At 44.3% G+C, this 286,927-nt stretch overlaps 14 protein-coding genes across 30 annotated transcripts; 2 read left to right on the top strand and 12 right to left on the bottom strand.

Annotated features, from left to right (window-relative positions):
• Window positions 1-10,616: 10,616 nt before the first annotated feature.
• On the top strand, window positions 10,617-32,702 carry snphb (syntaphilin b). Of its 9 annotated transcripts, none has more exons than XM_029249900.1 (8): window positions 10,850-10,927; window positions 13,694-13,748; window positions 23,366-23,476; window positions 24,972-25,037; window positions 28,419-28,535; window positions 29,044-29,145; window positions 29,400-29,549; window positions 29,846-32,702. In XM_029249900.1, exons 3-8 carry the CDS (start codon window positions 23,433-23,435, stop codon window positions 31,170-31,172), a joined length of 1,806 nt encoding a protein of 601 aa, XP_029105733.1. In that variant the 5' UTR covers window positions 10,850-10,927; window positions 13,694-13,748; window positions 23,366-23,432; the 3' UTR covers window positions 31,173-32,702. The 9 variants fall into 9 exon arrangements, with proteins under 9 accessions (XP_029105737.1, XP_029105733.1, XP_029105732.1 ...); XM_029249899.1 differs by having other exon boundaries at window positions 29,361-29,549; XM_029249901.1 differs by adding an exon at window positions 27,392-27,731 and having other exon boundaries at window positions 23,366-25,037; window positions 29,361-29,549.
• Window positions 32,703-37,631: 4,929 nt separating this feature from the next.
• sdcbp2 (syndecan binding protein (syntenin) 2) lies at window positions 37,632-52,013 on the bottom strand. The gene is made up of 9 exons (XM_018737757.2): window positions 51,910-52,013; window positions 45,827-45,878; window positions 45,390-45,480; window positions 42,164-42,264; window positions 41,790-41,954; window positions 41,417-41,592; window positions 40,266-40,437; window positions 39,503-39,594; window positions 37,632-39,163 (listed from the first exon to the last, which is right to left on the bottom strand). The coding sequence occupies exons 2-9, from the start codon at window positions 45,875-45,877 to the stop codon at window positions 39,109-39,111; spliced, it is 903 nt and encodes a 300-aa protein (XP_018593273.1). The 5' UTR covers window position 45,878; window positions 51,910-52,013; the 3' UTR covers window positions 37,632-39,108.
• Window positions 52,014-54,627: 2,614 nt separating this feature from the next.
• Window positions 54,628-59,673, bottom strand: fkbp1ab (FKBP prolyl isomerase 1Ab). Its single transcript, XM_018737613.2, has 5 exons — window positions 59,418-59,673; window positions 59,222-59,269; window positions 57,242-57,354; window positions 56,151-56,310; window positions 54,628-55,814 (listed from the first exon to the last, which is right to left on the bottom strand). Exons 1-4 carry the CDS (start codon window positions 59,452-59,454, stop codon window positions 56,182-56,184), a joined length of 327 nt encoding a protein of 108 aa, XP_018593129.1. The 5' UTR covers window positions 59,455-59,673; the 3' UTR covers window positions 54,628-55,814; window positions 56,151-56,181.
• A 1,854-nt stretch (window positions 59,674-61,527) lies between these two features.
• LOC108925638 (sodium-dependent lysophosphatidylcholine symporter 1) lies at window positions 61,528-76,277 on the bottom strand. Of its 2 annotated transcripts, none has more exons than XM_018737760.2 (14): window positions 76,083-76,277; window positions 75,189-75,311; window positions 74,050-74,174; window positions 71,050-71,182; window positions 70,398-70,476; window positions 69,693-69,856; window positions 68,980-69,070; window positions 68,008-68,129; window positions 67,462-67,545; window positions 66,104-66,187; window positions 65,614-65,726; window positions 64,034-64,177; window positions 63,035-63,211; window positions 61,528-62,099 (listed from the first exon to the last, which is right to left on the bottom strand). In XM_018737760.2, exons 1-14 carry the CDS (start codon window positions 76,161-76,163, stop codon window positions 62,021-62,023), a joined length of 1,599 nt encoding a protein of 532 aa, XP_018593276.1. In that variant the 5' UTR covers window positions 76,164-76,277; the 3' UTR covers window positions 61,528-62,020. The 2 variants fall into 2 exon arrangements, with proteins under 2 accessions (XP_018593276.1, XP_018593278.1); XM_018737762.2 differs by having other exon boundaries at window positions 75,189-75,308.
• A 1,214-nt stretch (window positions 76,278-77,491) lies between these two features.
• Window positions 77,492-88,988, bottom strand: nsfl1c (NSFL1 (p97) cofactor (p47)). The gene is made up of 9 exons (XM_018737646.2): window positions 88,847-88,988; window positions 88,038-88,135; window positions 86,030-86,104; window positions 85,150-85,315; window positions 84,308-84,403; window positions 80,453-80,562; window positions 79,982-80,119; window positions 78,690-78,866; window positions 77,492-78,435 (listed from the first exon to the last, which is right to left on the bottom strand). The coding sequence occupies exons 1-9, from the start codon at window positions 88,946-88,948 to the stop codon at window positions 78,273-78,275; spliced, it is 1,125 nt and encodes a 374-aa protein (XP_018593162.2). The 5' UTR covers window positions 88,949-88,988; the 3' UTR covers window positions 77,492-78,272.
• A 19,022-nt stretch (window positions 88,989-108,010) lies between these two features.
• LOC108925651 (protein FAM110B) lies at window positions 108,011-123,632 on the bottom strand. Of its 3 annotated transcripts, XM_018737793.2 has the most exons (3): window positions 123,561-123,620; window positions 123,110-123,266; window positions 108,011-111,307 (listed from the first exon to the last, which is right to left on the bottom strand). In XM_018737793.2, the coding sequence occupies exon 3, from the start codon at window positions 110,872-110,874 to the stop codon at window positions 109,600-109,602; it is 1,275 nt and encodes a 424-aa protein (XP_018593309.1). In that variant the 5' UTR covers window positions 110,875-111,307; window positions 123,110-123,266; window positions 123,561-123,620; the 3' UTR covers window positions 108,011-109,599. The 3 variants fall into 3 exon arrangements, with proteins under 3 accessions (XP_018593309.1, XP_018593310.1, XP_018593308.1); XM_018737794.2 differs by lacking the exon at window positions 123,110-123,266 and having other exon boundaries at window positions 123,561-123,632; XM_018737792.2 differs by lacking the exons at window positions 123,110-123,266; window positions 123,561-123,620 and adding an exon at window positions 117,021-117,337.
• Window positions 123,633-135,169: 11,537 nt separating this feature from the next.
• cox4i2 (cytochrome c oxidase subunit 4I2) lies at window positions 135,170-141,336 on the top strand. The gene is made up of 5 exons (XM_018737603.2): window positions 135,170-135,414; window positions 137,482-137,581; window positions 138,597-138,761; window positions 138,955-139,086; window positions 139,576-141,336. Exons 2-5 carry the CDS (start codon window positions 137,482-137,484, stop codon window positions 139,707-139,709), a joined length of 531 nt encoding a protein of 176 aa, XP_018593119.1. The 5' UTR covers window positions 135,170-135,414; the 3' UTR covers window positions 139,710-141,336.
• Window positions 141,337-144,094: 2,758 nt separating this feature from the next.
• On the bottom strand, window positions 144,095-159,482 carry bcl2l1 (BCL2 like 1). The gene is made up of 2 exons (XM_029259870.1): window positions 158,844-159,482; window positions 144,095-144,998 (listed from the first exon to the last, which is right to left on the bottom strand). The coding sequence occupies exons 1-2, from the start codon at window positions 159,399-159,401 to the stop codon at window positions 144,855-144,857; spliced, it is 702 nt and encodes a 233-aa protein (XP_029115703.1). The 5' UTR covers window positions 159,402-159,482; the 3' UTR covers window positions 144,095-144,854.
• Window positions 159,478-188,287, bottom strand: arfgef2 (ADP-ribosylation factor guanine nucleotide-exchange factor 2 (brefeldin A-inhibited)). Of its 2 annotated transcripts, none has more exons than XM_018737758.2 (40): window positions 187,985-188,287; window positions 184,579-184,609; window positions 183,803-183,926; window positions 182,770-182,916; window positions 181,769-181,948; window positions 181,421-181,688; window positions 180,782-180,922; window positions 180,299-180,432; window positions 179,748-179,881; window positions 179,229-179,463; window positions 178,931-179,030; window positions 178,508-178,647; window positions 178,290-178,398; window positions 177,773-177,962; window positions 177,328-177,439; window positions 176,473-176,678; window positions 176,284-176,368; window positions 175,926-176,097; window positions 175,547-175,698; window positions 175,248-175,376; window positions 174,514-174,672; window positions 174,171-174,318; window positions 173,957-174,053; window positions 173,801-173,841; window positions 173,408-173,577; window positions 173,089-173,240; window positions 172,425-172,597; window positions 172,035-172,195; window positions 171,701-171,831; window positions 171,239-171,368; window positions 170,938-171,073; window positions 170,627-170,765; window positions 170,384-170,441; window positions 169,954-170,068; window positions 169,580-169,719; window positions 168,717-168,903; window positions 167,175-167,313; window positions 166,332-166,449; window positions 162,132-164,932; window positions 159,478-159,552 (listed from the first exon to the last, which is right to left on the bottom strand). In XM_018737758.2, exons 1-39 carry the CDS (start codon window positions 188,124-188,126, stop codon window positions 164,777-164,779), a joined length of 5,481 nt encoding a protein of 1,826 aa, XP_018593274.1. In that variant the 5' UTR covers window positions 188,127-188,287; the 3' UTR covers window positions 159,478-159,552; window positions 162,132-164,776. The 2 variants fall into 2 exon arrangements, with proteins under 2 accessions (XP_018593274.1, XP_018593275.1); XM_018737759.2 differs by having other exon boundaries at window positions 181,517-181,688.
• A 3,120-nt stretch (window positions 188,288-191,407) lies between these two features.
• On the bottom strand, window positions 191,408-207,349 carry pard6b (par-6 partitioning defective 6 homolog beta (C. elegans)). Its single transcript, XM_018737808.2, has 4 exons — window positions 207,292-207,349; window positions 205,796-206,515; window positions 203,844-204,066; window positions 191,408-193,686 (listed from the first exon to the last, which is right to left on the bottom strand). Exons 2-4 carry the CDS (start codon window positions 205,856-205,858, stop codon window positions 192,851-192,853), a joined length of 1,122 nt encoding a protein of 373 aa, XP_018593324.1. The 5' UTR covers window positions 205,859-206,515; window positions 207,292-207,349; the 3' UTR covers window positions 191,408-192,850.
• Window positions 207,350-212,188: 4,839 nt separating this feature from the next.
• Window positions 212,189-221,372, bottom strand: adnpb (activity-dependent neuroprotector homeobox b). 3 transcript variants are annotated; one of them, XM_018737786.2, is made up of 4 exons: window positions 221,319-221,372; window positions 217,199-217,315; window positions 216,714-216,806; window positions 212,189-216,237 (listed from the first exon to the last, which is right to left on the bottom strand). In XM_018737786.2, the coding sequence occupies exons 2-4, from the start codon at window positions 217,304-217,306 to the stop codon at window positions 213,178-213,180; spliced, it is 3,261 nt and encodes a 1,086-aa protein (XP_018593302.1). In that variant the 5' UTR covers window positions 217,307-217,315; window positions 221,319-221,372; the 3' UTR covers window positions 212,189-213,177. The 3 variants fall into 3 exon arrangements, with proteins under 3 accessions (XP_018593302.1, XP_029105544.1, XP_018593304.1); XM_029249711.1 differs by lacking the exon at window positions 221,319-221,372 and adding an exon at window positions 220,441-220,967; XM_018737788.2 differs by lacking the exon at window positions 221,319-221,372 and adding an exon at window positions 220,651-220,967.
• On the bottom strand, window positions 221,357-227,261 carry dpm1 (dolichyl-phosphate mannosyltransferase subunit 1, catalytic). 3 transcript variants are annotated; one of them, XM_018737790.2, is made up of 9 exons: window positions 227,106-227,261; window positions 226,469-226,568; window positions 226,275-226,308; window positions 225,500-225,576; window positions 225,338-225,363; window positions 224,713-224,808; window positions 224,571-224,639; window positions 224,329-224,443; window positions 221,357-221,430 (listed from the first exon to the last, which is right to left on the bottom strand). In XM_018737790.2, exons 1-9 carry the CDS (start codon window positions 227,234-227,236, stop codon window positions 221,392-221,394), a joined length of 687 nt encoding a protein of 228 aa, XP_018593306.1. In that variant the 5' UTR covers window positions 227,237-227,261; the 3' UTR covers window positions 221,357-221,391. The 3 variants fall into 3 exon arrangements, with proteins under 3 accessions (XP_018593306.1, XP_029105545.1, XP_018593305.1); XM_029249712.1 differs by lacking the exon at window positions 221,357-221,430 and adding an exon at window positions 222,795-224,135 and having other exon boundaries at window positions 224,571-224,666; XM_018737789.2 differs by lacking the exon at window positions 221,357-221,430 and adding an exon at window positions 222,795-224,135.
• Window positions 227,262-229,665: 2,404 nt separating this feature from the next.
• On the bottom strand, window positions 229,666-277,910 carry slc35h1 (solute carrier family 35 member H1). Its single transcript, XM_018737637.2, has 53 exons — window positions 277,671-277,910; window positions 276,456-276,658; window positions 275,378-275,528; window positions 274,720-274,783; window positions 274,403-274,475; window positions 273,804-273,972; window positions 273,210-273,293; window positions 272,939-273,114; window positions 272,613-272,742; window positions 272,060-272,186; window positions 265,827-265,924; window positions 263,837-263,959; window positions 258,959-259,063; window positions 257,388-257,531; window positions 255,369-255,527; window positions 254,511-254,586; window positions 253,044-253,372; window positions 252,157-252,324; window positions 251,624-251,743; window positions 250,801-250,965; window positions 250,233-250,391; window positions 249,015-249,184; window positions 248,655-248,784; window positions 247,848-247,993; window positions 247,003-247,132; window positions 246,218-246,357; window positions 245,094-245,220; window positions 244,457-244,596; window positions 243,316-243,448; window positions 243,002-243,144; window positions 241,815-241,944; window positions 241,563-241,679; window positions 241,028-241,174; window positions 240,789-240,845; window positions 240,599-240,637; window positions 240,357-240,495; window positions 239,540-239,682; window positions 238,768-238,877; window positions 238,051-238,209; window positions 237,655-237,732; window positions 236,806-236,892; window positions 235,396-235,449; window positions 234,898-234,993; window positions 234,687-234,740; window positions 234,521-234,574; window positions 234,130-234,183; window positions 233,945-234,016; window positions 233,601-233,636; window positions 233,052-233,118; window positions 232,672-232,860; window positions 232,326-232,403; window positions 232,070-232,231; window positions 229,666-231,793 (listed from the first exon to the last, which is right to left on the bottom strand). The coding sequence occupies exons 2-53, from the start codon at window positions 276,564-276,566 to the stop codon at window positions 231,765-231,767; spliced, it is 6,141 nt and encodes a 2,046-aa protein (XP_018593153.2). The 5' UTR covers window positions 276,567-276,658; window positions 277,671-277,910; the 3' UTR covers window positions 229,666-231,764.
• Window positions 277,911-279,086: 1,176 nt separating this feature from the next.
• On the bottom strand, window positions 279,087-285,806 carry LOC108925586 (troponin C, skeletal muscle-like). Its single transcript, XM_018737639.1, has 6 exons — window positions 285,606-285,806; window positions 281,314-281,368; window positions 280,610-280,753; window positions 280,361-280,475; window positions 279,794-279,930; window positions 279,087-279,118 (listed from the first exon to the last, which is right to left on the bottom strand). Exons 1-6 carry the CDS (start codon window positions 285,804-285,806, stop codon window positions 279,087-279,089), a joined length of 684 nt encoding a protein of 227 aa, XP_018593155.1.
• Between the last annotated feature and the right edge of the window lie 1,121 nt (window positions 285,807-286,927).

Raw genomic sequence — 286,927 nt, 5'->3', positions numbered from 1 at the left:
CCCTGAAAGCATCCCAATATGTTTTGGTGGTTTGATGGCTTTGGACACTTAGCGTACAAGGGTAAGTCAAAATGTATCCCCAATAATTTCCTTTGGACAAGGATTTGAATATTGTGGATACTTTTCGACTTAATCTCATACATTGTCTTACAACCTGAGGCTTTAGGAAAACAAAGTTGAGTGAGAAATAAAACCATCTACTTTTTCATATGTCTCTTCCCTCCCCCATTCAAGCGTCATTCATCAATTATAATCAGAGTGCGCATGGAAAATTGATTCCTGCCTCCTCTGAACATGCTGTTGAGTTTAATGGGCTGAAGAAAGAATTCATTCAAATAAAAAGAAAAGTTTTAATTTAAATGACACTAGAATAAAAAAGCAGAGTGGTTTGAATGATATCGCCATCATGTCAGGGAAAAAAAAAGGGTGCAAAGAGACAGAGAGCAGGCTCCCTCGGTGCTGTGACAACTTGGTGGAAACGAGACACTTGGCTTCCGCTGGACGGGATGCTCACGCAGATCATTTTCCCTCCATGTCACCAACAACAGCCTGTGTGCATAGCTGTGGCATGTGAGGAGAGCAACACCTACAGCTGCTTACCATGCCTCCCTAATGCACTCACCCAGTTACCACAGTTACCGTAGTTGTGTAAACACCTCCCGCTTACAAAGCTGACATTTTCAAAATACAGAATTGCATTAATCCTGCACAATATTTCCTGAGTTTTGTCCATGTCTTACTCGAGTGTGTAAAGTGCAAACGGCAAGGCAGTTAAACAGCTAGGGGGTCTGTTTTACAGGATTAACGAGGTTTATGCATTTATTTAATTAACAGCTTTTACCACAAGCCTTACTATCCCACATTCCAACACGGCCGTGTACTTTTAACACAGAATTTATTTGAACTAAATTTCCGCTATAACTCATTTCCTTGCATGTCCTTTGTTCTTTACATTTAAAGTAAAACATAGAAAGAGTGTTAAATCAATGCACATCACAACCAAGGGGCAGATGGGCTGCAGCACCGGTGCAATTCAGTTCGAGCCAGGCAGACTCCCCAGGAGACCACACTGGGCATATTGAAGTGAATGTGGAACCAAAGGGAGATCTGTCCACAGACACTACCTGACAGCTGACAAGAGTTAGAGGTTGAGGACTGGAGGGGGGAGGGGGGAGGGGGGCTTCGGTCTGGGTGGAGAGTGTGTGCGTGTCTGTGTGCGTCTGTGAGAAATACAGGGGGAAAATGGGAAGAGGTAGGCTGATGCTTTGCCACGGATATCTCAGATGAAGCCCTTTTTGAGTGAAGGTCCCATTTCACAGTCTGGTAAACAGCCACATAGCAGAGCAGGTTAAGGAGCTGGGTTTCAAGAGGTAACAATACCACAAGACATCCCTCTTACAGCAATCTTGTCATTTTTCAGTCCCTCCGGATTCCCGCTTTACAAGGAAACTAATTATCAGTTTAAATGGAACAACAAAATGCAATCAGTTCATGGCAGAAAAAAAGCTGTAATAAATTCAGTCATTAGTAATAGGTAATGTGAGTAATTAGGCAATGATTACAGACCTTGTGCTCTCTGTTCAGACTGAGGAAATGTGAAGAGAACAGACATCTCATGGCACAAGCTGCTTCCTCATCACCTGCTCTCCTGAACCGTTCTGGATGTCATCCCTATGTCCTTCACCTTTAATAGAAATGTCAAAGGGGCAAAGGGTAACTGTTATCCATCATGAATCCTACCTGTCCTAACATTATACTGCCTGTACACTTGGCATCTGCAACACTGAGCAAAGCTTGGCACTGTGAAGAAGAAGACAGCTGGGTTCAGCTGGTGGCGTAGTGGTTTGCGCCGCTGCCTTTGGATCTAAGGGTACAGGTCTGAGCCCCTCCTCTGACTGTAGTACCTTTGAGCAAGGTACTTACCCTAAACAGTACCAGGGAAATTACCAAACCCTGTAAATAACTGTAAGCTTGTTATAACTGTAACTTTAGCATTATAAGTCACTTTGGAGAAAAGCATCAGCTAAATGAAAAACTATCAGTTGCAATTAATATAGAAATCATCCATGTATGTTTTTTTTTAAAAAAAAAAAAAAAATAAAGTGAGGATGAAATTATTGGCAGGGTGTTCCAGAAAAACTCTTTGTGTGTCTGTGCAGGAAAGCCTGGGCTACTCTTACAGTTAAGTACCAAAAAAGTGTGACGTGTAGTGAATAAACAAATCGCTGTGGTTTTTTTCTCTGTAAAAACACGGGAATATCTTTCAGTAAATGTGACCCTTTAGTGGTTTTAGCAGACGGCACATTGTAGAAACATTACAGTCACACATAAAGTAACTGGATCCCAAACACCATTCCTAACCTCAAACAGCATAATCCTGTCTGGGATTCGAGTCCCGCTTGGGGTGCCCTGCAATGGACTGGCATCCTGTCCTGGGTGTGACCCCTCCCCCTCCAGCCTTGTGCCCTGTACTGACAGGTTAGGCTCCGCTTTGCCACAACCCCACTTGGGACAAGCAGTTTTGGACTCTCTGCGTGTGCGATGTAACACAGGGATGCTGAGCACACATGTAATTCCAACAAGCCGTCCATGTGCCATTTAATGTTGTAATTCTGTGATTTTTAGCATATTGAAGCTAATACAGGCTGCTGATAGCACTCCAGTTTTTGCTGAAAAAATTATTCTGCTTTATTAAAATGAAATGAAAACATGTCCCTTGGGTTCAATGACACTGACAAAGGCTAAAAACATTACAGAAGAAGATATAGACAACTTAATACATATCCTGACAATCTGTCAGATACATTTCATAAACTTACAGAGTAGAAATATAAAAATATTATCTTAATTCATTCGTTGTTTTAAGATAAAAGCATCAGCTAAGAAGCAATTATTGCTAGTAATAATAATTAAGCTCATATTAGTGATGATTTCCAGTTACATTTAACTAATAGTCAGCCCACAGACCTGTACATGTAAAGAGCAATTAAAGGTTCCACTTTAATGGAAGAGGTTTGTTAGATACTAAACAACCACATAATGAATTCCATGTTTCCTGAACTTACAAGAATACCACTAATTGGGTAAAAGATTAGGTATTAGCCAATGCCAAATATTTCATGTTTTCAACACTACTTTACAGCTCTCGGGCTGCTTTGAACTGCTCGTTTTGAGGGTTTCCGAATTCACCTCGAGTTACTCTGCGCTGAAGCGTAGTGTTCGCTACACCTTGCTTGTTACAGTGATGGGTATGTTGGAACAGAAGCCTTCACACATAGTTGTGAGAGGCCTTTCCCCCTCTCTGATTACTGAAGAGGTACAGAGAGATTGTGGAGAATGGAGGGATAAAGAAGATGAGAGGATAAGCTTCTACGCAGCTTAAGCAGCTGACATGAAAAGGACCGGGGGGGGGGGGGGGAAAGAGCGATGAAGAGCAGCATAATTATCATGTCTTTGGGATTTTGTACATCGTGCTGCTGTCAGACTCCAGTAGCCTTTCGTTCTCCGCTACCACTGTGCTTACTGCTGGTGTGTCGCTCTGACATTACACACCTTTCACTTTTTATTATTGTTCACTTGTAGTGCATTTAATTTACACCTCAGCGCTGCCTCGTTCACTCCTGACCGAAGACGTTGTGAAAGAAGATGGTCTGCAGGTGGGAAATTCGTAAAAATGAAACATTAAAGGCCATAAGTATTAAAGCAAGGCAGTAGAGGAAATTTTCACCTCTCACTTAAAGGGAGCTATTATTAATCTTACGATAAATATACATACTGATTGACTGTAACGATGAACTTGCTTCTGCATCGCAAGTTACAACACAACCCTGGTGGGATGCTAAAATGGACAAAACAGAAAATTTTGTACCATAACTATGAAATATGCGGACTGAAGAGCTGATGTTCTGCAGCTGTAACAATGATTTAGGATAAATTTTTTTTTTTTATATTCACAGCAGGAAAACACTGAAGAACAGTCAAGAGGATGTCATCTTAGCTCATTTTCATACCCTGAGGATTTACACCATATTTCCAGGAAGAGCGAAAAAAAAAAAAGAAAAAAAAAAACTACATTTTATTTCTATACTGTGGCTACTTTGAAGTCAGGATTCAAGCAACGGACATTTTGATATGAGTTGATAAATTCAGATTTTCACCGAACATCTATCATTTGCATATTTTAAAGACACCAGACTCCATAGGTACTGTGGTCTTCCGTAGTCCTGTAAACCTGGACATAGACTGGGCCAGTGTTCTTCCCTCGTGTTTAAACTTGAACTTGGTAAACTCAGTATGAGCTTAGAATGAGCTGGAACTTTTCCCCAGAAGAAATAATGCAATAATTCATGCAATTCTATGGTTTTCTGACATTTGGTCCATTTTGGGAGATATTTCTAGCAATAATAACAAGATGAAGATGAAGAAGGAGAAAAATAAAAAACTAAAGAACATTTATGCGTAGGATCATGACGTGGGCTGTTGGAGTCTGATGTTTCTAAAACAGTAAAAAGTGTGAAAAGTAATTTTTGTGAAGAGCCATTGAACTCTACATTTCCCCTGTACAAGTAACTTATTGCACTTTTTTCAGTAGTAGCAGTACAAATGAGGTGCTTGTCATTGATGGTAAAGACTGAAATAACAGAGGTACATTGCTTTCCAAGGGGATGAAGTGGCGCAGTGGTGCAGTGGGTTGGACTGGATCCTGCTCTCTGGGGGGGTCTGGGGTTCGAGTCCTGCTGGGAGTGCCTTGCGATGGACTGGCATCCCATCCTGGGTGTGTCCCCTCCGGCCTTACGTGCTGTGTTGCCGGGTAGGCTCCGGTTCCCCGCGACCCTGTATGGGACAAGCGGTTCAGAAAATGTGTGTGCATTGCTTTCCATTCAGAACCATGCTGTTGATTTAGAGTTCAGCACCATGGACAGCAGTCTGTCTCACTTGTTTCCATATACAGTACACACACATTTTCTGAACCACTTGTCCCATACAGGGTCACGGGGAACCGGAGCCTACCTGGAAACACAGGGCGTAAGGCCGGAGTGGGAGGGGACACACCCAGGATGGGACGCCAGTCCGTCGCAAGGCACCCCAAGTGGGACTCGAACCCCAGACCCACCGGAGAGCAGGACTGTGGTCCAACCCACTGCGCCACCGCACCCCTCTCCATATACAGTATATGAGCTGAATTTAGGAACTGCTTTTATAAACTTAATTGGTGTGACTTCTGTGGACCAACTGGCCCAGAAGCAGGGTTTCAGGTGTTTTGCTTTTATACCATATGAAATACCAGGCTCTTGTCTAGGCCTTGCTATGTTTTCTGTTTATTTTTGGGGTTTGTTCGGCATTTTGGATTACTGTAGGGTCTTGTCATCTTCAAGGTTTGAATGAGGTGACCCATTGGAAACAATTAACTTAATCTATAACCAAACATGATGCAATATCTGCTTATCCATCTATCCATCCACCTATTGACAATAATAGACTGCAGAATACAGGGTTACAATGGTCCAGAGCCTATCCTGAAAACTATGAAAACTTACATTCAGGCTATGCATCGGGTTGCACTTTGAATGGGGAGCCAGTCTGTAACAGGGCAATCACACAAACTCCTTCGTCACACATATGTCACACATACATTCTACATAAGACCTGGGGAGGCCAGCCAGTGGTGACAGATGAATCCCGTGCTGACAGAGGATGATGTCCATCTGCCAATCTGCCGTGGCGATCGAGACGTTCTATGTCGAGCTGGGAATCCAAGTTGCCATTTACCAACATTATAATTACTTGTTAAACACTGGCTTACAAATTGTTACTATCTAGAATGCCCAGGAGGGGTGGGCAACCACTGGCCTGTGGACCCCCAGAGGTTTTTTCTCCCTCAACCTTCAGCTGGGAGTTTTTGTTCCTTTCCCCAGTGGCCAGTAGGTATACTTATTGCTCTATAATAAGTTCTTCATTATGGTAGCCATTAGTTGACTGTCTTCTTTGTTTGTATCAATTTTTCTTGCTGTATGCCTGTGTTAAAGTGCTCTGTGTCACTGCATGAGAAGAGCGCTCTATAAAAAAATTTAAAAAAAATAAATAAAAAAAAAAAATAATAATATAATAATAATAACATACACATAGGGAATTATGTCACCAGATCATATGATACATGTCTTTGGATTTTATGAGGAAAGTAAGAGGAAGGTCAGATGAACACTGTTAGAACATTCAGGCTGTACACAGACTGAGCCATGTCTGAAACCAGGAGCTGTGAGGAACTAGCATTACCTGCTGCACCACTGTCCTTTCATCTATCTGACAATGTTCCACAATATACTACAGAACTATGAAACAAGTCATAAAACAAACACTGATAATCACAAAGTACCTGTGGCTCAGTTTTATTCCACGTTGCTCTTTTTCCATCCAAAACCCTTCTGGCAAGACCGGTTCATGAATAAGCAAGTTCATAGATGTGAAAGTCACAGATATCAAGACCTTACTTGTTCCTGCTTCTTTCCTAAAACATTCTTCATATGGATACACAGACTATAGGGTACAATATATTTCAATTCACTAGGAACAATTAACAAGTCTTGTTACTAAAGAAAAGAGAACAGCTGCTAACAGATCATGTTCTACAGGTACCAGTAAAGATGTAGTCTAGCAATAATAACAAAAAGTAATGATGTTATTTCTTAAAATGTTGAAAACTGTCATCCCACTGTGCTGATAAGTTCCCTCTCTGTGCAGTTCTGTAAAGAAATTCCTATTCACTGCCACTTGGACAAGCTTAGTTCTGCTTCACCTCCAGAGTTCTCTACCTTTCTGCTCTTTTCCTTGGCTGCTTATTAATGAATGTAGAACAAATGTCTATACATACTGTGGCTCTATTCATTCATTCATTCATTCATTCATTCATTCATTCAGCAGGGCATACAGATCACAATCAGATAAAAGGAGTGGTTTAGTCATTGGACGAAGTTCAAGCAGTCATTTGAGTCAAATCCAGAGAAATCCAAAGTATGTTTGAGCCGACTGTCCTCTCCACGTGATGTCGTGAAATTGAATTTTGAAAGGCCAAAGTGACTGAAACTGTGATTTGTGGCTTTCCTTGTTTTGGCTCTGAGTGCCACCACATACAAATTGTCCTATGGATGTTTACTTCTCACTAATGGCAGGGGCATGGGGTGATGCTGCTGAAAAGCCCATTTTCTCTCTGTCTACTGCAGAAATCAAGTCCTCAGAATGAAAGCGGCCATTCGTATAGGTTATGATCTCATCATCATTCTGCCACCACTGTTGTTGCTGTTAGGGTTACAATGTGTTCACCAGATTGAGCCACCCTGTATAAATCGGTTTGAGTTTTTGTAGTACGATGAATGCCTTGGTCAGTTCCATTAAAGCAGCGATGGTGTTCATTACCCTACACATGCTGGGTGTGGGACTCTCCAAAATTTCACGGTCCATTTAAAGATGTCATTCACGTGATTCCCACATAGAGCACATGAATTGCGCATGAAATTGGCTCTCAAATATTGCAAGGCAAAAGGACAGCTGTGTATTTGTGAGGATAAGTGAATGCAGTAACAGATCATTTTTTTCAGCCCTGCCATTTTTAAGTTTTTTATAATTACCTGATGTAAACATGACTATTTTAGCAAACTTACCTTGAAAATTGACTCAGATACTACATTTTTAATTCATACATAACAGTTTCCTAGAAATACTAAAAAAATGAAGAAATTTGTAGAAGAATACTTTTCCATTAAATCTGTCCCATTATCAGGTCTGACTCACTCCTTATAAAAATGCTGAGATGGAAGTAGATGTTATAAAAACCCAATGTTCCTCATCTAGTGGTTCAGTTTTAATAATTGAGATTTTGTTATTTGTTTATACTGAGATTAAAAAAAAGCATCAAATATTTTTTTGACACCTTTGTCCATAGCAACTTACAATGTTATGTTTATAGACTAAGCTACTTATAATGACTTACCCATTTATTAAGCAGGGTTGCTGCAGGGGAGTTGGGATTCGATTGTGGTACCTTCAAATTGCAAGATAATGGCTCTAACCATTACATCACCTGTTGCCAAGAAAACTAGCTTAATCTTATAACACGATAACAGAACATTGTATTCAGTGCTTATGCATGGTGTTTAATAACTGACAGATGATAAAACTTTGTCTCAAAAAAGGTTATACGTTACACATATGAACCTGTAACTTATAATGAATTTAACACCTACAGCACTTAAGAAGTTTAAGGTCAAGTTCCGTATCTTGTCTTTGTCAGAAAGACATCCATCATACAAATATTTACAGAGTATTGACAGTTATTTGTAGAATTCCCATATAATTTGTCTGTCCTTGATGACTTAGTTCAGCAGACTTCAAGCTCCCTTCATTATGACTTATATGCCACTCCATGGTTGTCATAGGTTTCCATGACACCCAGCAGATCACTTTTTCCAACCAGGTAGTGTGTCAACCTCTATAAAACCAATTTTGTGTTTATATGGTTATAAAATTGCAAGGTCAGTACCCAGGAGGGACCTTGCTGTTGTACAAATAAGCGTGATTATTCTCAACACCTTTAATAAAAATACGGATAAGAAGCATTTAATCGAAAATGTTATTCAAATAAAATGCAGGTCTAACCAAACCAAAAAATTTACAGACAAATATTAGGCCTCTTAAGTGGAACTTCATAGAAATGTGTTCATTTTGTGCCCTCTGCTGGCACATAGTGTAGGACTAAAAACATCTCATGACTAAGTATTACATTAATAGGATGCAAAGCGGCTCAAAGCTGAAATATTAGCTTACAGTATTTGTACACTACTAATATTAAACTGAAGCACAAATTTACAAAAGAGAAAAATGTTTTATTTAAAAACAATTGCCATTTATGATCATTAATAAATATGTTTAAGAAAATGCAGGAATATACTTTTTACATTACAGACTAGTGCTACTTGTTGCCATCCGCTACTAGTGCATTTAATTTTAATAACCTAGTTTCTACCACATCTTAAAAAAAGTACCCAAAGAAAATTATGCAAATGTCAGTTATTATTAAATCAGTAAATAACTAAGAATAAGGATGAAACATTATCAAATCAAGTTATATTGTAGAAGAACTAATAATCATGATAAGTTTTCAATGGAAAAAAATCATCTGAAATGTGAAAGAATAACATTTGTATTTTATTTTATTTATAGTTTTTGGAAACCAACTGATGATGTCTGCTACAAGACCAGGGCAAACTATTGCTCAGTTCACACTTTCCCTTAATTCATATGAGAAAAATAGCCCCTCGTGTCATTTTATTACACGGCACTCTTTGTTTGTATTGCCTTATAACACCCAGTTATATACTTGACAAGATATGGTTAGCCAAAAATGTATTAAAACCTGAGAAGAAATAATATTTATACATATCTGACCTTTGTAGCAAACTGGGACCTGTTCAGATATTAACTGCGGCACTAATAATATCTCGGGCTTTGCTCTGACACTTTTGACTCTTGCTAACCCTATTTCTAGAGTAAAATTTGAGGGAACCAATTTCCACAATCCTGAGAGTTCACAAAATTCTAACCTTTCCAATAATCTTAGTTACAGCCCTGGCCCATCTCATCTTTAACACGGACTGACCCCAACAATTTCTCAGAGCCTAGTTCTGATCCTTTTCTTCACTTTAATCACTGGGTATAAAATGTAAGCAAAAGCCCTTTCAGAACCCTAACATTAATCCCAACCCTAATCGTTTGACATAACCACAGCCGTCAGCTCAGCTGCAAACAGGTCTGATCATAATAATTTCTCTACCCTTAACCCTAACCCTTCACCTTTTGCTAACCTTCTCTCTGCTATAAATTTTGAGTGAAAGCCTTTTCTGAACCTGAACAGCTAATGTATTCCTAACCCTAACCCTGTAACCCTAGTCGTGCCCCCTACTCCAGCTCATCTGTCACTAGGTCTGACCCCGACAATTCCTCCGAGCCTAACTCAGAAGTAAACTCCTACATTTCCTTCTCGCTAACCTTGCATCCGAGTACAAAAGTTGATTGAAAGCCCTTGTGGAATCCCGACACTTACAGTAATCCTAATCCTAAGCGTAGCTTCAATCATAGTTGCTGGGCTAGATAGCTAAGCAGGAAAGAGATCTGACCCCAATAATCTCTGGATCTAACCTTAGGCTTAGCCCAGCGACTGATTTCTGTTTTTGGTGTTAAATTATGGAGAGGGCACTTGCTTTTGCAAGTACTTTTCGATGTGGATAAGTGTAAAGAAAATCCCTTGGCAATTATTCAAGTTCAAGACTGATACTGGGAAAGGTTTAGATGTTATATAGATAACCCGGTGTACTGTCTTTAATTAAGACTGTCATTAAAATTCCAAAAACTAAAATTAATATTTGATCGTATGTTTGTGTAACACTGAAGACACAGGAAGCAAATGATGTAATTCTTCAGTGAGTAAAACTAAAAAGCTAACCTAGAATATTACAACAATATACAGAGTCAGTGAGTGAGCGCTTGTGTCCACCCACTTGGTTGGAGCTCTGAGCACACATCCACCGACCGGAGTGTTAGTGTCACTCCCGCTTTGAAAGAGCTCTTACACAACTGCTCACAAACACTATGCTTGCTTAAAAGTCGGCGCGTTCCAGTACCGACGAGGTTCGAAGCCCGAGCTCCGGGCGACGCGTTACCACTTTAAGAAGAAACACGTCGCGCCACGCAGCCGCTGTCGAGGCGGCGCTCGGGCACAGTCTCCTGCCGCAGCCCACGGACGCTCGCGCACGTTCCCGCACCTGCGCCCTCAGCCCGGAGACGCCACTGGACGGCGCAGGGGCGCTCGCGCAGCGGCGGCAGCAGCAGCAGCAGTAGCTCGACGATGGAGCCCTGAGGACGAGCGGAGGGCTTTCGGGTAAATCGTGTTTTTATAACGTCATGAGTCATGATGATGTAGCTGCACCAGCAGCGGTGGCGTTCCGCGCCTTCCTCATACTGTCACTCAAATTCTGCGCGCGGGCTTTACCGAGCGAGTCGGTGTGGTAACCGCCGGTTTACTATTTGTGTATATGGGGCGCGGAAGAGGAGCCGCAGCGCGCGCTAGCCGGGCGCGTATTCCTGCGGACTCGCTGCTCCGCGACACGAACACCGCGTGCAAAAGGCAAAGCGGCGGCCGCGCGCAGCTGCGATCCAGACGCGTGACGACATGTCATCTGCGTGTGCGCCTCGAGCTCGGCCGTTTCTCTTTTTTTTCCTTTCCGCGCGATGCTGCAGTGGTGATGCGGCGCCGACGCGCGCGCGCGTCCTCTTCTCCCGTAGCGCGCGAGTCCTGACCTGCCTGCTGCTGCTGTTTCCCCCCCCTTGTTTTCCACAGAAGCGGCTCTGTTGTTGTTTTTGTCTGTATATTTTCTACTTTTTGAAAGAGTAGTCTGTCGCAGTTAGGACGTCCTTTTCATGACTCCTCAGATTTGCCATTCGACCTTCTAACCACCATGTTTGCATGATCATGACATGATGTTGTAATTCCGTTTTCTTTCTGCTGGCGCCGACAAGTCAAGACAAGTGTCGTGTGAAAAAATCGTTATCTTTTTACCCAGACCGGCAGAAACTGCAGGCAATCATGTGAAATATTTCTCAAATCCCTCCAGATTGTTGATTGCTTGAGTTGAAAGAGTTCTAATAGCTCAGGGTTAAAATCAAATGTGGACATTAACCTCGTTTTTTGAAAACATGAATCATGATGATGAAATAATACTAACCCCTTCAAAAGTAATAATATTCCATATTTCATCACCTCATAACATGTTTTGGTTATACTCTCCAAAATATTGATCGTTGTTGCAAAGGCCGGATGCAGCGCATGAAGGCGGAAATGCTGCAGCTTAACCATGAATGCAGTGGCAGTAGTGACCACGATGAATCGCGTTCCATCATGTATTGATTACCTCAGATCAGTTTGTCAGTGATCAATCGTTCAAGGTATCGTCTTCCATTTAGGGTTACCTTACCGTAGAAACATGCTTCTCTCTGACCCACTGCTGTAATTGGCTGCCCGCTAGTTACCATGGCGATATCCTCACCAGGGTCCACGCTGAATCTTGGCTCTTCTAGCTCTGTCCTCCTTACTGACCCTACTGTACTCTTATAGATGAGTTACCCTGGGCTTCCTTCTTTTCCTGCTGGTTCGTCTCACCTGGTATGAACAGTGTCACAGTTTCTGCAGCTTCATTACTATGGTATCACTTGTGGTCATGACTGTAGGCCAAGGGATGACATTTACTTGGAATATTATTAAGTGTTGCTTAGCTAATGCTGGGATCCAGAGCATCTTACAAAGGGCATTCATTCATTGATTCATTATCGATAACTGCTTGTCTGTTTCAGGATCTCGGTAATCTAGAGCTTATTTCAGAAGCATGGGGGCGTGAGACGGGATACACGGGGTGCCAGTCCATCGCGGTTAAAATGAGCATATTAAATTAATATAAAGAGTTCCACAGCCATAATAGGTAGTGTTGCTTTAAATGAGTTGCAAGGCTACATGTGAATGCTGTGGATAAATAAATGAAACGTTTGTTCATTTGAAATATATTTTCTCCAACGCAACAATCAACTAGGTAAATAAATATGCATTTCACAACCGGTGAGTTATACATGAAGTTGTCAAAGCACAGTCAGCTTGTCCAGTACCTCTGTTTTTGCTGGCTCACATTACACAGGTATCTTACTGTGGAACTGATGGAAAATACAATGGTAATTGTGATACATGATATATTGCAAGTTTACATTAGCAGTTAGATGAAGCACTATGCGACCTGCCCAATATGTTAATTGTACTGTCCAGGAAAGCTGTAGTGAATTATAGAGCTGGATGTCTTTGGACATGAGTCAGGGAGTGGACATTCAGCAAAAACACATCTACTCCTTTTGTGGTCTGTGCTCCTTTGCAGGAACTTGGGTTGGTCGGCTCATTGCTCTCCAACGGCACCAATTACTGTAAATGGGTCTTAGCAAACGGAGGGGTTAACATTTTCAGCTGAGCCTCGGAAATTCTCAGTCGAGCTGAATAACGTTTTCAGTCCAACATCTTGCTGGATTGGTCCAGTAAAACAACGTACGTCTATTTTTCTGTCGACTCGGGAGTTACAGCCTGAGCAGATGACCAGTTTCCCCCCGGATGGTTATATGTCTTTCATCGAACATCATTCTTTCATTACGTTGTCTAAATGCTAGTGTGTGCTTGCATAACCACTTTTGTAAAATCATGGTAAATCAGCTTCCGGGGCTTACTTTTGGATCTCTTTGTACGAAGAAGGTGACACATTATTTTTTTTAAGCTAAGCAGCAGGATGAATATTTTTTGCCGTATACAAAAGCTCTGGATACCCAGATGTTCCCTCAGCACAGTCCCCTGCTCTCCGCCCCAACAGAGGATCAGAGCCAGTGTAATAATCGCAGGAAGTGCCTTCCCCTCCCTGCAATGGTAATGGCAGTAATAGGGAGGGTTTGGGTCCTAGCATCTCATTACTTCAGCGTTTTCCTCTTTTCTGCTGTGCATGGCAGCTTATCTTGTGTCACAGGAGCATTAATCTGACCCACCCTTCAACTCAATTCCAAAACTGGCCTGGAAATTAGTGGGCAATGCTTGCAGTTTTTATATATTGTATATATTTTTTTTCAGTTGGGGTTGAGCCCACAACCACTGGGTGTAAAGACAGTTTGAAGACACCGAGAAGGTAATCCTCTGGGTATTATGTTTGAGTGTCTGAAATGTTGGAAGGGCATGACATGGCTGTCAGACTGAGGACTTGAGGTTTTTCTCATGCACAGATTTCTATCGTCGACATATTTGGAAACTTATTAGTGAACTTGTACTCTGAAAGCAGTGTGCAGCACTTTGATATTGAAAATCTGATGAGGTTCTTCTGCCAAGGAATCCTCTTCAGAAATAATCTGAATTTAAATCCTAATCATTACTGAACTGAGGAAAATTCACTCATACAGCAGCATATTGAGTTATGTGGTAGCTTTTACCCATGGGACATAAAATTGTGCAGATTGCTGACATATCCTGACTGAATAAGAGCAGGGCAGCTGTGATACTGCATGGTACTGTACATTCTCAGATACCTGGATTAGGGTTAAGGTTAGAACCATCATGTAGTGTATTGTTTAGTGCTGTGGTCTTGCGCTAGTTCATTTAGCTGCCACTTTTCTCCAAAGCACCGTAACAGTGTTAGGTTTGTATGTTAAGCTTTGTGCAATGATCTTCCATTTATACACTAGGGTAAGTGCTTTGATCAAGGCTACTACAGTAGGATGGGGATTTGAACCCATGTGCTTAGAGGGCAAGGCAGGAGCTCTAACCACTTCTGGTTTTGTGATAGTTGCTGGTTCAAATCCCCATTCCTGCTGAAGTACCCCTGAGCAAGGCACTGGTCCAGGCAGGATACCCTACAGTATAAATGAGTAAACAATTGTAAAAATTGCCATCGTTGTAAGTCATCTTGGAGTAATGTCAGCCAGATGAATATTAATAACAATCATTCAGCTTTCTGAAATGCAGGTGAACTACTGTCTTTCCATAACCACATACTATTGCCTAGCCAGAAAAATGTATGTAGACAACCTAAAAGAGAAACAATTTCTACAGTACAATTTGGAATTTGTAATTAATGCTTTTAAATGAAGTTGCAAAATTTTGTTGCTAAGGATCTCTGCAAGGGTGCCTCTGGGCTGTGCTGAGTGTGTGTTTTCCAGTTTGTTCTCTCATTTTCCCTGTGATGTTCATGCCATAAGTTAGTATTTTGGAAACATACTGCACTACAAGTTGGATTGTGCCTAATGCATACTGTATACACTGGTATACAAGGCCTTTTGCATTTACTAGCATCAGTTTACTTCGCAGCACGGACGCAGCCCTGTTTCTGCCATAATATAACTTCAGAGATGATTCAGAAAGGTGTTTCTGTTTATTTTAAGACTGTTTGTTACATTTGACTGCACTGTCCCCCCTCTTTTTTTGGTATCCTTATTAGACAGTAACAGTGGCGCCTCGAACAAACTGTCCTCCTCTGATCACTATAACACCTGGTGGAATTACCATGCTGTGTGATTTATGCTCAGTCTTGTCTGTTGTGTGTGTGCGTTAAGTAGATCGGTGTGTTTGCAGCGGTGACTCTGCATCGCTCCATCCATTACCATGGGGACACCGGTACCACATCACCGTGCCGTGGCTCACTGTGGGCTCTTAGGCAAACTGCTATGTGATCAGGAAAGGCGGGGGGTGGCCGCCGTTTCCTTTCCTGCAAATAAAACTGAGCTCATCAAAGCATCAAAGGCCCATTTAATCCGTCGTGAAAGAATGGAGTAATCCTTTCGATAAGGGCTGCATTTGATTTGTGTTGTAGTGCAGAATTGCTCAGGGTACGAGTGTCTCTGAACCTGCACGTCTGATGCAGATGGAATGAAGAGCAGCATATCGGTCTCTCCTGACGGACGCCGTCTCCATGACTCGCTGTCCCTGTGGTGAGCAGCGGGTCGCGAGGAACACTACTGCATTCTGCTGCGCTGAGGGAGCGCGCTCACACGCGCATATGCCTGTTCATATGCACACGAATGTCACGCAGACACGCCGCACAAACGGACCGTCGTTTTGTAAGCATGTGTGTCTAGGATCCACAGATGAATGACGTGCGCGCGCACGCTCGGATGAGAGTTGCAGTCACGGCGTGAGGGAGAGCCTCCTGTAATCAGAGGAGGGATGCTAAGGTGACCTTGAGAGGGACCCGCGTTCCGTGTCCGGGGCAAACCGGGAGGAGGCTGGCGTCACGACTGCTGCAGAGGGAAGGGGGGAGAGGCTGGAATACCAATGACACAGGACATCGCAGCATGTGGGGGGGGAGTGGGGGGTGGGCATCCTGCCTGCGTTGCAGAGCGGAGATCATTTGAGTGGCAGGAACACCCTGTGCTTATGTGGCAAGAACACACTGTCATTTGTCTGAAAAGATTATCCATCTGACTTGAGGGCTTATTTGTGTGTGTGTGTGTGTGTGTGTGTGTGTGTGACAGAGTGTAAGTGAGTGAGAGCTTCCATGGGTAATATGCAACTCCTTTCTGAGCTTTTGGTTAACATATAGGAGTTATTGGTTAACCTGACAGAGAGGGAACATTGCTGGTCAGTTTTGTCACGAAATGTTTAGGGGGTATGTTTAGTTTAAAAAAAAAATAATAATAATAATAATAATAATAATAAAACAATCCATAGTCCTCAGATTATACTGGAAAATGTTTAAAAAAATACAATTTTATAGGTCATCAGTAGCTATCCCCCCATGGGTGTTTCTGCTCATTAGTCGGTGCTGTTTCAGGTTAGTTGCCTGCTTTTTGGGAACATTTTCTTTAATAGTGGCTTTCTTTCTTTACATGACCAGCAGATGGCATAGTGGTTAGAGCATCCACCTTTACATTTGAAAGAGCCAGGTTTGAATCCATGTTCCTGCTGTAGTACCCTTGATCAGGGTACTTACCATGGATTGATACAGTAAAAATTACAGTGCAATATAAATGGGTAAATCATTGCACGTAGCTTGGTAAACAAACCTCACATTGTAAGTTGCTTTAAAGAAAATTGTCAGATAAAAGTACAAATTAACAAAATAAAACTTCTTGCTCTGGTCTTTCTCTTCTAGTGATTTACATGTCTGTACCGCTTTCTTGGCCAATCAGGGATAACCCATGTCTACTATGTAATGCTACTGATGGTTTCCAGTTTCCTTGGGCAACTGGGGACAATTGCTGACCATTACATGTACAAAGTACATTACTGGACCTTCATGTTTGTATTTATATTTTCAGATGCATTCACTCATTTAGCTGATGCTTTTCTCAAAAGCAGCTTACATTTATTACCCAATTATACAGCTGTGTAATTCTACTAGAGCAGTTTAGTATAGTGAAGTACCTTTTTCAAGGGTGCTACACCTGGAGGTGGTGTTTTAACCTGTGACCTTTGGGTCCAAAGGCAGCGGTTTTAACCACTATGCTACCAGTTAATTTATTACACTTCAACTCTTTTCAGATTCACGTGATTACAAAACAATGCTATTGAAAAAAACATTTTAACAATTATTTCCTTGTGGACATTTTTACTGACGTTTTTGGGAGCTATTTTAGTTATTTTTTTTGTTTGTTTTTAATGTCCATGCTTGAAAAGTAAGGGAAACCCTTTTTTGTCATTTATTAATTTCTTTTAATCAGATTACAGCAGTCTGATTCAGACTGCCTGCACTTTCTCAGATTATATTACTGGTTTGTGGGTGCTGCAGTGGATCAGAAGATGACATTTTTGTGTGACAGCTGTTGTTCGGCCATCACACACCTCCTGGTCTCTCTGTTTGAATCCGGCCCCAGCTCTGTCAACAACAAACATTGTTACTGTTTATGTGGCTGCTGTCTTTAGGTTTGTATGCTACACTGATTACAATGGTTTACCTATTTAAATCGCTGGGTAATTTTTACTGTATCATTTTCGGCTAAGTACCTTGCTCAGGGGCTCTACAGCAGGAGGATGGAGCTGAATCTTGCTTTTTTTTTTTTTTTTTTTTAAAAAAAAATGCGAGTCAGCAGCTTTAACCACTACGCAACTTGATCACCCACACCTTCACACACGACGGCTGAAACCGCTTGTCCCGAGTAGGGTTGTGGGGAGCTAGAGCCTAACCCGGCAACACGCAGGGCGTAAAGCAAGAGGGGGAGGGGACACACCCAGGACGGGACGCCAGTCCATCACAGGGCACTCCAAGCGGGACTCGAACCCCAGACCCACTGGAGAGCAGGACCCGGCCAAACCCGCTGCGCCACCGTGCCCCCTCCCCCTTGCTCACACTAAGTATAAATGCATGTATGTGTTAGTGTCCAGTGGACCGGTATCCTAACCAGGAGTGATTCCACATCTTTCTCTGACCCTTACAGGATCGGCTTTGGAACGCCATGACCCTTACTGCTACTGAAAAACGACTGCGTGAACGGATCACACGTGTGCAAAATTTTTTTTTTTTTTTTTTTTTTGTAGCGACAGTCAGTTTAAAGTAACCAGTAATGAAAGAACAATGCTTCTGAACCAAATGGCAGAAGGACTCGGTGCTGAATTTTGACCACGGGGCACGCTTTTTATTTTGTGACCGCACTGCAGTAAGAAAGGTGCCGAAGCCTGAGAAATGTGGGACCAGCGATGAGCGCAGAGAAGCGGGCCTGGCCTGGGGGCTGTGTGTGATGGTGAAGGATGCGGAACTGACAGTCAGCTGAAGGAGGCTTTGTCAGCCGAAGCCCCCCGACCGGTGGCCTTTAACGATGGCCTTCGGGGGGCCTTGGCACTGTCCCTTGCCTCAAGTGGAAAGGCGCAGCAAAGCCGACAAAGAGCATATTTTGTGCGGCAAAGGCCGGAGAAATGACACCAAAGTTAGGGGTGTAGAGGAAGTGGAGGTACGGAAGGTTTTTGTGATCATTTGCTCTGTGTGCAAGTGGCTGTTCTGGTGGTAGGGCATGGAGTGACCATACAGGGCAGCGTCTGTAATTTGGCTGTCTTAGGCGGTTGTGTGTGTGTGTGTGTGTGTGTGTGTGTGTGTGCGCGCCGTGGCATGACCGCCATTATGTAACAGCTTCTTTTTTACGGGAGTTCTTTCACCCGAGAGCCAACCGACCCAGGAGTGTTCTGTGTGTGTGAGAAAGATCCAGATATTCCATTTAACCTTAGAATGGTCCGGTCAATGTACCCAGTAGCATTGATACCTCACAGCTCTTAGGCTGCGGGTTCGAACCTGGCTCAGTCTGTGTGGAGTTTGCATGTTCTCTCATGGGTTTCCTCCATGTTCTTCAGTTTCCTCCCAGTGTTTCAGGTGGATTTGTGGACTCTATATTGCGAGTCGCAAACCCCCACACAGCCTAGTATGTGTAGGTGTGTGTCATTTCTGGGCAAAGGACTGGCCTCCCATACAGGTCGTGCCCTGCCTCACCCCCTATGCTTTCGGGACAGGCTCTGGACCATCTCAGCCCTGCACTGGACAAGAAGTTGTGGTTAAAAATCCATCCATTATCAATAACTTGTCAGTGTTTCCACTCAACCTGCACTTTTTTCAGCCAGCGTTCTCTTATTCATAACCCGGATTTGCCGGATTTGCCCCGATCTGTGGATATAGAAGTTAGTTCTTTCTTAGTTCATAATAAGGGTCGGCAGGTAACAGTCGAGAACGTCTGCTTGACACGAGACGTTTGCCAGTTTGAACCCCAGTCCCTGCTCCTGCTGCACTTCCCCTGGTCAAGGACCCTGAACTGTGCAAAAAAAAAAAAAAAAAAAGAAGAAAACATGTAAGTCAAATGTGTAAGTTGATGAAACGGCGTACGTTGCCTTGGATGAAAGTGTCATCATGTAAATTGATAGTGATGATAATTATAATGACAATATACTGACTTGTTTAAGAGCACTGATACTATAAATGTCTACTTGGTGACATTAAAGTGATTTAAGGACGAAAGACACGCTCCAGTGGGACAGGCCTGGTTCGAGTAAACAGCTCTGTAAATCTCTGTAAGGAATTGGATACAGTGATGCCAGAGGAGGGCCGGTCAGGGACGGAAACGCAATAAAGGTGATTTAGTCTGTGTTGTAGCAGCTCTGCTGGTCCTGTTTTTGAACACAAGCGACACTTCTGCTGTCTTAAAACAGGAGCACAAACCATAAACCCATACTGTTCGGGTAGAGACACAGCGGTCTCTTTACAGGGGCCCTCCCACCCCTGACGTCCCTATAACACCTGTAATTCCCCAGGATCCTGCCTTTATCATTCATTTCTTCAGTTTACTACATTTACACCTCTTCGTTTAGCCAACCCTTTTCTCCAAAGCAACTTACAGCGTGAAAGTATTTACAGTTATTTATCCATTTATATAGGGGGGCGCAGTGGGTTTGGCCGGTGCCTTGCAGTGTGGCAGGTCTGGGGTTCGAGTCCTGCTTGGGGTGCGGTGGCCCTGTCTTTCTCCCTGTGTTTGCCTCCCCTGCCATGCAGAGGAAGGACCTGGCAAGCCACCTCTGTTTCCTCCCTTGACTTGCCTTGAAAACCACGCCATACCATCCATTTATATGGCTTGATAACTTTACTGGAGCTTGCTTGTTTTTAAATTAAGGGTAAGCACCTCGTTCAAGGGTACTACGGTCAGAAGCGGGAATCGAACCTGCGACCTTTAGGTCTAAAGGCCGTACTGTAGTTTGTAGTTCTAACCACTATATTTTCAGCTGTCGCTCTACATTTACTACATTTGAAGAACCTCCTACAGCTGCATCTCTTTCAACCCGTGACAACATGACAATGCATTACTACTTGCTTGTTCATTTAGCTGACATAGTGAATAACAGTGTCAAGTTTGTATAGTAAGCTACTAGCAGTTATTGTCCCATTTATCCTGTGTTAGATGCTTTGTGCCTTTGTTTTTTTTTTTTCTTTTTTTTTTGTACATCCGAGTGCATTCACCCTGAATCCATCCACCCCTCACCCACTGCTCCTGGCCACCGCTTGCTTGCACACGCTGCACTTCTCCTCTTGAGAGGACCAGAGAGCCTCGGGTCCCGTGCGTAGATGATCAGCCAAGCCCCACGGAATGCATCTGGGAGGAAGTGTTCCTGGGGATTTCGGAGAGAAAATAATCCCCTGCAACCATTACATATTCATCCCCCTTCTCTCTGGAGAGCATCCCATATCCTTCTGGATCTTTTTTCCGCTGCACTATTTCTGAGTCTCCGCTTTGATTTTTGCAAAGGGAAATGACGAGTGTTTTCTCAGACATTGCTGTCAAAAGCAAGTAGTGGCAGGAGCTGGTGAGTGTCAGTGCTTTAGTGTGAGAAAAGCACTGGAGTCACATCGGGTGCGGTATGGTGCGCTGAGGCCGTCTGCTGCCGAGATCTCGACCCCTTCCCTCGTTTTGCCCGTGTGCGCTACTGCTCCAGCGCACTCGTAGAAGTAGCTTACGTGACCTTTACAGTTATGCAGTTGGACAATGTTTTTCTTCATTGCGACGTAAAGCTCGGAGTAAACAGAAGTGCCTCCCGTATCAGACGGAGGGCTCCGGTACGTACATTTCATTAATGAAGCATTTCGAAGTTTGATTGATTCGGCCTTTGCCGTAGCATATGTATTCCAGTAGCTTCTGTAGACATGACAAACGAATGCGGACACAAAAAGTACCCCAAGGAATTGCAGATACGTCCACATACGTAAAACGGGGGCAAGAGATTACAGTATTTCAATGTATCACGTTCCATTATCGAAGAAGATCCAAAAATTGCCTGGACAATCCGAAATTCGGCTGAAGCATCGTACGGATCAAATGTTAATTTTTTTTAGAGGAAAGAAGTTAAGCCCTTTGGTCATCCGCAGACCGTACGGGTAGTCGTCAGCATTGCGTACGCACCTTACTTTTGACAGCGATCTCATGAACCGTATTGTTTTTGAGTCCCTGAAATGCGGTCGTAACATCTGACCACTAACCGCTCCGTCTGCCGCACGATGATATCGGCTCGCCGCGCTGCTGCAAGACACCGTATTTCTTATTGACTCAGTCGGTGTGTCTATGAGCAATTCCATTTTATTTCAGCAATGTTCCGTTTGTGATTCCACAAATGACTGGCAAGTGAAAACATGCGTGTTCTGCTGGTGCGGAAGAAAATACAGATTTAGAAATGAATGTGAAAATAATAGTGCATCATGAATATAGTTACAATACTGTAGAGTATTTATGTTATTGTATATTAACATGAATAATGTGTAAAACTAATGGAAAAAACAAAGCGCAATTATACAACCTGGTATTCATGCATCTTAATTGTTTATATATCCAGGTGGTTTACATTATGTAATATTATAGGGACAGCTGGTGCTGTAGTGGTTAGAGCTGCTTCCTTTGGCTCCAAAGGTTGCAGGTTCAATCCCCCCTGGCTGTAGTACCCTTGAGCAAGGTACTTACCCTAAATTGCTCCAGTAAAATTTACCCAGCTGTATAAATGAGCAATTCAATTCAGTTAAACTGTAAGCTTGTGATAATTGTAACCTTAACATTGTAAGTTGCTTTGGAGAAAAAAGCATCAGCTAAATGAATAAAAATGTAAAAAGGAGGTTTGTGACAAAGGATGAGGTCACTGGAACAGAACCCTATCCTAAGTTCAGAAACACCAGTTTTTACAGCGTTTTGGAACCTCCGCTATGTCTGGCTGTAGGGAGGGGGTTCTGGCCTTTTGTAAACGTAGTGCTGCTTTGCTGAAAGAAAGACACGGAGGAGGCAGACTGATCTTTGCCCAAACGTCCTTGAACAAGCCTCCGATTTTCCAGGAAATTAGATGCCTGTAATTCTGCCCAAGCCTTTTTTTTTTTTTTTTTCCCCTTCTTCATGCTTACACAAAAATGTTAAGCTTTGAAATGCTTTTCATTAATGTTTTAGTTTTGTCAGTAAACCAATAAAACTAACTGATTTTCTGCTTCAATGTGTTAAAATCACATTGTGCCGATAAATTTGACCACAACTATAAGGTGATGGCAAAAGAATATTGATTTAAAAAAATAAATTGACGCCGATACAGTGAGAGCACCAGACACTGCCGATCCCATGTGCTCCTGTGTGTGAAAACGGGAGTATTGAACGTATTGAAAGATGCGGAACGGAAAGGTTTTTTGTGGGACGCGGTCATTGTGCTGCCACAGGAGGACAATTAGGAAGGTGATGGAGTCGATGCTGTTGGAGAGAGTATCTGTACAAGGCCGGGTGATTGAGCGGCACCGGCAGCGCCGCACTCGAACCCCTGCCAGTATCTGTCAGTACAAGGACTGTCAGCTCCTGCCAAGTCCCAGAGCAAGGCAATCTAGGGCAAAATGTGTCATAAAATATCTGTCTGATGATGGTCAGCAGCACTGTGACCGATATCCCTGGTGGTGATTCAGCCTGTGGAGCTAAACATGAAAGAAAAGCAAAGAAAATGCCATTAATTATGAAACCTTGAGTGATTTTAATCACATTTGCTGTAACCCTGAGTTGAACTCAGTTATTGATGATGGATGATTATTGTCTTTCTTTCTTATTACCTATTTACATTTATTCATCCAGCAGAGGCTTTTCTCCAAAGTGATGTCCATCTCATAGAAAATACAAACACCCCTACATATTTCTGGATGTCTGATGTTGAAACTCAGCAAAGTCTATATTTTTGGGGCACTGTACAGGGAAGCTGCAGAAACCGTGTTGTTTTGTTGCTCTGTATAATTTTCATTTATGTGTAATAGTTGTGCAGTTGAGTGTGTCTGTGTGTTCCCAGGCTACACAGCTCCAGTGACGCGTGTGTGTGTGTGAGAGAGAGAGAGAGAGACAGGCCGTCTGTCCTCATGTCGGCGCCCCCTAACAGGAAGTCATCTTCGGGATCACGCAGGTACCCCACCCCCACACACCCCCCATGCATACTGACTTCTTGCCCTATCCTTTAGTTGCGTCCTTCTCACTTCTCCTCATCTCTCCATCTCATTGACTCGCCTCTGTTTTTCATGCCCCGTCACCTGGTCCTCCATTCATTTCTCCACCCATTCACCTCCCCTCTCTCTCTTTCACCTTTTTCTCTCTCATGCATCTCCATCATCTCTCCGTCCAACTGTCACTCTTCTTAATCCCTCTTCCTTCAAGCTACTCCCTCTCACATCAGCCCTGCTTTTCTTTTTTGTCATCCTGTTCACTTAACTCTCCATTATTTACATCTCATCTCTCTGTTCTCTCTATCCTCCCCGATGCTCTCCATCTCCCTATGTTCTTGTAAAACATCCTAAAGGTACTTCTGACTCATCAGGATTAAAAAAAATACAAAGTTGGTCTTTTTTTCTGGTTTTCCAAAGAGACCAAACCCATCGATGATTGTTGTCTTTATTACTTTCTTCTTGATCATCTTGTCATTTTTTTTTCATGGCACCAGGACACGAACACAGCAAAACAAGACCGAAACTTCTCAGCCCCCCCTTTTCCAACTTTCCAAATGTTTCATCTGTCTGTGGAAGATTCAGCTCTCAGTACTTTATCATGTGTGCCATTTTTTCCTCTTCCAAAATGTTGGCTGCGTATTACCATTAAATCAGCATGATTATTGAAAAGAGTGTGTTGTTTACCAGCCGACAGAGCATTGCACACTTGCACTTTTCTCACTTTGTCTGTGTTGATCTAGTTTCCATCCAGTTCTGCTTAAAAATGCTCAGATCTTGCACCGGCATGATCTTCTTTTCATATTCTGAGGCTCACCTGTTGATTCTGTTTCCCTGGGAAAATATTTTTATTTTCTAATATTTGCCATATAATGAGATATAGGTTATGGCATGTATTTTAAGTGGTAGGTATAGGAGATTGAATTGCACAGAGGTGAATTGTCTGATTTTAAAACTTCAACCTCTCTGAGGAACATTTTGAACTTGAAAGCCTTGAAGAGCAAGATGCTGTTGTGTTACTACACAGATTGCTGACACAACTGACATGGAATTACACTTATTTGTGCCAGACGGCAGAGAGATCAGAATCCCGAGCACGCCTACACGGCTCCTGTCAGGGAAAGGCTCGTGATTAATGATGTCCTTTTAACACAAAATATGCTTTATCGCAATTTATTAAGAGATTTTCCATCTATAAAGACACCTTTTCATTGAAGACCTATTTCAAGAAGAACCAGACTACTTCTGGAAGTGAAGGCTTACATACTGTCAGCTTTATGACTGCAGTACTTTAGGCACATGGACATTATCCATCAGTGAACATGGTTGCTCGGTGAGATCGTTCTGTAACGTACTGCTTTTATTGGAACTGTCCCGTCTTGCCTTGCGCTTGCGAAAGCTGAGCCGCGTTTGCATCCATGCTTGAATCCAGACGTCTCCCTCTCTTGTTTCTTTCCCCAGATTCAACCCCCTGAAGGCTCTGCAGCCAAAACGCCGCTTGCAGCAAATGTTGTCTTCCCCTTCTGCGTGAGAGACACATCTGTTATTGGCTCATAGCACATATATAGCGATACAGTACCTCTCAAAATAACAGAAAATATACTTTGTTAAACTCAGGCTTATAACCATCGTTACATCTTTAACAGTCTTTTTTCATAATTGGAGCCTAAACTTTTTCTCGACTTGCATACATTCCAGTCCTCCCCCACAAGGGTTGATTGAGCCTCACTTTCAGACTGTGTATCAAACTAGACCTGAATTGACTGATATCTCAGTTGGCGTTTCCATAACTGTTAATATTCTTTTAAAAAACTAGACAATAAGAACACTGAGCCATGTTTGTTTACCACAATCACGGTTCGACACAGATTAGTGGTTCTCGGTGACTAATGTCCCCACCCTTGTGTATGCTGGTCTGAGTTGCAATTGAGCTCCTTATTAATAAGGCCTGACTGAGCTGTAAATTGAGTGAAGTAATTGAATGGTAACTGAAATTTAGTTACACAAACCACATTAAATCAAATGTATTATTTTAAAGCTCTATTTATAGTCATGGTAAACCAAATTTGCATTGGTCTAGGAAAACAGCTGAGAGCAGCACCAGTAGTGTTTAATTTATCCAATGTTTCCTAGATCATGAGCACAACTGAGTACAGTAAATTGGTGTTGAACCTCATTTGGATGAATCAATCCCTTAATTTAATTTAAAGACTTAAGTATTCAGTAGTGTCAACTGTGAAATAATTGTCACAGTATTGTTCATTTTAAGGGAGAAAATTAGGAAAGATTTTTGCAAATCCTTTCATCCTGTTGTTTTTTTTTTTTTTTTTTTTTTTGTCTTTTCAGTGCTATGTGTTACTCTGTTGAGAAGAGGTCCTTATGAAAATAAATTGAACTGAATGTACAGGTGTTCCTCATTCAGTTTAACACTCCGAATGAGTCCTTAGGTATTGCATTTGGTTTAACATGACTTCAGTCATACTGCGCATACAGGCAATAGCTAAGTATAATTTAAGAGATGGACAGCAATACCCAACAAACACAGGTACACCCACGCCAGGATGGGGAATTACAGTGTAAAGTAATCCTGCAATAAATTAAATGTCTACATGAAAATGTTTGTCATCGACTAAGCTGAGGTAAAACAAACAAGGGCTCTTATAAAAGTGTTTAAAGCAAAAAATAAACTGGTACCAGTGCAAACAGAATTAAAAACAGAGGAAAGATGGAAACAGTTCAGTGCTCTGAATATGATTGAAATGTTTAATATCAAATGATCTGTAACCATAAGTTGAATCACTTCTTCCGTTTATGTCAATATGTGAAAACGGCTATTAAACAGCAACTGAATTTAAGTTAAAACACCTAAAGAACTCTTGGGAAAATAAGTTCTTGCTTTGCTCACACCAAAACTCAATTGTGGCCAAACAACTTTCTCTAAAGAAATATTTGACCTGGCTAATACTTCAGCTGTATAGTAATATTAATCAATTCAAGTTTTCTCCCAGATTCAGTTCACTGATTCCAAATTAAATTGTTCTTTCAGTTTTTTGTTTTTCTTGATGTTGGTTATCTTGACTGACATATTAATGTTTTTCCATGCGGTCCAAAGATAGTGTGCATTAAGCAAAAGAAATTAGTCAATCAGTAGCGTATGTTATATCTCACTGGCATATTGCTCTCACTGGAGCTTCAGCGTAACATTTCCATCGCATCTAACCTTTCCTTGTGCGCTTTAAAAGGATTCCCACCAAATTGGTTTGTTTTGCTCAGATCTCATATAACTTGCTTCTAATAGTTCGATTAGCCATGTGTCTTCACTGATTATAAAATAATTTCTAAATACAGTGTGTTTACGAGAACACTTTGCAGAAAATAGCTGAAATTCAGTTTGACAGCCTGATAATTACGGTCAAGAAAAACCTGGGATCGTTCACATTCCACCACGAACAAGCACGCACGCTCGTGCACCTCAAGAAAACATCTTTTTCTGACGCAGAATCTCTGGATCAGCAAATAAACGACAGAGCTGACGCTCGCGTGTGCCGCCCTAGAAGTGTTCGGTAAAGAAGAGCACTCTTCCACTGTGGACCGCTGTGATGGCAGTTGTCTCGAGCTCAGCTAGAACTTAATTTTCCTTCATTTGATTTCAAATGTGCAAATGCGAAGTGAGTTTGCCCATTTTCAGGTAGACGACGGGGAGGTCGGCACCCTGTTCTCCTCATTCGTCTACTGACCCAAACGCACAACACGGGTCAACGCTTCCGGCCTGAGACAAAATGGGAGGACACACGATGGGCTATGCTTTTACAGTGCTTTTAACTGCTCGTCTGCTTGCTGGCTGTGGTTTGAAAGTTTTTCTTTCTTTCTTTGCATCCTAGGTTTGCTTCCGCTGCTTTCTTCAGCCTCCTTTTTTGCGTTGCTCGATTGCCCTCCGCCATATCCTGCCCCTTTCCCCGCCCTTTCTCCACCCCTTTCAGATGTAGCTTTAGCGGTTCAGCTCTCCTATTGGCTCTGCACCCAGAGCTCCAGTGCTGGGGCCCAGTGATTGGAAAACTCCAGTCTTCCTGGACCAAAGACAGTTTCTGATTGCTTAATTTGTAATCACATGTTGAGGTGTTTGACCAATGAGGAGGTCCCATGGATCCACAATGGCCGGAGTTGTCCATCCCTGTTGTAACTTGACTGCAAATCCTCACCGTTGGTTAGGATTGATATTTGGTGTGTATTAAAGTCATCTTTGGGATTTTAATTTTTAAACATATCTGTTTAGGTTTATTTCTCCCAGTATTTCACACCTGCAGTTTGTAATTGCACATGCATTTGTTCCCAGATGGTTTTTCTAACCCTTATTTAACAAGAGTGAAAAGCAAATGTATGCATGTAAGCAATAATAGATGCAGGTTCTTACTTTCTAAAACAATTACAGTAAAGGTTCACTGATCAGTATTGGATTTAAACCACATGTGCCTTTGGAATAATTTATATCGAGAGGCTTAAATACAGAAAGTGACTAAGAGGAGTTTTAATTAATAATGATCCAGAGTTAGAAGAAGGGTTAGCGCTGAGCTTCTTCCTCTGTTTCATTGAAACATTAATCACTGGTTCTTATTCTAATTCCATCTGACAGAAAGCTACCCTCCACAGAATTAAATAAGAGTTCCTGTGCAGATTTAAAGCAAGATTATTTTTAGTTGTGGCTCCTATTCCGCATTGAGTAACCTGGGAAGAGCAGAGCGTAGTTTTGCCTTTCTAGTTAATGTACTGCTTAAAGGTGTCAGCTGTGTTTTCATGTAAATGTGTCTTGGATATTTGTAACAGAAGGCGGTTCCGGCAAGCCCCAAACCCCAAGTTTTTTTTTTGGCGACTGGTGTGCACCCAATGTAACAGACTTCTATGTCTGGTCAGTTTTGACTATTGCAGGTTCGTAGAGCTAGACTACATTCCCATGGAGACAGGCTTTATGGTTTCAATGCGCCAAAGTCGTGGATTTCTGTCCCCACGTTCGCCGGAGCGGCTCAATCGGTCAGCATCTCCCTCCTTCCGCGGCTTCATGTCGACATTCACCCTTCTGCACAAACTCACCTGTGTTCACCAACAGTGGAGTTTACTTTGACTTCTGCATTTTTCTTTTGTTTCGACTGGAGTTGCGTTGGATGCTTACATGTTTTGTTTTTTTTTTTTTTAAATTGTTTTCTTAGAGAGTATATTACATTTTTTAAGTTGTTTCTTCTTAGAAATTGTTGAATTGTTTTGTACCCATCTTTGTTATTTGATTTGTAAAGCTGCCCCGTTTGGTAGCGTGTCTCATTTTGTGTGTGTCTTGTGGAACCGTTTTTCTGCGAGCTGCAGGATCACTATTAGTCTTTGCTGTTGTGTGTGTGTGTGTGTGTGTGTGTGTGTGTGTGTGTGTGTGTGTGTGTGTGTGTGTGTGTGTGTGTGTGTGTGTGTGTTATATCTGTGCGTATATCTTTGGGTTCCATGCAGTTGGGCAGCAAATTAAGACTTTCTGTTCTTTCCGGCTCTGACCCAGACGGCCTGCTGCTCCAGTCAGCTCAAGGGACCCTTATGGCAACTCCTCCCTCAGCAGCAGCTCTGGGTCCTGCAAGGGAAGCGATGGAAGCCCAGTGCCCAGGTACATCAGCCTCTAGTATCTTATGATCTCCAGTCTCTTAATGTATGAGCTTCCATGGGCTCCATACCACATGCCCAGGTCCAAGTAATGGATTTCCTGCACTTTACAGTTCGTGTGATAAGACGTTTTTTGTACGAGTCAGCTGCTGTCACACAGACCTTTAGCAGAGGAAGCCATCTGCAACTGTGCAGTAGATCTGAATGTGCTTCATGCAGGGCAGCCATTGCCTGTGGATCTCACTGTACCACTCATAGGCGTCAGGTGAAGTATGCGTCCTGCACGGACAACCACGGGATCCGGCCACCTCCCCCGGAGCAGTATTTGACGCCCCTGCAGCAGAAGGAGGTGTGCATCCGGCACCTGCGAGCACGCCTCAAGGACACCATCGACCGGCTGCAGGACCGGTGAGGAGTCTCTTGCGGCTGCTCTAGCGCTCATGTGGCAACCAGAAAGTCCCGACTGCACTGAAGTTCTGTCGTTTACTCTCTTTCATTTCAGAAAAACTTCTCCGGCTTCACAGAAAAGTGTCCTAATTTTTATAAATATTCATACAGCAGGGGTGTCTGGTGCTAAAGTATGTATTTAAAAATGAAGCCAAATTAAGGTTTTGAATAGAGCTGCTAAACCTTCCTCGTTTTCAATAGCTAACTTCAGTCCTGTCATGTGACAGCAGCTTCTCGGCCCAACTCCTGTCTTGCAGGGACTCGGAGATCGACGAGCTGAAGACTCAGCTCTCACGTATGCAGGAGGACTGGATCGAGGAGGAATGCCATCGTGTGGAGGCCCAGCTGGCTCTGAAGGAGGCGCGGAAGGAGATTCAGCAGCTGAAGCAGGTGATTGACGTGGTGAAGAGCAACCTGGGACACACAGACACCGGTGTGCAGAAGTACTTCCAGGACATCAACATGCAGAATCACAAGCTGGAAAAACTGCTGTACACCATGGAGCTGGCTCAGAACGGCTTGGCCAGGGAAGACGGAGCAGGACCAGGGGCAGGGCTGGGCCTGTCCAGGTCTTGCGAGGGTTCGCCAGCTCGCTCCCTCACACGCAGCTCTACCTACACCAAGCTGAGCGATCAGGCGCTGGCTGATAAGAACGGCAATGCCCCGGACTTCCCGAGCCTTTCGGGCGAGGAGACCCAGGACAGCGGCTGCGTCTGCGGGGACAGCAGGGCCAGCCGGGCCGACCTGCTGCTGGAGGCCACGCTGCTGTCCGAGGAGACGTCGTCCCTGCTGAGCGCCTGCTCCCGCCTGCCGCACTCCTCCACCTACGAGAAGCTGTACAGCAGCGACAGGGCCCTGCCGCTAAGGTGCAGCCGCAATTGCAGCAGCCACTCCTGCATCGCTCACCACCACCTGTTCTTACACCATCTCAGGGAGCAAGCCATCCAAACGGACTGCGGTCCAGCCTACAACCCCGAGCTGGACACCATTGTGGAGAAGGTGTTCAAGTCTCAGGCCTGCAGCCCTACATCCACCTGGTTCTCGGAGGAAGGCGAGGACTTCGACACCATCACCTCGGCAACTGCCACCACTACAGCGGCTGAGCCCACGGAGCCCGCTGTTGCCCCACCACCCTCATCCCTCTCCTGCACCGTGGAGCTGCCCCCTCTGGAGGACAAGGAGGTGCCGCTGCCTCCGCAGACCTGCCAGCCCAAGAGCGCATCCCAGCCAGACGAGCACGGTGGCGTCACGGTGGTGGTGGTGGAGGAGGACCAGGACGACGACATGGAGGGAGGCACAGAAGCCGAGGATTCCTCCGCGTCTGAAGCTGGTGGGTCGGGACCGCCGCAGAAGAGCTACTGGAGCCGGCACTTCCTGGTGGATCTGTTGGCTGTCGCCATGCCTGTGGTGCCTGCTGTGGCCTGGTTGTGCCGGGGGCCCCGCAGAGGGGGGCAGCCTGTCTACAACATCGGCTCTCTGCTGCGAGGCTGCTGCACCGTTGCCCTGCACTCCCTGCGCAGAGGGGGTGGTACCCGGCACTACCCTGCGGGGGGCGGCGGTGGACTTGGGGGGGTAGAAATATGAAGCAGCCTCTCTCCCCCAGTCCAGAATCCGGAGTATCGGTCCTGTGGGGCACCAAGCTCCTCTGTCTAAAATGTACCGGTTAGGCAGACGTCTGAAGCAATGTCCTTATACGGCACCTCACTCACTATATAGCCTCTCCTGACCTTTAACCTCTTTGACCGTGAACTTTTAACTCCTTCCCTCCACCATCCTTTCCCTTTTAGGACTCCAGAGAGACACCAGGGATGTGTGATTGACGCTGATTGTAATGACCAGCCAGAGTGCAGGAAGACAGTATTGTCTTTCTCCATCTCTGCCCATTCCTCCATGTGTCTGTCGACCGTGCCAAGGTGGCAGGCGCAGTTCTTGGGTTTCACGTTATGCCAACTCCTCTGTGTCTTTCTGTCAATGTGTCTGTGTGACATGGATGACCTCCCCCCCCCTCCAAGAAAATGATGGGATTTAAGCTGCTGCATTACGTTTTTGCCATAGTTACTTCGACCTCATATCTACCATAGTCTGTTGTTCTCTGTCCAATACAATGCAAGGCCAAATTGGAATTAAAAGACCGATTTAAATCTATCAGACATTGAGAGACACTTTAAATGCTTTACTTCGTGTGCCTGTGGTTAAATAGTTGAATTCGTACTTGTATTAATTACAGTTTTTCCTGATTGTTTACACACAGTTCTGAAGAAAATTAATTTTTCAGACTTAGGATGCTTGGAAAACGTGGACCTTCCTGTGAACCTTAACGAAAGATTGGGCAGGACTAAATGCTGTCTCAAAATTATATCAGAAGCCTTGAAAACAGCAACAATATGCTGTATTACATGATTCTCTAAAAAAAGAATTGCAGTTATGAAGCGATGACCATTCATGAGGAAAAGTACCAAACATATTTAGTATAAGTCTTGGCTGCCCTCTTGGTCTAGACACAGGTTTTCATCCTCTTCACCAACTAAATAAGAGCTGATCCAGCCTTGGCCAGCCTCTCTTTTAGACTCTTCTGTTCCTCACACACTGTTGAGGGTATTTCTATCTCCATGCGGAGAAGACTTCCTCAACTGGATTGAGGTTTAGGAGAGTTGGGTGAAAAGAGAGCTGATTGGAGAACCATTTCCGAAACAAGTCAGAACTCATTGGTGAGCAGTTCTTGAATGGGTGACTGAGTGAACTGAGCAGTGGGATTAGCTGTTGGTGAACCACTTTCAGAAGAGTCATTAGCCATTGGTGAAATGTTATTGGATGAGTGATCGGTGAACCATTTTCTGAAGAGTCATTGGTAATTGGTTAACAGTTCTTGGATGAGTCATTGGTGAACCATTCTTGCAATGAGTTATTGTCTGTTGAACCAGTTGTAGATGTAATTTGACATTGTCCCTTATGATGCCAGTAATAGTTTGCTCTGTGTTGGGAGACCCACACAGATGGAAAAATGCCTATAAAGTGTGTCAAGAAAGCTAGATGATGTGCACTGTTGAAAGGTCCAAGTGTAGCACGATGACTCCTTGATGGTAGATGGTGTGGGACATTCAGTACTGCTAAGTGGCCAATATGATTCCACAGAAGTGGCGTGTGTTCCAGTGAGCGATCGTTAGCGTTTTATCTTGGATGTCGTGTATGCTGTGTAAGCGTAAACAACACGGGGTTTTCACAGTGAGCACTGTGTGTGGAAGAAGAGCTCTGTTGTTTTACTAGGTGAGCAAAGGCGAAATGCAGCATTACTTCAGACTGTGTGTGTGTGTGTGTGTGTGTGTGTGTGTGCGTGCGCATTTGTGAATTCTTTATGTCTATAGTGTTACCTACAAAATTTCAGTGCGCTGTAGTTTCGTTCACTGTGTAAACAATCATGAAAATAGTGAAATTACTGTTAAATGACTTTTAATAGCGGTAGCTTGTGCTTTTTAATGCTTCTTAATTAAGTTTTAAAAAGTTCAAAGTTAACCTGCAAAGTTTTGCTTTTTTTTTTCCTTTATTTTTTTTACTCATAATTACGTGTAATTACTACTCCAGTTTTAGCTGCAGTTACGAACCAGTTCTGGATCGACATCAGGCTAGGGTGAAATATAATACGTTTGAAATGAGTTGAATAAGTTTAAAGATGACAAATGGCACACCAAAGCTCGTACGATGATTTAGTGAAAAGCTCATTCGAATTGAGGTCAAAACCAAAATACTGTTAGGATCTACTAAAAGATGTGTGTTGTTTTATGTATGTGGTGTTTAGTCCTTGTAATCGCACTATAAATCACTTTATGAGATTAGCTATTACTTGAAGTTAAGATTGTGTCGCATGTCTAATATTTCTGTCTAATGTCTGGGGGGTGAATACTTTTGTGTATTTTAAAACATGAATGAGTTCAATCCTTAAAGGACTTCACAGATGTAAGGAGCAGGCCTAAGGAACCAACGATGATGTCATTTCACAGGGGGGAATATCTGTAATAAGGTATTTGCCGTGTAGGGAATAGCAATACCGTGGTACAGCTATAATGGACTGAATATTCAGTCAGAACTACGCAGTTTGCGATTATTATGGGTAGTTACTATGTTTTTCCTTCGGAACACTAAATAAGTTGCCTTTTGACTTTTTGACTTTTTCTCCCATGTATGTGCTGCAGTTTTGTTTTTCGCTTGACAATCCTTTACAGCTTTGTGAAGTAGTTTAACTGAAACCTCTGTTTGTCAATGTAGTGAACTTTGTAAGTGTGAAACTACAAGCGCTTACAAGAAAGAATGAAAATATATAAATGAATGAACTGTTAAGTCCTCTTTCAACTGCAAAGTTACTCCTTCTGTGCTCCCTTGTCAAAGGGAAGCATTTAGAAAAACATAGTTTTTCCCGGGTTGGGTGAATATAACCATTCAGAACTAGAATGGTTGTAGTGTCTTTGTGTGCCATTCATACAGTCTTTAGTGTCTTTAGCACTGATCCATGGGTGGTTCATGACATCTCTTAAAAGCCATATTTTAGTGCGTGGGTTTGCAACGCAGTTGGAATCAGACCGGGATGGTTCAGTGAGCACGGATCATAGCCAATCGTACATCCACCCATCTGGATCAAGACCCCGACCCCGAGTCTGAGCAGCCGCTGGAGGAACGTGGACTAGGTGTCCCTGGATTGAGAAGCCTACCCACAAGGCCAGCGTCTCAGAGATCTGTGAGCACCTCTGAAATACGGCGTCGAGCTCTAAAGACTCCCAACGACACAGAGAACCAAAGGTGAGCCCAGGTGGAACAAGTCCAATGTCAAGAGGACACCGACACCACGTGTCTTTCGGAGCTGTCAACCCACGGATCCAAGTGTTGATTGTAAGTCTTAGCCGACTGGGTAAGCGTTAAGTGTGCTTCTCCAGCCCTGGCAGTTGGAAATGTGTTTTTTTTTTTTTTCCCCTTGTGTTGAGGAGGAATAACTTCCAAGGCAGAAAACCAGTGAACTGAACAGACAGAACTGTGATGAGCAGAAATGTCCTCAGCAGCACTAATGCAGCAGGTCTGAAATGAACCACCTTCTAAAAGCCACTCCATGTTTTTTGTTTTGTCCTTCTGTCTTTGTGTGGTATCCTTTTGAAGAGTAACTCAGTTATGTATTTTATGGGTATGACAAAGTCATTTCTTTGTGCGGTTAAGGGACAGGATGTCAGCATGAGGGCAACCCGGAGCCAAAATGCTGCTGCGGTTGCTGTGGCAGTTTGCAAATTGCTGTGACCTCATGCCGGGACTGAAGGAGATTAATTCCCCAATGGTTGCAGTACTCAGTAGCACTTCCGTCCTTTACGGCTCAGTGGAACTGCAGTGTTTCTGCGATCATCACAGCTGTTTTACTGGTAGAGATGCACCAGAAATGTGACAGATCATAGAGATTCATTTTAGCTGTAAGCCGTGCTGGGGAAGCATGGCAGTTAAGGTCAAAGCTTCTTTTTGTTTTTTTTATAGGTCGCTGCTTCTAGATCCAGGAGGGTTACTCTTCATCTGAATTGCCTTGGTGACAATGGGTCAAATTATTAGTCACTGTGGATTAAAATGTCAGCTAAGCAACAAAATAATAAAACAGCGGGGACCCCCTTTGGAGATTCCGTCATCAGCGTCATGGTTACGAGTCCTAAGCTGGTAACCGTTACGGTTCCTGCAGCCAGTGGTGGTGGGTGATTGGGGGGGGGGCTCCCTGATTTTGCCATTGCCTTGTTTCCTCTCCCTTTCACAGCACTGCTCTCCATCCAGAATGCAGTGCTCTCAGGGGTCTCCTCATGCCCTTGCTTCCAGATCAGGGGTCCACGTTGCTGGGCACGGGAGGACAGAGGGGTCTGGAGTGTGACGGCATAATGGATTCTCCGCAGGAGACCCCCGACAGTGATGTCATGTCCCACTGCCTCCGGCACAGCCATCGGCTTCTTCTTGCCTTCCAGTCAGATGTGGAGCCCCGAAAAGAGGTGGTTCGTCATACTCGTGAATAGATTGGAGGATTGGCCAAAACATACATTCTTTCACATCCCTTTTATTTCTTTTGCAAAGTCACATCCAGTGTGTCTTCAAATCTTTTGTATTGCAGATGCTGCTGCCGTGGAGAAAAGCATCAGTTGAACGAATATAGTCGTAAAATGATACGTGTTCACTTTCCTTAACCGCTTGTCCTTGTCAGGGTCGCGGCAGTATGAAGCCTATCCCAGAGTCCCTGGGCACTAGGTAAGGAGAGGTATACACTGGACAGGATGACAGCCCATTACAGAATAAAAGTGATATTTTTAACACCTGTGAGTTCGTGGTGTAAATTGTGATTGTCACGTTGCTCCGTCTGTGAGCCCTTCTACATGGTGCCATGTGATTATCTACAGCATATTAAAAATTCCTACACTGAGATGTACCTTATTGATAAGACTTCACAGATGTTATAGATAGAATTTTTTCATAGCATCTAGAAAGCTACAAAAATGGCAACTACATCTATAGGAAGTAAAAAAAACATATATATATATATATATATAACAAGGATATAAATATACTATTCATTAAAATGTGAAACTGGCCCAAAATATAGCATGTTTTCCATATTAATTTCCCTATTTTACATTTCATATTTTTAATTTAACATGAATTTATACACCATTTTAAGATTTACTTACATTCAGAAACATGTATTTTAAAACACACTTGTCTTCCAGATGAGTTTATCATAGAGCTTTGTATTGGACCTGAAGACATCTCTATATTATTTCCACATATTTGTCATTTTAGATCACCCAAGTATGGTTTGCTTTAGCACTATACAGCTGCCATGACTGTTCTCACGAATCATTGTTCTTCAGTGTTGTCCGTCTAACAAACATGGTAACATGCGTATCCTACACTGTATATGACCGAGGGTTGGTCTTCGCAGGTGCCTTTGTAATGTTGGTGGATTCCTAAATGTGAAACATGGCTTGTTCATTTACTTCACTCTAGTCATTTGTAATCTTTGCTTTATATTTACTCTGTATGAACATTGGGAACTTATGCCATACAACCATTTATTATGCTTTCATTTTAAATTAAATGTCTGTTGTATTTGTTTTAAGAGTGGTGTGAATAGCCTTTTTGAAAAAAAGACTTTCTGAATGGGTAACACCCAAAACAGGAACAGTTCTACTTTTGGGTTAATTTCTGTATATTTACCCTAGATTGTAACCAGTGGTACCTGGAGACACTTCTCCCCTTGACATTTGGCAAGCGTGCGCGCGCACACACAAAATGTAGTGCCTAACAACCCAATGCAGGCCGAACTGGGACAGGTGTGGGTGTTTCTGCCCTCGTCGCATCTTTGTGGGGCGTCCTAATTCAGCCTTGAGTTCAATTCAGTTAGTTTGCCTTCTACGAAAACTAAGCAAACGGGTGGGGAAAGGTCAGTGTACGAAAACCACACGGAGGCACCTGCACTCTTTCACCAGCAGAGATACTGAGGACAAATAGAAAGTGGCATTTTTACAGGAAATGAAAGTGTTGTAAAAGTTGAGCACATTCATGTCTGTATAGTTTATTATGACAGCAGGTCATGCAGAAGCCCCACCCCACTCACTCATTACACACACACCCAATTTTTGTGCATCACTTTCCACGGTAGCCAGTTGTCAGACCCAAGCCTTTAAAAGATGTCCAAGGGCACAAGGGCCCCTGGCCTGCCTCCATCCCTTTGTCAGACCCTTTAACTGTGAGGAGGCAGGGGTGTGTCAGGTGCCCCATTTTCCCCAGCAGCTGCAGGAGGGGCCAGGGTGGCCTTCATGACAGGTGACATGTCCAGGCAACAAATATTGAGAACCATTCCTGAAGTAGTATGATGGATGTTTCAACTCCTAAGCCAGGACAATAATGAGGCAATTTTGTTTATTCTTGGCTATTAGAAGGGAATTAGCAGAATGGAAGAATTTGCTGAGTAAAATGTGGGGGCAAGAAACCTTTCTTGAACAGTCCTCAGTAGCGCAGGAAATGTCAATACCCACCAAAACGTTACTTAAAATCCAAGCATTTAATAGCAATACTAGCATTACAGGGATCACCATTTATTAATGTACCTTTTTGGCCATGATCATACTGTGTAAACGGAAAGACCATACATTAAACCGCATGGAGAAAACATGACTTGTTTCTTCATTTAACAGCTCAACCATCATATGTTCTGAAATTGAGAATTCATTTTTTTTTTAAAAAAAAAAACAAACCCCCTGCACATTCACCAGCTGATGGTCACTAATAACCTCCATTCCTGTACAAAGGACAACAATTTGCTGTTTTGTTAGGAAACAGAACTGGACAGCTCTAGGGCTTCTCAAGGTTATCATCCCTTGCTTTAGTTTTACATTTAATTTTACAACTAAGCTTGATAAATTTGCCCTGAAGATGCATTGTTTAGGTTAAGGTTTCTTACAAATGCTTAATAAAACACAATTGAAGGTGCAGTTACAAAACCTTTACATTAGAGGTAACAGTAAACTAGCACTAGTATTTGTGCTTGCAAAGTTCAAGAACTTCATTACTGATGCAGTCTGAGCAATAAAAGTTTAAGGCTATTCCCAGAAGTTTTTTTTTTTTTTTTTTTTTTTTTTTAAATAATGAATTTTATTGACCAACAGTTACATTTGCATATGAACAATTAAGTTTACTAACTTCTACAATAGATGCCAACTACATACACAAAACTAGAAATAATTTGGCTGCCAACTGAGGGAAAAAAAAAAAAAAAAAAGTTTCCTAAACATGACAAACCTAAGAAAATTAAACAAAACTGTTTTCCAGTCATGTGTGCTTAATAAAAGGAAATTTGAGTAAGAAGCACCTGGTGGGGAAAATGGTGATGGGGGCCAGATACTGCCCTTCCTCACACTGAACACTCACACTGGGTCAATTTAGAAAATCAGATCTTCTCAAGAGGAATAATAACTGCAGCCATAACTGCTTCCACATACACAACAAACATAAAATATTCAGTATTACAGTTTCCCTTCGTTGCACAGAAGCTGGCAGATACCTAAAGTGTCATATACCAACAAGGGGAAATGCTCTAACAAAGGAGCGAGAGAATGTGCTAAAGAAACTGTCAGAACAACTGGGCAGACTAACCTGACAAGTAACCAACCACTGGGCAGTTCTGCTGAAATGACACTTGTGATTCATGAAATTAATTATCCAAGGAAGTACCAACATAAGATTGGCCACAAGGTTAAAAGTGAAAAGTGCGCTGTCATATTTATATATATATATAAAAAAAACTATGCTTTTTAATGATCCATTATATAAAAGACAAGTAAACAGTACTGAAGAGAAAAAACTACTATTACGTGTCTACTGAAGGACTAGAACAGCAATAGGTGTCTTGGAACTACATTATGGTGATTGTGAATTTTCAGTGACAGAATTCCCAAAATAATATAACCCATGGGAATTAAGGCCACCTTGGTGTCTGGAGGGCCACTCCTCTTTCAGAAGCTCACACCTCAGGCACGGAGTGGTCCATGGCTGACCGCAGGAGTCCACTAGACATCCTGCAGAACAATTCAGAAAGGGACGTGAGGATAATGAGAATGAAGCTCTTTTCACGAGTGAGGAATTTATGTGTGAGAACACCACACAGCGTTAGTCTGTACTCTCTTCAATGGCACCATTACCACCACTTCAAGTTTTCCACTGTGACTTAGCATACTGTGCACTGTACACTTGTGCCATTTTAAAAATTGATAAATTTTTAAAAAAATAAACCCTCACAGCATTGGTGACTGTACCACACAACGATCTACTCCAGGAAAGTCCAAATAAAAACTATTTGCAAAGATCTCAACAGATGTAACTCATTTCTGAAAGTGTGGGACACCAATAACACTTACCTCTTCACCATATGCTCATATATGAATTTGGGCATGACAGTAATGGTCATCGCAGTTGGAGACGTGGTCAGGATGTCCTTAATCTGAGAATCCTGAACAGAAGGGGGGAGGAATTTAAAACACTTTTACAAGGAATAGCACGATGGCTCAGCAGGTAGCCCTGGTACCTCACAGTTCCTGGGTTGCGTTCAGATGTCCGTCTGCCTCAGTCTGTGTGCAGCTTGCACGTTCTCCCCATGTTTGCATGGATTTCCTCTAGATGCTCTGGTTTCTTCACACAGTTCAAAGACACGTGTTGGAGGTGAACTGCTAACTATTTTGCCCTTGGTGTCTGTGTGGTTGCCCTGTGACTGCAGTCCTGTAAAAGTAGTTCCCTGCCTCACCCCCTGTGCTACTAGGATAGGCTCCACCCCACTGTGACCCTGCACCGAACAAACAACTACTGGTTAACGGCTGAGTAAATTTTTACAATTAGTTTTTGTCCTAGGTTGCACCACTGTATTAGCGGTCCATCCTTTCAGAACTCCCATCCACAGCTCAGTGCTGGTCCAAACTCTCAGTGCTGACCCCTTACCCATCTGATAACAAGGCACCCTACAGAATTCCTGTTGCTATCACAGTTCTCCCTCTAAAAGTCAGTTTGTGGTCCCTACTCATTCAACACACCTCACACACTTTGTCTGGGGGTTAATGGCAAGCTGTCCTCTGCAGCAAGCTCATTTACAGCTCCCCTGCAGGTCAAGGGGAAGTAATGGCTCCTCACCTTGAGCCCAATGACATTCTGCCCGTTGATTTCGCAGATGTAGTGATCCGTCAACAGACCATTACGTGCCGCTGACCCGTCCTTCACAAGGGAGGTGATGAGGCCTGACTTGAAGATAAAGCCCACATGACCAGTGCTGTCCTTGTGCATAGTGATGGTTCGCTGGAAAGGCCTGCAAGAAGCAAAGAAACTGGTCATGTAGCACTCAACCCTCCAAAGACTCACACAGTGAGACTCACAGAACATCCCACTCAGTAGGATGGGTACATGCTGTCCGCTAAGCACAGAGACTAAAGGCTGCCAGACAAAAGCAATGTACTGCAGGAGGCCATCACTGAGCCCAAAATGCTGCTTTCCAAGGTTTTTAAGGAACTGTGTCAGCCCCAAGATCCCACTAAAGAGTTGTTCAGAGTTGTCACACCAACGACACTTCAACTCTTCAGGAACTTATTCTGCAGCATGAGATGTCCTTAAGCTGCCTAACAATATTGCGATACTGAAAACCCTTCTGCAAAGTGTTAATAATGTAGCACAGCCTTAAGCATTTAAAATCCAACTAAAGCATACAAAGAGACATCTGTACATTAATTCCTGCCACTGACTTGAGACAGATCACTGTGAGAAGAGGTGAAGCCACAGGTTTCCTGAGTTCAGAGATGGGTGCTCTTGTGTGTGCCTGTGTGAACTCATATGCTGTGTGCTGGATACATCAGCAGAGGGAGCCAGAGAACCACGTGATCAGCTACTAAATGAATCTGGCCACTTAAGGAGGACATGGGAAGAATGACCTTGCAGTTTTTACAAAAAAAAAAAAAAAGAAACCTTCCATTGGACCCAATCCTGCAAACTTCATTCTCATTACATGTCTGGAATCGCATAACATCTCCACAGATAGCCATTCAGAGGAAAAAGATCACGTTATTCACCTGTACCCCAGGCCAGTGTACTGCATTGTGTGATACCCATTTAGCAACAAATGTATTTGCCCCAATGTCACTTTATTCTCTTGTAAAATATTATTTAGTCTGTGGATTTTTTTTTAATATATGTATAACTTATTAACCCTTAGGTTTTCAAAGGAAGTCAGATAATGTTGATGCCATCTGGACTGTGCACTTGCAGCGGTTCCACGAGTCTCTGCCCAGGCTGACCTGTCGCGCACGATGAGCTCGATGCGGTGCTCCGCTGCCACCTTCAGGGCTTTGTGGGCCTTGTCCAGGGTCCAGCCTGCACAGTTCTGCCCGTTGATCTGCAGGACCTGGTCTCCAAAGCGCAGGCCCACCAGTGCCGCTGGGGAATTAGTCTGCACCAGCTGGATGAAGATCCCCTGCAGGGCGGGAGAAGAAGAAAGCATCAGACAAACTGACTAAACGTAAATGTAAAGGGGTCAGAGGCAGCTGGACAAAGAAGAGCAGCCTGATGCTGAGCAGAGAACACCCGCAGAGGAGGAGTGATAGATGTCCTTAGAAGAGTGGCCCAGCAGGGTGAGAGGCTGTTGGCGGAGGAGGCGTCCCTCGCACTCACATTGTCAATGGCGCGCAGCCTCAAGCCGACCTTCCCGCTCTCATCCTTGCACAGAATGATCTCACGGAGACCCGGCCGAATTTCAGCTCTCCTCAGTCCAACGTCATTCCCTGTCACAGGCCGCACCATGCCACCCAGGCCTGTGCTCGAGGGAACTGCTACCTGCTACAGAGTCAACAGGGAGGAATACAAGTTATTATTAATACAGTCCAGAGCACACTGTGAGAAAAGGAAGCCAAACGGCCCTTTTGACCACTACCACCGAAACCTACAGCAATTCTTAGCGACTGGAAGAACACTGATTAAAAAAAGAAAAAAGTTTGTTACTAACCCCAGAGCTTCATATTGATAAAATTACAATAATATGAGCTTACACTGTCAGCAACAGGCACAAGAGCCAGGTTCTTCTGCACCTCGTCACTGTTGAGGCTCAAGCCCATGTAGTCGCCGAGCTCCTGCAAGTTTGGGTACAGTCCTGGAAGAAAGACACACAGGGGATACCCATCACAGACAGCCCATGAGCACATAACACACAGACATGGCATACACACGCTCATTGCCGCCTGAGCTGCTTACTGTGTTTCACGTCACCAAGCACCAGGGGAAGAACGAACAACAGCTGTCATACAACGTTAAAGGCAGAAGGTGTCACACCAAATCCTCTGATGAAGTTTTAAAAGGAGCAGGGTTTGTGGGGCTCACAAAGTCAGCGTACCCTGACCCTAAAATCTAGGACTGTAGTTCCAATGAAAGGTGAGAGTACACTTGGAGCAAACAAGCTTGTTTTCCGGCAGATGTTCAGGGTCTGCGTCACTGCTGAGAAAAACGTGCCCCGCTAAAATAAACTGAAGTGACATTGAACTGAATTCTTTTAATGAGGTTCATCAGGAAATGAGGCATTGTGTTTTTCCAGTTCTGCAGCACTTCCCTCAAATGCAGGAAACTTGTGGGTTGCTTTGCTTTCATTCTTACATTTGTTCATTTAGCAGACACTTTTCTCCAAAGCGATGCACATCTCAGAGAAATACAATTTGTGCATTACATTAGGAGAAAGACATAGCATAGCAGACGTGTGATTAAGTAAACTGTTTCTTTCCAACATACACTCCAATGTTGATCACATGAGAAGGTGCACAAAACTCAGAATAGACAATTCCTGACCACCTTCCTATATTTTTTTTTTTTTTTTTTTTTATAAAAGTACACAAACATTTACATACAATACAGGAATAGCAGCTGTGTAAAGGCTTATCTGGGTATGATCATAAAGTTACGGTGCATGAACATTTGCACCATACATGAGCTTGAGAAATCATGGGCGAAGCGAGTCCGGAAAAGATGAGTTCAGACCCTTCTTGAATGTGGACAGAGTTCAGCAGTTCTGAGTGACAGAGTGTCATTCCACCACAATGGAGCCAGAACTGAACCTCCATGCTTTACCTTTCGTGTGCGGGACCACCAAGCGAGCAGAAGTAGACAAGCGAAGTGGTCCGGTTGGGGTGTAGCGGTTAATCAAGTCTTGTAAATAGCTGGGAGCAGTTCTATTGATGCATTTGTAGACAAAAACCAGAGTATGGAGTTCTCTTCTGTCCAATTTGTCCCATACAAGTAATACCCAGGTTACCGCATGGACTGTGACATTCATCCTCCTTGGTCAATGCCTAATGAGGAGCTCAAATAAGGAGTAGCCCATTTAGGCTTGTGCGACAATAGCAAATAGGGGTTCCAACATCTTGCGCAAAGCTCTAACTCTCTCACTCACACACACACACACACACACACACACACACACACTCTGTACAGTAATGCATCCTTGCCCCATGACAATTATGACTTGTTCTGACAAACACTTTGTCCACAGCAAGGCGACTCACTTCGATCAAGTCACCAGGAGGGAGTTTCAGGCTCTGGCTTTCAATTCCCCTTCTCCACAACATCTCACATCCTAAATATTTCTGGAATAAAGCCTAAGAGAATCCAGAAATCCTGAGTTCATGGACCTTTACTAAGGTGGACCGGGCAGCTGTCAAACTAGTACCGCACATGAACTGGACTCGTCACCAGCGGTTCCAGAAGGAATTTCCCTGTGGAAGAACCAGGCTGGTTACCCCTCCAATACACCGGGGAGAATGAAAACAAACAGGCTGCACCAGTCTTCTCCTGAGCTGAATAAATATTTCTAACCATTAGTCACTGAAAATAGGGCAGCTGTGCTGCCTGCCACCCCCTTTTTTTTTTTTTATGAAAAAAAAAAAAATCTCATCAGGTCATGTCCTGTTGATATACAGAACAAGGGCAGGGGCTATCCTGCAGAACACACTGTACCAAAACTTAAGAGGGAGAGAGTGAGGCCAAAGGAGCTCTCTTCACTGTAAACACACACACACACACACACACACACACACACACACACACACACCATCCAAAATGGCAATACACTTGACAGTTACCCACATTGCCACCCTCTCCGACATCAAGCTAGCTCCCTCTAAGCCACCCACATACAAAGAACACTCTCCCACACATATAAATAATACACAGCACTTTCCTGAGCATGCACACACACAGCTCTCCAGGCTCTCACTGACTCATGGAGCTCATCTAATGCAGGACTCCAGCCAAGCTCACATCGATCGCAAGAGGTAGTGTTTCATCAAGTGCACAATACGCACTCCGCTTGCAGGCAAGTGCTGGAAGGAGCACAGCGGCAGCACAACATGCTCTCCAAACTCATCCGGGGGATCGCTGAAAACAGTCAATGCACAGCTGCTGTGCACACAAAAGGGAAAAAAAAAAAAAAAAAAAAAACTGCTACAAAACCAAATGCATGCACAAAAATATTTCAGACACATATATACAGTTTGTATGTCAAGACACAGACCCAAAGTGGAAGGGAAACAAAAGAAGAAAAAAAGAAAAACACGGTTGTGTGTGTGTGTCTGGGGGGGTTAAGGGGATGAAAGATGTCAGAGTGCTCCTTTAAGCCCCTTCCTTCCTGTCCAGCATGGCTCACAGCATTGCCATAGTTCCCATAGCAACACTAAGCTAGCTCCCCGAAGCGAGGACAAAGAGCCCCAGGCCGCTAAGCTCAGCCGTAGGACTGCCACAGAGGGTGCCCTGTGGGGCTGCAGGGGAGGTAAGCCACACCCCCACCCTTTCCTTCTCATCGCACTGCTTCTCGTCTCCTCGTCCTCCTCCTTTCCGATCTCTCTCATTCGCTCATTCATTTTCCTGCCTTTCAGAATTCACTGCCCCCCCCCCCGCCAGTCTTGACACACTTCAGTGATGGACCATAAAAGGAGTGTCTCTCTCTTTGGCCATTTCCAAGTTCCAAAATATCCAAATACCCACAGGGCCAAGACACAAGTGGAAGTTGGCCATCTTTTACTGTCACACCACCCAATGCCACCCCCACCCTTTTCACATACATCTTCATTTATCTCTCTCCCTGCAACACAAGTGCCCTACACAACTCTTGAGATCTCTCAAGGTGTATTCAAAGAGCCTGGCCCAACACAGGCCCACAGCAACTGAGTGAAACAAGAGGTTTGCAGGAAGTCCAGCACAGACCCACACCAAACCACTTTCAACCAGCCTTACCTGCTGTGGATGTGCCATAGCTGGCTGCCTGGGGCTGCGAAGCTTCCTCTGTGATGGCTGGGGACGTGCTCTGGACAAACTGAGCCTGGGCCTGAAAGCAACCAAACCAGAAGCCATGACACAAGTTAAAAAATAAAATCAATCCATCCATCAATAATCAATAACTGCTCGTATGATGCAGGGTCTCTGTGGTCCAGAGGTTTTCCTGAAAGCAGTGGATGCACATATCCCACCAGTAAGTGGAATACATTGTTTAATCCAAACATTTATTATATCAGAGCAGAGACAGGTCATCATAAAGATCTGAGCCTGAACTCAGCAAATATTTCATACCTGATGGATATTAATTTAAATTTCAGCTATTTAAAATGACGTAAACTCCACTCAACTGCAGCACAAAAGAAAAGACAAATATATAGGAAGTTTTTGTTCTTTACCTTCAGAACCTTATCCACTTTAAGATCTTCCAGGGATGGATACAGCGACATCCTGTGGGAGTGGGTAAATGAATAATTACTTGAAAGTGTCAAACATCATCCAATTTGCATTTTTAATAAAGCCTGGTATAACTGACCCCATATAACACTTTTCTACATGCAACAGAATGTTACGACATTGTAAAAGGACAGAAAGCAAGCAAGAATGTAGGAGGAAATGGGTGTCTGAGCTGGGGAAAAATTACTTCCTCGTCATACCACATCCCTGAAAGTGGAAAAAAAACAGACATCTAAAGCTAACAAATCACAAACAACGTCTGACATTTCCTCATGTATAGATCCTTTACAGTAACACAAAGTGAACACAACTAACTCTAAAGCTGGTGGTTTAAATTTAGTTTAAAATTACTTAAAAATACTGACTCTTCAAACTCCTGCTCAACCACAACTGCTGACCAACTCATGTGTAACGTTCCTCATCTTTGTTTATTATTGCAACTTTGGTCTCCATGGCAACAGTGCGCCTCTCCTCACTGGCACTATTACAATCACCAGTGCTCACAAACACATTTACATTTATTTATTTATTTAGCAGATGCTTGTCTCTAAAGCAACTTCCAATGAACTCTATGTAGTGTTACCAGCCCACACACCTTATTTACCAAGGTGACTTACACTGCTAGATACACTACTTACACTGGGTCACTCATCCATACATCAGTGGAACACACACTGTCACACACGCAATGGGTGAATGTGAACACCATGTCTTTGGACTGAGGGAGGAAACCGGAGCACCCAGAGAAAACCCACGCAGACACGGCGAGAACATGCAAACTCCACACAGACTAAGTGGGGATTGAGCCATGTCCTCTCGCACCACCCCGGCACTGTGAAACAGCAGCACTACTCGCTGTGCCACTGTGCTGCCCAGACGCCAACACCACACAGAGGCTGCAAGAACCATGGACACACACTGAATTGAAATGATGCTACACTCCTACCTGAGTGCAGTTTACTGACATCTACCAGGGGGGCAGATAAACCAAAAAATTTTAGAACTGTGAATATGTAGATTTTAAAAAAATGTGTGCACTGTTGAAAAAATTAGTAACTCAAAACTTTCATAAGCTGATGAACAATAAAACTATTAGTATTTATTGTACGTCAACAACAGGAAAAGAAGGCAAATCCCTCGGAGTGTGAGCACGCATGGAAGGAGTCATGGCAGCCCCCACGCTGGCTGATTCACAAGGACACCCCCCCCCCCCCCACACACACACACACACACACACACACACACACACACACACACTATGTACATCATCTGTTATGAAAAACGTTACACAAGCACCAATCCTGCTCCGCTGTCTCCAGAGCTCCTGGCAAGAAAAAAAAAAAAAAGCCAGAACAGCTGCCTAGTTAACAGAAGGAATAAAAATACATCCTTTATATACACTGATGACCCAGTAACAGAATGGTCCTCTGTGGCCAGCGTGGGCACGGATCATCGCGGTGCAGGAGGAATTCAAACCAATCGAAGATGGAAAAGCTTTTACTGGAAAACAGCACTGCTGTGACCAGGAACAGCTGGGAAGGGGGTTTGCTGACAATCACAGCAGTGCTCCCATAGGTCCATAATGGTCATGTGACAGGAAGTCCCCCTCCCCCAAGAACAGCACACAGCAGGAAAACCAGCACACAGCAGGCATTGTGACTGCAGGGAAACTCCCTGCAATAATCCAAGTTTGCCACAGCAGATATACACACAGTGGCGTCCAGCAAATGCTGACATGGCGCGCAATGTGACACGAGAAGGTGGATCGTCATGGTCCGAACGCCTGTAATGAATGACCCTGGAACATTGTAGCACGTGAACCACGACCCAAGCAGAAACACCCCCAATGGCAGTGATCTGCACTCCAGTCCCACACAACGTGTAGCAATAATGCCAGTGTGTGTACACACACACACGCACTTCCTGTGGTTGATGCAACTCTTGTTGGAACTGTTGACTGGCAGCGTGATGATATATTAAATGCTGTGGGTTACCAGCAATTAGCTTATTGATATCCAGTTCAGCTGCTTGATCAGTGCAGGGTCGCTGTGGTCAGGAGCCTATACCGGAAGCACAGGACATGAGGCAGGATACAGCCCAGACAGCTGATAGTGTAGTGGTTAGAGCAACTACCTTTGAACCCAAGGGTTCCAGGTTTGATTCCCACCTCTAGCTGCAGTACCCTTAAGCAAGGTACTTATCCTAAATTGCTCCAGCTGCATAAATGGGTAAATAATAGTAAGTACCTTAACACTGTAAGTCTAAGAGCAGCTTCCATTCCATGGTATACATAAAATACATTTTTGGATAACAGAAGGAAACCAGAGAACCCAGAGGGAGAACATGTAAATCCCACACAGACTAAATCCTAGTCACATTCACATCCAAACTCACAGCTTTGCTGCCCCATTAGTTATTTCTGTTAAATCAGGGGTTTGAATATGGTATAGCTTGTCCCCATCACCATTTTATTTTAACCACTGCCATGTCCTCTCACCTCCAACAGCAGATTGCTCAAGACCCAAATCCAGTCAACATCTAACTATTTGCTAGGACGTTTTAACAAGACAGAGAGAATATTGGGTTTTATTACATAAAAATCCTGAACGTGTGATTTCCAATTGGCCCTTATGAGCACTCCAGTTAGGTATGCAGAGAATTATTAACATTCAGGACTTATCAGCAAGTATAAATTATATCTACTATTAAATCGCACACATTTCAGACTTCATTAAAGTGCGAGAAATGAAGTGACGGAATTTCCCCACTGATCAAGAACGCCACTATTACCGAGTGTGTCGTGCGACATTGTTGTCGGGCTTTAACCACTGTCACGTGCCAGAGGTAAGAGGATAATGACAGCAGGCTGAACCAACAGCCTGTCCTCTGAGGTGACAAACAGCCCTCGTATCCTGCTTTGCTCACGGCAAACAGATACGACACAGCTGATCTTTATCGCCATGCTGCTGGACATATGAACCCACCCACACGTAACCATAAACTTAGAAACACATTTTAGTTTTGCATGCTGAGCCACAGGAGTTTCTTGTGGTAAGGAAACTGAGAAAAGCAGCAAATGGCTGAACAGAAAGTTAAGAAGAATTACTTTAAAATATGTATTACTTCTGTACAGCAGAGACAAGTAAAACCAGGATTTAGGTATTGCAGCTGAGCATGAAACGTACATCATAGCCAGTTCCCAAAATATGTTTCAGCGGATATCTTCTCGGAACAGAGAAAGTCTTACACAGCATCCTGTCTGATAAGTGTTTGCTTGGCAATCCAGTATTTTCTCTGATGGGCGACCAGTTCTTCCCTGTAACCAAATAATGCTGTCCAAAAAAAATCAGCCCACAATAAGGCACAGCAAGTTATTTTTCCCACCAGATTTCTCAACTCCGTGTTTAGCAAGCTGGCCAGAAAGCAGACTTGCCACAGCTTTGCTGCACTAAAACAAACACCGCTTGTCCTGCCTTTGCTTGTACCGATCAGAGCTGGACATCTCCAAACAGCATTTGTTTATCTATCTGTATATATTTAGACGGACATGCTTGGCTAGCTCTTCCCTAGTGAAAATACTTTGTAATTTTAACACAACATAGCTCTTCAATTTTTCACATACATATCAAGTTATACATACAACCAAAAACTGTAAATCCACAAGGCAGCAGGGGTGTGAGACACACACACACACACACACACCAGGAACTAAATAAATTAAGAGCTATAAGTCTTTAAAATAACGACATTTCCACTGCAAGCGACACAGAATACAGAGGATTTTCATGAAAGCCACTTGTTACCCCACCAAAACCCTAACCCTTATCTAAATAAGGGGCTTGGAAAAGGATGGTGAATGGACTGATTACCAGGACACTAGAACCAAATTGTACTGTTGATTTCATTTTGGCAACGTGAAAGCCAAGTAAACATTACAAATACGTAATCGATGATATCCCAGCACCAAAACCACGGAAGTGTTTGATCTGTGAGGGAATCAAAGCATACAGAGCGGCACATCCAACATGCAAAACGCAGAACTCCCATCCTTAGTCATGACCATGTGACAGACAAGAGATAATGACAAGCTGCCAGGAAATAGCATGTGACTCTTGTGTAATCTCAATTTCTTCTATATTTCACCATGTACACAGCAATTCATATTAAAAAAAGCCAAAGCATACATTCTTATTTCTACATTTTAAGCGCCTTATTCCATTACTGAATATACGTTCAGGTGTGTCGCTACTGCAATGGACTGGCTAAACAGCTACCGAAAACAGATCAATTCAATTACAGCGTTTATGATCCAGACACCATTCCACTGCCTTTCCGGGATGGGCTTAGGTACTACTCCATGAAGCACAAAAATCAATTTGCCAGAGTAGATATCGAAGTGCATTAATGGGTAGTTTAAGGGCAATTAGCCATTAGCTTCAAATTGCAGCCCAAACCTTTAAAAGCCTTGTGTGTGTTTGTAATCTCCCATGTACTGACCTGCTGCATGTGGTTAGTATGGGAGATTACATACACATTAACAATGATCCCACTCGTGATGCAACGAGCACAGGGTACAGTGCAAAAACAAAAGGCCTGTAGTGCAAATACACCAGAAACAGTGTTGATCAAGAGGGGCCCTGGGCTTTGGGATACATAGCAAACTGTGGACTTAAATGCCCTTCACTCTACTCTGCGTGCCTGATCAGTACTTTGCACACTGACTAATTACAAATCACTGCTAACTTGCCAACATAACCCTTATAAAAGTTAAGGATTTTACTGCAATACAATCTTGCCACAAGAAGCCCGGGAGATGTTTTGGGTTTCTAAGAAACCATTTTATCATTAAGTATTACATTCATTTTTTTTAAACATCTAAATTTCCAGTCAGTCAAAACCAGTCCTTTAACCAACAGAGCACAAAAATTAACTGCTGAAATGGGCCTTTGTGGACTTCATACCACCTCATGATTAAACGCGTATTCTTTGGTTACACATTTCTGGATGTGTAACCTGGAGGTTGTCGGGTCGAGTCCCACTTCCCTGCTCTTACCTGAACTACTTGTTTACACTGAATTACTCCAAGAAAAAGAAGTCAAAGTAAATAACTCAAACATTAGGGGGTAATAAAGTCAGCCTACGAACAAAGCAGTCGCATGATATATACAGTCAGTCACATGTGATTGTGACAAATTATGGTGTGAAAAAAGTGTCATTTACTAGTACAACAAGGAAGTGAAAGCGGCTCGTTGGATTAGCGCCCTGAGAATTCACTGTGCGCAACACACTGACTGCCACGGAACACGAACAACTAGCACAAATGCGCTGCTTCTTGGGTCGAAGGTGCGATACTAATTTCGCGTAAAAACAGGTCAATTCGACCGTTGCTCCCGTTTCGCGACTAAAACGCGAAGCGCGTTTCCGCGGCTCATGCTAATTAGCTAACAGTTGAGACGGAGTATGAAACCGAAGCGACGCTTCCAGTCACGTCTATCGGTTCATATTTAAGACGTCACGATTAAAAGATATAAAAAGAGATGAACGAGTACTGGTGTTAATCTAAGGAAGTTTTTTAATTAATGACAGAATCAGAAAAAAAACTGACGGAACAACGAACTGCCGGGAGACTCCGAGTTGAGGAAAAACAGACAGACGCGTTTTTCCTAAATCGAAACTGTTCGTCTCGTCTCCTAAAAATTCAGTACAACTCTGACAAACATTTTCTTTTTTTAAAAAAAAATCTCACTTTAATAAAATTCAAAGCGGTGATATATCCCCACGCGAATACGAATCTCGAGTGCAGCGTTTTCGCATCCATCCATTCCATGCCCCCTTTGTTCACATTTTCGCGCTACTAGCCAACTTGGCTACACAACGTACGACGAAAAAAGACGGAAAAGTTTGCGGAGGAAAGCGCGGTCGACATGATTATTACTCTGTGTGTGTGTGTGTGTACATAAAATATATATATATATAAATATAATATATCGTGTCTCACTATATGAGGGAGCGAAGACGGGCCTACCTGAAAAGTTTCGAAGGACGAAGTTAGTGAAGAGATGATGGACCCTTCTGGGGGGAAGTGTGTGCGCGCGCTTGCGCTGCTGCGAGTTAAGTGTGTGTGTGTGTGTGTGTTCCTAGTGCTCCATACACACGGTCACACCCCGCCTCTACGAGCGAACGACGCGAGGCCTTTCTATCACACGCGAAAAAGTCAGGAACGAGGAAGGGCGCATGAGCAAGTGTTTCGTTTCTCAGCGAAACGCTCCCGCATTCCAGCGTTGTTTTTAAACAAGCTCTGACGCGATTATTTTTTGATAATAGCGGTTAGTTTGACTACGCGACGTTCTGCCCGTCTATGAGCAAGTTTACCTAATAAGTTCGTGGTTAATGTCAAGTTTAGTTTAAAAAAATATATAAGAAAATACTTCTTTTGCACCATTAATAGCCCATGTAATGGGCATTTTATTCACAGCACATTCAGTAGAGTGCTTGGGGGGGGCAACTGTGTAGCATAGTGATAAGAGCGACTTCTTTTGGACCAGAAGGTTGCGGGGTCAAATCCCACATCCAGCTGTGGTACCCTTGAGCAAGGTACTTGCCCTAAAATTACCCAGCTGTGTAGTTGGGTAAGCAGTTGTAAGTATCTTAACATTGTAAGTTGCTCTGGCAAAAAGCATCGGCTGAATGGAAGTATGTAAATATATGTACTGCACAATCTCTGATTTCTTGTCCTTCCTGGAAAGATGGTTATTGATCTGCTAGTAATGCACACGCAAGGAAAACGTGCGCCCGCCTCCCGCTGTGTGAGTTCATTCTTCTCGAGGGGTGGCACCATGAATCACCGATTCTTATACGCGGAACACTCCCTGTATGCCTGCGTCACTGGGCCTCATCATTTACTATTTTAATCCTTTGTCATATCTAACACCGTTAAAGATACCGCCATACAGGTTATCCCAGATAAAGTGCGCGCAGGAGTTAGACGTTTCGAAATTACACTTTTAGAAATATCCAACATGACGAAGCCTTTCTAAGTGTAAATTCTTTTTGGATCCAGCACACCTTACTGTTCTTAACAGGTACAAACTGGTCGCCGCTGTTCACCGGAAGGTTTACCCACCAGTTAGAGGAGCCAAACGGTCGTCTCCTAAGGACTAGACAAAGAAGGCGTCTAATCCCCAGGAAGAATGCCCTCATAGTGAAATATTAAACAGCCGGGTTTCACCACATTTCTTTGCGTCTGTAGTTTCTGTTTCGGAAAATCATTGATTTGTGATCTTTGCACATTTAAGGCTTTTGATAGCAGCTTGTATGGAAGCTGATTTTTAGATTCACACTGACACAAGTCTCTTGGTACTGTCCTATTGCAGATAACCTGGCACCATTAATATTGAAAAAAAAATTGTTTTGCCTCTAGATGATTTGCTAGTTATGGTTTTCTCCGCATGTGCCAGGTTTTGTTTTAACTACGTTAATAAACTCCCGTACTGTGCAGATAGTTCATTTACATTTACATTTATTCATTTAGCAGATGCTTTTCTCCAAAGCGACGTATATCTCGTAGAAAATAGTTTGTGCATTACATTAGGAGAAAGAGACATAGCTGCCACTCACCACTCACTAATTCAGAAACAACTATGGCTTGTCTCCTAGGATAGGCTCCAGACCACTGTGACCCTGGTTAGGACAAGCGATAACAGAAATGAATGCAAGATTCTTGGTTCCTGCTCCTGCCACTTCTGTTTTGCTTTTGAGCAATGTTATCATCTGCATAATCTGCACCAGTATAATTTTTTTCCCCCCATTTTCACCATATTCTACTCAGCACTGGTGCTCCACAGTGCCCATGTGGTGTGTGTGGATATTGGTTGGAATCTGGCTGTTTGTGTGAAGTTTGCATCTTCTCATTGTAGTCACATGGGCTTCCTCCTGGTGCTCTAGTTTCCTCCTGCAACCCAAAGGTGTGTTTCAGGTGAAGCGGTAGCACTAATTTGCAATTATTCTGTGTGATATGATTGAATGAATGTGTCATGGCCCTATAGGGGATTTGCATCCCATCCAGAGTGTGCCCTGACTCACAGCCTATGCCCAGTTATTGCATGTAAAGGGCATGCAACCAAATGCTAACTTTACACAGCTCTAATTTGCTTTCATATTTATCTTAATACTTATGCTCAGATGAAACCGGGAGTCTAAGAATAAATTCCAGCATTATTCCAACATGGTTTAGAATGGAAAAACTTTACCCAGCAACAAAAGTTGACATTCTCTTCTTCATAATTTCACATTCATCTTTTTAATCTGAAATACAAATTTCAGTAATATGCAACAAAAATAACCAATTTTACTTTACTGTCCCAATATGTATGTTTCTCACTGTACAAGGACCCAGTAAAGGGTCTAAATTCAAGCATTAATTACATGAGGGGTTTGTATATAATTTCTTATGTAGCTGTACATGAATTAGAAAGTTCAGCGGCTGTTGGTGTTACACATTATTAATGGACACGTGTGTGAAGTATGCAAATGAAACAGGCCCTTTCAGAGAAAGAAGCGAGTACGTAGGTTGAGAATCATCTGTAAAGTTGTAAAGTGACAAAATTCTGACAAAAGTGAATCCGTCTCTTCAAAGTCGATCAAAATCACATCGGGCCTTTATCTCACAATCCTCAATTATTCTAAGGCTAGAAAAATAACATTTTGCCCCCAGTGTGAAATAAACCAGTCTTTCCCCCCTGGATCTGATAGAAAGCACTTTATTGCAACAGCAAATTTTATTTCATCATTGGTTGTTCTTGCGTACTTAATTTAGCACACAGATATACAGCGCAGTACAGGACCATTCATGCCACACTGGAAAACTAAAGTAGAGAGCAGTGATGACCAGCATCTCGTAACAGACTTCAGGATTACCAATATAAAGAATGCATCTGCCATAAACCATAACCAATGTTGTGCCCCTGGGGACACTCATTTTTGTTACAGTATTTCCGAGATAAAAAGTTGGCATCTGAAAAAAATGGCAAGTGGGTCAAAAAAAATAAACTGGGACATATTAAAAACAACTACTCAGGCCAATGGGTTTTTCAGATATTACTAAGACAAATCATAATTCACCTAATGGAACGTATGGTCTGCCTTGAAAGGTACTGTACAAATGAAACTTCAAAGATTCTCAGATGACACGTTGACCTGTTACAGCTGCATTCACTTCCACTCAAGTTTTTTTTTTTTTTTTTTTTTAAAAAAAAAAAAAGAAAAAAAAAGAAAAAAACCATGGATCCATCACTTCGAAATTAGGCTGGCATTTCAAAATGATCTACACTAACAGAAATTAGATCAGACATTTTGGTACTGATGTATTTTAAAGGACTTCCTATTTCATACCATTAGCTCACCTTATTCATTTATTTCCATTAAGCTAGGATTTCCTGTGTTTTAACATTTCCCAAAAGAACTGTTAAAAAAATAATATTCATCACACTGCCTCTTACCTAATTCAAGTGTAAAAAATGTGCTTTTCGTTGCCTTCCTTAAGTTTGATCTTACTAACTTGGCTCATTCGTGGCCTTATTAAACACCATCAGATTAACGCATTCAATATCCATTTTTCTTACTATTACTGGTGATGTTTCATTGGTATATCTGTGTATATGCTCAATCATGCACAACTTAATTTCTATACAAAACAAAGCAAATACGCACAATGTAAAATTCAAGATTAAGAACTTCACAAGGTTTATAAGGTTATGGCACAAAAGATTTTTTAAAAGATAAACATGTGGAAGGAAACAAAATCCATCTCTCACAAATACATATTTTTCTATATGAATAAATGTGACCAAAGTGAAACTATATAGTCAAGCCTGTTATGGAATCAAGTGCTTACTCTCTTAACTTTTCTGTGTTCCCAAAATAGAAGCCAACCTGTCAAAGGAAAACAGAGTAATGGTCAAGTGCACAAGAAAGAATATAGACAATGTGCAGTATAGACTCTCCAGATACAGGGCAAGACCTTTAATGAGAATACTTAACTGGAATAACCAGCATTTATCATTAAAAAGGGAGTTATTTAATAAAGAGTAAACTGCATAAACTAATCATGCCAACAACTTGTAAACCATAACATGCCTTACATGATCCACACACAGTGGAAGTACATCTATAGACATACTGCAAAATAAAAATACTGAAAGAAATATCACTAATAAACAATCTGGATACGGTAAAGCAAATGCAACAATCTCCCACATCGATAATTACCAAAAAAAGAACAGCCAGGGGCAGGGGTGTTTCATTCCAGGCCCAACAGCTCCACATCAAAGACGAGAGTGGCATTGGGTGGTATAATTCCTGGGTGGCCTTTACTTCCATAGGCAAAATCAGGAGAGCAGGTCAGCCTGGCCCTTTGGCCCACACTCATCTGCAGGAAAAAAAGAAAAAAAAAAAAAAAAACAGGCAGGGGTGGGGGGGTAAATGGGTCATGTTTCTGGGATTATGACGCCCTAGAAAACTTCCATTTTTATTTATAGGAAAGCAGTAAGTTTGTTTTTATTTCATTAAGCCAATAAAAAAAAAAAAATTATATATATATATATATATATATATATATATATATATATATATATATATATATATATATATAAAAAAAACACCTGACAACTGAACAGATTGTAAGAAGTCGCCAATGAAACAGCAATGCAGTCAAAATGCTACATATTTCATTAAAAAGCTTGTTAGGCAAAAAGTCAATTTTTGTATTCTGAGGCAATCAAACTGAAAGCAGTTACATTAAACATGTGTGAATCAGAAAATATACATACTGCATCACACAAAATGCCAGAGATGTTGCCTACTAAGACTCTACAATCACATACGCATATATATATATACAGTGTGCACGCGCACACACACACACACACACACACACAGTGTGTATATATAAACCCAATTAAACACAAGGTTAAGGTACATACCTTTACACAAGTTTACATTCATTCCTTTAGCTAATGCTTTTCTCCAAAGCAGCTTAAAATGTTAAGGTGCAATTATTTACCCAGCCGGGTAATTTTACCGGCAGAGGAAACAGTTTCCTCAAATGCAGATTAGGTCGAGCCGAGAACATAGTGGATACAGCTCTTGCCTTCAGATCCAAAGGTCACAGGTTCAAATTCTTCCAACTGCTGTAGTATCCTTGAACAGGTACTTACCCTAAAGTTGCTCCAGTAAAACTTACACAACTGGATAAATGGCTAAGTTATTATAGGCAGCTTAAGTCACTTTGGGGAAAAGTATGAGCTGAACCAATACTCGCACGTAACCTCGGGCTCAGGTAAATTCTGCAGTTACTGTACCTGAACAACCCCCTCCTCCCAACCACGAATCACTTCCTGTTTTCCTATCTTAAACTTGAAGGGCTTGTCTCTGTCCCGGGAAGAATCGAACTTGCGTCCATCTGTCAGGCAGCCTGCGGATTAGAGATTGCTATGAGTTTGCTGAAAAAAATGTTTAAAAATATATATCGCTCATACAGTAACAACCTACAGAACGCGGTCAACCGATGTACTTGTGTTTTACCGAAACATTCTTTTATGATTAAAACATTAAACATCAACAATTTACAATGTAAAATTTAATACAAGAAAAGCCAAGAAAGTTTTAAAATTATATATATATATATATATATATATATATATATATATATATATATATGAAAGCAATGCAGGATAGTGTTATGTCATGCCAAAAGAGCAATTCGCTGGCTCGTTCAGGACCACTTCATGGAACATGGATCCGGGTATTATGTATGCATTATATAATCAAATACCCACAGGATGTGGTCTGCACAGATGGCTGCAAAAACACAGCGAAATGCAGTAGTGCAGTCATCAGACAATTTTTTTTTAACAGATAAACCATATCTTTGTTTCTATTAGGCATCTTCAAAGCACATTAACAAATAACCCAAATAAACTATGTTCCATCAATCCCAACACCTTTTTTTACTAGCTGTGCATATGTACAGCAGGCAGTATACTAGACCAGGAGTACTAATAATTTATGATCATCAGTTTGTTGGCAATGCAAGTTATTCCTTAATTTGAGCTAGTAGTATACAAATTAAGCTGGATTTGCCTAAAAACTAAAAAGGCATGCGTGTCCCCGTCCTCCCCTTGTGGCACATCACACACACACACTCACAGCGAATAAACATGTCGGCTTAGTAAAGGGTTAACAATGAAAAAAAAATAACTTAAGAAAATCATAACGCGCTATTTGCTTTAAACACACTGGCGGAAGAACACACTCGGCGGGCTGCTGCGGTGCGTCCGTCCACGTTCCCCGAGAGCACTGTGTTTATATAACGCGCGCGCGCTACATTCACATTGTCCTGCGCCGCGTTACACTGTATCACACGGTCGGTACGCTACACACGCTGAGCTCCGCCGCCCTTCGTCTCCTACTGAACGGCCCCCCGCCGGGGTTACACAAACACTGCTGTCAGCAGGACTAAGACGTATTAAGAGCCGCCATCACACATTTCAGTAAAACGCGGTCATTTCCTCCAACTTTTGTCTATTTGAAAGAAAGTAAAGCAATCAATGCTGTGGTGGAAGAAGAGCCCCGAACCGGCGGGGTAAATAACTGTGTGAGTGAGTCAGAGACTAGACTAGAGCACCGGGCGTTACTCTGTCTGCAGCGTTAACTTACAGGTACGATCGCACTCAGCCTCGTTTTGGCCGTCGTTATTAAACGTTACTAGACGGTAGACCGCAATCGGTCGGGTCGGACTCGAATCGGACACCGACGGTGCTGCCCTCGAGTACCGACCCGTGTCTGGGTTCGAACCCACCGCCACGAGGCCGCAGGGCCGCTCCGCTCGGCCGATCGGTCACACCTCAAAGCTCCGCGTTCGCTCCTTCATGCATAATATTTTCACAATGAAATTAACATCGAGCGTCATGAATTATTGAGGCTACACAGCTGGAGTCCGTCGGGGACATTGCCGCAGGGCTTATGGGGGGGGAATCAAAAACATGATCATCATGTATATGGACACATACATAGAAATTATAATAAATACATGTCGGCTGCAGGAAATTATGGCGTGGAGCACATGATGAGCGCGCCTCTACGAGCCTCTAGTATCCATCGCTGGTTAACAGCTTAGCTTAGCGACCACGTTATCGCAAGGAAAAAAGGGGAAAAAAAAAACACGGAAACGTCGCTATACATGGTGGGGCCCGAAAAGCGAACGTCCAGGGCGCAGACAGACACACACACACACACACCCGGCAAAATCACAACACAACAAGATTCCAAACGGAACATACCGACATAGTGCACCACGCAGGTCTGGCCCTTCTTGGGGAAAGTCCTTCCTGTGAAACGCCACGGAAAAAAAAGGATGAAAAGACACGAGAGGCGGTCAGCAAGAGGAGTCTTTTTAACACCGGAATCACAGAACACGAAAAGAGGCATCGAAGGGGCGCTTTTCAGCCGTCGGAGGCGCGCGGGAGATGCGCTCACCGTCGCCCGGGGTTATTGTCTCGATCTCGACGCCCATTTTGTCTCTCGAGCCGCTCCGGAATCCTGCCGTTCCTCTGCTCTGACTTCCAGCAGCTCAGCGTGGACGCGACCCTCCCGCAGCGCGCTCCCGATGCGCAACCCCGACAGGCTCCTTTCGCAGCGCCACCCACGTGACCCGCTCGGGTTGGCTGCGCTGTGGCGCGGGGGTCGAGAGCGAGCGCGGTACTCGGCAGATCGTGTAAGATCGGGTCCTACATCATGTGGACGTATCGCATTATAAATATGCTCAAGATGAAGAACTAACTGCGGGTGGGGGGCAAATGTAGGATTTTCGGTTTAATTTACAGTGAGCCTCTTTTAAAAAAAAAAAAAAAAAAAAAAAAAAGTTAACGTGCTTGAGAATGCCCTGAATCAATCATTTATCTTCCGAATCCCCGTCAGTTGGTGTTCCAAATAGACGTTGCTTTGGAGAACATAGTAATTTAGCGCAAGAATTTCCCGAGTCTCATGACCTAATGGGGAAAGCGCCGGGATTTACACTTCAGAGGGAATACCTGCAGAGATCTGAGATAGCTGTAAGTAGATGGTTTGTTTTTAATTTTCAAAACGAATTGTGATTTCTTTTAAAAGTGGCTTTCGGTTGCTGCCTGTTTTTCCTCCGCCTGAACTGCGGTTAAACATTAGCCGGCCGCAAAAGCATTTCACACCGTCCTGTTAAAGACACAGTACACGGAGTTCATCGGAAGTGCGCGCGCATGTGAGCAATAGTGGCCGTTTCTGGAGCACAGCACTAGGGGGCGCTGATGGCCAACCTGAACACTGTACATTGCCCTATAGTAGAGTACTTTCAGTTTGGAGCTGGGAGCTGTTCCTAGTTTTGTGGATAACTGACGTCACTTTCACCCTCAAGTTACAATTCCTAGAAGTTTTTATTACTAAACATCCTTATTTCAGTAATAACCTCAGCTATAGCTACAATAAAGTGTACTGTACCAATATTTAACTCTTGATACTGCAAAATAATGCTGTACTTTGTACAATGAATGAATGAGACAACAACCTTGCCTTGGCTTGTACGATCGATGTTTTACGTGAATTTTTAATTCAAAAGGATTCCAAATAACCTGTGTTAAATTTTACATTCATTACAAAAATATATGCACATGCAAGAATTGTTCAATTTGTGTAGGTTACAAAACTGAATACAAATGAAATTGAAAATGTACATATTCAAGACATTGATGCATAGATTCATTACAAAACAGTACATTAAAAAAGAGGTATTTCTGTGAAATGTATTCTGACACCAGAAATGGCTTAACCTGACCAGATGTACACAGTGTAGTAATGCGGTTTAAATAAAACAGCACCTACATTTTAATTTAAAAAAATGTTTAAAAACACAATCATATCTTCACTGCATTTCAAAGGTTGGTGACATTCATCCCAACTTCTCAGCACAGGGACAAGGACATACGGACATATGACACGTGTGAAATGCTCCACTTGTACATTCTTTATGAATTGAGTCTAAACTGTGGCAGAAGGACAAGTGCATGATGTCTGTTACAGGTCTTTTTCTTGGCTTAAATTCTGTGAGAATGGGAATTACAGACAAGTCACACGCAATACCATCTTTTTCACTTACTTTTCCATCGTCATTCATTACAAGTTAAACATTACTGCTTGCACATATCCCGTTCTTCATTTTCCAATATAATTCCACTCTCACTGGCACAAGCTGGACAAGTAACATGCTCAGGTCAAGAATAAATCTGTAATTGTTGTTTTCAGCAGATTATATTGTGTCGTTTCAGATCAGTATAAAGAACAGGAATCATGCTGCTGTGACATGCGAGGTACATTAGTTACATTTATTTAGCAGATGCTTTCCTTCAAAACGACTTCCAGTGAACTCTATGTAGTGTTGTCAGCCCACACACCTTATTCACCAAGGTGACTACACTGCTAGATACACTACTTACACTGGGTCACTCATCCATACATCAGTGGAACACACTCTCTCTCTCTCTCTCTGTCACTCACACACTGTGGTGAACCTCAACAGCATGTCTTTTGACTGTGGGAGGAAACCAGAGCACCCGGAGGAAACCAGAGCACCCAGAGGAAACCCACGCAGACATGGGGAGAACATGCAAACTCCGCACAGACACATGTAGAAGAACCTGGAATATATGAATGTGCATGTAGTATATTATTTTGATGTTCATTTATTGGATGGAAATGTACATGTTTTCTGATGTTAGACAATGATTTGAGTTAGTCTATCAGTTATAAAGAACTCGAAACTCTGGCCATTATATGATATTCTTCTGTTCACTTCCTTCTTCTTTGGGAGATGAGTTGCAGCTACTAAAGCTCAGTAGCCTTTTTCATTTCCTAAGCTTACATTTAGTTTCACTAATTACCTTGGGAAAAGTTTATATTATGTGTGTTTTTATATTTTGTTGGACTTCGAGGTGGTTATCTATAGAAGGCAAATTACCTCATTGCTGACACACGTATCAAAAGACAAGGAAAGGCTGACAAGACGGACTGACGGCTTTTTTTTTTTTTTTCCCCCCAACAGAGTGGCAAGGTTTCTAGATGGCATTTGTGTTGGGAGGCTCTGTGTGGCTCTCGAGAGGCAAATTGTGCTGAGTAGAGCTCTGGTCCTCCTTGCTGCTAGGACAGATGGCACAGGAAACAGTTACTTCATATAGCTCAGGAACAGCCTGGTATTTCAAAACATGGGGCTGTCAGATTGTACAAATGAAGACAAAACTGACGTTTAAAACTGGTGCACGGGCAGAAAATATTTCAAGATAATAGCCAAATACACATTTCTGAACCGCTTGTCCCACACGGGGTTGCGGGGAGCCAGAGCCTAACCCGGCAACACAGGGCGTAAGGCTGGAGGGGGAGGGGACACACCCAGGACAGGATGCCAGTCTGTCACAAGGCACCCCAGGCGGGACTCGAACCCCAGACCCACGGGAGAGCAGGACCCGGTCCAACCCACTGCACCCCCCAATTAATAGCCAAGTATTTGAAGATATTTGAAGACCAACCCATATACTTCTGCACAATATTTTTAAAAAAAATTATTTTATATGCAGCACGGTGACGCAACGGGTTTGGCCGTGCCTGCTCTGTGGTGATTCTGGGGTTCGAGTCCCGCTTGGTGTGCCTTGCGGTGGACTGGCGTCCCGTCCGGGGTGTGTCCCCTCCCCCCTCGGCCTTGCACCCTGTGTTGCTGGGTTAGGCTTTTGCTTGCTGCAATCCCACTTGGGACAAGTAGTTGTGGACTGTGTGTGTGTGTGTGTGTGTGTGTGTGTCTATTTTAGATGCAATTAAAAGTAATTTTGCCATCTGGTTCAGTCTTTTCAGGAATGAATTAGGTCTGAATAACAGGATAAATGTATTCTGCATATTACACTATATAATCTGGGAAAATGATCCTATAGCAGTGAATAAAAATATCTCTATTATTATAGAGAAGATGAGTCATACTGTATGCTCATCCAATGCTTGTCAGCTGACATGCTTCCATACAGCCACTCTGTAGGTTCCCAGTCAGTCCCACATCCTGACAGGCTTGTGGGGCAGTGACTCACCTGGCCTTGTCCAGCTCGATCTGGATCTGCTTTCGCCGAGACTCATCGATGGGGTAGAAATAGAAGAGCACCATTCCTATAAGCAGCAGACCAATGGGCACTGGTGCAAACAGCACCCGCAGTGTGGTCACCACCTGGTCCTTCTGCTTGCAGGCACCAGGGCTGTACCCGGCAAAGCTGGGGAGGGAGACTCGCTTAATTAGCCGTAACACAGGACCTCTGCACTTCACTGAATTTCCTCACTGCAGTTATTTGGTCTGTTTTTAGAGCCAAAACTCTGAGAACCGCACCTGAACCTTAACTAGCACAAGTCAAATGATTAATATAAAGCAATCTTCTCACCCTACAATTATGCATGCTACTCAGTCGTCCAAAGTTTTACCGTGACACAGAGCATTTACACACCAGTACTCAGAGCCATATGGGTTCTTTCCCTCTCACCAAAGCAGAAATGCAGTCGGCTGCATTCTTAAGTAATTCAAAATTTTTGAGCAATTCATTACGTTGTACTACCCATTTCCACTCACAGTGACTGCAGGTTCAACTCAAATGTACTTTGACATGTAAAACATGGTATGATTAAAAGTTCTGTAGGAACAGTTTGCATTCTATAGGAAGCATCCCTGAACGATACAGTGTAGTGCACAGCCCACATGAGGTTTATTACATCCTGAAGAGACACACAGCTCATGGTGCTGACAAGAGGAGAGACAGTGTATTGCATAAACCAACACACAAGTAATTTTTATTGGAGCAATTCAAAGTAAGTACCTTGCTCAAGGGAGCTGCGATTCAAACCTGGGTCTTAGAGCAGCAGCTCTATCCACTACCCTAGCTGTCACGCATAGCTTTTAAGAACCAGATGTTCAAATGCATGTGACCAATTTTGGTCTCAGTGCTTCCGCAGGTAGAGAGAGACGTAGGACGTAAATTGGAGGAGAGTTCCAAACTCCACACAGACCACAGGATTACAGCTCGGTGAGCACAGGCATAACTCACTGCAACGCCAAGGTGGACACCCCAGCAGACACACCCCCACCAAACTTGTTAAAGAAGACATAGCAGGAGTAGAACATGGGTTCAAGGTCTGTGCAGGTGGGATTCTTCACCTTGAAGTCATCAACCACATCTGGTAACATAGACCTGAAAAGAGGGGAGGAACACCTTGAACTAAAGGGTTCAAAGTATTGGACATTAAGCTGAAGTGAGAGTAAATTATCATAATTAGTATAAAGCAAGTGGTTATCTGGACAGTATATGACACCACCTAGCACTTCATATAGTATAGACCGTTCTAATACATTTTCTGAACACTCCAAGACTGTTGCTTTCAAGGACCAGTGTTCTTCACCCCCGTTTGAAGTTCAGATTAATACATACTTGGAAAAATAACTGGTCAAATTCATCACTGGGGAACAACTGGTCCTTATGTTCTAACCACGATGACTCACATTACAGTAGACATGAACATAAAGCATAAATATCTATAAAAACAGGGGGTGCGGTGGCGCAGTGGGTTGAACCACAGTCCTGCTCTTCAGTGGGTCTGGGGTTCGAGTCCCACTTGGGGTGCCTTGCGACGGACTGGTGTCCCGTCCTGGGTGTGTCCCCTTCCTCCTCTGGCCTTACGCCCTGTGTTGCCGGGTAGCCTCCGGCTCCCCTGTGACCCCGTATGGGACAAGCAGTTCTGAGAATGTGTGTGTGTGTGTGTGTGTGTGTGTATATAAAAACTCAGACATTAAAGTACAGTTTCTCAGTTCTAGTGCTTTACACAACAGTTATTTTATTTTATTTTACAAATGTCTAATGCCTCCAGGGGAATGAAACTAAATTATTAAAAACTATGAAACGTGGAATGAAATGAAACCCGTATCTGTCCAGGATTACATTTGAAAGCCCTGCAATAGCATAAAAATGGAAAAAAAAAAATTTTTAAAATCCATATGCTATTTTTTTTTTTCCCTCTAAACTTCTTTTGAAATTCAGACATTGCATTGGTTTCATGTTCTGGCTTGATTTCCAAATGCTGGATGTCATTCTTATACATAAATGCACGTGGCATAATTTGCTAAATGTCACCAGACTTCCCCATTTCTTCTGTTTCTGTAGCAACAGATAAGTTATCTACATGTCTGAAAGTGATGTGTCAATGAAGAGCAGCTGACTGAGACAAAAGCAAACTAAATTTACTTTTACAGATACACAGAATATACCTTCTTTAATCTGGCTGCTTATGTGCAGCTGATTATTCCGTTATTTTTGTTAACCATTATTTAGCTGACACTGTTCTCCAAAGCAAGTTATAATGTTAAGCTACCTACAATGACTTACCCATTTATACAGCAGTGTGGTTTCACTGGAGCAATTTAAGTGTCTTGCTCAAGGGTATTACAGCTGGAGGTGGGAAGTAAACCTACAACTTTTGGGTCCAAAGGCAGTTTCCTCTAACTACTATGCTACCAGCTGTTATTACCCATTAATACATACGGATATATTACTGGAGGGCAACTACAGCAGAGTCCTGGGCTCCTGGAGCTTCAACTGGAGAACTGTAGTCTAATTTGAGAGCAGGAGCTCACCAGGGGAGCAGGTATAGGGCCGCAAGGCTAGATCCAGCCATGATGGACATGAGGATGTAGACTGTGAGGTTGCTCTTTATGGATGCAATGATGATCAGAGCTGGGATGTATATCTGTGTGGGACAGGAAGAGAAAACCAGTAGTAGACTCAACTTTGAATGTTGTTTTTTTTTTTGAGGGGGGGCTTAAAATCTACATATATAAGTAGTGTCAAATTTATTTTATATTTCAGCCCATTCATACAGATTTTTTTTTTTTTTAATTAAATGACTGAAATGACACTTTAAGCAGCAATACTCATGTTGCAAGTAGGCTCCCTTCACATATTTTCATACATATATGAAGATATGTGAAGGGAACCTACTGAGCATTAAGAAACCAGTACCCAGGCATCTTGAAGTTTTGTACTGCTGAGCTTTTGTAAGTACCCTTTTGTTGTAAAACAGTGCAGCTCCCCGAGATCTCACACTACTGTGCAAGTGAAACTGACCGTCAGGCCAATGAAGATGGTGGTCTTCTTGCCGATTCTGACGAGGAGGGTCTGCCACAGTGGGATGGACAGCGTAGCAGCTGTCTGCACACAGAGGAACAATGCAGTCAGATGGAAATAAAGCGACTTCACACACTGACACCAAAACATTTAGAATGTCATGGCACTTGTCACACATTTGTATTTTTAGAAATCTTTGGTCTGAAATACTGTCGGAAGACCACATCCACAACATGACATGACACTTCAAAGCAGTATGACACGATACATTTTTACTATTCTTCGTACTGGAATAGTGGTAAAAATGCCATACATCCTACCATATCAGGTCAAGCAGTACTGATTTTCAAATATCATGATGTCAAATTTTCGTAATGAAAGACGTGGTGCGTGCATTTCAGATGCCAAAATGACAGCTTAAATCACAATGAAAACATGCTCAAAACCTGAGGAAACGCAGCCACAATGGAGTCTTCAACTGACAAGCCGCAGTACTCAGGCAATATTACTGAGAACTAAGATATTAGCTATTAATGTAAGGGTGACATTCCCTTGTTTTCTGCATGCATTATGCATTTTAAACATGGAAATGTTAGAAAAAATGAAAGTAATGGCTATTTTGGATACTTAGAATGGCACGGTCATAATTCATTCCTTTGATTTCCGACTATTTATTTGCATTACATTCATTCATTTAGGTGATGCTTTTCTTCAAATTGACTTACAATTATTTACCCATTTATACAGCTGGGTAATTTTACTGGGGGAATTTGGGGGTAAACACCTTGCTCAAGGATACTACAGCTGGAGGTGAGATTCAAACCTGCAAGCTTTGGGTCCGAAGGCAACAGCTTTAACTGCTACGCTACGAGTGGCCTTATTTTTTCATGAAGCAGACGGAAATAACGGAATGATGGGTAATCACAAGCCACAGAATTTCCATAGCACAGCACAAGCGCAACAAGATCTGTCTTCGTAGTCCACCCTGCTGCATGAGCTCAGTAGTTGGTTGATGTTGTAGGCAAATTCAAGGCATTAGATAACTTTTGCATTCAAAGGCTGCTGATGACAGGGAGTGCTTCTTACATCAGTGAAGGTGGACTATTATTTCCGATACCCTAGTTATGTTTTGTTTTCTCAGTATTGGTCGTGAAAGTCGAAAACAAAGGTTTTTTTTTTTTTTTTTAAATGTCCATCTTTTTTTACAAGCTTTGTGTTTGGAGTAGCAGTGCGATACTGCCATGTTAAATAGGTAACTAGGACACCCTGTGTATAGAGCAGCAGCATGTGCAATAACCAAGAGCAGCCTCAGGAACACCAGATTTGCTAATACAGTTGGTTTTATTACTGTTACTTACCAGCAGGATGAGGACCAGGTGTTGAAAGTACGGGCCCAGGCCAGCTGCGTAGGTATTGAACAAGGCAAAGTTTCCTTGGGCCATCTGAAACATAGAAAGACAGTGAGCAGGGGGTGTAATGTTTCCCTCAGACTGACGATCGCAGTTTCGAGAAGTGCATCATCACATCACCAACACATCATATTAATTGTCCTCCTCTTATCATGAAGACATTCAGAATACAGAACATGCTCACTTTGAACAAACAGCCAGATTTGAATGGCACCCCCATTGTATTTTCATGTTTTTTTTTTTTTTTTTAAATGGAATAATTCGTGGTTTAGGGCACATACAGTGTTTATGTAATCTCTGCACAAGGAGGTGAGGATACAGCTCATTTTACAATATAAATATTTTATTTATACATCAAAAGCATATGTACAGATCTATGTGATTAAATGGTAATACCTGCCTCCAACTAAAAATTTGACTAAGAATGTTCCTTTCATTTGCATTACACATTTAGATTAAGGTACAAGGGCTGCTAACAGCCCTGCAGACACCAACCTGGAAGGCTAGAGAGGCGAAGAGGAAGCCAAAGACAAGTTTCACATAGGCAGTATGTTTCACCACCATCTTCAAGCCAGACACATACGGTATTCGGATTCGGTCCAGAGTGCTCAGAGGGGCTGCAAAACGAAAGAAAAAAAATGGAGATTCCAGTGTGGATCACTGCTAGACTGAGCTAAAGCAAGTTAAAGAAGCGTTCACCATCACATGATGTGTCCAGGTGACCAACGGACCTCTCTTGAATCTATTCAGACAGTGCTTACACTCTTCGTCAACTGTGTACTGTTAACCTCTGCATTGGGGATTGACAACAACTTGACTTTGGGTCCCCAGAGGGAGTATCAATTTGTTTTTTTTCTGTTGCAGTTTTAGGACCTTTTTTAAACTTGCCTCTGTTGCCTTCTTACATTTTTCCTGCATGCTACCGATCACATGTGTTATTTAATCTTATTTCACACATACTTATTTATACAATTGATTATATGTTGAATGTTTTGAGGCAACTTTTTTGGGAAGGGCATGTCAGACCAAAACATTTAAAAAAAAAAAAAAAAAAAAAAAGAACTATCATAATGTTTTTAAATCAAAAGAGGCATTATCTATGCTCGTAGACTTTACTAATCTCACTGAAGCGTAATTAACCAAATTTTTCATTCCATCTTTTCCTTATCTTTACAGTTGTATCCAACACACTAAGACAAATGGATTAGGACTAGTTTATGTAATTTGCACAAAATTAAAGTAGCTGTGTTTCTTAAAGCCTCCAGCTTCCAACTGTCTGTGTAGCTCTTTAATCGCTGTTCCACATGGCTGATGTGGATGAGTGCTATCTGAAATGAAACACCTCGCTAGGTTTCATCGGTCCCTCTCCCAGTAGGTCCCTGGGTAAGAAAGAGCTCACACCCTCAGAAAAAAGTCACATTCTGCACAGGGCTGAACTTGCTACACTACAGACTTTGCATCACTTACCCAACTGCTCCTTCACGCCCAAGAAGAGCACAAGGCAACACAGGAAGTAGAGGGATGCTATGATCACTGCAGCAACCACATAGGCCATCCTCTGTGCTCATATAGACAGACAAGTCAGCAACATACAGAATAAAAAGAAGAGAGGACATTGTACACCCTCTGAACAAGTGTGGTGAAACGGGACTGCAGCACACCAGGATGTTCCTGGTTTGGGGAGTTCACCAACAATATAGGGTGGATCGATGGAGTATTTTATTAGAAAAATAAATTCAAAATCACTGGCAGAGTTAGATAAATCTCACTCACACACACACATACACACACAAAAGCTTAAACTAGAACACTTAACTGTAACAAAATATTTATCAGCATTCATGTACGAGTCAGCTGGTCATACTACATGTTACTTTGGCCTGTGCTGAGTAAGTTCCTCTTTGCATCATGTAATGTTAGTAAATATGAACATCCCTCAAAGTCACACATGCAACTAAGTGACCTTAAGTGCTGAGAACATGCAATAAGCACGCATAAAATGACAAATTTTCTCACTGTATATGCAGAGGGATTCTATTCAGCCTTAGTGGTAGGACAAACGGGATTTCGGAGAGATGTTCAGGGCGTCGTGTAGAAGTGAGCAGAGGTATTGTAACAAGTATGACCTCCAGATTAGATCTCTGGTGGGAGAGAGCAGAAACCACGAAGAAGGGCCTCACCATTTTTGCCAGAGTATCACCAAGAGGCAAGGTGAGGTTCTGCTGAGAAGGTTCGCTGTGGTTCAGCTGGCTACAGGTCTGGACCTTCTTTGCATGGAATACCCCCACGATCTGACCCTGAATGGCAGCCCCAGCCAGCGTGGAGAACACCTCCACTCCCATTCCTCTCGGAGAGGTTGGGGGAAAACGCAACGCACAAACAGAATGACAAGGTGAAGACATTGAGCAGCACACTCAAAACACATAGTGCTTGTGCAGACAGTGGCCACCAGTGTTAAATGCAAAGAAGAGATCAGTTATGTAGAACATCTATGGGCTCATCTTCAGGCTTTTTCTTTTTCAGCAGAATGATTATGCTGAGCCTCGGAATGTGTGAGCGGAAGGAAGGAAATCCTAACACAAAGGAACAATATTGACACCATTCCAAAAAGTCCTTGACTCCCCTCATTAATAAAAAAAAAAAAAAAAAAAAAAACATCCTCACATAACAGAAGCCACAGCATGATTTGCCTATACTTTTTTTTGTTGTGTGTCATGACTCCTTGGAAATACCCATTAAGGTGAGCACATCAACACGCACTTCCATCATATCTAACATTCCTCAAGGTTAGACCAAGGCTCATTAATGAGCACATTTTATAAATCTGGACAGCAGTAACGCAAGAACAGTAACATCTTCAACAAGGACAGAAAAAGATGCATTACTGTAGCCTGTGGCCGAGTCTCTATCCTTCTGGTTCCCCCCTAAGAACATGTTCAGGGATGAGTAGGGAACATGGTAACACTGCGGAGAGAACAGTATGTATGGGAGTATAAGACACTTACAATAATAATACCAAACAAATATGCAGAATAAGGAAAAGAACATAATGGTCATGACAGGGTCCATGAAAGGGCTCCAGGACAGTTCTACCAACTATATTATCAACATTTCGTGAAAGCCAGAACTGACAGTGATCTTCCACCAGCATTTCAGTGTTGCACTGTTTTGAAAAAATGTGTGTGCAGGAGCCTGATCAGATGAAGCTGTGGCCCTGAGTAGACTCTATTATTATTATTATTATTGAAAATGGTGAAACCATTGGTTTGGATAGGGATTCTGTAGGAAACCCATTGTGTGTGTTACAAATTAATCACTCACTAGTCTTCCAAATTTGTAAACAGCCCACCTCCAAGCAGGCTCTATACTTTCACCCAGTGTGAACCACCTCCACATATGTCTGAGATGCATAACTTGAAGGCTCTTTGCAACAATCCTTAAGTTTCTTAAGGTTGTCAATTTCATTCAGAGTATAAAAAAATCCATAACACTTAGCTGTGTCATGATACGAGGGACGGCAGAAATAAATTGTCTCACACTCATGAAGGCATCGAAGAGGCAGCACATGGTGAAGTACCAGGAGAAGCTGAAGGCTGGAGACATGGTCTCCTGAGGCGTGTACCACATCATCACATAGGACAGGATGCCGAAGGGGGTGGATAACACAATCCTGGAAACAATAACCATCGCAAACACGACACGACCACTTCACTCACTGAGAGGCTCTTCCAACATACAGTATACAACAGAAGTGAGTACACCCCTGTGCAATATCACTTAAATGTCAAATGATTCAAAGTTGTGTCACCTTACAGTAATTCCATTACTTCTAAGTTGAACAGTAGGGCATTTGTTCTTATGTAAAATTAAAAACAGTTTAGATTTACTATATTAAAAATAAAGGCCCTACCGTAAGAACGCAATGCAACAAAAATCAGTACACCTTTCATTAGATTCAAATCTTTTATTTTTTCCCCAATACGTTGTACAACAATGTCCACCTTTATTTTTGATGACAGACTTAATCCTCCTCGGCATGGAGGATACCAGTGTTGCACATATTTCAGGAGAGATGTTCTGCCATTCTTCAGAGAATTTTTTTCAGCTGCTCTTTGCTGGAGGGGTTGTGTTGCTCTACCCTTCTCTTTGAATTACCCCCGATCATAGTTTTCACGGTGTGCTTTGGATCATTATCATGCTGGAATATTCCTCTTCTGCCAAGCTTCTGAAGACTGGGAATCATCTTGTCAGCCAGTATTTTGGTATATCCACAGGCATTCATGGTTCCATCTATAAATGTCATCTCACCAACACCTTTTGCACTCGTGCAGCCCCACATCACACTTCCATTTCTGTGCTTCACTGTCGGGACTGTGCATTTACTGTGGTAGTCCTGGCCAGGTTCACGTCAAACATGCTGGACCCCATCTGAGCGGAATAAGTTTGTCTTGGTCTCATTTGACCAAAAAATGTGCTCCCAGTATTCATCAGGCTTATGTTCTTTAGCTAAGTTTAATCTTGCAAATTTGTGCTGAAGAGCAAGCAAGGGTTTTCTTCCTTGAACGCCATCCCTAGAGGTTGACGTTATGCAGTGTCCTTCGCACTGCATGAGCTGTCACAGGAACTCCGATTTCCACTGATAACCCCTGTGCCAAGTTTGAAGCACTTCCCCCATCTGATTTTCAGAGCTAGATTGTGCAAGTAGCATGCTGTCCATGGTGTCATTTTAGGAAGATGGCCACTATGGCTCTGATTAGTGGTACTATGGCTCATTCTATACTTCCTGATTACTGCGGCAACTGTGTTCAAACTCATTTTTAGTCGGTCACCAAACTTCCTGTATCCTTTTCCATCTTTGTGAAGCCTCACAATCAGATTTTTCAATTCCTCTGCAAATTCCTTTCCATGTGAAGCCATGATACAGATAGACACAGCTCATAGGTCCAAAAGTAAGGAAGCTCTGGTGTTCACAGGTCATTTTATAACCATACTCATGCAATTAGGCTAATGGGAAATCACACATCTACTCAATGTTGTTTCAACAATCACAGGTTTTCTAACTTTTGAGTCAGTGATCACAGGTGTATTCACTTTTGTTGCATTGAGCTTCTATTTCAGGGTCTGTATTTTCAATATAGTCTTTCCAAAGTATTTGTTTTTGATTGTTCATAAGAGGAAATACTCGACTTGTCAACTTAGAAATTATGCAATTATTCAAAGGTGATACAATTTTGAATCATTTGATATTTTAGTGATATTGCATAGGGTGTACTCACTTCTGTTGTATACTGTAACTACAGCACAAGAATGTGATCTGAATTTAAAAAAATAAAAAAACTCCTATGAGCATGAGCTCAGAAGCTTGGATGGGAAGGAGTACATGGTAGTAAAGAAAAGACAGCAAGTCTGGAACAAAATTAAGGCTCTACATTTTACACAGGTTTCTCAAATTATGTGCCGACACAGTTGGTCGCCTAACATTTACTGTTGTGAAATACCACTGCAGTGAAAGGCAGTTCTTCTTCCTGACTACTTCCAGATTTGTGCAGAAACAACAAGATTCCATCTCTGCTAATGGATTTAAAAAAAAAAAAAAAAACTACTTATGCCTGGCTGAAAACTGGCTTATTTTCTATTGTTCTTTGCAAAAAAGTGTCTTGTGTGCAAAATTAAAAATTATCAGCAAACACGCTACATTTACATGACAATTGCATGTGACAGATCAACCACTAAGTTTTTTCTTTTACCCTACTGAAGATGGAGAACATTTACCAGCTCCACCCTAACCCAGATCACACTTTGTCTCTACAGTGAATCTATGTTGTGCTTTCTCATATCAATATGCAGCATGTCAAGGCCTGCACTGCTCTTGTCCCTATGATGTTTTGCACATGAATGATCACATACCTCCCTAAGACAAAAACACTAACTATGTTTAAAACAGCTTTTTGCTATATGGAGTTCATATAAGCCCAGACGTGCGCATGCCATTCGAATGAACTGCAGCTCCAGGGCACTTACACTCACAACGTTTCTTTTATAGTAACTCGGCGGCGAGCTTTATGAAGCCCCCTTCCCCCAGTTCCTCAACCTCAAATTAAAAACATATGCAGAAAATTGCTAAACACATCTCTGGGAGATACTATAAACCAAGGCATGTAAACAGGTTAACATTTCAACAACAATGGCATACACACATATAGCAATCCACAAACATCACGCCACTCGCAATGACAATTAATATGGACTGTAGAGTCTAGTGACTAAATGCAGTACTGTGGGCCTAGATCCACACAATACCAAACAAACTTAAACACGTCAAACAGTCAGTGTCCACTGTTAAATGAAGGTTAATGAAACTTGATGATACAAGGCACACAAAGTTACTGAGTGATTAGGAGAAGCAATAAATGAGCCGATTTAAACACAGCCATCTGCTTTTAGACTATTTTTACCTGTTCGTATAAATTTTATTAATTATACTGGCAGGGAAGGAGCATCCAGGAGGACCGGCAGCCCCGACCTCTCCACGCTTACCACGGTAGGAGCTTGCCAATACGGGTCTTTCTACTCTTGCTGACGGCATACCCAACCAGGGGGTCTGAAATAGCATCCCATGCTCGACCAAGGAAGAGGATCATGGATGCATAGAAGGCATCCATCTGTAACAGCAGAAGGGACAGTTTTTTTTACACTGGACACTACAACACCAAACCACTCTGACTTTGACATTCTTGCAATCTGTATCTGTTCAAAAATCTTCACACTTTAGGCAAAGGCCTCAATAAATTGATTGGAACACACGCTAGATTTGGCTTTTTTCAACCTAACTTTCCTCACTGCTGATGACTGATTTTACCATGAAATACCTGCAATTTGAAAGCTTATTGGTTTTGGAAAACTTGAAAATCCATTTTATGTTGTTCCAATGAAAACATTCATGTTTCTACAAACTTATTCACTGTGTTATACTTGGACTGGAAGCTCTTTGTGATCTAAACTGATCAAAATCCAACTTGGTCTGATGAGTTTGATGTTACCATCTTTTTTTCTAACCTTCAACAATCCATGTTCTGTAACACTAAAACATGCACAAAGTAAACAGCATATTTGTGAAGAACTTCACATGGTTTGCTATACAAAGAAAAGAAGTGAGCTTCCTTCCCTTTTTAATGCTGAAGGCTCACTGATCGTAAAACACTTTTGGGGTATTATTTATACAATGTAATATTTAACATATGACTGTATAATACTAGCTACAATATATAATCAATATTTATCAATGCATTTGTACAGCAGGATATTTTGGTTCACAACCCATAACAATTGTTTACAGCATAAAATGTTAAATATCGTACCACCTTAAAGAACAATGATGAAATATTCCCGGAAACACATCAACAAATTTACATAACATTATCTCTTGCAGCATGTGTTCCTATGTACGTCACACGGAAACATTACAGAACATTTCGAGCAGTAGAAAAAAAAACTACATCTGGGCTTGACTGAGGAATGGGTGCACAAGCCAGTGCACCCTCTACCAGCTGCCCCAGAAAGCCAGGGAGTAGAACCTGACATCTGAAATCTGTGCTCTCATGTTTACAAGCACTAAACAAAGACAGTGTACTCAAAAGTGTAAGCTGTGCTTATAGGGCAGTCACCAGAATACACACTTGTGCAACATCCAGAAGAAAGATCTGCATGAAGAAGCCCTTGGCATTGGCTGTCATCTGATACGGGGCACCTCCCACAGCATAACACAGCTTCCTCGACAAAGGTATCCCTGTGGGCTGCTTCTGAAGACAGAAAAGACACTGATTATTACAGTTCAGGACAAAGTTTGGAAAAAGATAAATAGAGCTGAGAGAAAAGACAGCAGGAGGAATTTCATGCAGATGGACCTTATAAAACCTTTTAAAGAGACACCGAACCCAGTTTACTGCAACTTTGAACGATCCAAACTTGTCACTTTAGATTGTCAGTTAAGCAATATAAGTAGAAAATAACTGAAAAGATGTCAATACACTTTTGGAATGACTGAAGTTTAACGAATGAAGTTTAAAATAGCCAAAATGTCTGGCATTTTTACATACTGTTTTCACATGAAGAAAAACTGTATGTTCAATTAATAATGTGGCCTATACCTCAGATATTAGTGTTCTTATTTAATTGTGATCACTTCCCTCAAAATTCTGGGTTACGTGCAGATCATTAGGTTGTATCACAGTGTAGCATGTTATTGTTGCACAGCCATAAAAAAAAAAAGTTTCATTTTTATAAAATGAAAATCTAAGAAGTGATTATCTTAGATGTGTATTTAGCGTAACTTCATGCCAAACTTCTAACTGCATATCCCAGTGGATACATTTCCAAAACCTTCATGATGTATGATATTTCTAAAAAAACTACTCTTTTACCTAGATTTTACCTCAGACACATGATGATAATCATGATTATGAAATAATCAGAAACAGAGGTATGTGTGTCCAATCAATTTACAGTAATTAAGAAACTTTTTCAGACACAAGAAGATGAAGATATGCAGAAATTTAAAGTCGAAGTCTTACTGAACACATATCCCAGTCTTGGCACTTTTTCACCTCCTGGGGAGTTTTGGAGACCAAGGTGTCCGCCGAGGATCCAGCCATGATGCTCCGCTAATCGCGAGACTTTCAGAGACCCCGGCGCGTCCCCGGCCCTCTTATGGGTTCTCTCTCTCCGCTCCGAGAGGCGTTCCGCAATACGGACACTCGATACGTCCTTCCTCTTCTCCCTCTTATTTGAAACTGGGCGCCTCATTTTCCTTCTGCGCGTATTTGCCAAGGATTACGGCAGACTATTGCGCACGCGTAAAAGAAATTGAAGCGATCGCTGCCGCCCTCAGAGTAAAAGGGGCTCTTCGTTCGTAATTGGGACAGTGTACATTCCGTCGTGGGGCGGCGCGATGTCGCAGCGGGTAGCGTGCCTGGGGTTTTATTACCGTGTTTGTCACCGGCGTATTTGGCTTTAAGTCACTTCCCTATGTAACCCTCTAAAGAACGCATTTCAACTTTAATCCAATGGATTTGGACGAAGAAAGATGCAGAGGTAACGTTCATTACAAACGAATATTCGAACTTTAGCACCAGGAAAATAATACTCCCGCTCCGAAAATCCCGTTTCTTGCAGGACCTGCAGTGCACTTACAACCAGCTTTCCCAGCTTTCTCTCCACATTGCTAGGCACAGACACCCCATCATTTTCCCCCTAAGTGCCCCCAGTGGTTGCACACCCACATTTAACATTATTCCCTACAATGCACCTATTTACATTATACAGGTTTCCCTCCTAAAACAGTAACGCGGGTCGTTAGAAAAGCACATATTTTTGTTTTAAAAATGCCGGGTTGATTATGATTATGAACTAATAATGTACCTTATCTGGTGCAGCACGTAGCTACCTTGTTGGCTTGTGTTTTACGGTATATTCTGTGCTTCAAAAGCAACGAGAAAGAAAACCAGTAAACTTCAAATTTCTGTTACCTCAGGATTGCTTCCTGAATATTTGCGGTACCATGGCATGTGTTTCACTGTAAATATCTTGAATGTTTTAAAGTAAACATATTGTTTATGTTAGGCCATCTTCTGACAAGTAAAACATACCCCGCAGTAGAAAATTGTTTATTTTGTAAAAGCAGTTTGTGGAGCAGGCAGCTGGTCGTTGAGACTCCCCTGTCTGCTCTGTAGGTGGTCTTCAGGGGTTGGAATGGATCATGGCGTTGATTAAATGTTGCCTTATGTTGTTAAATAACCACGTTGATCAAGATTCTCTTAGTATAGGGTTATTGGTTTCTGACCCATCGTTTCCACTATGCAAACACCATTAGTGTAATATTCAGAGGCTGAATTATACACACCTTTATTTTATGTAATTAGGCCATCTTCTACAAAACTTGCTCTGGGAATCAGCCTTTGACTATGGAGTAATACTGCATCTGGGCAGTACAGTAGCAGGAGAGCTCTGTGTGCACTTTTCCTCTCAGTAAACATGTAGAACTTCACCTCCCTGACATCATGGATTCTTTCTTAAACATTTATAAGCAAAATCAGATGGTAAAATGAAACAACTCCAGACCAAGTTGGATTTTAATCAGTTTAGATCACACAGAGCTTCCAGTCAAGGTATAACACAGTGAATAAGGTTATAGATGCATTTACACCATTAATATATCCTCTGTCACTAATGATTCAAGCAGAAATGTAGTCATTGCTGTTAAGGAAAGAAAAAAAAAAAAAACTATATTTGATCCCCTTATCAAAATCCCATTATCTGTTTAAAACACTCATTCAGGAGACATGTGTTGAAAGAAAACAATTACCCAGACTTTTCAGGAGAGGGGATGAAAACATCTCCCTTCTGGTGGGATGATTTCAGGGATAAATGGGAGAGGGGAAAAAAAAGGTTGGGAATGACTAAATAGGAACCAAAACTATTACACTGCAAAATGAACCTTGAGGTAAAGTTATGTTTCTTTAAAAAGTTATTTTATTATGTTTTTATTCACCTCTTATTTTGGAGCAGTGTCTCATCAAACCATACATATTTTGTTCCTTCTTCATCAGCCACTGCTGTTAACACACACATCACCACTACCTTGAAAATCCATTAATAAGCTACTGAGGGAAAAAGTATCAGAAAACAAAAACGAGATCTTCCAGTCCACGTGTCCTGCATGAGCTCTGAGGCTACAGTTGGGCCCAGCGGAACACAAGGCAACGTCACTTTAGCCGCTGCACAATGACAGCATTGAGCAAGTTGGCTTCCTGCAGCGTCTGACTCTCATCCACAAGCTCCTTGTTGGGGAAAGTAGTCATCAGCACAAACTCCCGTGCTGCCATGGCAGGGCGGGCCTCTACCACAAACTGACGGACGTCCGACACCCTTGGACCAAAGGACCCCATGGAGAAATAAGAAGAAGGAGAAGAAGTGTTGACAGAAGTTGTCTGCAGTGTCTTACACAGAGGTCATCATATTTTATAAGGGTTCATGCAAACCTTAAAAAGTGTGCTGACTAGATGGAGGTCTTTCAGCACAGCCAGCTGGAAGATGTGGGTGTGTGAATGACAATGGATGACAGGTGTGACTGCTCGCAGAATGCAGCAGCAGAAACAGCAGGATTGGAGGTGGAAGCTCACCTGTGTGTGTGATTGAATTTCTGCACCAGCCTACCCCCGTCGGCCAACCGAATCTGAATGCTGGTAACTGGCTGAGAGGCATCCAGTGTAATAGAGGCGCTTGCCTGAGCCTCACTAATGGCTGAATCCTGGTGTCCTCCAGCGAACCCAGGAGATGACACCAGCTCAGGTGTCGCACTACGAGGGGGAAGAAACACACCAATGGCTCAAACTGAACCAAGACATGTAAAAACATGTAGCATAACCTGGACAACCAGTACAGCTTTACCACAGTAAAGTTTTCCCTTTTCCATAAAAATTGAAGAGCCACCACAGGTTACCTGCTAACTAATGACTCTAGAGTTTGGCTGCTTGGTGCTCAGCTAGTGAAGTTTCACATCAAAAATTCATAGCTTTCGACAAATCACCCTCTGGTGTAATGACTGTTGCGATATTAACATTTAAATATATACGAGGAAATAACCATTAGGACTTGCAAACTTCAGAATAAGTATTTCCCATGTATCCCCACTCCTCATCTCTACTAGCTTCCTGTAGCTATTTATACAGTAATATGTGACTGATTGTACTCAGGATTTGTGTCTGCATCTAAATCTCCCCTTCTGTTGATGTAATGCACTTTTTGCATTGTTCTCCGAGACATACTGTATGTCACTTTGGAGAATAGTGTCTGATAAGCGAATGCAAATGTAATGTAAACTTATTGAAAGTACAGAAAATTTTAAACACCCAGTACTTTTCAACTTAATATTGGTAGGGAAAATTCATAAATATAAATCTTACAACCCAATTAATGTAAATTTTTACAACTTTAATATTCCCACGTACTGTATGTATATTCATCCATCCACCCACCCATTTTCTTTACCCTGAGAGAACAGGATGCGAAGCAGGGTACATCCTGGATGAAGCCAGTCCCTAGCAAGGCAATCACACACTCATATTCTCACAATTACAAACACTATCGATAGTTTAGCATCACAAATTCACCTGAAACACACATCTTTGGATTGTGGGAGGAAACCCATGTGAATATGGAGAGAACATTCAAACAACATAGACAGAGCTGGATTTGATACCATGCGTGAACACACAGCTCAGGAGGCACTGTGCCATCAGCATTTACATATGTAGTTTAATATTAAACAGGCCCAAAATGTAATTATTATTGAACACTGCAGGAAATCTATTACCAAGTTGGTTGACAGGTTACTGTAAGGCCCTGCTTCAATTTCATTAAAGAGAAATTCTGACAACCCCAGCTAGACACCGCATGAATGCCTTTTGCTCACCTGCCCAGCTTCTGCCCTTCACCTGCAAAAGCCTTAAAGACCACTTTGGGCTTGGTGAAATCTTCATCCCTGTGGTCCTCCATGTCCAGGTTTACCTGACCACCCCGGGACCGTTGCCTCAACTCAAGAGGTATCTCCCTGTAGAGGTATGAGACACACATACAAAGGGGTTTTCTGATTAGTAACAGCATTAGCACCACCAAGGGGCCAACCAGAGACTTGTCGACTGTAAGCCACCAGCATTAAAAACCATCAGCAGATTTCCAAGACCCATATGTAAAGAGCTTGCTGGTGATAAGTGAAATGCCACACCCACCATTTTCAAAGCTTTCTGCCTTGAGAGATAGAGATGATACACCAATTCACATCCAATACTGAACTTAAAAAAAAGTCCACAGAACTGAGAGAAAGAACATCCAGCCAGAAAGAGCAGGCATAGCTGCTGCTGTTTAATTTACTGTGTAGACTCACCCTCTGCGGATGGACTCCAGGAAGAGGGCATTACTGGGGTCAGAATAGCTCCTCAGGTCTCCTTCATCCAAGCTGAAGCCTGTCTTCCACAGCTTTAGCACCACATGCACCTGTACATTCAACAAAAGAATAGAATGGCTGTTTTCATTGTAAACTGAAGATGCAAAATAATTAGATTGGACATACGCCTTTTGTCCAAGAGCTATGTTGTCTGGGGCTACATGCCCCTGGTAGGGTCTCCCATGGCAGACAGGTCCTGGATGACAGACGAGACAAAGCGCGGTTCAAAAACCCCTTATGACAAAAAAATCAAGGCGTCCGTTTACCCCGCCCGGTATGGGGTCACCGGGGCCCCACCCTGGAGCCAGGCCTGGGGGGGGGGCTCGCATGCGAGCGCCTGGTGGCCAGGTCTATGCCCACGGGGCCTGGCCGGGCTCAGCCCGAAGCCACAACGTGGAGCCGCTCTTCGGTGGGCTCACCACCTGCCGGAGAAACCATAAGGGGCCGGTGCGTTGTGATTTGGGCGGTGGTCGGGGCCGAGTGCCCGGCCGACCCAAACCTCGGGCGCCAACTCTGGTTTTTGGGACTTGGAATGTCACCTCACTGGCGGGGAAGGAGCCTGAGCTGGTGCGGGAAGTTGAGAGATACCGTCTAGATATAGTCGGGCTCACTTCCACTCACAGCTTGGGTTCTGGAACCACTCTACTCGATCGAGGGTGGACTCTCCACTATTCTGGCGTTGCCCAAGGTGAGAGGCGGCGGGCTGGTGTGGGCTTATTAATAGCCCCCCAGTTCAGCCGCCATGTGTTGGAGTCTACCCCGGTGAATGAGAGGGTCATCTCCCTACGCCTTCGGGTCAGGGAACGGTCTCTCACTGTCGTTTGTGCTTATGCGCCTAGCGGCAGTGTAGAGTACCCGGCCTTTTTAGAGTCCCTGGGGGGCGTGCTGGAAAGCGCTCCCACTGGGGACTCTGTCGTTCTACTGGGGGACTTTAACGCCCACGTGGGCAGCGACAGTGATACCTGGAGGGGCGTGATTGGGAGGAACGGCCTCCCTGATCTGAACCCGAGCGGTGAGTTGTTATTGGATTTCTGTGCTAGTCGCGGTTTATCCATAACGAACACCATGTTCATGCATAAGGGTGTCCACCAGTGCACTTGGCACCAGGACACCCTAGGTCGGAGGTCGATGATCGACTTTGTAGTCGTTTCTTCTGACCTTCGGCCATATGTCTTGGACACTCGGGTGAAGAGAGGGGCTGAGCTGTCAACTGATCACCACCTGGTGGTGAGTTGGATTCGATGGCGGGGGAAAAAGCTGGACAGACCTGGCAGGCCCAAACGCATAGTGAGGGTCTGTTGGGAACGTTTGGCGGAGGCCCCTGTCAGAGAGGTCTTCAACTCCCACCTCCGACAGAGCTTCAACCAGGTCCCGAGGGAGGTGGGGGACATTGAGTCTGAATGGACTATGTTCCGCTCCTCCATTGTCGGTGCGGCTGTTCGGAGCTGCGGCCATAAGGTCTCCGGTGCCTGTCGCGGCGGCAATCCCCGAACACGGTGGTGGACACCGGAAGTAAGGGATGCCGTCAAGCTGAAGAAGGAGTTCTATCGGGCCTGGCTGGCTCATGGGACTCCTGAAGCAGCTGACGGGTACCGACGGGCCAAACGGAGCGCGGCTCTGGCAGTCGCCGCGGCAAAAACTCGGGCTTGGGAGGAGTTCGGTGAGGCCATGGAGGAAGACTTTCGGTCGGCCTCAAAGAGATTCTGGCAAACCGTCCGGCGACTCAGAGGGGGGAAGCGGTGTTCCACGAACACTGTTTACAGTGGAAGTGGTGCGCTGCTGACCTCAGCTGAGGATGTTCTCGGGCAGTGGAAGGAGTACTTTGAGGATCTCCTCAATCCCTCCGACACGCCTTCCGTAGAGGAAGCTGAGGCTGGGGACTCGGAGGGGGACTCGTCCATTACCCTGGCTGAAGTTGCTGAGGTAGTCAAAAAACTCCTCGGTGGCAAGGCTCCGGGGGTGGATGAGATCCGCCCCGAGTTTCTCAAGTCTCTGGATGTTGTGGGGCTGTCTTGGCTGACACGCCTCTGCAGCATCGCGTGGAGTTCGGGAACGGTGCCTCTGGACTGGCAGACCGGGGTGGTGGTCCCTCTTTTTAAGAAGGGGGACCGGAGATTGTGTTCCAACTACAGGGGGATCACACTCCTTAGCCTCCCTGGGAAAGTCTATGCCAGGGTACTGGAAAGGAGAATCCGACCGATAGTCGAACCTCGGATCCAGGAGGAGCAATGCGGTTTTCGCCCTGGCCGTGGAACACTGGACCAGCTCTATACCCTCACTAGGGTGTTGGAGGGTTCGTGGGAGTTTGCCCAACCAGTCCATATGTGTTTTGTGGACCTGGAGAAGGCATTCGACCGTGTCCCTCGTGGCATCCTGTGGGGGGTGCTTCGGGATTATGGGGTTCGGGGCTCGTTGCTACGGGCTGTTCGTTCCCTGTATGACCGGAGCAGGAGCTTGGTTCGCATTGCCGGCAGTAAGTCAGACCTGTTCCCGGTGCATGTTGGACTCCGCCAGGGCTGCCCTTTGTCACCGATTCTGTTCATTATTTTTATGGACAGAATTTCTAGGCGCAGTCAGGGAACGGAGGGTGTCTGTTTTGGTGGCCGCGAGATCTCGTCTCTGCTTTTTGCGGACGATGTGGTCCTGTTGGCTTCATCAAGTCAAGACTTGCAGCGTGCACTGGGGAGGTTTGCAGCCGAGTGCGAAGCGGCGGGGATGAGAATCAGCACCTCCAAATCCGAGGCCATGGTTCTCAGTCGGAAAAAGGTGGATTGCTCCCTCCGGGTTAGGGGGGAGTTGCTCCCTCAAGTGGAGGAGTTTAAGTATCTTGGGGTCTTGTTCACGAGTGAGGGAAAAATGGAGCGGCAGGTCGACAGACGGATCGGTGCGGCGTCTGCAGTAATGCGGTCATTGTACCGGTCTGTTGTGGTGAAGAGGGAGCTGAGTCGTAAGGCGAAGCTCTCAATTTACCGGTCGATCTACGTTCCTACCCTCACCTATGGTCATGAACTCTGGATCATGACCGAAAGAATGAGATCGCGGATACAAGCGGCAGAAATGAGTTTCCTCCGCAGAGTGGCTGGGCGCACCCTTAGGGATAGGGTGAGGAGCTCAGTCACCCGGGAGGAGCTCGGAGTAGAGCCGCTGCTCCTCCGCATCGAGAGGAGCCAGTTGAGGTGGCTCGGGCATCTGTTCCGGATGCCTCCTGGACGCCTCCCTGGGGAGGTGCTCCGGGCTTGTCCCACTGGGAGGAGGCCTCGGGGCAGACCCAGGACACGTTGGAGAGACTATGTCTCCCGGCTGGCCTGGGAACGCCTTGGGGTTCCCCCAGAGGAACTGGAGGAGGTGTGCGGGGAGAGGGAGGTCTGGAGTACTCTGCTCGGACTGCTGCCCCCGCGACCCGGCCCCGGATAAAAGCGGAGGAAGATGGATGGATGGATGGATACGCCTTTTGTTCAAATGCGTTATATTGTTTCCTCTTGAAATTGTAGGATCCCTCTCCATGTAAATGGACTCTTGCATATGGCCTTTGATAAATTCAGATGAACAGATTTGACCAAGACACTGAAAAAGCACATTTCTGAAGACTGTCAGTGAGAAACACTGAAGAACATGTTTTTAAAAAAAAAAAAAACCATCAGTATGTGTAATGAAGTAATTTTCACATCTTAAACACTGAGGCCTCAACATGTACACTTGTAATTAAGGTGACTTACAACAGCTTAAAATGCAACCCAGTGGACTGAACAAATGTGAGAAATGGAGATGGAAATCTTGAAGTACAGAAAGACTCACGTCCTGTGTGATGTCAGATGACCGTCTCTCTCCGGCCACATACGTGGACTGCTCCTCAGGGGCTGCTCCAAGCCGGTACCCTCCCCCAACAAAAGGCTGCACGTCCAGCCATACAGAATGAGCAAAAACGAACAAGGTTAGAGCCAGTGGACTTGGACATTCACTGAATGCCATTACAACCCTTACAATCTTTTTATGTCATATCAACTGAAATCTAACATGACACCACCGAGGCTTTAAATTTAAAAATAAAAAAAAAAAGAAAAAATTAACCCTGTTCGCATTGAGTTCTAATAATCAAACTATAGGTTACCTTCCCTTATTGGATAATGTACTGGAAAGCCAGCACACAGAGTTACTTCAACATTTAATAACTCTGGTACACATAAGGACATTACATGATTTTAAGTGAAACAAGTTCCTCAGGTGCTCAGTTAGAATGAGGAACTATCAAAGTAGAAATCCGCCAGTAACAGGAATGAACACCTTTCTTCTCAGTGGAATGATCTACTAACAAGAAGCACATTGTTGTTCATCACATAGAAACTCACATGCCCTCATACATTTACATTTATTTAGCAGATGCTTTTCTCCAAAGCGACTTCCAATGAACTCTTTGTAGTGTTATCAGTCCACACAGTTTATTCACCAAAGAGACTTACACTGCTAGATACACTACTTACAATGGGTCACTCATCCATACATCAGTGGAACACACTCTCTCTGTCACTCACACACTATGGGTGAACCTGAACAGCATGTGTTTGGACTGCGGGGATCGAACCCATGTCCTCTTGCAGCAACAGCAGCGCTACTCACTGTGTCACTGTGCCGCCCCATACCTGTGCTTGGTTGGATTCCCTGGGACCCCGGCCAGCTCTGTCCACAGGTACTGCGCCATGCTCCTTGGCTCCCTTGAACAGGTCCTCCACCAGTTCATTGGAGCTCTTCTTCTTAGGGGGGCCTACAATCTGCTGACCGCTGCGCTCTGAGCCCCCCGCATAGAACCTAAGGGTGTTGCATGGCGATGGGTTCATATCCAACCCACCTGACAACACCACCAACAGATCCTAGTGTAATGATCCGAGTCAATGGAACAAGAGGAAGATAAACTTACAAGCATATGACATGAGCCTATGGTGTCCATAAGAGAAGACAAATCTGGGGACACAAGCCTGGACTGTAACACATTCCTGCTCCTCGATGGCAGAACTAACAATTCTGCCTAGTGTTTTGTGCTTTCGATTTTCTTGCTTGACCGACTTAAATGTATGAGCATCACCCTTACAGCTGAACAGTTTCAGCCACTATAACATGAAGTGGTGCTTCAGTGTTTTGGGGTTCTGAAAGTTAAAGCCACCGGACCAGGGAGACTTTGCAGTTGACAGGAATATAGGAAACTTAGTGACCAGAGTGGGGGGCGTGGTGGCGCAGTGGGTTGGACCAGGTCCTGCTTCCTGGTGGGTCTGGGGTTCGAGTCCCGCTTGGGGTGCCTTGCGACGGACTGGCGTCCCGTCCTGGGTGCGTCCCGTCCTGGGTGTGTCCCCTCCCCCTCCAGCCTTTCGCCTTGTGTTGCTGTGTTAGGCTCCGGCTCCCCGCAACCCCGTATGGGACAAGCGGTTTCAGGCAATGTATGTGTGTGTGTGTGTATGTGTGTACTAACCGGAGGGGGACATAGTCAAGCGTTTAATAGCGAGTCCTCAAATTTCAGGTGTAACTGACCTCTGTCCTTCCTCCTCGTCGCTCTCGTCGTCTTCTGTGTGCATCAGATCCCTGAAGGAAGTAACTCTGTGCTCACTGCCAAGGCAGACAAGGAGGGCATTAGAAAGAGCACATGCTCATCAGCATTGTTAAATCAACCTAACCACTACGCTTCATGAACACCCCTGATCGTACTCTAATAAGATTAATGAGGTCATGAGGTACATCCAGACCATCACTCCGGACACTCTGGACCCTCTCCAGTTCGCATACAGACGGAACAGATCCACAGAGGATGCCATCAGCACAACAATACACACTGCCCTCACCCACCTGGAAAACAAGGACAACTATGTTCGAATGCTGTTTATCGATTACAGCTCAGCATTCAACACAGTGATACCTTCGAAGCTCATCAACAAGCTTCACAATCTTGGTGTGCCACCCACCCTCTGCAACTGGGTTCTGGACTTTCTAACAGGCAGACCGCAGTCCATTAGAATTGGGAACCACATGTCCAGGTCAATTACCATAAACACAGGAACTCCGCAGGGCTGCGTACTGAGCCCCATGCTCTACGCACTCTTCACCCATGATTGTGTGGCCTCTCAGAACAACACCAGCATCATCAAATTTGCTGATGACACAACAGTCATTGGACTGATAACAGGAGGCGATGAGTCGGTATACAGGAGGGAAGTGGCTGACCTAGTGAAGTGGTGCCACGACAACAATCTCTCCCTCAATGTCAACAAAACAAAGGAGTTGATAGTCAATCCATCGAGAAGGAGGGAGCAACACTCATCACTACATATTGGTGAGACAGTGGTGGAGAGAGTGAGCAGCTTCAGATTCCTGGGTGTTCACATTACTGAAGATCTCACCCGGTCTCACAACACTACACATCTGGTCAAGAAATCACATCAGCATCTGCACTTCTTAAGAAAGCTGAGGAAATTTGGCATGCCAAGCCGAATCCTCAGAAGCTTCTATAGGTGCGCAATCGAGAGCATCCTCACCAGCTCTATCACAGTGTGGTTTGGAAGCTGCACAGTACAGGATCGTAAGGCGCTACAGCGAGTGGTGAAATCTGCTCAAACTATCTCTGGAACATCCTTACCATCACTGGAGAGCCTATACCAGGCCAGAACCATCAGGAGAGCCATAAACATCATTAAGGACTATAGTCATCCCCAGCACAGCCTTTTCACACCCTTACCATCAGGCAGACGCTACAGCAGTGTTAAAGCCAGAACTTCAAGGCTGAAAAACAGATTCTACCCACAGGCCATCAGGCTTATGAACGACATCCATCCACTGCCTCTCCACCCATCATGGCAGACACAGATTACCCTCTGAGCCTGAGAGGTGTCAACTACCCCATCCTTCCTACACACACACATACACATCCACAACGCCAATAACAGAGACCACAGACTACCTCCGCAAACCTTGCACACACAAATACACACCCCCTTTCAACTACAAATAGACCCAATCTACCTCTGCAGGACTTTGCACATGTACGACTTCCACGTTTACATTGTGCACTGCACACTTTCTATACATATATAACTTTGTTTCTTGGCTTTTTGCAGTAATAGTAATTTTTGTACATTTCTGATTTACGCCTTGTGTTTTTCTTTCCTTATGTCCTTACGATTTATGTCATAGGCTGCTGAGAGGATTCACAGAGTAAGAATTTCATTGTATGGTGTAACAAACTGTTTACAGTACACATGACAAACTCTTGAAGACCTGAATATTCTTGAGCAAGGCACTTACCTGAACCGACACAGTAAAAACACACCCAGCTGTATAAATGACTAAGTCACTGTAAGTAGCTCAGCATAACAATATACGCTGCCTTGAACAGCAGCATCACCAGAACGAGTTAATAACAAAACTTTACATAATGGTCAATCTGCACTAGTCTGGAATGACACAGGTGATATGTGAGTGTCAGTGTGACAGCTGCTGCACTGTTACCCTGACACTGGTGAGATGACATGTTCGGCCGAGGGCCAACCTGGATCCCGTGGAGCGTGAAAGCGAACCACCGTCCGGCTGAGGCAAGGTCACAATGTCATCCTCAGCACCGTCCTCGTAGAAACTGGCCAAAGCGAGCTGGAGGGAACAAACGGGCCCAAGCACACACACACACACACACACACACACACACACACACACACACACAAAGAGAGCGAGAGTCACTTTTCTAGCACCCAACCACATGTCACAATGCTCTAGAGAGATAATACCTTTATTAGCATGTAACCCTTTGCAGTCATTGATTAACAGCGTTTTTTTTAATAACAAAGAAAACCTGCCTGCTGTCGTTCAGCGCTCACAGCGCTCCACAATTACACAGCAACATTTCTGTGTACACTGCCTAAACTACAGAGACATATAAACATGTGAGCACTAGGACAGGTTGTTATGACAATCAATCGCTATAAATTTGGTTTTACTCACTGTCAATTACAATATCATGATGATCATCATCCATGCTCACAAAAAATTTGTAAACCGGCGTAGGTAGTCGCCGGCGGGTAATTTAACACAAGACATTTAAGTTGAATAGGTCGACAACCGTTAATATTAAACAGAGATGAGAAGTGCACATTTACGATTAATAAGCATTATAATATAGACTCTCATGGATTGATAAATAAGATTATACGCCGGTGTTCCCAGTCCGATATGACATGAATCATGATGACTTGGCCGGCTCGTCAGACAAGAGTCACACACGCAGCAGATATATTTTTTTTATTATTTTCCATTTCTAGTTAAAATCTGAGTTCTACCCATTCCCACGTTTCCGACATCGGGTACCTGTAGATCCCAGCCGGCGGACTCCAAAAAGAAGCGGGCCCGCTCTTCATCCACATCGGTAACGGCAACGAACTCCCTGACGGCCTCTTCATGATCCGCCATCTTGGAAATGACTGCAGTGTGTCAAGTGCGCACACTCCGGATGGAAACAACCACCTGCTTCTTAGTTCCTTGAACATATATTATGTATATAGGCACAAAAAACATGAATCTTATTGTTTCTCTAATGTAGATGTTTACATATGTTTTCTTTTATTGGGCGTGATCTACAGCACAATTATTAGTGATTACTATTACACCACGCAGGTTCCCAAGAAAAGGGTGGCACCTTTTCACCAGGAAGGTATTGAAGAATGCACCTCGTTGAAATTGCCTTATGGGAAATGTAGTTCATGTGACTATGTGCGGCGTGTAAAAGCTTCCATGTTTCACGAAGAAAGTATAACAATACATAGATACACACGTAACACAAATGCTGTGGGATTGTACTTTATAAAAGCGTCTTCTTGCTCCGTTGTTTTGTCAACTGTGTCTTAAATGTGCTTCTTTTCGCTTTCACCGGCAGGTGGAGACAAATACAAAATGAATGGAAACCATCAGAATTCATCCTCACTTGACATTTCATTTGTACTTCTGCAGAGCTGGACACTTGTGGTTGAAAGACGAATCAATAACGTTGTCAGACTTGAGTATTTACAAGGCGGTGTTCGAAACTGACTATTCTAAGTAGTGCCAGTTATCATTTCTCAGCTTTACAAACACTCATGTCTTTAACAGGAACGTCCTGTAAATACGTCGTTTCTTCTCTTTAAACAAATAAAACCCCATCATTAAGGCCTTATGTAAGGCCACAAAGCACAGCCACCTGCAGTGTCAACCAAAGAGGAAAATATTTAGCTCAGCCTACAGCAAGTCATTGTCCGATCACAGGCACCGAGTTATGAGGGAGCTTCTTCTGCGGCGTTGGGTTACACAGCTTCTGATCTATGGAGCTCTGACACCTTCTGAAAAGGATGGCAACAGCACAGGTGTGGGAAGAAGAAAGTCCCACAGGCGTGAAACGTATACGGGGGAGAACAACCTCGGGACTCTGGATCCAAGCGTTGAGGAAGACAAATGTCCCTTTGTTTATGTATTAAGTTTCTGAAGTGTTGCTTTTGATTGCTTTCTTCTTACAAAATTGCTACACAAATACAGTTATAATATGATATAAAATTATACTGCATCGTTGCCATTATTTAAGTCGCTGAGACTTTTCTTCAGCTTAACGGTTCACCCATTTATATACTGTAGTTTGCTCATTTTTACCAGGGCAACTGAGGAAATGTACCTCGATCAAAGGTACTGCAGCAGGAGGAGGAATTGGATCCTGGACCATTTGAGTGGAAGGTGGCAGATCTAATCACTAGCTGCCCATAATTCATTCATTCATTATTATTATTATTATTATTATTATTATTATTATTATTATTATTATTATTATTATTATAGTGACATTGTCTTTAGGGTTATTAGTGAGCGGTTAAGAACACTTTAAAGACAGTGAGCATCCTCTCTCTTCTTTCATTCAAGGCACCCCTTGCACCCTCTTTTCTTCTGTGAAGTTTAATTGCAAGAGGAAATTTGCATTGGATTTTGACACAACACTGAAGCCAACATAAAGACTGAAAATGTTCCCATTCCCTTTTGCAGCTGTTTTGCAGTCCTGTATGGTGTCTTCGCGTCTGGCTCGTCACACCATGCAGACAGCTGCCGTTACCTCGGGGTTCTCCGTAGTTAAAGGGTGTGTGTCGTATGGGCTTCTACACAGAAGGCAGAAAAGTTTGTCAGAGAGGAACAACAATCCAGCTGGCACAGTCCCGGGTGTAAAGAAACAGCTTCCATTTCCTTCCTAAGCAGCAATAATGGACTAAGCCGGCACTCATTTGCCAGCTCTGGTTGCAACCCCACAGAACAGCTGCTGCAGTCCATCCATACAGACTAGACTGGAAGAGATGTGCTCTTTGACAAAACCAAACAAAAGAGACAATTTTCACATCTCCATGATGATCAAGCTATGTGTTCGAAAATGTCCTTTCAGAAAAAGTCCCGACATGACTTTGCAGTCGTCTGACACGGTCTAAAAAGGAACACGCGAGGAATCCCTGTACTCTTAACCCCGCACAACGTATGCCAATTGCTTGTATCCTTTCACATCAGACAAACCAGGCACCTGCTCCGCACCACGGGGCTCTGGGAATCTGGTCACCTAATATTTGCGCCCAGTGATTTCTGGATTAATTAATTACGTTCGGAAACATGTGCGGTGCTTGGGAATCACAAGCTGCTGGGGCCCAGCAAAGAAGGAACATCCTAATTGTTTCTGGGGGGAAAACAGATGGATTTTTTATGCACTCGTGGCCGTTTGATCTTCAAGGATAATTAAGATCTGGCAGGAAAAAAAACATTCCTGTCGCATCCACCTCTGAAACCCATTGCGCCCCTCCTTCAATCCCATCCCAGTCTGGGCACCACTGGGTTTTTTTTTTTTTTTTTGCATGTTAAAATTTCAGTGCTTATTCTCAAGTGGACCTACTGTGGACTCCCCACGTGCCTCCCTTTTTGTGTCCTGGGGGTAAATGTTAATGCTGAGGCAACAACACATGGAAAGAGTGCAAGAGAAGTGCAGTGGAAGGAGGCTGATGGGGGCAGATCATGTCAAATAGCATCGTGGCAACAAACATGTGCACAAAACACACCAGCACCTGAAATGTGCATATGTGTTGGCGTATGAGTCTCTCACTCTAAAGATGGAGTTCCAGAAGCCTGACCTTGGGATTCCACATGGAATAGCTATTAAAGGGTACTGTGAGATGGGGGCATGGTGGTGCAGCAGGATTGGCCTGTGTCTGCTCTCTGGTGGATCTGGGGTTCGAGTCCCACCTGGGGTGCCCTGCAGCGGACTGGTGTCCCATCCTGGGTACGTCCCCTCCCCCTCCAGCCCTACGCCCCGTGTTGGCTCCGGGCTTGCTGCGACTCTGCTTGGGATGAGCAGTTTCCATTTGTGTGTGTACCGTAAGATAACTCCTTTGAAGGACTTTCAGCAAAGGAATAGGACATATTCAGCCAAAACATGCTGTGTCTGTGAGCACAGGGTCATCTAGTCTCATCTGTGAATTCAAAGAACTACTGCACATGCACAAACACACCTCATTCTCACAATCTATTTTTAACAGGCTGATACGAATCAGCTCTTTTTCCATGTCCACACTCCTGGAATTAGGGTAGTATGTGTGATGCCCTTTTACATCTTGGAATGTTTTTGTAACTTGACATGAGATAAGGGCAGTGGAAAATGCCAAAAAAAACAGAGTTGCCGCCATCTCCTTCCTCCAGGTCAGACTTCTGTCACAAAAAAAAAGGGTGTTTTGCTGGGGGAGCGCTTGCGTTTGAGGTCTTACGGAAGCGTCGGCGAGTTGGAACAAGCTCCTGTCAGCCTTCCATTCAAACGGACGTGACATTTCACTCCGTAAGTAGCTGATACACTCACTCGCTGCCACTGACAGCTCATCCAAGTCAGGGTTGCGGCGGTCTGGAGCCTATCCCAGAAGGACAGGGCGCAAGTCTAACTAGGGTACACCCTGAATGGGACACCAGTCCATTGCAGATCATTAACACTGAGCACCTTAAAAATTGATGTTGTTGTGATCTAAGAGCTTTTTTACTATTTTTTACTGTAAAAATGCATTGTTGGGATCCCTTGGGAACAGCATGGCTTTTTGTTGATTTGTGCATGTAGGGAGAACAACTATCTGGACAGCAGGGACCCTGGGATGTGTCACTATGCTGCCAGTCTGGTGGAAACAGCTCTGTGAGCAGCATCACCACAGAGGTTTCCTGGCGACTGAGAGATTCCTGGGAGGGGCAGCGGGGGCGCAAACGGCTGACAAGTTGACCGATAACCCCGGGAAGATGAGCGAAGGCTTGAATGGTGGAGGAAGGACACAGAGCCAGGAACTGTCCACCTAGTAAGTGATTTAGAGGAAGATCATGGAGGCTGAACACATTCAATCATAGAGTCACCAGCACTCACTGGAAACAGGCTTGAACATCGATAAACAAGCACGCACAGACACACAAACGGCATCGGGCCCATCGTCACGCTCGGCGGAAGGTAAGGAGGTCCTTCGCCAGGCCCAGCTCCTGCTTCCTGTATCTGAGAGAGAAAAACAAGGCTGGAGCCGTAGGAAGGCGTGACTCTGCCAGGACGGCAGCAATAATACCGCATGATCGCCACCCTTCCGGGAGGCCGTGTTGTTATCTGCACCCAGCCTTGAGAGGGAGAGGTGGCCGAGGCGCGTGCTTCCTCAGAGTTTATTTACAGTAGTTCAAAGGTCATCATCGTTGCCCTTCATCGGTATGCTCCCGGTCACCCTGGGGATTGTGTCAAAGTCAATGACTGTGTTCTCATTTTGTATCTCTAAACTTGGCCTTCCAAATTTGAAAAGCCACAGGTCCACATCCTCGCAGGCAATTATCCAGGAATGCAGCCGCACGCAGAATGCGCTGGGGAGTCTCTGCTCCTGAGCACCCTCTGACCCCTGGACAGCTCCAGCTCCAGCTCCCCTCGCACACGCCGACGATCCCCGCGTTCTCGAGGGCTTCCTCCCACAGCCTAAAGACACACGTTGCAGGTAAACTGGTCACCTCAAAATTGGCTGTAGGGTGTGTGTGAGTGAGTGAGTGTGTGTTACACTGGTGTGATGTGTAAATGGGTGAAAGACTGTAAGCAGTGAAGCATAGTATATCCAGCACTGTTAGTCACCTTGGACAAAATTGTCCGCTAAATAGCTTTTAATCACAATCAACAAATATACTGCTACGTCTTGGAAGTTCGGTATTCAGCTGTGCAGGGGGTCAGTGCGCGAGGAGTAAGGGTGAAGCTTGATGAAGTAATTTTTCATTGTATTCGTAATGTGAAAGTGGAAGACGCAGCAGGTGAGATGATAAAGACACAATCCCATAACGTGAAGGTTATAGGGCTGCGAGTGAAAAGAGGAGCTTGCAGTTTTATACTCAAGAATAAGTACTTAACCTGAAGCGCTCCATCGAAACATCCCGCTGCGCGAACACGGAATAAGCAGTCAAGCAATGAAGCAGTAACACATGGCCATTTTCACACTGGCACAAACGTTACCCAAATAGCTTATTCAGATAAATAGTGGGATTTATGCAAAGTGGAGGCTTAGCTAATCTGTTTTGAATAAATTCTCAGGGTTGTCTTGGAAACACACCTGTCTTGTAGTTTGCTATGTAAGACACACATTGTCTGAAACCGCTTGTCCCATATGGGGTCACGGGGAGAAGGAGCCTAGCCCGGCAACACAGGGCAAGGGGCTGGAGGGGACACACCCAGGACAGGACGCCAGTCCATCACACGGCACCCCAAGCGGGACTCAAACCCCAGACCCACCTGAGAGCAGGACCCAGTCAAACCCACTGCGCCACCACACCCCTCTTGCTATGTAAGAACCATCGTAAAATGTGACTTGGACGAGAGCAGAAAACAGAGGTTGACTGGAAGGTTTATGTCAGACAGTGATACTATCCCTGCTGTCGCTGAGGTTCTTAGAAATCGACAGAGGTTCCAGTACACGTATCAATTAAAAATTAAAGTACACTGCGGCGCCCAGGCTAGGGGAGAGGGGGATGGTGAGGAGTAGTGATTTTACCCCACCTGTCCCTAATAATCGGCCCTATTTAATCCAGTCTTCCCAAACAGTCGGAGAGACTGACTCGGGACTTCCAGATGGACACCGGACCCAAGACCCTGAAGTCTCGACACCCCGCACCAAGAGCACAGAACAGCACAAACACAAGAGCGTTCCTATGTGTAAATAAAGGCAAATCCTCACCCGCCGAACGCGTCTTGCGTGTTTGTGCCACATACGCATATCCGCGATTTTTTCCACGAATATAACCCTAACTGTCAAACAAAAATTACCGCACGTTTTTTGTATAATAGAAGATTCAAAATTTTGTCCACGTTGTCAGACACAACCTCCCAGCTTTGCTTCCTGCTGAGTTCTGTGGTGGATCCTCATCCGTGAAGTAACCAAGCGATCATGCGAGGTCCAACTTTTAACTTTGTAGAGGTCCCAGTTTACCATGCTGATGCATAACATTACGAAAAAGCACTGCATATGTACCTCAGAACATGACATGATTTAAACACTGAAGTGCCCTAACGTAGGGGGTGCAGTGGTGCAGTGGGTTGGACCACAGTCCTGCTCTCCGGTGGGTGTGGGGTTTGAGTCCCGCTTGGGGTCCCGTCCTGGGTGTGTCCCCTTCCCCCTCTGGTCTTACGCCCTGTGTTACCGGGTAGGCTCCGGTTCCCCGTGACCCCCTATGGGATAAGCGGTTCAGAAAATGCGTGCGTGTGCTAACATTTGCTGAGTTTAGATTACACAAGATGGGCCTGGTACTCCCCATAGGTGAATGGTCGTATGTTTAAGTTTCACCGCTTATTTAAGGTCTTCTCAGAGATTTGCAGATGGGGGAGGATCTGCTTGCAAAAGCAAGTCGAAAGCTGGTATGCAGCTTAGCTCCATCTCCTGTGTCTTCCTCTCTACTATCTCCCTATGTAGGAGAGCATCGCCACCCAGAACCCACCCCCATCCCACGGTGCTCCCTACCACCAGCACCCTCGCACCCTGACCTTTATGCCGAGCTCATTTCTCACCGTGACACTTTAATCAGTCAGCCCAGCCGCACACAGCGCCTCCTCGTCTCCCACACGCACCATCCACCCCTGCCCACGAGCGCACTACCGCACACCCGTGCCGTGCCATAGGGAGACATCGGAATGATGCGAGGGACAAGTCCGCTCATGGGGACGTCTCATGGACAGCATCTGACAGCAGTACTACAGACCTTACAGTAACAGAAAAAGAAACCCCGCTATCACAAGCTGGAAGAAAGCTTGCATTTTGTAATAATCTTGTGCAAATTAAGATTTTTACAGCGATTTTTCCTTCAAATAATTTGGTACAGCCAAACATTTCTATTAAACAATTAAAACATAAATAGCTGTCGCTTCATAAATGCCTATCAAGACGTAGCAATAAATCCTCCGGGAAATATTTTGATTTTTTTATGTGATTGCTTTTCTTCATGTCATTTCTTGATTCCTTCTTTATATTCCTTGTAAATAGCAATCAGTGTACTGAGAACAAATATTCATGGTCAAATTATCAGTGGGTGGTGCCTTGCAAAACTACATTATTGACCAGACTGGACTAAAGGACTGCTGGACTTTCCTCTATGGCCAGTAGGCATACTTATAGCTCTATACAATATATTATATTATGATAGTCGGTAGTCAACTGTCTTCTTTGCTTCTTTATCTGATGTATTTGTTTTTCTTGCCTTATGCCTGTGTTAAAGTGCTCTGTGTCACTGGGTGAGAAGAGCTCTATAAAAATAAATTGAATTGAATTGAAGTGTATTACTGTCAGAGCTGTAAAGCCAAGTATGTACACCGCTGGGGCGGGGGCACTTAAAAAAAAGAATTGATATAAAACCCCCCACAAAGTGACAGTGTACAGTTTTATAGGAAAATCTATTCTTTTTTTATGATTCACTCAAGATGACCATTTGCGCCTCTTGGTTTCCCACTCAACGTTGGTTCTATTTTATGTTCTGTGAATTGTGTCCTTGGTGGCATGTTTGGCCATTTTATTACGAAAGCAGAGGAGCTCATCTGTCTGCGATGATGAGCCTGTGGGCGAATGCCCCTGGACACCAGCTGCCATCGTGCAGCCACGTTGTGTTCGTTTGCAGGCGATTGCTGCATATGTGTGGCAGGAAAGCGCTACAGGGTTATTTACACATTTGGCTGTTTTCACAATGCTCTTAATTCATGGAGCCTGAGACAGGCATTTTTTGTTGCTGTTGTTGTTGTTAACTTTGAGAAGAAGGAGGCTGATCAAATTTTCATGGCCCTTTCGAAGCCTGGCTCTCCCGGTACTGTACATGACATTCTTTCATTGCTATTAAAAATTGAACCGGCTCCCTCCTCACCTCGGACTTAATGACGGAATGACTGCAGCGCTATGCCGAAAGCAGCTGGCTGGAATAAAAGCATTACTGTGACTGAGTTTTTTCCCGTCCTCTTTTTCCAGAATTTGGAGCACACAGCTGTCTATGTCAGAGCAGAGAGCGCAAACGTATGTGCTCCTCGGAGCACCTTGAAGAACGTGCACAGTAGGGAGGTTGAGGGCTACCAATGGACTTGAAGTGTATGGGTCCAAACCAGCAAATAAAGTTGGGTGTTTGTTTTGCAGAAAAACAAACGAGCAAAGGAAGTCTCCCATAGGCCAGAAAAAAGAGCAAGAAAGTGGAGAACATCTACAGATCTCAGGCAAGAACCCACCAACTGAAATCCACCAATGAAGAACATCTAGGGGTCTTACCCAGGAACACATCTGCCCCCAAAGGTATCAGATGGGCTGCAGCAAAGAACACCACCAGCACACATCATCTCCTATGGATCTGACCCAAGAACCCACCAGCAAAGCCCTTCTCTTATTGCACTCATACAAGAAATGATTTCGAACCCTGTGAATAAAAAATTCAACTACACCAATGCCTTTGCAGTTTCTTGGAGAACGCCGATGATATTTTTTAAAGCTTTACTTTGTGGAATAATTCCAAGTTAGTGGAAAATATCGGTGAGGCCCTCAGTTAAGTTTTCACCTGGCCAAAGGTGCTGGTCATGGATTGCTGTGGGAGAGGACACAGTTGTGCCATGCTGTCCATTTGGAAGATGAGTCTCATTGCAGTGGCACAGATCAATAATTCAGCCAGCGCCGGGATGGCTTAGGAGGGGGACAGAGTATCATAGGGAGTCCCTGAAACCCTATCAGTCATGTGGAAAGCTGGGCCTACGTCTGCGTACTTGAAGGGAGCAAGACAGAGGCACGAAGCATTTCGGATAAATCAGCTGCAGTAAATCACGGTCAAGGTTACACATATGAAAACAGAGTTATGAGCAAGGTGAGAAAAAACCACCGCGTAAGTGTGATGGACCGAGCTATGAATCTCCGTCTACTGATCTCAGCTGAGGTCAGTTCCGTTCTCAGTCGCCAGCTTTCGGCCTCACGCTTGATGAAGAGCTGACGCGAGTCCTCACGTACATTCGATCGACAGCCGGAACGGTCCGGTTGCGTTCGAGCGCCCTGCTATTTTTTGTGCTCGTTGTAATTGCTCGCAGAATTGTGTTTTCTGTTTTCGTTACATATATTCATTTGCATATTTACATTTGAAAGAGGCGCAAGAATATGTTAGGAAGTGAATCTCGGTGTCTTATTTGGGAAGTTTTTTAAGACCACAAAGACATACCTTCAGCTGAAGGGAAAAAGACGAATTGTTTGAAAGAAGCAATTAGCCACTCGGAGATGAAAGTGTACGACGAGTTTTAGCAGCACTTTCTACGCGTTCCTCCTGAGCGCCACTGGGTCCTGTTGTCTCCGCAACAGAGGAGGGATGCAGTTTGGAAGTGCCGCCCCCCCCCGCGTTCCTTTGGTCCCCTCCTCCGTGCTGCGCTCAGTCTTATTAGGGACACGGCTTTGTCAGGTGTCGTCCGCCCGAGGGAAGGATCCCGTTTTCCCATTTTGCGCCAACAAACGGAGTATGTAGAGCAGACGGGCACAGCGGAAGTGCGCTGGGCCTCTAACCTGAAAGTCACCGCGTCGAAAACATCCTCCGCTGCAATGAAGGCCTCGTGACTAAAATATGACAGAACTCAGGGCAGCGAGCGGCGTTGTGGTTACGGACACACGGCCGCGACGCAAGACGGTTGGTTAAATTCCCCGGAGGGGCCCTATTCGACCTCCCTTGAACGGGGTACTTTACTTGGAATGCTCCTGTAAAATACCCAGCACTACGAAGAGGCAAAATCACAGGCAGCCAGCCGAGCAACTCAAACAAGAACAGCAATAACCGATAACCGTAATGTTTAAAAACGGAGCTCCGCCGCTATTGCTTGTTGCCTTAATATTGCTGTCGCTTCAATCCACTTGCCTGCTTCCTCTCCCCTTCTGCGTTCGAGCACGTCTGCGTTCCTGGTGGCTGCGGGATGGGAGGGAGGGAGCGTCTCCAAGTGGCATCCTGTCCCATATACACGCCGACTGATAATAATGAGAGAAAGTGTTGTATGAAATATTGAACAGACGCTGGCGAAGGCTCACCATAACGCTGCTTGAATTTTTAATAGGGGTTTTTCACAGAGAGCCTTGTTTTTTGTGTGTTTTTGTTTTTGTGCCTTTGTTCCCTGGTGCACGACGCCTGGCACGAGGGCCGCGCGCACTCCCGCGTGTTCCGCGAGGGCCCGCCAGCAGACGAGGCGGCGTAAGAATGCACCGAGAGAGCTGTGGGGTGGGGGGTGGGGGGATCATCCTCTTATCAAAGCCTCCGCACGATCGACACGAGCGGTCCCTCGCGATGCCAGGCGCCAAGCGATAACACGCAGCGTCTTTGTGAATTAAAAGAGCGGTGATACGACGCCCCGCACCTTAAAAAGCAAACATTCCGAGAGACGTCGCTAGCATTCGTGTTTAACTGCGTTCTCCCGCTCCGAAGCGCGCGGTGTCAGATGCGTCAGGGTGGGATGCACGGGAGGGTGACGTTAACCCATTCAGGGGAAAAAAAAAAAAAACAAAAACACCCAAGGAGCACGGGGACCACGTGCGAGAGAAGCACAGGGAGCAGGTACGGCACGGAAAGGGCAGCACGGCACGGGTACCGAGCGGGAGAGGAAGGAGCTCGTCGGAGGAGCAGGAGGTGCGAGAGCAGTTTGGCAGCGACTGCCATTGCACCCGTATTGCATGTACTGAGTGTGCAGCTCGAGGGTAATGAGCTCACTGTGTGACAGCCTGGGGCGGCACAGAATGATAAGATGACGAAGACTTTGATGACTGTAAACAGCGCCGAAGTTGGAAAAGTAAAAGCAGGGTATCCGTGATGTGACTTCGCCCGATGCGCTTCCGCCGCCGCCGCCGACCCGGGCACGAGCGCCACCGGGAACGCTCGCGATCGGCCCGCTTAGCCGGAGACGAGAACACCACGTGCGCTCGTTCCCCCGGGTAATAACGGTCGAGGTATCGCTATACCTCTCGGAGCCCGACTCGAAGTAGGTTGGGAAGCAGCACTAATTGTGTCAGTTATTGCCTTTTCCCATGTGCACGCATGCATGCATATACAGCTGCCAGTCTGGGTAAACAGCAGAGCGAGACCGGAGCGAAGCCTGAGAATGGATACGCGCCGAAAGGATGCATGAAGGGAAAGAAAGGCCCGGAGACAGGAACGGAAACGGAAACGGAAACGTGGGTCATGTCGTCGCTGGACCGGACCGCGTCCCTGATCTCCGTTCGAGGGCGGAGCCGTCCCTTCCGGGGCAAGGCCTAGCAGGCGCGAACCCCCGCCACAGCCTTGCCCTACATGCGAAGCATTAATTGCTGCCGCTGTTCAGCTGGATCCCGCGGGCGCGTTGGGCGTCTGGGGCAATCTGCATTTGGCAGAGGCGTCTCTAAGAGGATTTTTCGGCTGCGTCGAGCGCTCCCGTCTGATTAGCGAGACGACCGTGCGCTTCCCGCTAATCGCCTCGGCGCCCAGATCCTGACACCCCCGCCAGCCGAGTTCCGGCCAGCTCTCTTCCGACCCCGTTAACCGCAGGCTGTAATCGATCCAGTAAACGGCTGGTTATGTAACGGCACACACCTTAACGGGGATCGTGTGCGTGGGATTTGTGTTCACAGGTTCCCCTGTTCCTGAAATTGGACCTTCCACTTAATTGTCTGCATCCTCAGTAGTGTCCCCAGAGTAAGAGGGTCCCGGTCTATAGTATACATGTGAGGGACTCTTTCTTATCACCTGGCAAACAGGCTACAGGAGAGGTGGCACTGTAAAGTGACACGGGGACAGCTCAGCCGTTGAAGAAGGCCGCTTCAGGCCCCTCCTGGCCGCTTCAGGCCCCTCCTGGCCCCTCCTGGCCCATGCAGGACAGTGTACCAAGGATGAAACTGCTTTCTCATGGTATTCTGTTCTTGTTCTGGAGAGGGAACCCTCAGTTTCTAACTTTGTTTTCCTTCAGGGATCATTATCAATTTAGCTGTAGCAAATTAACTGTGAAGAAAATGTGATCGGTGAAACGATATAACAGAGGTGTATGTCCTGGTCTACAGTTCCAGCTGCCACCAACCATTTGGGTAGCATGGGGCTGGAGGGGGCATATCTACATTTACATTTATTCATTTAGCAGATGTTTTTCTCCAAAGCGGCGTACATCCCAGACTAATACAATTTGTGCATTACATTAGGAGAAAGAGACAGTTACAAACATGCGATTCTTAAGTAAACTTTGTTTTTTTCACTTCATGCACTGATGTTCATTGCGAGAGTAGATGCATAAAACTCAACAGACAATTCCTGACGACCTTCCTACAAAATTTTTTTTTTTTTCTCAGTTAAGGTACACAAACATTTACATACAATACAGGAGTAGCAGCCGTGTAAAGGCATGATCTTAAAGTTTTGGTGAATGAACATTTACACCATACGTGAGCTTAAGAGATCATGAGCAAACAGTCTGGAAGAGGTGAGTTTTCAGACTCTTTTTAAATGTGGACAGAGATTCAGCAGTTCTGAGTGAGAGGGGGAGGTCATTCCACCACAACGGAGCCAGAACCAAGAACCTCTGTGCTTTACTTCTCGTGCACAGGACCAACAAGCGGGCAGAATTAGATGAGCAAAGGAGTCTTGCTGGGGAATAGAGGTTGATCAAGTCTTGTAAATAGCTGGGAGCAGTTCTATTGATGCATTTGTAGACAAAAACCAGGGTCTTGAACTTGATCCGGGCAGCTATAGGAAGCCAGTGCAGAGAAATGAGTAGAGGAGATACATGGGAACACTTTGGCAAATCAAACACAACTTGTGCAGCAGCATTCTGTATCAGCTGCAGAGGTTTGATGGCAGTAGTAGGAAGGCCACACAGGAGAGAGTTGCATTAGTCCAGACAGGATGTCACCATGGCCTGGACAAGTAGTTGGGCAGAGTCAGTTGTGAGGTAGGGACGGATCCTTCGAATATTATGCAGGATCTATTGGCAGGACCTGGTTGTGGCTTCGATGTGCTGAGAGAAAGACAGACTTGAGTCAGTCGTCACTCCTAGACTCTTAGCCGAGGAGGTAGGCAAAATGAGTGAGTTGTCCAGTTTGATCGAGAAATCATGACAAGAAGATGGGCCAGCTGGGGGGTGTAGGATCTCTGTTTTGGAGACGTTGAGTTGGAAGTGATGATCAGACATCCAAGCAGAGATGTCCGACAGGCAGGCAGCAATGTGTGCAGAAATGTCAGATGCTCCAGGTGGAAAGGAGAGGAAGAGCTGGGTATCATCAGCGTAGAAGCGGTATTTGAATCCATGGGAGGCAATGACAAAGCCGAGGGAGGAGGTGCAGACCAAGAAGGAAATCTACAATGTAGAAGGAGCGGCGGAAGACCCCAAGGCTGCGGTTTCACAGCTTACGCCAAGAGACGGCATTATTACGCGCAGCATCGTGAGCCGAGCTGGGGAACCATCGCATCAGACAGCGGAAGACCCAGCTCCAGTGAAAGACCCAGTCCAACAGCAAGACAATGACTTTAAACCAGTCCCCGGCAGGAAAACAAGCTGGCACCTGCCTCCAGACTCAGGATTCCAGCTATGAGGCTCTGAAATCCAAGGTGGGACACAATGTTCCTCCAAGCCAGGTTTTTAATTTATTTGCTCCAGTGATAAAATAACTACATAACTGGGACACATTTAATAATTTACCTGATGCTCCTCTCTAAAGTGACTTGCAATGTTTTACCCATTTATACAGCTGGGTATATGGAGTACTTAGGGTAAAATCTTGCTCAAGGGTAGTAGAGAGTCCAGAGGCAGTAGCGCTAACCACTACGCCCCCTACATACTTTCATGTACACGGTCCCCACATTAAGGGCTCTAGAAAAGACTCCATGTCTTCGAGCCAGTGGTCCAAATTTCTCTCCTGGTAAGAATATGGAGACCACTGACCCGAACTCAGACAAACACCAACCTTTCGATACCTCATCGCAACGTGTGAAACGATGCGATGTGTCAATTGATGCACGTCACAGTTCCTAGGCATTGCTCGTGAGTTTCATGGTTGTTGTCCAAAAACAGTTTTTAAGAACTCGAGCGCGTGAAAAACAGCTACGAGAGGACCGTCTCAATCCGTCGGTCATCCGGCTGAGCGGCAGTCCGGCGAGAGCAACGCCGAAACCCGCTCTCTCTTCACGGACGTGAGCCTGGAGAAAAGCGGAGTACATTTTGCATTTTTAATCAGGGATTTTCCTCGCTGAAAAGATCCTTCGCAGAAGGATCGACTGCAGGAGGAGGAGGAGGAGGAGGAGGAAGACGGGGAGGGAGAAAAGAAAAGCGGTTGTTGTCGCCCTTGTTGGGCCCTTGTTGCGCCGTATTGCTGCTCTGAATGCCCCGTCCCTTTCTGCGTTGGGCGTCCTGCCCCTTGAATGACAATCAGGTCCCCCGGACCGTTTTTTGTGTGGAAGATACTGGGAGCAATTCATTCACGCACACGCACACAGAATACTGACACAGTTACAGGTTTCACACACACACACACACACACATACGCGGACCAGGGACGTAAATACGCGTTTGTAGGTTGCAAACGCAAGGGAGCGACACAGGTTCGCCCGCATGTCGACGTTAGGGTGCTGCCGGCGCCAGTGCTTCCGGGCCGTTTTATTACACGGCCGACAAAGAGCCACGCTTCATCTCCGCTGCTCATTTTTCTGGTCTCGCTGCAGGACGGCAGCTGCGTCCCTGTGAACCGTAGCGACAACTGGCGCCCGTGTCGGCCCGGGACAATCAGAATGACAGGCATGCGACGGGTGCGTGGCCGTGCAAACCAATTACAGGCAGCTGGACGCAGCCTCTGTGCACGCTGGAGCTGGGAGAGCAACTTCGCATCCCAGGAAAGACTGTATTGGAAGTGTTAATATACTAATAGTGTCATATTTGGAGTATTCCCCATAAATGTGTTTCATATCTGCATTAATACCTGGCACTAAACCGAGTCACGAACATTCACATCTGCGTTTGTGAATTAGGTGGCACTAAATGACACACTTCCGCATCCTTTTTCCCCCCCGACACAAACTGCGCAAAAACTCACCTGTCACTGAAATCACTGCGAAATAACTGGAGGCGTGGGAAATAACGCAGAGCTGGGCTTCCTCGTGTGACACGGCCTCCCGCGCACGTCACCGTCTGTTTGCGAAGTGCTTTACCGGGGATCCGGGATGACCTGATTCACGAGACGGAGGAAACGGAGTGCAGGTCTGTCCCAGCGCTCAGCGCGATCAATGAAATATCGATTGAGTCACGTCTGGGTCAAACAGCGCTGAGAATCACAAGCAGCCGTTGCCATTTTAAATACTGTACTAGCTTGTCTGGCACAGGTCTTGGCACAATAAGAATTTGCATTTATTTAGCCGACGCTTTTCTCCAAAGCGACTTCCAATGAACTTTCTGTAGTGTTATGAGCCCACACACCTTATTCACCGCGGTGAATTACACTGCTAGATACACTACTTACACTGGGTCACTCATCCATACATCAGTGGAACACACACACACTCCCTCTGTCACTCACATACTATGGGGGAACCTGAACAGCATGTCTTTGGATTGTGGGAGGAAACCAGAGCACCCGGAGGAAACCCACGCAGATGCAGGGAGAACATGCAAACTCCACACAGACTGAGTGGGGAGTGAACCCACATCCTCTCGCACCACCCAGGCGCTGTGAGACAGCAGCGCTACCTGCTGTGACACCATGCCGCCCCCCCCTTGATTGATAGTCAAAAAATATCAACTCGTGTGGACCATGGAGAAATGCAGATTAGCATTTAGGAAGGAAAAGATGAAGATCGGACAGAAAAAGGGCAAAATCAAGAAGATGCTGCCCCATTTCCCTTAGCACCATCCCAGCAGCTACCTTTCGTATCACAGTTAAAAATAAAAACCTGAGAAACTCCAGGCTGCATGCACCGGAAACCTCAAAAAAGATCTTGTTCTGAAGGATCGTGAAGAGCAATGTGGGCTTTGGACATTTTTACACCAGTACAGTACGTCTGTGACCGCTTGGCCGATTCCCTTCCCAGCTCCGCGTTCTGCTTGTTCACGATTTTGTTTAATTATTGAGCAGGCCTCCTCCCGCTCAGCTACTCCGCTCCAGTAAAACGGGGAAGGGTGCCGCGTGACCTCCTTCCCGCGCCGGATCAGCCGCCGAGAACCTTCCTCCGGCTTCCCGCGCCACGCTGCAAAAGCGTGACGCGCTTGCGACGCTCAGGTGCGCCGAAGCTGCGAACGGGAATTTCACGGCGTTTCGCACCTCGCCGAATACAAAGAAGACGTTCCATCAATAACCTTAACGATGGTGGAACACAGGCTCTACGAAATGCATTCATGTGGGGGGGACAAAATGCCTTTGGAAAGAGTATGATAGTCATGCCATCTCCACAAAAGATACTCCTCAACCAAGCGTACATAAGAGACATGGTAACTAAGGCATAATGTTACTACAATTTTTTTTTTTTTTTTTTTTAAACTTGCTTAAGGGTAGAAACATAAAGATGAAAAAGACCACAGAGACTATTTTTAACACTGAAAAACAAAGGCATGTTTGTTGTCACATTACACAAGGGGTCTCTGGAAGCGCACTGGAGCTTTCGCCTTGCGCTCGGAGGACTCGGGTTCAAATCCTGAAAGGTTCCGCATGGTAACAAATTACCCATCTGCATAAATGGGCAAATTAGCATAAGCAGCAAAGTACACAAACATAAAACTGTAAGTCACCCGAGACAAAGATCAGCTAACTACTTGCCAATGTTCAAGCACTATGGGTAATTGTAGGTTTTTAATTTTTGAAGAGATAATACTACTATGATTTTATGAATGTGCCAAGTCACTGTAGAAAAGCTCAACATTTCATTTTGCAACATTGTGTTTTTCTTGTTATGATTGCAGTTAATCACTGCAAAACAAAGGACTAGGGTGACCAGTACATTTTACCACCATGTGCACATCTGTACTTTTCCGCCGTTCACTTTGTTTACGCCCCAGTCCAAGTCTTTTTTCATTTTTTGATGCGGATTTGAGGAAATCCACAGAGTCACAGCGGTGAAAGCAACCCAGCTGATGCAGTCGTGGGACAAACACGGGGAAGGGTAGACAATCTAGTTCACAGTCTGCTCTCTAAACCACGAACGAGCCTCATTTCGCCAGCGTCTCTGTTCCCGGCGTGCTTTGTTGCCATCGCGCTTGTCTGGCAACGTATCTCCTGGCGAACGCATGGGTGCACGTAACCAGGTTGGCCACACTGCCACCACCTGCATGGCTGCACCTTGTTCCATCTCCCTCGCTGCAGACCTCAACCCCATTTCCATGTCTTCACAAAACATGGGAGGAGTTGAATCAAATTGGGAAGTCTAACCCTTGAGTGTGACTGCTCTCTCTCACTCACTCACACACACACACACACACACACACACACACACAATGAAACAGACCTTGTCCACAAGTCCGGGCTCTTATTTACTAAGAGCCAGAGCAGCATCCGTGTGGTCTCATCTACAAAGTGGAGCCCTGCTTTCTCACTGGCACACGAGGACGACACCCACCCCCTCCTTGAGAGCTGGTCTCACATCCTTTGTCTTTGCCACACTTGCTTTTTATCTAAAGAGAAAAAAAAACAACATCAGCATAAGCAGCTGAGGAAACATGCTGCATATTATGCCTTCCGATTTGTGCACATTCCATAGGTGGAGGAAGAGCAGAATTAGCAGTAATTAATGGTTCATCAAGCAGTCGCTGTCCCATTTACATGTGGGCTCGCGAAGGGCAAAGACTGCTGGAGGAGTCGAGGGGTGCGTCAGGTGCCGACAGATCCCGGCGAACGCTGCCAGCGTGGAGCACGTTGGAACACCGCAGGTGACCTCTGTCCGCCTGCCTCGGAGGCGGCGCGGGAGCAGGACTTGCGTTCGTCGCAGCCGCCTCCTTCGGGGGGGACGCGCTGCTGCCGTCACACATCAGCACTTGCCCGCAGGTGCCTGGGCAAACACCCCTACCTGCACGAACACAGTTGCGTACGGCTGCATTTTTGTGGGGTGACCACGATGTGGGATCAAAGGGGCTGTGTGTGGGAGGAAAAGAGATGGGAGGAGGATAACAAACACTGACATTTTTATATAGCGAAACAAAGCTCAGGTCTCAGGACTGCCAGAAGCAAGTCTTCGGCAGAGGCCAGTTTCGTCCACACGTGTCGCCCTTAGAGGCGGCCGGTGCCCCGAGCCCTCGGCCGTGCCCGACGAGAAGAATGGTCACATTGAGGAGCGGCTGGGCAGCGAGATTCGGCAGGAGCTTGGACGTCAGCCACACCAGGAAGCTGGGTGGAAGAAGGGACACAGCATTCCTCACTCCTCCAGGCTGCAGGCCTTTCCTCAATGGAGCTCCTGTTACTCGAGAAGCCTGAGCGAGGGACGCAGAGTCGTGCAGCCCACTTCTCGCAGGAGAATGGGTCCAAGAGGCATTAAGCAGAGCGCCGATCAGAATGGCTGTATTCGTCATACACGTCAAACCTGCAGTGCATCGTCAGCTGTGGTATTACACTGGATTGGCTAAGCAGGAGATGAAACTGTACAATTTCCAAGTACACACACACGGACACAGAAGGCAGGTGTCACAATTTCAACCGGAAACCTACAAATTCATATTTGGGTACTGGGCTACAGTTGTATGTTTTAATTTAAAACACATCCAAAACAGCTTCTGCTTAGAAGTCCCGAGGAATTACGGTAAGCAGGCGAAAATTGATTCCGCACTAAAATGCTAAGTGTTTGGAAGGACTGTGGTATTTACACAATCGTCAGCTGATCCACACTCCGCTTTGCGTTAAATTTTCAGTGGCCTAACTGTGTGTTTGGCAGCCCCGTGCAAAGCAGGACACTAACGCCAGCGTTTCATACGACAGCTAAACATTTTCAGAAAAAAGAGTGATGCAGAACCTACATAAAAAGAAAAGACCATTGTTTTATTCCACATACTTTTTCCCAACTTTATTGACATGTTACGCAGTCACAAAGTTGCAGGAAAACCAACTACCACCAAAGTCCAGCGCAGGTAAACAAAAGTCAGAGACTCCAGACAAAGACAAAAACTTCCAGGGGAAACAAGAAAACAAAACACACTTTCTTTTGCCTGTGTGTCACAGGTCCACACACACGTTTGTGCTCTTTTCCTGTGCTGTTAGTGAAAGTCCTGCAGGGCCTCTGTTAAACGTGGGTGTGCATGCAAGCCAATCTGCATACAGCAATTTTGCCTCAGCTTTTAATTTCAGCAGCAAATACTGTGAATCGGAAAACAATAATCATGAACTTACAGGTTTAAAAAAATAAAACAAACCCCCCACAAGTCCTCTCATCTCAAATGCCAATCACCATAACAACCTTCCTCTTTCCAGTCAACTTTTACCCAGACTTCTCTTTCTCACGCTCTCTCGCTCTCTCTCACACACACACACACACACACACACACACACACACACACACACCTGTGCTTTGTGTCAGCAGTGCAAGGACCATAGGAGTCCCTCTCTGAACAGTTACACACCTACCCCAAAACACTTTACTCTCATTGACGCAAGTTTGTCATCTCTCCACATACATCAGCCTCCTGCTAACAACATTACACAACACCCTCGTATCCGTCACACCAAACTACACAAACAAAAAAAAGTCGTTTTTGTCTTTCTTCAATAGGAAATGCAGTTTCTCCCAAAAAAAGAGGTAACAAAACCTCCAAAAACCAAGTGCGTGAGTGTAGAGGTGAAGAGATTGTGCTTGGCTGAAATGACCTCCCACATACACACACTCACAGGAGACACACACAGACACACGTACATGCTGCAGTGTACTCAATGCCTCAAACTGTCTATGCCCATCTTAATAAAAGTCACTTTGTGGAAGTAAAGGATTTCACAGTATTATTTCAGTTATTCCTCGTTGCTCAGCTTGTCCGGTGTTGCCCGTGTCAGAGCCCATCACAGAAGTGTCATCCTGCATAATGGGCCAGGCCTGCTCAGGTTACTTCCGCACCTAGAATGCTCCTCATAAGACCTAATACTCAGTGGGCTGAAGACTCTGTGACCCTTGCATTAGAACTCGGTACCAGGCAAGAGCTGGGTTACAGCAGCACCAAAATAGCCACCTGCCATCGCTCCTGATGTCATCATCATCCGCATTACCGTTACTATCATTATTATTGCATTAATATTTGCCCTCTCCCATTTTATTGCAAAAAGTTAAAAGAAAAAAAAGTTAGCTTATCGCATCCTGCCTTTGAGTTTAGGAGTCCTGACACAGTCTGAAGACATGGTGCTCCAGAGTGTCCTCTAAAGATGAATGCTCCCAGAGCTGCGACTCTTAACGAAAACACTCAATCTTTAAAGTAAGGATGAGCTAAGACAAATGTAATTTTCACCTTTCAACATAAAACAAATTAAAACAAACATATTCCATCTGTAGCTCTGAGAAACTAGCCAATAAATAAATAGAAATAAAAAGAAAGACAGGTGAGTCCGATTTGCCTTTCTTTCCAGCTGTCTGTCCATCCGTACTTCACACATCAACAGCTAAACGTTGGAAATTGTGTGAGCGTCACGTGCCTGGCGGATGCCGTAGAGCCACTTGATGACGCGAGCGTTCCTCTCGATGACGGAGATGCCGTAGGGAACGCGCTCGCTGGGCGGGGCCTCCTCATCCTCATCAGCGCCCTGGCGGCTGTGCTGGGATGGCCCGGCACACTCGGAGCTGGGAGTGCTGACGCTGCGCAGCTTGGATACGGAAACGATGTCCGAGCTGGCACGAGCAAAGCGCTCCACACCCATGCCCTCCACTTCTTCAGGGTCAAGCCCGCAATAGTTGAAGAAGCGCTCCAGATCGGCAGTGGCCCTCGAGTAGCGGTCGCTCAGGTCCGACTTAGAGCGGTGCAGGGAGGGATGTTTGCGTGTGGAGCCCCGGGAGCTAGCGGAGGAGAGCCGTGTGAAGGCTGGAGAGGCAGGTGGCAATGTGCTGCGCAGCAGGAGGGGGCTAGAAGGGAGGAATGTCTGGGCCAACAAGGAAGGGGATGTAGATGGAGCAGCAAGCGGAGGCGGAGCTTGGGGCTGTGTCTGGGTAGCAGAGGGCAATGTGGCTGGGGCCAGTGGAGGTGGAGCCTGAGGCTGGGCCACCTGAGGCTGTAGAAGAGGCCGCTTAGTTGGCACCTGCTGTTGGGCCCTGTGGGGCTTCCGGACCTCGGCATGGGGTCGCACATCCACCCTGCGTACCGTCACCGTACTGGGCGACCCACCTGTTGCGACCCCAGCTGCAACAGCCCGCGCTGGTATGGGGGGTGGGCGGCGGTTCTGGTCCTCGGGAAGCTGCCTGCCCAGGGGAGAAAAGGACGACGAAGATGAGGAGGAAGAATTTGTGCCGTGCAGGTGGCCATTCCTCTGGGAAGGAGATGAAGCAGGTGAGGGGGCCGCAGGGGGTGAGTCGCTGACGTTGATGAGGTTGTTCAGGATGTCCAGGTTGAGTGGTGCCCCTCGGCGGTCCCCAGGGCGGCGCAGTGCCTTACGGGCGGGCGGTGTGCTCACGCGACACTGCAGCATCATGCTGGGGGACAGCAGCGGCTTGCGGATAACAGGAGGCTTCACGGGCTCCTGCCGGGTGCTGGCTACCTGCTGGCTCTTGACATACTTGGCCTTGTCAGCCTCCAAGCGCTCCACAGCACTCAGCTTGCGGGCCCCAGGCTCTGCTGGGCGCCGGAAGTAGTTGGGCCCCTTGTTGAGGATGCGGAAGGGCATGGCTGAAGTGAAGGGGGCCCCCACCATGGGCCCATCTGAGGGCTGCAGGGTTTCCACCGGCATGCTGGGGGGGAAGGGGCAGAGTGGAGGCAAGTTCTGGTCCTTATCAAGCAAAAAGAAGCACACAGCTGGAGACGAGCTCCTCTATTCCTCCTTTCCTTTCTCCACTCAGCCCCAGAAGTTCCTCACCAGTGTCGCTGCTGCTCCTGAGCTCTGCTCCCCTTTATCTCACTTTCTCTCGGTCGTCACTGAAAACCTTCTTGTCCGATGGGGTCACAAAGGGTCACATTCCACATCAGTCTGCATCAATGGCTAAGGCACCGGAGGTTAACAGTGGCACCTCCTAAGTGAATGGTCAGTGGCTTCGGAGCTGATGAGGGAAAGTAAATCACCCGGCGTCACGGTTCGTTCAGATCCTCCTCAAGTTACCCAACTCTTGACGTCACCCCGCTGTTGGTCAGTGAGGCGCTCCTTGCCCGGAGAGCAGCCCGAGTCCCTGCGAACGAAATGGGACGGTCAGACAATAGTGCTACAGCACAGTCCCCACTCCAAGTGCGAAGCGCACTGGAGCTCCTGACTAAGGAGACAGTTTTAATAGCTAGAATAGCTCCACCCTCCCCACACAGAGAAGCGCCAGATGCTGTGTGTATGACTAGCCAATCACAGGACACCCAGGGGCCCCCAGCAGAAAAGACAGCGGCTGAGGAGAGGGGGGGAGGCGTAGCCATCTTACCATTGGTTGCCTGTCAAAAATTCGCACCAATTACACCCCTCCCCCAACTGACAACAAACACTCCCCCTGCATTTTCATTCAAATTCACTTCTGTGAAAAGCAGAAGGGTTTTTTTTTTTTTTTAAAAAAAAAGTCATTGTAATGAACACTGCACTGTGAAAACAAAAAAAAAGGGGAAAAATATCGCTTATATTTTTCCGACAATGGTGAAGCAGTATACCAACACTGAAATCCCCAGGAAAATTTGATTCAAACATCTTCAGATGAATTATTCAGTGTTAAAGTTGAGCATTTCTTTCTTTGTTGAATGTTCTTGAAAAGGACATAAACAAATGGAAAAAGGTTTAAAAGTCCCTATTCTGAGCTCATCATGCAGTCTAGACAACATTTCACACCCAGCCGGAGAAATGAATACCAGTGTTTATTGGCGAACCCTACAAACAGAGCACAAAGAGCTTTACATTATGGTAATGAAGGGACATATAGTTGGGACATGAACTGCGGATCTAGTGACGTGTGATCTGAACACCCGGGGGGGGGAGGAATACATTTACACTCCATTCCTAAGCAACATGGAGAAATGACTCACCACTTTCCGAGAGATGACAGCCCGACTTCAGAGCATTTCTGACAGCGGCACAAAGTTCTTCCTAAACCCTTCCTTAAAGCAGGAAGAAATTGCTGCCAGGCTCCACTTAGACCTCGCGCCACAGACCTGGTGGACTCTTTCACTCGGTTCTGATCCAGGGTGCCGGGGGTGGGGGTAGGTGTCTGAGGTTGAGAATCAAGCACTGCTACCCCACTGTTACACTATCAAACCTCCGGATTACATCAGACCCAGAGCTGCTTGAATTTTCGCATTTTAATTAATCTTTTTATAGTCTGGCTGTTTCCTAAAGACAAATTCCTCCCTCAGCATCATCTGCATGTCACGTTCTGCCTGAAAACAGACAGATTTAGACCTGGTTAAAAATGCATCCCTCTGACCTCTGAAATGGTTCCACTTAACCCCTGATTTACGATTTAAACTGAACTGGAGGCAACAGGAACCCACCCAAAATGGGTCTTGAAATGGAAACAAAGTTAGATGCTTTGTTCTGTCAGACATTTCTGTGGTGACATTTAAACAAATAAATTAAAAAAAAAAAAGTGTATTGGCGTCTCCCTTTCTCTGGCTGTTTTAGGGCACATAGCTGGGACACAAGTAAATCCACTAGACCAGTGGCCTTCAGTACACCATCTTGTCCCTGACTAGATGTTACTGAGTATTCTAGGTCAGAAAGCAAATCTCACCCATACATAAAATAAAAGCTCCTTCTGACAACATGGAGACCTCTTTACTGCCTTTTAGTTAAATTTTTTAAACATTAAACTCATCCTTCACCCTGCAGCATGAGATGTTCAGACATATTTTATTTACATGTTATCTTACATACAAGGCTACAATCACAGTTATGCACACACTATTAATAGGGCATCAAGAGGATGTATTTATGTGTGAAAATGAGTGTATTGCGCTAATGATGGGGAACCCATTTGGATCGCAGTAATGAAAAAAACCTATATTTTCCAGCACTCTTGTTGCCAAAGGCGCACTGGTATAAAGTAACCCTTTAACAGTCATCTGTATTTCGCAAGGGTGTGAAGTACTGCATTTGAAACGCAACACTAAAGAGGTGCTAAATGCCCCCTGGGTGGCCACAAGAAACGACAAACGTTCTCCTTTAAACTGCGCCTGTTCACCATTTGGGAGCAGGAACCCAGCTTTGGGACCACCAGTGGGTCAAATGGGTCCAGCCTTAGTCCAGTGGGGGTTGTGGGGTGGGGGGTGGTCATTGGGTAAGATGTGAGCCTTGATGCCAGCCAAATGACTTTCTGTTGCAGTCCCAAGAAATGTTTTACGCATATCGAGATATGGTGTCCGTGCCAGTCAAGCCGCAAACATAAGTACGATGACATGCAGCGATTGTCTGTGGGTACTTAACTTTACAGCATTATTCTGCTTCTACCTGAAGCACAACACACCCACTTGTACTTCATGGCATGTATAACACTGCCCTTAACTACCCAACAGGGCTCATCTGGAAAGCCGCCCTTGGAAAACAGTAGCAGTCTGAGTTCAGAAAGGGTAAAAACCCCTGTTGCACATCTGACCACACACAGCTGCTGCAGAGTCCTGGAACAAAGACATATAATTAGAGGGATTCCTATCGGGAAGCAATTTGCTGAACTTATAATATCTAGCAATTAGCACAGAGGCAACCAACTTAATAAACACAAAATTTCTACTTTCACCACCCCGTCCGTTTTGTGTCCCTTCAAGGAACTCTTAGATAATGATAATAGCTGCTAAAATATAGCGGACGGAACAGAAGCACAGCGTTGATCCTACAAAGGGTGATTTTAGTGACCGCCCCTTCGGCCATCAACCTCTCTGACCCCTCATGATGAAGCTACAAACAGAGCAATAAATACAGCAAAGCTAGACGAAAAACATGCAATTCTGGGAGGGATGTTACCATGAGATGTTATGTATGGATGAGTCACCCGTTATAAGTAGTGTATCTAGCAGTGTAAGTCACCTTGGTGAATAAAGTGTGTGAGCTAGTAACACTACACAGTATCCATTGTAAGTCGCTTTGGAGAAAAGCGTCTGCTAAGTAAATAAACGTAAATGTAAATAGATGTAGCTTATTTGTTGCCTGCCTGGTACCCAAATATTTTACCTATTTAGACAATTGTTGTGACCTGCTCTGGTCCAAAATAAGGTAAATGTGTGCCATGGAGTTACGTAAAACCTACTGGTGGGAAACGAGCATAAATGGTTAAAATCAAAGATAAGCTATTAGCCATAAATAGTCCACCTCAGACAGTGGCACAAAACTGCTGGCAAAGGAAGGAGACAAAAATATTTTCGTTAATTAAAAATCCAATCTGGCTGCTCAGCGCATGCCAATAAATTAGCAAGTTCTCCAGGACGGTGTGGGTTGGCGGAACTGCTCCGCCGAGCCTGTGAATTAAACCAGACTGCCTGCGAGTTCAGCTGAACCTACACATGTTCTCTGTGCTGTAAGGCAGCTCTGACCTTGAAATGCATTTGCCTGGAAAACATACAAATGATGTTGAGCAGCTTAGTGATCTCCTTCCCATACAGTTCATGTTCCCTTCTTAAAATGGTTCCTTAATCTGTTGACGCTCAACCAGCAATTTTTCCCCAGCAAAGGTTTTCATTGATTCGAGGCTCAATAAAGTTCCTCAGACAATTTTTTTCAAGAAAATATGAACTTCTACATACAGCATTGGAATGTTTAAAAGAAAAAAAAGGCAGGCCATCCATATACATGCAAACTGCTTTCATTTAAGTATTTCATTACCTGTTAATACTGAGATCTCACTAATGCAACGAAATCAATACAGCTGCTCCCCCAATCCTCCTTGGGATTCAAACACCTCAGAGATCAGAACCATGGTGTATGTGCCACGCCACTACAATACAATGAATAATCTTGCATTTCCCGGGCCACAGTGGTAATGAAGACAGCAGGGAGTAGGCTACATGCAAGGTGCGTTTGTCCTGCCAGTGGGACCCTTCCAGGACCATTCACCTTCCACGCACAGCAGGAATAACTCAACAACAGAACACAGGACGATCAAATCACAGTCTGGATTTAAGGCCCATGAATGTCCTAAATATTGGCCTATGTTTGCTGTAGTGCCAGGAATTCTAGCTTCTCTTGCCCAGTCTTATCTGATACCCCCTCTTATTTGATCAGAGAGCAGTCAAGGCCTCATACTGGCCATAATGACAACATCATACCAACAGAGCTGGTGCTGCAGAAGTTGTTTTGGCCAGTGCCAGCAAAAGAAAAAGCAAACACCCACAAAGACCCTTCCTCCCAACACCCAGTAACAGCACCCCCAGCCTTCACTGTGTGCCGACTAGGGTAAACCCCAGGTGCTCTCTCCTCCAGGCAACCTCACAATTTACACATATTACTGGTAAATACAATACTGGCATCACCACTTTAATAAGCCTCATGAATCAAGTGGCAAAATGGCTTTTCACTTTCATAGCCTTAATAGAAGGGGTAGACTATGGCTGTGCTGGAAGCGCCACCAAGTTAACAAATAGCTCTTCTGACCATTCCCCCTTTCAAGCAGAGGCAGGCAAAGTCATGTACTCAGAGCTTGTTACCTGCCAAGTGCTAGCAGAGTCCAAAGTACACTGCCACCTCCAGAAAGTGCACAGATACCAGGACGCTTTTGTTTGTCTTGCTGGAGACAAACTGCACAGTAGAGGTTAGTGTCCAGCAGTGGAGCCATAACACCAGTGAGAAAGAAAACAATCATTGCACCTGAACTGACCAATGCACAAGTTTTTACTGTGGCTCCGAAAGAAACGAAACAGAGCTCTTCACACGCAACAAGGAGCCAAAGTACCTGCACCATTAAGGGAGGACACTCAGGAAACAGGAGGAAACTGAATGTGCACCATTTTAAAACACTATATGAGCAACTTCAGGCAAGAATCTAGTACAATGACCTCCCTCTCTCACTCAGAAGTGCTGAATCCTTCCCAGCTTTCAAAAGGTCTCAACATCTCTTTCAGACTCATTTCTCTCTAGATCTCTTATCTCCTCATAAATTTGCATTACATTAACTGTCACAAATACCTTTGCATTTCCAACCAATAATACATGATGGTACTGTTGAAATGTTACTGTTAATATTAGTCAAAAAAATTTTAAAAAAAGCCTAACTGCATTTGCAGCTTCCCATGTAATGATTTCTAGTTTAAATGGTGACAGAAACTCTATTCTGAGAATCGCATGCCTGTATCTGTATTTCTTTTGATGAAATGCACTTTTGTCTTCTGAGTTCTATGTTGATTTGCTCAAAAGCATCAAACAAATGTATGTAAATAAAATCTAAGAATCGTCCTAGAAGCCATGTCCGCCTTTGCAAGTCAGTCCAACTGTATAACCAAGACAAAATGCATTGTATTAATATAGGAAAATTACACCAGTCTTGAGACAACAAGAGGGCGCAACTTACAAATGGATAACAGTATCAGACAAGAATAGAAACTGAATTTTCTGTATGTTTGCTGTGGGACAGCTGGTAGCATAGTGATTAAAGCTGCTGCCTTTGGACCCCAAGGTTGCAGGTTTGAGCCTCATCTCCAGCTGTAGTACCCATGAGCAAGGTAATTACCCTAAATTGCTGTAGTAAAAATTACCCAGCTGTAAAAATGGGTAAATACCTTAACATTGTAAGTTGCTTTGGAGAACAGTATCAACTAAATGTAATGTCTGTTAAAAGCTTGATACCTATATTACATACCAACTTATGTCAAGACCAGTCAAAAACACTATGAAAAGAAACTAAATGCCAGGCAGGAAAGACTCTTGAATGTATATTTTTGTTAGAAGCTAGTAACACCTGCTGCAGTAGAACACCTTTAGACAGGACTTACTTTCTCCTATGAGAAGTCTGGCAGACTCCAAGTTTTGGAAGGGAACTCAGGAACGGCAAGACTCCACCGTCGTCCTCAGAGCCTCTGCGTGCGTGTGCGAGTGAGAGAGGAGGATGGTCTGTGTTAGACCGAGTACCTACACAACCCTACCACGCTCAACATTAAAATAGTCCTGCTCCACCCCTTGACCATATCAGGAAGAATGCCTTGGGCACCAGGAAGCAGATTCATTCCCTGCAATCACATGATCCTCCACACTACCAATAATTTTCAGCCTCTTCCACAAACTACCCGGTATGTATGAATCCGAGACAAGGTGAGAGGGACGCAATCCCACCAGCACTGTACACCAAAGTCCTGCACCCCCCCACCATTAGATTTCAACACATGGAAACTCATAACTTCCTGGCATTTCCCATTTGTCCACACAAAGATTCCAGTCCACAGACACATTTGCGTCAGGGCAGGACACACTAAGAGTGGACACTGTGCAGTCCAACATAAACACTTCCCTCAAACCAGGAACAAGAACACAGAGGTGCCTCGCATGTGGAGAGAGATTCCAGGCAGTGAGTCAAGTGGGAGATATGGCCACTCCTGGCATACCCAGGACCGTGGAGAAGGATAATCACACGTTCGTTCCAAAACCTGCAGTCACACGATGGAACAGTCATTTTACCGTAAAGCACGGTGGTGTTCTCAAACCTGGAATTACCAGGGATCATATCCGATGAATGTCTGGTGGTTAACAACCCGACGACCAGTATGACAGCGCGTGAATCCAAATACTGAACAAACTTTGGAATTACCCACAACCCTGCTGACATTACTACAATATTCACCATCTGTGTCCGATTCTCCTTTTGCGGCTGTATTCTAAGCATAATTCCCCTCCACCTGTCTTTTTCTTTCTGGCTAACAAATTACTTGTTAAAAAACAAGGCAAGTTTACACTGAAGCTCTTTTTCTTAAAAGTCATCACAAGGGCTGGAGCTGAACAGCCAACATCAAATGAAAAATCTTTGGGGATTCTCCCACAGAGCTGCTAAACCCCACAGCATCACACTTGAATTCTCCAGACACTATCACTTCCCAGATAACTCAAAACATTCCCTCAAGGTTACTGTGCAGCAGCCATGCTGGAGCTGTGAAATTTAAGATGTCCATTTACTTTATTTATTTATTTTGGATATTTATTGCCCATGCTAGGATGCAACATACACTGAAACATAAACCACTTCCCTCACAGAACAGTAACCAGCACAAGGTCCCAGATACAATTAGGAGCTACAGCAGTTCATTGCTGTGGGAACCCCTTTTACAGGGGTCCAGGGTACCAGTCACATCACTCAATAGAGCCAGTAATAAGAGTCAAGGGCGTTGATGGACGCAGGCTTCCCTTTTATTACTGTGCTGCCCTTCATCCAAAATGATTTATACACACCTATATACAACGATTTATTTTCTGAAACAGGTCTATTAAGTATCATATTTCGGGGTACGAGAAGCAGTCACACATGGCAAGACATGTTATAGCTCTGTGGCTTTGACTAGTGTCCATTTCCACGTACAAAAGGTTTTCCTGCCTCCAGAAGGGAGTCCAGACTAATTTCTCAGGGTACACTATACTGTGGTTCAATTAAGTCTTTGAAAAACATTCTTCAAAAACTGAAGAGACCACTAGGTACACTTCCGGAACTGGCAACAACTGAGGAAACACAGGTCAAAACAGCGACAAGGTTATATGGATACTTAATATGTTTAGAAGCTAAAGGCATTAATTTTATTATCAGGTCAATTTACAAGATAAAAAGTGGAAAGGGTACAATCTATTTTGGTAGAACATAATTACATCTATGAAGAATACCCTTATCACCATAATTTTGAATGGCAAAGTAATTTAGAGTGTACTGCGCAACAAAGTACTACACAAAATAAAATGTGCACATATGTATTGCAGAGCAAAGAAACATTTTCTTTACACTGTACACATCATGTCGCTCTGATCTAGCAAACTGAAGTGTATGAGCACGAACACAGAGACACACAGCGTGTGCCAATCACGTCCCAGCACTCCCAGTCCAAGAGCCACTGTATAATGAATTAACTATGCAGTCTCTCGACTTCATCACCACAAAGGTCCCACAAACATGAGAGAAACAGAAGAAAAAAGATCACTCTTACACACACCATTACCAGTCTTCATCACACAACACAATATTCATTATGTCATGTGAAAAAACAAGTTTAATATAACAGATTTTACATCAGAGCCCTAGTCTATCTCCTCTGTAAACACGCATTTAGAAATCTATTTTTAACTATATAAATGGAGGGTGAAGGGTCTGAATTTGAAATATTAACTGGTCTTCCATCGCTTTTGGCATCACTTTAAATTAATGTAAAAAAGTTTCCGGACTACATGCTGGATTTCCACTACTGACAACACATGCTTAGACAGGACAGTGTAAATGCCCAAGCACAAAAACATCCAGAGCATTTGGTTAAACATCAGGAATTTGCTTGTAGACAGCAAATGAAGCGTAGTTGTTTGAAGGAAGATGGCCTAAATTCAAATACTCATGTTTTGTTTGAGGGAGACAGGGACTTACTGCGCACATCCAAGCATAAACTCATTTGAAATATTTCAACAAGCACTGGACTAAATACCAGTGATGCTGCAAAACCGGAGTTCCAACTCCTTCAGCTATGTCTGGAGCAAAAATATTACACACACTTAATGCCAAGATGCATTTCACTTTATCTCACATCTGGGAAAACGGGGGAAAGGCTTCAAGAAGCTCTCCTCACAAATTAACGTGTGATGTAGACATAGCCCTAACCTAAATCAAATCCCTAAGAAACAGCATCCTGGGCTGCACAACCGCTTCTACTGGTTGTAACTGCATGCTTCACCCCCTACACAGAAGATAACAGGCAGCAATATACATGACCACAGACAGAAAGGGAAACAAATCCCTACAGAGCCTGCTTGAAAACTGCACCTATGACACACCCAGGTCCCAGAGTCTCAGATGCCACATCCCACAACGCTCTCAGGCTATGGAGTAACATGGGACACATACTCCATCTGACAAGAGGTGAGGTCAGGTCATGGGGGTTTTCATACAAAAAGGCTGTGTGTGTAAATGGCATGCAGGTGATATAACTGCCACGACAATCATCTTAGCTACTCAACCTCCAGCACACTCCATTCCTTCAACAATGAGAAAGTCGGATTAACCAGCAGAGCGAACAATGGAAAGTGTAGGAGAGAATGTTTGACTCCCAGCCGGGGCACAGAGTTCAAGCTGCTTGCATGCTGCTCCATCATTGTTTACTTATGGGGTCTGTGGGGGAGAGACATGAGGGAACTTGCACATTTTCCTGTAAAGTTGAGGCTCCAGAGCCTACCTCTAAGACAGGAGATAAAACTGAGCATCCCTCTACCTGTCCTTCCATCACTTTTCAACATCTTAGAATTGTCTTGTACTCCTGTTCTGTGTTGCACCATGGTCTCCGGAGAAACGACATTTCGTTCCACTGTATACAAGCTATATAGAGGAATGACAATAAAAACAAACTGAACTTGACTTCAGAAGGGACCACTTGCAAAATTAAAGCACATCAAGATGCAGAACAACCCTGGATAATGAGTCAAGTGTGTGAGAGAGTGCACTTGTGCAAATATTTTGGTGGAACCAGATACTTTTCCGTGTGTGTGTCTGAGTGAGCTGACAGCTGACGCACCACGCAATTAAATTATGCAATACCCCAGACGGTCTTTAATCACCTAATAATCCCAACCTTGGATTAAAAAGACATGCTTTCTGATGTCATGCCTTTCACAGGCAGGCAAACATGCCCACGTTAAAACACAAAAAGCTGCAAAGAATTTAAAAAAAAAAAAAAAAAAAAGATGCTACAATTACCAACTGAAAAGAAAAACGAAAAAAAAAAAAAAAGAGAAACAGCAGTTCGTACATCCACAAGGGCAACTATATTTTCTTTTTGTTTAGGCGCTTGCACAGCACGTTTCCCAAAGGACTATCGGCAAACGGGAGATAACAACCCTTCTGCCAATAAGAAACGCTGCTGTATCTATGCACATTTACATTTAAGCAAGTTATGACTGGTAGAACTTGCTTCCAATACAGGTGAGAGTTCAGGAGTGGACACATTAGTAAATGTGTCACGGATACTATAAACGCGGAGCTGCTGCATGGCCTGCCGACAGCGATCAAAGCACGAGAAGTGAGAAGAGAGGTGCCAGTAACCCAACGGACACTGAGATTCGAGCCCCTCGTTCATAGAACAGTCTGGGAGGGGGTCCTTAGGGATGTGGAGCAGGGGGCTGGTGGGGGAAGAGACCACAGTGTCACTTGGCTGCTGACTCAAAGGTACCGCCTACAATTCAAAATACTGCACGGCGAACCTGAGCCTGACTGCTCACTGGGTGAGTGAGGGGGTTTTGAATTCAGAGTTGTGATTTCATTTATTAACAAACATGATCAATAGCCAATATGCTGCACGTCCATAATCACCACGGAAATGAACACAGGGCAAGAGCCCCAGAGTCTGTGCACCGGATCTGGAATCAGTTACCACATAACTAACATCTCCAGAACTTTGCTCCTCTTTCTGTCAACATAGATAGATGCACATATTTTCTTTAAAGTAAAGCAAAGTTCACACTTAAAATGACAAACACCCTTTTTCACGGTCAGGGGTGTCAAATTCTGTCCATGAATGGCTGGTATGAAAGCTAGTTATTACATTTACTTGCCCAAACAATACACTACTTTACACATATTCTCTGTCAGATACGTTTGTATATTTTCATAAATATCTTACTATATTTTCCGACCATTTGTGAAGGGGGGAAAAAAAAGACATTGAGGAGGCGTTTACGCCAATACTCATACTGAGACTTCACTGACGTCAGTGTGACAGCCCTGCCATAGATGCATGCATCTTGATCACTCAGTATTTTTTCAATCCCTAAAACATATCAAGGATCATATCAATTATATCACAGATATCCAACTTGATCCACAACTACAACAGCAATACAGATCTTCCAATTAGACATCCTCCAAGAATGGACAGCTAAGCTAACACTGAGAACGTTACTGAGCACTGATAGTGGTTCTTTTTTTTTTTTTTTTTTTTTTATGCAAACCAGATGAATATCTAGAGGAATCCCATGACACAGCGGTTAGAGCAACCACTTTGCACTCAGCAGACCTGAATTTGAATCCTACATCTTGCTATAGAAACCTTGATCAAAGTACTCTGATCTGGACCAGTAAAAATTACCCAGATGTAAAAATTTTAAATCATTGTAAGTAGCTTTACATTGTAAGTTGCTGCAAGGAAAATATCAGCCAAATTAATAAATGTAAGTCAAAAAAAAAAAAAGTCAATCACTACACTTGTATAGACTCATAAATCATACAATCACCAAATTTGCATATTTGAATAATCTAATCTGCAATAATTCAACACTCCATGTATAATTACAATTCTTCCAAAAATTCAGGGCATAAGGTAATTTTTTTTTGTTCCCCCCTCTCCCTCTAAGGTTTTCTTGAGCACATTTTCCAACAACACCCCCCCTCCTTTAGATGTGCAAATTTCCTTGTCAAGCATTAAAAATAGAAACAAAACAGGATGCTTCCTGTAAAAATAGAAACAATCATTCATAATGTAGATGGAAATCTTCCACTTCCAATAAGAGAGGCCTTAGGTATTCCCAGAAAACACAGAGTGTAATGTGACTGGAAAATTCCAAACATCTAATTTTGAACCCCTCTGACCGAGCTTTTTTAAAAACAGTGTCCAGTCCACATGAGGCCATTTAAACACAATGCTGGTTTTGATTTTAATACGTGTTATTTAATTTCCCCTACACATGACATGTACCTGAGACTCCCATGCAAAGCACACACACGGTTTACCAGTATACCGGAGGCACCCAAAGACAAAGACTACAGTGAAAGAAAGAAAAACAACACTTCCTACAGTAAAGGCAATATCGGAGGCAATTCGGGAAGGAGCAGTGGAGTGGTTTCCCTGCTGACATCCACCTTCTCCGACTTCCTTCCTGTTCTTCTCGGAAGCGGGAAGGAGGCGGAAATGTGGCCCTTCCTCAAGGGGGACTGGGAGGAGTGCGCGCGCTCAGCCCAGGCCTCGGGGCCACTCGCTGCCTCGTGCCGTGGCGAGAAACGCCTTCTCACCTCAGCTCTGGGAACCGGCAGGGGGAAAAAAAGCTCATTTCCACCTCAGACTACAACACACTTGACTTGTGGAGAAACATAATTTAAACCTATTGTTCACAGTCGGGACGGAAAACAAATTTTTGGCTAATTTCCTATCGTTCTCTGATGGACACAAAATCTACTGGTGTTGACTACCACCACCACCGTTACGCCTTCAGCCTCAGAAACGTTGGAATTTACGTGGATTACACACATCAAACGATTCTGCAACATAAAAAAGAGTTTACATCCCAATCCTTTTTCATGGCACTATACTCACCACCTTGGTATTTTAACAGAAAGCCAAACTATACGTCGCAGTATAGGTTTATGCCATCGCGCTCGCGACAACACTTCCCGAATCAGAAGAGGACAGTTCAATTTGTGCGCGGGATGGACCAGCGCGTTACCAGGCAGGGCGTAGGCACTGTTGCAAGTTTTACGTGTTCCCATTATGTTTAAAATTAATCATGGGCCCACTATTTCATAAAATTTTAAAATTTTTTACTTCAAAATATTGTCATAAAGACAGTTCTCGATAGATTTGAGCGCGTATTAAGTCGTTAGTTGGGACTTGCAAACTACTCTCCCCTATTATTTCCCGTGAGTGGTACATTCTCAATCCCTCCATTGGCCCTTTCCGGTTTGAAGACGCCAGAAAATGCCGTTTCTATAGTAACAAGTGGTCCCGATGCCACGCTCTACGTCAGACATCCAATCAGAGGGGTCCGGCAGTTCAGACCAGGATCCCAACGAAATGGAAATAATTGCATGGTGAAGAGTGTTGGGTGTGGGAGGCATTACACAAAGTTTTTCACAAAAAAATCACTTTTTTTACTGTTAAAACCGGTGAAATGCTGGACCTGGCTGTTATTACATCTGCAATAGTAATTAAACAGCTATAGTCTACTTTGGAGTTTTAGCTTTGACTTTGTTATACCCGAGACAGAATGATTGTTCTGATTTTATGGAATATTTTGTTTAATTAAATAAATACACGTAAAACAGTTATGTAGGAGATGTTTTTTGGGATTTGGAGTAATTATGTCTATCTTAGCCCTAAAACTCAAGGCAACAGAAAACTGTGGGAAAATGTTTACCTTTGCTAAGAGTTGCTTGGGTGTGGTGTGAAGACAGTAGGGACACTGTTGTCTGTCTGGCAGACTTAAAAAGGCTGATTAAACATTCCAAGGTACTTGAATAACCTTGGAGTCCCGATGCACTAAATTTCACCATGAAGCCTACATTTTAACCACTCTGCTGTATTTAGTCCCGATCTCATTTACCGGCTTTGGCACCGAAATGTTAAGGCTTACGCAGATTCACCTGTTCAAGAATAAAACAGTATTTTTACCGAGGGGGTTCATTACAGAGTACACTGTAAGTCATGCGCTTGCATAGCTAGGGTAATATCAGGTGCATGCTGGTCTTTCCTTCCAGAGCACCTGCCTTAGAAGGCATGTCTGCTTCCCCCTCCAGCCAGGAGAAAACCAATTCACCTGTCAAGGATCTCAATGTCTGCTGTAATTACGAGAGTCCCGCATTATCACTCATCTGTAATTAAACGACATGGCTCTCCCCATCATGAATCAGCGGCTGGCTGGATGGAAGCCAGGGAAGCTGTGGGACCTGGAAGCATAAAAACCAAGAGTCTCTGCCTCTTCCTGAGTTTCGCTTGGAATGACTTCACATTGGCAGCATACGTGTGTGTTTGTCTGCGCCATGCGTCATAGCAGAAGAATATAAAGCAACAGGACAATTTCCTACAATGTGAGCACATCAGCTATGGTGCGTGGCTCGGGATTTGCTTCATTAAGAAATGGAATCTTCCTCTTCAGTGCAAATGAGAAGGAAGAACACTCACTTCTCTGTTCCCCTGGGAACAATAATTTTATTCATCTCAGTTGAAACCTCAGAGCCTATTTTCATCTCTTCCATCATTAAAAGAGAAGAAAAGGGCAAAATATTTGGATATTAAGACTTGAGAAAGGGCTGCAAACAGAATGATTTGAGTACAATATCACATCAAAAGGGAAAAATGTTGAGGACGGATGTGGGTGTGTTTTGGGGGGTGTGGATGTCTCATGCTAAAATAATAAACAAGTTTTTCGATGGTTTTGCTTAAGACTGTGGACCACAATTTGCTGCTCCACTTACTGATAGCAAAGAACAGTAAGCTGTGTTTGAATATGGCTCGACACAGTTATGTTCTCTTCAATAGCGGTCAGAAGAGGTTTAGGAGAGCAGGGTATCAGTGTGGATGTCAGGAGGGGTGGGCGAGGAGGGAGACGAACCTGAAGCTCCCTGCTTCACGACCTCAGGAGTGAGCCCTTTTGTCCCACTTTGGTGCTACTGATGGGCTGTGAAAGGGTCTGTAACCATGATGCCCACCTGTCCCATTTTCATGGCACGTTTTGAACTGCTGGAACGCAATCCCACGGGATACCTGGTACCCCGATGGAAACGGGTACTGTGACTCTGGCTCTCAAATCCTCTCTGTACCCCCTTCCTCATCCCCCTAACCCAACACTGCTCCCTGACCAGACACAAGAAGAAAGCAGAAACAAAAACAAACAAAGATGGATTTTATGGAATAGTGGAAAGCTAAAAAGTTATCTATATTCATTTGCGACATTTTTTTTACATGTGTGACTTCATGTTGTGTCACTTAATGACTTCCAGTGAAATAAACCATTAAAGCAGGCCGCTGACTCAGAGCCAAGTCTGCGAAGACCAGGCAAAAGGAAGTGTGTCTTGAACCCTTGACACCTTCCTCTGTTTGCTCCCTAGGCGTGGGACGGCACTGCGTTTCTCACACATAAAAAATGACATTTTGCTGTTTATCCATCCACACGTCCTCAGCAGATGTACATCCACACCCATCTTCAGAAAACACAGCTTCTCACTGATAAAACAGCTCCTCCCTGTTTGAATTTCGAGTTTTATCTCTTGCTGTAAAGGGGGTGTGGTGGCGCAGTGGGTTTGACCGGGTCCTGCTCTCTGGTAGGTCTGGGGTTTGAGTCCTGCTTGGGGTGCCTTGTGATGGACTGGCGTCCTGTCCTGGGTGTGTTCCCTCCCCCTCCGGCCTTACGCCCTGTGTTGCCGGGTAGGCTCCGGCATCCTATGACCCCGTATGGGACAAGCGGTTCAGAGAATGTGTGTGTGTGTGTGTGTCTCTGCCATGTATCCCATGTAATTTCCATCTCTTCAACACAGTTATTGCTAAAGGGAGACGACTTCTGGTAAAAATGACTGTTGCTCGGCGAACTTCGCACGGCTCATCTTGCGACATCTTTGAGCGGGTTAAACTTTTTCCATGATTTAATAGACTGCGATCGGAGCACACCTGCCACGCTTCAGGAAGAACCTCCCAGTTGCATTCCAAGCGCTGTGATAATATCGTGCCGATATGCATCCACATGCTCCTTTTCGATTTTATTGAGCACAGTAACCCCGACGCTTACTTCACCTTGTCCCTCGATTGCTACATACTACACACATCTACTGATACATCCATGAAATAAGTAAAACCACAAAAGCATTTTCCTCATTCCAGAGGCAGACAGGGGCATCCCCGCTTCTTTATGCTGCACAAGGATGTTTTTTAGTGTTTTATCACAAAAGTTGGCAGTTCATATTTGCACTATGTTCCTGCCATAGATTATTGATCTCTCGCATTTTGTCTGATTTCGAAGTTGTTGATGTCGGTGCTTCCTCATATCTGAAGGTGCCTGGTTGTGTCCTGATGCGCAGCGCAGGGTGCAGGCATTCGCTGCCTCAGTTTTTGAGTATCCTTTAACATTCTTGTTTTAAACGGTTTTCCACAAAAACATGCTTATGGCATTTGCTTTGTGACATACAAATAATACTTTTGATCCTTCATTTGTTTTGTTTTTTTTGCTTTGCCTGGTAAGAAAATTTCAGCCGCACACCACTTTACTGGTTCTTACACTGTACCATGGACGTACGAATGAAAACGTGGTGATCTGGGATTCCAAACTGGCACAGTGCACAGGACACAGTTTGTAGTGTTTTTCTCAGTATGCTATGAACTGAGTCAACTGAAAATTTAATTACTGTTGACACTGTGTCAGAAAGAGTGTTTAAACTGTGTGAGTGTACATATTGGCACGAAAAAGCAAACTGTGTTTTATCCTCATCGAAAGGTGGATACCGACCTACAGCAACCTTATGGGAATATTAATGCGGGTACAGCACAGCCTGCGAGGCCAATCTGAAATTCATGCTGAGGAATCAATATTAGCAGGCCTTAAAACAGAGCGGTGGAAAAACAGCGTGAAAGACGAGGTGCGTGCGGGAGGGAGGAGGGCTGCGGTGGGGTTCATGATGGGTTCGTGGGCGGGGGTGCTCGGGGTGACAGACCAGCAGGCACATTCGTGGAGGGTGTTGGGGTCAAGGTCTTGGCAGCAGAAGGTCAGATGACTGCGGAGCTGCGACAGATGGAGATTTACAGCTCGGCGGCAGCAGCGCCCTGGCAGGTTGGCTGCGGGGTTTTGTCTGCTGCTTACAACGTGCGGGGGTGGGAGGAGGGCATAATGATGAGGATGACAATAATGATGAAGATGATCCTTTGTCATTGTCACCCTGGCAGTTTTGACAAGGAGGCCTCGGGCATCACTCACACTTGTTTTGACTTTATTGTCAGACCAATCAGAGAATCGGTGAATCGGCTTCACAACAGTCGGGGTGTTGTGGATAAACTAATTAGTTAGTTAGCATTTAGTTTTGTCTCCCACCCATGGTGGCTTGTAGGCGCCCAGCGATATTTTCCCAAAGGCTTCTCTCGTGTGTCATCATGACTTCCGTGCTCCCATCCGGCGCTTTGCTGACTGAACCCAAGGCTTCTGGAAAAACAATTATGAAATAAGGCCTTCAAAGTAATATGCTTTTACCATAATCCCTGCCTTTCCTTCTCTCTTTTCTCCTGTCCATCCTCATTTCCCTCTTTCTCCAGATGGCCAGCTGCCGTCGTTATCTGTCTATTTCAAACGAGGCCCCCGGGGGAGTTGGGGAGGGGCACAACAGGCAGGAGGGATGCACGGCTTCGGGAGCGACTAGACGCCGGGGGTCAGGGGTGAGACCGTCATGCAGCAGGCTCATTGTGCACTTCCGAGTGAGGTCACCGCACAACACCCCCTCTTACCCCCCCATCAGCCCGGCAGCATGGCCAGTGCCCCCTCACCCAGGCGCACACACCCAGTCTGCGCTCTCGTTACCGGGACAGTCGACCGGCACAGAGATCAGGACTCGGGGGACCAGGCCTGGAGAATAATACAGGCCAAGGAATAATCATCCCCCTCCTCCCTTTAACCCTAATGCTCCCATTCACTAATATGGGCCTGATTACACACCCTGACACGCTGCAGAGCTCCGCACAAAAAGCGGGGTGTGATATTTCCATACAAAAAGCAGAACAAAGATTAAACAATAGTGACGATGAAATCTGCCCCTTAAAGATTTTTAAACCGAACCGAAACTCCACTGATTCATTTCCAGGAGCGCTTTATGGTTTGAGGCGAATTGTTCCGGCGCTCACTGGACCATATTACCACATTGATGCAATCTGAAAATATTTCTCCGTTAGTCTTGGTAACTCGTGCAGCACAGAGGATGAAGCAGAAGAGCTCTTTATGGCAGAGGGGTCAGCGGCCACCGCAACACCGCGGAAGCCACGGATGACGATAGGGAGCGATTGGTCCCGTCGGCTGTCAGCTTATCGCGTCTGAGAGACTGCGCACATCCAGCGAACCGGCAGCTCAACAGAGCGGCAGAGAGACAAAATGCTCCCGAGCACCAAATGGGTCTAACTGACTGCACGGTGACTGTAGGGGACTAGTGGCTCCTGTTAGATCCCAGGTATAAAAAACACCGTGAAGGAGCCACATGGCGACGTTGACCGCCATCCCCAAGGTGGGGCACAGCTGCAGGTCAGCATGATCCTGCGAAGGCCAGTGTATGAGAACATGCACTAAAGAAAGAGGCACCAAAAGATGATCCGACGAGAAAGAGAGGAAGTTCTGTTACGATCTATCTGGTTTCAGCAGGTTAATGTGCCCTGTGTGGGCGTTTCAGCGTGTAAATTTATACCCTACATGCGCTGCTTAGATTCAGAGGAACCGGTTTAGTAGGTTTTACCTTCGGTGAGGAACAAGGCCAAATATCACACCTAACCGCAGCACCTGGTTGCCGAGGTCCAGAACCTTCTTCAGAAACACAACTGGACACCCTGCTAATGGGAAGTCGAGTCATCTTCCGCTTTCTCTGTGCTTCTCCTTCGTGGGATCGCTTCCCCTGAACCGCAAAAGCAGGAAAGATGGAAGGGCCGGCGACTTCCAGAGGAAGCGTGTTCCGGGACACCCGTCACCCGAGCGGCGGGAAACGGGCGAAGCAGCTCGGTAACCCCACCGAGACACATCCTTCTCACCACAATAGGGTTAAGAGTCACACAGAAGTCATCGACACGCCGTCGCTCTTCCACGGACGTCAGCTGAAACATACAAGTTCGGTCACATAAGATGTTTTGCACATTTCATTTTTTAGCTTTTAGACATTTTAAGTTTCGAGAACGCAGAATTAAAAGTGGCGTATCGGATTTCATTGATGCACGATCCGTTTATGTAACATCCCCTGGCAGAGTAATTGCTGTCGCGATAGTAACTCAGACTAAACTGACACTCCGGAATTTATAGTGATCATTTTACGGAGCAAACGAGACGCAATTTGCGGCGCGATGAACAGAACCTCTGATGAACACCATATTCATTTGGGCAGATTGCTGCGACTGCCAGCGAGAGACCAGATAGAGCCTGGATTTGCAGTGACAAAGAGGGCAGGACTGTGGAAATAAGGGCACGACCGCAAAGAGCACAAAGACGCCAAACGGACTCCTCCGCTGCTCCGCTTTTGTCTGAAGTGCAGCAGCACCAATTAATGAAAACCCATTTCATTTTCATCACTCCTCTGACCCGAGGCCCCGGAAACAAAAGGGTGACAGAATTATGCCCTGGTGAAGCTGTGTCCTCCGGATTGATTTGGATGGAGTTCATTTTTGGGGACCACCTCCACGGCGCCCCCCTCTCCTGCCGTCCTGGCTTCAGCGATACATCAGGCGAGGCGGGGGGGTACTCTGACATTAAGAGAAAGGCCCCAGATTCAAAGGCTGTATGGGGTGTGTGTGTGTGTGTGTGTGTGTGTGCGTGTGTGTCGCTGTCCTGGCGACGGTCCCCAGGCAGCAAAAACCCCTCTGAATGTAGATGGAACCTCGAGTCCAGGGCTCGCTTTGCAGTTCCGGGCTGCAGCCTGCCAGCACCAGGAGCCAAATACAATAGAGAGTTAGTGCAAACGCTCCTTCGGGGATGAGTACATGAAAAACAGGCCGTGCAAGAGCCTGTCTTGCAAGCCTGGGCACGTTGGGCCATGCAGGCAAAGCGCAGTCCCCTCCAAGCCTCCTCTCTCTGACTGCTTGACGCCTACTTCATACCTGGAGCCAGAGCTGGCAGCCAGGAGCTGCTTCTACAGCACTGCAGTGTAAGCCTGCTTCCAGCAGGTGGCGTAGCGGTTAGAGCTGTTGTCTCGCAACCAAATGACCTGGCACCGAATCCCACCTACTGCTCCAGTACCCTTGGATCGATGTACTTACCCTGAACTGATACAGTAAAAATGACCCAGCTCCATTCAAAAAATAAATCACTGCAAGTAGTTTACAAACAGAACAGTGAAAGTTACAAAGTAGAAAAGCATCAGTTGGCAGAATAAATAAATAAGTTTCCTGTCTTGGAGTTGGAGGAACTAAAGGTCAGGGGGTGATGAGGTACTTTGTCACCTGGGCTCAGGTGGCAGTAAAAGGACAGGAAAGGAGGTAGAATTACACATTTGCGTAGAGCGAACGAGCACCAGCCTTGTGCAGCGCTTCCGTGGCCTCGTCTCCGCGTGGCTCAGAGTTCCTGGTGCCGTGCTGCAGATCCATATCCCTCCGAGTGCAATAAACTTTACGTGTTGATAAATGTGCACTTAGAGCCTTGCGTTAGACTGGGTGGCGCAGCTCATATTAATGTTTCATAAGGCTTGATGTTGTGTGCTCTCCACTGGGACCAAGTCCGTGGTGCCTGCAAGACTGCCGAACAGCTTTTATGAATTTCTGTTGTGCCCGATTGAGTGTGCACGTTGTGTGTGTGTGTGTGTGTGTGTGTGTTGGGGGGGTATGCGTGATTAATCTGCCGTTGCTTTAGTTAACACAGGCTGTCAGCTGGCTTTGAGAGCAGCCAGATTGACTTCAAGATGCCTGTCAAGGTCTAATTACTCCCACAGTCTGCATTCCTGTTTCTTTTTTTATTTTTATGAAAGACGCAAGAAAAAAAAAAACAGAAGAAAAAAATGACAAATGCTATCCGTGCTAAAACATTTCCAATTCTAATGTGCCGTTGAGTGGGAGGAAGAACAGCATGGGGGTCCATGGGGACAATGGTGTCTGTGATGGGGGTTACATCGCTGACGTTTATGCTTCATTTTCCATGAATGAATGGGGGGCACGTGCCGCCCGGCAGGGTAGGAGGAGCCCGGCGGTGGGGCGGCGGGGGGAGGTCCGTGCCCTTCAGGATCCGCGTCTGCCCCGCGCTTTGTCTCCACAGCTGTCATCGTCACATCAAACACCCACCAAAATCCCAACCTCGGCCCCCCGATCCCATCTGGACTGCCCCTGCCCTTCCCAAACACGCCCCGTTCGCGACCAGGTGTACACGCGGGGGCACGCTCGTCCGAAACGCACGAGCGTCGGGCTTCGTCCCACCCTGGAAGTCCATCACGGTGCAGGTCACCACGCCGCCTCCCCGCACCGCACAGTCCATCTCCGCCGGCCTACGAACCGCAGCGTGAACCCAAACCTGGAGGAACCCCACGGTTTATTATCGCTGGCTTCTCAGCCCAAAACGTACTGCCACACTGCTGTGAAAACTTGAACCGAATGCACCGAGGCACAAAACTGTAGCTTTATGGGGCAACGTGAACCCTAACAGCTTATGTGGCCACAAAATAAACTCATGACACCTTGCAGGGCTTTTCACAGAGGCCTGGTGACAAGGACCAGAGTCCCATCGTTATAGCCCTTTACGGGACACGCTCGGTAGGGACAGGGCAGTCCGCATATCAGTGCGAGTTCGCACAGAAATCGGCGAGGGAAATATGCGCGTGAGCCGATTCACAATGAATGTTTTGTCATCTTGAAAGCGAAAGCCACAAATAATTATGGATATTTCTTTCTATTTTGTGGGCACGCATGCCCGAGATCCTGTGTGGACTTGTGTGTGTGTGTGGGTGTACACTGTAAACGCTGTAGGAGCACGAAAGTGATACACCGACTGGGTTTATCACTTTCCCTCTGCTAATCTTGGCCTTGAAAGGCAGCACCGAATAACAGCAGGGACACACCTGGAGACATGGCGACACGCAACGAGATGAAGTTCTCCACTTCACCGGACTCGCTCCGCTCTTTCAATCATAGCATTTCAGTTTCTTGAGCGCATTACCTGAGGGGCGCGGTGGTGCGGCGGGTTTGGCCAGGTCCCGCTCTCTGGTGGGTCTGGGGTTCGAGTCCTGCTGGGGGTGCCTTGCAGTGGACTGGTGTCCCATCCTGGGTGTGTCCCCTCCCCCCCTCCAGCTTTGCGCCCTGTGTTGCTGGGTTAGGCTCCAGTTCCCCATGGCCCCGCTCCAGGACAAGTGGTTTCAGGCAGTGTGTGTGTGTAAGAACATTGCTTTCAAATGTCAAGTTGGGTGCAATTAAACCTAGTTTCAATATTGCACAGTAACTAGTGCTGCCATCTAGTGGTCATTGAACTCCTTCGCAACTGGGTTGGACGGACAGCGGTCATCCATCGCCACTCGGGTTTCATATACTGCCCCCTAGTGGCTGCGTCGCGCACGTTTCTTTATTGAAAGTTCAATAGATCAGTACACGTTCAATAGGTTAATACACTGAATATAATACATATTTATTTCAATATTTGTCTGGACATTAGCCAGCACAGTGGTTAAGAGCAGATTTATAGGCTGAAGCTCACATTCTCTGCAGGATCCCTGCTGTAATATTAATCATAAGAAAAGAGAAATAACCTGAAATGTTCTGGTAAAACAGGGGGTGCTGTGGTGCAGTGGGTTGGACTGGGTCCTGCTCTCCAGTGGGTCTGGGGTTCAAGTCCCGCTTGGGGTGCCTTGTGATGGACTGGTGTCCCATCCTGGGTGTGTCCCCTCCCCCTCCAGCCTTATGCCCTGTGTTGCCAGGTTAGGCTCTGGCTCCCAGCAACCCTGTATGGGACACGTGGCACTGTGTGTGTGTGTGTGTGTGTGTTTTCTGGTAAAATTACAGAAAATTGCATGTAGACAAATAAGTAAAATCAGTACTGTCTGTGGCTCACTGAAAGAGTGATATAAAATTATAATAACACTTTTCCATAAATTAATTACTGTTGTGATAACACTGTTCAAAAACCGAATCACAGTATACGTTTTATACTCGTAAGTCAAGTTAGATGAATGGATGTGCTAAACGAATACACTAAAATGTAAATAATACTGAACATTATTTTCCGCCGAGTTTTAGCGAGGACTGATTTTTACCTTACATTTTACATAAAAGCTCTTCTTTTTCCATTTCGGTTCTCTTCGTAAGGCAAACGAGGAGAAACACATTTTTCCATCATTATGAAATGGTACATGGTAAAGTACTCAGATTACACTTGGTACACATGCAGCACAGAAGGCAGAATGAGAAGCAAAGGTAAAACACAAAAATAAAGAGAATTTAATGTAAACATAATCTGCACACAAGAGTGTGAACAGTTCCTGTACATGCTGGGGAGACAGTTTCGCCGCGTCTTTAACACGTGGTAACGTAACATGGTACACGGTACTCTGGTAACATGCTGGACTTTGATGAATTAGACAGCAGGCAGCCCGTTGCTTAGAAGCGTGGCCTTAAAAATGAATGGCTCCTGCTCCAAATCCCACTCCTGCTGGAGTACCCTTGATCAAGGTACTTACCCTGAAACGATACGGTGAGATACCCTGCTTCGTACAGGGGTAAATAAAGTTAAGCAGAGTAGTGCACGGACGTAAAGCTGCTGCGTTGCGCCGGCCCAAGTTTGGGGTCAGCAGGCAGCGCGGTGGTGCTGCTGCCTTGTGTTTGAAGGACTGAGGTTCCAGTACCACTCCTGTAGGTACTTACCCTGAATTGACAGAGTAAATTTCTCCCAGCTGTGAAAGCGGGTCCATCGTTTTAATTATCTTAACGCACTAAATTGCTTTGGAGAAAAGCGTCAGCGAGAGAAAAGTAGAGAAGTCCAGTAAAGTACAAACATTAGATTTCTGCTCAATAGCACCGATGTTTGGAAATCCTCCCTCCCCTGCAGCACAGCACTAACTTACCGTGTTTAGATGAGGAGCGTCGTGTGTCACCCCTCCTTGTTTCTGCCTGAAAGGGTGGTTAGGGAGCGATTGGGCCTGCAGCACTCCGGGGCTCGATGTAAAAACCGCCCCAGAAGAGCACGCCGCGCCCCTCCCCCCTCTCTCGACCGTTGCCCACCCCGCGGGACACCCCAGCGTCGGCCCGTGCGCCAGACAGCCGGGTCTCCGGGACCCGAGCCGCTGCCGCTAAACCCAGTTGAGGCCTGGCGGCGATCCAGGGCTCGCTGGCCTCCATACAGAGCTCCTTAGTTCCCCCCTCCTCCCCCTTCTCCCCCCATCCCCTGTTCTTCTTCCCCTGCCCCCCCCTCAACAACGGCGTCCCCTGGCCACAAAAGGCACGAACGCCGAGTGAAGGAAGAGCAGGACATGGGCCGGAAGTTCCAGAGCCTCCCTCCCTGCGTCTACCACCGGTCACGTGGCCTCGGCCCGTTTGCTCGCACTTTTGCAGCTCTGTCTAATCGCCCCCCCCACACCGCCACGTCCCACACTCACACACAGTCTCACACACGCACCGTGTGTTGTTTTCTTGGCCGGTGCGCGACAGTCCGCCTGGTATTAGCAGCCCAAGCCAGGCGCGGGAGCAGAAGCTCGGAGCAGCAGGATCCAAAGGACGAGGGACATACTTGTTGAGAGCGCGGCGTCCACTTGGCAGGACGGCGGTGAGTAGCGTCCACCTTGGGTATTCTGGGAAGTGGTGCTCGGGGGGCTGGGGTGGACAGGCCAAGGGGTCTCACTCTGCTCATTCAGGAGAGGTCTTACTGCAACTTTTGTGATGTGAGTTATGGAAACGGGAACAAAATGTGTGTGCGTGTGAGCTGAACTGAAAACCATAAGCAGTTACCATAGTTTTTCTGGAATAACTGAGTGTATCTTTACGGCACTTTGGAATGCTCTGCGCCACCAAGGCATCTCTCAGACGCGCGTATTCAGAGAGTGAGTCGAAACAGAGCGCCGTCGAGTCCTCCAGCGAGCGCCGCGCGCCGAAACGCGGACGCCTGTCGGAGGAAACGTCGCGTCTCCGGAGGCCGCCGGGACTTTGCCGCGTCGCTGTGCCGCGCCGCTCCCGTCAGCCTGCCGGCTCCTCCGCTTTTTCTCGCAAGTGCTGTAGGAGCCCACAAAAGAAGGACTTTGCTGTAGGGTTTGAGCAAAGTGAAGAGCGGAACCTTTGCACCCCAAGACGGGCTCTGAGTCCATCGGCATGAGCCCCTGCACAGTGTGTGTGTGTGTGTGTGTGTGCGCCTGTTATACAGTGTTTAGACGATATGTAATAGAGTGAATATAGTGGCTATAAAGAGGTGGATGTACAGTACGTGCAAAAGTCTCAGGCACTTAGATGTTTCACAAAAATATTTGTTTTAGACGGTCATTTGTTTTCTGCATTAGTGTCAATGGGAAAGAGCATATTTTAGATTTTCAAGCATTCCTTTTGCAAAAAGTTACAGTATTACAGTAAGGGTTTTGTATATCATTAAAGAAAGAAAGTACACACACAGAGTCTGAAACCACTTATCCAAAGCAGGGTCGCGATGAACGAGAGCCTAACCCGGCAGCACAGGGAACAGGGTTGGAGGGGGAGGGGACACACCCAGGACGGGACGCCAGTCCATCGCAAGGCACCCCAAGCGGGACTCGAACCCCATACCTGCTAGAGAGCAGGACCTGGTAAAACCTGCTGCACCACCGCACCCTCCCATCGAACAAAGATTTACATACAATATAGAGTACAAAAAAAGGAAACTGTACAGGACGTGTCATTTACACTAGCACTGGAGACAATAAGACACTAGACACTGGGGAGAGCAGTGCGAGCTACAGGAGCAGCAATAAATAAAATAGGGGGGACAGTGTGTGCTGTGAAGATTTAACAATCTGAGCAGATTTTTTAGGGGGTAAAAAGATCTATTTAGTTCCCCTCCATCTGGAGTAAATATCCCCCATAAGCTAAACACCTATCCATCCATCCATCGCCAACAACCACTTGTCCCAAGCAGGGATGCGGCAAGCCAGAGCCTGGCCCAGCAACGCAGGGCACAGGGGACGTCCACCGGACGGGATGCCCGTCCATCGCAAGGCACCTCAAGCGGGACTCGAACCCCAGACCCACCACACAGCAGGCATCAGCCGAAACCCCCACACCGCCACATTCCCTCTAAGCTAAACACGTCGCTGACATTTCCGAGGTAGGAATGCCATGTGGGGAAAGGGGTCTGGGTGAGGCGCTGAAATTAAACCCCATCATGGATGAGAAAACCATAAATGTTCTCCAGAAGTGAGAGAAGTTGGAGAGCAGTGGGGGACAATGTGTAATACAGCACGAAACACTGGAAAACAGCATGAATACGAATGACCCCTCAGGCTGTTGGGTTTTACCTCAGTCAAGACATACCCTGCATTTTTCAGACATTATTGTAGAAAATATACAAAAGTGTAGAACGGTGATTTGGATGCGGGATAATAAACTGTCGAGATGTTCGCCAGGTCTCGTCCGGCTCGCACAGGGGAGCAGCTGCTGGATTCTAAATACCAGAAAGCCTTTTACGCGGCTTATTTTCCCATGGTCTTCTCTGCCTCTGCTTATTGGTCATTATACTTGTTTCCGAGTTCCGGCACCACAGCTGCGCTGCCTCTGAAGCGCTTCCCAGGTTCTTCTGGATAATGTCCCAGAAGATAATCACGAGTGAGATCGTACTGTGTTCTTCCCTCGCTTCGGCCCTTGTGTCTTTCAGATGCTGCGTACGATGGCCCGGCGCCTGGGAAGCCTCTCGTCAAGGCGCATCATGGGGCCGGTGACCTGCAGCAGAGCCGCGCTGTCCTCCCACGGACAAGGTCAACACCCATGTCTCTCTTACGGTCAAACGCTGAGCTGTACTCGAATAACTCGATGCTTTGTGTCAACGGCAGGAACCTGGTGTGTGCTTTCCCTCTTCCGACAAACTGCATGATTGCATTAATAAATAGAAAAAGAGAAAAAAAAATTAAAATTTTGTGCACATCTGCCTCCACTTGCACTGCGCACACTCAGCCTGCAGATGGCGCTCTTGAACAATACAGTGGAGTGGAGGGAGAATCCTGAAAAAAGTGTCTGCTGAACAATACTAATTATGAAGACTGTTTCATACCTGGTCTTCTGTACCATATATTGTAAGCTCCTATAAATAAACATGCTAGTGAAGCTGTCTTAAGGCAGAGTCCTGGACCTTGTAACCCATTTGTTAACCCACGGTGACCCTTGAGGCCTCACTAATACCTACATTTATTTATTTAGCTGATGCTTTTCTCCAAAGCAACTTAGAGCGTTAAGCTACGTGTTACAGCTATTTACCTATTTATACAGCTGGGTAATTTTACTGTAGCAATTTAGGCTAGGTACCTTGCTCAAGGGCACTACAGCTGGAGGGGGATTCAAGCCTGCAACCTTTGGGTTGAAAAGCAGCTGCCCCTAGTACTTATCATTAAACCCATTCATTGAACAGATGCCTTTTCTCCAAAGCAACTTATCATGTGGAGCTGCTGCAATGATCCACCTGTTTACGCAGCCGAGGATTTTTTTGTATTTATCTACTTATTTATTTATTTTTCGGCCACATCAGCTCTTCTTCACTCCAGGGTAAAAACACGGCGGGGGGGATTTGAGCGCAGCTCTAGCCATTACACCACCCGCCGTCCCTATTTCCGTGGTTGGTCGGTAGAGCGGTCGGGCTCACGGTGGCTACCCGAATCTCTCCGTATACGTTCGATGCGTGAAACCGTAAAGGAAAGCGTCAGGCCGGTCGATATGATTCTCTACATGCAGTCTAATACGAGCCCGCCTTTCCTCGTACCATTTTGCCCCGTGTTGCAGAAGCGTCACCGCCGGCGGACATGTCGCTGCCCATGTACTGCGACCGTGTAGACACTCCGCTTCCTGACAGACCGTACCGGGAGACGCTCGGCGAGCACGAGAAGAGCCTCAAGCGGAAGGAAAAGGGCCCCTGGACCGAGCTCTCCAAGGAGGAGAAAATTGCCCGTAAGACCATCTTCGGCATCCGGATCTTCCGCGGTCCCTCTGTTTGGGGTCTCCTCTCCGCCTGCAGAATGGATCGTGGACATGTGTTCCGTCCCTCTGTTTACAGTCCCCTTCTGTGCGATGTACTTGCTCACTTTCTCTCCCCATTCTACCCTGTTCTCTCTCTCTCTCTCTCTCTCTCTCTCACACACAGTCTACAGGCTGATGTTCAGGAAGACCTATGCGGAGATGAACACGTCTTCTAACGAATGGAAGACGGTGCTGGGCGGAATCTTCTTCTTTGTCGGCTTCACTGGCCTGGTGGTCTTCTGGCAGAGGCGCTTCGGTGAGTCCGAGCGGCTCCGGGTCCGGGTCGGCGCAACCCCTCTGCCGGCGACGCCCTTAATCAATCAGCCAATCGATCAAACACGTACAGCTCTCCAGCTGTGATTTTAAACATCAGCATCCTGACAAAAACGCAAATGAAAGCGTACGTACTTTTGCGTTTTCGGACGTTATGTCATTTTATACTGATGGACTTGCCTGTTTCTTCTGATATTGGACTTGAACATTTAAACGGCAAAGCAACCCGAGAGCCTCGGCAACACCGCTGCCTCAGTACTAAGACGGACACACGAACGTCTTTCACCTTTTCACCATTAATATTGTGGCAGAGCGCCACAGTCCTTTACATACTGTCACTTTTACGATGCTACGTCACCATCCATGTGCGCGCACACACACACACACACACACACACACACACACACACACACACGTTACTCCGCCATCCTGCCAGCAGCCCAGCGTAACGGCGGGTGTCTTTGTGCGTTAGTGTTCCCTCCGAGGCCTCGAACCTTCGAGGACGAGTGGCAAGCCAAGCAGGTGAAGCGGATGCTGGACATGCGGATCAACCCGATCGAAGGCGTCTCCTCCAAGTGGGACTACGAGAAGAACCGGTGGAAGTAGAGTGGGTGGGGGGGGGTGCCATCCAGCATCCTTAGTGTAAGTCAAGATCAGCTCTCCTGCACAGTAATCCAGAGTATTTGTTCAAAGATCTCTAATCGGCTCCATCACTCGCTTCCCGTACTTGGCATTAAATATCATACGTAACTCGTATAGCGAGCACATATTCGTATTCACGCGCGCACACGTATTCGTTTAGCAGACAATGAATGACAAATACAACGAGATGCGCCACATCACGTACGTCTACAGGTACTCCGCGCTGAACTTTACTTCGTTGTCCTTCTACGCCGATCGGAGGTGTATATGAGTCCTCCTAGAGCAGGGGATATCCTTCGCTGCAGTTTCCACCTCAAAAACGGAGTCACCGCCTTGAACGAAGTGCAGAAGCAGCAAAAATCACAGGGGATTTGAGAGATTAAAGGAGGCCCAAGCGCCGGCTTTATGTCGCTGCTTCTGAAACGAACCGTGGGAAATGTTCTGGGTCGACGACCGGGATTTATCGGCGTCTTTTACCAATTTAGCGAGAGCTCTTTTTCAAAGTCCTTCCGTGTGTTTCCACGAACAGCCGTTTAATCGCGTCGCATCCTGTTTGCATAGCTCGCTTCCTAATCGTGTCCGGAGGCAGAGAAACCTTCCTACGAGTTGGTGGGGGCATTTGGAGACGTGAAATATAAGGGTCGCTTGTCAACAACGGGAGGAACAGGTGACACTTCTGAGAAGGACGGGACTTCCCCCCCCATCCACCATCCACCCATCCACCCGAAACCCCGCAAAAGACCCGTGGGCTGCGGGACTTGAAAAATTTCTAGTAAGTGAATTTAATAAGAAACGCGTACAGACTGACGTGAATTCCGAACTTCTAAAATAAAGCTCCGCGTCAGAATTACAGGTTATAATTCACCTGGTTTCACGCACCGAGCGAGAGGACGGATGAGGTTACGGTGGTTGTCGGTGATACTTAGGTATTACTAGGTCAGATGGCGATGTGGTATTTTGAACTACAGTAAAGAGGACCTTTACACTTAATGCCTTAGCATGTAATATTAATTCAAATTTTTATTTGCTTTCATAGAAGGGAGGCTGTAAAAGCTCAAGTGTGAATATTTAAAGATCCTCCATTAACAGAGAGCCCCTGGCCCCCTGCAGAAAAACATTTTACATTTTGCCTTAAATGATATGTCAAATTAAAATAACTCAATTTTGGCTGTGTGTGTGTTTTTTCTTTTTTTTTAAAGTGTTTTCTTGTTCTAGAATTCAGAAACGACAAAAGGCAAATCATTATGTCATCGTTCACACTTTCTTGCCTTTTCCCCTCCACGTCCACGGTTTGCACATGATCCTCCGAAAAAGCGCAAGACGGATCAAAGCTCAAAGGCCAGAAGCAGAATGATTTCTTCACTTTGCGCAAACATGTGGAGATTCGCGGCCAAAGCAGCACTGGGGAAAAAAACAATTACACGCAAAGTACGTGACAGCGGTGCACGATAAGCCTGTATAATAAAGTTCCCATGAAGCACGAGAGCGGTCGGCTCACGTTCCAGAAGGGGCCCTGCTGTTGGACCCTCGATCGACGTGAAAAGCGGAACCGATCCGGTGACGATATCCAGCTGTTCATTTTGCTAGTAAAACATCTTAACCATTTACTCAAGGTCACGGAGTCGCGGATCCGGGGGCAGGGAGCACAGGAACGCGTGAAGCTGTGCGGGAAGCGAGAGGGACCTTCCGGAGCCCTGCGGAAATCCTCAGCAACAGGGAGATGACATGAGGAGAACATGCAAACTCAACACAGACGGAGCTGCCATGCTCTAATAGTCATAATACGTTCACCGTTTTGTCTATTTCACACATTCCAATTATAGGATCAAAGAATCTTATGGCACTAAAGCTCCTTCTTTGTGTGGCTCTGACTCCTGGTAGCGGCTGCGATGCCAAGTCGACCCCGTAACAGGATGAAGACGCACGCCCGTCTCACGGAGAAAAGGACTTCGGCACGTCACTCAATGCGATGCGAGCGGAACGGGGTAACCTCGCCCCCCCCCCCCCAGCGGAGCGGCACGGCACACCTGTCTTAACGCATTGCCCTCCGACGGCTCACCGCCTCCCGCTCGGCCCGAGCGGTCGCTCACCGGCAAAGCGACGCCGCTAATGCAGGACGGGAGACAAATCTGTTCTGACTGACACCTCTTCAATAAAATATGTTTTTGGAAATTAGAAGTCTTTTTCTCCTGCTGCTGCTCGAGCGCGTGGGACGAAGCGGCGGCGGGGCCGAACGGGGCCGAACGTGACTGACGCACGCCGTTAGCGCCGCTGACACCTACGCGACCCTAAGCGAGCGCAGTGGTTAGAGTCGCACCTTGAGGCATGTAAGAAGATAAGGGGATACCCACACGCAGCTTTAAGGCGTGTGAGCGGGTGCTTGCTTTCGCAGATCAGAGCTCGAGACTCACAAACACACAGGTAGGCAAAGCCTTAAAGAAGGCACGCAGACCGAAACCGCTCATCCCAAGTCGGAGCCTGACCCGGCAACACGGGGCGTAAGGCCGAAGGGGGAGGGGACGCAGCCGGGACGGGACGCCAGTCCGTCGCGAGGCACCCCAAGCGGGACTCGAACCCTAGACCCACTAGAGAGCGAGCACAGGCCAAACCCACCATGCCACCACGCCCCTCAACCTTAAAGAAAATGAAAAACCTTTTCTTCACCATGTGGCTTCATTGAGTGTCATCTTCCATAGCCGTGACTTCTGGATTTTCAGGACGCTGCTGTACTGATGCCACATGTAGACACCGGGGCGGTTTAACCGTAACTCTAGTTCCGGGAGAGGATCCACACCTGCAAAACATTCCCACGCTTTAAAGCAGCGATTCGAAACTAGCCTAAAGTGATGCGTCGCCCTACCGCGCGTGGAGATGGGAGGACCAGCGCTTGACCCCCGTTTAACGTCTCTTTGCTTTCTTGCAGCGATACGAGGAACGCTAAACAAGTACGCAGAGCAGCACCTTATTGGTCCTATTACCCTGCTTATGGTGTCAGCCTGTTTCGAACCTCAGAGCCATGTGCTGATGACACTGTGTGCAAACCGGTTACGCGTATGGGGAAGGTAGAACTTAATCCCCGTTAGAGAGCATCCCGCTGAAAGCCAGGTGCTGCGAAGTGACAGCAATAAGCATGGGCGCAGACCTTACATCCAGGCTCGGCGGCGTCTCGTTATTCCACGTTTTCTATTATTTCCTTCATTACTCGGGCGCCTTTCGAGAGCCGCCTGCCGCTGCCCCGCATCTGGAGGGCTGCAGCCGAAGCTCGCATAATCAGATGCCGAGCCTCCCTCCCTCCCTCCCTCCCTCAGTATCAAACGCTCCATCTTTCATTATCTTTCAATACACTTCCTGTGCAGAGGGATTTCTGTTACTCGATTTGAGAGCGGAGCCATGAAATTTTGTAGATACGCTCCGTTACTATGACAACTTTGCTTAACCACCAATGCGGTCGATTTCCAGTGTTTAGACGGCGCGCGGGGGATGACATTACTCGTTACATTTACTCATCGCCCTCGACAACTACCGCTGCGGAACCAACTCCGAACTGTCCGGCGTCCGTTCGGCCGCATGGCTAAGCGCCGGAGCGATTAGCGGCTTAAATGCAATCAAAGCACGTTGGATTGTTTATCGTCGGTGTCCACGGTCACCACGATCCGGCCCCTCTGGAGTAGGAGCTCCAGTTTCTCGGTCGCTCACCGCTCGGAGGGCTTCGTCCCCCGCTCGGGTGAAGGGGACGAGGCGCGGACGGCGCGCTGGAGGCGGAAACCGGCCCGAGCGCGTGACATCCGCGGGCTCGGGATTTGCACATCTGAGGGAAGTCTGTTAGCAAGGAGCCGATTACCGACGCTCTGAAAGGGAATTCGGCGCCGGGCTTCCACAGCGGAGAGCTGCCGCTACGGCGAGCACTCGGCAAGTACTCATTTACCCCAATCGTCATTTCCTGGTTCTCGAGAACGTGCAAAGACGATGGATTCCGCCATTTGACAGGTGCCCAAAAACCATCGAAGGTCCGCTCGGAACTTCCACGGAGCCTGCACGTCGCCTACAACTTAGAGCCGTGGCCTCGTAAATCCATGGGCGTAGGGGCACATTTTACCAAGTTGCTTACCTTGGAGCGATACTGTAAAAATTGCCTGGCTGTATAGACGGGTGAATCATTGTCCAACACGGGTGGTTAGAAAAAGGCACGATGAACGAAGGAACGACTCGGCTTGGCCACGGCTCTTTCTAACCGCCGTGCGCGCAGGATCCGCACCGATACGTGTGTGTCAAATCACCGTTTCGGTCTCGCTAAGAGGAAGTTTGATTTTAGGGGCCCTAATTCAGTTTCCCTGGATGTGCACATGCTGGATGGATACTGTGGTAACGCTCCTCCCATGCTCACCGTGCCACCATTTCTCCAAAAACTTTTTTTTTCCCCCTCAATTTTTTATTCTCAATTGGAGATGAACACACGGACATAAAAACAACATCATCCATTTCTGTAAACGCGTTAGTGACGCTGTCAGCTGCCCCTTAAAAGACCATTGCAAAGCCCTCTCCTTCTAAACAAAATCCCTTCCGTTTCCACCCATCAGCAGTTCTTGAACAAAAAAAAAAAAAAAAAAAAAAAAAACAGCCAAAGTGCTAAGAAGCAACTTCTTCAGCACCACCTATACACATTTTTTTTGTGTTAATTTCCACCGTCTTGCAAAATTATGACATACATATGCTTAAAAGTGAAATAATCTGGTAAATAACATCGATAACAACAACAACAACAACAAGAGCAAAAGGGTAGGAAGGACAGCACAAAGGGAACTTTTGGTCCAAATTAACTTCTTCCTAGTAGTTTGGGTGCGTATTCATGTACGAGTAGTCCGGTTTGACACAAAGCGCAACGACGTCGTCGGCTTCGCTGCACGTCGGCGCTTCCATTCAGGCGGCGATGGTTCGCGGCAATGCCGGGACGTTGCGCCGGCACGGCTTTGCCGAGTCGGTCAGTCGTTTCTCGGTGCGCCGGGATGCAGGAGACGGATGCGGAGACGGCCAAACCGGGCAAAGGGATTCTTCTTGTGTTGCTGGAGCGCTAACGGGTGGGGTGGCGTGGCCTTGAGGCTATTATCCATCTCACAGGCGTTTCTGGGCGATGATGGAGGCCACCAGCACTCCCATCACAAGCGTTACCCCGGCAAAAAGCCACTTCTTCATGTTCTCCTGGGACCGCCTGCTGTTGGCGGCGGCATCGTTCCCGTAGATCTCCGCAAATCGGTCCTGGAAGGAAACAGAAGAGGGGTTATTGTGACGCGCGCGGCAAGCAAATCCATCCCGACGGGTGCGACCTCGGCTGGGTAAGCGGCGCCGCCGATAACGGGTGCATGGACGAACAGGTAAAAGGTAACGCGTGAAACGCGCAGGCCGCGAAAGACTGGTGCGACACGGCACGGGGCGGGGCTTCGCCCGATCGACGGCTCCTCGGCACAGACGGAGGACGCGGAGAACCGACAGCGCGCGCAGGCGCTCGCGGAACAGGGTCACGATTTTTCGTTTCAGAGTTACGCCACTTTCTGTACCCGTTTTTTGTTTTACCACATGACCTCTCTTTGGTTTCTGCTTTAAAGGGTCCCAGTCTTTTTTTTTTTTCCCTTGCCTTTTTTAATATAAGTCCCATTTGGGAAAACTTTCTTTCTTGAGCCCGCGTCTCACCCATGCGAACACCTCTTCCCTGGGAAGCGGATCCGATTAAGGACGGCCCACACGTCACCATGCGGAAGACCTACAGGCTAAATGGCTGAAAGCACCTGCTCTTAAGCGCAGCGCCGCATGAGACCCACAGCTTTAAAAAAAAAAAAAAAAAAAAAAAAAAAGGGTAGGGAAACTATGGCAAACGTGCCAAAGAGCTACCGTAACTGCGACCCCATCGAGCTGCTTGCTGGCAGGAGGCGGAGCACTTCCGGGAAACGAGAGCGAGACATTTTGTGGGAGGCGGTTCTGAGAAAGAGGGCTACCGCAGCGTGGGGAGGGAGATGAGAGAAATGAGCGAGAAGGGGCTTTTATCGAGGACGGCGCACCGGTGCCGCTAACCCGGGCCGCGTGGGTCTCGGCAACCATCGCCAGGGACGCACGGACACTTTGCGCCTTCTTATTCAGCGCAGGGCCGGTCCTCCAAAGGTCCCTCCGAGCTTGTTCGGTAAACGCGGGAAAGATGCCGAAACGCTAACGGTACGTGCGGCACGCGAGCGGTTTCATTCTCAGACATCCAGAAAGATGTGGGGGGTGGGGGGCGCGTGGGAAGAAGCAAGGTGTCAATTACCTATTGTGACCGTGTAAGAATCTTCCTTGAACGCGAAACGGCACTCGGTTGAGACCCTTTCCGGTGCAGAAAACCTGCAGCGAGTCACGCAGTTCTCGTGTGTGTGTGTGGGACGGGGAAGAAGCACAACTGCACAGCATTCCCATGCACACCCACATACCTGGCCACTCCTGGGTTACATTGTGACAAAGAGACAGCAGAATGAAATGTATTTTTTAAAAATAAATAAATAAATAAATGAAACCACTGGAACGTTTGGAATCTTTAAACGACGTCTCCCTTTCACGGCGAGCCGGGACAGAGCGCGGCCCGTAAAGCGTCCAAGGGCCGCGTATCGGCGGAGGCCGCGCGGCGATCGGCAGCTGCGTGTCAACCAGGAGCTGCAACTTCTCTCCAGAAGCCTGACGGGTTCGTACTCGGAGCTACTCGCAATTTATAGAGCGCGGCATCGTAACCGTCCGCATCGACCGAGGCCCGGATACGGTCTCTCCCGCCGTACGAAGGCCCCGCGGAACCCTTCGTAAGGTGAACGGCCATCAAATCCAGCGGTAAAAAAAAATGTCTGGATCGCTGAGGCACGAAGGACCCCCATTCATACTACAATATCACCAAACTCCAGGGAAATGGACACGAACTACTTCGAGAGTATCGGCGCGCCGTAACGAGTCGGGTGCGTCCCCGCGTTCGTCCAGCTCCTCCGGAGCTACCGTGCATCAACCCTCTCAACAAAACGCTCATTAATTCACACGCACCATACTTTGGAGAGTAACGAGGGTCACGGTTACCAGGAACGCGGCAGGAGAAACCGGCAGAAAAAGGGTTAACGGGAGCTCGCAATTTAACGCGCTCCGAAGAGAGATATAAGCGAACAGAGGACCGTTCGATCCCACTCGTCTCTGGGCTGCCCAGCACCCGGGATTCGCAGTTGGATATGGGTTTGATGCCCACTGGGTCTGCGGGTCTGCGTCTCCTCTGTGTTCCCGGCGTTTCAGGCAAACCCATGACTATAAACTGCTAACTGTGTGGGTGTGTGTGTGTGTGTGTGTTGCACTGCTCCGCTTCTTCATGGGGGAGTGAACAGCGGGAGTTTACTGTAGCGTAACACTCTGAGCTCGGATAGAGGTGACAATCAATCACCGGAAGATGGTTTGTGGAAATAAATCTCAACGTTTGTGCCTCGTGCTGCTCAGCTGTTGCGAGCCTCGCGGAGTCCGATTCGGGCCTCATAAACGAATATCTCCTGAGCTGAAGTAGGGGTATTGAAGGACATCCCCCATAAAGTCCGATGGCTGTAACTTTACCTTGCTCAAGGTTACTACGGTGGCAGAGGGACTCTGACTCCCAGTCAAGCGGCTCTAACCGCTACGCCACCTGCTGCCAGAAACTTTAACTCCATCCCATCAAACACCTGAGCGTTACCCCCACTCACCATCACGAACAGCACTGTGGCAACAGTGGAGTCATTCAGGTTCCTGGGCACCACCATCTCACGGGACCTGAAGTGGGAGCCCCACATAGACTCCATCGTGAAGAAGGCCCAGCGGAGCTTGTACTTCCTTCGTCAGATGAGGAAGTTCAACCTGCCACAGGAGCTACAGATGCAATTCTACTCCGCGGTCATCGAGTCCGTCCTCCGCACCTCTATAGCTGTCTGGTTCGGCTACGAAATCGGAAGACTACAACGGATAGTTCGGACTGCTGGAAGAATCATCGGCACCCTCCCCCCCAGCTCTCCGAGAACTGCACTCGTCCAGAGTCGGTAAAAGGGCTAGCAAAATCATCCTGGGCTAGCAAAATCATCCTAGACCCCTCGCATCCAGGCCACTTCCTCTTCGAACCCTTGCCATCTGGCCGGCGCTACAGAGCACAGAGCACCAGGACAGCCAGGCATAAGAAAAGTTTCTTTCCTCAGGCCATCTATGATCTACTTCATGAACAGCTAAATCCCCCCTAGAGAGTAAATCAGTGCAATACACAACGCTATTTATATTTATCACATCATATGTCTTACTCACACTCCCTCGCATTTGTATAGAACATACCTGTACATACATACAATGTAGTCTAGTGACTATTTTTGTATATCGGGTACTTTATATTTTTATATATTTTTTATCCTTCATTCCACATACTCTATCTTGTCATCTGTCTGTGCTGTGGAAGTTTCTGTCACCAAGACAAATTCCTCGTACGGGTGAACATACTTGGCAACGAAGCTCGTTCCGATTCTGATCCCGATCCCCAGGAATGAGGCTAACCCAACTCCGCGTACATTTATTCCGATTTCTCTCGCAAGGCAACATTCTTTTACCCTCTTCCTGCATAGCCACGGGGCAGTTTTACCACGAACGCTCTTCGTCCGCGTCCCCCCCGCCGAAAACGAGCACCTGCCCAGACTCGTCCGCTCCAAAGCGCGAGCCAACGACGCGGGCGTGCGCTCCACTCGAGTGCACGAGCTCCTCGAGCACGCACGCCAAAGTCCGCGTAAAACAAGCTAAATAGATGCGAGTTCACAATAAATTAAAAAAAAAATTAAAAACTGTTAAGTGTCCTTATTGCTCAAATCACTGATCAAGCTGTGAAACACACACCTTTACCCCAGTTGTTTCATTAGGCCCTCGCAGCCATATGCTCACTACAAAGAACAGGTGGCTCGAGTGCGAACAGGGAATTTGTACCTTACATGGCTGCAATTTATTTATTTTTTTTTTTTATTTAAAAAAGTCCACAATAAAAAATGAATGAATGCCGCCTACTACGCAGACCAGCCTTCCCCTGCTTTGACACAAAAAAAGGAAACTGAAAAAGAGAAGCGTGGTGAGGTTGTGAAAGACGAACAGGAAGCCCGTCGCCCTCCCACCTGTCACTCGCACACCTGAAACGGCACTTCCTCCCCCCTCCCCACCATTCCAGAAAGCTCACAATCTGGGTCGCCACCTGCTCCGCGCGCACAGAAAAGCCCTTCGTTAAACGCGATGCGTCCGGTAACCGTCTGCAGACACACTTCCTTAATTTGGAGCTCGGGGGCATCTCCGATGCCAAGTTGCGCCACGGTCGGATCGCAGCCCCCCCCCTTCCCCTTCCCCTTCCCCTTCCCAGCTCCCTGGTGAAAGAACACGTAACCCAGCATTCTCTCTTCTTTGCTGAGCCCCCGCCGCACCTGCTGGGTGACCAGATGACCTTCCGTTGCCGCATCTCTATAAATAGCCACGGTGATTTTTTTTTTTTTTTTTTTTTTTTTCCGGGCATCGAGACGAGCCCTCGACGAGAAAGCCGAAGAGGCTTTGCCGCGTTTTCCCCCAACTGTCATTTACCTGCCTGCGGAATCCAGGCGGTGGCAAACGAAGACCTGCTTCCAAGAAAGATCCGGAACGATCAGAATGTGCCGCAGTCATCCGGCGATGTTACTTCATGCGTGGTGCATTGTGTAAAGTACTCTGATTTTCAGATTGCCCCCTGTGTGTGTGTGTGTGTAGAGTGCTGATTGTCTGCATGTGTTACACAGAGCATTATTCAGTTAAGACTCACATGTTCAATTAAACATTTGTGTGCTCATTTTTATCCTCTATCCTTTATTACTTCCACTGTTGGTTTTTTTTTTTTTTTAAATGCTGGTATGTTAATTTGTTAAAGCTGAAGCCAATGTATATTTACTGTATGTATTCTATACAGTAAAGCGCTTTGGGAAGCTGCTTGTGAAGGAGCTATAAAAAATGGACTAAAATTAAGATTATTATGTGCACTTGTACAATATCGCAGTGTCTAATGTCTGCCTCTGTCTGATGCGCTACAGGCAAGCGGGTGGAATTCAAACGACGCAGGCCTAGAAATTCAGTCATTTTATTCCTTTTGGCTTTTATTCACCTGCCTATAATAGATCATCATTAGTTTTCCAGCTGCAGATGAAAGCGAGCGCAGGGTCGGGAAGAGGAGGACCCTTTCGCACTCGAAGAGCCGGGGAAAAGATCAACAGCGTTGCGGCGTCGCAGCGACTTAATCGCTTTCCCGGCGGAACGACCCCGACGACCCCGTGAAGGCGAGAGAGATTCCGCGTGTGGAACCGGTCACGATGCTGCGCCGTTCGCTACCGCGAAGCCGGTGCTGCACAGACGCGGGTCACGGATTCTTCCCACGGAACTGAGTCACCGGCCGTTTCCTACGGTAAAGCGAAGGCTCTCTCTTCGGCTCCGGGGCACAGGACGGCAGCCAGAAACGACGAAGGCGCAACCCCGCCCGCCGTCGCGGCACGACCGCTCTACGAGAACGAGTCCAAGCAGCTCATAAAGCAGCAGACCGGCTCCAGACGGGGTGCGAAACCTCACACCCTCAGCGGAGGACAGATGCGGACGGAATCAGTAGAGCTGGTTCCTCTACGCCGAGCTCCTCCCGCGACCCGGGCGCAGATGTCGTCAGAAGGGGAGAGGCTGCGCAGACTGCGGTGAAGGTTAGGGCAGAACAATGTCATAAACCAAGCGCGTGAGCCAATTACAAACACATTACTGTCAGCACTAGGCAACGGTGTATTGCGACAAGGGCCGTCCTCCGCATTCTGCCGAAATAACGACAGCGAGGCCTCCCCGCGGGGGAACGTCACCTCCCCGTCGCGTCGACTTGTCCGAGCTCTCCTTCGCATAAACCGAGTCCTAGTAAAAGCAAAAGGGCCAGAAACTTTTTTTTTAATCCCCGCGTGACCCAACTGCTGCCAAAGATGAAGTCGCTGCCGACGGACACGTCGGGTCACTGATGAGAAAGACGGCCACCCGTCCCGAAACAGGTGCGAGGATCAATCTCCCTGGTGCCACACTTCCAAAATTTCCTTCACTTACATTTATTCATTTAGCTGATGCTCTTCTCCTAAGCAACTTACAATGTTAGTCTACCTACAATTATTTACGCACTTATACAGCTGGGTAACGTTACTGGAGCAATTTCGGGTAAGTACCTTGCTCAGGGGTACTACAGCTGGAGGTGGGAATCGAACCTATGACCTTTGGGTCCAAAGGCGGGAGCTCCAACCACTACGCTACCAGCTGCCCTCCTCTTCTATATCTTGTAATAACGGCTCCAGTGAATAGTGGCATCAGAGCATCCGTTAGAAAAGAATTACATTATGTCAATAGCACTAAAAAGACTTGTGGGACGTTAAACTGGACTGGAAATAAGCACTACAGCACTAAGCCGCCCGGGACGTTTATGATGGAAATTCTGGTTTCTGAGCCATCCCAACAGAGAACTTGATGCAAATTTCAGAACTTGGCTCATATGTGGGAATTAAGGGTTTATTATTTTGGCGCTTTGTTTAGCAGACTTCGAAGACAGTCTTTGGCATCGACCAGGCCTTGGGATAGAGGATTAGTCCTCCTGGTATGGCCTCCACCGCCTTGTGCAACAACTGCGGCTTCACACTTCCCTGCCTTCACAAGAGCTCCTCGGGCTCTCTTACTTTAAACAGATTAACTCAACAGAACCTGTAAAGTGATGACTCTTCCGCAAACTGCTGCTAAGGACGGCAAGAGTGGGGAAAAATTGGGAAACCGCCCAAGGGATTAAAAAGAACCAAGAAAATATTCAAAATACCTTTTGAAATGAGTCTCTCCAGAGCCATAACAGAATATACAATTCTTTGTAACGAAGGGCTCCAGTAATCGACGGCAGGGCTTTGAAGAGGATAGAGGATACAGGTAGCGTTATATAACATGAAACAAGGTCAATGAGACCTTGAGAACACAACATTGGGGAAATACCCTTAGGGTCGGGGCCAAGGACAACCGCTCCACCCCAGAGACCCCCCCCCCCCCCCCCCACACACACACACACACACACATACACACACACACACACACACACACACACACACACACACCCCCAACGGCCACGGCGTGTATGAGTGAGGGTGGGGCTGCAAGAAGTAGTCAAGGGAGAGGTGGGGAACTCCTCCAGAGCTCTTGTGAGCTTTGCTGAACTCCCCAAGCACCACACCCTTCGCAGGATCAAGAATCTGCCAACCGCCATCCACCAGAGCATCAGAGGAGTCTTGGGATTTCGTAGATGGAGCATCTCAGGATGTTGAATCCAAAGAAAAATCAGAAAGTCTGAAGGCAGGGAACAAAACTGAGGACCAGAGGTGATGGAACAAAGCCATACAGTCAGTCAATGCAGCAAATTTACTAGAGTACCAGTGTAGGGTAAAGCGCTGGAATAAGAGGATGAGCAGAGCCCTTTACACTTTGGACCGCTCTCCTCGCCTCGCACGTACGAGTGCGTCTGGCCATTTAACGGCCCGTCGCACGGGTTAACCGCGCCGGCACCTCGCCAGGCAAGTCCTGACCGTACCCACAATGCGATACCATTGAGCGGAGGGAGAGGCCCCCTGCTGCACTGTAGCTGGAAACAAAAGCGCAGGAGTGTGAGAGAGAGCGAGAGAGAGAGAGAGAGAGAGAGAGAGAGAGAGAGAGAGAGAGGGGCCACAGAGTGAATTGCTCATGACCTCATTTCCACACTAAGCCTGTTCTAGCTCTGTGTGCAGCGAAGAACGAGATAGCGGTGGTGAAGTTTCCTGTAAGGGGCACCAGGGAGATGATCTTTTCTGTGAAAAGAGCCCGAGCGGCAGCCAGCATCCTGCACGCCGTCGCTTCCGTAACGGATCGCGTACGCCGAGCTGAGGCCCGGGCGGCGTACTAGTTAGAGCTACCGATTTGCGACCGAGGGACCAATCGAAGGACTGGGTTCGAAGACCACCCTCCACCCTCCAAACGTAATTCTCTTGAGCAAGGTCCTTACCCCGATTTCGCACTTCAAATTACCCAGCAGTACGAAGAGCCAAATCGTTGCGATTTGCTCCGGAGAGACGCACGTAAATGTAAATTCCGACACTCCGGTGAGAGAGCGGCGTTCCTCCGCTCCCGGCCGCTCGCCGCTCCCGCTCACAAGGGGTACGAAATCGTTTACGCGAGCCTCTCGGTTTCGACTCCGGTGTGGCGGAATGAGCATCTCCCCCGAAGGGCTGCCGAATCGCTTTCGACCTTCGGGAAGGGTCACCTGCTTGGTAAACTTGCAGCACGCGATTAGTCGCGACCACCTGTGCCTGTTCTGCCAACCACTCGTACAGCCGCTCTGCAGCGCGCGGCGCCACGCAGACGATAGCGTGGGACAAACTGTGCTTTGAGTCAAATATGTGCATCTAAAGCCGTCGGCAAAATGCACTTCTCTTCGCGTTCATTCATTTAGCGGATACTTTTCGACCAAGCGACTCGCAGCGTTAAGCCACCTACAATTATTCACCAATTTACACAGCAGCGTAATTTTATTGGAGCAATTTAAGGTAAGTATGGATGAGTGAACCAGTGTAAGTAGTGTATCCAGCAGTGTAAGTCACCGTGGTGAATAAGGTGTGTGGGCTCATAATGCTAGAGCTCATTGGAAGTCGCTTTGGAGAAAATCATGTTACGTTTATTTAGCAGATAAGTGTCTTGCACAAGGGTTCTACAGCCGGAGGTGGGATTCAAACCGGTGCCCTTTGGGTCCCAAGGCAGCCGCTCTAACCACTACGCTACCGGCTGTTCTCTCCGAGTTATCATTTCGGAGAAAAGCGTCCACTAAATTAACAAATGCAAAGATTACGGGACGCGGCACGCCGAGCCGAGCCGAGCCACCCCACCCGACCGCACCTCGGTTTACGGAGGCTTTCCCCTGCGTTTCACACGCCGGAGACCTCCGCTTACTACGCAAAAACCTCAGGAGCGTGTGCCATTTTCAGGCAGCAACGGTAAACCGTCGTCCTTCGCTAGCAAGTGCGGAGAGGAGGGAAAATCTGTCGGCATCTCCCGAAAGCCAGCCGTTTCGCGACGGCCAATTCGTCTTAATTAAAACGGGAAGCGGTCCGGCAGCCCGCGGTACACCAGGCAGCTGGGAAGCGCTCCGACGCCGAAGCTTGGCGTGGAGCGGGGCGACGGCGAACCATCTGGCGGCGCTGCAAAGACGAGGGATTTCGCCGAGAAGCGGGCGAACGGTCGGGGGGTAAAGGTGCGGGTCAGTCTTCCACATGACTGCCTGGCGCACTCATATTTATAAATAGCAGAGAGAGTGTCTGCAGCTGAATGGGCTGCTTCAGTGAGCTACATCGTAAGCCGCGCACACACACACACGCACACACACACACACACACACACACCTCCGACCAAATGCCACACGCACAGCAAACTGATGTAACAAGCATCATCCTCGAATGAATGGAAGCACAGCTCCGCAGAGCTCGCTGTACACAGACCGCATTCCACCCCCCACGCTTTTCATGCATCTGACCGCACAGCCCATACACAGCATTTCCACATTTTTCTGCCGTGTGAACCGGACCACGAGGAAACGGCCCAGTCGGTCATTTGACATCTCGCGTGTTGGGATGAGCGCGGCATTCGCCCCGGGGGCGTGGGCGGCGCGTTCGGAGGGAGACGCGGACACCCCCTTACCCCACCGAGTGGTACTGCCCTTCGGCCCCCCGTTCTCCTTCAGCCCGATTCTGCCGTGCCGAGGAGGGATCCGGAGAAGCCTCCGAATCGCACCATCTGCTAACTGCCATTTTCTCGCACCGTGGCGGGCCGGGGAGCCGGCGCCCCCGGCTCGGCGCGCATCTCGCCGCTTGGCTCTCAGGCAGAATTACAAGAGCTAAGCCTGCCCCTGACAATGAAGGGGGAAAAAAATTTAAATGGGATAATGGTGACAAGCGGTATCCTTGAGTAAGAAAGGGAAATGCTGGGGGGTGGAAAACGGGGGGGGGGGGGAATCACTGTACCTCATTTAAGATTATAATGCGATTAAAATGGGACACATATCTCTACAAAGGTGTCTCTACACATTAGTCCTTTATTCAGTTAGCTGATGCTTTTTACAATGATTTACCCACCTGCACAGAAGAAATGGCCTTGCTGTGCAAGTTCAGAATAAGCACCCTGATCATTTACGTGCATTCATTGCACGGACACTAAACCGCTAAATGATGAAGAACAGCACGGCAGAAGGTGGGATTTTAAAGCGGGTGTCTAGTTCAACGTAGTAACTCTGATCACTACCTGCTGTAACCATACGCCTCTCGCATCAAGAGTCACCATTACAGAAACTTGATTTTTGCAGCAGAAAAACTCAACGAAAGGCCTCTGGAGGACAACTTTAACGGCTCGGGATGGGCAAAAGCACCGACCGCGCATATATAGATCTCCAGACCGGTCAAACGGGATTTATTTATTGATCGCAAAGGCAGGCGATGCAGCGTCCCGCTTGGCCTCTTCGACACGCGCGTCCGTGCGCGCGGCAGATCGATGTTACAACGCGGCGGAGCGGCAAAGTCCACGGCGGAAGACCGAGGTCACGGAGATAAACGCCCGCACGGCCGTGACAACGCCTCGCCGGGTCGCGGGGGGTCGGGCTGCGAAGGCCCCGCGCTCGGCCGCGCGCGCCGGTCGCAATAAAACCCGTTTCCGTGGCGGAGCCTCTTTACAGCGCTCCACTTCTAAGTAGGAGAAGTCCTCCTCCGTGCATACCAACGGCCCGACTCGCAGCACGGCCTCCGCTTCAGCTCTGCCAGCTACCGAGCCACACGGCCGTCGCGGAGGAGGAGAAATAACGGCGAAAGGGCCCACCGGGTCGGCGACGGAGGCGCCGCCGACGTGCCGCAATACGGAAAAGGGCGAGCGAGAAGGGAGCGAGGGGCGCACGGGGGGCGGCTGGCCTGTCTCGGGGGATCTCTTCCCGTGCCTTGTGATTAAGGGCGCCGTGACGGACAATGGCAGCGCGGACGGGGGGGGGCGCGGTGGAGACGATTCTCCCCGGGAAGCGTTAATGAGGGCTGCTGCGACACAGCCACCAGGCGAACCTGATGGGCGAAGTAAGAAAATGAAAGAGGGTTTTTATTTATTTATTTAAAAAAAAAAAAAAAAAAAAAAAAAAAAAAACAGAAGCCCAACAGCTTCCTTTCGCTCTCATCATCTCTCTACTTTCAAGTTCCCAAACAATGTCCCTCTGCCAATTATGAGCCACGCGAGCGGGGCTTTCTGCGCACACGCTCGTCCGCGGTCCGCGAGCCCTAATTCTAATTACCTGCCTATATCCCTGCGCTCCACGGCCCCTCGGCGGGATGACAGCCGCTATTTTAACAGCGCCTAAATTGCTATGACAACATTTACACTGGCACGCCAGGAATTTCTTTCCTGTTGCATTTCACGGCATAGCACCGATCGAGGTGCCTCCGCATTTTCTGGACCGCAACCAAGCATGCGGTGCGGATTAATTATCATCTTGGGGTCAGATCGCAGCCCAGCCTCATAAATTCAACCAACCGCGAGAAGCGGACACGGGCTACGGATCAGCCATACGGGTCAAAACAAGCGAATAACAAAAACAAAGGGCCCAAGAGCAACATGTGCAGGACAATGGCAGCGCAGAGCTCCAGCGAAAGCCCCAGAGGGCGACGGGGGGAGGTGGGGGGGGGTCCCCATTGATAAACACACGCTCATTCAAAACACAAAGCAATCAGGTAGTGCTGCACACCTGCATCGCAGCCTGACACGCAGCTGCCAACGGCTCCGCGCACACGCCTTCTGCTGCCTTTGTGTGCAGCTAGCGCCAGAGCGCGCCCGAGTGAGGCGGCCCACCTCCAATACGAGCTCTGAAATTTCGAAAAGATGAGAAAAGAAAAAAAAAAAAAAACCCATCTAAGCGCGGAGGCAGTTAAGGGTTTGCTGCCAGTGTGGGGAAGCAGAGCGACAGGGAGAATTGCAATCGATCGATCGATCGACCGATTGATTGGCTGAGGACCGCTCTCCCCTTCTGGTCCAGAGATGGGGCATGTTGGGAATTATCCATCTCCTTTGCCAGTAAGAGCCAGGCAACATACAGCACTCCATTTGTCCAAAACGGAAGGTCCACAGGCTCTCGGGTTTGGATCGGACCGATTTGGCGGAACGAGCTCCCCGTCACTCATAACTGCTGGATCCCTCTCGCCACGAACGAATAAATGCAAATGTGCCGAAGTACACGAGCAGTACCACGAGGTTTGTTGAGGGAAACCCCGAGCGCTCGCCTCCACCCGAAGCCCTGCAGTGATTTCGCGTTACGTCCTACCATCCACCTCCCGTACACCTCGGCGTCCGACGCCCATCTCTACAGCCAGTCCTTCTCCGGGCATCACAGTCCACAGCTTTCCAGAGGGGTGTGCGCATGACGGCGCCTGAATGCCGGTGGCCATCCAAGGTCTGCATTTTATTGCAACGGAGTAAATGCATTTATTAAAACATTTTCAAGTATTCTTGAGAATGGCTTATAAATAGCAAGCATGCAAAACGAGAGGAGACGCTGCGGGTGCGCGTCTATATGTGTGCGCGCGCCTGTGGTTTGCAGTCACGTTCAACTCCGTCTGCCACTTTCAATGCTGCCTTGACCGCGGGAGAGGAAGCGACAGCAACCGGAATCCCCGTTTCTTTCCCCTGCTGAGCAAACGCAGCCACACGCGCTAAACGAAGGGGGAAGAAGCTTTCGGCATGGTTACCTTTTTAAGATAAGCAAGGCATGGGAAACTTCCCCATACCCCACATTGGCTCATCGTGCCATCGAAACGGCTCTTGAGATGCGGCGGGAACCGGAGGCGCGATGTCAAAGTGTGAGTAAGAGGGCACTTTAAATGCACACCTTTATTTATTCACCTGCTTCGCTGCTCACCGTCTTCGATACCTCGGAATTACGGCGGAGGTTAAGATTGCCTGGACGAGGGTCCGTCGACAGGTGGACGCGGCCGGGCGTCGGGAAGCCACCCCGTCCACTGCGAAAGGAGCTCTCTGCCGCTCCACCGCCACAAGCCCACATGTGAGCAGCCAAACCCCCAAACAAGGAGCTTAAGAGAGTCACTCTCCCCCTAGTCGGTTTACGGCGAGGAGCAAACGCCAGCTTTTCGATCGGTTTAAGAGGGCGACGGGCACAGGCGGCGCTGGATGTGAAACGGGGAGATGCAAGCACCCCCCGGGGCAGCTACGAGTGCGACTAACCCTCCGGGCCAGTGCGATGAACTGGTCGCGCAAAACAAAACCTCTTTCAGCTCAATGCTTTCACCTACGAGCAGCAAACCACGGAAAACAAACAGGACACAAAAAGACAAAGAGCCGTTTGTCCAGCCCTTCACTCTATTGCAACATTGGTCTCAGATCGTAGTCTTACCCGGGTGGTAAAAGAATGACCGAGGGAAGCTTTCAGGGGGGGGGAGATATTCTATGTCGCTCTCCCTTTTGGAAGAATTCGGCACAACGGCATCACCGTATCGCAGCGTTTTTATCAAGCGAACCTGTCAGAGACAATCCCACCATCATCGATAACCTGCGGTGCAACGCAGGGTCGTCATGGTCCACAGTCTATCCCAGGAGCACGGGCTGTAGAACAGGGTACACTCTGGATAGGACTCCAGCCCATAATCTGCCTGAAAAGTTTTGTCTTTGGACTGTGGGAGGAAATAAGAGCACCCAGAGGAAACGCACGCCAACGCGAAGAACACGCAAACTCCTCGAGGACTGATCCAGATTCCAACCCACATCCAGATGCGCATCCCAGGACGACGGAAGCGCTAGCGTTACCTGCTGTGCCACCTTGCTGCGAATCAGCGCTCTGGAGATTAGCACATTTAGGGTTTTAATAAGAGTGCATTAAGACCTTCAGGAGCATCAAAGCGGCTGCTGGGCTTCTGGGTGAGGCGTGCGTGCGGTCTGTGTGGTAACCGTCACCAGGGACCGCATCCCTCCCTCCCTCCCTCCCTCACTCACCCACTCACTCACCCATCCTCCTTGGTTTTGGATCCAGGGCTGGATGTTGTTGTCCAGGTAGACGGTCATCCAGTCTGCTATGCGGCCCACCAGGTAGCTCATCTCCTTCTCCACGCACTCGACGCAGAGGGCTCCTCCGAACGCAAAGAGGCCAACGATGCGCCCCCAGTTCACGTCGTCGCGGAACACCTCGTTCATCACGCTCTCGAAGCTCCGGTAGGCCGTCGCCGGCGTGATGTGCAGCTGAGAGGAGAGGTCGGTGAAGGCGCGGTTGTAGCGCAGCTCAAACTCGTTGGCCGCGTCCCGCAGCGCCTCCTTCACCGCCTTCGTGCCCCGCGGGGGCGGGGAGGAGGAGGGCAACGGGGGCGGCTGCCCCAATCCCCGACTCCCTCCGTTCGCAGACCCGTTCGCATGAGCGGCGGCCAACGCCTCCTCCCCGTTCGCTTCCGCCTGATCCGAGCGCTCGGTCCGACTCCCGTCCTCGGGAAACTCAAAGTGACTACAGTAGTTCCTTTGGGACAGTTTATAGCTTATATAAAACTTCACCAGTTCCCTGTTGCTGTACGACATAGTTACTAATCGAGTCCTCCGCTACAGTCGCGCTCTTCTTCGCGTGGCACTCGGGTCTCTCACGCTTCGGGGGCCATCCTCCCTCACGTGCCGGACTGCGAACCTGGACGTCGGTCGGTAGCTGGGGGCTGCTGCTGCAAGGGCTCACACCCTGCGGGGAAAAAAGAAAAAGACAAAGAGATGAAGGAAAACCCTGCGCCGCGCGTGCTGCCGCCGCTCATTTCCACCATTGTTCGCCAAGGAGTTTGAATTAAAGCGGGGAGGTCACGGAACCTCATGAATAAACCATGAGCCGACTGGTACCCTTTAATCGGGGCATGTTCCATGGGCCAGATGGTGAGATTTTTATCACCTGCTTCACCCAAAAAAAGAAAAAAACCCTGCCGAGACACACGCGTCTTGTTCGAAAGCCTGGAAACACACACAAAAAAAAGAGTCTAATTTAGACAGGTCAGAGAGATGCAATATCACAACTCAACATTTGGAACAAGGCTTCTTATTACAAAGCTATTTCATTGCTACGGATCGCGCTCGAAATGACCGGGTCAAAAGAAAACCGGGTATTGCATGATGTGCCCCCATTAAACACTGAGCAAGCAGATATAAAAGTGTAAAAAAAAAAAAAAAAAAAAAAAAAAAATTAATTAGAAAGCAGAATTTTTTTTGTCATGCTGCTCAGACTGACAGGATGACATTTTATCATCCACAGAGGTCTGTCTCTGTGGTGCGAAACCGGTTTCCGGTCTCCGTAGATCATTTTACACGACATTTTTCTACTTTTCCCACAAAGCACAGAGACACTGGACACTCCCAGCTCTGAGCTTGAGTGGAGAACAAGCAGAGTTTCATCTTTTTTTTTTTTTTTTTTTTTTTTACAAAAAACAGCTCAATTTCATGATTTTATAAGATACGATGATTTGAGGGCCTCGCAAGTCAATCTGACGCTTCCAATATAACGCGGGCAAAAGAATTAAAAAGAAAAAAAAAAGTACCAGCAAATACTACTCATCTGAATAATTTTCCTCAAGTCTCGAGGACTCAACGATCCATCCAATCAGAAAAACCCCAAATACTAAGTGATACGATTCAACACGAAGACTATTACTACCCGTTCCTAAAACACGGGAGAGAAAGAGAAAACGAGAAAATGTAAGAGGGCCGAAACGCGGGGAGACGCCGCTTACGAGCGCTCACTTCTTGCTGCGTTTCGCTCACTCACGTGGAAAAAAGAAAACCCGAGCGACAGACCCACAGGACCACTGAGTCACGATCACATGATTCAGATTTACACACACGACATCTGGCAAGTCACCCCCCCCCCCCCCACATCACGATTTTCTGCTTTTATCCCCACGTACGTTTCAGTTCAAATGCTTTTCAAGTACGCGATCATCGTGTGTTTGCAGCGCTTTGTTTGTTTCTCAAAAGCTCGGCGTCACATCCCTGCTGTGTGTGTGACTTTACTTCACACCCCCGACATCGCCACATTAATGAATGGATATGCTTCGTACGACTTGACACCAACCCTAGACACTCCCTTCAACGACACGATCGGCGCCGTTTTCGCTCCAAACCGCACATCATCAGCCTGACTGAGTGACTCAGAGCTGGACATGATGATCATGACTGAACGCCAAAGCTACACACCCCCTTTTACCTCATTATTACGCAACAGAGAAGGCGTACATGCCATGATTCGCGAAGACTTAAGACGACATTAAGGCGCTACTTTTGCATTTATTTAACCCATAAAAAAAAAAAAGTTTATACAGCTGCAGGCGTGCGCGCGCGCGCACCCACACACACACACGCACGCGCGCGCGCGCGCGCGCTCGCACACGAAACGCGCCAGCCGAGCGAGCGAAGCCGGCGAAGTGACCAGATTCACACGCACTGCTGCGTCTGACAGTTCGGAGCCGCTCGCGTTGAAAAGGCTAATATCGCTCACAAAACTAGGTTACGCGGCGAGAAACAACTTAGGCGACAGCACAGGAAATACACGCCACCGGACACGCGACTCAGTGTTTAATAACAAATATTAATTGCGTAATTACATTGATTTCAGTTGGATATTTCCCCGATATTCAAAACTAAAATCAAAATTATTCCTTCCATGATTACCGTGAAACACCGGTCGTCTAGCAGACCGTGCATTTTATTTTTGCCCTAGTAATAATAGCGAAGCGACCGACCAGGGCGCCGAGCTCTACGCACCGCACGGTCGTCGGTAGTAGTACGTCGACTCGTCTTACCACCACTGGTACTATAATATACTCGCTCCACGGACAATGCGGGGACGCGCCGTGGACACTAAACGGCCGGAGCCGGCGCTGAAAACGCGGTTCGCTACTCACTCAGCACTCTTTTGTGCTGCGGATCACATCCCCGAGCGACCAACAGCGCGAGTCCGGGACGCCTGCCTGATCCGCTTCGACATTTCTCACTGGAGCGAGCACGGCTGAGCTCCTTCACTACGTGCGCGTCGCCGCCGCCACCGCCGCCGCCCCGCATTGGCCAGCGTTGCGCTCGCGGTCCCGGCGTGGCATTGGACGCTTCGAGGGGCTCCTCAGTAGGATGTCCCGCCTACCAAGTGACTGACCGAGAACCACAACCGAAGCGGACTAGTTCACCGCAACGTGCTTCTAAGCGTTTATATGTATTTTCTTAGCTAGCTAAAAAAGGAAGTTCTAGCGTATAAAAATTACCCCAGGCTTATCCTGGATATCTTACCCTCTCAGCTGTGTGCTCACTCACCGGGCTTCTGTGGAGCACCTCAAACTGCGCCTTTCTTAGATGAGCACATATGCCAAATACCAAGAATTCACCGCAAACAAAAAAAAAAAAAAAAAAAAAAAGAAAAGAAAAAGGAGGGGAAAAAAACGCAAAAGACGTTTCTATGGTAACCTTTGTTACGCCATATAAACGCTATTATAATTTTGCAAGTATAGCGCCGCCCGGTGGCTGACGTCAGAGCTACAAGTGATCCCAAAATTCCGGAATCCTTATTCGCCATTTTAGCTCCAGCGCTGAAATAAGGGCGTCAGGCTGTTTCCACCACGAGCGACACTGGTCCCGCTTCCTCTCTAAGGAACTGGAAACAGTGGCGAAAACACCACCACTATACCGGGCATCTGGGAAGAGAGCAGACTTCAGACGGGTGTCGCAATCCAATCCAATAACTATTTTAAAAACAGATGGAAATGCACTACAAAAACAAGAAAGGGTCAGAATTGAAACTTTATTTGAGTACTTGACCAAATGCCTGACCGATTACATCACTGTATCTATAGTATCATATTTTAACTATTTTACAAGAAAACTTTACAGTTATTTTCTCCATATACTGTGTATATATATGTATATATATATATTTATAATACCCCTTTTCTTGAAGAAAAAGTGGACATCCACAGCTGCAAGGAAAGGAATGCTTTTCAAAATAGAATGCACTTCATATTACATACATCCTTAAAAATGCAAGGGATTGTGGGTTAACTGTCCTGGACGACACTAAAGGTGTAGCATTTGCAGATGAATATCTGACCGGTTTATTGTATTCCAGATTTACCAAAAAAAGAAAAAGAAAAAAAGTAATGCATGTTGAAATACTTGCTCTGGGCAAAGAGCTATCATACCAATTGTCTGTGCCATAATTTAGGGCCACTTAATGCTTTTAATTAGTGGAACTGACCGGGTTTGCCGCGTGACGGAAAGGAAGAATGAAAGAAGGCGCTAGACACTCTGCGCGGCCAACGCAACTGAATGCCTTCTACAAATCATCCTTTGTCCATTTTAAAATTCAGCATATTCCACAAGTCCTGCAGGACAATGACAAGATTTATTCAGCTCTCAAACAAGGCAAGGGGAATGCAGAAATAAAGGACAATATATATTAAAAAAAAAAAAAGGAGGGGGGGGGGGGGAAGTTACTCTGCCTCATGCCTCAATTTCAGTCTGGAAAATCTACAAATATTGGCATTTAAACTTTTTACGAAATATTCTGAACCCAGCTTTTAAAAATAAGATGCAGACATTAAAACCTCAGTTTTCAGTTCAAAGTTCCCCATTGTGCATTTTCCAAAGAACCAACCCCAATGTTGCTGTGTTGGAACTGACAGTTTGGAGCACACTGAGAATAACTCTCCCGTGTTTCCTCCAAAGGTCCAGCCTGCGCACAGATGAAAAATACTAGCAATTACTAGCGAAACTAGCAGTTCAGAGTTGTATCACAAACATAGATTAACAAACTGGGGTAGTAAATTGTGTCAAGAGCAACATCTGCAAACATTTTAAAAGCACAGGCTCTTCACTATATTGCTAGGAACAAAGTTTTGCTAACAGTGACAGTTGGCTGCTTTTCTTAAAGCATATCTGAAAGTTATATTCTGATCTCGATTACGAGGGGGGTGACCTCAGTGTCTCTAGTGAACATATAACTGTAGTTTCCGCCACCCCTGCTATGTCCCTCCCCTTTTAAAACCCTACCTCACACTTTTATCAACCAAATGGACATCTGTCTCAAGTATGTGGGTCTCACAAACAGCAGTGTAGCTCTGGAGGGGAAAAACTCAAGACTATGGCTTTTGGGATGACACACAAGTAGCTGATGCTACAAAAACAGTGGAATCCACTGTATGGGGGTTATAAAGCTATAGTTTGTTCTCCCGGATGATTTAGCAAGCTCACATCTGCAGTGTGATCCATTAAACAAACATTGAAATTGTCAGGATACAGAGAGAGAACTAAAACCAGGCATGTCACTGTCACTATTCTGCAAGAGGAGAACAGTGTCTGCATTGGTTGCTCTGCAATATGCAAAAACATTCCTTTTCATCTTTGCTTAAAACAGATAAAGGATTCTGACCACCATCTTTTGAGATTATGGCCAGAACTGGATAACTGGGATATATAAGTTAAGTTATAGGCATAGGTGTTCAAACACAAACCTCCTCAGTCATCTTGAGCTTACTAGGCAACAAAGTCTCAGGATATTCAGAGGATACACTAATTTTTCCCCATTTATAATTGTCTTTTCCCCCACATATTTCAGTATACTTATTTGTTCAGCTGTAAAAACAATGACACAAATCAACAAATCAAACATTGATAATAAATTACTTATTTATATCTTATCTGACTTTAGAGTTGAGTGTTTCAAAACAGTAATCTGCTGCCCGTCACAGTGCGTTTCTGTCTGGGTCCTCGAATGGAGGCGGGCATGGAGAGATTAGCGTGGAGGATGTCCATTTCTGCCTGTGCCCAGCACCCTTTATAGTCCAGCAGACCAGGGGGGATGTTGTGCTCTGCCCACCAACACAAACCGGCCTACCTGAGCAGTCCTCCCAGCACCCCCTGACCCCCAACCCAACATCAAGCTAGGGCCGCAGTTGACCACCCTCCGAGCTGGCAATTTGGAAGACTGAGCCGATGCGTAGGAAGAAACGGCGCAGGACAGCACGGAGCTCCGGGATTAGGTCAAACTGCATCATCTCGCACAGGTGGGGGTAGTAACAGGAAGCATGGGGTTTAAACTGACAAAAAAAAAAAAAAAAAAAACACACAAAGAAGACCATTAGAGAGAAACAATCACAGTCATTACAGAAGCAGGTCACTAAACTTCAACCTGCTGCTCCAGTTCACACCCAGGGATGACAACTTTTCACACATTAAGCATTTGAGCTATAGGTTCTCTCTCACGTACATATATACACGTTACGCTGAACAGCAATTTGGAACTGTAAATATGCCTGTCTCTCCAAGGGAAAAAATACTAGTATCACAAATTAACAAAGTAACTAACAAGGGGGGAAGGTCATCCCTTGTCTTCACAACAGCTTTAATCATTGTTAGAATGTTGTCGTGAAAGTCTTAAATCGTGTGTAGTGGGATTTGGGACCATAGTTTGAAGATGTGAAAATTTGCTCCATGTTCTAAGCTACAGAACTTTCCATCATGTCTGTGCATATTATCAAGCTTATAAACCCTCCCTTGAATCTATTTAGGAATGTCTTTAAATTCTTGGAATACAGGAAAACTGAGGAAACGGCATTTTCACCACACAGTGCAGCTGGTTACTTAAAATGTCATATTCCTTTACCACTGCACAAATATATAGAACGATCAGACTCAAAAGCCCAAACAGGATGACGGAATTCTGCTGGAATTATTTGGAATGTTGGGAGTTACTGGACTTGCATATTGTGCAAACATGCAAAGCAGTAAGTCCCAATAACCTCAACAAGACAACCAAAATCACTCATGCATCCACAAAATGTTTAAGAGATGGGAACAGACACTACAAGACATTTTCCCCACTGCTCAAGGGTCCAGATTTTGTTTTCATTATTCAATTTTAAGCATTGTTGTATAATATAGCCCTATGCATTTTTGGTGGGTGAGACAAGGTCACAGAGGTGTTGGTTCAATTCAAGGCTACTGTCTTGCAGTTTTGAAACCACCATCTTGTAGTGTCTGATTGAATTGAAACGAGTTCTTTTCTAAACATTTTCATGTTTGTTATATTATACATTTTTGTCTGAAACTACTTGACATTGTATAATGCAAGTAGTTTGTGTGTAATGCAGAAACTCCCATATGAAAACATTGACACACATGGCAGTTGGTATATACGGTAACTTCACATAATTGACATGTAGCTGCTTTTATAATAGAGATTTAGGTCATTCAAATTTCCATTCCTTTCACATGACATTTCTATTATTTTTGCTGCCCTTTTTGTTTTGTTTTTACAAAGACCAGATAGAGGTTATGGAATTCTGATCAAAAGACTACCATCTCATGCAGCTCGAGCAGCCCTGTTGTTCTCCAAGAACACTAAAATCCCAGAAGAGAGAGCCCAAAGAGAATGTCAGTTCACCAGAGAGTTTGCATGTATGTTCCAGAATGCCCAGGTGTACTGCAGACAGGCACCTTTTCATCAGAGAGTCTCAACGTCCTGGTGAGAAGCAGGAGCAGCAGGCTGGTCCATGCCTCGCGGTGGCTCTCTGACGTCAGAGTGATGAAGTACGCCAGCGCTTCGCTGCACACACTGTTGGGGGGTGGGGGGCATATGGTCACCAACACACTAATGCAGGCCAAGGCCGATGGTATGAGTCTACAGCACTCTAAGATCCTGGAAATTTCCTCCATACATAATGATATTCATTACCAACAGACAGCAACTGAAGCCATACAACAACTTCATGTTCAGGACTGACAGATACACCAATAAAGGATTTGTTAGGGGGAAATATTTATGGAGACAACTTTTCTCCAGACTTCTGGACTGACACTAGGGATTTTGATAGTTGTTTCAGGATTGTGGTTACTGTGTTGTAATTTCACTTCTGTTTGTCACCCAATATACAATATACCTTTTGCTCTTTTGAGCCTCCAGGCTATAGCGACTGGTGCAGGGGATTTGTCAGGTATAGGGATAGGAATAAAAAGCAGCCATTGCTGCCTCACTTTTGGTTACTCTATGAACCAGGCACAACTTGGCATATCACAGAGATATACACTAAAGAATGTATACACAGATCCATAAAGTTATTTATATACTAGTATAAATCACTTCTGTACACAGAACTATTTCAATAAATACTAATTACAATTTATGCGTCTTGTTGTAGCCACTCCACTGAACAAAATGTCAAGTTCGCAAAACTTTTTTCAGAGTGAACTGGTGTCATGAAGGGAGTAGCCATTACGTGGAGCCGAATATTCTGCTTTGTCAGCAGCTGTGCTGAGAATAACACCCTCATCCCAACTCACAGCAGCAGCCGGGTCTGGATGTCCGGCCACGCGTGCTGGAGCCTCGGGTCGGAGTACATTCGAAAAAGGATGCGTAGGCTGCAGGCCAGGCTGCTGGTCTCCTGCTTCAGCAAATTGGGCTTTGATTTCCCCTTGAACCCTGGGGCAGCAGGAAACACAGGTCACAGAGGGCCACACCACCCATCCGCATTCCAGAGCTGTGAATGGTGCTTAAAGCTCTGCCACTGAAAACCAAAAAATGGTCTACAATCTCTAATCAGGAATACAAATAAATATTTCAGTTTATTAGCTGATGTATACATGGGGGCAACTGATTAATTTTGCTTTTGAGATTTTTAAGGAAATATGATAAAACAACTAAAAGTAAGAGATAAAAAAATAGATACAACCCAACTGTCACACATATGGACAAGAGGAGAAGACATGTCACTGGACAATGCATTGTAAAGGAAATTTGGGGGAATTTGACCAAAGGAAGACATGGGCAGGACAAAAACTGGGGATTTCCACAACATATATTCAGAAGGTCCAGTAAAAATATATCAACAAAATCCAAAATTTAAACAAAAAATGTCAGATCCTGTGCCAGTAACATGAGGCTTTTAATCAATTCCCTGACACACTTTTAAGCTCACTAGATTTTCCTTATTTCCTTCTTGCCTGCAGCTGCAATTCAGTCTTTCCTCTGCTCACTCCTGCTACAAACAGGGCTTAAATAACAACAATCATGATACGGCTGCTTTGAAGGCAAATGACCTACAGCACAACTCAAATAACCAAACACATCAACCCATTTGAGAAGATGGGTGTGCACACTGATCAAAATCACACCAGGAGCCAAGAAGCTCCTCTTCTGCTTACACAGATCATTCTTGGATTCTCAGGCAGCCTTCAGCTAAGTGTGCAATTTTCTATCTCCTTTCATTACATCTCCAACACCCTGTACCGAAAGTAGTAGATTGATACCTGATTTTGCAGAACATTTACAAATCCTTTGAACATTTTACATTCTGACAGCTGCTCATTTAACAAAGTATATATACACACACATCCCTGTCAAAGGAAACCTTAACCAGTTCCTCATTTGCTTTCTTATTGTATTTGATACAGACGGTAAACAAGAACTAACAAGATGGAAGGCTCATTGGATCATACTCGCTCCCATCATGAGATCATAAATCATTTTACTACACCAGTTTCATGATATTTTACTATTTATCTAAATGTTAAATCTCATTTAGACACTATGCACTACACTGGCGAGGTTTCGTTTGTGCCCTATGTTAAATTACTCCAGGCAGTGAATTTCACATGAATAGTCTGAGAAATCAAATTTATAAGTAAGCAGAACTAGTGTCTATACTGTTCAAATCTGGCAGCTGGGTGAGCTATAGGAAACAGCATATCAAGGGCATATGTACAACTGAAATTAATTTTCTGCAGATTTCATTTTGGGACAAAAAGCAGAAATGGTGACACTCAGACTAGAGGAGACTGCATACTTCCTGGTGTTGTAATACTGAGCAGTACCATGCCACCCACCTGCTCTCCAGAGTGCTGTTCGCTGCTCATTATTGGAATTGAAGTCTCTAGCAAAGGTGTGTGACTGCAGCAGGCAGTCCAGCAGTTTGAATAAGTGCTGCGGCGAGAGGTATCTGTACATGCCCTGCTCCTGTGCAGGGTCCGAGCCCTCCACACCCTCAATATTACCCTCCTCCAGGGCATCTCTCTGAAAGGAGAAAGGCACAAGGCCATCACAACACGTGAATACACGTTAGGTCCCAGCACTGGTCAACAGGTAACACTTTCATCTTAGGTTCATTTAATGTGGCTCTGTACATGCAATCAACAACTAATAAAACCAAAATGCTTAGTTCCTTGCATTAAGTAACTTTGATGGGTCTATTCAGACCACAAAAAGGACTGAAGGACAGCTGGTAGCAAAGTGGTTAGAGCGCCTGCCTTTGGATCCCAAGGTCACACATTCAAATCCCACCTCCATCTGTACTACCCTTGAGCAAGATCCTTACCCTAAATTGCTCCAGTTAAAAAAAAAAAAAAAAAAAAAAAAAAAATATATAAAAAAAATTACTCAGCTGTATAAATATGTGAATAACTAAGATCAACATTGTAATTTGCTTTGGAGAAAAACATCTGCTAAATGAATAAATGTAGATACTATGGATTTTTCAACATTCAGTGCAGAGAGCTAACGGCTGTATTATGCATTTAATAATTATCTACAGAAGAACTTAATTCTGCTTAAAATTATTACCACAATTAGCCTAAGAAGTAACGGAAAATAAAAACTGGTATGTGCTCACCTTTGAATTTCATACAGCGGTTAACTGTAACAACTACACCATAAAGTCCCAGGGACAAAGAGGGATGGCCTTTCCACACACCTGAGCAGCAGCCATATTTTCAGCATCCTCCTTCTTGCTGGTTGCAGGGTAAAAGACAATGTTATCGATGGTCTGGATCAACTCCAGCTGAACCACGCACTTGATCAGTAGACAGGAGAACAGCTTCTGGTCCGATATTTCTGGTACATAGAAATAGTATGTCGTGTCATTCACAATAAATAGCACAAACAAGAATTACCTATACAAGCCATAAAGAACAGCAGAGAAAAATGTTCTGAAACTATAAAGAAATTAGAATGTTGACATTTATACAGATCTCATACAGCTGAGGCATTCTATCCACTGACTCTAAAAATGCACAGCTACAGCAAAGCAGGTAGAGCAACAGGAAGGAGGAGGAAAGCCCCACTGACTGGCATGTGATTTCCCTTTCCAGGTGTCATCGCTGGCTGTGGATATCTGGCTGTGTCCTCGCTCTGACAGAGTCCTCTCAAAGCTGCTCTGGGACTGAGAGTCCAGCTCCACATCCTTGGGAGAAAGTAAACAGTGGCCTACTGGTTATCCCACAACCTTAACCTGCTACTTTAACTCAGAGTGCACATTGCTGTTGTAGCCTCAAGCAGAGCAATAGACATGCAAGATTCAGCTGTAGAAATTTGTACAGTAGTAGAAGCAAAAGATACTGGATGTATATTGTTTTCAATACAGCTTTTCCTAAACAACCGTACAAAGTGACAAGCCCATCTGAATTAACAGAGCAACACAGGTGACGTTCCACTGCTAGGTGGCTATCGTATACAAGAATGAAAATACTGTACATCTAACAGCAGAGAGTGCACTTACCATGTGTTTACAGTCTCCAGTCTCATCCTCCTGACCAGCAGGTCGCCACGTCAAAAGCCTGCAAAGTAAGCATAACCACAAAACCACAAGTGTGACCTGTGACTGAGATCAGGAATGGTCTAAAAAGCAGCTGGTGTACATTTGTACAATTGTAACATATCAAGGTGCCAAAACCGTATGAAACCGAAATTGTAACATGAAAATGTGTTTGAGAGTTTGGCAAACAGGATGCAGGGTGCTCACGCTAGCGGACTTGTCGACTGGAAAATCTCCAGCATGCAGGCACAAGTGAGGTCCCAAACGTCCTGGCTGAACTTCTCCCCATTCAGGATGACCAGGTTGTCCAGGCAGTTTATGCCGGACCGTGCCAGTTGCTCATTATCTGAACCAATGGCACAGCGAGATTAAACAGACAGCACTGCAGTACCAAGAAACAAACTACAAACTTTTGTCCATCAGTTTACTATCGGCAACTGTAATTACAAGGAGAAATGTACTAAAGCAAAGCATTGATCAAGCAGAATGATGTTATGCGTTTATTGCGAGATGCTCACCTTGTTGGACACACCACTGCAGCTGGGCAAGAATGTCGGCCAACAGGACCTCACTAAGGGGCTCATAAAAATGCGTGAACACGTCGCAGATGGCATACAGCGCATGGTTGCAGGTTGTGGTCATCCATTCCGTTTTCTAAGAAGGTTAAACAGGCCTTTCACCAGCCAGCTACTGATCAATGAAACACTGACAACTGTATACAAGCTAAGACAAACAGGTTCATGTGTCGCAGCTTTTTAAAATTCAACCTGCAACATAGGTCTAATTAATGACAAGATGCAATGTCCTTGTGTGCCTCACCTCAGTCTGCTGCTCGGGAAGCTTCATATTATCGAAGATACGGAAGATGATGCGGAACAGGTCATGCCACCAGTGTTTCTCGAAGGTGTGTCCGTAGCTTTTCATTATCTCAAACATCACCGTGAGACCTCTGGAAATAGGCAGAACCAAAGACTTGCTTGTGCAACTGGATATCAGCTAACGGACAAGAGTATGTTGACCATATGTTGCGGTCCAGAAGTATTTGTAATTAGTGTTTTTTTTTGATACCTTCTACCTGAAAATCTTTTACATACAATTTTTAAATTTATCAACATTGGAAAACTAGAAGTTTCAATGTCAGTAAAATGCAAAAATTACTACTGCAGGTTTAGAGAAACATCAAGTGATACAAGATTACAGAAGAGCTAAACATATGATGGCAACAATTAAAGAAGATGGTATGCTAAATCCAATGCTGGGATTAAGTGTCAGCTTCTGTACCTTGTGCGCACATCCAACTTGCAGCGGTTGATGATGCAGGACAACTCAAAGAGAATTGGAAACCAGCCTCGAACCCACACCCGGTCACCTGGGGCCACATTCATGTCATCACTTGTGTATTCCCGAAGGGCCTGAGATGGGCAGGAGTAGAGGATTTTTTTTTTTTTTTTTTAAATCATGCATTTGCTCTGCAGGGACACAGAGTCGAAACAAGTCAAGTAACAAATAGTGAGAAATGTGCTGACATCCACAAAGGGTAAATAGGACTCACTATCTCTCACACTTTCCCAAAACATACATCACTACACAGGGGCCTGCACAGTACAGTACTAACCTGAGGCCTGTCGGACACGTATCTGGCGCAGTGGCGTATGAGGCGGATGGCCTCCATGCTGGTGTCAGGAAAGGCCGCATTGCACACGAATTCAGACAGACACTTAACTGCATCCTGAAAGGAGTCAATGGCAGCAGCAAAATGCTCCTGGAAGGTGTGCACTGTCACAGTGAAGGATGATAATGAAGAAAATTAAAGAAAACCTTCACCAGCCAGTTACTCATCAATTAAACACTGACAACTGTATGGAGTCCAGATTAGCGCTCTCATGTACACGCACACACAGTCAAAAGATGTGGAAGAATGCCAAATTTTCATTGTCTTCAAAAGCAGCTAGTGTTAGAAATATAAATAGAGCTAATGAAAGCCTAATATATCCAGGGCACTCACTGACGATATGGCCTGTGGTCTGGAAGGCCAGCTCCACAATGGTTTCGTCATGGTCTGAGGCGGCCTGGTGGAAAACGGAGAAGATGTTCTTCCATCCAGAACGAATGTTGGCTGCTTGGGAGTTCACCATCTGGGCCACACAGCGAATGACCATGTCACGGATGGTGGGTGACCTGGAAAAAGGGGGGAAACCTTGAGAACTTGAGCAGGGCCAAGCTAATTACAATGCAACATCAAGGTGGGTTAAAACTGAGAACAGCAACCTCCAGCCTCATGGAACACACCCAAGAGTCTGAACATAAAATAAGCTTTCTACTGGTCTGTTGCTGAAACAATATGACACTGAAATGCTTTTAGGGGCTAGTAGAAAACATATCACAGTAAAAGTCTGTTTATGATTTCTTGGTGTGTTTGTAGTGCCATCATAAACATTTTCACAAAGTCATGAATCAAACTAAAATGGATATGGGCACTTGGAAAACATAACTAATGCTAATATTAAACATGAAACTCATACATGAAATAAATTTTCAAGCTAAAAAGACAATGGTTATTTAAATGGAAATATTAAGATAAAAGTTTAGAAATTTTCGCAGGAAGATTTTACTTCACAGAAAGACCACTGTCACATTGCAGTCGTGCTGCCCTTGTTCAGGTCCTCTACCTGTTTTTCTTCATGATGTGCTCGAAAGGCCGCAGGAAGTCCTTCTGGAAGCGAAAGTTGGCCAGCTCTCCTTTTTCCAAAAATTTCATGGACAGTTGCCGTAGGGAATCCACAGCAAAGATGGCCACATCCTCATTGGGGTTACAGCCCACCTATCCAGGACAGAGAAGTACAAGTTTAAACAGAGCTCATACCTTTTTGTACTGCTACGTAATTACGTATGCTAAGTACAATTTAGTGTGGATGTTTGGAAAAATTGTCATATGCATAGCTTTCAGAATTACTACTTCTGCTTTTGACAACAGAAGCAAGCATGTACCTTGTTGAAGTGGTCTCCGATGACCTGCCAGATGCGGGACCACTGCAGTCGGATTCGGTTCATGTTGTAATAGGAGATCTCCACAATCTTCTGCAGGCTAAACATCCGGGGCTGGTGTGGGGATGCCAGCTCGTCCATGGACACCGCACAAAGCCATCGCACAAAGTCCACTGGGATTCAAAACCAACTCAGTAAGCTGTGAACATGTCTTTTACTGGAACATGGCATGCAGGTGACGCTGCAACCCATATCAATCAATGCAACATCACATTCAGTCACAAAGTAACATCCCAAACAATATGAGCACTAAATACCTACGTTCTTGTTACCGACTGAGACAACTAATTACAAGTTTTATGCTGACATGTATTTCAGACATAATTCTACACATACCTATGGCATACCCATCCAGTCGTGTAGAGCCAGTGAAGATTCTAGAAAATAATGACATTTCTGAATAGTAACTCAATATTCTTTGCCGTATACTAAATACATATGGTTATTCAGAGTTTTCATCTAAATTCATCTGAGCACAGAATGCTGTCTTACCGGTCCACAGCCACCACAACACTCTGAGAACTGGTCTCTCCAACAGACTCCTGGATTTGGGCCATCTGGCGCCTGTCTTGTCCTCCAACAAAGGTCCCTGGAACAAATCACTGAATTGTCCATCTCCATTGCATCTCCAGTGAAAGATTTCCATCAAACTCTGACAGTCTCACAGCCTCATCTCCAGTTCCCAGAGCCTAGTGGTCCAACCCACCTAAACCCAGAGGCATAAACTCCTCGCCTCCAGGGGGAAATCCCTTGATGGCCCCTTCCTGGTCACGGACCATGCCTGAGATATAGCGGGTTTTCACCCCCGTGCCTATCAGTTGTGCCAGCTCCAGTTGGCTGATGCAGCGCAAGATCTGTTGGGGGTCAGAGGCCATACATGTTCAACACAACTCCCTGCAACACAGCTGTTTTAGAATCAATTTCCACAAACATGCCAAGGTTCAAAATGCCCAGAAACTTGAACCAAATTTTGCACACAATGCATTACCTATCTAAGAAAAAAAAAAATTTACTAAAATAATTTACATTTGGTGTTGAATTCACCCCACCTCATGCCAGGAGTTGCCCAAGTAGTTGCCATCAGTGTGGGCCACGGTGATCAGCGTCTTGATAGTGTCAATGTTCTTCTGCTTCATCTCTGTGATGCTGGAACTGGCAGTCAGCAGCGTGAAACGCGCGAGGGCTTGGACATACGCGTCCCTCTCAAGCTGCAATAGAGACGTGCAGACTTAACACATGGCAAGATGAAGATGTGCTATACTGTTCATGATTCAGTATTACAGCAGGACAACTGCTTCCACACTGTAACATCCATAAACTGCAATGTTCCCTACAGATGGGAGGCAAGTATGCTCCTCCATTGTGTCACACTAGTTGTTTGTGGTGAAAAATGAGAAATTTCACTGCGGCTTTTGAGGTGTTGAGACGGTCATATTTTCAGACTTCATGTCCTGATTTACCATGTTAGACATTGCTTCATTTTTCACATTTTGTAAACTGTTGGCAGTTTAATAGGTTTTTAATTGTGGGATAGCAGAAAAACCATTTCTTTTAATTAGCTGCTTTGCTAAGAGCTGAGTGTGCGCGTGGGTTTACAGATGCAAATACACCCCCTGCCAACCCCGGTGCCACAACATACATCAGACGAAACACGTGTCTATATTGTTCCATTGGTGAGTGTGTTGTACTTTGACAGAAAGATAACTGAGAAACAGGAAATACAGATTGTATTTGGCAGGTGGAACTTTAAGAGACCACTGGGAAATCCAGATCAGAGGCTGACCTGCATGTGGAAGATGCAGGCAATTCTAATCGCACAACGAATGCCCTCTAGGCACAGAGATGCCACATCCTGGTCATCGCAGTCCTGCAGGCCCACACTGAAGGCAGCCAGCAGAGGTGTCCAGGCCAACTGGAAAACAAAGAGTCCAGGAGTTGAACCTGTTAACTTTGTTATTGAGCCTATCAGCAAGTCTAAGAAAGCAGACTGAAAACACTTCCATCTGATACCTTCCTGGTTAACAAATTAACAAAATTTATGAAGCTGCTGGGACTGCAATAAGAACAGGGACTGTGGGATACCTTGAACATCGGCCTCACATGCTCCAAGTGGGTGGCACTGAAGAACGGTGCCTGGGCATGGCTGACTGCTTCCATCAGAGCCTTGGCTGTCTTTGCCATCTGCTCCATCTCCATGTTGTAAAGCAGCCTCCTTTGCTTCTCGTTGGCCACACCTGCACAGGGAACAGCACAAACACCTACTCTGACTGCCCACAAAACAGCTGTAAACCAGCTTTGAATGAGCCTTTTAAGGAATTCTGCACATTTGAAAGTCAGTTATAAGCAATCTCTAATCTACTACCTAGTTTTCAGAACTGCAAAAAAATAAGAGCATTAAATAATGAATCCAATAACAGATTCAAGTGAGGCAAAGAACACTGTCCCACCCCTACCAACTTACTCTGCTTGTTAGATTTGGGAGTGATGGTATACTCTTTGCTCTCCTTCATGGAAATCTTCTTTCCTGCAATCTCGTCATAGATGGCAGACAGGTACTCCTCAGGCAGGTCCTTGCTGTCATTGATCCCACGGTTCATTTTGATGTATTGCTCCTTTGTCATCTTGTTCTTCACCTGCATATAAACAAGTTCAAGATGAAGCAAACTTCACAGTGTGGAGCAGTTGAGAGAGTAATGAACTGGGAAGGTATAAAATGATGGAGAAGTAAGGAGAAGAAATAGCTTTCACAACTTAACATATACTGAATCATTCTGAATGTAAAACAAACCACCAGGAGACAGGAAAAAACAGAGTATCACCTGAGGACTGTGCAAGTCTGTGGTCAGCATGATGATTGAGTAAGCCAACACGTAGGCTGTGTCTGCACTGGCGAAGAGCGTCTGCCTGAAAAAGTAAGGCCACCAAGGGCTTCATGTTCACTACACAAGTACACAATTGTGCACAGACGTACACAAACCCTGTACACTTCTCCCTGCCTCACAGCTCACCCCTGGTTGCACTCGAGGTATCTAGCTGCAAACTTCTCCATCAGCCTATCAATCTTCTGAGCTTCGCCTGGGAGCCGGAAACCCTCCAGAAAGGCCCGGAGAGCAGAAACAAAGTCTCGCCCACAGAAGTCCAGCTGGTCCACGTAGCAGTACATCACCTCCTTGTTGAAGCGTGCATTCTCTCCCAGAAACTCGCCCACTTGAGTCTCCAGGGATTAGACAAGATGGGAGAGAAACGTCATGGCGGAAGCAAAACAGATGTATTGAGTCTAGGTCTGTGGTTATGCTGTTCTTCCCTTGACCATGATCTGTGATAATGTCTTTTCATAAATGGGATCCAAAGCTGAATGTAATGCACATTAATTGACATAAGGGACAGATTGTCTAATAAGCAAAAAATTAAACTGATCCATAATTCAGGAAGTACAGTGGGCCTTACTACTACTACACCTAGCAGATAAATCAGTAATGGAATAGTATGTTTGCTTACTTTGGAGGTAAATCATGGCCTGGGCTAAGTGAGCATACAGAAATAAGTTCAACTGTCAGTAACAGCATGAGCAAATGAAAACCAGCAGCTTTAAGAGAGTTAGAGTAATTTCTACTTGTGTTTTAGACATATTTGGTTTGAATATTCCAAACTGAGTGTGACATTTCCTCATGTTAAAGAACATGCAGTGACTAGAACTGAGAATGAACTAATTCTGCATGCTTTTTGCATGAATACAGTAAGACTTTTTGAAGTGGAGTAAGCAGAAATTAATGTGAAGGACTGTGTGCCTCAGGAGGACTAAAACTACAACATCAGAGACCCTCTGTGAGGCATGAACATAGCAAGGTCAGGGTGAAACTCACAGTATCAAGCCGCTCCTCCTGGTGGAGGAACCGTGCAATGTCCTCTGTGGTGGTTCCCAGCATACCTTGCTCCTGGAGGTACTGAATGCCTCGCTTTGGCTTCTTGTTGAATCTGAAAACCACAGAAGGATCATAAACAATATCAGAAAATTAACATACAAATCTCTGAGGAACAATGTAAATCCAGTTTGCATGAGTAATTTTGAAATATGCACAAAGTGTACAGAATCAACTACTGCAGAGCTAGTTCAATAATAATACAAGATTAGACATACTACTTTCTTGTACTAAAAGGATTACAAAGTTAAAGCACACAGCACTAAACACAATCAACTTTACAGAACTAGTCTAATGGAAAGGACGTGTTTAAAATGAGTAAGCAAAGAATCAATTTTTCTGTAACGGTGAATCAACTTGGACTTCATGAGTCAGCTGACTGGCTTACAGCTCAATGCCATGCTCTATGATCTCCTTCTGCTGCTTGATGACTTCATACTGCACTGGGTGGTCTGGGTGTGAAACCTGCACCCCTGAGGATACCACGGAGTCTGGGGAACTGGCACTGTCCCTACGAGTAGCCAGGTTGTCTGGAAGTTTACCATCTGCACTCTCCCCCTCTGCTGGACGTTCCTGGCCTGGGACACACACAGACGATAGTAAAGAGTGTACAACTATCAGGGCATATAATGTAAGCACTTTAGGCATTAGTTCTAGTGCACAAAAACACGAACACATGACTGAAGCAGGGGACAGCTATCATTCAGGTGTGACACGATGGACATAAGTACTACTTAATATAAAGCGTATTTCATTATCAGCAATTTCTTGGTAAATCAAACATGGTCATTACTTTTAGTATGCGCACTGCATATCTTTCACAACCATTACTGATGTATGCATGTTCACATATGGATAGGTTACTCATAACTACATGCAGAACTATACACAAAGCCCTGGCATACCAAGGTTGGTCTGCAGATTGGGGTTGACATATAGGTCCTTGCTCCACTCCACCATGCACTTCAGGATGGACACCAAACATTCAAGCCCCTTCTTACGCAAGCTCAGCTCCTGGGATTTAAAAAAGAAAATACTGGATTCACTGGCAGTGTTGGCAACACACAAAAATATATGGTCTGGAACAGGCCAAATCTTTGTGTTCTTCAAAAATTATGCTCACCTGTAAAGGGGTCATTCCCAGTTCTTGGCCACTTCTGCCCTGGGCAATCTTGGACAGGTCATTGACCAGCCGCTCAAAAATGTTGGCCGCATTCAGGTCACAGTCATAGTTGACATAGATATCCACAACACACTGAGCATCTGGGGTGCCAGAGAAAGCCAACAATAGAAATTGGGGATTAACCAAGATAAACACAAGAGCACAGGTCTTTTTCTCGGTGTATTATGAAATTATGTTTCTGAACTCAGAGAAAGCAAGAAAAAGTTTAATCTGAAATCTAATTTGATAATTGGTACAAAGTATCTGGTACAGGAGAGAAAGCAGCAGCAGCTTCTAGTGTTAGCACAAAATGCTGCAAAATTTAAGACTGACCATTAGACTCATCAAGGGAGAGTGACTGGTAATTTTTTTTTTTTTTTTTACCTGCACAGATCCGGGTGAGAGTCTGAATCACCATCCACTTGTGCTCAAAGGAGCTGGAAGACGTCTCCAAGATAGTCAGAAAAATCTCTCTGAAGAACACCTGTTATAAAATAAATAGGAAACATCAAATAAAATTCAGACACACACTGCCTACCTAAGCTATCAGAGTACTTGTGTCCATCTTTGAATACTTTTAAAACTTCCTGCCATCTAGTGGAAAGGACAGACAGAAAATAACTGCAGTTATGTATTTTAAAATGTTTTCAGTTGCAAGATGTGAACTTCCTGGCTACTTTACCTCGATTTGCATCTTCAGATGAACCTTAAAGTGTGAAAGCAGAGTGAGAAAGATGGCGAGCGAAAGCTCGAAGACCTCGGGCACGGAGGATACGCCATTCTTGGACAGTGCCACACACAGGTACTGCTTGATGGCATTGATGAACATGTCGTGCGTGCGGAAGACAGGTCCAGCACTCTGCAACACTGACAGCAGCAGCTGCAAGGAAACCACCTTGGAGCGGAGCTCATGGGACCTGGTAGGAATGTAGCGCCAGAGAACTTTCACTGCATTCTACAATGCAATACTGTGTGCTCCTGACATCAATCTAGCACAGTACACAGAAATACTCATTTCCGTAATCTTCTGATCAGTAGAAAGAAAATTATAGCCCACTCAATGAATCACATAAGTCTTCCTGCATTCTAGAATTGTTCTGCGATGCAAGGAAACAATACTTAACTAGTGGCTTAACTAAGGGATACTGGGTTTAATTTAAAATTAAATAGGGAAGGGAATGAGCCATGTGGGCAAACTCACTTAGGGTCTGGAGGACCATCTGCTAGCGGCCTCATGGACAGCTTGCACAGGGTGCGGAACACCAGGAAGGCGTCTTTCTGCAGGATGTGGGAGAAGCGGGTGATGGTTGGGGCGCCCTGCGTCACCTCACCATCCTGGGCCGACAAAAAGGATGTGAAGGACAAGAGGAATAAGCTAATGAACTACAGTACTGAAAAAAGGAGCAGGAAACTTCGAGTGGCTTCTTTTCCCCCTCAGCTATGATCAGACAGATATTTAAGCCTTTCTAACACAAGTAAATTCACAGCAGGCTCATGTATCTAAATATGCAGAATGAAAAATATCAAAGTTTACGTGCAGAAGCATTATGAAACAGCACAGATGACGGGGGGGGGGGGGGGGGGGGGGGGGGGGGAGAGACACTGCTGCAGATCGGAGTGATGCAACATCAAAAACCAGAACTGACTGCATCACAGATCAAACAGCTAAAATAATTTCAATGGAAGTTTATTTACATTGACATTACGAAAGCCAACTTGGCTCATATCAGATCACATGATAATATAACGCACCAGGATGTCTGTGGAGGATACAGAGGTGTGGTCTTCCACCAGGCCATTCATCTGCTGGGCCTCGGTGCCACCAGGAGAGGGACCCAGCTCCAGCTCGGACTGCTCGCATTCAATGTGGGGGAGGTGCTCAGGATCTGAGGAGGCACATCTTACTGAATCCTACTGTCAAACAATAGTAGCTCAGCTTCAAAGGATACATGAATTTACTGTGCTGGAAAATGGTTCATTCAGACAAGCATTTTGAGTTTATGTTTAAGGTGGAATGATGAATGAATGTCAATCAAATAGAAATATAGTGAAATTTCTATGTAGTGATACAGCATACAGTGGGCTACATATATTCCACTCATACATCTTAGCATCCATATGAATTATCTATCACACATAACCTGAAGGACCATGCTAGAATCATGTGCCCTGACACTCCAATGAGGCCTGTTGCACTGTAGAAGGCATGTGAGGTACAATATCTGAAGCTCGCACCTGGCTCAGCATCTGGCTCTGAACTGTCCTCCATCTCTGGATTGTCTTCCACCATTACTCCTGGTTTCTGATGTGGTTCTGACTCATGGTATGTTTCTGTAACATCCAGCTCATTCCTGGGTGGAACCACCTCCTGCACTTCTGAAAATTCAATGGTCATTTTAACATTAAAAAAATTAATAGCCTGTAATGACATAGAAAATGTTAATCATGGCAATTACAATATTCCAAGTATGCAAGTCTTTCCCACAAAGCAGAGCACCTACGCAAACTAAGAAGGGGTAACCACAGAGTTCCATGTTCTGAGCTGCCTACTTATTTTTATCCAAGACTACAGGCTTCATTAGGGTGATCTAACTTGCCATTTGCACGGTTCTTCCCACAGCCATTTAACTGGCTGCACGTGTTACTGCAAGTAATGAGTAGACCACAGCCATCTCACAAACATACGGCATCGTGAGCAAATTCACTGTGTTCACTGGGCCTCCTCTCCGTTGTTGACTAGTGGCATGGTGGAGACTTGAACCCAGGTTCCTATTACAGGTCACACAGTAATTTCCATCTCTGCAGAGGTGATACCTACATGTTTTACTGAACAGTTACTATGCCTTTCTTCCAAACTGATCTAGCAATTCACACCTGGAGGAGGGGTAGCATTCTGGTGACATGTCACAGCAGCTTCATCCTCCTCAGCTCCATGAGTCTGAAGGTGGCCATCAAGGGATGTTGTTTCACCTGAGACTTGGGGTGCGCTGCTCTGTTCGGACGGTCGGATGACAGGTGAGGGAGACCTGTTCTGGTCCCTGGAATGGCTAGGTGTAGTGGTGGCAGACAGGTGTCCTGGGATAGAAGAAGGGTGTTGGCGCAGCCTTTGCCTTTCCTTCTCCATCTCCCGGGCCTCTAAAACCTATGAGAGCAGAAGAGGAAGTCCCAAAACAGCCCTCCCTCAAGTACTAATCACTGTCAAACAGGACTGTTGCCACTGACCGCCTGCGTCTCCATGCGGGTGAAGATAACATTGAGCATTTGTGTGAGCGTGGCTTTGGCTGTGGTCTGGTTGATGAGGTTGCGGCTGGCCAAGTAGATGTTATAACAGGTGCGCACCGTGAGCAACACCGTGCCCTCATGAATCTCGATGTGAGGAGATGTTACTGCCGTCAGGAGGGCCTAAAGAAATAGGGCCAGAAAAGGAAGAACAGTTAATCTGGGAATGTATCCATTTATGCACTGTATTTACACGTGCTGCCCAAGATGCATCCATAAGAGATGAGCTTCTCCAGAGGGAAGGCACCAAATGTAAATATAGGCAAGTAAAGCTTTACCTGGGCATTATCTGTACCTATTCAATAAAATCTTTATAGATAACAGTCTGTCATTAAAATGGACTTTGGCCCATCACCTGAAGATGTCCTGTACGATACCACAGTGCCACGCATACGGATGTTCACACTGCAGTACAGAGAAAAATCACATCAAGGTCGCTGCAGAAACAAAAATACTTGAGACAAGTAAGACAGGTAGGAGGAAGAAGTGAGAGGAATCAATCGCTTTCCATCTCATATGGGCACCTGACCTGCAGTGAGGTCCTGAGAAAATCCTCTAATGACCTGAAGCACTAGAACAAACCTCCTTACAGTGATTGTGAATGAATGAGCGCAATAATTAAGTATACTGTTGACTCCAGAGCAACGTGTTAGCAGAAAACCCACGTCAAGAAGACTACGATGCATCACAGCGGACCTCCACATGCAGTCAAACCGCAGGAAACTTCCTCAAAAACAGAAAAATGGCCACATTCCAGCACTATGCATGTGTTACCTTAGAAAACTGGCTGAACTGCATAGTTGTCAGACTGCTACTCAACAGCTACAGACATCTCACCTGAGATCATCACTGTCAAACACCTTAGCAGTACAGAGCAGCGCAATGGAATATGGCAACGCAATTTTGACAGAGGTCTAAAGCTGCCCTGCAAGTCCTGCGCTCACCTTGATAATCTGCAGCTGCACCCCCTCATCAGTCTGTGGCCCCTGGAAACAGTTACAGATGGTCTCCACCAGACGGTCAATGAGCCGCTTGCCTGGAGCGCTGCTGTCAGGCGCGTTGCCCGTGATGTGTCCATAAGCGATGAGCTTCTGCAGAGGGAAGGCAAGAACGTCAGCACTGTTCAGGAGATTGTGCACAGCATGTAGCGGCTACTCCAACACTGCTCTGGTTCATCAGTCCATTCCCTAAGCTGAGGGGGACTTTAGAGTACACCACAACCCTGAGAAAACCTCTTAAACATACAGTACTGTGCAAAAGTAACACTTAGATGTTTCACAAAAATATTTGTTTTAGACGGTCATTTGTTTTCTGCATTAGTGTCAATGGGAAAGAGCATATTTTAGATTTTCAAGCATTCCTTTTGCAAAAAGTTACAGTATTACAGTAAGGGTTTTGTATGTCATTAAAGAAAGAAAGTACACACACAGAGTCTGAAACCACTTATCCCAAGCAGGGTTGCGGTGAACCGGAGCCTAACCCGGCAAAACACGGCACCAGGCCGGAAGGGGAAGGGACACACCCAGGACGGGATGCCAATCCATTGGAAGGCCGCCCAAGCAGGAGTATAAAATAAGAGCATTATTTTCCGAAGCATTCTCACTTGACAGCCCCCCCCCCCCCCAAGTGCCTAAAACTTTTGCACAGTACTGTATATACTCCTGTTCAGTTTCTGATACATGTGGTCATCCACTACAATCAACCCATGAGTTTGTCTGAAAATACTAGAACATTAAGTGCATGTGCATAGATTTCAATATGGTTTTAAACATCTGAATAAGAGATTCGGCATACAACAATTTTCTAAGCAATAGACAACATAAGATTTAAGTTGCTTAATTCAGAATTTAATCTTTCTACTTGCAAAGTTACCGATGAGCATGCAGGGCGAAAAGCCCGTAAAGTCATCAGCCAGTGGATACATGAGGACCTCGGGGAGCCGAGCTGCGGATTTAGGAAGGCGGGTAGTCTCCATACCTGTAAACAGTCCAGGGAGGTGCTAACGATGCGTGGGGACTTAGACTGACAGGCCAGCTCGAAGGGGAGCACGTACTTATCCGCCTCAATGTAGTTGGCTCTGGGTGGAATAACAGTGCCATCTCTGCAATGCCCACAACAAGATCTCATTATCTTATTTCAATTTGTGAAGACATCAACCAGCAATAAAACTGGGAGCAACCAGCTCTACTCAAAGTGCAAAAGGCCAAAAAGGTGACGAGAAGAATACTACAGCGGCACTCATCCTATTCAAAACTTCACTGTGACTTTCCAAAAGGTACTGTACCACAGCAGTCTACATTTACGATACATTTATTCATTTAGCTGACGCTTTTCTCCAAAGCGACTTACAATGCTAATGTTACAATTATTTACCTATTTACACAGCTGGGTAATTTTACTGGAGCAATTTAGGCTAAGTACCTTGCTCAAGGGTACTACAGCCAGAGGTGGAGATCGAACCTGCAACCTTTGGATACAAAGGCAGTACATCTAATTACTAGACTACCAGCTGTCCCCTACCTGTACTCTAAGAAGTGAAGAACATATAACACAGTAATAACAGAAGATGAAGGAGGAGGAAAAAATAAAAGATAAAGATACTAGTATTAATTCAGACAATATGACCACCCGTTTCATCAACTGCACTAGTATTCCGCACTGGGAGCTGTGTCACTGGAATGCCAGTTTGTCAGTATGATATACAGATATATATTTACAAAGAAGACAATAACCTGTACATGTTTTATACTTACTTCTGCTTTTCCAGTTCAGTTTTAATTTCATCTAGAAAAGAAAAAAAAAAAAAAAAAGCTTGCTTATGGTGTGTTCTGAATATTTTGTACTATTGACCAATTAAGATTTTCTGACTAACCAAACACTGAAAATAAAGTTTGGACAGCTATGAGCACAGAATAGAAGTAAGAGGTTACCTATGATTCCTTACTTATCAAGGGCAAAAAGATAACATTCAAAAGCAGAGCATAATGTCAACAAGTAGTATTATCAGCTACTCAATTTCTTTCAAACCATTATTTTTATTTACATACCTTTTAAGACCAATCTCTTAGAAAAATTTTCTATTACTCAATGAACTTTCTCTGAATACATTTTACAAATCAATACCAGTTACAAGTGGATCCTGAAACCAAGTTTCAGTTGGCACGTTTCTGTCCAAAGTACAACAAAATTGCAAACAACACTAATCACCGGTACATTAGTGTTAGTCTGCAGGTGGTCTCCTAAAGTGCACTCCAAATGAAATAAAAACCACTACAAATGGGAGCCTGTTAGAGTAGTATAATTCTTTTTACTATGGCAACTAAACATACCTGGCTCTCTATTCTTTAAAAAGTTCTTTAAAAACATTCCAGAACATATGGGACAAAAATAATTGAAATGAAACAGAATCTGCAGCAATGTTATGACACAAGGTGGATCTTCAGTGTAAGTGAAGTGAGCAGCTTTTCTGCTCAACATATTGCTGCCAAAAAATAAAAGATAAATAAATTTTTGTTGCACTGTTACTATCACGGTAAAGCACTAATGACCAAACATGTAATTCTCAAGACAATTTTTGCCAAATGCAGACATGTTAGGGATTGACATCAATTTAAAAACGTACACACAATTCATATCCACTGAAAGTTTTACTAAGTGTGACATCAGATTTATCAAACCTGTATAAGACAACTCAGCTAAAATAAACCCATTTTTCCTTACTGCATTATTTTATTACACTATATTTCTACAAAATAATAATAATTTCACTAGTGAATTTTCACATCTCGCTTTATACTGCTGATTAAAACTGCATTTTTCCACTCCTGGAAAAGCTTGATAAACCTTTCCCTAAAAGTTAAAAATAAAACAATAACCAGATTTAATTAAAAAAAAAAAAAAAAAAAAAAAAACACGAAGTAGTAGTTACTTCAGTTACAAAAGTACTATTCAATATATATTCAGTTTTCAGCATCATTTTGCAGAAAAAAAAGGTATGCAAGTATTAAAAGAAGACAGTGGTTGGAAAAGCAGCTCTCATACAGATTGTCAACAGGGGACTGCCTACGCCTGTAACCACTGTCAAAACAAGTTACTGTCCCACTGAGGACCATTGCCTTGAAGTCTGAAGGTTCCAGGTTTGAATCCCAGTACTGCTGTAGCGCCAGTGATCCAGGTAACAACCTGAACTTCTCCAGTAAGAACACCCTGGTATATAAATGGATAAACCACTGAAAAACTTTGCTTATCTAACATCCTAAGTCGTCAGCTCATAAAGTTTCAGAAAAATAGTACCTGGAAAAGTAGTCACGAAACAGAATACCACCTTGTTGCGTTGGCTGGCGTAGAAAGGGCCAACAAAGTACACAGCTAGAATGTCAGTAAAGCACCCAAGCAAGGGATGGAAGAGTCCGCTGTGCAAACAGCTTGTGCAACGTGACACATAATACACAAATGGGGGTAACACACAAAAAAATGCAATTACATGTTTTGTTTTCAATGGATCAACAGCAGAACATAACTGCAAAAATACAATGAGTAAGTCCACATTTTAGCAGAGCCAAAGCTCAGGGAAAATAAAACCACCCTTTGGTTTTACCAATAATTTCTTACTAGTACCTAGGAGATGCTATCGATTCAAAGACCTTGCTGGTATTTCCTTGTGCAGTTAACATGTTTCACTTTTACATCCAGCTGTATAAATGGATAAAGATGCTACATTTGCAGGTGTGCAAGTTGCTGTGGGTAAAGTAAGTAACCCATAAATACTGAGCTTGGGACAAGCTCCTTTTTGACTCCCAGGGGTGTCACACCATGCTGGTACCAATCTTCATACACAATGTCATCCCACAATCAGAATCATTTGGTTTTTATTCGGATATGTTGGGCAACGTCCTGAGACCCAGCAAAAAGGCTTCACGGAAAATGTTCGTGTCCCACCTGCAAGTATGTTGAATCATGTAAAAGTACACAATGTCCTCTGTAGTGTGCATTAGGACTCAGCACTGTAGTTTGTCTGGGTTTGGAGATACTCTTAAAAACATATGTCCTCTAGAGGGGACACAAAGGAACAGCGGAGACTCGGGGGTTCAGCGCCCAATGAAACCATACATTTGAAAAGAGTATCGGATCGCTAACGTACACCGGCAGACGTATTCGATCTCTTACGGTCCGTCAACGCGTGGCTGCAGGGAGACCCCCGGCTCTCCGGGACGGATGCTCTTCTGCCCTCTTGACCAGGCCATGGAATCACCACGGAGATCAAGCCCAGCCTTCCTCAACGGTGACTAATCCTCGTCACGAGTAAGCGTTCGTTTTCAATCGCCATCCATCCTACCTTCGACACAGACGTACCGGACGTTTAACGGCGGTCAGTAACCCTGGTCCGTGCCTACGGAAAGGCAGTCTCATTATCGTGGTGTGTAATAACACCACGGTGACATTGATTGTGTCGAATCCCGAAGGCAAAGATCCTGAAGCCAGTAAAAAGGGCAGCAAGCAGCACCCAGGCCAGGGCAGAGGATGACTAACCTGTTTCCTCACCACTTGCACTTCATAAATAATAAATACTCCTGAGTCGTGAGCAAAATGAAGAGCTCAGCCTGGCCACGGGGCCGTGAGGGGAGAGAGAGAGGCCCGCTGGGCTCAGCGTCGGGAAGGGAAGGGAAGGACAGCGGGCGACACCGACAGTGACAGCGGCCGCCACAACCTCTCATGGAAATGGATGGGGCACAAAACTCGCGCCTCCTTCCTCCTCTCAGGCATGAGACTCATGCCACGTAGGGACACGTACAGCTCGGCCATGACACAACAGTAACAGAACAGCCCCGTCGCCTCACACCACCGTCATACGATACGCCCGAACCTCACAGTCTCACACGGCTTTTTTTCCCCCTTTCTTTTCCCCCTCAGCCTGGCTCAGGAGGCGCGAGGGGATGCGCACGGACATGATAAACGCCTCAGTGCAGGAAACCGAACGCTTTCGTTTCGGCTAAACTAAACAGAAGGGGGCCCTAAAATTACGAAACCCGTTCTTCACCGACTGCCTCGGGTCACAGCAGCGGCCCTCCGCAGTGACACTATACAGCAGTGTGTTAAAAAAACCAACTCGGTCGGTGGTCGGTCACGAACGTGGCGGCTGCTGACGTTCGGGTGCCTCACCGAGCGCCACCTGGCAGGCCGTGCGCAGCCGCGCGTGCTGACTGCGCTTCACCTCCCTGTCGGACAGGATCTTCTCCAGCGCGCGGGACACGAACATGCTCTTCGTCTTCGTGCTCTCCGACGCAGCTCGCTGCTCTAGCATCTCTCGCCGAGCGATGGTCTCTATCAGACCGTCATCGTCGATGCAGCCCCGAGATCTATATGTCAATGTTAGAAAGAGGTGGAAACTGAGGGCCGACGGCAAGGAGGATCGGTGGCTCTAAATTGGCGAGCACTGCTACCTCAGCACTGCGCCGCCATGTTGGCCACACGTCACATCACGTGATTTTTCTCCCGCTACCGTAATGACGGGAGTCGAGGGGAACACCGTTACCGGCTTCTTTTTGCAGTCTGAAACCCCCCCCTTCTTATTTTGTTAATCTTTTCGAACCCTAAATCATCAGGAAATGTTGCATTATGTACAGTGTATACGACCCTTTAACTTCAAATATATATTATTAATTTTTTTGAATGAAAGAAAGAAAAAAAAAGAATTGAATGAGACTAGTAAGCAGCTTTTGGGTCGCACGTTGGACACCCCCGTTGTGGAACCTAATGGCTGTTGTCAGGAATAACCTCAACTAGCTCCTTGGAACAGCACAACTGGACTTGTCTGTTGCTGAAGGTGCTATTTTTCAGCTGGAGCGATGAAGGCTGGCGTGCTAAGGGAGAGAGTCGTGGTCCATGATGACGGACAGGAGTTCGTCCAGAGTCCTGGCCTGTAGCTCCTCCAGGGAGTGCAGCCACACTCCCAAGACTGAGCGAGAGTTCCTGGTCACTTTATTCTGTGTACTGCAATTACCTGTAGAGGCTCCATTGCCCCAGCATGCAACTATATAGCAGGCTATACCCTCTATAACAGAGCAGTAGAACATGCGCTGCTGCAATCTGCACGCTCCAAACACCTCGAGTCTCTTCCAAAAGGAAAGGTGACTCTGGCCGCTCTTTGCACAAGAACCTCAGTGCTGTTGGACCACTCAGTCCTGTTTTTAGATACATCCCCAAGTGTGAGTTCGTCCACACCACCGACGCTTAAACCCCATCGATGGCCAGATACAGGATAGTTCAGTTGTAAGCCTTATGTTGAAAGCAACATTTTAGGTTGACTTTATATCGCTGTCATTTCTCTAGCTCTGCTACAATTAAAGCTATACGATTTTTTTTAAACATAAAGAGGACCCTTTTCCCACCGCATATTGACAAATTCTATGCAAGATGTTCAGACATGCGTCACCGTCTGATGGTATTGCGATACCCACCATAGCCACACGATGGCGCTTTAACTAATCGCCAGCAGACACGTAGCACCAGACCGCCCATCTACGTCAGGATGTGCCGTTCAGAGGGCGCCCCCTATCGGACACCTCGCTGTACGTTGATTCGCAGACACGTCTCTCCCAATTTATAAGATCATGTCTTATTATATATGACACGTCACGGTACAGACCATTTTGGTTGGTTGCGTTTTAATTTACGGGTACTAACTCATGACATTTAGCTACAACCGAGAAAATTATGGACCCTCAGTCCACATTCATGTTCTCAATTGTTTGTTCTGGGGGAGAAATATCATCGCTATACATTGTTCTATTGTATGTCACTTTTTGGTCCTTATTGGCATCATGAATGATTCATTTTTGTAGTAGGATATAGTACACAGAGCACTAATGCAGTACTGTACAATAATTCCTCTTGCAGCTACTGACTATACAAAGAATTTTCCATGGTAAATCTTACATAAACTTGACTCTAATGATGGCACTTAAAATGAAATTTACATGCTTCTGTGCAACATACAATATACCTACATGCTCAAATTTTCCAATGTGATGCGTATCAGCTTCAATCACTACAGACAACATATTCTTATTAGTTTATTTTGTTCATCTCATATAACTGACCATTAAACATGTGCATCTAGATAAACTCTGATTTTGACATTCATTAACATGGGATAAAAAAATGTACACCAGTGTTTTGATAAGAAAATACTGACATTTTCAGTACAAATCTATACCTTAGATTTATATGGCAAGCAAAAATTTAAAAAAAGCAATTTAAAAAATTAAAAGCCCATTTTAGTATATTGAATGATACAGAGGAATCTTTCCAGAAATACAAGAGATTTCACAGTTCTGAAACAGAAAACATTTAAAAATTTTTTTCTATTCTTCTAGCATATCTTTATATCAGATATATGATTTACTATAATCACCTTTATTGGTGAACTGTGCAATGTGATTACATGAATTATGTCTACACAAAAATAGATGTTTATATAGAAGAGAGACAAAAACATAAGTTGTGCACCTAGCAATGCAGGCATGTCACACAATGATTAGAAAATAAATAACACAGAAATTACATTCCTAATCCAGTATGGTAGAATAAATTATATTGCTTTTTAATGTGCTCTCGTGTGCCACTCAACCATTTGTTGGAGCTGTTGGGATATGTATTTCTTTCCCAACCTAATGGGCCAACAAACCCATCAGACAGCAGTCTCTAGAAAGCCTCTGGGCAAAAAGCTCCACACCCTAGCCTTTAATATCTAACATAGATTAAAAGTGTTATAGACTGAGACTTCCTTAGTTTCAATTGTAAATGGCTACAGATTTTTCTTAAAACTCCCAATGAGCCCAACAGTAAGAGTGAAAACTACATTCATTAATTTAGAATAAGGTGATAAAGTTGTGTTCTTCCGGAAGACAAATGTGTGTTTTTATTCAACCATACAATTTCCTTTTCATAATGTTTCCAGCCTTAAGATTTTATGTCTATTACAAAAACAGACTTCAAACTCACTCCTCATTGGGCAGTATAAAGAATGTCATGTCAGCTCCTATTATTACTACTATTAATTACTGGTATGGCCATTGTTTTTAAAGTCAGATTTTCTATTGAGAACAGTGGCAGAGAAACAATTGATTATGTGGAGACCTGATGCTGCACTTCTAAGTAGTAATGGCAAAAGTAAAGCCAAGTTTTGACCCGACTATTTGAATTATGAACACGTGAATATGACATTCCTTAAAAAACAAAATAATTCTGGATTGATTTGGGAGCAAACCAGTGAAACAGTTTTCTCCCCCCCAACCTAAAGGCATATGTGGCCAATGGCTCACGTCTGAGGGTGGAACAAAAAGAACCAGGGACACAGAAATGTTGTTTCAAATTGAAGGAAGTGGTGCAAATTGCTGTTACTGCTCATACTGGACAGATTAAAACATGGACAATTGACATGCAGTTTTATTATGAAACTAAAACTGTAGAATGTTGGTACAAATGAAAAGCAAACCAGCTATAGATATGTATTGTAAGTTCAAAGACATAAGCACTAAGAGTCTATTACATTAGTCACTTTTATAAGAACAAGTTAAAAAAAAAAAAAATTAAAAAAAAAAGGGGGGGGGGGTAGACTCCCGCTTTATGTCCAGTGGAGAACTCGTTACTCCAGTAACAAGGTGAGATATCCTACTTTAGAGTACAAAGCTACAAAACGAGTCAGCTTTAATTCTATAGATGATTTCTGGTTTTACCAGGTAAATCTAAGAGGGGAAAAAAAGCATGGTCCCTGGCTCAAGAAAAGTCTCATGTTTTCTTTCTATTGAACACTCCCACTGCTGGTTGTATGCATCCAGTTTCACTCATGGAAAAAAGCGTGCTTGAAGTATCCAGATCGTACAGATTCTCCATGCAGAGAACGAAAGCACAGGTTCCAAGGGTGGCTATACAGTCGATAAATCAGCAGAAGAACTTCAAACACTAGGAATGCGATTATGAGGCTTCTGAATATGTGGCCCATCCCCTATAGTCACACAGATGTACTTGAGGAAATGCAAATGCATCGTTTTAGTGAAATCTATTACGGTCAAGCCTGCCTCACACATTTCAAAGTAAGATGACAGTGTTTCATACCCCCAGTCTTACCTGTCAGGACAGTAGTGCTAAAAACTAAACACATTGACTGCGTTAGTGTGGTTCAACATAAGTGAAGAAAAATAAATTTACAACAATTACCCAGCATCTCACCTTTCAGAGACAGGTAAGCAGGTGGTAGTGGGGACCTAAATTTCCATCAAGATACACACAAGACTCCCTGATTGCCCGATGCCCTGATTCAACCAGTATGTATTCCCAGGGGAATATCTCTCCTTTCCCAGCTTGGTACTCACATTGGTCACACTAAAATGTTCCCAAAAAAACCATATATCCAGTGTTTTTTGTAATTTTAAGTGAGTAATTATTCAATCTATAATACAGTGAAGTCTAAGATTTTACTTTTTAATCTGAAGAAATAGTTGTGCCATCTTGCCACTAGTTTAATACTAAATCTACACTGCTGATTGGTCTCTTAACTGGGACTAATATTGCAAACCCTGCTCTCCCTCTCCCATTCACAGAAATGTAATTCACAACTCATCAAGAGTTGTTGTCACTCAAAAGAACAAGGTAAAAATTGTACACATAAAAAGAGTAAATAAGCATTGTAATGATATGAGTTGTATCCTTCCTCTCTTTAGAAAATTCAAGGCTCCATGCTTGCAGACATGTGCATTCATTGTCGGCTCCAGATGCTGAAGATGTGCCCTCACCCTCCTATGGGAGGTTACGAGACTCTTAACATTAAAAGTAGTTCTTTATGATTTTGTACAAAGTTCTTAAAATGAAGGAGACCTGTATGTGGCCTCATCCCTTGGCGAGACTCTCATTATTACATTAAACAGTCGGTCATCTCGCTGACTTCTCAAAGCCAAAGAGGTGTGGAGGATCATCTCAGTCCTATGGCACATATATTTGGCAGGGGGAGTGGGCTGATGCATCTCCCTACAGCGTGATGACTGTTCCATCCTCCTCGAGGCTACGATGCTCACTGTCAGGGGCACTGAGGGAACCAGCACTGCCAGAGGTTACCATGGAACCATTGGGCTTGAGGCCCAGATGTAGCTCGTAGCGTGGAAGCGAGGGCATGCTGCGGCTTCCAGAAGCCGAACGGGGAATGGACAGGGCTTCACCTCCTGCCTCGATCACCAGATCCTCATCCTCATCGCTCTCCAGATCCTCAGACTGGAAGTTCTGGATGATGTGAGTGACAGGCATGTGGCTTGAGGCTGTGTAGCTGTGGTGACTGGCCCCGCTGTCAGTAGAGCGACCCGAGCTGCCCGATGCACCGCTATGTCGCACCACATTGTTGCGCTGGTTTGCCGGCTTCACTGTCACAATCAGGTTGTGGCTGTTTGCAATCATCATATCAGTGACCTGGTCCAGCGACTTTCCCGAAACCTCGATGCCATTGACCTCAAGCACCTCGTCGTTGACAGCTAGCAGGCCTGTGCTCTCTGCCAGCCCCCCTGGCACCATGCGTGAGATGAAGATACCCGGGACCTTTTCCAAGCCCTGTGGTGTGACACGAACACTGAAGCCGTCACGGATATAAAAGCCCAGCGGCTTGTCTTGGCCATGCTTGTAGAGTCGCACGCGACGATGAGTCTCCGGCAGTATGTCCACATCGATGATGGATGAGACGGGCCGGAAGTCCCGCGGCAGACTAATGATAACTGGGGGCTTCTTGCGGTTGTTATCAGGCCGCAGCAACACCGCTGACAGGACAGTTTTCTTGCGGGTCAGAGAGTCGGTGCCGAAAGCTGAATAGTCTGCTTCCTCTGCAGGTGGAGAGATAAAACAATGGAACATGCACACAGTTAATGTAGCAAAATCTTAACTCCAAGCTCCTAATAATAGGATTAATAAGATTTTTTTTTTTAATGTGTGATTTAACACGTTAAAACTGCCCAAATCAATAAGTTTGACAAATTAATGTTCCACATCTGCCTTCACAAAGGTGCGAGTGCTCAAAAACATATTCATGTTTTATTGCCCCAAAAAAGATTTAGCTATGATCCTCCTAATTCCCAGTAAATCCTACTCAGGAATAAACATTTGAAACTTTAGCCCAGGGTCAGCATTTAGCATGATGCAGTCTGCCTAAACAGGCAGCACGGGGGTTAAGGAACTGGACTTGTAAAAAGTTACAGAAGAGGAGGAAAGCAATGAAAATAACTTGATTGGCAACAGTAATACATCTAGCCATTAATTTAAAGAAAAAAAAAAATTAGGAAATTGCTTAACTAAGATTGCCAAGCATCTAACAAAGCAACTGGAAAAGGGGGTTTGTTAAGCATGTGACCTGCCCATAGGGGAGATGTGATTTTATTCCCCACACATACTAAGCCCCTCTTCGTCTCAAAGGCTCCAACATCCTCCATATTTTCCATTCCCCCTACTACTTGATCTTTACGGAGTGTTTACAGTGCTTATGGAGAAGTTACTGTCACTCCTACTGGGTGGTGGAACTGCTTGGTCAAAGGTTTTGCAAGGTCAGCCTCTTCTGGGGATTGCTGGCCAATCATTTACTCCTCCTGCTGCTGGTAGAGCTGCCTTTGGGAACTACTTGTGCAGTCCTCCTGCTTTCTACACACCATCTTTTTACATATTTGTAAAAAAATATTTCAGAGTGTTTTCGATACAAAACCTTCAGAATCCCTTTGATGTTCACAATACAGCAACACAGGACTAGTTAATGTTTTTCTCCAAAGTGACTTAAAATGAATGTTAAGCTACCTACAATTATTTACCCATTTATAGAGCTGGTAAGTTTTACTGGCGTGATTTAGAGTAAGCACCTTGCTTAAGGGTACTACAGCTGGAGGTGGGATTCGAACCTGCAACCTTTGGGTCCAAAGACAGCAGCTCTAGACACTAAAAACAATCCAATGTGTAAAGGGGCAAACATTTGCCCCTCATTCTATTGCTACATTCCAAAACTTGTGCCTGGTGCTGACATTGTTACATTTCAATAACCTTCAACAAAATCATCTGGAAAGAGATTATTTCACAAAAGTGGTTTTAATCATGATGAAAGCACAGAAGTATAAGACACAGTGTTAGTTAACTCAATTCTGGGCAAAATTACTGTGCTCAAATCCAAATGAATAACTAGAATTTCTCCTTGGTTGCAGCTGTTTAAAAATGTACAGGTCGATTTAGACTATAGTTTGCTTCTGGCATGCATACATTTTGAGGGTTTTAAAAAAAAAAAAAAAAAAAAAAAAAAAAAAGGAAAAAAACAAACCAGAACACTAATAAGTTCCCTGTTGTATGATGGCAAATTCACAAGCTTTGCTGTCTTCAAGCACAATTATTTCACTTTCGAGTTAATTACAACACTGCTGCAAACTATAAGGAAAGAAGTCTGAGACAGTTCATGGCCCACCTGGAACAATACCCATGTAGCCACTTGTATGCATTTTATTTCATAGCTTTACATTACAGTGAACCAGAGGCAGCTTTCTGATTATTCTTCATGAAATCTGGTGCCATGTAAAGACTGTATGTCATCAATCTAACCTTTGAGTGAACTAACCCACCGTTATGCAAAGTAACAAGATCCTGACGTTGACCAAAGAGCTAGGCAGTCTCCTCAGGTTGCAGCACAGCACATCGACACAATAGGACAGCACACAAGACATCTACTTCCATGACAGCATTTGTATACAGAGCATTAACCTGTCATTTTTTTTTTTTTTTTTTTTTTTGAAATTTTGCAGGTTTCTCAAGTCACAGAAGACCATTTTATTTTTACAGCTGATGACAAAACAGTTGCTTGACAGTGGCACAAGATGTGTGCTGTGTAAGCTTCATGATGAAAACGGAAGCAGCAAAAACCCTACAACAGGTTCAGTGAACACATGCACACGCAGAGGAATACAGCTCATTTCACCTGCCAAAACGCTTCAAAACTCATCACTGCGGCTAAATTATGTGTTGAGAGTGAGCGTGTGCGCGCTGTAAAGAACTGGTGTCCCATCCAGGGTACACCCGGCCTCATACCATATGCTTCCATGATAGGCTATGGATCACCATGACCCTGCGTGGCACAGGTGATCATCAATAATTGATAAATGGAGAAATTTTCTATTACAACATCAAGAAAGAAGAACCTCTGTGTTCAAACCCATACTGACACAGACTGTAGGTGAGCTAAGAGTTAAAACTTTAGATCACCTAAATTGTCATTTCTGGTAGAATTAACATGCAAGTTTACTATGCAGCTGCTCAAAAGCTTTCATCCCAAATGAAAAAGTCATGCCAGTCAGGGGTTTTGCAGGTATTACACCTTCAGGTGCATGTATGCTAGAGGCCAGCCTAGGAAAGAAGACATGGCTGCTGCCCAGGTTGGTCACCATTCCAGCTCTGCAGAAACAAAAGATCCATTGTGCAGATGCGTGGGTGGGGGCTGTGAAATTTCCCAAGGGAAAAAATGTAACAAGTCAAAGTCATGGTGCATAAACACTTTCCATCTACACATATAAGCATACTCAGGTGTGTACAAATGTTACGCATAAATCACATCTAATCAACGAATTCAAAGGGAGCAGTCAAACAAGATCCAGCGAATGCATTTGCATTCCCCCTTAGAACAAGCTCAGCCCCCACTTCTGCCCAGTCCCCTATTACACCATAGGGTCATTAACAATGAGGTTAGAGCTCACAAGGACACACAGAATAATCTGCTTTCTCTAACATCTTTCAAGGGCACCTAGGAAACCACCGATCTTTCTGGCTGTCTTTTGAAACATTTTGAAAGACCATTTCTCAAGCTGTCATGGCAATGAAATTCAATACAGTATTACAGGATCACTGCACTTGAAGTTGAGACAAGTAAAATAAACATGAAAACGTGAGTGTATGCACAGTATTTTTAACGTACTTGATCTGATTTCGGGTAAATAACTCCATTGTACATGCTCTATGAACAAGTACGTTACAGGCCTAATGCTGTCACAGAAAGGAGGACACATTAAGAGGACACTAATGGATTTCAGATTCTCTCCCTGAAGACACATTTTGAGTAAGATACCTCCTTTCACCAAGGGACATTTCCATCCACACTCTCTCCACTGCTGCATTGGCATGTGTCAAAACAAAGAAGAAACTCAGTACTAGTTCAGCTTAAGTGAACTAATATTTTACCACAAAGGACTTCATCAAAGGGTAAGTGATGCAGTCTCAGTTCACTCATTGCACCCACTCGCAAGGTTTTCAAGGTACGAGGGGGTTTAGGAGGCGTTTACCATAGCCTTCTTCCAGGCATGTCTTCAGGCTGTGGAAGGAAAAACCATACAGACTCGGGGAGAAAACGCAAACTCCACACAGTCAGATTCAATCCCTGAAACTACATGTCCAGGAAATGAGAGGTACTGGTGCTACCCACCATGTTGCATTTAATGCCTTGCAAAATACCTCAAGTAATATGCCAACCAGAAGTAAAAACACTAAAAAATGAACAGCGTAACTTCATACATCTTGCCCAAGTAAATCTTTCATAATAATTACCAGCAAAAACCTGGACGAAGGGAAAAGTAAAACTGAACATCCAGACAGATTTTGTGGTTACACGTGCTCTATTTATCCTAAAGCTTATCAGTCAAAATTTGTATGCAATGCTAAAGAACATACTGGTGTGAAACAAATCCAATGTTTCCTGGGAATTGCCTGTCAAGCTGGCTTGCTCATTACACCTCTTCTGAGACCAGACTGTGTCCCTGGAACATAGACAAAGCCCTCCAGCTCCTGATCTATATTTAATGGCACTCAAAGCCCAAGCAATCTGTCTCAGCAGGCAAACAGCAGTAGGAGTTGTACTGCATGGCAACGATTACATTTGCCTTCAGGAGGATAAACATGAAAACAATCTGAACTGCGTTTTTCATGGGCTTAGGATAAGACCAAAGTGATTACAGTGAAACTGAACTTATATCCAATTGAAATGTTGAGGTTAATGAGAGGCCTACTTGCTCACAACACAGCAGGTTGGTCTTACTGTAAACCGATAATATTTTAAGTAAACATTTCCTATGTTTTCAACTAGAACTTCAGAAGAACAAGCAGGATATCCACCAAGTACTTGAAGAGTTTCAGTACATTTAATCATTTACCTGATGCTTTCTTCCAAAGTGACTTACAATGTTAGTCTACCTTCAATTATTTACCCATTTGTACTGCTAGGTTATTCTACTGGAGAAATTTAGGGTAAATACTTTGGTCAAGGGTACTACAGCCAGAGGTGAGGATCAAACCTGCAACCTTTGGGTCCAAAGGCAGTAGCTCTAACCACTACGCTACCAGCTGTCCAGTATAGTACATACCATGAAGAACAAGGCACCCATACTACAGAAAACTTTTTTGGCATTCTCTTTAAGATAGTAATGAACACCTTGCCTAAAGTGTGTTTTTTTTTTTTTTTTTTGCACAAACAGGGATCCTGAGATGTTACTATTCTTAGACCTATGCACATCCCTGGCAAAAGGGAAGGTAAAAAGACTGCAAGTTATAAGCAGCAACTGCAGGAGGGAGGGTGATTAAAAAAATGTGAGAGCACAAAGGGTAAGAAGGGAGGATCAGTGAACATTGTTAACAGAACAAGTGAAAATCAGAAATAGGAAGCACTATACCGCAGCAGGGGGGTGCAGTGGCGCAGCGGGTTTGGCCCAGACCTGCTCTCCGGGGGGTCTGGGGTTCGAGTCCTGCTTGGGATGCCATGTGACACACTGGCGTCCCGTCCAGAGTGTCCCCCCTCCAGCCTTGCGCCTTATGTTGCCGGGTCAGGCTCTGGCTCGCCATGACCCCGTTTGGGACAAGCAGTTTCAGTCAATGTGTGTGTATACTGCAGCACCACGGTACTGAGAATGCAAGTGACCTTCTGAGTCCCTGAAACCTTACTCACAGTGACTTACCAAGTGAGCTACCAACAACCCTCTCATACACATACCTACAAAAAACCCAAAGTTTTTACTGTGGAGAGAATCATGGTGTGGGTGGGTATCATGTTAGAGAAACAGAGGCATCACAGAAGTCTACAACCTAAATTTACCCTCTGTCTAATAGTTTTCATAAAAAAAGTAAACAGAAGTAAACAGAATCTGGAGTTACACAAACAAGTCAGGAATGTGTGAAAGTCAAAATGCTAATGATTAATCAAATAAGTGAACAGTGGGTTACAATTCAGAGGAGTATATTCACAGGTTTCACTGTGGCACAGGCTGCCTTGTTGCTCCTGAGCTGTGGGTTTGAATCCAGCTTAGTCTGTACTTGCATGTTTTTTGAATGCACAAATTTCCTGTCACGGTGAGAAGACATGTTTCAGGTGAACTGACAGCTCTGAATTGCCCTTAGTGTGTATATGAGCGAATAGTGGGAGTAACCCTGCACTGGACAAGCAGTCATGAACAGCAGAAATTTAACAGATACACAAAAACTACTTGAACACCAGACAAGTTCTCTCTATACAGAAAACCACTATGTCAGCCTCTGCACCACATTTTGACACACACAATACAGCTACACAAGACTGTTTGCCTTTATTAGGGCAGTGCCTGAATGAGATTCTTCTGCTGATATAACAGCTGTCTACCGTCCTGCGGACACCGTCCACCTTCTCTGGACCTCCAAGCTGGGGTCTCACCGGCTGTCTTTCACTTAAGCCTCACTTACGCAGGAAGTACAATCTACAGCACACTTGGGCCACAGTTCCAGGCACCCTGCTGAACAAGGAGCTCACTGCTCCCTTGGACAGCACACTCATTGCTACTTCCCGCCTCTGCACGGTGAGGATCGGATGCTCTGTGATGATGCACGATGCGAAAGTTGAACAAACCACTGATTTTTTTTTTTTTTTTTGGGAAAACCCTGCAGTAAAATTAGTCATGGCCTTAAGTTGCAATTTACCAAACCACCATATAAAGTATTAAGAGCAATACAAAGGCATGTCTAATTCATATGGTTAAATAAGACAAATTTTAGAACTTTTTCAAAAAGTTTGTGGGTATAACATAAAAGCATACAATATAAATCTAACCGCTTGTACACGAGGGAAAAAGCTACTTGCTATGTCAACAACCAAACCAGCTGTACTGATAAAATACTAAATTATATCTGATCTAATTCTGATTTCTAAATAAATGCAATCTGGTCTGACACTGCTTTAGAATGCATTCTTTTAAAAGAGCTGTACTATCCCAGTGGTGCTGACAAAGAGAATGGCTGTGAGGAGCTGAATGGGGCAAACAGAGCTATGTTTGCCACAGAGAGGCAAGAAAGCACCACTGCGTCACACAGAGGAAAACAGAGGGCTCTTTGTGAGCCCCTTCTAGTCAGAGGGTCCAGTGGGTTATCAGCTCTGTAATGAGCCTCCAGTCCAGACTGTATCCCTCCCAAAAACTACACGTTAATAAATAATCTAAGAACAGTATCAATACTATATAATATCTTTCATGTCTTATCTTGAGCAGGGAGGGGAAAAATTCCAGGTTTCACAAAGACCAAACAAGTCTAAAACCAGTGCAGTTATTAAAAAAAACAATTTTTACATATGGTATTAAAGAAAGAATGCCATTAAGGGTTCCCAAAAACATAGAACATGTTTGTTTTGGTTACGATTTTCTTTTCCTAAAATAACAGAGCAACAGGACCAGTAATCTCTACTGTAACTATTACTGACATTGCGTAATAGTTGCTTAAAATTTTGGAAGCAATCCATCCATCCAACAACCGCTTGTCCCGAGTGAGGTTGCGGTGAGCTAGAGCCTTACTCGGCAACACAGGGTGCAGGGACGAAGGGGGAGGGGACACACCCAGGACGGGATGCCAGTCCATCACAAGGCACCTCAAACAGGGCTCAAACCCCAGACTCGCCACACAGCGGGTACCGGCTGAACCCGCCGCTCCAACACACACACACACACACACACACACACACACACCCCCCCCCCCGTCTGGAAAACCAGTATCACTAAAATTCTTTGAATTAGCCTAAAATTCCCGAACAATGAACTCATAAATAGGCACAGTAACAAAGACCTTTCCATTTGACACTTAACTCGTGAACCCCTCAGCCAGCAGGCCTGCATCATTAGAAATGACATTACATGAAACGACAGGAGAGAAATGACAGCGACTCAGTGATAACCAGCTAACCAGGAGAAGCCATGAAAATTTAATACCAATCCTCATTTAGTCAAATGTGTAAATTCGCATTTGAATAACTAATGACTCAATGTTCAGTTTATTTCCTAAATGCACTAATACACATTACACTGAAAACAATGACTGCAGCTACTGTAGTCGGAAAAACCTGACACACAGCTGGCTAGCAATCTTGTTCCTCCAAGTGTGAACACACAAGAAAACATATGCAGTAATATTAAGGTCTCTGGATTCCTACTTAAAATAGTGCTGAAGCACCATTCCATGAAAGGAACTTACCATAACCATAACGCAAAACCGGATATTTATGGTGACAATTTTGTCCTACCTATTGCAAACTAATTAGCAGGACAGAAAAATGTCAGTTGTCAGTTTAGATATGGTCACTTTCGCAGTTCATGTCAAGAAATTAAAACTTGGTTAAGTAAAAAATTACTGAAGCAGTGATACTAAAAAGCCTATGCTTGTGGTTAAAAACATAAGATGTATGTGTGTGAAAGAGAGGGGTGGGGAGGTAAATGTTCTCAAGTCAACACCAGCACTTCTACGGTTTTCATGGTAATGCAGAACATGGAAGTGGTTTACCATTGCCTCCTATCATCTGTGGACTGTGGGGAAAAATCCACAACAATTTAGAGAGATCACGTAAACTCTGCACAGACTGAAAGGGGTTGAAATTCCAAATCTGAACCAAACACCCTGGAGTTGAGTGTAAGTAGCATTCCACGCTGCACCACCACTGTTGCCTGTGAGAGAGAAAGCAAACAAGGGCAAAAACCTGCACTCATTGCAAAACTGAGTCATACTTAGGCACACACACGGGGGGGGGGGGGCAAGAATGGGTCTGAGACACCAATACTTTACTTTGGTTGCTTATCACAAAAAAGTGGCTCCCAGAAAGGCAATCTGGCTGAGTAATGAAACAAAGCACCGTAAGACTCAATCCAAATATCCTAGCAGGGTGCTGTCAGCCTCATAAAAATCAACTTCGTTATGACTCACTCACTGTGATACTAACCAAGAGATTATTTCAGCCTTACAAGCTACACTAATGCACCTGTATTAGCAGGTAACCAGTACTTTGTTACAGTTCCCAGCTTACTTGTACTGGTCACAACCAGATACCACCTGTAACTGCCTCAATTCAGCTGCCAAAGATCTGGCTCAGCTTTTCCCTCTTTGTACATGGGGACATTCTGTCCTGCAGGAAAGATCAGAGGCTAGCCACAGCGCTCATGGCGGAGACCCACCCTCTCCTACACTGCAGAACCGGTTCATTGAACATACAGGCTTGCACTGGAATGTCAACATTGTGGCAGTAACGTGGAAAACAGTTTCCAAAAGGAAAACGCTTAGTCCACTTAGCAATATCTTGCAAACTACAAGGTGGCACTGTGAACATCAGTACAATTCAGTGGGACACAAGGATGCAGAAGATTAAAAACTGCTTTGGAAAAGTAGTTGTTTCTCATAGAATTTTAAGTTGCAGAAATGTATTAGGGTACTGGATGCAAACCAAACTTCATCCTCTTCAGCTGCTGCAAACTTTGTAGATTAACTACAGTAAAAGCTGTCAGCATAAAACAAATATGTACAGTATATCCCCTCTATCACAGAATTTAAATGGTGCCAATATAAAACACAGCTGAAAACTACAAAAAAAAGAAAATCTTAAGAATGTACAGATATGCACACCTCAGCAAAACAGATAAAACACTAGGCACAGGGGACAGCCAGGCACTGCAATGACAGGGCCCAGCATACTCCGTGGGGCAGCAAACCAACTTGTCACATCGGCAGTGAAGTGAGCCTCTTGAATGCTGCCATAGAAACAGGTAAACAGGCATGGAATTGGCTGATGGCACTGCAGACACACACTGTGCGTGTGTGTGCATTGTATAAGTACTCAATTCTGAAACAAACATTCCATCATTCCAAACATACTTTGCAAATTGAAGGAATTTACAACAAGCATTCTAATATTAATCATGTGCTTCTGTACATGCCAACTGCAGCTTCACAAACAGCAAGGACAGCAACTTTATAGAATTATCCACTGCATTTGTTAGACACCAATAGGAACATCTGGCTTCACATTGCAGAATTGGGACAAATTCAAACAGCTCCCTTTACAAAAAAAAAAAAAAAAAAAAGTGTCTTGGCAACAATTTCCAAAATCTTTCACCAGCTGACAATACTTAGGGGGGGAAAAAATTTTGAAATGCAAAACCACTTAAACTACACTACTGTCAGAGAATTCAAGTGAGAACTGCCATTTTTTCTTGCAATATGACCAAGCTCCACTCAGTTTTGAAGAATGAGAGCACGTGTCAGAGAAGAAGGTGTGTGATGAGATTTTGAGGAGCTCATGGCACCTCGCCTGCGCCTAAGACTGGTCAGAACCCAAGCACAAGGCAGTGTGCACAGTGACCCTTGTAATCCCCTTTTGGCAAAGTGGCTTAGTATCTATAGGTCATATGGCAGAGAGAGCAGGGCTTAGAGCTGCAGCTCTGAATCTTACAGGACTGCTTAAATATACCATGCATAACACAAAAACGAAGTCCTACCTTCCAACTAAGTCTAGATGAACCAGGAAATGGAGAACAGTTACACAACAGACTGGCAGCAGAAAGTCAACCCCATTCCCTATTTTATACTCCAGATTTCTGAGTCAACTACACTTTAGGTGCTGTCTGCTGGACCATCATGTGCTTTTGTTACTTTTTCAAAAGAAAAACAGGGGGGGAACCCATTTGAAAATGCCATGTCCACTCACCTTTTCGCTGAAGGAAGAGGCGCAGCAGTGGATTGGCCGTGGAAATGGCCTTGTGATAGTTGTCATCATTGTTGATGGGCAACAGGTCCCCATGAACGTCTGCGTAGCCCACCAGCAAGTCCACATTAGGGATCCGATGCACGTGCTGCAGCAGACCGTAGAACTCTTCAAAACGACCCGGCTTTGACCGGTCAAGGGAGAACCGACGGAATTCCGCACCAAACTGAAAGAGAACGGAGGCAATTGAGGACTGACGTGTCAGAAGACAGAGGCATACAACGGCAAGAATCCACGCTCAAATCAAGTTTTAAGAGAGTAAAAACCTCAGTTTCTGCCAACTCTCTTGTTTAGAAACTAATCAAATGCCTTTACTTCCTCGCTCCAAGCGCCGAGTTTCTCCTCCCGAGGAAACTCACGTAGAGTACGTCACTTTACAAAAATAACCATAGCACACCAGTCCTCTCTGGGCTGTGGCAAGGTTAAGGAGAAATGTCTCAAAAACAACAAAACGCCAGTATCTGCCCCCCTCCTCCAAAGAGTCATCGTCCACCGGAGCCTAACATCTCAACTTCCGAAGTCGAACACAAGGGACAAACGGGACATAAGACCTCCGTAAGGCATCATCCTACAGCCTACACGTGTCAAACATGTTCAGCCTACTGAACTTCCCCTTGAGAACCAGAGCTCCAGACATCAAGTTCGAAATCTGCAGCCGCAGCCACTTTGGGAAGAAAATGTTATGATCGCTAGAGCAACAGTCAGCACTGCCATCAGATTTTACAGCGCACACAAACCTGATGAACACGTCATGCAAAATACAAGTTTCCTGTGTCACAATATTATTACCGAACATGTAAAAGTACATTATATCGGATACTTTCGGACATTTCAGTGTAAACTTACTGGATAGAGTAACTGGAAGAGATCTCACCTTGTTGTGCATGATTCGGTCAGGAGTTTAGTGACTAAAAGTTTGCCTTTATAAGAAAAAAGTTCCTTTTTTACCAAAAAAACTTGAGATTTTATTTTAATTTCTGGTGTCATGAACAGCATAAAAAAAGACTAGACCATAAAAGAGCTCAAAAATATTATGAAATAAGCCTGAAATGTACTATTAGTGGTTAAAAGCCACCTTTTCTTACTGGTATTTCCACTTGCACATCTTCAGCAATGGATTTCATTTCTGCACAGAAAGTGTTCATGAACCCGTTTCAAAATACCTGGCAGCTGCTGGTATGTTGAACTTCAAGGGCTCGCAGGTCTGCTGACAGCTCCAGGAAATAATAATTTAAAAAAAAAAAACTACTCGCCTCGGTGAGGAAACTAATCACTTGAGTCGAGTACTGTCTTTTGCACTGTAAAATATTATAAATGGAAAAACTGACAAGTCCTGTCCTAATATTTCTGAACCTGTGCACAATAATACTGCCAAGCAGTTACCTGACAAATTATAAGTCACTCAGGCCAGGGGAAATACGAGACAAACCAACTAGTAATTTTAGGTTACCCGCCCGCCGCCGTCTGCTCATCACAGGGAGAAGAAGCGTTACGAAGTTAAGACACTTCAGACTCACTCACACACGTACTTCAACAAGACTATGTTTAACAAGCACACAAGGCGTTCTCTTGCTTAATTTACACTGTTAACACGACATTACAGCGTCAAACCTTGTCTGGGCTACATGACAAACAAAGTAGTGACGGTTTTGGGAATGAAATGAAAGGAAAGGAAACAAATGGAAACGAAGCACCAGCGGCGACCTTCCGCCATCCTCATAGGCGCAGGCAGCGACAGACACGTCTCGCGCCGCGCTCGCGATCCCCCGCGGCTCACGCGAGGACGCCGTGGACTCGGCGAGCTGCCGGGAACGTCTAGCTCCCACACCGCGTCACTCGTACGGGCGGTACCGCGCTGAAAGCCCATCGCATCGTCGTCTGACTCCAATACGAACCTTACTCTTCACCTCCACGGAGCTGAGTCTCAGGTTGCTCGCTATTCGGTGGTTTTTATTCATCTTTCTCAGCCAAGACTCTCCCGCTGCGCGCTCTCGCCCTCCCCAGGGGGCTTCGCGTGTCCCGCACTCCACTTAATGAACTCTCCTCCCCGAAACGGCTGGTGGTGGTCGGAAATATTCCAAGTTAAGTATCGGTCCGCAATGTCTTCGGCCCGTCTCCTGTCTTCGCCTCCTCCTCCTGTGTCCTCAGGATGATTCTTCCACACTGTCGTCGGACAAAGGCGTAAATTCACTCAGTATCCCGCTCGTCTCAACTCCTTCACACGCACGGCTAACGTTGAACCTCGACGTGACGCTTTACGCACCCAGGAAACCGCTCCCGACCGCAGCCTCGTTTCCATGAAGCGCGCTCCCGCCGCTCTAAAACACTGGGATAGTTCGGGAACACCTGCGTCTTCGCATACCGCAGTCGGCCTCGTTGTGACGCTTTACGCACCCAGGAAACCGCTCCCGGCTGTAGCCTCGTTTTGATGAAGCGCGCTCCCGCCGCTGCACTAAACTCTCGCTCAGGTGGCTGAGAGTACCTGCCCGCGAGAAGCGTTAAAGCGCTCGCTGTTGTGTTGCGTGTGTGTCGTCGGTCCGAAGGTTGTACTGTACAGGAGTTTTGGTGGTGAGTCATGCTATATATGGACAAAAGGAGACGTTTCATGAACCTGCCTGAAGAAAAAAAAAAATCGAGTTATTTCATCTGTCCTGTCCTGTGTGTGTTTCAGCCTGGTATTACAGTACTTCAGTCATTCATACTGGATTCTACACCAAGAACATACATCAAATGTCATATTGCACAAATAAGCATACAAATAAAACACCAAACACAGAAAAAAATAATTTATATATGATGATCTAACGAAAGATACCATATAGTGGAATTTAGAATTTACCGTAGTACTATAAAGGTACTGCCCCACACTTACCCCTAAAAGAAGACTCTGCATAGTATAAGTTAAATAAAGTATAAATTTATACACCACTGTAGAGCTGGTGATCTAAAATTTAAAATAAAATTAAATATTTTTAATACATTTCATTAATTATTAAAATTAATTCTAAATAAAGTTTAATAATTACTATTTGTATGATACACGCAAGCCTTGTAGTATCAGTATAATAATCCAATGGAGACATCTTGTGGAAATGTTCTGACAAACAAGTGAAGTGTCAGATCTTTGGGAATCTATGGATATATGTAGCAGTGAAACGTGGACGTGTGGCATGCAGCATGGAGAAATGAATCAAAACAGCACTGATCTGACATCGCACCGCTGAATCGGGAGACACAGTCATTAAAAGAACACAGTAAATGAGGTTCGTGTGATGTAAAAAATGCCCGTGGAACAAACCGCAGGTGGTGACGTCAACGTAGTGTCGTGGCAGCAGGTGAGTCAGTGGTATGGAAATAAACACAATTAAAAATATTGTTGTTTGTCACATACTGTGGATTCTTTCAGAGGTTTCAAAATTCCTTGCATAACTAGAAGTAAAAAGTACAGTTTGTTAAATTTCTCGAAAAAGCGGGCACAACCACGTGGACTGTCAAATGAAGGTTTTGTTAAAAAAAAAATCCTGCAACGCTCAATTATTACATGATTTACGGTAATAAAGTAATACGTAATTAAATATAAATCAGTCTAACAATAGATTATCTGTTTGCTTTGTGTAAATACAGTCTTGCTTGCAATCTGTAGCTAAAAGACATGACCGGTTTAACCTCTGTCTCTCAGTGTCATTTTTTTCAACTGCTTAACACCCAGCGGAAGTCAAGTTGGCAAAACAAAATCTGTGAAGCCCTCTGCAGAAAAGTGTCTGGAGCCTTCTAGTCCAGACTGGCTTACACCACCTTTTCTAATTGTCTGAACCTCAGTCTAACTACAGTCAGAGATATACTCATCAAGTGGAGAAATTTTGGAACTGTGGTGGATCTACCTAGGAATAGCAGTCTTGCCAAAATCTGTCCATGAGCAAAGTGTAAAATCATTAATGAGCTCGAAAAAGAGCCCCGGAACAACATCATGGGAATTCCGGGTCTCTCTCGTCTCAACTCAGGTTAGTTCTCATGACTGGACAACAAGAAAGACACTGTGCAAAAATGGGATACACAGGAGGAGGGGGCAAGGCAAAAACCACTGCTCGCTAAAAAAAGAACATGAAAACTCATCCAAAACTAGCCAGAAAGTACCTGGAGATATCTCAGGTTTTCTGGAAGAATGTTCTGTGAACGGATTAATCAAAAGTATAACTTTTGGGACGACGTGGGCTCCGTTACATTTCGCAAAAAATAAATAGGCCAATGGTCAAGTAAACGGCAGAGGAATGCACAGTAGTAGAATGGCCTAGAGAAATTCTTGCCCTGAGTCCCATTTTGGTGTTGTGGCAATACCTAAAAACAGCTGTCCATGCTCAAAAACCTGCAAATGTTGCTGAGCTAAAGCAGTTCTAGCAGTGTTAGAAACAAAAGCTTGGATGTGGAGGGAGTCCTGACTGGTGATGTACTTACCCCCTACTGAAGGTGTCATGGGGAGGTGGCACAGTATGTACACCCTTTTCCACAATCTTCCATAGCATCAGGGTCCAACTGTCATGCTGAGGTTACTTCAGAAATGAGATTGGTCTGCAGTGGTAGTGGCAGTGCTGCTGGGGTAGGTGACATTTTTTCCCCTGAAAATCCTAAAAGGAATTAGTGTTTTTGGGGTTTCTTCGCTAATGTGCCCCTTCAGTTTTGCATGGGAGGCTGGGACAGTACACCTCATCTGAGAAATGAATGGTAGTTTCCATTTAGCTGATGCATTTCTCCAAAGGAATTACCTACAATTATTTACCCATTTGTACAGCTCAGTTATTTTACTGGCACAATTGAGGGTAAGTACTTTGCTTAAGGGTACTACAGCCAGAGAGCAAACCTGCAACCTTTGGGTCCAAAGGCAGTTGCTCTAACCACTATGCTACCAGCTCTCATATTTTTAAAAGGGCAACTTTAGAAAGTATTCTAAATATTGAGGGTTCCCACTTCTTGACATTTCCACGAAAGCCTATACCAACATGCTGATAGAGAGGCTATGGCTGATTTTTTTTTTTTTTTTTTGAGTCTCAGATTCAGGAGGATCAATGTGGATTTCATTCTGGCCATAAAACAATGCATGAACTTTTTTTTCCCTATCATAAGGATACTGAGGAGATCATGGGAATTTGCAGAAAGTCTACATGAGTTTTGATGATCTGAAGAAGGCTTGCAGTCATGTGTCCCAGTGTTATTTTATGGGATGTACTGAAGGACAGTGGTATGCTGTGGTTTCTTCTGTGTGCCATTTCTTCCCTGGATCTGCTGAGTGGGAGTTGCATATGCATTTTCAGAATTGTCAAACTCGTCCCATGTTGGTGATGCACTCTGGTAAGGGAGTGTCTTGTCTCTTCTTATGTTTGTGGCATTCATGGAAAGAATATCAAGGTGCAGTGAGGGTTTGAAGAGTATGTTGGTTAAGTGTGCAAGAGTTTGCAGACTGTGTTAGTCTCAACAGAATATTGTCTTGAGCGTGTGCTAAGAGTGATTCCTAGCTAAGTGTGATGCAGTCGGGATGAAGGTCACCACAACCAGGATGAGTTGATAGTTCTCGCCAGGGTAGGTTGTTGTTTAATTACCTTAGGGTTCATTTTATAAGTGACAACAGTTTGGTGCAGCACTGTAGAGAACTATGGTGTTGAAGGATGGGCTGAGTCCTCAAAGCTCACCATTTACCATTCAGTCTACATACCCCTTCTGACCTGCAGCTATGAGCTTTGGGTATCTGTGGATGAACAGGGTCAGGGGTACAAGCAGTGAAAATGAAGTTCCTCTGCAAGTTACTAGGACTCACACTTAAGAGTGAGGAGCTCAGCAATCTGGGAGGCTGTCATAGCAGGATTACTACTCCAGATCAGGAGGAGTGAGTTGCTAGGAAGACTCTTGCTATGGAGAGAGAAGTATGGTCTGCTGTGCTCCATGTGTTGCAGCTGTGACCCACACCAGGGTAAGTAATAAGAAGAAGGAAGGAAGGAAGGATGGATAGATGCTTTCACTTTATGAACTGATTTTGGGAAGAATGTTGGTTGTATTTTACTTCTGTACCTGGAACACTGCACACACAATCAGCATGTAGTGTTCACCTTTTTCATGCTATAGCTGCAGGAGTTCTCATGCTCACATGGAAATCTGTAGGACTCCCTGGCCAGACTTAAAACAAACCAAAAGTCCCAAGTAAATTTTAAAGTGAAATATTTTATACGTGGCACCATGTGTGGGAAAGCAGTTTCAAGATTTTTATATAGCTATGTACGAGTGCCCTGCGATGAACTGGCATCCCATCCAGAGTGTAACCCACCTTAAATCCCGTTTTCCTCTATTATGCTCCAGACCACTGTGAACTGACTTTGGACAAGCAGTTACTGATAACAGATGGATTGATGGATGGATTTCGGGGGTTTCCTGTAGGAAGCAAATGTAAATGTGCCTCCAAGGAGAAACAGTGGGAAGACCCAAATACTGCGGCCTCTTTGCTCCCCTCCCCCTCACAAGCTACACCCAGCAGTGCAGACAAGGCCTGGCATTCTCACAGTCAGAGCCCTTTGGGTTTATACTAGTTCAGCTTCTCTGCAGAAAGCATCAGTGAGCTCAGCTTCTTAGTGGGGGGAATATAATACTGCATAAGAGCAAGGTGAAATTCTGGGCAACCTTAGACATGCTTTACACTCTACCTCTTGTAGGACTATCATCCAGCTGTCATTAAACTGCTGTAGAAAGAGAGAAGAAGCAGGCAGAGTTCCTTTACAGTGAGCACAACACTCAGATGTTTCACATATGCTTGAGCTACGTTCCTGCAAACTGACCATGCTGAAAGGACCTATGGAAAACGCTTTAATTATGTCAAAAGATACTGGTTTCTGTGAAAAATGTATTCGTTTAGTGGTTTTTCTCCAGATCAACTTACTATGTTAAGGTACCTACAATCATTTACCCCTACAGCTGGATAATTTTTACTGGAGCAATTTAAGGTAAGTACCTACTCAAGCGTACTACAACTGGAGGTGGGATTCAAACCTGCAACCTTTGGGTCCAAAGGCAGCAGTACTAACAACAGCTGTCCCATATATACTGTCATTTTTTACAGCTGAGGCTATAAAGATTTTTGCTGTGGTTCCGTCAAGGTGGTGTAAAGACTACACTTGTGCTCTGCTTTGGCCAATCTTAACAGCAAGAATAATTTTTCTCAGTATGTTGCACTTGTCATGGAGGTGAACATGGAACAAGGTATATAATCTCAGTGATGTTGGATAAATTCACCTATACAATCATTCACTTCTAGGCATTTATTTGTGACCCTTTAAAAAAATTAAGCCATTTAGACAATGCGTATGTTCATTTAATGCAGTGTACTTTTAAATCCATTTATACAAGTGGGTATTTTACTGCTGCAGTTCAAGTTAATTTGCTTACTGCTTCTGCGGTTTGAACCCAGAAATTTACTAACGATTACAAGTCAATTGTGTTATCCTAATGCTGTCATTTAAATGCTCCCAAAGAGATGATGTGGCACAGCTGATTGTGGCCTGAAACTGCAAAAAAAAGGAAAAAAAAAAGAAAAAAATTGTCTTCAGACCTTTTGTATGATACATATACACAGACACAATGTGTGCAACCACTTGTTCCAAGTGGGGTTGTGGCAAACCAGAGCCTAGCCTGGCAGCACAAGGCGTGGGGACACACCCAGGATGGGACGCCAGTCTGCCACAAGGCACCCCAAGCGGGACTTCAACCCCAGACCCACCACAGAGCAGGCCATGGCCAAACCCTCTGCGCCACTGCACTCACCCTCCTATGATACACAACCATGTAAAATACACTGAGCTGGTGTTTTTTTCTCCAAAAGTGACCTGTTAAGCTACTTACAATTATCCATTTATACAGATGGGTAATTTTTATTGGAGGAATTCAGGGCAAGTACCTTGGTCAGCAAGAAGTGAGATTTATATGTGGGTCTATTTAAAGTCGGTCTGTTTTAAAGACAGCTCTAACCTCTACTCCACCTCCTGCCCTGACCCAAAGAAAGATTTTATTTAAAATGTATATATTGTCATGGCTCTAACAGTCCTTCTTCTGACTGATGTTCTGCCACGATGCTGACACCATCTTTATATGTTGCTGAAGCATGAAGGCTGTAATGTGGGATGTGTTTGGCTGTACTGGAAACATACAGTAGAGGCCCTACACAGCACACTAGCAGGTAGAAGTGGCTGTGCTCCACTATGCAGGGAATGAAAACCAGGCTGCGCGGAAACCACTGTGAGAAGCACAATACAGAACTTTATTGTTCGGAAAAGTTTAAATGAAAAACCAAAGTGAAAAGATCACAAATTAACATAACACACAGTGAGTCATATCGATGATAAATGTTCACAACACCGCAGCGACAGGTGTGAGCTCTCTAGAACATAATTTTTTAAATGGTACAGCTAGAGCTTTTGCAAGGCTGATTTTAATACAGTCTAGACTACAAATTACAGTATCTATGGAATAATGAAAGTAAAACTGCCCTTTCAATCAGAACAAATGAGATGTTCTTATAGCAGAACAAAAGTTACTGCAAAAAAGCAATTATGTTCCATTAATTTGTATTTTGTATATAGATATTATTTTGCAAAATACTATGGTTTTATTTAAAAAACAGCAGCCACTAGAGCACTTTTTTATCCATAGAAGTGGACAAATGTAGAACTTATGTCAGCCTAGCTTGTGCACAAAAAGTAGCAAATATATCATAGATACACTACAGCAATGTGATGTCTCTTCAAACAGTTCTAAAAGACTGTACAAATATACACTAGCTATTGTATGACTATATGAAACAAACAGGTGATTCTCCTGTTTAATCAATTCTTGAAACCTAATACCTTGTAACCAGTTAGCCACCACGTTCTAGTGACAAAAAGAAAAAGTAAACTTCTGAATACCTAATGTAAATTGAAGGCAAAACTCAAGACATATGTACTATTTAGTGCATTTTCAACATTTTGATTTCCTGCCTATGGCAAGTTATAATACCCTTCCCCTCCCTGTTTTGTTTGCAGTTTATTCATTGCTGCCATTGTAGAGCATGAGTACAAAGCAGCTAAACTGACCTTTTACATGGATTCTTATTCCACTGGATGGCTTGTTGGAAAGAGCAAGAAAAACATTTGGTCTTTCTGACCTCCCCTTCTGCAGCCTTTGACTGCTCAAGTGCCGAGTCTGGGGTTTTGAGGTTGGCCTGGGTTAGCCATTACATTGATGGTAGTGCGTGTTTCTGTGTTCATTACACTTGTTGGCTGCTCAGACCCACAGCTCCTGACAGCAGGCCACACCCTGCTTCCTTGCTCACAGCCAATCCCTCATTCGGCTGTTCCAGCTCCACAGCTTCTGGCCTACTCTCTCCCTTGCCCTGGTTGACATGGTCCTTCAAAGATGCGGGAGTGCTCTTCTGCAAAACAACTTGTTCGTCATCTGTTTTACTTTCCTCTTGCCTGTCTCGCTGCTCAGCGAGGCCATAACCATTCTCATAGTGGAGTGTGTCCTCCTGCCAGGTCCCCAAGTCTGAGTCTGAGTCCAAAAGAAGTCCTGCTCTTTTCTTACATTTATTGTTCGTGGGGTTCTCATTCTCTTCATGACTGTTTCTTCTTTGCACCAGTTGGGAAGTCACACAGTTATCACCTTTCCCAGTCTCTATCTGCTCTTCACCTGAAACTTTTTTCTCTTTAGACCTCACCTCCTCCTCCTCTTTTACCTCCTCTCCCAGTGACTCAGTATTGATGTCTATAGCTATGAGTTCTGGGTGCTTGTCAGATGTTTGTTGCAAGGTGTTCTCGATTGTCTTATTTTGGTCATTTCTGTCTAGATTAGGCGGAGGTGCAGATTCAGCACCCTTTGACTGGGACTGGCTGCATTTTACAACCCTCCCTTGTATCCCTTGCAAAAGTTCAGTGAAAGAAGTAGCACACTCTTCCAGACGGCGGTTTATAGAGTCTGCAGACCGTCCCATGGATGTTTTAGAAGTCCTGCTCTCCTCTTCATCTTTGGCTTCAAAAAACCACTCAGGGTCAAAGTCCATTTTGTGCTTAAGCTTGTTGACCTCTCGCATGTTGAAGCCCATCAGTACAGAGGCATTCTTGAACTCACAGTCCTGAATGCATTTTCTACGACGGTTTGCAAAGTGGCTAGATATGTCAGATTTCCACAACCAGAGGCTGGCTGCAAGCTTCTCAACCTCTGCCCTTGAGGGATAGGGCTGTTTGTTGAAGTACTTTGTGAGGAAAGCCTTCCGTGCCTCATATGACTCATCTTCATGACCTTTGGGGTCAAGCGCTAGGACTACAGGCTCATCGAATTTCTCCACTGAACTGGTAGGGCAGTGCTCTGAATCCAGTTTTCGTTTTTTCTGGAAAACTGGATCTGAGTGTTCAATGTCGCGCTTGAGTGAAGCCACACCTGATGACTGGGCTACTTTCAGGGATGCACCGAGTTTGTCTTGGCCATTTTGTGTCTTTCCCACCCCTCTGCAATGTACTAGGTGAAGTGTGATTGTGGATGCAGTCATGTTACTGGTGTACACTCCCAAGCAGTGAATGCACTTGTATGTCAATTTCTTTTCCACAGGGTGCACTGTCTGGATCACCTGATGCCTCTCTCTCAGGTGGTGTGCAAGTGCATCAGAGATTGGACCTTTGAGTATTGAGAAGCACAATGGGCACAGTGTCTTACCCACATCCTTCTTGTACGGCACAGCGGCCTGTGGTGCACTCTTTATAGGTACATCAAGGCTGTCTGGCATTTTGGGAAGCGACTTCTTGCACTGAGCTGAAGAGGAATTGTTCTGAGCATGGAAGGCCACGGACTCCTCTGGTGCATCTCGCATGTTGTAGGTTGTGACTATTAACTGAATGTTCTTCGGATTACCTTGCTGGAGAGTGAGGTCAAAGGTAAGGGGGGAGTCAGTCCGCGGCCCCACAACCTCATCAGGGTGAACCAGGCGCATGTGTGTCACCATCTTTTCTACATCGTTGAAGGTAGAGCGACAGTAGGGGCAGGACAGGCCATGGATCAGCATGTGATTTAGAAGTGTGTCACTGGGCAAGTAGCGGTTGCAGTACAAACACTTGCTTGTAAAGTTATGAATCTTCATGATGTAGTTGGCCACTGCCGGGACTTTCTCTGCCTTGTGCTCTTTCTCAAAATGTGCACTGTACACATTCTCTGGAAAGAGTTCATTGCAGATAGTGCAGATCTTCCACTTCTGTGTGTAGGATGTGCCAAGAATGGAAGTGCTGCCCTTTTTGGCAGCAACCGAGCCCACAGCTGTAGCGGCGGCTTGCACCCGAGAGGACAGAGGTATAGATTTGAGTGTCGAAGAAGAGGTAGAGGTCCCCGACTGGAAGCTCCTGCCCTCAACTGAGCCCAGTGTCCCAGAGATGCGCATGTTTCCACCAGGCAGTTGCTGCTTCATAGTTTGAGATTGTTGTGGGACAGACACCTGTGCATTGCCAGGCAAAGTGATGCGTACCTGCTGGCCACTAAGAGAGTAAGCCTGGGGGCTCCCAGTTTTGAGCGTGTATGGACCCTGCTTTAATTGGGTGCCTGACAGCAGTCCAGCCTTTGGAATGACCAGGCGGTTGAGTTGCTGTGCTGAGAGGGATCGTATGCTGGTGGTTACCAGGGTGCCCTTTTGGGTGACTCCCAGAATGCCTTTCTCCTGGGGCTTTGGTGAGAGTTGCATGAGGGGCTTGGACCTTGGCACAACCACATTGGTGTGGCCAATCATGGCAGTTACCTGGTAGCCAATGCGTTCATGGTCTTCGATGACATGCTGTACCAGGGCTTCATAAGTGCGTGGCACAAACAGACAGCGTTTGCAGTGGATGGTGTCATCACGGGAGTTTCCGCCAACAGCACCATTGACTGACTTATCACCAGGTTTGGCCATATATGGCGCAGCCACATGCTGGAAGTGTTCCCGGTAGATGTGCTTGCGCACCACATTGTACAGCGGATCACGATAGGTGCATTTCTTGCAATAGTACACAGCCTGCTCCATACTGTCCATTGGCTTGAGCTTGTGGCTGCTGTCAAGCCTCCCAGCATCCTTTAGCCCGGCTGGCCCACTACCCATTCCTTGCCGTACCACATTGTTGGGCATGTGGAACAGCTTGATGTGTGTTTCCAGGGTCTTCTTGTTGCCATTGTACGTGCAATAGGGACAGTTAAGCAGAATGCGGCTCTCAAAGTCCTCGCTGTGCACATTACGGAAGTGACTCTTGTACGCCGAGAAGAACTTTGAAGAGAACGGGCACCCAGAGCAGCAGAATGGTTTTGACCTATATTCCTACAAAGTAAAAACAAGACTTTACAAATTCTTACTAGTGTCACAGACTATATTAAAATTGATACAAATAAAAAGCAATAAAAAAATTATACAAATTCAATTTGTTTACGAATGGTTTAGGTACCAGTAGAGATAGAAATAAAGATCCACTCATGACATTCTGACCAATAGAACTGCAGTTCTCTCCACTGTTGTAAGAGCCATACCAAATTGTATAGAAAATTGTTGACCTTTATGCGAAAGGAATGTACACACGGAATGACTTTCGATATATTTGGTAACATTTGAAGCAAGTCTTCATATTGCTATGTTGAAAAGTACTTAAAAGTTCACAGATGTGTTACAAATTATTTATAGAAGCAGAAATATTCATCATGTCATATGAATACAGATTGTACATATTTCAATAAAATAAAGAACTAGTTAAGTGTTGAGGTAAATAGCCTATAGACAAGGTGTGTGTCTGTATGTCTTACTTGGGGTTTGGTTAACGATGGATCCCACATGCACACATCTTCCCAACTAGTGTTCTTCACATAGAAGTCATTGGGGACAAAGTCTTTAAAATCCTGCCCAAGGAGCCAAAAACAGGGGGAGATAATTAATTAATCACTTTAAAGAAACTTGAGGGCATAATTAAGATTTCAACTTCTTTAAGACTTTTACAAAATAAATTAGCATGTATCATCTGTACATAACATTAGCAACAGAACTGTTAACAGATGCCTGTACAGTAGGCCTTGGAAGAAAAGTAAATAAAACACACACTAAAATTCAAAAAGTTGCTAGGCAGCAAAAAAAAAAAACATTAAAATGAATCATCTGTTGTACAGAGTGAATGGTAAACAACAGATGACTAAAGGAAGACTTCAAGACTTGAACTGAGAAACTCCAGACAGTTGGAAATGGCAGACAAAACGTATGAAATACAGATCTCAGAGAAACAGTCCTTCAATCTTACATCAATGTGGTCTTTGCAGTATTCCAAGCCGATGTCGCTCAGGACTTTCTTCACATTTTTCCTGGCTTTTCGCAGACTGCCCAGGTTGTTCACAGGAAGCTGAAACATTCTTCCAACCTGAAAAGGGAAACAAAATAATTGTAACCTAAAAAACTATTCATGTTATGTAAACGTGGTCATAGGGTCATACTCTTTGCATCTCAGTGCTGTATGAAATAAGATTACAAAAAGAGGTATTTCAAGGTTTTTTTTTTTTTTTTTTTTTTTTAAATTTAAAAAGCTCAATGAATGGGAATGTTTTTCAGTAGTGTGTTCCTCATTGAGACAGGACTTTAGTCCTTACATAAATCAGTAATTTCTTTATAAAATGTCTAAGTGAGAAATTCAGGTTAAGACCTTCACTAATCTGGTGTTCTGACTCTGAAAAGAACTTATATTCCGTTTCGAAAATGTTTTATGTTTGTAAAGTATCAGCAGTGAAAAGAAACACTTCAAGCCATTTAGTAAACACACACGTCTGCTACCGAATTCAAGGGTGCTCAACTGTCCTAACTTTGCCAAGATACAAATTTGTAGGATATTTAATCTAAGTCATAGACAGATGCAAAAACTGAAAACGAGACAGGCTCAATACATAACTATAAGACAGAAGTTAATTAAATTTGCATCTATTCATTTAACAGACTTCTCCAAAGCAACTTCCAGCGATTACTATGTAGTATTTAGCAGACACCCTTATCAAAGGTGACTGTACGTAATAAACCTCCTACAATCATTCACACAACTGAACACCAGAGCAACGTGACGCACATACTGTACATACACAAATTCACTCACCAAGGGCAAGGCATTTATTTATTTATTTTAAAGTCAGCAGCTAACTTGAAACACATGTATTTGGACTGTGTGAGGAAACCCATACAAACGTAGAGAGAAAAGTCAAACTCCACACACACCGAGGAGGGATCGAACCCATGTCCGATCGCAGCTCCCAGGCTCTGTGAGGCAGCAGCACTGTCCACTGCGTTATCATGCTCTCCATCAGCTAATATCCTGAAACGGTGTTTGTTGGGGGTGTAGTCAACAGCCCGTTCAAACACGGCATAGAAACCCGTACCACCAGATCGTTGGTGTTCACGCAGAATGTTTAACATTAACTTTCCGATGAGCCACCTTACAGAGTCCTGAGGCCAAGCACCTGAGTAAAGACCCCACTTAATTACAATATCCAACACTGCTTCCGAAAACCAATCCGAAATCGCACTAATACGTCACATGTACCAAATACCATGGCGGTGCAGCAAAAACCGCTACTCGCTTTTAGGTTCACAACAACCAACCACCACTTTTGCATCCAACAAATTCCGAATCTCCAACTGCAAAAGGAGGTTGGTCCATGCATTTAAGTGGAACGCTTCCAATGGCATAAGCCTTGAAATCCAACTGCAGCAGAGCTCAAGTGCTTTGAGTTACAATGCCAAGCTGTCATCCACACCTGGAGATATGGGTAGAGATATGGGCTGCAGCACAGCACTGCTTTACAAAAAAAAACACACATACACACACACATTAAAAAAGGAGGGAAAGACTGTGAAAGTGGTGGACAACACAGACGGCTCTCCGCTTTCATCGGTTTCCATTGATGCCTGCACTGCTGGGCCAAGCAGTCTCCTTCAGCAGCAGCAGCAGCAGCAGCAGCAGCCGCCGCCATGTAGAGTATCAGTAGTGGAGTAAAGTGCTGTGCGGCTGGCTGACCGAACAGTCCGAGCACATTCTAACAATGCTGGTAGATGGCGCTAGAGAACACCTCTGCCTCCCCGTTATGTAAGCTCCCTGGCCCTGCCTTTGCAGCCTCTCCCCGTGATGGCGGAATGGCGCCTCCTATTGAGTCAGCAATGGAGCCCAACATCTACGACATGTCTGCAGTGGATTTTTTTTTTTTTTTTTTGGTGGGGGGAGGAGGATGGAGGGAGTGGGGGCTGAGTCTAGCTTGCCCTGCTTAGGGTGGCTCATACAGGGTAGTGGAGCTGTGCAAGAGAGAGGCCAGGGCTGGGGGTGTGCCTGTTTAAATGTTCCTCCATCACACAAATAAGAAACATACAACTTTCCAAGTGTTCAGAAACACAGGGCTGGTCCAGTAGGAGCAGAATCCAACGACAAACATCTGTCGTGGGGAACTCAACTCAACCAAAAACGTACGATCAAATGTGAGTACTTGATCCGATCCATTAAAGTGCATCTATCGGCGTGTAATGTGTTCTTCGGAGAAATTCCGAGCATCCTGCACTGCAAGTAAACACGCAGCAAGAGAAGGAATTCAGCCAATTATGAGCTGATTACAGGGGTAATAATCGAAGCTCAAAAGTGTCCCTGTCTGGTCAAGTGGAAATGAGTGTAAACACACCGGCTCACTCTGGATTTACCATTTTAATGGAGGCTACAGCAGATGTGTGGGGTTTTTCACACACCAGACAGTTGCAGCAGTGTGGTACTGTCGTCTCCCAGTGAGTCCAGGTGAATCGGTGCAAGTGTGTGTGTGTTCTGTGCCCATTATCATCACAGCACAGTGTTACAGCGACAGCGTGGAGGGAAAGGAGATCAGATCGCATCAACACTCCAGTTTACAAACACAATGAGTCACTCAGAGCGCAGCTGCGCTCACCGCTGTCCACAGATCACTAATAATAAATAACAACAGTCATAATTATGATCGTACCGGCGGGATCGGGGGAGAGAGAGAGAGGGCATGCACATGGTATTAAAAACGATAACATGACAGACATGCACTGTGGTCCAGTACACTCCGACCGGCTTCCTCTGCTGCCTGAACCCGAGCATCACACACATGATGATTTGTAGCAGGCAAGTAGTTCCACTGAAACATTTAAACACGGCTGCAGTCAAATCGCTGTACTACATGCTTAGATTTAATGTCATGTATATCGCTGGGGCTCCCGTGAGTACAAAGGAAAAGCGGTGGTCCGACCGACGCGCTCCAGCCACCGCCGCAGACGATCGCCTTAGCAACGGACGTGCCGGGTGGCTGTCGCCGGGTACCGGCTGCTGGGTGTCGGGTCAGAACCGGGTGGGTACTATTAAACAGAGTTGAGGAGCTGTGGCTAATTAATTAGCAGCCGAGCGGTCCGCAGCCCGGGGGGGTCGGTACACGAGCCCTCCGCACCGACCGGACCGGCCGCCCGGGGAAAGACGAGGGACTCCGAGGGGCCGCCGACAGCGCTTACCTGTCGGCCGCGATCGGATCGGTGCTCTGCTGCCAGTCCGCTGAGACAAAGGATGCGCGCTCCCTCACACTCACTCGCTCGCTCGCTCGCTCACTGTCTCTCAATCAATGAGTCCGAGCCCGCCGTTGTTGCTGTTGCTGCTGCTGCTGCTGCTTCTGGCGGCGGGGGCGAGCCGCGCTGCCGACCCCGCTCCGGGCGCGCTCACCACACCGAAAGAGGGAGCTGCTCGGCGCGAGCCGGAGCCGTCCTTCTTCTGCGTGCGCGCGGCTGCCGGGGATGAAGAGCCGCTGAAACTCATCTAGAAGGATGGTCCCCGGGACGGCGAGGGGAAAGCGGGGGCCTGCGGGACGGCCAGGACCAACTTTAAAGCGTCCTGCAGAAGATATCTGCCACTAATATAAATATTTATGACGAGTCTTTGCCCCCCTCTTCATCCACAGACAATGCACCCCCGAGCAGAACCTGCCCTGTTCAAAATGGCGCACGAGAAAAAGCGGATGTGACATAAGAGCTCGATTAGCATAAAGTCTTCGCGCGGAGATTAGAGTTCCCTCCAGGGCACCCTCGGACCCAAGTATCCTCACCTGTCAAAGAAAGATTAGACCAAAGGGCACTTTTCATATTCCCCACTTCTTCGCCTCAAGCCGTTTATCTCTGTATCTCATTCACGGTGGGGGGTTGTCAGGATGGGGTTGCATATACCGACCGGTAGGGGGCGTCATGTCCTCCAGCAGGCCCAACTGACTCGGTGGCAAATAGAGAACGCAATGGCGAACGCATGCGTCAAAAAAGGGCCTTTCTGGTGCTTTCGGCAAAGCTGCACGGCATCCTCACGCCATGTGTTTTACCGCCTTTTCACACGGACCCCCTGCACTGACCTCTGGGGCTTCGGTCACTGCCGGAGTCCTTCAGCCCCCCGCCGTTCCTCTGAATGCAGAGCTTCTTCCTCTCTCAGGTGTTTATTTGTCCGATAGTGTTCCAGCTGAGACCCTGGAGGGGAAAAAAAAAAAAAAAACAGTCGTTGAGCAGCTGGAAGGATTCAGTGATATGAAAAACTTTGGATATTCAATATATGAGCGTTTCCCTTAGCTGAAGGTGTCGATTAAATGTAATAAGCATCACGTAAAGAGCAGGTCTAAATGTCTGGGGGTTTCACTTCAGCTCTTCAGTTCTCCTCCAACCCAACGTCGCATTGAAGAAGCACGACTCATTTATTTCGTATATGTGGCGCTATAACACAAACGGGACAGCAGGAGGCATGACGGTTTTGGTTGTTATCTTGCGCTCTGGAGGACCCTAGTTTGACTCTCACTCCTGCAGTAATGCCCTTGGTCAAGGTACTCACCCTGAATGAATACAATATGAACACCTTGATGTATGAAAAGGGTAAATCAGTATAAAGCTGATCAACATTATAAATCCCCTTAGAAAAAGACATTAGCTAAGAAAAAGTTAAACACGAATCTCTTCCCTTAAGATAAAAACAACTTTTTGAGATTTCTGTCTTTAAAATCTTTACATGAATGCAACATATTTCTGTGCGCTAAAAGAATGTGCAGAAATCCCATTTCCTGGTGCAGCAGCTACGAGCAAGGTATTTACCCTGAATTACTCCAGTAAAAATTACCCAGCTGTATAAATGGATACAAATTTATCAGCAGCTTAACACCAAGTTGCTCAGGAGAAAAGCATCCGCTAAATGAATAAACGTAAATAACGTAATGCAAATTAATAGCACACGAGAAAGTCGTTCCCCAACACATGAAAAATGTTTGCAGTATTTATTTTATTCACGTAATCATTGTTAAAGTACATATTTAGAAAATGCTTCAATTTGATAGTCTGTTTTTATATGCTGCAAACCTTTGAACTTGTTTGAAGATTTTTTTTTTTTTTTAATGCTAACTACCCTGAACTGCAGGTTGCCCATAAATGACCTATAAGCCATTCAGAAACTCTTTAACGTGATATATTTCCTTTAGCCTAACTTGACGTGAGAAAGATATTGACATCACCCAGCATATACATCAACATGCTCATCAGAACATCTTTACTAGTTCAGAATGAAAATCCATAGCTTCCAGCTGTGTTGAAAACTTGGTCACAGATCTTGTAATCATGTCTGTCACATATGAAAAGACAGAAGTGGCAACTTAAACCACAACAGCAAAATATTTTACTGTAATCAAAAGAAAATTGGTACATTTGAAGATAATAGTACATTAACTGAGTTTACATGATAGAATAACTATTATTCCCAAGTGCTATGATTGCAGCTACAATATGCAGCAAACATATTTCCATTTGTTTATTTAGAAGATCCTTTTCTCAAGTGACATAATGCAAAAAACAAAAGCATATTTCACAACAGATGGAGAGACATCTAGACATGCAATTTGTGAAGTACAGTGAATTAGTCCAATACCACTCTTTTTGACAGCATACATTGCACAAATACCTGTATATAGAATTTATAGGAAATATTTGTTTTTGTCTTTAGCAGATGAACTTTTGTGGAACAGATAAGAGATCAGGAAAGAAATGGGTCTGAAAAAGAAGCATATTCACTCTTCTTGCAAGATTCAGAAGTTCTGAATAGTGTGGGAGCACATTCCACCACATTGGAGGCAAAACGAAGAACCTTTTGGAGCTCTCGGATCCACATGCAACAATAACATGGCCAAATTTTTCATTTATTCATTTAGCAGGCACTTTTCTCCAAAGGTGCATGCTTTAGAAAAGAAAAAAAAAAAAGCAAGCAAATAAAGGTGGTTTACATGATGTATTTCTGTTGCGTAGGCTGATGTAAAGTCTAAGAAATTAGGTGGACCTAATTTCAGTGATCCAGCATTTGACTGAAACACAAGGAAAATAAAGAGAATCATAAAGCATTTGTGTTTTGCATACAGCAGTGGAAACTATCACTTGTGAGGACTGTACTTTATGTCCACCATCATTTAACCCTGAAGCGGTCTCACTGCAGCAATTTACACTTCAGAAAACATAATCCCTAAATCATTTTAAACATTACACACCATCCATGATGTCATTATGGAAATTCATGTACATTTCTCCATTAATAATCATGCAAGTTTTGGCACAGACGGCTGTACATGACCATTTTTAAAGAAAATTGGCTTTAATCATTTTAATAAGTTATGTTGCTTTGAATGAAAATAATTTTTCCTTCATCCCATGCAGACTTCTAAGCCAGTATAGAGTAGCACATTAACAGCAGGATGACCTGAAGACAGACAGACAGTTCCTTTCTTCGCATTTACTTTATTACCAGACATCTACTTGCATGTAGTATTGGTGGTTTTATGCAATTCATGTAGTATAATCTAATGGAGACAGTGACAACAGGATAATTTTGAAAATATTTGAAAATGATTGTGACCAATATTATTGTAGCTTTAAGTCTATAGAGAAAAACAGGCAAAAAATTAAATGAATATTTTTCTCTGCCACTCACAGAAAAAAAAAATAAAAATCTATTTCTTCTCACAGTATCGTACTAAATGACAAAGATTCTGACTAACAACTGAAGTACAAAAACTACAGACCAGTACTAAGTCCATGTAAGCTCATCAAGTAGTAGCAAAAAGAGTCAGCAATCCTTTCAAAAAGGAAACAATTTCATTCCCTCCAAGTTTGGATTCTCCATAAACACGGTCCACAAATGAGATTGGAACCTGTTGAATTGGGGAAAAGGGGGGGAAAAAGAAAAAAAATAAATAAATTTGCTTTTTTTTCCCCCCCCCCTCAAACTAAAGAAGACAGAATATAACATGTATTAAAAGATGTCACACTGAAATTAACATGCCAATTATATATGCTGGACAGGCACCCAACGAGTGAACAGTTTACAGATGTGGTGGTCCTCACCTCTCCAATGCTGTAGCCCAGCTGCCGAGCTCTGACAATCATCTCCATCTGGAAAACGTACCCTTTGGACACACATCTGTCCACAAGCTGCTCCAGTACCTCTTTCTTGTACAACCTGAGAATAAAAACTTGGTGTCACCACACCACATCTCCACTGCAACATGAGATGGTGATTTCACTCTACCTTTCATTACTAAGCTCTCATCCAAAAGGTGCTTACAGCACAGTCACAGCTCACTCACCTGAAACTGCCAGTCAAGTCTGAAGCTCCGGGTCTCAGCAGAACCTGAGTAAGAAAATTGGCTCCCCGACTACAAGAAAGAAAGGATGTTACTCTGCTTAACTGTACACTGGGGTGGAAAATGAAGTTCCTTTGTGGGTTACCTTATGAGTTTCCTTCGAAGGTCCCAGCCATAAACACCCCCATTGCCGCTGTACCGTGTGCCAGAGACCACGTCAAACCCCCCCTCTTTCTGTTTCCTATGATATACACAAGAAAATTATCACACTGAAGCACACATTGGTAATCGTATGCAAAACATAGTTATTCAAAGAGCAAAATGTCCTTATAGAAGCATCTAAAACCATCAATATGAACATCATGCAGAACACAAGTCAGTCCTGGTAGAAGACACTGGATAATTCAATCACTAAGTGCAGTACTAATTACATTATCTGATTAAGACAAGTAGACTGGAAACTTAACACCTCTACTCTTAGCAGCATCAATGCCGCACAGATCCCCTAACTTGCCCCTCAGCCTCTGTGTCATCTCAGTCCTGGTTCCCACAGAGAACCTATCTTTCATGCAGTAGCCAAATAATCTTTCTTTATTGTAATGCAAGCTACAGTGCGACATACTGGCAAGCGACTAGCTGTTTATACTGAGAAAAGAAACTGTACGTGCAAAATTATCACATTTTAAAAGACACAACATGAAATATTTCACATAGAAACAGCGTTAGGGAGAAAACTGTGAGCTAAGTGAATAAATGTATGTGTTACTTACTGAATAAATTCAGGAATAAATTTGGGCTGAAAGAGGAAAGTAAATACTAAGTTACATCATTTTTTTCCCCTCAGTGCCAGCAGACAGAATTTCATTCAATTTGTTCAGACGTAAAAACAGCAGTATGTTGGATGCAGTCCAGCAGTGACCTGATCAGCTTACATGGTGAGAGAGGTCAGCATCCATAATGATGATAAAATTTCCGGTAGCATGTTTAATGCCGTGGATGTAAGCAGTCCCTGCAGCCAAAATTAAAAAGAAAGATCACACATGTGCATCTGACAAGTACAAAAGAATTTTCCCCAAATAGGGGAAAATAACACAAATTTGGGGAAAGATTTCAGCAAGAATAATCTGCTTAAGTCTTTTCTTACACAGATATATCAAATAAATGTTGAGTCATTTATATGCAAGCAAAAACAGTAATTTTGACTGTCTCTTGATTCCCATAAACATTTATCTTTGGGTGAGTCAGGTATTGTTTAAAATTTTATAAACAGAACTTTTAAAGTAATATTATAAATTTTAATACCAGTTTCCCTCCAATTTCTAGATATAACCTCTTCCCTGAAATGCAGGTCAAAAGTCAATTTCATATATAGGGACATCATTATTAAAATTTTATGTTTTTTTGATGTACTAGATGTTTTCTGTCACCACTGTAATTCAGTATCAATAAAATTAACTGCAATATCCTTATAGCAATAATTACTGTCTGCAAGGATATTCAAATTTTTATCTCCCAGTGACATAACAGTTTGAATCATATCATTAAATAAAGACAGAAAGATAAATTACTACTAAGAGTATAAACACTTCAATTCAAGGTAACTTAAGTGTTCTCATATTCACTATACACAAGCTCAGATAGGTAAACACGCTTGCTATGTTTCTATTCAAAAACAATACTAAAAATATAAAAATTATGCACTCTTACCCAATCCAAGTTTCTTTTCCCTTGGTCTAAGAAGCTGAATAAACAGATTTAAAAAAAAAAAAAAAAAAAAAAAAAAAAAAAAGAAATTATTACACTTCGCGACAATTCCATGTGAAAATCATGTTAATTTCCTTTTGAAAATACTCCTGGAAATGTTGCATTTTTCAGAGCCACAGTCAATGTGCTGCACTTACAACCCTGTGTGCACCGTAGATGCCCTGCAGTTGCTGCGCCACTTGAAGGGTCCCATCTGGACTCCCGTCATCGATCACAATGATCTCATAGTCGTAGCCACTGGAAAGCAACAGAAACGAGTAACAACAAGGGCAAAACCACAAGAAATGGAAAGAAAAGAATGCGAGGTGGGGGGAACCTGAATGAAAAACACACCACACAATCTAATACATGATGATAATCTCTCCCACGTGAGTGCAGGTTTTTAAATACTACCTTCTTTTTTTTTTTTTTTAGTTATAGTTTTCGTCATTTTAAACCACAAGTGAAGTGTGAGTAAGTAAGGCCACTTCGCCGGGTGGAGGACTGGAGGGAGAACTAACTTAGCGACAACATCATGACATGTTCATGATAAAGAGAGAGGTGTGTGTCAGGTAAAAGAAGACGTAAAATTACAACGCACTTCTCTTAACCGTATCGTCAGTTTGGTACTTTTGTATTAAATCTCGGTTAATTTAATAGGCACAGCGCGTTGCCTGTGACGTGAAGACGAGCAGCTGAGCATCATCATCTCTCATTTTCTCTGACTGACAACTCGCCACAGCACGAGTTTGTGCACAGAAAAACCAAACGCAGACAGAGCTTTTGAAAACGGACCTTTCGCCGAAATACTTCACCAGCAGCCACACGATCAAAGGCAAGTTTTCCCTCTCGTTGTACGTGGGTAAAAGAACGGAGTACTTGTCCTTATTCGCCTGCCTCTTACTGGAGCTTTTCCTACTTGCCATGTTGGAAGGTATAATGAAACGTCGATGATCTTCCTCGATGATCTGTTTCCAAAGTGGAAGCGCGGGCTGAATGGCGCAATACTGCCACCTACAGGGCGGGAGGATGTGTCCACTGTACGACATGAAACATTGATTGATTGATTGATTGATTGATTGAAGACTTTATTATCATTGTACTGCTGTGCACAACAAGGGAATTATGATATTCCCTGAGTTCTTCAGAAAACAACATAAAACAACAATACAAAACATAAGCCAGATAATAGATTGATTTAAACTGAATAATACAGTGAAACGGTAGGACAAACAATCAAACTTTTGCAAGTGTATGTGTAGTTGCATGTATTATGTGTGTATTCGGGGGGTAAAATCAGGCAGTATTCAGCTTTTATAGCTCTATAAGAAGCTATTTTTCATCCAAGTGGTATGTAAGTGGATTATCCTGTATTGCTTGCCAGAGGGGAGCAGTTTAAAGAGGTGGTGTGCAGGGTAAGTGGAGTCCCTGATCATTTTGGAGGCCCTGCTCTGACATCTGGACAGATAAATTTATTATTATGATGTTGATTTTATTTGTTTATCTATAGTGGCATGCAAATTTTAACCTATTTATACAGCAAAGTATTTTTACTGCAATAGTTCAAAGTAGGGGGGCGCGGTGGCGCAGTGGGTTGGACCGGGTCCTGCTCTCTGGTGGGTCTGGGGTTCGAATCCCACTTGGGGTGCCTTGCGGCGGACTGGCGTCCCGTCCTGGGTGTGTCCCCTCCCCCCTCCGGCCCTACGCCCTGTGTTGCCGGGTAGGCTCCGGTTCCCTGGGACAAGCGGTTCAGAAAATGTGTGTGTGTGTGTGTGTGTGTGTGTGTGTGTGTGTGGTTCAAAGTAAGTACCTTTATCAAGGATTGAGAAGATGATAGATATCCCACAAGAACGTTTCAAGTAGCAGGATTCAAACCAGAAACCTTCAGCTGACAAACTCAAATGAAGGCCTTTAGGTTCAACATACAGCCTCCTCATTACAAATTTGCAGAGATATGAACATTTCCAGATTTCTTTTTATTTTCTACCTTTAATTGTATTTATTGATGTTCTATTTTATTACTGTACATTTTTGTCTGATGCAGAATGAAAGCAACCTGTGTTTCTGTGTCCAGTGGTTAGTTGGCAGCAAAATGCACTGAGAAAGAAAAAATACAGAATAAAAGTGCAGGACTGAGATCATTACATTCGCTCCTGCAGTGTTTAGAGTGTATGTTTGGCTTCCGTGTTTGTTGGGGGTCACTAATATTTATGGGATGAGCCAGTCAGCAGCTGACACTGAATAGGGATTTGTGGAGAAAATATTTTATTTCCAGTCATTTTTAATTGTTTTATCTGCATTCCTTTTGGATATCCCATTGTAACCCAAATTCAGAGCTCAAAAAAGTCATGTCTTTCTTTTGGGTGAAATTTAGATAATTAAAATGTAGTAACAATGATGCTGGTCTGCAGTAGTATGATATGTTTTTGTAAAGTGTGTAGTGGTACAAGCTTTACTGCAGTCAAAATTTTTATTGTGTATGGATTACTGATACCTGGGCTCATTTTGCATGTTGAGATACTGCTGATTTGGTAAATAAATAATTAACAATTTACTCTGAGCTATAGGTCACTTTGGAGAAAACCAACCAACCAATGGCAACAACCACTTGTCCTGAGCGGGGTCGCGGGAAGCTGGAACCTAACGCGACAACAGAGGGCGCAAGGCCGAAAAGGGAGGGGACACACTCCGGATGGGACGCCAGTCTGGTGCAAGGCACCCCAAGCAGGACTCAAACCGCAGACCTGCCACACAGCTGGCACTGGGCAAACCCGCCACGCCACCGATCCCCACTGTGGAGAAAAGTGTCTGCTAAATCCATGAGTGTAATATTAGTGTAAATACTGTGATTCTAAAAAAAAAAGGACAGATAATATGCAATGCTTCGATTTACTTTTTATTTCCAGCAAATATATCCACTTCTTATATCCTCTATATCTGACACAAGGGTGTCTTAAAAAGCTCTGGAAAAAGCTTAAGATTAGCTCTCTAGAATATGTAGCAGGAGTTTACAATTGCTCTTCACTAATATAAATGAGTTTTGAGCAATCTTACAATGAGCAATTTCAATTGGTAGAATTATCCTAAAAGATCCAAAGCTGTAATTTCCTATTATCAAATACTGACATGAAAGGTAAATGTTTATTGAATAAATTATTGTTTGTTGTTTATAATTTAAAACAACCTGTTCAGTTTTTTCTTTTATTTTTTTTATATTGAAAAAAATTTTAAATTAAAAATCTAAGTTGTAACACAAAATAGGAAGGCTGTTCTTTACTCTTTTTATAGGCACTTTTTATAACCAATTCAAATTTGAGTCGTCAGAAGGAAATCGAAATTGAGAAAGTGTGGGGATGATTTGAGTTAGTTAACTTTGCCGAGTTGCTGTGGCTTTCAACAAAAGTGTCTGCTACTTGAATAAATGTAATGTAAATTTACCTGCGGAAATACTGATTCATATAAAGGCTGGAATTAAATTTTTTACAGTATTATTCCAGCATTATGAAAACAAAAACACATATTACACAGCTGCATATACACTGCATCTTTTCTTAACCAAAATTATTTATTGTACATCTAATAGCAGTTTGGATACACAGGGATATAACACTGATTTGAGGTGGAGGGTGGTGCAAAGCAACACCTGTATGAGTATAATTGTTAAAAGATGACAGAAAGATTGCCATCAGACGAGTTAGACAGCAGAGAGAATCCGGTATATTGGGGTTCACTACCTGTTCATAAAGCCTGATTGCTGGACATAACACTGAAACACATTATCTATTTGTTCTGTAATGTCCAAAGACAATCTGCCCTTTAAAAATGTTAAGATGTATTCAAGTATATATTAAAAATATAAACTACTGACAGATCAATGACATATGTAGTAATATACATTTAGAATAAACTTTAAATTCTGTTTTTCTGCTGAAAAAGTGTTTTAACGGTTAAATTTAAACAGGGTATGTAGTAGCACTGGGCAGATCCACAGTAATAGAGCAATTATCCTGTTTCTGCTGACACTTTGCATACTGGTTTTTGTTCCAAAACACCCTAAAGGAATCATACTGGACAGTGCTTTTGCAGAATGTTGGCATAAACAGCACAGGTATTGTCTGTTTCTAAGTTACAGCTCCTTCAAGATAGTCTTACAATTTTACATGTATGTTTGAAGAAACAGTTGGTCTGTTTCTTCCTTTTTCTTTTGTGCCACTCATTCAGAATTGCAGAAATTAGAAATTAGCCTGAGGAATATTATCCAGTGGTGTAGGTACTTAAATTTCGTGGGCATAAATAGCCAAAATATTGAACCAACACACAATAATTTGTTATCACTACAAACACTCCTTCAATAAATCTTTCAGAAACACTAACAGAGAAGTATGTCACTGCTCACAGCTAAATCCACCCACAGCTTCCATGAATCCATAATCTATCATAGTGGTTTAACAAATTGTCACATACTGAGGGAGCAAAAATATCAGCAACAGTAGTCAGTAAAGTTATACATAAATATTAGAGGAACATATCAGGCTCACTTGAACACTGGGGGTACAATGTCCGCTTGTCCCCCCTCCTCTTATGACTTCGATCTAATAACACTTAGGCCTAATTAATACAGATGTACAGGAACAAATGTCAGCACACAGAGTGGCACCAAACCAATAACACTCAAAATAAAATGTTACAGTGCATAAATGTGAAAAAAGTGAAGCAAATAACTTGATATTTCAGTGCGAATGTAGTCCCACTCAAGTCATATTTCAATTAAATCACAAATATTTTGTTCCTGGGAACAACACCCCTTCAAATGGAAAAATAAAATAAAAAGTAAAACGTAAAGAAGCAAAATAAATATAGCATGCCTTAACACAAGTGAACGTGTAGCTTTCAACACGGAATGTTTGTTTTAACATAATGAGGTCCTTCTAAACACTTCTGACATGGTTTTGATTGTTGAGCTTGATTTCTAACACTGTGGAAGTACTCAAAACGTATGGTGAGTTTAACAACATGCTACGCAGCATCAGCAGATGCAGCACACTTCCATTTGATCCAATACTAATTTAGGAGGGGGTAACTCCAGACCCTCAGGGGTTTTATGGACATCTGTCAACTACTGACTGAATTACACCTGAAACACATGACACCCATCTTGTTCTTAGCTGCACCACTGCACAGCACACAACTGCAGCCATCAGGGACTGGAGCTGATCATACAAAGCCTTTTCCATGGCTGTATGTACAAGGCCATCTTCCAGCACTCCAACAGGAAGTTCTATGGCAGCCACCATTAATATGGATTTGAACTTTGCTGGTGCTTGCTGGACAAGTGTGGCTTCACACTGAACAAAAGTAATACAGACCAAAAATAGAAAAACGGGAGCTGTGTTTAAACTGAGCAAAGGCCCGAAAACCCTGGAACAATCGGAGGATGGAGTTGTCCATTTGTGCTCAGGGCTGGTATCCAAAGTATGGCTCCTCTGAAGGATGTAAAAAATTAGCATACAAACACATGTTAATGAATACATATAAAACAGTAAGCCCAAAATAATAATTAGAACTTATCCCTTTCTAAGGAAATATTCTTAGACTAAAATTTGGGTTAAAGTAGTTTTTTTGTATCACTGAGAAATATACCTCTTGCTTCCAGAAAGCATTTCACTATAAAGCAGGATCTGCATCCTGAATACCTACTATCAGCTGTACTTCCCAGCTTCTTTAGTGTTGTGAACAACAGAGCAATAATCTAGCTGTACCTGCTAGATCGCCACGTGTGTTGCAGCCACTGCTGTTGTCACACACCCCAGGGGGCCCCATCTCTCCAGGTTGTCCCGCGGCCCCAGCTGGTCCAGGGGCTCCAGCTATGCCGTCCTTCCCTCGGGGCCCAGTGGCAACAGGCTTCGACTCCCCTCGGGGACCTGTCCACACACAGACCTCCACATTAATTAGTGCTGATCAGACAGAGAGCTGCCAAGCAACTGTACTGTGAATGAGCACAACAAAGCAGTGTACCTGGTAGTCCCTTGCTTCCCTGTGGGCCCTGCACATTAGCCCCTGGGCTGCCCTTCTCCCCAGGAAGTCCCTTTCGCCCTTCAGGAGAAAGAGAACCACAAACAAATCCTTCACTCATAGAAATGTATAGGAATGAAGCTCCGTCTATCGTACTGCAATTTTTGGGACTCTTCCTGAACATTGCTTTGTATTTTTTATACAGACTTTTGCTACTAATGACCCACAACAACCTATTAATACAAACAGGAAATCAGTGACCAGGTATCTAAAATTTACTTCAGCTCACCCTGCTAAACAAGGACATTTGAAAAGCTTGTGCATGTAGGAATTGATCACATAGTCTTACCCTGTTCTCCAGGGTAACCAGGCTTCCCAGGCTCCCCTCTGGGACCCATTCTTCCTTGGGACCCCCGACTCCCCGGAGGCCCTTTGGCCCCAGGTATACCAGGTTCTCCTTGGGGCCCAACTGGCTCCTCAAATGGCACTGCCTTACGGCTCATGTCATTTATGAAAGAATCCAGTTTTAGAATTTCCTCTGATGGAAAAACCCACCACAAAGATTTTAAAAACCACAAATACTAAAATTAAAAGTAAAAACATTAATCCACACTAATATATCTAAAAAAGACTATAAAACTAGTTACTTCATTTTAGGAGTACTCAGCGACTTAGTATAAGTGGGTATATGTTGTTCCATAGAGAGCAGCAAGTCTGTGTAACACATACCGTGCACTAGCTGCTCACAGGCCTGAGTGACCAGTTGGTAAATGGTAGCCAGGGATTGCGGCTCCCCCTGAAACACAGAGTGAAAGGTGTACCAATCTAAAATGGTTGTAAAATATCTGTCCTTGGACGGCAGAAAATTATTATTACTGCGTCTGATTGATAAATCTGTTAATTTATTTAACAAAATGTGGTTTTGGTAGAGCCATACAAGACATCTGAAACTCTGATGGACAGATACAGTATGTCTACTGTTAAAATAGAGACATCAGCTTGACCAAGCTTCTTTAGTCCAATGGGACAAATTTAGAGCAACCCGATTCAACAGGGAGAGGGGTGCGATGGCACAGTGGGTTGGACCGGGTCCTGTTTTCCAGTGGGTCTGGGGTTCGAGTCCCGCTTGGGGTGCCTTGCGACGGACTGGCGTCCCGTCCTGGGTGTGTCCCCTTACGCCCTGAGTTACCGGGTTTAGCTCCCGTTCCCCGCGACCCCGTATAGGACAAGCGGTTCAGATAGCGTGTGTGTGTGTGTGATTCAACAGGGTCCACTTACCTTCTCCCCCCTCTCACCTTTGCTCCCAGGGAGACCCTGTGGAATGGAACACAAGAGTAAATAAATGGTCCAGTCATTTTGGGGCATTTTTAAGACATGCAAATCATACGCTGGTTTAATGAGCACTGTCTTAGCCCTTCACAGAAACTTATTACAGTGATATGAACATTATGTTGCATGTTCATGGCCAGAGCATAAGCTGCAGTTTACAATTCCTACACCAGACAGAGAATAAAGCAGAAAGCATACTGCAACAGTCTGCTGTAAAGTTTCACCCCCATATTTTTGGTATACTAAATATCAGGTTCTCATGTTTGGACTCCCCACTGCTGAAGAAAACTTACAGTAGGACCCACTGGCCCCAGTGGTCCTCGTTCTCCAATAGGTCCTGGAAAGCCAGGCATTCCCTGAAACCCCTGCATTCAAGAAAGCATTCATAATAAAAGCATAATATAATATGGCTTTTAAAACAAGGGATGACTTGTGCTGTTAAGCTCTTCTGCTGTGCCTTGATAGTTCATAGACTCACCCTAGGGCCATTGGGCCCAGGGCTGCCCATGTTGCCTTCCATGCCTCTTGCTCCCTGGAGATCAGAAGAGGATACAGCATGTAGTGGGAAAAGAACCATACAGTACATATAGAATTACTTCACTGACTAATTTCAGTTATAGGAACATAAATGATGCAAATGTGAGCCATAAAAATAACAAATATTCCAAGTTTACTTTATAAAGTCCTAAATACTGGGATTTTCTATAAACAAAAAACTCATATTGAGATGGCATTTCATTTATAACAATAACTTGGCATTTTTCAAAACCAAAAAGTTCCGTGTTGCATTTACTTGTTGATCATTTACTCTGTCATTAGCCAACACATTAAAGAGCACCATTATCACTGAATGGCCTCAGTGCATTCACCTTGGGACCTGGGTTTCCCTCATTGCCTTTGGGTCCAGGAGGACCTGGTAGCCCCTGGAAATAAACAAAGGCAAAGAGAGTGGAAAGTGAGGGAGTAAAGCACATCAGTAGGAAAACCAGAACATTCTGAATGTTTATTTTACATGAGCTTGTCTCCCAAGCTCACCTGACTCCCTGGTTTCCCCACGTCTCCCTTTTCCCCTCGCTGTCCTGGTGGACCCTTTAGCCCAAAGAGAATGGGACAGATGTCAGAGTACAGATGTTGCCGTGTGCGAGTTAGCTGAGATATGGGTCAATCTCCAATACTGCACACACAAGAAAATTTTGCACTATCTAGGGATTATTGTATTCTCTCTGTATATTCTAGCTAAATTTACCATACGTCCTTGGACTGTCATCCCCCTGGGTCCACGAGAACCAAGCGGGCCAAATCCACCTTCTGGCCCTGTCTTTCCAGGTGGTCCCATTTCTCCCTGCCGCAAGAAAGGAGGAGGGACAAGGAAGTCTGGCAGAGTAGTGGTTAAAAAGTTACAGTAAATCACATACTTTCAGACACTATACTGTACAGTACATCTTGTACAACATGCAGCATTGGACATTAAATGGGATCTAAGTGTTTATCTTCTCCATATATCCTTCCACAGCCTAGGTAGACTATGGTCAAGTACAATGTTTAGACTACCTCCCATATCACATAGCTATATAAGCTAATGTCCATGTGTATACAGGTATATGTGGTGCGGTAATTTGTGTAAGAATGCCTGGGAAGCAATCAGGATCTATATTCTACACAAAACCTAATTTAGAATACACTGTAATTTGGAAACAGCTTCCTCAACATGTATGGCAACCTGGAAGGTGCCATGACCCCTCACCTTCTGGCCCTGCTCCCCCCTTTCCCCCTTCTCACCCCGGGTACCTGGTCTGCCCTAAGGTACAGACAAAAGAAAGTAGTTACTGCACTAACAAACACATTATGCAAAAAAATCAATGATACTTAGATCAATGCCACTTTGAAATAGATATAAATTTTCTAGTTGTTTATCTTGCACTGTCCAGTCATTTTTGTTGGTGACATTTACAATGTCTGCTGGTTTTTTATAGTATGTCTGCAATGGGACACGAAAATGCAGCATAATCATGACATGAAAAGTGAAAGATTTTCTAAATTGTCCCTCCAAAACATATGCAATTAAATTTGATGGGTTACAAATGTATTTCTAGATTAGCATCAAAGACACTATAAATTTCAAAGTTCTGTCAATGCAGCAAAACAGTGAAGCAATGCATTATGGTCTTTCAAACATGCTACCCTAGATGTCTGCATTTGAGGCACAAGTCTAAAGTACCAAAGCCATCGTTGCATTAAGTCTGGTGGTATGACAGAAGGATAAAGTACAGAGACTTTGCCTTTAATCTGGAGCATGTATCAATGCATGCGTCATCAAAAAACTTCTACAAATCAATGCAGGATTACTTAATTTAGCATTTACATATGCTACAAAGCTGACAGTTAGTTGACGGTTTCCATCACACTAATTGACAATCTTAAACAGCTTCATGACATTCACTTGAATATCTCCAAATGAGTGCAAACATAATTAATGAAGAGAAATAAATATTTATATAATTTAAAATTATTTTTATTATTTATTAATTTAGCTGACACTTTTCTCCAAAGCAATGTTAGTCTGCATACAATGATTTACCTATTTAAAGAGATTGGTTAATTTTTTATTGTTCAGTTAATCAATTCAGGGTAAGTACCAAGCTCAAAGGTACTACCATGAGGTGAAATTTGAACCTGGTTCCTATTTCTGCGAGGTGACAGCTCTAACTATGTTTCCTACTGCCCAGCTTTTACCATGGAATTGCATTTCACAGAAAGCTATTCAGTGCAATGTATAACATCATCTACGATCTACCTTGTTAACTATACCGTGATGGTACAACCTTATTGTAAAATACTATTAACACAAAACAGAACAAAGAGTTAAATAAAGAGAACTACAATAGTCACATTAATCTGAACAGATCTGCTGAACTACTAGATCCTCACTAGGCAAAAGGCAAAGGCTTTAAGTTATAATAAAGTGCATCCAACAGTGTACCAAATTTTCAGAGCTACTGGACACTCCAGAGAATGCACTACAAGTATTCTCCAGAGTATGTGTATCAGAATGGGAGGATGAAAGTAAGCAGTTTGGAATACAGCCCAAGAGGACAGAAATAAAAGGGAAGCCATCTTGTTGTTAGCCATCTTTAATGACAAAGCAATGACTCACTGGAGGACCGGCTGAGCCAGGGGGGCCAGGAACATCAGAGGTGCATGTGCATGTGTAGACAGGCGTGGGGCAGCTTTCTTCATCTCGCTAATGGAGAGAGCACCAGCAGCCTTATCAAAAACTCCATCGTAATCATATGTGTCTCTCCTCGTTTATACAGTCTTTTCAGTGTGGTTTGGTCATTTCCAATTTATTTCCATTACTTTTCATTGATCTTGTTGAAGTTGTTTTTAAAGGTAGACTTACACAGGGTTTGTGACAAAAGTGCAGTCCGACAACACTATACATTAGACGAATAGTATTGATGATATCTATGAAGAAGTAGATAACAATACCTAATAGAGTGAGAATCCAATAAGGGTTAGAACAATGATTAAGTTTAGAAGCACACACACACACACATTTTCAGAACCGCTTGTCCCATACAGGGTCACGGGGAACCGGAGCCTAACCCGGCAACTCAGGGCGTAAGGCTGGAGGGGGAGGGGACACACCCAGGACGGGACGCCAGTCCGTCACAAGGCACCCCAAGCGGGACTTGAACCCCAGACCCACCGGAGAGCAGGACCGTGGTCCAACCCACTGCGCCACCGCACCCCCCTTAAGTTTAGAAGCATTACATTTATATTTATTTTTACACATTTGGCAAATGCTTTTCTTGAAATTGATGTAAGGATAAACGAAGGTGCATTTCACAACAGACAAAGAACTTAGGTGCAAACAAACAATTATTACAGCACATCGTGTTTGTCTGACACTACCAGGTACAGTGAAACTATTTCCTGTATACACACAGTGTAGAGATGGAAAAGGGACCTGCAAAGCATGTCTCAATGTCCAAATGCTTACCTGTGCTGGGATGTCACAGCAGGTGTCTTCTAAGACCCAGGTGGTGTTGCATACAATCTCAAACGACTGCAGCTGAAACTAGAGGCCCGGATGTCGGTGATATTACAACACCGGACTCACAAAATGATCACTTCTATTGCAAAGCTGGACTGAGATTTCTCATTTTTTAGATCAGTTATGTTTCCATGGTCCTACGGAATCACGCAATCAAAAGATGGAACTGATAAACTTTATTGAATGTTGAAGTTAGGTTTTTCAAGGAAAGAATCCTGTTTAAATTTGAAATGCAGTTGTTTTGCATTTAAGAACAGCTGTTCTGGGTTGAAGCTGCAGTTTAGAGTGCCCATACTGGTCAAATATAAAAAGGATGCAGTCCTCGAAAGAAGGCTAACATACTGTAGCAGAACCGCTGCGTGGCCCACGGGTCCTGAGCAGCTTGCCCAGCATCTCAAAGCCGTCAGTGGGGAGATTCCCTAGGGGCCGGGCTGGCCTCTCCCCCACGTGCTGGCAGTCCACAGACAGAGAGACGCTCACCTGACTGACAGACAGGTGCACCTAACAGGAGGGACATGCATGACTTACAGCATAATCACCTGAAGCTGCTTCATTACTGTTATCATTGCAATTTTCTTCTCATGACAGATATTGAAGTCAAGCAAATTCCAGACCAAGACAAGAGTAGAAGAGAACAAAATCCTATATATGGAAAACTTTGTCAAATGATATGTTCAGATAATGACAAGATTCATTCTGATACGCAGATGGTACACACAAAAAACAGGACCCACATCCATCTACAATGTTTAATTCACATTGATTCAGAAGAAGCAGGATATGCAGGACTGTTTCTTATTGCTGGGTTATGACCAAAAACATAACTTGTGATTCTCAATTGCCTTGCCAGACTCCATTTTTACTATTACAATTTTGCTATAGTATAGGATACTATAGTAATGGTTTTATTAAATTCCACTGGTCACAAAGCAGGGCGAAATATTTCACACGAGCCTTGGGGTGCTAAAGTTTTGCAGGCGCAGTATGGTAGTGTATCGACAGTGTGCAATGATTTAGACAGCAGGAAGCCACAGGCCAGAGCTCCTTCCATTCACACACCTTGTGGAAGCTCCCATAGAACAGACGCTGCACCTGGGGCTGATCAAACATCAGCTCTTGCACTTCTCCTCGGTAATCCAGGCTGAAATACAGCAGCTGTTTCTTTACAGCTGAGAGAAAATTAAGAAAATTCAATCACACCACAACAGTTATTCTTTCTGGTGTATAATTAATAACATCTTGCAAATTTAGTTATAAAGTTGTGCTTTCTTTTACATTCATTGGTAATCCTGAACAACAGTATGTGAGGGAAAATTGTAGATGTGGCTAAAAGTTTGGTCCTGAAGGTTGCAGATTCAAAATCTTTGACAAGACATCACCATTGAATTCTTGAGCAATGAGCTTTTAGTAATAGATTCAGGACTCATTAGTTTCTAAACAGTAACCATATTTTTGAGGATTAGAAGAAAAGCACATGCTATGAAATTATTTAGAATGTTATTGAATGTGAAAACACCATCAAGAGGATTAAGTAAGCGCAGATGGAAATGAGGGGTAGCCTTCAAAGGTTTACCCTCTTTAAATTAAATCTGTGGTACTGATTGTCATGAAATTTCCTAGATGAATTTTCTCAGGAAACTTAAAAAATGAAGTCATAAAGCCTTAGGTTTGTGTTTAAATAGTTGCAACTTCATTTGCTCAGGTATGCAGTATGTTTTGCACAACATTCCATTCTATTCCTGCACAGTCTAAATTCTCCCCCTACCTGGCCTCTCTTTACTGAGCACACCCCATTACCCCAGGCTCCCACACCCTCAACCCTCAAACTCACGATCTAGTGCCACTCCCATTTTGGGCTCGAAGTCGATGTCTGTGAGCTGCCAGAGGGTGAAGGGCTCCTGTGGTGTGTCCTGCAGCAGGCGGAATGCAATGCTGATGATGTGCTCCGCAGACAGTCCTGCAGGGTGGATGAACCTGCCAGATGGACAGAGACCAGGTAAGGCTATAGGCCAGTGACATACCTATTCACTCATCACCCCCTCATTTGTTTTGCTCCTTTCTGCACCACTCTTCACTGCAAGCTTCCTTGCTCCCTTCCCATGTATATCAGCATTAGAAAACAACAGTAAAGAATTTACTGCTGAGCTTGAAACAATCACACCAATAGGCAGCCAGTATCATCCTGATTATCTTTTTGGGTTATACTGTATCTATGTTTTACATCTACATACATAAAGATATATTGGCAACCCGCAGCAGTAATTATAGGTGAAAATATAGACCAGATTCTTGTATGTATATATAGAGAAGAGCAAGGATCAAAGGCCTGTGGTTGGGGATATAGGGCTAAGCAGAAGGAGAGATGAGGCCTAGAAGTAACAGGCAGTATACTGGTTAGAGCTTTTACCTTATACTGAAAGGAACAGATTCAAATCCCTCCTCCTCTGTAGCACTCTTTAGCGACATACTTACCTTTACTTGATACAGTAAAAATCACCTAGCTGTAAAAACGGGTAAATCACTGTAAGTAGCTTAACACTGTAACATGCTTTGGAGAAAAGGGGTGAGGTACAAAAGTAAATGTAAATGTTGTAGCAACCTGAAGAAGATTCTGTAGATCAACTGAAGGAGGAAGACAGTGTCCTCACCGTGTGCTCTGAGTGAGCTGGACATCCTGGAACAGAGTGTAGCTGGGGAGGGTACTGAAGATGAAGGGCTCAATAGACACGCCCTCCACTGATGAGTGAGCTCTCTGTGTTAGGCCAAAGGCCTCCATCATGTCAAAGCCTGGACAACACAAGCACACACTCTACAGTGGCTATAACAAACTTTTAATGTGAAATTTACAGTGTATACACAGTATATTAAAATTCAAAGAAATATCTCCTACCTTTAACGACACTGTTTCTGATAGTTACCTCTGGACACACTATAATGCAGAAAAAAACTTTAAAAGTACAGCTACCACCCTATTTAAAAAAAAAAACAGACTAAAAGATTAATCAAATTAATTATTGATTAGTAGGGCGCCCACCTTGATGGTTTTCTTTTTGGATTGGTCTGTAACGTGAAAAGTTTACCTTCATTGTGAGTTGGAGGCAGCCTGGGTTGAGGAGACAGTTTAGCTGGTGCAGAAGCTGTGGAAACACAATCACAATGTCACTGTAACAGCAAGAATATTACTTACTAGAATTGTCAGAGTAATACAGAAAGAATAATGTGCAAAAAAAAAAAAGCACATTCAATAAGACGTGAAAAAATGATGAAGGAATGGACAAATAAATGAATACCCACTTAAATAAAAAGCTCTGGAACAAACCTGTGGAATGTAAAATTGTGACTGCTGCACCTTCCACTGGGCCAAGGCGGGAGTGTACACTGACACGATACACTGCTTCCGGCAGCAGGTCAAAAAAACAATGGGAGTTGCTGGAGGCATCAACAGTCTGCTCCTTCATCTGCTTGTCTGGACTCATCGATGGCACAGAAAGATGGATAGACACAAGAGCAGACATAACAAAACATACAGATACAAATTATGCAGAAATAATTCTCCTTTAGAAACAGTATGTCTTTAATAATTTAATTTACGGTCGTTCATCAGCTGTCCATGCCCCAGAGATATTTAGGAAATCTAACAAGTGAAAAGAATCATGTTTGAATTCATACAGACTGTTACAGAAATTGAAGCATATAACTGTATATTCATATATTTCACAAAAGAACTATGAGATAACTGTGAGTCTATAGTGCACTGTGAGAGAAGGGGGGACTAACAGTACAGATGTGAACTGGGAAATAGGAACATATATGACTGCTACCAGGTAGATTAAAAAAAAAGTAGGAAGGGGTACCTTTTAAGGACTGGATGACAACACGATACTCAGTGACAGCTAGTAGGGGTCTCCACGACACACAAAGACTGGAATGATCAGACCGGAGGACAGTGACAGAGCTGACACGGAGGCTGGCTGGGGTACAGGAATGGGGAATAAATACACACTGATCAGCCATGTACCGGGAACTTTAAGGAACCAACAGGACTTCAGACTCACTCTACTACAGTCCAAAAATGGCATAAATGTCTCGTGTCCATCCTGACTCACCAGTTTTACCCTGTGCTGAGGCACTGCCCCCTTCACGGTTCTTGTACTCTGCAGTGACTAGGACACTGTATCGTGTGTCGGGGAACAGGGTTTGCAGACGTACGTGATTTTCATTGCCTGGCACCAGCACCTGCCAGGGGACAACACACACTGACCTTACATTGACAGTACAGTGACTGCACAGCACTTGCCCAATGACCCTGCAGTGAACTACAGCTGCTGTACACCACCCACTGCCAATCTCCACCAACACAGTGCAAAATAACTACTTTTCAGTTTAATCTCTAATTACACATTAGTGTCTCTCTTGGTGCCATTAAAATATCTTATGTTGTGAAGATGCACTCTGAAAATAGATGGTTCTTAAAGAAAAACAGATAAAATTGTTAAGTAATGGGTTCTGGTATGTCTTTTCACTTACAGTAACAGTGAAAAGTTTGAGTCCACAAGGGCAACCTATGCTGTACTGGCATAGGAGATACTGGATAAAAAAAGAGTAAACTGGGACAAAAGAGTAAAAGAAAAGCAAAGCACAAATGTCTAACATCTCTGGTAACTGCTGCAAAAGAATTGGGGAAGACATGTTGGTTGGCTCCTGCTGAAACATGTTGCTAGCTTCTAGCAAGTGGACTGATGCTTTTAACTGGAATTATGTATACTAATTGATCATGTTGTACTGCGGCACTGTGTTAAAATGTTTTAAAAGGCTATCCTCCACTGTGCTTTTACATGCTTGCCTTGTCTTCCTGTGTTAAGACCCCTATGGTGTTTGGTACCTGGCCCTTTTCTTATCTGACACACTACTGCATCACTTGCAGTTCAAAACTGCCACCACAAGGTGCCCATCCAACCCTGCACCTTGACCAGGCCGTTTTCACTTACATTATATTAGTTACAACATACCAACTATGCGTTAAAAATGCTGTCTCCAAATGCATCCTTTGTTGCAGCCAACCTTTAATGATCTATTTTTAGAAAATGTTCTAAATGATGAGTAATACATACTGTCCTCAGTACAATACTGAAAGATGGACTAATTTATTGGTTTAACTTACATGTTGCCAAGAATGGCTGCAGAAGAGTCAGTGGCTGCTGCAGTTTAATTTAGCTGCTCCTGTCATCCCTGTACTGTGCTGTTGGATACCATACCATTACATACTACCCCCTTGGAGTCATATTATACTCACAGTCTGCTCCTGTGAGTCTTCTGTCAGGGCACTGTAAGAGACATGGTACTGGAGCACGTGGGCATTTGGAGGAACCCAGGAAAGCAGCAGGCTGTTGGGTGTCTCCTCAGAGATGGTCACGCTGGAGGGTCCTCCACCGGACACTACGGCACAAAAACCAGCTCTGAGGATTCCCTGGTGACATGGTCCATGATTGTACAAGATGTACCACTCCTTAGTTCTACAGCCTAAGCAGTGCAGCTGTCTCATTTCCACTAGTGCGTGTTACATCTGTGAATGTTACATATATGTTGCATGTGTATGATGTTACTCACAAGTGCTGTACCGAATTGCCACTGCCTCGCTCTGTGCCCCGTCAGTGTATAGTGCAGACATGGAGATCTGGTACTCCTTATCATCTTCCACTCCCTCCAGTATGGCATCCTCACTGTTTCCAATCACAGTGAGCTGCAGTACAGAGCAGCACACAGAAAGTCACATATTATAGCACAGAACATCCAAATAGCACAGCACATATACTTAAAATAATGGACAATGAAAAAGATTTCAGTCTTCAGTCAAGACTGCAATGACTGCTACTTATATCACATTAAGCTGAACCCCAGTTACAACTACATAGAAATTATAAATAGGTCTGACAACTAGCATTTCAAAACTTACATTTCTATTTCATGTGAGACAGCTAATAAACTCCAGTGCAAAGTCAAATACCTTCTGTTGCCTCTTCAGTCACTAGATGTAAATATTGTACTTTTATGGTACATTCTAGAGCTAATGATGTGGATTTCATTTCCATTTCTATAGTCACTGAGAAGTAAAGGATTGAAGCATGGTTGAGTATTCTACTAATCATAATTCAGAGCTGTGTGACAAACTGAAGCAGGTTTGAACCTAAATAGTGGGCGTTTTCCCCATTATTTTTTATTACTTGGACCATCACCTATACTTACAAATTAAGAACAAATTGCAAACAAAGCACACACACACACAGTCTGAAACCGCTTGACCCAAGTGGGGTTGCAGCGAACCAGAGTCCAACCCAGCAACACAGGACGCAAGGCTGGAGGGGGAAGGGACACACCCAGGACGGGGCACCAGTCCATTGCATGGCACCCCAAGCAGGACTTGAACTCCAGCCCCACCAGAGAGCAGGACCCGGCCAAGCCCGCTGCACTACCGCACCTCCCATAAACAAAGCACAAAAAATGTGAATTTATAAAAATAAGCTTTGCTTCTTCTTTGAGAAAATTAAACAATTTAGGTATATTTACGTAAAGTGTGTGTTTAGGTCAAAGGTTGGATTTAGGTGCACAAAAACCTTCAAAATGCAATGTTCAAACATTTTTAAAATGTATAGTTACGCTGTATTCACAGTAAGTGAACACACTGATATAAAAGAAGGCTTGAAACAATAGGAGGAGCTGCAATGTGTGCTATAACCCTGACTCTACAGACCTGGCGGAGTTCACCTCCACTAAGGGAAATCCATTTGATCAGGTAAGAAAGAACATCGTCAGCTGCTGAATCCCAGCGCACGGTGATGTCACTTCCGGAGAAGTTTGTCACTCTCAGGTTGGATGGAGCAGGCACTTTCACTGTGATGGATTCATTGAGAAAAAAAGAAAGACAGAGACAAATATAGTCAGACAAAGGCACATATGATTTGGGCTTGAGGTTGTAAATGACATTTTTTGTTTTAAACCTTTTACTTGTTGCCATGCGGAAACATTCAGCTGGAAGACTCTACTTCACCTGGATACACCCGCACCAGCAGACTTAGGGAATCTGCCCTCTGAATATTATAAACAAACTATTTGTTCAAGTCATTTAGCTATGTTCAATACAAATGACTCCTGAGAACAAACAAAAAATGTTTTTATATACTTGTCAATCCTCAAAGATAATCCCAGATATAGAGTTTCAAATTAACTTTTTACAGCTTGCAGGACTGAAAATGACATGCCAAAGTAATCTAGTGATATTGTTACACAGAAATTATCAAAGGAAATGGAAAATACCTAGTGTCAGTGTGTGTTTCACCTCACTAAGTACACTATCGCTAGCGTAATAAACAGTGCATGGGGGGGCTTACATGTGGTGACATTGGCGGTGATGGGCACCGACAATCCTTGCTCGTACTTTGAGCGCACAGATACCAGGTATCTGGAGAGGGATGAGAGGTTCTGTAGCAGCACTGAATTCGCACCTGATACCTCCATCTAGAAACAAGGGGGGGTTTATATCACATTATGTCACTACAGTTAGTGAGTTTAATATAATGTACCTGAACAACGCAAGGAATTTACAGGTCTCCATGGGAATTGCTATGACTATTATCTGATTTGAATAATTATGATACACCATAATTTGCAGAGGAGAGTTTACTTCAAAGCTAGTCAAATCCAACCTTCATGTTTTTAACTGGGATTTTGACTGAATTCATTTCACATTTTAAATACACACATCATCTGAACCACCTGTCCCAGACAGGGTCACGGGGAGCCAGAGCCTAATCCAGCAACTCGGGGCGTAAGCTGGAGAAGGAGGGGACACACCCAGGATGGGATGCCAGTCCACCGCAAGGCACCCCATGTGGGACTCGAACCCCGGACCCACCAGAGAGCAGGACCCGGTCCAACCCACAGCGCCACCGCATTTTAAATAATGTTTAACTAAATGCAAATGTTGTGAACTCAGTGTAATTTTTTCAGCTGTGTTAACCAAACTAAACTCTGAAAGGCGAATTTTAGTTAACAAAATATACTCCCTTTATCTGACTAATTAAAACTAAATACAAGTCATTTAAATTTCATTTAATGTTTAATACATCATTGTTAAAGGGCTAAGGATGTAATGGATAGATGAGTCTAGATGAGTTTATGATGAGTCTAAAAGGCTAAAATATTCAGGTGTTTCCTGGACATGAACCAGTTACATATCCATTTCCCTCACCCCAATTCTATCAGCTGTTCCTGTCAGATCACACTTTGTGCATATTAGTAGTTCAGTAACAGGCCAGTAATAAGTACGTATTAATATGGATTATACTTTAATAAAAGAAATGGAAGAATCACTGAAGAACGATCAGACAGTCTTCAGCAGATCAACATAGCAGCCCTTTGAAAGGGCATTCTGGCTCTGCTGCTATGTGGCTGTACTGAAGGGTAACCATCTTATAGTACCGCAAGGGCAATGGGAAACAGGCGTGCTGCAGACCTGCTTGACATCGCTGCCATGGTTGGTGCTGTACATGATCTGGTAGCCAGGGGTGTCCATAGACCCTGGGGTCCAGCTGACTTGAACTGTGCTGTGGGTGACCAAGGGGAAGTGCAGGCTAAGAGGAGCTGGCAGTGGGACTGCAGGGAAAGAGAGCACTGTTAGTACTCACAGTTAATAGTACCATTTCCATCATCATTCTATCATCATGATTCATCATTGCTACTGCATAAAAACACATTGAAAATGGAAATGCATCTTTTTTAATGGTTGGGAGTGTCAATGAAGAAACAGGGAGAAAAGGTAAAGCAGAAAAATTGTAAATTTTAATTTAAAGCAGTTTAGAGTTCCTTTGTCTTGCCTGTCCTTACAGTGAGCTGCCTTACAGTTGTTTTTTTCATTTGCACCATATTTTGCTTTTGCAAAACTGTACATGAATGGTGGGGGGGGTGTTTTGGTGCAGTGGGCTTGGCCAGTGCCGACTGTGTAGTGGGTGCAGGATTCAAGTCCTGCTTGGGGTGCCCTGCAATGGATGGGTGTCCCGCCCAAAGTGTTTCCCCTCCCTTTGCGCCTTGTGATTCCAGGATAGGCTCCAGCTTGTCATGATCCCACTTGGGACAAGCAGTTGTTGACACTGGTTGGTTGGTACATGAATGGTAGCAACAACCCTACTGCACTTTCTAGTAATACTGATTTTGTAATCCACATCTGTATTTAGATAGCTGGTTCATATTCATTTATTCATACAACGCTACATAATGGGTTTGAGTGAAATGGTCTCTTACAAGTTGTGGCAACGGCAGTGACAGGGTCACTCGGGTCCTCATCATATAGAGCATAAAGTGTCACAGAGTAATCCGTCAATGGCATGAGACCCCCCAGCTCCACATCTGTCTGGTCTGCCCCAAACTTTACCTGAACATAAAGCACAAATGTAACCATGCATGAATCTATACATCACATAAATAAATTGTAAAGAAATCAAATTTAACCGAAACAAATAAACAGATCATTAATTACACTTAAAGAAAATAAGCCCACAATATTATTATTATTATTATTATTATTATTATGATGTTTCAGTTAAGTTTCAAGTTTATTCTCATAGATAGAAGTACCATGTACATGTATCATGAAAATCTTCCTGAATGCTTCTCCACAGACTATGGGCAAGGACAATAGAAATACTGCACAAACAAAACAGTGTCAATGACAGTAAATAACAATAGCAGCAATGACAGCAATAACAATAAATAATGGTAACAGTAGTAACAATAATGCCAGTTGACAGTCAGAGAACTCAGAACATGTTACATTATATATATATATATATATATATATATATATATATATATATATATATATATAATTTTATTGTATATTTCTATAATTATATTTGTATTATTATAATACAAGTACTGTATTATATTACTATCATGTACAGCATGTTTCAACCTTTTACAAGTATACCCAGAGTTCACTGGTAAAGAAAATGAACCGAGCCAAAAAAAAAAAAAAACACTCTTTAAAATGAATACAAATTTAACATAAAAATGTCATATGCAGAAAGTTAACAAGTACAGAATAAGTACAGCTGTAATACAAAGGTCAGTTGGTGAGTACTGCCCACCTCCTTGGCATCCTCAGGTTCCCCATGGCTGAGAGCAGAGTAGAGGACCATATACTCTGTCGCCCCAGCAGCAGCACCCCAGCGTACACGCAGGCTGCCGGGTGAGGCTGGGGTGACCACCAGGGCCTGGGGTGTCTCCAAGGGCACTGATACACAGGGAGCAGGATGACGGATAGTGGACAACAGTAATTCATATAAAGAAAAACACAAAAGAGGTTAAGAAGCAGTGGACTCTTGAAGACCATCTTTTTACATAACACCTTCAAACTGTTTAGCCTCTACTCACACATATACACATACACTAGAACCACTTGTCCCAAGCAGGGTCACAGCAAACCGGAGCCTAACCCTGCAAAACAGGGCACAAGGCTGGAGAGGGAGGGGACACACTCAGAGCGGGACACCAGTCCGTCGCAAGGCACCCCAAGCAGGACTTGAACCCCAGACCCACCACAGAGCAGGACCCGGCCAAGCCCACTGCACCACTACGCCCCCCTTAGCCTCTTCAATATTGTGTTAATCTATGGCCTTTACTCAACATGTACTTACTTTACATCTGTTTCACTGGGATCTTATTAATAGTTTAACAGTTTGATATAGTTAATTTTGAGCCTATGATTGTTTCTGTTCATGCCCAATTTTGTTTGTGATCTTTACAGTACTATGCTTCAACCACAAACCATCGTAAAAAAAACTATAATGTGCTACCTGTACACTCAGAATAGCAAATGCATTATAACAATATCATTAGTCACCTTGCACAAGGCCACAGCTACTTGAAGAATAATGAATGCGTGAGAGACTCACGTGTGGCAAAGGTCCCTCTCAGTGCAGGGCCAACATTGTTCTCGTATACAGGAAAGATTGATAGGTGATATTGGGTCTGAGAGGAGAGTCCCTTCAGTAGCACACTGGACTCCTTCCCATTCACTACCACCTGTGCCCAGAGATCTACACTCAGTACCTTAAGTGACCAAAAGACTGGTACAGTCTGGACTTGGACATACCCATCAAACATTTTATGTCTTAACTCAACATCAAGATCAAAACAGATTAAAGTAAACGGTTAAGCTTTTTTGGTGAGCTAGTGAATATAAAGTGAGCAGGACTAGCAAATGCCAAGCACTTTCAGGTACACTTAGTTAGGCCAACTGGAGCATATCCCACCTCCTGAGGGTTTTGGCCCTCCATGCTGTGGAACACAACTCGATACTGCTTTGGGGATCTGGAAGGGGCAGTCCAGCTCAGCCTGACCTCCCTAGAAGCCAGTTCTGACAGCACCAGATCTGTGGGGCTTGGGTAGGACATGGCAGGGTCCTCAGTTGGCCGCTCCATTCCTGCATAATACCACAGAGACACCACTGAAAGAGCAACAGATTTTAATTTTGTAAATTATGCATCACACTTAGCTGTTTCAGGAACTAAAAAAATCTCTAAACATTCACAGCCAATTTTACTATTTTGCCATTTGCTTAAAAGATTTTCAAAAAGATTTGAAAAATGACACCATCAAAGAATTATATTTTCTGTGTAGTTTTTGCAGAAACTAGAAGCATTATGCATTTATTTAATACCCACTTCTTCAACAACAGTCTCTTCCCTTTGACCAGACATTCAACACATCCAGTCACTAGCATCAAACCCCTTCCCTTCAGCTGAGTCACAAAAAGAAATTCTAAAGAACACTGCATGTTAAAACACCGACCAAACACAACTGTGGCTGATATTTACAGAAGATGGCAGAAGGCACACCCTACTAAACCCCTGAGGAAATATTCACAGAGCATGAGTTCTTACTCATCATTACCACTGAAAAGAAACTGTGCTGTGAAGGGCCAGAAACCCTTGAAATCCTGAATGTCAGGAATTCCCAAACCTATTTGTGTATATATATATGAATCCAGAACAAACAAACACAGACACACAGACATACACACACAGTCTACAACCACTTGACCCGAGTGGGGTTACGGTGAACCGGAGCCTAGCCTGGCAATACAGGGCACAGGGCTGGAGGCGGAGGGGACACACCCAGGACGAGACACCAGTCCATTGCAAGGCACCCCAAGCAGGGCTCAAACCCCAGACCTACCAGAGAGCAGGATTCAGCCAAACCCGCTGCACCACTGTGCCCTCCTCTGAAACCAGAATAGTATGTCTAAAATCATCTCAGAATCACCATCTTCCTGACCAAACCAGCACTATGACATCAGATATCAGCCACATGTCCATTGAGCCAAGCTTTTTAGTGCACTGAAATTCACTGATAAACAAAAGCTTCAAGCTGAACATTCCAGTTCTGTCAGTATGTAAATGTTTTGGGTTCAAGGTCTGTTGAGAATAAATTTTGAGATGGGGAATAGTTGTTTTGATGGAGGAGCTCACTCTTGGCCTTGCTGCGGTCCTCAATTTTCCCGCAAAGGATGCGTGCCAGTCGGGGTACCAGCTTGCTCAGCAGAGGAAAGTCATTGACATTGTAGACATTGAGCTCTAGGGGTTCGGAGGCAACCTGCCGAAGCTCTGCCTCGTCAGCATTCTTCACTCCTGGTACACATGACAACACAGATAGTACACACACAGATGTAGGCTCCACTGAGTGCTCACCTTGGTGTACAGATGCACATACATACTAAGAATAAACAAACACAAAGTGTGAATTACATTCACTCTAATTAACTGTGCAAAGCCTGAAAGGAATAAGTTATTTTCCTTTGCAAGCATGTCCGTGCCTGCCCGGTGCTATATACCAAAAAATGTATAGGTTTTATTCCATTTAACATCAATTACATAAGCAGTCATTATACAAGTTTAAAACCTAAGTAACCTCAGCCTTTGAGAACTTGAGTTAGCCAAGTGAGAGTAAGCCATCCATGCTGCGCATGCACTAACATGTCTAACGCCACCCTTTCCATAGCATGTGCACAGAGCATGAGCAGAGTGCCCACTCTCCTACCAACAGCAATGATTTCCACTCCAGCCTTCTTCAGCCTGTTGGCAGCAGCAATAGCGTCATCCTGGGATTTTCCGTCAGTCAGAAGAATCAGAAAACTGGGAGTGTTGGGCCGTGCTCCCGCTGGCTCCTTTAGATTCTCCTCCAAAACATGTATCAGGGCTTGTCCTGGTGTGTATGCACATACAAATACACACACGTGTATAGTATAATAACAGAAAAATCAGCTGGTTTACACACAGAAACACAAGGTATTCTCAAACAGAAAATTTTGGTTCCAAATACTAAAATAAAAGATAACTAGTCGTCCTGACATACATATCTACTAAGACACAACCTACTTTCCTGACATACTTCTCGCTGCACCCCCTTACAAGCACACCCTTATTTTACACTTACACATATTCATGGCGCCAGTCTCTAAAATAACAGAAATATGGGAAAGAAGGTGACATATTCATTAGGGAAGTGAACTCTTCAAAAGCTTCACTAAACTATCAGCAGCATTAGAACAAATTTAAGCTATGTAACTTGGTTTGGACATTTTATGCTAATATACGGTACAGTCAATAAGCTCTGAAACTGGATGTCATGGTGATAACAGGTCTGTCATAACGACAGCAGCATCACATTGCAGTCAGTCTTTGGTTAACTGACTCAAACTTACTGACTGTATCAAATGCATGTAATATACTGTATCCACTGACATAATTACGTACACATGACAAGTAACATTTCACCTCACTTTATACTTGCAACCAATCAACTTTTTCCTCCAAGGGAGTTTTTTAAAATCGGCAACACAAGGGATGTTTCCTGTTCCCACCTGTGAAAGTGTTTCCTCCTTTGTATCTGAAGTTCCTGACAGCCTCGAGAAGCTGTTGGCGGGATGTGAAGTTGTTCAGCTGCCACTCAGTGCGGGGGTCTCCACTGTACTGAGTCAGGGCTGATAGGGGGTGTCAAGATGCACAGCATCACCATCACTGGACCATAAACGGGTCTTATTCCAGTTTTTGTAATAATGATCTGGCTTAACATGAAAATGGATAATCTCCATTAGGTTTTTTAATTGTGAAACCCTTTAATATGGCTGCAGTTCCATGACTTACAAATACGTATGATACTGTACTCTACATCTTGAAAATTTTATCCTAGAAGCTCTGTCATTGGTCCTTAAGATGTTGAATTATGAAAAAAATCACTTTCTTACACTTTACCAATTAATTATGTTGGGGTTTAATTACAATAATCAATTACAAACAGTTTAACAGTAAATCACTGAAATGCACAAATTCCAACTATTTTTGGGCAGAAGAAATATAATAAGCATCTTTTCTGTAGTACACCTCTGGATCTCACCAATCTGGACCCTAGAGCTGCCAATGGTGAAGGGTGTGACCAAGCCTTCCAGAAAGTCCCGAACCCGTTTAAAGTTGGTGCGGCCGATGCTCCATGACCCATCCACCACCAGCACTATGTCAGCGGCCCCAGAGCTGTCACACTCAAAGACCTTCCGTGCTGTTGATACTGTAGACAGAAAGTGATTGGAAAAAAACAAAAACAGACAGCAATGTTCAATTACATCAAGCTATAGCAACAATCAGGGAAATTCCCATTTGGACTGCAAAGATCATAATTTTTAAACATTGTGAAACTGTCAGTCCCTTAACTTATAGCATATAGCACATTATAGCATAAAAGCAGAAAACAAACAGTTCAGCTGTATATAGCTAAGAAGTTACTCATAAGGTCACCACTGGTATAAGGTTTAGGATGCTGACTTGTCATACCTATCTGTACTTATAATTGGCAGAAATGACTAAAATCCCAGGAAATAGCTATATTACTGTGCCCTAAAGAATATCAAACAAACAAACAAACAAACAAATAAATAAATATGTAATACTACTGCAAGAAAACATCTAGATAAAGTACATGTTGGTTTAATACCTACTAGAAACCCATGTACAGTAGATGTACACAAAGTATGTGTACTGCTTGTGTGTGAAAAAGCTTTGATATTTGCTCAGAAACACAGAATTTTTTTTTTCAAAATGATTGTGCCCTAAAGGAATGAAGAGCAATTGGTCAACATTTGGCCAATGTTTAGATGCTCATTTTCTTCAGCTTTTCAAAGCCACTTGTACATGTTTTTATATGTATTCCTCATTTGCGCAGCTATTTGGTTCAGTGTAGTAACTTGCTACCTTTGGAAAGGATATGAATGTTAAATAAGGTTGCCTTACCTGTGACTGCCTCTGTGGGGATAGCCTTCCCTGGCTTATCTCTACTCAGGTTCTCATGCTCCATTCTCCCATTTGCTGGTTTTTGGTTGTCCTTCTCCTTGTTGGCCTTTGAACGGTCCTTCTTCTTCTTATTCTTCTTCTTCTTCCCTGTGGGGCCACCCTCTCCCCTGTTACTCTCATCTGCAGATGCTGTAATTTCTGACAGACCAAAAAGTACTAATAAAGAGTGGGAAGGAATGCAGTACACTTCATTTAACTTTATAAATACACAGAGCTTGAACCCTTTGTATCCCTTGAGCTGTACTCCTATGAAATGAAACAAAATTGAACAAAATCATTAACTTTAAATCAATAGGTTTTCTCCTGGTCTTTAGGTGCAGTACTTTTTTCTGTCATGGCATAATGTCACTAAAGTATTAATTAATGCAGATTTCCATATTTCAGGACAACAGCATAGTATACCAGTTAATTTCTGTAAACCTTGAGAACCTACAAGACTTCCCAGTGAGACTCTGCCACTGTCCTTTATAAGCTGAACCTCTGCTCCTAAACATTCACACCTGTCCAAGGGCCAGAAAGTTCTAAGAAAACCTATAAAAAGCTGTCAAACCATGACTGGAGCAAGAAGAATGTTTTTCTTCCTATGTTATAATTCAACAGATCAGTGAAGGTCAAAAAAACACAAAGCAGACTGTAATTAGGAAGTAAGTGGTAGAGGTGGCCTGTTGTCTGGTGCCATTCCAGCTGTGTCCTGTGAGCGAAGCATAATGACAGAGAAGAACGTGCTCAGTACTGCTGTGGAGCTCCCCCAACTCATCTGCCAGGGTAACACTTGGGATGGAGTGCTTAAGAGGCATGGTGTGCTAAAGAGAGAGGCCTCTTTCTGCTGCACTCAGTCAGTGTGGATTCTGTATGTTCTCTCCATGTCTCCATGGGTTCCCCCCCCACAGTCCAAACACATTTGTTTCAGGGTGTGTGATTGCCCTGTGATAGATAGGTGTCCTATCCAGGGGGTAACCTGCCTTGAGCCCTGTGATTCTGGGACCACCATGGCTCTGGATAAGAAATTTTTGATAACTGATGGATGGATGATTTATTAATCATGACTATTTATGGCTTCTTATTTCTTCAGAAACTTTCTGTCGAAGGCTGTTGTTAAAACTAATGGTAAACAGAAAGCACTGCAAAGTCTACCATACTTCTGATATAGATCTATGCTGCCATTTTATTGTGAAATGTTAGCGTGCCCACAGCCTTTGCGTTACTTCATTTAGCAGATTTTTCTCCAAAGCAACTTCCAATGAACACTATTTAATGTTATCAGGCCTCACCCTATTCACAAGGTGATTTACACCGCTATACAACCACTTACAATGGGTCATTCATCCATACAACAGTGGAACACTCTCTGTCACTCACTATGGGTGGCCTGAACAGCATGTCCTTGGACTGTAGGAGGAAAGTCACCCAGACACAGCAAGAACATGAAAACTCCAAAAACACTGAGCAGGTGTCACTTCCTCCTCGGACCAACGAGGATCACCTGCGGCAGATCAGGGACGACCGCATAAAAGGGCAGTCCGGAGCACACTCAGACGTGGAACCTTGTCCAGCCTTGTTCATCGCTCTTCGTGTGCTCACCGAGCTATTTACCTTTCCCATTCTACCCCTCTTCAACCCTGCTTTCCCATCTCCTCTCCTTTCCTTTTTTCAACTCCTCAGTTTCCACGATCTCCTGCTTGTCTCACAGATTACATCTTTTGGATTGTCCCTCTGGTTACGTTTGTACATCAGCAACCCTTGGATTATTTTGTGACCACGGTTTCTGGACTCCCCTTTTGAACCCCGACACTCCACATTTGGGTCCAACGGCTTCCTTCCGGTGTGACACCATGACAACAGGGATCAAACCCACATCCTTTCACACCACCCAAGCACAATGAGACAGCAGTGCTAACTGCTGTGCCACCCTTTATTCCTGAACCTCCAAAAGTTTCTTCTCTTGTTACTCTTTGTAACTGAGTTTTTTCCTCCATTACCCTTTGGATTTTTCCCCGACACTTGTTTTTATCATTATTCCTAATGCTATTTTTAATCTTATGTTAAGCACTCTGAGTCAACAAGTTATGAAAGAGGAAAACTATTAACTGAACTGGATTAATAAGGAAGTACTGAAAGTTCTGGGGGAACTTCCTGTGAACATGTAATTTTTAGTTTATTTCACCAGTAATTTTAGTTAATTAAACCCATCTGTACATCTACCTGGGTGTACCTCCAGCTCTCTGTAAATTCTCCCATGTATAAATCCACCCTGGCGTTCCATACCTGCTGTTGTGGACTCTTGGTACATCACTGTGGGTACAGCTAGCAAGGCCTCTGTGGAGGATTCCTTAATGTCACCTGAACCCACTGCCCCTGACACTGCTTTCTTCTGCTTCTCTCGACTGCCACTGCGGTTCCGCCAGTCCTCCCGCAAGCTGTCAACTGATGGAGAAAAATTGGAAGCAGGTGAGAAACAGTAAGATATTGTGGTAACAGCCTTATTTCCATGTTATGTCTTTATTTCAAAATACAATTAAATAATCATAGAAGAACTAGGGAATGACAAATAATCACAGGTTACAACACTGACAGCTAAAAGATTTTTAAAATGTTTGATACTGAAGAATTAAAGCAAAATTTAAAACATTCTTAAAATCTGAAAAATTTGTATACTGAATTCACATTGAACTACAACAAATAAAAGGTGCTGAGATGTCAACTTAGAAAGGTAAATGAAATGAAACACTATCCAGTCTCTGTAGTTCTGTACACCTCCTAGAAAGATGAATCCAAACCAGTCAGAACATGAATCCCCTGACACAGTAACATACACCCTTCATTGTCACAAGAGCTTTGTCTTCTATGGGAATATGGTATTAATAATTGAAAAGGGCCATAAAACATGTCATAGTAAGTCTTTGGAGAAGAGAACACTGCAGGGTACATGGCTGGGTTTTAGCCAATTGTAAGCATTACACACAGACTTCACAAAATCCAAGGCACAAATCTTAAAATAAATCAATTTAATGTGACCTGTCCATGACCACCTACTTGGAATTTCCCAGAGGTTGTATTTTACAATTTATTAACTTATAGTTACAGTGAACATGCAAATAAATAAAGTCCAAATTGTTACAGTAATCATAAATACTGACACTTTTTCATGAATCAACAAAATGGGGTTTTGAAAATCTACTAAAACTTCTTGAACTATCTAGAAGAGGTGCTTTAAAATCACTCTGTTTTTAACTCGGGGGGGCGCAGTGGGTTGAACAAATGTTTGTCAATGCAAGACAAAGAAATCTTATTTCCCTACTTTCTACTCCCTAACCGTAACCATTAATTCTTTTAGGAATTCATAAGTTTTGTTATGGCAGAAGGGGGAGTGCGGTGGCGCAGTGGGTTGGACCGGGTCCTGCTCTCCGGTGGGTCTGGGGTTGGAATCCCGCATGGGGTGCCTTGCGACAGACTGGCGTCCCGTCCTGGGTGTGTCCCCTCCAGCCCTAGGCCCTGTGTTGCCGGGTTAGGCTCCGGTTCCCTGTGACCCCGTATGGGATGAGCGGTTCAGAAAGTGTGTGTGTGTGTGTGTGTGTGTGTGTGTGTGTGTGTGTGTGTGTGTTATGGCAGACATATGACCACTGAGGGATGAAAGGGCTTACTGAACACAGGGACCAGCAGGTTTTCTCCAGATACACACAACCTTTCAGACAGGGTAGTTCTGAAGGACCCTCTAATTACAAACAGTTACCTTTAGAGACTAAAGGTCTGCAGTTTAGCCAAGAAGCACTACAGGTTTATTCTATTCACAGGCATCACTGTACTCCTTGATGACTGTTTGAGTTTTATAAGAGAACCATCATTTTTCAATGAAGGGAAGAGGGACTGACATAAATTGAGCTGTATAATACACACACACACTTTCAGAACCGCTTGTCCCATACAAGGTCGCGGGGAACCGGAGCCTACCCGGCAACACAGGGCGTAAGGCCGGAGGGGGAGGGGACACACCCAGGACGGGACGCCAGTCCGCAGCAAGGCACCCCAGGTAGGACTCGAACCCCAGACCCACTGGAGAGCAGGACCCGGTCCAACCCACTGCACCACCGTGCCCCCTGTCAGCTGTATAATAATGTATAGTTTATTGCAATGAGCAAAGTCAAACTGAAAGCAATAAACGGACTGTCAGTGTACTTGAGGGGTGTCCTGATCCATCTGAGGATAGCAGTATCGGCAGGTATTTGTTGGTGTCACACTGCCTCTTCCTACCCACTCCATCCTCTCTCTGTGTACCCAGACCCTTACTGGTGAAGCGTCTTTTGGCGATGAGCCGCTCCTGTGTCCCATTGATTGTGAGGATCTGCAGGCTATACTCCTGCTGGGAGTCCAGGCCAGCCACTGTAGCTCGGCCTCGAGTTGTCGTCAGCATCAGCTCTGGCTGTGGCTCATCTGCAAGGTAGAGGGAGGGACAGATTGTAAAAAACACACATATTAGGAAAAAAAAACTTTGCACATGAAACATAAAAAAATGATCAAAGTTTCTTCTGTAAAGTTAAGTAAGAGATAAATACACGGTTCAGAAGAATATGCTGATGCTTCAACAGGAGCCTGCAGTGTCTTTTTTAACACACACAGTCTGAAACTGCTTTTCCCAAGTGGGGTTGCGACAAGTCAGAGCTTAACCCAGCAACACAGGGCGCAAGGCTGGAGGGGAAGGAGACACACCCAGGACAGGATGCCAGGCCATCACAAGGCACCCCAGACCCACCAGAGAGCAGGCTCCAGCCAAACCCGCTGTGCAACCACGCCCCCTCACCCCCTCATGTCTTTTAAAGTAAACATATAATAGATATATCCCTCCACTCAGTTTATTACCAGTTCAATAGGAGTATATTTTCTCTCAGAAAGATACCATCAGTGACTTAATACTTATTGCACCCTTGCCTGTCTTGTTTTTTCAGCTGACAGAAAGGATGTCAGAACGGAATGCTTGTTTTTCAATGCTTTTTGAGATTATGAAGGATGTGTTAAAACACAACTTAGAAAGAAAAAGAGAAAAAAGAGCAGAAGAGAGGGCTGGCAAAATGCCTATTTCTCTTCACTGCATCAATGTCAGTATATGCAACTGCCTTGAAGGGAATGCAATAGATCCAAGAAGGAAAGAATCAACAATGAGACTGAAGAATTAGGCTTCAAATCCAAGGCCTGTCACTTCCATCTTGGCTATACTAGTTCACAGTAATTTGTCAGGAATAAAACTAAAAAATACTCCCAAAATGGTAAAAGATCTGCACAGTGAATGACAGTGCAGTGATGCCATAAAGGAAGACTGTATGCTACACAACTAATGCTCTGACAGGAGTTAAAAGTCCTGAATGAATTACCATTCATAGCCGTGCATTTCCTCAGGTCCACTACTACTGACATAAACAGCACTTAAAAAACTAACTGAAGAGGTGAATGTGAACATCACTAAGGTCACCCAGCTGAGAGGTTAAATGACTGAACTATAAATGTTCCCAAAGGCGACAATTACATTTACCTTATATTTACATTTATTAATTTAGCAGACGCTTTTCTCTAAAGTGATGTACATCTCAGCGAAAATACAATTTGTGCATTACATTAAGAGAAAGAGGCATAGCCGTAGACATGTGAGACAAGAATGCGCGCCGGGAAACAATACACTTACCTGAAACACCACAAACTGCAGCAACGGACCTCCAATGCAAAATATAATGCACAATTAACCTATAACTTAGTGGCCTAATATTTCAACAAAGGGTTGAGGCTTGAAGTTGGAATTTCACTGTTGCTGTGAGCAGCTCACCTGAAAAATATCTGACCGAGACCTTGTAGCACTGCAAGCAGCTCACCTGAAATAGGTCTGACCCGGACCTTGTAACCCTGCACTGGTCCCTCTGCCTCCTTCCACTTCATCTGGAGCCGATCCTCGGAGAGCACAGTCAGTTTGAGCCTTCCTGCATCATCAAGAGAGACTACAGTCAAAGAGTAAAGTATTCAGTGTGTTTGAAAGTGTGCTGGGATTTTAAATCTATGAATCTGAGTATTTGTCTGTTCATGTGTGAGTATACAAGTACCATGGGCCTGTGTTTGAGTACAATCTTCCCCCACCTTACAAAGGTTACTTGTTTTTTTGAAAAACCCTTTGCGAGGTGAATTATCATTACTGGAAGTTATTACCATTAGTTTAAAGAGGAAAAAAATATTATTATGTGTTCCTGAGCCCCAAAAGTGACCATCATGTATACTGAAATGTCACCAAATCCCATTAAAATGGACTGTTACTTCAGTAATTAACATTAGATACTTTAACACAAGGTACGTTTGCCTACCTGCACTCATTCAGCTCTTTTGCAGTTGTCACATATCATACAAAACAAAGACTGGGAGACTGGTAACTCTAAATTTTTCACAGTATATGAATGCATGTGTTTATGTGTGTTATACTTTTCTACTGCTGACACTGCAAGTAAAGCCAAAAACTGTGTCTAACCCTGTCACTACATAAACTTTATGCTATAAACATCTGTTTAAGCAATTAATAAAACATATACTAAACATGTTCATAAAATAATGTATTTTTGAAATTAACCACAAAAATGTCTATATACATAGAAAAAAATATATGACCCTTGAAAAAAACCCTCCCTCCTCTCGCAACATTTGCATGGGTTTTCTCCAGGTGCCCCAGTTTTTCTTCACAGTCCAAGCACATGCATTCAAGGCAAATGGGTGACTTTAAATTTTCAAAAGTGTCTGAATCTGCATGTGAGTCTGTTACATTGCTGTACTGTTTAAATGGGTAAATGAGTGCAGGGAGTTTTGGGTAGATGTGTCAAGCACTGTAAGTGTCATGGTTGCGAGCAGGAAGAGAAGCGCCGGGCCCAACTGCAGGTACACCGTTTATTTTAGCGTGTAGGCAGACAAGGGGCAGTCTTAGAGAGTAGTCGAAAAAAACAGGCAGGAGGTCACCGATAATCAAATGTTGTACTGGGGAGAAGCATAAGTCAGGGTCCAGAAACGAAAGTCGCAGGTCAGGAATCCAGGGAAACGCAGCAAGGCGTACAGCGAAATGGGGAAACAAGAAAATGGGAGAAATCTCGGAATGGCATTCGCAGTCGTGGAGGTTGCAGTCTGCTTGGATGAGGTTCAGCAATTCGGGATGTTTCGGGCAGCCATTTTCTACCCTGTCTCCCTGATCCGCCACAGGTGTGTCTGCTTGATGCGAGGACGTGGGCATGACAGTAAGTTGTCTTGCATAAGGTGTAAACTAATGACTAAATGGTAATAATTGTATGTCATTTTGGTGAAAAGCTCTGTTAAATGAATAAATGTAAATACAAATATCTCACGTGACTCAGCTGTCTGGAGTAACACCAAATACAGATTTGGTCCTCATAAATGAGAAGAAATGCACTGTAAACCGAAGTAAGAGTATTAAAGGAAACTCCTTGTAACGTGAATGGGTGAAACTTGGGGTATAACTGTATTTGTGTTTGGCCGTTTTTTTTTAAAATGTGCGTGTAATCAGTGACTGAAGGATTCACACAGATGGAGATCAATAAAAACTACATGAAGGAGTGAATGAAGACCAGGTGATGAGGAGACAACAATACACCAGAAAGAAGAACTGACCAACCCTTTGCTTTCTGAAGGTTCTGGGTTCAAATTCCTCCCCTGCTGTAGTTCCCTTAAGCAAAGTACCTACCCTATATTGCTAAATATGTTCTGTAAGTAGGAAAATAGTTGTGTGTCCCTTAGTCTGTGACCCTAAACTTCAAAAGCATCATGTACCAGGGCTTCAGTTTAATAATAATAATAATAATAATAATAATAATAATCTGCAACCAGCTCTGCGCCCATTATAATACAGCCAGGCTGAATGAGGGGACAGGAGAAGGTGTCTATAGCATTCCATGAATGTACTGCTGAAAAATGTACATGAGTATAATGAGTATAAAAGTTGGTGATTCATGCTAAATAGATAGGGGAAATGAGAGGTCAATCTGTCAACAGATAAAAGGCTTATGAAAAAGTCAAAGTCACAAAGTTTTGAGATTTTACAGATTTGGAAAAGAACCCCCATTCCGCTTCCCCTCCCTGACCCCGGCACCCTCATCCACTTTCTTCAACTCCTCCCTTGTCACATCTCATTTGCACAATTTCCACTTGCTCTTTCCCAACAATTTTCCCTTTCACGTCTCTGTCACTGTGCGCCACTCTCTGCTCCAGCTGTCTTAAGTCTTCTCAAAGCATGACTTGTTTTTTGGGAGTAAAGATAGGGAGGTTACAAGGGGACAGGAAATCCATTTGGGGAAAGATTAGTTTGGTGGCACTCTATACAGTACATTGAAAATCAGATGTCAGGCTAAGAGGGGTTAGGGGGCACCCTTCAAGGGAAAGCATGAAGTGCACCTCCTGCTTGGCATCCTCATCTTTAGATGGCAGTTTCCATAGCAACACTTCAGTGTGCCCTGCTCTCTCTTGGCAGAACATTAGAAGAAATCTGGGGAAGTTCCATATTAGAGAAGTCTTGGTCTGCCATCACACTCAGCAATAACATCCGACTGGAAGCTCGCATGGGGGCCACACATCTATGATGTATGTCCCACAGCTCACAGATTCAACTTTATCTGGTTTAAATATTCCACTGCAACAGAGCTAAAGGGTTAATGAAACTGTAGAACAGTTGCATACATAAATGAAAAGTGTCTTGTCCCCAACAAACCATTACAAACTGAAAAAGCACATTCTTAGTAAAAGGGTTGGCATGCATACATTTTCCACATGTAATTCAGCATTGTATTTGTGTAGCTTAAGAAGCAGTTTCATGCCAATAGCCAGATGAGGTTAACCTGGAGAAAAGGAGAAAAAGTGGTATAGAAGAAAAATGACAGTGGGAGAGAGGCAGGATCATAGTAAACTAGCAGTCCACGTGTTTGTTCGCCACAGTCTCAGGGCCATTAGCTGAATGCTGCTATGAGGGCTCTTTGTTGTACACTTCTCCAGCCCCTTTGCTTAACAGTCACTGCCTGGACACGATCAGTTACAGTCCAGCAAAGAGCCCAGCGTGACCACTCTCCACATATCATAACCTGTTGTTGTAGCTGCTTTCTTCCCACATGGCTCAACACCAATGTTCTGTATACAGGCATGGGCAAAATACAAAACAACAGTTATGGTGTTCTGCTCACAAATAACAAATAGCCATGTAGAAGATTAATTTACTGTTTACTTTTCCTACTGTGCTGCCCACAGCACATGGAAAAACTCAGAGGAAACGTACCAGGGTGTGCCCATCTGGTTCATTCACCATGCTGTAGTTCATTCCTTAACGGTACATGTTTAAACTATAAAGAAAAATGCAAGCCTCCAGTTTTGAAAGCTATGATCTCTCATGTGTATAATTTCTTTAACTGTACAATAGAGTTATTAAACCAAGCTTTCTAATTTGCCAGTAAGAAATATATGAAAAGTGGTTTTATTATGAGCAGAGGGTGGTGGGTTCAGCCAGTGCCTATTGTGTGGTGGGTCTTGGGTTCGAGCCCTGTTTGGGGTGCCTTGCGATGGACTGGTGTCCAGTCCTGGGTGTGTCCCCTCCCCCCCTCGGCCTTGCACCTTGTGCTGCCGGGTAAGGCTCTGGTTCGCTGCAACCCTGCTCAGGTCAAGCGGTTGTTAATGGTGGGTGGATGGATGGATGGATGGATGGATGGATGGATTGTTTTATTATTACTTTGTTGTAACTGCCCAGGGGGGCGTGGTGGCACAGTGGTGCAGTGGGTTGGACTGGGTCCTTCTCTCTGGTGGGTCTGGGATTCGAGTCCCGCTTGGGGTGCCTTGCGACAGACTGGCATCCTGTCCTGGGTGTGTCCCCTCCCCCTCTGGCCTTACGCCCTGTGTTGCCGGGTAGGCTCCGGTTCCCCGTGACCCCGTGTGGGACAAGCGGTTCAGAAAATGTGTGTGTGTGTGTGTGTGTGTGTGTGTGTGTAACTGCCCAAATAACCTGACATATTGCCATATGCAAAAGCTTGCATTTACTTAGCAGATGCTTTTCTCCAAAGCAACTTCCAATGAACTCTATGTAGTGTTATCAACCCACACAGTTAATTCACCAAAGGGACTTACACTGCTAAATACACTACTTACACTGGCTCACTCATCCATAGATCAGTAGAACACACTCTCTCTGTCACTCACACACTATGGGTGAACCTGAACAGTAGGTCTTTGAACTGTGGAAAGGAAACAGAAGCAGGCACAGGGAGAACATGAAAACTCCACACAGACTGAGCAGGAATGAAACCCACTTCCTCTTGCACCACCCAGGCACTGTGAGACAGCAGCGCTACTTGCTGTGCCAGTGGTGCTGCCTGAAAATTTACTATTGAACCATGCGGAAATTAGAGATTACACTGTCAGTAGAGATTACACTGTCAGTTATCATAATGAAAAGAATAACTGGGGTAGGTCAGTGAAAATAAAAATGGGTTAGAAGTCAACTTTCACTAATTAAAGTTAATGCACTAATAAATTTTAAATTATTTGCCCAAATGTATCTGTTTTTCACTTTTGACTAAATCTCATGACAAATACAATCAGTAAATCTGACCCTCAAGCTGAGCTTGATGTAGTCGCTCAGAGTGCCTCAGCCGACTACCACATTTGCATATAGGATGGCCAAGACTTGTAAATAATTAGAGACAAGTGAACAAAAAAGAGTCATAAAATACCTTGGCCATGAACCCCAAAGGCCAGCAAGAGAAAGATCGCTCCCAGGCCATGGAGCAGCAGTACAGGGAAGTGATGGAAACGGCAACAGATAGGCATCAGACTAGCTGGAGTTCTTTCACTACCTGCACAAAAAGAAGTAGGTTAGTGAATGGACACAGATTCATCTTCACTAAACTAAATTCCTTTACACTTTAATAAATCATTCTAAAACTTAACTGGCTGTGGTGTATAGAATATTTAACAACTTCAGCTGTTTACAGTTATTTATTTAACTGATACCTTTCTCCAGAGCAACTTACAATGTTACATTTTTAATTGAGCAATTTAATTTTTGTACCTTGATAAAGGGCACTACAGGCAGTTCCTGGGTTACGAACGCCCTACTTACATACAATCTGTACTTACGAGCCACCCCTTCACTTACCGGAAGTTAATTTTTTTGTCACCCTTAAGTAACAATCTAATTTCATAATTAAGCCTATTATATAAAAAATTTCAATTACATACAATGATTTGTAATAATTAAATACAATGATTCGCTTTGCTGTTCCAGGTCCTGTCTCTTATCGTTCCCCAGTCCCGCCCCACATCTCTTTGATAATGACCATCTGCCTTGTCCCCCGTCACAATTTCGGATACTTGCCTCTGTTAGTTCGTCGAGCGACCGACCACTTGCCCGTCCTTGACCACGAGAACACGTCTAGTCCTTTGATTCTGAATAAACAATCCTGCACTTGGGTCCAGTCTCCTCCGTGTTCTCTGTTCATCATGACAGTAGTAACATTTATTATTGTCTCTTTCTATGTTTCTCTCTATTATAAATACTTTAGCTACCTTTATTATTATTGTTATCATATTATCATTACATTGTACTATTATTATTACTGCATTGTTATATTAAAGATGTTTTAGTCTATCCAGAAGTTTCTTTAATGTTTTTTATACATAGAAAGGTACACAATATACTATATATTAAGACAAACATTTGACAAGGTGATGTTAGATACCCACCATACCTAATTGTTCCGAATTACATCTAAATCTGACTTAAAGACAGACTGAGGAACGGAACTCCGGGGACTGCCTGTACAGCAAAAGCTGAGAGTCAAACATTAGGTCTTTGATTAGAAGGGAAAACTTCTACTATGCTACCTGCCTGTTTCTCTCTTTTTAATGCTATCCATTTATATACAACAGATATGCGTCTTATTATTTATTTGTTTAGGTTTTCTCCAAAACAACTTACAATTATTTACTCACTGAAACCGTGAGGCAATTGTTACTTTATCAATATAGGGCAAGCACCTTGGCCAACGGTAAAAGGGATTCTATGACTATGGGTACTTTAACAGGATGACAGTGGCTCTAACCACTGCACTAACAGCTCCCATCATAGCACCTTCCTATACCGAGTTCAAGTCTTCAGGTAAAGTATATCTTTATCTTGGTGAGCAAACAATCTGCCTACACTATGTATGTTTATTGAACTGAAGAATAAAAACAATTATCTCACACAGACTAAGTAAAAATCATTTCAGAGAAAATGTTCAATATTCCCCCAGCTGAATGCTTCCAAAGCCCACCCAATGATACACAGACATCCAGTAAGTGATACCTGTCTAAGTAGATAATTAAAGCACAGTGTAAAATGGTAAAATTAAATTCAGTCTACCGATTTTGCTGTATATCATTTGGAATGAGGCTTCAGACATCAGTTTCTTTATACTTTGCAGACTTCAGGCACAGAAAGCCTCAGGAAAGTGACCAAAGATGCTGCCTCTAAACTGTCTGAGACACTAATCACCAGGTCATGGGCTGAACGCATGTTGTTATGGGTCAGTTTCTATCATCCGAGTAAAAAGGAATCAGCAGCGAGTCATAAAGTTCAGAAAAGTCATATCCCTACATGACAAGTGTCTGCTGCGCTGTGACCCCTATCTTGCACCCTGCAGCTAACATGTTGAAGAGCTCCGACATGTCTCCGCCTGCCTGTCTGCGGAAAATGCCTTGGGCCCGCGATGTCCACACGCAGCCAGGATGTCAGGGTGTTGCAGACAAAACTCTGCCTCTGATGATCAAACCTGTATCTGTGTGTCAGGGACAGTGAACACACACACGCTGCGGTCTTGAAGGAGGGAGGCCTTGCGCAACCCAAAGAAACCTGTGCCCCCTCAGGGTAGGAAAAAATAACCTGTTCTCTCAGGCTCATACTAGTTATGCAAAGCATCTAAATGAATACAACATATTCTGGGACCATTTTCTCTTACTTTCGTTTACCTGTGTTGGAGTCCCTGTGGCACTAGTGTCAGCATTGCTCATCCTTTTATTTGATTATAACTATTGACACATATTATTGCATTTACTCATTTAAATGGACACTCATAATTAAGCTACTTACACTGACTGGGAAATTTTTATTGGAGCAGTTCAGGGTAAGTATCCGGGTACGATAAGGAGTGGGATGTGTAACAGTATTATATATTATTTATTATAATTTCCACAGCAAAGCTGCATTTCGGTTTTAAAACGCAAGTACTACACGGCGGGAAGACACTGCTTAAGTTAGTGACATTCGTTAAAGCATCTTATTTTTTCCCAAAATCACTTGGCTGAGGGGGATTTCAAAGACCGTAGGAGCAGAATTCCCTTCAGTCTTCCTGCTCCTTCCTTCTTCTTAACTTAGAGTGTCAGTCTTCGTTCAGGGAAGCGCTGTTTTTAAACTGCGTTATTATAACTCTGCTTTCTGCACGCGCTAACCTTCGGCTTCTGACGAGAAGAGAAGAAGCTGTGTGGTTCCGAAGACTCGCGAGTCGCTAGTCGCTTCGGGATGTTGAGGTCCGGCTGACAGGTCACCAGAACAGCACAAGGTTCGGTTAACTTAAGACTCCGCTCTCTCTGTCCCGGAACCTCCGAGCTCACACACTCACAGTGCCTGAACTAAACGCGCAAACAAACTGTTATTGTTATTATTTATTATTATTATTCGGTGTGCGCACCGCACGTACCTGAGAAGGAGTTCCCCGTCCAAGGCAGCCCGCGTGCGGTCAAACTCCCGCCAAACAGCTCTCTCTTCGACTCTCCTCTGCTCTGTTCTCCGGCGCTTCGCTTGTCGCGCTGCGGCCGCTGCGCTCCGCTGAAGAAGTTTGGCGGCGGTGGTAACTCGAACGTCTCGCGCACCCGTCTCGCGCTCCGTAGCCCTCGCGCAGGCGGGTGTTTGCGTGCAGAGCTCGTCCCGTGGGAGTGTCGCGCGCTGCGCGCTGCGCGCTCTGCTCCCACCCCTCGGGGACACCGTTTTCGAGCCGTGCTGCGTGTGTTCGAAGCACAGCACGTCTGCTGTGTTGACCGTGCGATGGAGAACAGTCGGCGTGGGTGCAAAGTGTGCGTGCGCTCGCAGCAGAGTTTGTCTCAGTGGGCTTCTGTTTTGTGCGGCACACCTAGGCCTACACAAAAAGTGTTTATGAAACGTTTTTCAGGAGCGGAGCAACCTGTGTGTGGAGTTTGCATGTGCTCGCGTGGGTTTCCTTCGAGTGCTCCGGTTTCCTCCCACTGTCCAAAGGCATGTGCATCCATGATCCATCCATTGTCCGCAGTGTTCAGGTGTTCCTCTATACACTAGCACACACACAGTTATAAGTGTGTGTGTTTCATTAATGCATAAAGGAATTATTACTAGTAAGTAGTGTGTCCAGCAGTGTAATCCACCTTGGGTGAAAAGATGTAGATGTTCTTTTGCTCACAAGAAGTTGCTCTGGAGAAGAGAATCTGCTCAATGAATAAACAGAAATCTTTCTTACTTCTGATTTACAAACAAAGTGCTGAGAAGTGACATGTTAGAATATACTAGTATGTACTGTAAAGTCAGAATGCAGTCATCATAGAGCTGGCAGACTTTCCCAAAATTCCTACAGTAAATAGAGGTACATGTGACTGCTGGTGGTAAAAAATTCTGCAATAGAGACCCTAAAGAGCCCTTTAGTAAAGACTCCCAGATCTACACATAAGTCCAATACTTTTCGCTAACATACTTGTAATAAAGCTGCTTGTGCTGCTGTCTGTATTATTTTCTGTAGGAACTGTACGTATCTGTTCTTCCCCTTGCGGCTGAATTTTACCAGGCTGGCACCTGCGTGGCCCCGTAATTTGCATTTCCTGCCTGCTGAAGATCCGCTACTCAGCATACAAGAGAAACAAAACTAGGTTTCCTTGAAGAAGAGATGTTATGGCTGTTGTGGAAAGGGAACCACACAGAGTAGGATATCACGCATTATGTCGATATTATGAGACATACCTTGGTGAACTGGGAAATCAAGTTAACACTCAGCTACAGTGTTATTATTAGTGTTAAACTGACTTAAAAGTCTTTTTTTAAATCTAGAATGGCCAGGAGGGGAGGGCAGCCACTGGCACTTGAACCCCCAGAGGTTTTTTTTTCCCTTGACTTTCAGTTGGAAGTTTTTTTGTTCCTTGCCTCTGTGGCCAGTAGGCATACTGTACTTATAACTTTAATAACTGCATGGATAATGTATTACTCTAGTATATAGATAACGATTTCATTTGTTTCTTTGTCTTATGGGCTTGCTTTCTGGTGGGTCTGGGGTTTGAATCATGCTTGGGGTGCCTTGCGGTGGACTGGCGTCCCATCCTGGGTGTGTCCCTTCCCCCTCCAGCCTTACGCCCTGTGTTGCCGGGTCACACTCTGGTTTGCTGCAACCCTGCTTGGGACAAGTGGTTTCAGACAGTGTGTGTGTATTTGTCTTATGCCTTTGTTCAGTGCTCTGTGTCACTGTGTGAGAACAGCACTCTTTAAAAATCAACTTAATAAACGGGACAGCTGGTAGTGTAGTGGTTGACGTTACTCCCTTTGGACCCCAAGGTTGGGGGTTCAATCCCCCCCCTCTCCCTGACTATAGTACTCTTAATCAAGGTCCGTCCATCTGAACCACTTGCCCCACACAGGGCATGGGGAACCGGAGCCTAACCTGGCACAGAGGGTGTAAGGCTGGAGGGGGAGGGGACACACCTAGGATGGGATCTTAATCAAGGTACTTACCCTAAATTGCAACAGTAAAAAATTACCCAGCTGTATAAATGGATAAATAGCTGTAAGCAAACACAGTGGCTAAAACTGCTTGTCCCAAGCAGGGTCATGGCAAACTGGAGCCAAACACAGGGTGTAAGGCTGGAGAGGGAGGGGGACACACCCAGGATGGGATGCCAATCCATCACAAGGCACCCCAAGGGGGATTTGAACCCCAGGCCTGCTAGAGAGCAGGCACAGGCCAAACCTGCTGTGCCACCCATAGCTGTAAGCTTGTAACTTTAATAATTGTAACCTTAACACTGTGTAAGTTGCTTTGGAGAAAAGTGTTGCTAAATGAGTAAAATGTAAATCGAATATTTAAATTAATGGAAAAAAGTAGTGTAAGTGCTGGTGTCATGGAAGATGAAGCTGCTTATAACTGTAGGCTACTGACAGTGGTGTGGAAAACAACATGAGAGCGGTGGTGTTTTTGGTGTGTCCGCAAACATTGTCCTTTGCTTTGACTGTTCCAGCGGTAGGGAAATAAAAAGAGTGAATGAAATGTCCACTCGATGGCGGTATTGGCTCAAATGTGCTGCTATTTTGGAGAAAGCTGGAAGATTCTGGATGTGTTCTGAACAAATCAATAATAATAAAAAAAAACAATAAATTGCAAACCATCTGCGAGTAGTTACATATTATTATCAGAGTACTCATTTTGCATAGTTTCATAGTATATTAGCTTTCAAACTGGCTCTTTATTTTAAGAAAGTTCTGCTTACAAATTTGCATACATTTTCCACTTCATTCATTGTAAAATATGATTCAAAATGTAAAATGGAATGCAAAATGTAAATATAATGTAATGTAAATAATGTTTTCTTCACATCTGTTTACTGAAATCACTGCAAGTCACAGGGCAATGGCAACGTCCTTTCAGACCCACCTGTTAGTTGCCAGAAAAGTGCATCTTAACAGAATAGCGCTATGTGACTACCTTAATTCACCTGGCTTCCACAGTGTTTACTGCTTGTTGATATTTCTCAGTGTTTATAACACTGACAAGATGAGGATTGTTGCACTTTTAAGGGATGAATTGCTCAAAACTGCACTTAATAGGAGTTTGTGGAGAGGTATAATTTTTAGTCTGTCATTTTAAATGAATAATTCCACTGTATTTTGAACTAATCTATTAGCTTCCATCAAGTGGACCTTACCTCATACCCTATACTTTCAGGATATGTTCTGAACCACAGCAACCATCAAATACTCACAATAGATGAATAGAGAAGTGTCACGCAGTATTTATAGTATATCTTTATGCAAGGTTTTTATAGAACTTAATCAATGAATATATGGAGGGACTTCTGCATTATGTAGTTTTTGTTTACTGGGACTTGGTGGTAAAAGGGACTTTGGTGTTACGAACAGTCTTCCAGTCCCAGGTGTGTTCTCAAATTGAGAAGCCAGTGCATTTAGCTAAAGGCTTTATCGAAGGCGACAAAAACGCAAAATAAGCAACTTCACAATTCCTTGCCATTTTTATAGCAGGCTATTAACAACCAGTGTTTTATATCAGATCAGGATAAACACCTTAATGAAGGGAACTACTGCAGGAAGTGGACTAGAACCAGAGACCTTCAGATTACAAGGTGATAGCCCTGACCTCTACAATACCTGCTTGCCCAGCCAAAAATATTCATCCAAAGTGCAGTCTGGCAGGAAAATACATGATGCCTATGGGACCCTAAGCCCACCAGAACAAAAGCTGATGCATCATTTTTATATGTATTATATTACTATATATGTATGCATATTTTATTCTAATTTCTATTAATTTTGTTTTTTTTTGTTTTTTCTGCAGCTGGCTTCTGAGGGTTGCCACACAAATTTCATTATATTGTATACAATAACAGTAAAGTATCTTACTCTTAATTATTGATCCAGCAAGTCCATTGATCCATTAACTGCCTTTTCACATCTTGTTTAATCAACACCTGCAATGGATGACAAACTACAGTGTGTGGTTGTTTTTTTGATAGTCATACATGCTATATTTTTCCTGATATTTGCATCACTGAAATAGGTCTTTGAGCTGTCATCTGGAGAAATCATGTTTTCTTGTAACTAAACAATTACATCCATTAGAGCTTGAAGGCAATTAAATTGCTTCAGAATTATGCAGAAGTCCTAAAAATGTTTCCTTTGAAAAACAGATGGAAATGTTACATGAATTGCTTTGTGACATTCTTAGTGCATGGCATGATCTTTTGAGATTTGCACTAACAACTTACTCCGGTTAGGTTTATTTTAAGGTGGTGGCATAAGCAATTTCTCTGCAACATAGGATGACGAACAAGAAAATCAATACTTTGTCCTGCTATGACTATTGGAGTTCCATGAAATGCAACATGGAATGTTCTTAAAATCCTTACTAGACAGGGAACAGCCAGAACACCAACTCAGGTGTACTTTTAGAATAATAAACAAACCTGGACTAGTTACAAATGTCTGCATATAAATTGTATATCCCCACCATTGTCATACACACATCTTGTTTACCTGTAATTGTGATAACTGCTTACAGATACCTTAATGAAGTAAATTATTTCTTACTTCTTCAAAACGAAAATGAAAAACAAACATTGGTAGTTTATCTTAAAAAATGTAATTTACAGTTAGGAGTCTGTCTCTTCCTAACAGAGGCACATACAGTAGATGTACAAATCATATCCTACAGATTAAAAAATAATTATCTAACAGTTTAATTAGAAATATATTTATTTTTTAACTATGAATTCTTTCAAGTTGGATTATTAAAAAAAACCAAAATACCAAATTTTAAAAAAAAACATTTTAGAATGTCTCAAGACTAATGCACTTAGGAGCATTAAATAAAAATCTCAGGGGAGTCATCCAGAGGGGCCTCCTATTCTGACACATTCTCTTTCTGCTCCCTATTACAACCCCTAGAAGACCTAGAAAAACAAAAACTTCTGACCACAGTTGACCCATTTTGTGTCAGTTATAGATCCATAAGGCCTCAAACAGAAAGAATATTTTGAGATTGTTTCAGTGCGATATGGTCCTCTAGACTTGTGTTATGCATTTTTACAGTCTGCAACCATCCTTCAGCACTGTGCATAATCACATCCCACTGCTGCATAGTCTCTGATTTCTTTCATATCCTGTTGTTCAATGCAGAATTTCTTGTTCTTCAGCATCTTCATCAGAGTTGTCGTGATCTCCCTGCTCGCCTGACCGCAACAACGGCAGCTCCAGGTCTGGGTTGTCCTTGCTAGGCAGTTGTCTGAGCGTGGTACCCTTCCCTGGAGCACAGACACACAGCAGAGTGAGGTGCTCACTCAGAGAATGACACTAGATCTGGACACACGCATGGTATAGTCCAAAGATGTCTTGTAGTGATGACATCAGATTTTGGTCAGAAATCAGATTTGCCATATTTGTAGTCATGATAATGCTGAAAATGCTTTGAAAACGATTTGACCATTTTCCTACAGATGACTGAAATAGAGTGTGATACAGAAAGCAGTGTTGACAGGAGTCTTACACACTTGAATTAGAAAAACCTTTCATGCATCTTAAGTTGATTTAAGTTGATTTGAATTTCAGTGTTTCTTATGATGCATTTGCAAACATGCCCTCAGAAAATGTCCAAAACAGTACTACTTTTACAGAGACCCTTATTCTAAAGAAAATAATGTGTGGTACACATGAAGGACAGAGACTCTCACCTTTGGAGTAGTATGCCTTCAGAGCCACATGGAGAGAGATGCCAGACAGGCAGATGACAAAACCCAGCCAGTTAAGGAGGCTCATCTTGTCTCCCATTAAGCTGGCAGCCAGCAGTAATGTGCATACTTCCTGCAGGGCAGAATGGGGTCAGAGGTAAGAACAGGCATGTTTGCAGAAAGTACAGCAGACACAAGAGCCAAACAAAGAAAAACTGTGGTGGAGTGGCACAATATTGCGTTAAGAAGACATTCATTTTTATATAGTCTTGGGAGAGAAAGAGCTAGAAAGAGTCACTGATGACCTAGACAGAAACATGATCGCTGACCTTAAATATGCCTGCGATGGAGAGCGTGAGACTGGACGTGCGGGAGACCAGCAAGAACTCGGAGAAGCCTAGGCCAAAGGCCAGCACTCCACCCACTGATAGTGTGAACAAAGAGTGCAGCAGGGGGAAGATATCTCTCACACGGAACAACTTCACAGAGGTGCTGAGACTCAGACCTACGCGCAAACACAAAAGCACACCGTGAAGACAGAGACATGAAACTGTCAACAAAGGTAACCCCAATATGTCCTCTAATCTTCTGTTGCCTCACCTTCGTTGTAGAGGAACAGAGGCAACAGACCTATGAACATGAGTGGCTGCAGGTGGTACATGGTGTCCACCGGATTCTGGAGACCTGGGCGGCAATAAAAGAGCCAGAGCAGGTTTAATAAAACTCCTAGGGCTTCCATCACTTTGACATTTTCTGGTTCACCTTAACAATAACTCAGAGAAATTACGACTCCACTTGAGCTAAATGTCAAGATTATTATTAGTTTCACAGATGGGTATACAAGTACTAAAATATAATTCTGTGAAGTGATACCAGAGATCTTCCACAACTTGCAGAATTTCTTTCAGGCGTACTGAGTTGTAACACGCAGCCAATACAATCCTATCTCACTGAATGCCATGTAACCATGGTAACTGACATGTTCTATACGATGAGGTCTGAAGAGGCAAACGCTGTTAATACATCTCAAATACTGATGTGAAAGTGTATCAGAGAACAAATACCGGTTGAATGACATGTTATATTTTCAAAGCTGGATTTCACATATCTATTGAGACTCTGCTAAGCTACAATAGAGGCCCTTAATGAAAACCAATGTCAAGACCCGCTTCCTAGAGGGGCTATGTGACTCACCCAGCTCTGCTTTCTGCATAAGGACCTGTGTGAGAGTCCACCGGATGCCCCCAATGAAGGATGCCAGCAGTACCATGATAAAGCCCTCCAGGTTGAACTGGGTGGACTCAAAGGTGAACATGAACAGGCCACCAGAGATCAGCAGAACCACTATAATCAGGAATGGGTTCTGAACAGGGTAGGAAGAGAAGCTTGGTCAGAACCTCACACTTGATATTTGTTTCTTCTCCATTGTACTTTGGTTTGATTCTAAACTGAGGTCCTGACAACATATTTATTTATTCATTTAGATGACACTATTCTCTAAAGTGAATTACAGTAAGAAAGCTACTTCTAATTACTTACCCATTTATACTCCAGGGTAACTTTTACTGGAACAATTCAGAATAAATACCATGCTCAAAGGGAACAGCATTAGTCATTTTTATCATTAAATCATGTTTTCATTGGATACTTCTTGGTTATAAAATGGTAGATACACACTAACTAGATCCCCTTCAGTAAATTCCAAAGTTGTGTGTACAAAAAATATCTGGTGTGATTCCTGGTTCAACAATCAGATGGTATATGAAGACAAAAGACTGGAGCAATTTACTCACTGGTTCCTCCAGTTTAAAGATCAGCGAGAAGAACAAAATGAAGAGAACAGCTGAAGACTTTGTCATAGTGTACCTGTAAGAAATGAAGATGTATACATTATCAACAAAGAAAAATATATGTGGACACTTATTCCATTATTAAATTATACATGAGAACGAACACAAATTGTAGGAAAATTAAAGGATGTTTGCTTTTGCCAGGCTGGTGCTCTTTATATAAAAAAAAAAAAAAACTACTTCTGTAAATGATGAAGTTACTCTATTAAAACGTGTGCACAGACACCAATCCACATGGACACGCACAGCAGTGTTCTTACAGGCTAATGGTAATGAACAGGAAGCTCCAGTTGGACAGACCTATGTCCAGCGTTGTTGCCAGGGCTGGTATTAGGTAAAGGAGAAAAAAGGAGACAAATCAGCATCACAGGGGGGAAAAAATTAGTTGAAAAAAGCTTGCCGATGCAGAGGCTCTAATGAAATGTTTTCTGCTCATACTAATTTCTCAAATCTTGTATCAGATGGACTGTACGTGCAGCTTGAGTCATAAGCACATAATGAGCAATAATGTGACTAAGGTTGCTGTGGTATCCTCAACATGGACTTCAGTCTGCCAGCTCCTTTCTTCAATACCACTGTGTTCCTTTCTACAAATATACCCATTTGTAATCATCTCCTACATTTCAGTTTATCGTCACTCATTCAGGAGATGCTTTTCTCCAAAGTAATGTACTAGTATTTAGCCAAAAGCTTAGCTGAACCTGAAATACAAAGTTAGACACACTAGACTAAACTCCCTACAGTCATTCACTAACCCACCAGAAACACAGGTAAACATATTTATTCAGAAGATAATTTAAAATTTCTGATGAAATATGTTGAAAAACAATATAATTTCTTAACTGCTTTAAATGGGGTGGTGGGGACACAAATTCTGGAAAAGTTGTAAAGCACAATTATGGTATCATAGAGACCCACCTGTTGGGGCCACCTTGGTGAGGTAGATTTTCCAGCCCATTAGAACTCGGGGTTTGCCTGTCCAGCAGTGCATAGCACAGCGGGTCAATGAAGACAGGCAAAATATCATGGCCAAGTGGACCAAGGTCATGAAGAGTGGAAAGTGGAAGTCCTAGGAGAACAGAAACCCTTACAACAGTTACAAACAACCTCCCCCTCTGCATCTCTTTTGCCTATTTGCTCCATTAAGCAGAGCTGAGCCTTCATTTGAAAGCTGAAGGTGTTGAGGCTCTACTCTTCAGCCAGGCTGACTATTTAACATTTCACCTCTACAATCTTAAATGTTCCATCTGGAAAGAGCTGAATGATGGGGTCACACCAAAGTAATTTAGACTGACAAATGGGGAGACTTTCTCCCTAGCACTTTCTGTAGAACTAGAATACTGGTAATATTCAATCCCCACGTTTTCAATCAAAATCAAATCTGAGTAACACAGTGTTTACTTTGTTTACTCATATAATTATGTCAGGTAATGTTAAACTGATGAGTAACATTTCACAGAAATGGACAATAAGGCAGCTGGTACCATAATGTTAAGGAAATGTTTGCTGCAGAAGTTGTAAAAGCAGGTTTGCTGCAGTCACCCTTGAGTAACACCCAGTTATGTGAATTACTAAATCCTGCACTACACAGACATGTTAACTAGCAGATTGACATAGCAGAATACTCTGTGTGTGAGTGACAGAGAAAGCGTGTTTCACTGATGTATGGATGAGTGACCCATTGTAAGTAGTGTACCGAGCAGTGTAAGTCACCACGGTGAATAAGGTGTGTGGGCTGATAACACTACGCAGAATTAATTGGAAGTCGTTTTGGAGAAAAGTGTCTGCTAAACACACACACATACACACACACACACACACACACAGTCTGAAACCACTTGTCCTGAGTGGGGTCGCGGCAAGCCGGAGCCGAAACTTGCAACACAGGTCTGCTAAGTAAATAAATGTAATGTAAACATAATGTACTCATGACAGGAGAGCCCACACAGGAAGGAAGAGATAGGAGATGCGGGGACTGAGGGAGTTCATGCTTCACCTTCATCAGCCACTTGTTGTAGAAGGTGATGCCAATGGAAAATACATAATAAAAGAGGACAAGGCCCAGGGTGCGAAGGGCCCGGCACAGAAGCTGCACCGGGCAGGCCATGTCTGTGCCTTGCCCAGCAAGTCCTCACAGCGCGGTCCGGGGCTATGACCCAGACACCATCTGCACAGGAAAGGGCATCCAGGATGAGTGTGCTGAAGGGAAAGGGAAGAAAACAAAAAAAGTCAAAATGAGCCAGAAAACAGTTACAAAAGACAATTAGCTCCATATGAGAGTGGGCAGTGCCCACACAGCTAATATAAACACACACAAAAAAAGACTTTCTAGCACAAATTTTCAGAACACTGCTTTTCCAGCAGTGGAGGACAATGCTGCTCTTTGACTAAAAAAAAAAAAAACACTTGTTATTTTTCAAATCATTTTGTCTTTAACAGTAAAACATAAGAGTACAACTGGTCACAGCTGGATTTAAAACCAGCACGTAGATATAAAACCAGGCAGGAATCATTAACTGTTTATTATTCTTAGAGGTTATTAAAGAGTAAATATTTACATTTTTTAGACCGCATAAATGTTAGATTATAAGTTGTGGCGTTAATGTCAAACTCATCTCGACTTTACTGACTGTGTGTCGCAGAAATTGAGTCCGTCTTCTTCTTGGACATCAAATTTTAAACGAGGCAAAACGAATAAATGTGCAAAAACAAAATTACAAATCATCATGTGAGAAAGTAAATTAAATGTACGCTCGTAATCGATTAATAGCACTGTCCCCAACACAGAGTGAGTGGAAGCTCTGTTTACACTGCTGGTAACAAGAAGAACATTTTCGTCACATGTCGCTGTCTCGAGGCGACAGGAACTGAAGGTCCTCACTAACGACCCAGGAGAAGTACATCATGTCGTGTGACAAGAAGTGACACACTGTGACTGTGACTGTTACTTTACATACACATAAAAGCCAAACGCACAAATTCCAAAAAAAACAGTTGTCAAGACAAGTGTTCGTGCAATCCGTGTGCTTATTAGCAAGTTGAACAACACTCGACTCGACTGACTCCGCGTGGGTGGCTTTGTTTGTCAAACGGAGGGCAGCAGACTGAGAGTGATTCGATCATTTACTAAATTTATTTTACTTCTTGCTCTTCTCCGGAAAACCGTGATGTAACGTGCAGTTAACTTAGCAGTTCTGGGCAAACGACTTACTGGAACTCGAAGTGAGCATTAGCCGCGATGCTAACACAACAACAACCATATGGAAGATGACGACGGAATCGTTTCTGACAAGTCCACCGCTTTCGGTGCTAAGTTCTGCGCGAGCGGTAACTGTCACCGCAGCCCGACCTGCCCCCCGGTTCCCCTCCGCGCGACCACACGCGCAGACGTCCCGCACGCACTTTGCGCCGGAGCCGTGACGTGGAGCGAGCCAATGCAAAGCACTCCGGGAAGAGGCGCCGGAGTGGGCGTGCCTCGTGCTCATGACGCGATGAGAAGCGAAGACATTACGTCACAGCGCGCGGATGCCCGTGTTTGTGGCTGTCAGGCACCAATATGAATATTTAACCCCGCAGTTGCTTTTAAATATACGTAAAGTGCAATAAATAAGTAGAAAAAAAATGTAAACTTGCACGTTCGTTGTTAGGGAATATATCGTATTTTTTAAATCGATTTTTAGATTTCTTTCTCGTTCATTGCTGTACTTATTTCTATCAGTTTTAAAGAAGACATGACCAAAACAGGTTGTATTTTTTTCGGGGATAAATTTAAAATCATGTAGACAACAGTCAGAAAGAAACTAATCAGTTACTTTTTTTGAACAGTAGTTTGCTTTGGATTTTAATAAACATAAAGTGTATGAGTCATATTAATTGTAAACAATGAAGGGATTTTTTTGCATATTAAAATAGAACTTTTTTGTATTAGTAATTCTGTATTTTAAAGCTGTCCTGTCATTAGCAGGCCTGGGAAAGATGCTGCAGACAGTGATGGCAATGCTCACAGTGCTCAGTTCCACATGTACAATATGTACAGTCTTATTTACATTTGCTATGGTGCTCGATCCTGCTTCCCTTCTTTCCTTACTTTGTTTGTAACCCACGCGAGGGGTCACTATGAGTCGGGGTCGATTGGGTGGCATGTCCACCCTTTGGTCCTACAGTACGAAGTCTATTAAGGACAATAGTTTTTTAATACTTGTCAGGTTTTCAAAAAGGTAGTAAGGAATACCCCAGAAATGATGCTTCCAGTGCACTGTTGTGCATTATTTGGAAAAAACTACTTGACTTATATGGACTGATTTTATTATGAATAAATCATCAGAGTCCCCAGTTTTGGTTTTGAGTGGGATAGGGAAGGAAAAATCAGTGTCACAGAACAGGTTCATCAGGTAGTAGAAAAAGAAGACAGGTGGTTCAGGGATGTCTTTCCTCAGAAGACCATTTCAGATATTTATACACACACTCGGAATAACAGTGATAAAGGGAGATAGTGGCATTGCCAAAGACAAGCGCTCAGCCACAGGTTTTATCATTTTATTCTTTCATCTTTGACAAGCTATGATTTTATCTACCGTGAAAAGTTATTCTTCATGTACTTGCATGGTGTCATGCTGAAGTCTTTTTATTACTGTATGTGTTCCATCATTTTCAGCCATTCTGAAAGAAAGAAAAAACAAGTGAAAGTCACCATTTATCTCATTACTTTTGAGGAACCAGCTGATTTTAATACAATTCTGTAGACTTTCTACAGGGATTCCTAACTTCCACTTCTAACAAAATTCATAGGTTTAGAGCAGTTGAATTAGCAGCCTACCTGATAATAATAGAATAAATACAGAAAAATGTCATTTTTATTTAATTAAACTTTACCATAGATGTTGATAGATTGTGATTTTTAGGCATCAGATAATACTGGTTGTAGCCGTTGCTCTGCAGCTGGAGTAACCAGGTGCAAATCTTGCTTCTGCTATAGTAGAATTGTTCCTGTATAACTTACCCAGATGTATAAATGAGTAAATAATTGTAAGTAGCTGAGAATACAAACACAACAATGTAAATTGCTTTGGAGAAGAGTCAACTACATGAATAATTCGAATTAACTGTACTATTAGCGATGTCATGTCCTTCTTCTGATAATTCCCATGTCTCTGCTTCATGCTGTTATCATTGCTGTTAAGCCCCATTGGCTGTTTGATTGACTGCCATTGCATTTGTGACATTCCACTAGAATCTAAAAGGAATAACTTACTAATACACTCTATAAAGACAGTTTGCACATGCATATGTGTACATGTTTCTGACTGTGTTTTGAAACAAATCTGTGCATCTCACCATCAAAGTCAATCTTGCCATCATTGTTTTTATCAGCTTCTGACATCAGTTCATCAATTTCTTCTTCAGTCACAGGTTCTCCGGTAGAGTGCAGAATTTCTGCAAACTCCTCACGATCAATGAACCCATCGCAATTCCTGATGAATACAGTAGAGGATCAGTCACGGTCTAGTAATTTATAAATCATGTTTATCACCCTCTTTGTGCAAATAATGATAACACTGGAATATGATAATACTGTATAATACAATCAATAGAAAAGCCAGCGGCAAATGAGTAGATACAGCAAAATTACTGCACAAATCATGCTTGCATACCCTGTAGATGTTTCATTAACGCAATTCTAGCGGTAGACCATAAAGAAGCAGGACACATATTTAACATATTCCTCTGAATGACACATTATCAAGGATTGTTATTTAAACATTTTGATGATGAAATTTTTAACATGTGCTGTGACTCACATTTTTAGCTGCAACTTTTGAATATAAACTCAGCTTATGAGCTTTACTGGGAATGTCCTGGACTATTAACTGAAGTTCCTATGCAGTGCCTTTTATTACGCACTTGTCAAAAATGCGGAAACATTCTGATAGCTCTTCCTCACTCTTGCCAGCCTGGTCTTCTTTAAGTTGTTGCACCATCATGACCAAAAACTCTTCAAAGTCAATGGTTCCACTACCTTGCAATCAGGGGTGAAAAAGGAGGAATTTTATCAGTGACATGAGATTCATTCATGAGACAGAAATGATGGCAGGAGAGACTCTTCCTCTCATTTCAGAAAAAATCTGTCTGCCCCACTGGCAGCAATCCTACCATCCTCATCCACCTCCTCGATGATAGCATCCAGTTCTTCTCTGGTAGGATTCTGACCCAGCATCCTCATCACTGTTCCAAGCTCCCTTGTGCTGATGTCACCCCCTCCATCAGAGTCGAACATGTCGAACGCTGCCTTGAACTCTGGGATATTGTCATACTGTATTTCAGCGTCACAAGTTAAACCATTTTCATTGTGATTTACTGACTTCTTGAATCTTGAAAGAAATACCCCTCTTTCCATATACTGTATCATATAAAACAAACAAGCAAAAAATTGTTTGGATTCAAAAGATTATTTTAAAAGATGTCATATCTTTCTTCATTTCACTGACAGTTTTCCTCAAAACAACTCTCTCTAACCTGAGTCATGTACACTGCTGGGAAAATTCTACTGCTGCATTTTAGGGTACACCCCCTTATCAGCAGTATACAATGGGAGGAGAGTTTCAAACCTGGGTCTTCTGAGTCAAAATGCTGCAGGTCTAAATACTACAGTACTTGCTGCTGCTTAGAATGGTGTGTCTCCGTGGCGTGTCTGAATCTACCACTTTTTCAAATCTCTCTGTTAAATGTTTCTGTAAATGCTATACTGTTTTGAAGTAAATTCTGTGATTTATTCAAGTTCAATAGCATATAAAGAAGATGCATTTACCATATTTAATTAATACACATCAGTCCGGGTGATAGACACTTGCACTTACCAGTTATCATCTCTTCACTTAGGAAAGAGCGAGCATCGCTCTGTGCGTCAGTGGGCTGTAGGTTGGGGAGGAAAGTAAGAGGTTTGGTCTAAGTATCAATTGATTTTTAAAACTGTGAATTAAATTGTTATAAATATTTCTGTCAGAGACACACATCAGTTAAAATGAGGAGGCAGGAGAGTTTATAAAGATAGTAACGTTAAGTCCTGTGCTGGGCTGGCATCCCACCCATCCAGTGCTCCCTGCCTCATGTCCTTTACTTTTAGGACGGGCTCTGGAACACCGGGACCCAGCACAAGGAAAGCAGTTGGTAAAAATGGATAAAAGTCTTGGAGTGAATTATTGATTCCTCATAGCTTTTTCTGAGGTTTTTACAAACCCCAAACTCTGAATAAACTGAGGAATTTCTGTTTTTTAAGAATTTATTGATTGTGACATAGTGGTTGAATTTATAAGCATATGAAGTTACAATATTCTGGTCCCAGTTGTGTTCATAAATTGAAGACCCAGTATAAATTGTTGTGAAAATGGCAATGCTAGAATTGATCTTGCAATATTACATGTTTGTTTATATGTTGATGATTTTTTTAAATTTAAAATGAGGTTCAGTTCCAATAATCTGTGATAAATCTAATGATAATTTGCATCTGGAACAAAATGTAATAGATCCATCAGTAGCCTATGCAATGTAGAAAACCAGTGGAATATTGTTTATATCATCAGTGAAACGCATTTTTGCTGCCATTTTTGTTAGACACAGATCATCAAAAACAAATTGTGTAATTACTGCTGATTCCAAATAACAGTTGCACAGAGACCATCTAGAGGGTCCCCTTAAGGAAAACTGTTGAAATGCTTGTGATGCAAACTTTTCAGCAAAATGATCCATGTTCTGTTTTTAAGTGACCATGTTGATGATGGGTCTATTGAAGTGAGTAGTAGACTGCAGCTACGATTACTAATGCAAGAAATCATGTAATAGAATAAACTTGTGGGTTTTGTTCAGCTTCAAAACTGTTCACAGTTGTTCCTCTAAAATATACTGTTAAGTTTTTTTTGTCTGCTTCTACATTCCTAACTGTTAAATTTCATTCCTTTATTTCTTGTAGTATGTTGTAAATCAGGCTGATGGGTGAACCCATAAGGAAACACTCAATGAACATCCTCAGCAGCAAACATGCTGACAGTCTGCAAATGAATACATGGAGCTTTATTAATCCAAATATAGAACAAGTGCTGGTTCTTCGACATCTCAACCAGTCTCAACACCTGGTCATCAGATCTATTGCTACAAGTGTGATGTCATTACAGCTGACTTCCTAAGCATCTTAATACTTCAGTTCATGAAGGGTGTGCTTAACATGTCACAGAACTTTCTGATCCCAACAGTACACTCTCTACCAGTAATGCTGTGTTCCTGGGAATTCACATCAAACAGAGCTATGTAACTCTGTAGGGGAAAATAACCAGATTTACTGCATTATTAAAACTCTAATACAGCAGACTAACTGTGTTTGGTTTTCTATCCTCAGTAACAAATTGATAGTACATTATAATAATGAGAATTAAATTACACTGAAGGCATTAAAAATCTCACAGATGTTTTAAATTTGAAAACATCTGTATACTGTTTGATTATTCCCACTGTTATTAAAGAAGTTATTATAGCAATCATTAATTAATAATTAAACAATTCAAAAAATAAAACTGAACAAATAGCAGTAATAATAAAAGAGACAATAAAATTCCTAAATAAACTGACAAGATATTTCATTTACTTTCCAATTATCCATCCTGATGCAAACCCAGAAACCCCCCTCTTTAAAGGACACTGCGATAATTAATAAAAGAATTTCAGACCAAGATCATCATTGCATGCATGCGTGTTTACATGTGTGGTCTCTGGTGTCACACTATGTATCTAAGGCTGGTCAAGTAAGATAACACAATTCTCCAGTGAATCCACTCTTCAATTTCCATCAACACCCGTGTTTAAAGTAAGAGAAAAACACAAACTATATTTAAATCCAAATTCATCTTTCATGTACAAAACTCCCAGCTCAGTGATTTTCTTACCATAATGAAGATCGACACAGGTAAGGAGACTGGAAAAGAAGAAGGAGTATGTGCTCGAATGCAAGAGTTTGAAGATTATGGTAAACACCCTGTGCGCTGCACCCAAAGTCACCTAAAGTGAGCCACTCTCTCAATAAGTACCCACATGCTGGTCCAGTTACACTGTCAGCCGTCCAGATTGGGCATCATGTCCTTGGCATTGGTATGGGACTCCAGCAACCAATCACAGGACTGATGAGCTCCCATTCTCTAAATGCGTTTTCCTCTTGAGACAACCCTGAATAGAACAAGTGGTTGACAAAAAATGGAAAGAAAAACTGCAGAATATTTGCTGTTTAAAGTAATGGGAAATAACAAGCACATGTAATGTTGCAAAAAAAAAAATATTGACTGCAATGAGTTAAGTGTTTATGGAAGAAAGCATTAAAAGTTTTCTGTTTGTGTCCCTCTTTTCTCCATTGAACACCAAGGCTGTCCTTGTCCACGTGGCAACTATGAGATTTGAAGTATTTTAAAATCATGAAATGTTCTGAAGTTAGTTTTTCATGGTTAAGCATTAGGTATCCTGGCATTTGTTTCATTCAAGAAACCTGAAATTGTAATTGACCTTGGATGATGGCACCAGCTAAATAAATTAATAACATTTAATAGAAATATGAGGTTTTGATGATGTGATGCAATGATTTTACACAATGGTCTGACCTTCCTTCCAAGTCACTTTTCACGTACATACGCAGTGAAGAGGTGACCTTGTCACCAGATCTCAAGCTCCCTGCCAAGTCCCTGCTGTCATGATCACATTTCTTTCAGTAATCCTCAGCCGACTTAAGTTTCGTATGCTTGGCAAAACAAAAAGATATGCTGAGGTGGGTCCTTCAAACGGTGCATAGCAGAAATCATAATGAATGTTTTCAAATACACATTCACCGCACTGTAACCCTCTAGCAACAGCAGTCTTCAGCAACATCAATCCACATTTTCCTTTTTCTGCACGAAAGAACAAATAAAATGTTCCCTTTTTGGATGTGAAATAACGTTGCCTTGTACTTACAGTACAAGTTAATAGTTCCTGCCTCTTAAAATTGAACGTCCCAGTATGAGCTCTGCCAATTTTATGACCTCTTAAATTGTTCCATTAGCAATGAAACACAAATATCACAGACTATTACTCTTTTTTCATGAATTTGTTTATGTAATAAAGGTAAAATGTAACTACATTCCTGTGTGCCCTCCGTTTCTATGAAAATGTGTCCTCAGCTGGATGCAAGCTCAGCTGGAGGCCCTAGTTCCTGCCAAGCTTTCAGCCATTTCACTGTTCACTTACTGTTCCTCACTCTAACCCTTTCAAGTAAAGTACCAATTAAATGCAGTTCAGCTGTCTATCTTTTCATTTAACCGCATACATTAAAAATGTGTGCCTTTGCCAATAATAGTTTAGGGGAATTTAGAGCAATAAAATGTTGAACACAATTTTTCCTATTCAGTTCAATTTGTTTTGCAGTTCTCAAATGAACTGTAGCTATTCTAACAGTCTTACTGACGGGCCATTATCTACTTGGTGAGGTTCTTGGACACTTCCTTTATTGTAGAAGATTTTGGTTTGAATCTCTCCACAGCCTGTCCCCACTGGAAATATGATTTTGGTATCAAAAACTCAAGATACACTCACAGTTGCCAACCCTTCAGGGAAACGGAGTTTTTACACTGCTGTATGGCAGTGTTAATTATTAATGCAGCAATTGTAGATGCTCAGCTAAGAGGTCATGGCCTCCTGGGGATGCATTTATGTCAGAAGCCTTTGGTGTGGGAGCTCAAGGTATGATTCCTGTAACAAGCTGTCCTCAGAATAAATGGTAAAATTGTGAGAATGTGAAAAATATAGTAAAACAATTAACGGTATATCCATTTCAACTAGACTGTAGCATTTTTTATGTGCTTCATTGTCTGAAGCCACTTGTCCCATATGGGGTCGCGGGAGCCTAACCCGGCAACACAGGGCGTAAGGCTAGCTGGGGAGGGGACACACCCAGGAAGGGATGCCAGCCCATCTCAAGGCACCCTAAGTGGGACTCAAACCCCAGACCCACTGGAGAGCAGGACCTGGTCCAACCCACTGCGCCACCACACTCCCCTTATGTGCTTCAGTTATCTTTAATTACCTGAATAATCTCAAGATAATATTTTTGTCACGTCCTCCTCCGAGCAACGAGGATCACCTGTGGCTGATCAGAGAGCGACCGCATAAAAGGGCGGTCTGGAGCATACTCAAATGTGGAACCTTGTTCAGCCCAGATCATTGCTAGTGTGCTTCCTGAGTTTTTACTGCTCCTGTTCCACCTGTCCTTAGCCTGTTCTCCCATCTCCTTTCCCTTCTCTTGCTTGATCTCACGGTTTCCACGATCTCCTGCCTGACTCATGGATAACGGCTTTCAGTTTGTCCCTTTGATTACATTTGTGCCTTGGCGACCCTCATTTTGCCTTGTGATCATGGTTTCAGGATTCCCCTTTTGAACCCGATGCTCTGCACTTGGGCCCGACAGCTTCCTTCCATTGTGACACCATGACAGAAGGTTCCGCCTTCCATGCGGACCCAGCGGAGTCAGAGTACATTCAGTATGCATTCGCTTCACATGGAGCGCTGCTGGATGCTCATGAGCAGACACTCACTTATCTCTGCGATGAGCTACAGGATCTGGTCAGAACGCCCCGGTGTGAGGAGAGACCGCTGGGTACCGAGCACACCATGGGTAACGCCCCCTCAGCGCCCTTCCAAGATCTACGGCTAGCCACTCCGACCAGGTATGACAGCACCCCTGCTGGGTTTTTCCTACAGTGTGAGCTCATCTTTAACAGTCTGACACAGGTCTACAGCACAGATCTGAGCCAGATCACATATCTGGTTTCTCTCCTGACCGGGCGAGCGCTAGATTGCCCCACTGTTACATGGGGGTGCTGTTTCCAGTATTCTTATGATAAACTCAAGACCCAGTTTCAGGCGGTGTTTGGGCTCCCATGTGCTGACCAGACCGCCAGCGAATGCCTCTTGGACCTGGTGGAAGGAGAGCACCCAGCGGCAGATTATGCTGTGGAATTAAGGGTTTTGGCTACGGACAGTGGCTTGGACCAGAAATCCTTGCACTTTTCGGCTCGGGTTGTCTTCCAGGCTACAAAAAGAGCTGGTGTTCTGTGGTGAACAATGGATGCTTGACCTCACCCAGGACTGCAAGCCCCGCCCAAGACCCGTGCCTGCGACCTGTACCCCGTCACAAAGCCTGGCTGAGCCCATGCAGCTGGGACATGGCCACCTCACCACTGAGGAACGACAGCGGAGGTTCCAAGGTAACCTGTGTCTGTACTGTGGAGATGCGGGTCATCTTCGTGTCACCTGTCCTGTCCGTCCGAAGCCCCAGGTGAGTGGCACCCTCACCTGTAACCATCTCATGGTCCCCAACGTTCTATCCTGGGGCACCAACACAGTTGCAACGAGAGCTCTGGTGGACTCAGGGGCTGCTGGGTGCTTCATGGACATCTTGTTTGC

Source organism: Scleropages formosus, chromosome 2, assembly GCF_900964775.1.
Source record: "Scleropages formosus chromosome 2, fSclFor1.1, whole genome shotgun sequence".
Lineage (NCBI taxonomy): Eukaryota > Metazoa > Chordata > Actinopteri > Osteoglossiformes > Osteoglossidae > Scleropages > Scleropages formosus.
Note: the sequence above shows the minus strand (reverse complement) of the source record. Positions and strands in the feature narration are given on the sequence as shown.

Coding starts and splice junctions, on each gene's coding strand:
- arfgef2 (XM_018737758.2), bottom strand. CDS start 188,126: ATGCTAGAGCAGCGAGCTGCGTCGGAGAGCACGAAGACGAAGAGCATG. Junction 176,098..176,283: donor CAGACTTGCACAGTCCTCAG/GTGATACTCTGT, acceptor GTTTATATGCAG/GTGAAGAACAAGATGACAAA. Junction 172,196..172,424: donor GACCACAGGCCATATCGTCA/GTGAGTGCCCTG, acceptor TCACTGTGACAG/TGCACACCTTCCAGGAGCAT.
- slc35h1 (XM_018737637.2), bottom strand. CDS start 276,566: ATGGCCTGCCCGGTGCAGCTTCTGTGCCGGGCCCTTCGCACCCTGGGC. Junction 257,532..258,958: donor CCGGGTCAGACCTATTTCAG/GTGAGCTGCTTG, acceptor TCTACCTTGCAG/ATGAGCCACAGCCAGAGCTG. Junction 250,392..250,800: donor AGTGGAAATCATTGCTGTTG/GTAGGAGAGTGG, acceptor CATGTGTACCAG/GAGTGAAGAATGCTGACGAG.
- sdcbp2 (XM_018737757.2), bottom strand. CDS start 45,877: ATGTCGCTGTATCCATCCCTGGAAGATCTTAAAGTGGATAAGGTTCTG. Junction 45,481..45,826: donor AAGTGGATAAGGTTCTGAAG/GTAAAGAACAAA, acceptor GGTTGCTTTCAG/GCCCAGGCTCAGTTTGTCCA. Junction 42,265..45,389: donor CTATGGCACATCCACAGCAG/GTAAGGCTGGTT, acceptor TCTTTCTTCCAG/GACTGTACCCAAACTTGCAG.
- fkbp1ab (XM_018737613.2), bottom strand. CDS start 59,454: ATGGGCGTCGAGATCGAGACAATAACCCCGGGCGACG. Junction 57,355..59,221: donor CTGCGTGGTGCACTATGTCG/GTATGTTCCGTT, acceptor TCTAATCCGCAG/GCTGCCTGACAGATGGACGC. Junction 56,311..57,241: donor GGGAGGAGGGGGTTGTTCAG/GTACAGTAACTG, acceptor TTTTTCCTGCAG/ATGAGTGTGGGCCAAAGGGC.
- pard6b (XM_018737808.2), bottom strand. CDS start 205,858: ATGAATAAAAACCACCGAATAGCGAGCAACCTGAGACTCAGCTCCGTG. Junction 204,067..205,795: donor CCGTGGAGGTGAAGAGTAAG/GTTCGTATTGGA, acceptor GTTCTCTTTCAG/TTTGGTGCGGAATTCCGTCG. Junction 193,687..203,843: donor CCTCTTCCTTCAGCGAAAAG/GTGAGTGGACAT, acceptor CTCCACCTGCAG/AGGAAGCAGACTATTCAGCT.
- adnpb (XM_018737786.2), bottom strand. CDS start 217,306: ATGTTTCAGCTTCCTGTGAACAACCTGGGCAGTCTGCGAAAAGCCAGG. Junction 216,807..217,198: donor ACTGCAAAGACCACATTGAT/GTAAGATTGAAG, acceptor CTCCTTGGGCAG/GATTTTAAAGACTTTGTCCC. Junction 216,238..216,713: donor CATCGTTAACCAAACCCCAA/GTAAGACATACA, acceptor TTTACTTTGTAG/GAATATAGGTCAAAACCATT.
- bcl2l1 (XM_029259870.1), bottom strand. CDS start 159,401: ATGTCGTACAGCAACAGGGAACTGGTGAAGTTTTATATAAGCTATAAA. Junction 144,999..158,843: donor TCCAAAACCAAGGAGGATGG/GTGAGTGAGTGG, acceptor GTTTCCTTCCAG/GACCGATTTGCGGAGATCTA.
- dpm1 (XM_029249712.1), bottom strand. CDS start 227,236: ATGGCAAGTAGGAAAAGCTCCAGTAAGAGGCAGGCGAATAAGGACAAG. Junction 224,809..225,337: donor TTTATTCCTGAATTTATTCA/GTAAGTAACACA, acceptor TGTATATCATAG/GAAACAGAAAGAGGGGGGGT. Junction 224,667..224,712: donor CTTCGAAGGAAACTCATAAG/GTAACCCACAAA, acceptor TGTACAGTTAAG/CAGAGTAACATCCTTTCTTT.
- LOC108925651 (XM_018737794.2), bottom strand. CDS start 110,874: ATGCCGGTGGAAACCCTGCAGCCCTCAGATGGGCCCATGGTGGGGGCC.
- cox4i2 (XM_018737603.2), top strand. CDS start 137,482: ATGCTGCGTACGATGGCCCGGCGCCTGGGAAGCCTCTCGTCAAGGCGC. Junction 138,762..138,954: donor CAAGGAGGAGAAAATTGCCC/GTAAGACCATCT, acceptor TCTCACACACAG/TCTACAGGCTGATGTTCAGG. Junction 139,087..139,575: donor CTTCTGGCAGAGGCGCTTCG/GTGAGTCCGAGC, acceptor TTTGTGCGTTAG/TGTTCCCTCCGAGGCCTCGA.
- nsfl1c (XM_018737646.2), bottom strand. CDS start 88,948: ATGGCGGATCATGAAGAGGCCGTCAGGGAGTTCGTTGCCGTTACCGAT. Junction 80,120..80,452: donor CTGGAGTCCATCCGCAGAGG/GTGAGTCTACAC, acceptor ATACCTCTACAG/GGAGATACCTCTTGAGTTGA. Junction 78,436..78,689: donor AAATTCAATCACACACACAG/GTGAGCTTCCAC, acceptor CTTTGGTCCAAG/GGTGTCGGACGTCCGTCAGT.
- LOC108925586 (XM_018737639.1), bottom strand. CDS start 285,806: ATGAGTCAGGCAGGAGATCGTGGAAACCGTGAGATCAAGCAAGAGAAG. Junction 280,754..281,313: donor AAGTGAAGAGATGATAACTG/GTAAGTGCAAGT, acceptor ACAATATCCCAG/AGTTCAAGGCAGCGTTCGAC. Junction 280,476..280,609: donor CGAGGAGGTGGATGAGGATG/GTAGGATTGCTG, acceptor CCTGATTGCAAG/GTAGTGGAACCATTGACTTT.
- LOC108925638 (XM_018737760.2), bottom strand. CDS start 76,163: ATGGCTGGATCCTCGGCGGACACCTTGGTCTCCAAAACTCCCCAGGAG. Junction 71,183..74,049: donor ATTGGCAAGCTCCTACCGTG/GTAAGCGTGGAG, acceptor TATTGTTTCCAG/GATTGTGTTATCCACCCCCT. Junction 65,727..66,103: donor CCATCTTCATTGGCCTGACG/GTCAGTTTCACT, acceptor TGTCCCACACAG/ATATACATCCCAGCTCTGAT.
- snphb (XM_018737767.2), top strand. CDS start 28,270: ATGTACTGCTTAAAGGTGTCAGCTGTGTTTTCATGTAAATGTGTCTTG. Junction 28,536..29,043: donor TCGCCGGAGCGGCTCAATCG/GTCAGCATCTCC, acceptor GCTCTGACCCAG/ACGGCCTGCTGCTCCAGTCA. Junction 29,146..29,360: donor GATGGAAGCCCAGTGCCCAG/GTACATCAGCCT, acceptor TGCTTCATGCAG/GGCAGCCATTGCCTGTGGAT.